We start from the raw sequence: 237,166 nt of genomic DNA, 5'->3' as shown, positions 1-237,166 counted from the left end.
TTTTCTTTTTCTTTTTCTTTTTCTCTTTTTCTTTTTCTTTTTCTTCCTTTTCCTTTTTCCTTTTTCTTTTTCACTCCTAAGGATACATGGCATATTTAAAATTTAAACTGGACGAAATGAGAATAGGTATTCAGCATGGAATGACTCTAAACTGACTCACACAATGAGATGGTGACCTAGCAGGCCTTTTTCCTTCCAAGAGATTAAGTCCTATCTAGTGGAAAATGCATCATAGATTAATTAAGTGTCCATGTATTAGTGGCTTTACCGTATGACTCACTAATACTGAGTTAACCTTAATATAGGATTCTGAGAATCTTAAGCCAAGGATTTTATTGAATCACATTGTTCTGGTGCAGGTAGTACTTGAGTTTAATGGATGAAGTCTGCACAGAATTTAGAAAAATCAAAGATTCAAGGCTGATGAGGTAATCAAAACGTATTCAGAGAGACAGCACCGGAGCTGGGCCAGTCCCTCAGCCACTAGAGGGCAAAGCCACAGCGTTGCAATCGGCAGCGCTGTCTGCTCGCCTCTTTCCAAGGGTGTTATCAGCGAGAGCATTTATTTTATAACAAAAACTGGTTAGATGATCACTAAGCCCTTCACTAGGAATGGCGTTAGTAATGAATACTTAGAGTATTGTTTCTGTCAGAGTGTGGTATGCAGGCAGTTATTAGCCACGGTGCGGAAAAAAAAGCCAACATTTTCTTCCATAGAACTGTGAATAAAAGATTCAGGCACCCAAGAGGTTTGGACTCTTAGGCTCACAGCACAGGCCTTTCCTACTCGAAGTCTTGCATATCAGTAGAAGGCTGAGTACTTGTATCAGGAACTACACTGGGAAAGTAATGAACATTTTGCTGCAAGGTTTCCTAATTTTTTGATGGTACCAAGTCAGACCGAAAGACTCCTGAATCTTTCAATCAATGACAGATTTTGGAGAAGTCCAAAGCCTTATGTACAATCCCCTACCCAAGTCAGCCTTTGACTTTCTAATATTAAGAATTTTTGTTCTCTCCACTGGTTCTTGCCCTCTCCTGTGCAATGCATGTTATCAAGCATCTGTTCTGTGCTCACACTAAATTTCCCGCTGCACTTTTCAGAGATCAGGAGTGGGTCAGTTTGGTGTGGACCTGAGAGACTGCTTGGCACAAAACCACTGTGCCGTCTGTGACAGTGGCCAGAAGCAGATGCCAGAGGAAGAGTTTAGTAGCAGGATAATCATATAGTCACACTTGTCAGGAGTAACCTCCCAGCTTCCAGCAATGTATGTCTCAGGCATCCTGAGTGAGAAAAGTTATCTTGGCATGCAATATGCTTCAAAGGCTTTGCCTTCTGTGAACGAGTCCACCCATCCCTTCAACCATTGTAAACATTGCCATCCCCACGGCTGCTCCCATCATGTGCTGAACAGCACATGAGCTGTGTCAGAAGATGCTGAAAGGGATGACAGGTTGTTACTTCTTAGTGCCCAAGGAAAGCAACTTCTGCATAGACAAGCAGCCAGAACACACAGCTACAGACACAGAGTTCTATCTCCTGGGGAGCAGACTTACAGGACTGAACTCCTGCTTCTGTTAAAATTAAGTTTTTACGACCTCCTAATTTCGACATTCTCAGTGCTGGGAAATCCAGCTTGTCCTGCCCTAAACTGTCTTGGTGATTAATTACCTTCCCTGGCAGAAGACCTCACAGGAAGATGAATACATCTGCATATGCTCACTGAATCTTGGAAGTTAAAACCTGTGATTGAGTCACCCCTTCACCTTTTTTTCTGACACTGAAATAGATTGAACATTTTCACTTTAAATCATTCTTACTGATCTTCTCTGAACCATCTCTTTTTCAGCTTCTATTAAGAAATTAAGGAATTTGGGTATCAGACTTCAGGAGTAATGGGACTAGTACCAGAAAAATAAATACAGACATCTTTCTATATTCTCCTGTTTATAAACCCAGGATTGCGTTGTCCTCTTGGCTACAGCACCACACCATCTGCTTATTTTCTTCTGATTATATGTGATGATTCTTGAGGTTTTTGAGTATTACCTCGAAAGAGCACAAATTCTCTCATCCTATAATCACTCTCTCTATTCCTTGGTGCATGGTTTTACATTTGGCTGTACAGAAATGCACATTACTTGTTATCAAGCTGTCTCAGCTACATTACAGCACGAGTTGTTATTTATGAATTCCAATTGCTTATATCACTTGCAAACTCTTTAAGTGATGATTTTATGTTTTTCTTAGAGCCATTAATATCAATACAATGAAGTGTAGAACTAATTGCCATAGGACGCAGAAACACATTCTTTGATGATGACTTTTTATTTCCCCACTTTGTAACTGTCAGTTAGAGCCTCAACAGTTTAATATGAGCTGTGATGAGTCTGTGTCATTTTGGCTTCTTAATTAAAATGCTGCAAGTTACAAGAACAAATATTTTGCAGACCTACTTACCTTCATCAACCGAACTTGTAATGCCATTAAAAAAAAATCAAATTATTTTCACAAGATTTATTTTCCACATTAATTTGCACTTATTGTGTTTCCACCCTTTAATTCTTTTCTAATCAAGTAATGGAGATAATGTCCCATTTTATTACCCAGAATTCTTGTCAGTCTGGCAGGTTGTAATTACCTTGGTCACCTTGTTTACCCTTTTAAAATATTGGTACAATATTTCATTCAGTCCTCTGGAACTTCAACAGTGTTCCAAGATTTATTGAAAATCAACATTAATAGTCTAAAGATACTCTGTGCCAGTGCTTTTAAAACTTTTGGATGCAAGTTACCTGGACCTGCTGATAGCCAACTTCATTAGCTTTTGTTTAACATCCTCCTCAGTGCTTGTTGTAATGGAATGTATTTCATCATCACCATCATCCTCTGATATTTGTGTATCGTATGGCTCTTCCCCAAAACCAGACCAGGACTCAGTTTTTGAGTTCTTCTGCCTTTCCTACATTGTTATTAACCATTCCACAATTTCTACCTCAGAACAGAGTGAAGCCCTTATGAAACTTCCTTTTCCCACAGACTTCTGCAAGTTTCACCACACAGTTTAAAAATCCTCTTACTTGTCCTTAACTCTATTGTTCAAAGATTACTCTGGCATCATTTTGAATCGCTAGAATTCCCTGGAACTCCCAGATCCCAGTGTAGTGTAGATCCCATTGTTACATACGTCTTTGTACTGATGTAAACTCTGTGCTGCTCCCTGCAACCAGGGCACCTCAGAGTTTTCTCTCACCTTTCTAACTGTGGCCCTCTCACCCACTTTACTGTTCCCTGCCTTTTGCAAATTGAAGTATCCTCTTCTCTCTGCTCTCCTTTTTGCCTTTTCTTTGGCAGCTTCTCATAAAGAGCTGGGAAAAACACTTGGGAAAAGAGGTGGCAAACTCAATACCAAACATCCATGCAGTCATGTGGGGTAATGTCAAGCATCATTTCTCATGACAGCGCTGTAGGGGATCACCGACATGGGAGAGCTGCAGATACGTTTTGGAGAGTTCATAACTTGGACTCTTGTGCCAAGTGAAAAGTCATCATCCATGTCTTACAGCCTTGCTGTGGCTTGAGATCAAAATCATTGGTTTGGTTTGTATACAGTGTTTCTCACTATCAATATTGAAATGTTTCCTCTTCTAGCAGAGGGAGCACATTGAGAACACAGGATGGGCAATCTTTCTGCTCTAAGCTCAGGTGTCTGGCACCACAACTGCCTGCAGCAGCACCCTGGGGTTTGTGGAGTTTGCTGCTCTAGATACATCTTCATTCAGAACAAGTCATGTGGCATCCAAGATACCCAGGAGGGATGGGGAATGGGACCATATCCCATCACCTTAACTCACAGAGATGTTTCCCATTGCTCCTAACTCCTGTTTTGCATGCTTTCATGTGACAGCCTTCCTGCAAAACAGCCAGTTATGATATCCTTCAGGAAAAACCTCTCTGTGTTTGGTGAGAAAACATCCTAATGAATGGCTGCATCCAGAGGACTAAAAATAGAACAAAATTATGGTAGCGATATGCCTTTGTGAGACACTTGTAGATGGCAAAGTTATGCATTTGCATGCATTTGGCCAGAGGTTATAGAGAGTTACGCTGCTCACTCATTAATTTATTTCCTTTTTGTTTGTCAGGCATATTGTATGTTTATCAGTCTGAGGTGTTTCATGAGAATCATTTTGAGGACAGTTATTGTGTATTGCACCAATCTGAACCCCTCATCTGTGCTTCACAAGCATGACACCACTAATTGCTAAAGAGATAGCAAGTTGGGGTTAACCAGGAATGCTTTATGGGAGAAAATAAATTCCATCTCCATTAACATGCTACTCCCAGCTATGATGGAAGAGCATTTTTTATCTCCTCAGCTATTTGCCCATGGATTGATGATTCAGTTGATTGGGAGCATCTCGTATTTTCTGCTTGAAAAGCACATAGTTCCACCAGAATCAATGAATAAACATTAAGTGCTTCCCTTTCATTTCAAGCAGGATGGGCTGGTGCTCCTGGATGGAGCAAGGAGGCCTAGATTTTATCACCAGGGCTCATTACACTGCATTCAGTGACATTATGTGGGAAGTTAATGGAGAAGCCCAACCTGCTGGAAAGTGATAGCCTGTAAGTGTGAAGGCTTGGGAAGAGGGAATGGCCGTGCAACTGCATTAGCAGCCACCACACTCACCTTTCCCTCCTTCCTGGGCTAACATGGCACTCTGCTGCGGCTGGGAGGTCACGGACCTGCACAAAGGTGAGGGGACAGCGACTCCTTCCCATTCCCGCGGCAACAAGCGAGCCTTTCCTGAGGGGGAAGCGGGGTGAGGGGCTCCTGAGGCGAGCGATGAGGGATTCCTGAGGAAAGAGGTTCCTGAGACGAGGAGTGAGAGGTTCCTGAAGCGAGGGGTGAGGGATTGGTGAGGCGCTGAGCGCTCTCTCTCTCGGGTGAGGCTGCAGGCGGCGGTGAGGCCGCGCTGTGCCGGTTCGCAGCCCGGGACCGGCCGCCCCCCGCCCACCCCGCGCCCGCCGGACCGCGGCACACGAGGGAAGCGACATTTCCTGGAGTTCCCGAGCGCTCGCAGGCAGGCGAAGAGTCCCGCTCCCGGCATGGGCCACCGCCTCCTCTTGGAGAGAGAACGGGTGAGACTGCGGGCGCAGTGTCACGGTTTGACGTAACTTGTCGGCTCGCCATCGCGGCTCCTGTGAGGAAGGAGCGCGCTTGTCTGTTGTTGTTGTTCGGTGTGGGGTGGTTTTTTGTTGTTTTTTTTTTGTTTGGGTTATTTTTATTTGTTGGTTTGGGGTTTTTTTAATTTCTGGAAGCCTCTTTGCTGAGGATTGAATGTGTCTGCCAGCGGATAGCTCCGTGCCTCGCAGCTCTCAGAGCGGCCGAGGGCGTCCCGCAGGACGGGGTGTCCCTCTCCGGTTGTGGAGACACTCAACATGAAATGGCGAAATAACACATGGACGGCTCCCAGCCGCGAGTCCTTCTGACCAGGTTTTGTGTAGTGGTCACACTAAACACCCGCTGCAGCCGGGGTCCGGGGGCGCGTCCCTCGGCCGCGGGGCACCGGCAGCGCCCGGTGGCGGCGGTGGGTGCCCGGTGCCGCCCCCCGCCTCTGTGTGTGTGTGGCTGCGGGGCCCGCGGGCTCTGCCGGTTCCCGCGGGGACAGAGCGGGCGGCTGCTCCCGCTGTCCGCCCGCTGCGGGACTGTCGGTGCGGGGGTGCCGGTGCGGATCCCGGTGCCCGGTGTGGGGGTGCCGGCGCGGACCCCGCGGCGCGGGGCGGGGGCGCGGCAGCTCCGCGCCGCCTCCCCGGCGGTGCCGCAGTGCCGTGCGCTGCCGCCGGGGCCGGGCAGGGGGCGCTGCTGCCGGGCGCTGCGGCGGCCTTGGCCGCGGAGGCAGCGAGCGAGCCCGGCTGGCGGCGGCGAGGGCGCGCCGGCCCCCAGCGCTCCCGGGGCGGACCCGGGGGATCCCCCTCGCCATGCAGACCCGGCGGTGCCTGCTGCCTCCCGAGGTGAGTGAGCGGCGTCCGGCGCGCCGCCCCCGGGCCGGGGAGGCCGGGGTACCCCGCTCCCCAGGCCCCTGCCGCCCGCAGCGAGGCCCCGCGGGCGGGCGGGCGGGGAGGGCTCCGGCGCCTCGGTGGAGCCGCCGTATCGCCGACAGCGCCCTGGGCCTGCGGGCTCCGGGCGCCCCCTCGCCCCGCCGCCCTTGTCCTCCGCACGCCTCCGAGGGGAAGGCAGCGGTCGCCCCCCTACCCTCCCCAGCGGCCGCCGTGGTCCTCCGAGCCCCCTCCCCGCCGTTCCCCCGCAGTCCCCGGGCATCCGGACTGGGTGACCCGCTCGCCCGGGGCACCTTTCTCCCCGTGCCGGCGATCCCGGAGATGGGGAAAGAGCTCCTGCTCCCCCCAGGACGCCCCGTGTGCCGGCGCGGGGCAGGGCGAGGCTGTGCCCGGGCAGCCGCGGCTGCCGGCCCGGGCAGGGGAGGATCCCTCTTTTCATCTCGTGCCCTTTTTATGGCCTGATCTCCGCTCTCTCCCCGGGCAGGGAATGTTACTTGCTCATCGCGATGTGTAACAAGTCACTCCTGCAATGGTGGTAGTGGCGGAGGGGGATGGGGAGAGCGGGCGGGATGCGTTTTATAACATCTCTAATTACGTGAAATTGTGGTCATGTCTCACTCTAAGAATAACTGGCACTCTTGGCATGTCAGACTTTTTGCAGAGGTGGGCTACTTTCTTGCTCATAAATGTTATGGCTAAAAAGGTGCCTGTGGCAGAGGGTGGCTCAAGAATTGTTTTTATCTTCTTAACCAGACAGAGAAACAAGTAGCAGATGGAAATTGATAGACTATATGTTTTCGTGTTAAGGACCTTGTTTATTTATAGACAAGATAGTCCTTATTATTTTATGACAGAGGTTTTTCAGAGGGTGTCATTTTTACACATATTTTCATTTAGTTCCGATATTAAGAGTTAACTGAATTCTGTCAGTCTTTTTAGTAAGTGTGGTTGTCTCAGATTAGAATTTCTGAATAACACTGCCCTCAATTTTTGGGTCCAGACTGAACCCAAAACCGGAAGGAGCTGTGAACAAACAAGTAAAATAGTAATAATAAAAAATATGCACTCCTTGAATAAAAGCTTTTATTTTCTTTGGGCAGCATTTAACTGACCAGGCAAGGTTTTAAACCATTGTAATTAACTTTTATTAGCAAGTAATTTTTGATTGCATGGAACGACTCCAGATTTTAGATACACCTTCAGTGGCTGAGGCATTCAAATAATTTGTTACTGCCTGAACCATCAGTGTGCTTCTTTTTATAAAGTTGCAGCATGTGATGCAAAATTAGAAGAACAGTCTCCTTGACCCAAGAGAGACAAATTTTAAAATCTCTTCAGAGGTTTGGGAAATCTGAAATGAAAGCTGAAGAAGGGTCTAAAATTTCAAACAAGCCTCGTTCTCTAATTGAAGCCCTGATTAACCCTGAACAAGTTACCATGGTCTGACACACGTGATTTATTTGCATTGCTTTATGGTGCCTCCTTTAGTGTGTGAGAAAGGAAGAAACCCACCCCAAAACTGCCGTGCTGACTCCTGATATTGGGTGTTATTTTTGTGTGTTAACTTTGAGTCAGTTACGAGGCTGGGGATTAAATACTTTCAAACACACACTCATTTCAGGATCTGAGGCCTGGGGCTAAGGCTGAGATGAAATACAGTTTTTTTAGCTTGGCATAAAGTCTGGCTGTGATTGTCTCAGGGAACAAAGGTAGAGACTGAACAAAGATGTAGTATTAAAACTTGTGGCCAAAGAATGATAAGCTTTTCATGTCTGTTGTAGTCTGTCCACTTGCTGTGCCAGCTTTGGCAGAAAACAGCTTGCTAGTTTTTTGGTTTACAGGCTATCTATAGAAAATTACCTGGAAATTATTTTGCTAAAGGATTAGAGTGGTGTTTTGATTTTGAATACAAGTTGGACAAAAAGAGGTTTTGGGAAGAAGTTGTGTGTTCATGTTTTGTTGATCAGAAAAATCTTTTTGATGCACTGAGAATCTTTCAAATAAAACTGGTTTTCTTGACTGAAAATCAGTTGAGGGATAATAGTTTCAGTGCACAGTTAGTCTGTGTGCTGATGAATCTGTGGTCTTTTCCAGAACACTGTTGTAAAGACACCAGTATATTCATAGGCTTCTTTGAAACTGTTATATAAAGGCTAATGTTTATTTCTGTAATGTGATTGAGATTAAAGAAATTGAAAGGTGGCCTGTTTATAGTTCTATTTGTGATTCCTTACGAGACTTGGACTTTTAAATGGACAGAAATGTGAGCTAGTATGCTTGGTTATCCCTCCTGTTGTTTCTGTAAAGCACTGAGAAAGGCACAGTGATACTGCAAATGGACAAAGCTTTTTGTATTGATAAGCAATAGAAAGTCAAAAGTAAATGGCTGAAAGTAACTGAAAGTGTTGAGTTTTAGGTGATAGAGACAGCTTTTACTTTTGTGTTGGCTTGAAGCGTTGGCTATATCTTGCAATACTGGGAAAATTCTATCAGTTAATGAAAATGGGTGGGAAGTTATAAAATATATATCAAGGATGCTTCATTGACATAGTAGTTTCTACTTGAATTGGAATTCAGGAAAAATAGATTCAGGATACATATTGATACAATTTTTTTGACTAATGACTAGAGCAAAACATGCCATATAGTCATCAAAAAAATAGCACACTGAAAAATCAGTGTGATAAAAGTAAATTACCTTTATCATAATGCACACAAATATAATTTATATGTAAAGAATTATTATTTGTCTTATCTCTAGAGATAATTTTATTTTTACATACAAGTAAAATACTTTCCTACTTACTATTTGTTTGGCTGAGTTTCACTTAAACTGCTACTCAGATTGCCATAACAGACAGGTAGAATAGGAAAAATACTTTTAAGGTGAGCTTATATGTATTCTTTCTCTGAATAATTCCAGTCTGGTTTATTACTGGATTATTCCATCAGTAATTACATTACTCTTGTATTGCTGCAAAAGATAAGCAGAGGTGGCTAATATTGGTACTTATTTTTCAGAAATAACAGCCCTCCAAGTAGTACATCAGCATCAAATAAGCTTAACATGAATGGCAGAGGAAATCCATGAAGTGTCACTTAAACTATTTTGAAGTTGCTAGGGAAATCTAATTAATTTAAAAACATAGGTTGAAGGCAAGCAGTGCATGGCCAGGAACTTCAGGGTATCAACAGAGGGTAAATTGTTCCCTCCCTATTCTTTCATCCAGATCTGCTCAAGGGGGAGGGGACGTAAAGAAGCAAGTCCAGTCAGCTGAGATTTGCACAGGCATAGTTCTGTTACAGTAAGAAAAATGGTCAAAAAAAGGAAGGTGATAAACTATGTGAAAAACAGGTGTGGAGTCACAACCTGTAGATCCTCTGTGTTTTAGGAAGTGTGGAGCTCTCTGAATAGCTTGTGTGGTATCTTCAGTCTGAGGATAAACTCAGGCAAGAGTTGTGTTAGTTATGAAGGCCAGGGAAACCAGAGCTTTAGAAAACTTTAACATTGTTTTGTTTTCATGTGAAATTTGATAATTTGGAAATGTCAATATGTGGCAGCGTGACCATATGTTATGTTTTGAAGTTTTGGTGTTGATACATCGAAATTTTCATGTGTTTTGTCCCCAGTGTACGTTGAGCAAAGAAAAACATGGACTTCAGTGGTGGATTCCGCTTGCATTGTTTTTTTGTCTCTGTGTTTCTTGAGTAGAAATGATCAACTTTCATATGGAATTATTTGCAGATAATGCTAATAGCTATATCCCTCTACATTTTGTTTGTATTGTGTTTTATTTTGTGTTGTATATAGAAATATAACTATCTTTGTCTTGCTATATGTATTAATATTGTTGATATTACATCTCTGATATTTTGATGGCAGCTGAAGTTACAAACCTATCTATGAGTCAGTGGGGTCACTGTAGTATCAGGCGTCTAAGAGAATACCCTGAAGGTCCAGAAGCATTCCAGTAAGCTCTGCTAGGATTTTCTAGATTTGTCTTTCAAGAATTTTATTGCATGCTGCTTGTTTCCTATACTTCTTCCCCCTCCTTTTAATATCCACAGGAAGCTTGATGAACTTGTTTTTAAGAGCTTGATTGCACGGGGGAGTTCAGTAGGGCTTTACATTTGGAAATGGTGTTGCCAGTTAACAACTTTTTAAAACGTTGGATTTCTGTTGCAGTTTGGTTCCAACATAGTAACAAAGGTGGAAAGCTTTCCAGTGGAGGTTTGAGGCATCAGCTGCTGCTTTAGACAGCACTGCTGAACCCTGGTGTAGGGGATGGCTTCAGATGTAAAGTGATGCAGTAAATGTACCTTTGCTGGTGTGTTCCTGTTTTTCAGCCTGACTCAAGCTGAACTGATGTTTGCAGTAGTTACAAAAAAGCACTAAAGCCTAACGTAGACAAAGCTGGAAGTGTTTTTTCCTCTGCCATTTTCTATGTGCAAAAATGTTGTAGAATTCAGTTTGGTAACTATTTCAGGGCTGTTTCCCAGCTATTCTTCATTAGTGACAGAGGAATTAGGCATGATCAAAGATACTTCAAGTGTTTTGAGCTTCTTTTTGCTTGTGCTGAGAAGATCCCTTGTCCAGTTAAGTGCGAGAAAAGAAATGCTATATACCAAATTATTACCATGCTGACTGGTAGTGTTTCAGTGTGAATTTTGCTTATTGACTACTTGTACTGCAATTTTGCAGAAGAGGGTTTTTTTTGTTGTTGTTAATAAAATGGTAGCTGGGAGGAACTTGTTGTTCCCTCTTCCCAGCATAAAAAGAATCCAGAGGTCATTTCCTATCAGGTGATAAATTGAAATTAGGCCATACTTGGGTCAGAGATTCATGGGTGCTCTATCAATTACAGAAGAGCTATAGCTGCTCTAGTAGTACTTAACAGCCTTCTGGATTCTTGCAGTTTCAAAAAATACTGTAATTGGAAAGTTTTTATTTACTTCTATGAGATACTGTTCTTTTTATAAATAATAAAACTCAAACTTTATACATGTGCTTTGGGTACAACATTTCTATTTCATTCCAAGTTAAAAATTTTATTTGGGGAAGTAATATGGGTGAAATACGTTAGCAGATTATTGATGGAAGAACATACACACTTTTTCCCCAAAAAAGTAGTGTGATGCACTTAAAAGGAGCTGGTAAATGTTCAGTGTAAGAAGAAGATCAAAGAGCTTTCTAAATTGCATAATACGTTCTTTATCTGTGAATGACACTGACTATTAGAGGAGCTTTTCTGTTTCCAGGCTCAGTTTTGTTGTGTCAAAACTCTGCTTTGAACTCAGTGTACATGTTGTCTTACCTGTTCACACTCCAAGTGTGAACTAGAAGATTGATTTAGGAACACTAAAATAAGGGCCAAGCCATTTAAAACTATGATTTTATAGTATATGTAGCTACTATAAATTCAAGAAGTATTGGCAAATTGTATGAGTATGCATAAAATTTATTGCTTGATCAGTTGGCCAGTCAGATAATTGGAAGTTTGTAAGATACAACATGACAAAAACTGTAGATGTTTTCAGATTTGTGAGTTTTTTATTTCTCAGTTATTATTTACTGTACTTCTCTTACATTTCTTTTAACCCAGTCAATGAAACTGTTCTCTTATCTGTTTCCTTTTCTTCTTCAACAACTTTGATTTTTTCTTTCTCCCTCTCTTGTTTTTTTGAATTGTTGGATTTTAAGAGGAAGGCTGAAGACTGGTGTCATTAATAGTAAAATATGGGCCCCAGTTTCCGGTGATGTAGATTCCTCTGGTCTGTGTGATGCTCAGACCTCATTCTGATCTTGGGTGTGCCACACATGCAGTGTCTCTGAGGTGCACTTTGGTGATGAGTGTGGGGCTGAAGGTAAACCCTGCCCCAGTCATCTGCTGAAGGTGTCTGGAGAATTAAATTTGTATTCCCACTTCAAGTTTTGCAGCTCTGAGCTTTGCATATCAATTTAAACAAAACGAAATGAATCTTGTTTCTCTGCCAGATTGGGAAGTGCAGTGAGTGAAGAGGTGCACATTTGGTTTTTCTGCAGGTGTTGTAGAGAAGCAAAGGCAAGTGGGCTGCTGTGGTTTATTGCAGAAGAGTGGTGGATAACTGTGCTGGTGACTTCTTAAATAAAGGTGATATGAAAGAAAAGTTTATCTTGTGTGTCGCTCCCATCAGCTGCTGAGTAGGGGTAGTGCTGACCTGTCTTTTTAGTGCATCACAGATCCAAGGAGCATGCTGCCCAACGCCATGGAATGCTGAGGACAGAGAACTGGACTTGATTAACCTGGTGCTCCAAAGAGTGCAGTGGTTCTTGGATTGAGTCAGTGCAGTGTGCTGGAACCAGTAATAAAGGAGCTGAAACACACGAATCTGTTCCAGATTTATTTCTGATGGCTACGACTTATTTTCCACCCATAATTCTTTAGATTTTGTGAAAGATTTTGTAAGTAACAGGGAAATTTTTACATGATCTGGAGATGGAGAGAAGTATGTTTTGTTTTGAGTTGGAAGATGTGTTGAATGAGTTTATAGTGTAAATCTTATCTGATGTTATATGTATCCAAGTCCTTGGAGATACTATATTAGTAAGCATTTTGTTCTACCATCTATGGAATGAAAGAATCTTGCTTTTCTGTAGATGTAAATGCTTTTTTCCCCATAGTAGCTCTTCTTTTCCTTCTCTTCCCTCTCTGCATGAATCCCATCTTTCTCACATAACACCATAATTCTGTTTGGTTTTTTTTTTTCCAGAGCTGTATGGGTATCGATTACCCAGCAGGTTGCTGCCAACATAGATAGAGCAGCCTGCTTTTCCTTTGGAGGGCAGTCACTTGGACTTGTTTTTACTGTGTAGATACTCATTTTCATGACAGACATATATATAATTTTTAAAATATGAACATGAAGAATAGTAAATGAACATTATGATCCCATAATCTTAATTTCTGTAGGAGATTAGATTAAAGATACAACACTTGAAAAGTGGCAGCATCTGAACATTTAACCGGTATGTAAAAGTCCTCTTGTTCATATTACTGAGGCTGTGAATACTGAGCCTTCTTTGTAGGCTGGAGGAGACACAAAAGTTACATGGTTAAAAAATACACAGCAAACCAATCATGCCAATGTAATTTCTTATTCCCTATCTGCACTGTAATGCAGATAAATGATCATTTAATGTGAACTGAGATAATGTAAGAGGAAAGTTCCCTCTTTGTGATTTTTTTTTTTCATTTATCTCACAGTCTTTTTGGAATTGCCCATTTGCCTGTGATACTGTAGAAATGCATGCTGTGTCTTGGAAATAGCTTGCTTCTGAGACTTGTGTTTTGTAGAGAAAGGCACAGGTGTCTGATTTACTTTTTGGGGTTTATACTTCAGTATACAGCTGCTCTTTCTGTTTGCCAGCCACACTGATAGTCCAGCAGAGCATGTTGGCTGTCACGGTGTTACAAAGGTACATTGTAAATGCTGCATTGGTTAATTCAAAATGAGTATTTTAATGATCTCTTATTTGGTGAACGTGAAAGTACATGCAAAGCCCACTTCTTAGGTTCTATTATTAACAGATTACTTTAAATAGCATATATATTGAAACAGCCTCTTAGCTGAAACAGCAAATTGCATTGATTGTAGTAATTTTGTACTGTGTTTTTGTATAAATTATGAAGGCTGCAAAAACCCCAGCGTATTTCATGTGTTTCACAGTTTTTTCTTGACTCTTTTATAAATGTAACTTTAAAAGGTTGTTACTTAACCATCAGTCCACCTGTGTGCTTTTCTGCTTTCAAGTAATTGTATTGGTGTACTGGCTTAATAGCTTCTATATTGTATTTACCTTGGTTTCACTTAACAAGTCACCTGTAAAATGCATTTTAACCCATCTCTGGAATTCACTCATAGATTTTCTTTTTGTATACTCCTGTAGAATAAATGTGGCTTTTCTTATGATGCCAGTTATATATTGTTTCTTGAAACTCACGGGCAATAGATAATTTTGTGTGTAGTGGTTTTGTTCCCTTATTCATTTCCTATAATACCCTTTGTGGCTATATATATATATATATATATTTTTTTTTTTTTTAAGCTTCATTTCTGTACAGATGGCTTTTAAATGTAATTGTACCTTCTAATTTGAGGAAACATACGGTAGTGCCTCCTATGTAGTTAACAAAACTTGTCTTGACTAGAGACTTCAAGGGAAGTGCTTGAGGGAAGTGGTCCTGGATGCTGAATACCCACTGTGTATATGTGTCAGAAAATGCATTTCAGGCTACAAGGCTGGGGGTTTAATTGAATTTGTGAAGGAGCTTAATGATGGTAAAGAATGATGAGGTTGGATAGGAGGCAGGTTGGTAGTTAGGACAGTGTCTTAGGAAATGGCTGTTATTTTAGCCTTGTGGGTTTTTGCTTTTTTGATGGCCGTTTTGTCAAAAGACTTCCATTTCTGTTTGCAATGTGGATGTACCACCATTGCTGTTGGGTTTGCTCCCACTGTTCTTAATCTTGTGTGGTTAATAAGGTTCACAAGTATGTTTATACCAGTAATGAACAGTAATGTTGGAACATGGGGTAACATGGGGTTTCTCATTTTTTTTGTCAGAGAAAGAAGAAAGCTTGGGCAGGGAGAAAACAAATGGATGCAGGAAGAAGTGAATGGGGAAGGAATGTGAGAGGGGAAAAGGAGACCTCCAGATGAAGAACACACAGGAGTATGGTACAGGCTAAGAAGGAGGGGTAAAGAGGTAGGGATTTGTGGCTGAGCAGAATCAATCACCCTATCAGTGGACAGAAGTGGCAGAGGTTTCTCACTTTTGATCTATCTGAGAAATGTTGCATCTGAGTTCTATCAGAAGAATCTGGCGTTCCTCGAGCTCTGTAGGATTTCTGATAACTGTATTAATACTCATAACTCATTAATAATGAAGGCTTTCAAATATTTTTGGGTTTTATCTGTTAAGTCTTTATTTCCTGACTGCTAACAGAGATCCAGAATTAGGGGCATTTAGTATTATAACTAAAACTTCCTGGAGTCCAACATAAATTTCAGGTAAATGTCCTGATTGCATCAGTGGCACAATATATCAGGGAAAAGAAAAAAAGCTTTGCAGTGAACCTAAATGCAAGTTGCTGCATTCAACCTGTTGATTAGTGCTCAGTCCCTTCAGCACTGTTACATGCATGTTAATGGACCTCAGCATAGATGAGATGCATGCTCAGAAATAGCAGTATCAGTACACACTGTTGCCATGGATTATTGAGTTGTATCGAGTGAGTTACTAGTTACAGATGACTTAAGACATAATGCACTGTGAGCATCAGCAGTGATGTTAGATCATGATCACAAACGTGGGCGGGAACTTTGCTACACTTGACAACAGTGTTTTATAATGTGTTTGGTGTGATATGAATATAAAGGTCTATACAAAATGGGAATTAAGTTACCTACTTAGAGATCATTTCAGGCAGAAGAGAGTATGAGATAAAAATCCATATTTATTTCAGGGATCCATGGTAATCCAGCTTTACATAACATAGGATTTGAGAAAAAGTGACTGTTTGGTGTCTATAATTATGATATTTCTTTAAAATGTATGTAAGAATTTAGAACACTGTTGTCTTACACAGTTATCAGATGAGCAGAGATGACCACAGAAGTGTTGGAAACAGAGCCTGTTGATAAAGGTGGTGTTAGTATCTGCCTGACTTCTCTCCAGTGGTTTTTGCCTGTTCAGACGGTCCTTTCTCTAAAGAGCAGCTGAGTGCATAAATTGTGTTGCTTCCAGCAGCTTCTCTCCCCAGTGGGTACAACTTGGAATTGATGGGCTGGTAAATGGTAGCAAAGCAGTTTCCCTTCTTGCCCATTGTCCTTTTGATCTGTCTCATTTTGGTTGTGTGGCACTTCTGGCTTTTATTATCAGATTTTGCTCACTGGCACTCGCCAGTGTCAGCCCCTCGTGGGCTTTTTAAAAAGGACAGTTCCTTAGCAGTTGGAGGCTTTTAATTAGAGATTCTAGGGGACCTTAGTCAGTTCTTCCCTTACTGCCCAAATCTAAGAAAGATCTGAAACAATGTTGAGTCTATTTGGGTTTCATTCTTGTTTCTACCCTACATTAGAAAGAAGAAAAATTCATAAAGTGTTAGGGTACAGGATTAATCCACTGTGGGATAGAGTGTCAGCTTTAAGTAATTTTATTCTTCAAATGTATTAAACATCATTGTCAAAACCTTGTCAAATACCAAAACATTAAAATCATCCCATAAACCTACTTATTCTATATGTTTACTTTATTTTGTATTTGAATAAAGATAAATAACAGCTTCAGATCAGTATGTTAAATGGATTAATCAAAAAAAAAACCCCTATGTTGTTACATTGATGACATTACTTGGAACCCTTGCACAAATTAAGAAACATGATTTTATATTAAATTTATGTTTAATGCACTGTGCATTAGCTTTTTGTGGTTTACAGTATTTTAAACTTGGAAGTTGCATGAAACTAAGTGTTATAAAACATTAGATACATAAACCACCACATTTTGAAGTGACCTCTATGAGCATATGAATAAGCTCAGGAAAGGATTTTCTCTTTTTTTTTTTTCCCCAACTGTATTCCTCTGGAAAAACTTGTGTGGAAGGCAGCACTGCAGTGTAAACCTATCTATTTGTTCTTCCCCAGAGCAGGGATGGATCCTTTTCCAGGCACTCAGGAGCAGTTACATAAGCAGGAGCTGGTTCCTGTCTCCAGGTGCTGAGGCCCGGCCTCTGCAGCAGGCTGAGGCTGCTCGGCAAGGCTGGGGTTTATGTCAGGAAAACAAATAAATTGCTTTCTCCTTGAAATAGTAAAAAAGGGTAGGAAATGGAATTTTATTTTCTACTGTAAATGGTTATAAAGCAGGTGTCCTTTTCAGTTGGGCTGCTTTTATTCCCTGGAGCACAAAGGTTGATAATGCTGCTGTAGTTTGTCTTGTCTCCCTCTTACTTTTGACTGTGATACTTCCTATAATGCTGCTTTGAAGTTACTGCTCTTTTGACTGCCTTACTACTGCTCAGGCATGTGTGAATGTCTCCTTATGGAAACTTGGCTGGAGACAAATTGGAAATAATGGCTTTAAAATGGCATGGGGGAGAGTCAAGGGAAAAGATGCAAATATTGGTGAAATAATTAGAGAGACTGTTCTGCTTTAAGCATTATCCACCTCTGTTTGTTCAGTTGATTGGAAAAAAAGACAATCCAATGCAACATTGCAATAGTTTATCTTTTGTCAGCATTCATGGGTAGTGAGCTGGTACAAAGTGTTGTATTACACAGAAAGAGCCTGCCGGGCCCCAGCCTGCTCTTGGGTGCATTTACATTGAGTAGTAGGAACATCAGCAAACTATGGAAAGTAAAGCTGAAGGATTCTTGGTCATCTTGAGCTTCTGGTGCAGGGAAAGGATTAGCAGCGACTGTATCTTGTTTGTATTTGTTGCATTTCATTTTTGCTGCTGTATTTAATATTTCTTATTAAATGGATTTATGGTGAGTTTTAATGGGATTTTTAAATCGGAACTGTGATATAGATAGTGTATTTTAAAAAGAATCTGTTGTCATTTGCTGAGTCTTCTTTAATAACTTAGCATTTTGAAAACAATTATGATTTTTCTTTTTCTGGTTGCATTGAATGACTACTAGTTTAATTTATTAATAGAACACTTAATTTTGGAATGTTTAATTTGAGGTCTAATCTGAAGTCCTTGCCATTGCAGGCATTTTCAGGTGTGTGACAGATATTGCTACTGCTGTGTCACACACACTTTGTAATGCCTGCCCTTCCCTTCATTTGGCATGTGCTAGGTAGAAAGAACTCCATGTTTTGGGACAAAATTGTTAGGCATGTGGTAAATCACCATTATTCCAAGCATTATATTACTTGAGTGAAGAACCCCCTTTTCTGTTTTTGAAGGCTTAGCTTCCAGATTGATTGATCAGATAAAATAATTAATTTTACATTACTGATGTGTGTCCTGAAACTTTCCACCTATCTCCCCCTTGTTTAAGTACACTGATTTCCTGTTAATGTAACCCCCTGCTATGGTATTTCTTGTTGTAGTTCATATTTTCTTGCAGAGTTGGGGCCTGAACATATCCCCTGTCTGTAGTCTCTGAATCTCCCATCTGATACTTCCAGAGTGTAGACAAGGTAGGAAGTTAAGATACCAGCATTGAAATCTGGATTTGCATTTAGGATAATGCCTAGTTCAACTAATCTAGCAATAATAAAGTGCCTTAAAATGGCTGCAAATGTCTCCCTGCCTACTCAAAGACATCTTCTCACTGGTAGCACATTATAGAGGATCTGTAGTGTAGTTAAGAGTTGGATCTTTGCCAGTAGATGGAAGCATTTTTTAGCATCTCCTCATGCTTTGAGCATTTTTCGCATTTTTTTACCATAGTATCAAAATTGCTTCTTTTTCAGTCTCTTTCCATTTATTATAAGCTATTCCAGTTTCTGCTAGTTCAGATTACTTTCATTTAATGTTGTAAACACTTTTTACATTCTTTTTTGTGGAAGATATTTCTAATTTTGTATTTTTAGAGTTCTTTTCTTCTATTCTTCATCCTTTCTTTATTCTGATCACGTCTCTGCTTGTCAAATTTCTCCTCAATTTCTGTTTTGGTTTTGCCATAATTGGTAGTCGCCTTCTTGGAGCTCCTGAGGGAAATCAGACATGTAGGGTACAACCAAAGCAGCACCTGAGTGACACCACTGTAGGGCAGGAGACAGAGGAGTTCAGCCAACCATCAGCAGAAGAGATAAGGAACTGAAATGCTCCAAGTAACAAACTGGGACAGGAGGGACACTGGGCCTACTTCATTTGCAGTAATTTTAGGTCTCAGTGGGCCCATAATTTTTAGGTGGAAATGTATGCATCTTTTACAAGTGTGATGGAACCCTTTTTTAGCAGTGTGTGTGACTCAGAGAAAACCTAATAATCACTAGGTTATATGTTGTTGTGAGTATTCATGGCTCTCACTTGTAGTTATTCCTTTTGTCCTCAATTTTAATTTCAATATACTTTTCTTACATTAGATTCTTACTGAAAAAAGAATTTGGCTCTGCTGCCAACTTGTTCATTTTTTTCATGAAATCCAAGTGTTATAATATACTTTTTTTTAAACTTACTTTTTGTTTAAGTGTACTACGTTCATATCTGTAAGCATGCTGTGATTTTTGCATTGATCTTTGTAAGGGGAAGTGGCTGATGAAAGTAAATGTTGAACTGTAAACAAAAAGCTCCAGGACCTCCAGGTAATATCTCTTCAAAGCTTACTTTGGAGACTGGCAGCGATTGATTGGATCTGTGTTCTTCTCCGTTGAATGGTTACGCACAAAAAAGTCATTACCTGGGAAGGACAGAACAAGGAAAGAGGAGCAGAATAAAAACAATGAATAATAAAGCTGTGCTGTTGCCCTGAATATTGCTTGCCTAGAAGGTTTGCTGGCTTAGAGCATGGGTGTCAGCACAGCACGTTTCAGCTGTGGGTTGCTAGGGCTGATCCGTTTCTGATCAGGGAAGGTTGAACTTTGTGGTTAATGTATGACTGGTTCATGTGATGTTCGTGATGCAGCTGACAGGCCTTGCCATAAATCACAGACAGAAATGTCATTAATTGATCTGTCTTTTCAAAGGGGTCATGAAAACAGAATCATTTTCCTGCACTACAGGCCAGGAGGGGACATGATGGTGGTTCAGAAAACCTTCCTCACTGCCACGTGTACTTCACGTCCCTTTGAAAAACCTTATTATGATGCCTTTCAGTGGAATTAAATTTCCTCCACTTCCGTTTTTGCATGCATGTGAAGCCTATCTGAAGAATGTTGTAATAAGATAACATCTACTATTTCCTAGATAACCAAGATTCATTTTAGTTTATAGAGGTAGAAATACACATAACATCAGAACTTGTATACAGGAAGAGTTCTGCTGGCATCCAAAGCTGTGGGATTCTGAGTTTGGAAACACTACTACTCAGAGTGATACTGTTCAGTTCATTAGTTTCCTGCAATTATTACTGTAGCTAATTTCTGAAAAGAATAATAAACAACCCTGGGAAAAATTTAGTGTAACACTGAATATTGCTTTCATGCATGGAGAACTGATTTTTTTTTTAGCACTGTTCATTTTGCCGGAGTTTTAAGGTTTTTTTTCTAACATACGTTGCAGCTTCATCAGAGCACTAATAAACGTTTTAACTACCTAACAGGTCAAAATGTCAGTGCTAGCAAACCTTAAAACATGAATTTAACTTACCTCTTTCCTTTTCTTGTTGCACTGTTTGTCATAAGCTAGTTTGTGTTTTCTCTGCCCATGGCTGTGTTGGATTTTTGAGCTATGTTGGCTGTTAGGATGCAACCTGGGAAAATGAGCACCTGACCTATAGAAATGCTGTGGATTGAAGAACAAAAGTTTCTTCAGGTGACTTTTTTTTTTCCTCTTGGGTCCTCCCTGCTATTGAAGGTTGGTGCTATTGTGGGTTTTGTGAGAAGCAGCCTTTAGGAAATGAAGGGAGCCTAAGATTGTAGGGGGAATAATTTGAAGACAAAACCACTTGTTTAGCTGTAACAAAATCAGTGGGAAGCTGATGAATACTGTTTACAGAATTCAGAGGGCTGTGAATTTTTGTTGAGTATCAAAGCTACTAGCTCTTTATTTTTGGAAGGCCTATTGTAGTATAATACAATTGATTTCAGAGGCTAGTTTTATAAATTGTTACAGTCAAGGTCATCAGAAATACAAGGGCAGTTGGAGTTGCTGCATTACACTGAGGGTTTACAGTTAATTGAAGAATAATAACAGGGAGGTATCAATGAGTTTCTTATTAGCAACATTTTTCTCCAGACTATAGGAGAGCCATAGTGGCATAGTGCACACATCCCTGAATTTAAAGCTGCAGATGTAATCCAAATCATTTGAAGCTTGCAGCATTTGCCAAATATGCCTGTGCTAGCTGCAGCCATGTGTTGAGAAAAACAAGGTTTGTGGTGGAATTACCAATCATAAAATACATATTTGTATTTTCTTTCCAGGATCAAGTAGAACACCCTGATTCAGCAGAACTGGCTGGTTGTGCTGCAGTCATCATGAGAAGGCACAGGGTCATTCATTTCTTAACATATGTATAAGAGAAAAAGGTAAGAGGCAACTTCTGCTTTAGAATATAGTGATTCAGGGTTCTGCACCTGAGATGTTTTTTATGTATTCTTTTGGATATATATTTATTTACGTACACCTTTGTATATGGATGTATCTCTTACATAGAACATGATGGAGTATTTTTAGCAATTTGTTGTTTTGTTTTTTACTGAGAGTAATTGCCCTGTTTTAGAGCAAAGACTGTGTCTTACTTTGTTTGGGAGAGGGGGAAGGTGGGCAAAGTCTTTCTTTCTCAGTCTGTGCTGTAGACAGACCTCATCAGTTCTAAATAAAGCTATTGCTCAACTCTGAACAAACTCTTCATTACAGCAGAGACTCGCAGGGACAGGTGACACACAGATCGCCGAAGGGAGCTGGAACAAGTTGTGCACTTGACCATTGTTTGTTGGGGTTGAAGGAGGTGTTCAGGAGCACTGGATCTCATAAATCAGTCTGTCCAGTCGATCTGTACTTCTGTGCTGTCATGCTACAGGAAAGTGACATTTTCTGGATGTGTGATTTTTATCAGGATGAATGAGCAATGTTTGGTTTCAGTTTGATCATGCCCTTTGTGACTTCCATCTTAGGAGCTTTTCATGGATATTTTTTGTGAGGACTATAATAAACTATTTGAGCATTTTGTTTAGTAAGAGATTAATGAAACCTGTAGGTTCACAGTTTGATATTGAAAGAGTTGTCTCCACAGGACAGCATGACAGGAAATCCTGGGATTCTATTCTGGTCCTTTACATACTCTCTGGTTTTTAGGCCTTTGCTGTGAGGCCAATAGTTGTATGTCAGTATTATTTCCTTTCAGTGCATTTTTTATTACATTATTTTAATGTGATTGTGAGCTGATCATCCACTGTTAAAGACAATTTGAAAGACTAAAGACAATTTGAAAGACTAAAGGCTGTCAGTTCCCGTGGTGAGAACATCTCAAGGATAATTTAGGATGTGCAGTTCAGAAGATCATGGGTTACATAATCCCTTATCATAGAGCCCAACACAAATACAAGTCTGGCTGCTTTGCAGGTATGACACAAGGCCAGTCTCTTGTACAGTTCATTTCCCAAGAGCAAGCAGGCATGTGGGATATCTGAGCTCTCTTGAGAGACAGTCTTCAAGGCTAAGCCTGTTCAGAATAACACCTAATTTTAAGGGAGGGTTTTCTGTCCTTGACTTCTGTCTCCTTCCCTCCCCCACTATGCAACTGAAGTTTGTGTTATGTCTGAATGCTGCGATGACAAGGGCAGTAATTCTGAGTAGATATGACACACGCATTTTTGGTACATGGACCTTTAAATTTAGATATCAAGGGAGATTAGAGCATGTAAGCTTCATGGAATGTAAGTTCCTAAGTTTCAGAAATGAAAATGATGGTAAGCCCATGCTGTTGTTATGAAGAAATTGATAAGTAAAACACAGTTCCTGAATTATGCATGATCTGTGATCCAACAGGAGCTTGAAAATAATCTGATTTGACAGGCTGCATGTTTTAATTAGCTCTTTGCCCTGAAAGACAGAAGATGACTCTGCAATGGGTAACAAATGATCTTGGGTTCTGCACTTACTATACCAGTGGGTAGTAACCATTGTATTACTCTTTTTTGTATACAGAGTTAAATAAAATACAAAATTTTACATTTTTTCCATAATTAGTCTTTTCTGGCAAATCTGTACATGGAGGACTGTCTTTTTGGAAAAAAACATCTTCTGTATTTTACTCATTGGTGGTTTATGTCTCCTTTTCCTTGCAGTGGCACAAAATCCTCTCCTTCATACTGTTCATTCCAATATATACTAATTTAGGAAGTATCTCCTTTTTGGTGGCATACAGCTAAAATTACCACTGAAACTTCTTTGTGATTTGCTCATGTTTTTATTCTCCTTTTTCCAGAATCTAAGTTGTGTGTTTGCTCATCAGCTTCTCTCGATGCCATGTCAGGATGTTTGAACAATACTACAGAGTTTCACAACTATTAAGGATCCTTTAAAAACATCATGCCAACCTTTGTACTAAGAGGAACTTTGGGATTAGAATAATTCTAAAAGTCTTCCAAGCTTTTATAGTGGTACATGCTAGTTGCAGTCAAAAGTTTCAAAAGACCTGTAAAGGAATATGCTTTTTATTAGCTTGGGTATTTAATAAAAATATTCAAAATAAAATTAAATTCTAAACCACAGGGAAAACAGCTACTCAATTATTACAGCATGCTGTGTTAGAGCAAGTTTATTTTCTGTTTTGATCTTGAGTTGCTGGCTATGGAGAGTTGAAGCATTAGATCTTCTACTGGCAGATATGTGAGTTGCTGACAATCAGGAAGCCTTGCTGATATCTGTTAGGAACATGAGTACTTGTCCTCCTTTACTGCCAGACAGAGGAGAGGGCATTAAGGACTTCTGTGGATTTGGCAGTGTGTTTTGCCCTTGGCAGAAATTTGCAGAAAAGCTTGGGGGGTTGCTGTGTTCTTTTATATAATAATAATAATTTTAGATCTTAGATCTGAAGATTTGCAGCTGACCTTTTTTGAGAAATACCTACTGCACAGACAATGAGATCTCATTTAGAGTGGCTGTCAGCTTAGTGACTGTGAGTTTAAAAATAAAAGGTTCTCCATATATCCTGGTACATCAGTAAGTAAAATAACAATAGTGATATAAAAGGTCTTTATTCTCTTCAGTTGGAACTCATGAGCACAAAAATTTTTTATGACACTTTTCAGTCTTGGAGTGCTTCACTGACAAATACTCTTTGCATCATTGACCTTCATCAATTGTTTGCTAGGAGCAGTGTTATCATTATAATGTAAATTAAATACATTTTAAATGGATGTGAAATTATATTGTATTTTGTACAAAACAGTCTTACTTTTTGAAACTTCTGAAATGCAGCCTGTGATCAAGGTGGGCAGCTTTTGCATTGCTTGTGTTATGATCTGTGCATCTGTGCACAGTTAATGATATGGCAGATCATCTATTTTCCTTGCAGAAGGAGTTAATCTAAAATCCCAGAACAGAGGCCAATTCTGGGAGTGTGTCAGATGACAAGTCGAGTTTATCTCTGAATTATATTGCAAATGGTCTTTTTTCTGTTGATGCTTTTTGCAATTCTAAGTTACTGTTAGATTAATTTTCTTCAAAACTAGCTTTTGTATATATGTTTAACACATGCCTTAGTCTGATTATGTTAAATAGCAATGTATTTATGTTGTATCATGTTCACCTTTTAGAACAACCATGTTTCAAGTTTTAAGTCGACCTTGAAAGCTTGAACTCTGCATTTTGTGATATTTTAAGGCACAGTCTTTTCCTGTCAATAACCTAATTGCAGCTGTTGCCCATAATAAATACAAAACTGCTGTACGGTAAATATTTATAATTTGTAACTTGGTAAATACAAAATGTTGTAGTAATGGAAATAAAAGTGGTTGATGCTTTCCTCAAATCCAGATACTATGGGGATAATAGTAAAATATTGTATTCAATTGGAAACTTCCTCTGATGTGTGGTATCCCTGGTGGAAAAAAGCAGATTTTTAATTGAGCTGTCAGGTCTAACACTGCTTCATGCTGCAAAACAAGGTTCTCACCCTCTCCTCCTCCATTGCCTTATTTCAGAACAGCGAAAGCCAACTCTGAAGAGAATAAGACTGTTTTGGATGATGTTCAGAGAACAGATCAAATCAAGGTCTCTCTGTGGTTTATAGGTTATGGCACACATTTCCCACTGAAAATGTCTTTGCTGGTAGTGAATGTTTGGAAAAAACAAATCAGGGTGTCTTGTTGCTACACGATTTTGGTAGTGAGGAGTCCATGTTACTGCTGTTAGGGCAAAATATTACTTATTATGTGAAGGTAGTTATGTAATGATTCAGGGTTGGGTTTTTTGCTTTAGTTTTGCTTTTTTCCCCCCTCATTTCTCCCATGTCATCTTCTTTTCTAGCCTGAGAGCATTATCTTGTGATGAGACTATTTACTTCTATGCATTTTGCTAGATTTCCAGTGTCTGCCTTTCAAAGAAACAAGGATTATTAAAGCAGACATTTTAAGAGGTAGAACAATTCAAGTAGCACCCATTAAGTCCCTTAACAACTTTTACAAGTATGAATCTTTGAAGCATCTCAAGGGGAATGAGGAGTGACATAGAATACTGCTAGCCTACTGTACATTAAAAAATCAGAAGCACAGGGAGTTTAAACTACATGTTCAGAGCCACATGAACTACTTGGTGATAGCACAGATCTGGAAGTCAGATCTTCAGATTTTTTAGTTGGCCTTTCTGGTTCTCTGGACTGGTGTCACAGCAGTTTTCCTCTTACCATTATGGTGATCCTGATAGCCAGACACATTAATGTGAGAGACTGGAGGTAATAAAATCCAAAGCAAGTTTGGGGGGGTTGTTAATCTGAATTAAGGAAGTTGAAGCACACAAATAATTTTTATTCCTGGAATATACTTTTGAGTTATGTCTGTAATGTATGTAAAATCTGATTTACAAAGGACTTTTCTCCTTAAATCAGGACAGTATGTAGTGGAACACTGCTGACTGAAGGTTAAGCATCTGATTGTAATTTGTTCTCTGGCAGGTTCAGACAAGGATCTGGTGGTCGTTCCCTGACAAATGGAGAACTATTTCCAAGCAGAGGCATATAACCTCGATAAGGTTTTAGATGAATTTGAGCAAAACGAAGGTGAGTCATTTCAAACAGGATTGTAGATGCACATCAGATGTCTTCTACAGAGAACAGTATTGAAGAGGGGGAGATCTGTGATATCCTTTGTGGGTTTGAGTTGCAAATTAATCCCAGAATTTACAAAAAAAATCTGTTAATTTTGCATAGTATGTCTTCAGCATTTCTTAGAAGTATTCTCTTCTGCTTCCATTCATCTTGTTTACCTTTGTAAAATTTCTCACTCTTTTAATAGCAAATGTGCCATACACTTTTAAAGAAAGGTTTTGTGAAGCTTAATCTCAGTAGCAATATTTAAATAATTTATTTTAAACAAATCAGGCAAAACTTATTTTAAGCTTCTTTTGCAGAAATGTTTTATTAGGTCACATAAATCATATAATGAAGGTTATCATGTTCAAAGCACTAAATTTTTTGCTTAGTCTAATTGGTAATTCTTTACTGTCAAGGAAGTTGAACATTATGGGGGTGAGAATCTTTCCAAGCACTTCTAGCTGTCCGAAATATATTAATCAATACTTCAAAGTTGCAAATTCAACCTGATAGTAATTGGGGTAGCTCTAAACTTCTCAAGTTCCAGAAACATTATGGAATTACACTACTTAGGTTGATCAAGGATGTTGGTTATGGCAGGTGAGCTTCATTTTAGTGCCCGTATTTGAGCACCTCTGCATTTCTATTTGGGGCATTCTAATGCAGCAGGATTAATAGAACCTAACAGAACCTGTAGCTTTAATATGACAGGAAGTTTTCTTTTTCAGATGCCGCTGTTTCACCTACACTGCTGGGTGCGAAGTGGAATCAGATTCTAGATCAGCCTTCTTGTCGCCTGTCATTCAACTCGACTGTGGCCAATGTGAATGAAGCTACAACTCCTAATGAATGTCAGCAGAGATTAAAGTCTTTCTCCTTGTCCCATTCAGTGACTACACCAACAGGAGGAGGGGATCGCTGTGCTAATGGAAAGGATTTTAGCATAAGCCCAGAGACCCCAGTCATGTGGATTGATGATCAGGCAGCAGATGATCAATTGATTAAAAGAAATAGTAATCGGGATGATCAGTGTAACTCTGTGGAAGCAGGAGAAAAGAAATGTGGAAATACAGCTTGCTTGCCAGAGGAGAAAAATGTGCTAGTGGTGGCAGTCATGCACAACTGTGACAGGAGAACACTACAAAGTGATGATGTGGTGGATTGTACAAATTACAACAGTCAGTCCCTAATGGACTCCATTAGCTTTACACTGGATAATGAAAATCGACAGAGTGACCAGTTTAGTGTTACTGTAAATGGATCCACAGAAAAGGATATAGATACAGAAAAGCAAGTAAACAGGCTGTGCACTGAAGATGACTCTGTAAGTCATTTGATTAATGCTTCTTCTGAAAGCCTGACTGCTGCATGCCCCTCCTCTCGATTGAAGGAGGATTTTAATATGAGTAAAGATTCGCTGTTTTCAGAAGCTACAACTGCAGGGATCAATGCAGTGACTCTCTTACAGAGACCAGTTGATGGTACTGCTAAAATGCAAGAAAACTGTGCGTCAGTTGAAAATTTCACTAGTAAAGCCATTCCTCAGAGAGCAGATACAGAAGCTAAAAACTCTTCTGGTTCCAGTAGTGGAAGCTTAATCGTAGAACAGGAAACAACCCAGCAGTTGCAGTCTAGGCTATCTGGGCTCACCGAAACCTGTCAACCTAACGTGGCTGGAAGTGGCAATTACAAGGAATGTGTTGCAGAGGATGTTAGTGCCACTGAAAGCAAAGTCATTGAATGTGATAAAAATCTCGGCACAACGGAATTGCACAGCATGGCAGAATGTTACCCTGAATCTCAGGAGATGACTAATTGGGAACTGACAAAGATGAATGAGATGAATAATAAGCAAACTCTAGGAGAGAATGAAAAATTTTTGCAGACCAAACAGCTTGATGATGCATGTGGTAGTAGCAAAGAAGATGAAGATGGGGTGTTGGAGGCGGGCATAGACTTAAAAGGGTCTGGTACAGATGAGCTTGAAGGGTCCAGTCTCTCTGATGTGATGGCTACATCAGCAGCAAGCTCTCTGTCTAATGGTTGTGATTCCTATGGAATGCAGAACCCAGTTGTTGCTCATGTTCCAAAGACTTTACCCTCCAAGGAAGACTCGGTAACAGAGGAAAAGGAGATTGAGGAGAGCAAGTCAGAATGTTACCCTAATGTTTATGAACAGAGAGGAAATGAGACCACAGAAGGGAGCGGTCTTATTTTAAACAGCACTGGTGACCACATAAAGAAAAATTATTTGCATAATCTTTGTAGTCAGGTTTCATCCATGCAAGGGCAAACTTCACCAAAACCAGTGACTAATCTGCAATATATCAGTGTTCCTTTTGGTGGTGCAAGGCCTAAGCAACCCACAAATCTGAAACTGCAGATTCCGAAGCCATTATCGGACCACTTACAAAATGACGTTATTCCCCCAAATTGTGGAGGTAATAGTAAAAACAAAAATGTCTTTGGTAAGACACAATTAGGGGATACAGCAGACACGTTTCCTGGTGAAACATCTTCAAATGCCTCTGGTACTGGTTCCAATGGGGAACATTTGGATGAGTATGAATCTGGAGTCTCTAATAGTTCGTGCCTTGCAGTAGCCCCAGATAGTCCAGATAATGATCTCAGAGCTGGTCAGTTTGGAGCTCCAGCCAGAAAGCCTTTTACAACTTTGGGTGAGGTGGCTCCAGTGTGGGTTCCAGATTCTCAAGCACCAAACTGTATGAAATGTGAGGCCAGATTTACATTCACCAAAAGAAGGCACCATTGCAGAGCCTGTGGGAAGGTAAGTTCGTATTTTGTGAATAAACTCAAAGCATCTTTTTTTCCCTGATACTGCACAACATTACATCAGAGGTCTTGCTAAACTACTGGATATAGTTACCTGTGACATCTCTTCCTAAAAAGCCGTGTCTGAATGAAGCAAAAATGGGAGTTTGTGAGCTCTGATCTATTTAGGGTTCTAACAAAGAATAACTAATTGTTACTAGTCTAAATAAGCAGTTGTATTTGTTGATTACAATGATCGTCATCCTTGGGTTTATGTCAAACTCTTATAAACTGTCTCAGTGCAGGAAGCTGCTTTATAGAAATTACTGCATCAATAATCCCATTAAAGTTACTGAAACAAACTTGTGCATTGGGAGTGGGCTGTTGGATTGCTGGCATCCTGCTGGTTTACATGGCTGATCAACTTGATTCTTCTCAGTCTTCTTCACTAACTTTTCTCATATTGCTTACATTATTTTTAATAGTATTAACATGTTTCTAAACATACATTTGCTCCTGGGGAAAAAAAAAGTAAATTAACTGTAACCTGATATATGTATGTCCACATGGTGAGAAATTTTGTAATGAAGACAACTAAAACATAATTTCTGTATCACTTTTTGTTGTGTAAGAAATACTTTATTGTTGAGGATTTTTTTTTTTATGTATGTGCCATTTAAGTGAACACAAATTCTTATGTGATGAGTTTATTGTGAATTATTAACTTGTAAATTATTTCCAAATATCTTTTACTGAAATACATGTCAGTGGTGTAAGTAGGAACTCAGGGAAAAAATAATGATGATTCAAAAGCAGTAAACTAACACTCTTGTCAATTAGGTATTAATGAATATTGTAGAAAGAAATACTAAACCCAACTAAGAACTAGAGTAAAAATAACTTTGGTTCATTTAGGCCTCATTCAAAGTTTTCTGAAGCTGATTGAAAGACCTCCTGGCTGCTATGGGTGATAATTTTTTGCTACCAGAAGAGTGCAGGGAAAGCAGAATGATGTGGATAAAGGACCTAAGAGAAGCAAATGTATCAGAAAAGCTCAAACCCTCATGCCAGCTGTTTCTGGAAGCAGCCCAGCAGAGGCCCCAGGCTTGCTCCTCCAAAATGGAACAAGTATGTGTCCCTTTTGTCCCTTTAGGACCAGAATGCATAGCACTCCATCTCTCACATGCTAAACAGTCTTTCCCAGGACACTTTTAAAACCTAAGCAGACATTCCCTGTGCACTGGTCCAGGACTTCCAGTTGGTTCTGCCCATCCTCTTGCAGCTTGGTTGCAGTGGAAGTCCTGATGTGGAGCCAGTAACCGCAGGTGATCACTAAGCATCACATGAAGCACAGGCCTACCTTAGTGTACCTTTTGGTTAACATCAGGGGCCTCATTCTTCTCATTGCAGCTAAGGAGAATCTGTAAGGCATGGAAGTTAAAGGATTGTCCATGATTTTAGCTTTGATATGTTAACTTATGCTGTTATTTAGGTAATTTTTTTTTCTTTTGGAGTTGAACAAATATGAGTACAATTTTCACGTGCAGTAACATTTTCTGCTTATTTTTGTATTTTAAACAAGTTTATTGCTTGGATGTAACTGCTTCTCTGTAACGACTGAAGCCCTGAATTGCACAAATGATTGCAGAAAATTAAAATATCTGTAAATGCACAAAACATGCAACGATGGAGCAAGGCCAAAAATTTCCTTTCTTTTTTTTTTTTTTTACATTCTTCTGACAAACCTTGAGAAGAACAACCAGTGCCAGTGGGTTTTTTGATTATATGTAGGACATGGATAAAATAAAAAATCCCTCTGCTCAGTAGACAAACTGACTCAGTAGACTTAGAATGGATTGTTTTTAGAAGCTTTTGTTAGCTAATATTTGTCTCATAAGGTCACCCCAAGACACTGGGCTAAATTTGCACAAGTGCAGCCAGAAGATGTGGCAGACAGGACTCATTAATAAATGCTAAGGATCAGTGTAAGTCAAATAATACTTAGCACTTACTGCAAATTACTTTACAGCCCTTAATTCCTGTAACAATTCTGGGCAGAGAGAGACCAAAGCTTTGACAGACAAGCTCTGATGAATGTGGTTGCAGTGGCTTGAGAAATCCCAGTTCTCAGCTGTCTGCTCCTGCTTTCTGGTCACCATTCCCAGCCCCAGAGCAAGTCCTGTGGACCATGTGTGGTGTAGGTAACTACTGAACCACAGGGATGCTTCCACTGTTAAATGTCTGAATCTCACTTAAAAGAACTGGGGAGACAATGTCTTTAGCTCTTGCAGTTATTTGTTTCTAAAGGAAGTCATGGGATTCAATATTTTGAACACAAGCTTTAGCACAACAGTTTCTTTTTAAGCTTTATTAGCATAATGACAAATCATTTTAGTAGGGGTGAATGTATCTGTTTCATTTGGGAATAAACACTGCATTTAAAAATAGTTGAGTGGCAACTGGAAAGTCTGTCTCGGTTTTTAATTTCAGGGTAATAATTGCAGAGTTAATGGATGATACGAACCATTTGGATTGATAGAAAGTAATACACTTACAGTAAATTTAGAGTTAAAATTAAGAACCTGATGAATGTGTGTGAACACATTCATAAATTATATGTTATGTATTTTTGTACTTTCTATTGTCAGATGAAATCATCATCCTTGATAGGAAAACCAGAAAATTTGTATGCAATCTTTTTTATTGACAGCCAAAACTGTATTTTTCCACTAAAATATTTTTAAAAAATCAGCAATTCCCCTAACAACTAATGCTTTAACAACTCCTAGTGAACCTGAAAACCCTAGTAACATAAAAACTTGCTTTGACACTGCTCTGTTGTTTTTTTATAGCATGATGTACTGAGATAATGACTTGGTGATTGTTAATAACAAGTCTGACTTGTCAGTTGTGCTGGATTGCGTTCTCTGCATTACTGCTGCTCAAGGCTGGTGCAGCCTGAGAGAGGAGGTGGGGATGTTCTGTCATTGCTTCTATTTTCTCTTTTAATATTTAAATCATTGCATTTGGGACCTTTCATGAATGCACAATGTGTTGTTTGAAAAAGGGTCCTAAATTAGATACTAATTTGTGTTGGGCCTTCATTTATGGTTGATGACATTGATTTTTCCGTGTTCAATACTGAATGAACTTTTGACTGGAAGTTTTGCCCAGAGAACTGAAATGATGTCAAATGTCTGTAAAATATGCTGTGATGTTGTTATTAATATTCCCTAGAATACTTGTAAATTGGGTTAAGGTATAAGTGCAGAAATCAGATTTTTAAAGTACATTTGCTTTGGTTTTTTAAAGGTTTTCACATATGTGAAAGGGTGGATTTTATTTTTGCATTAAAATGCCAGTGTATACTTAATTATGTTTTGGTTTTGAAATGTTTGAGTTGTCATAATTAGAAAACATTAAAACTGGTTCTAATGAGACAAGGCTGAGCTTTCTGCACATTTGATTCTCAACTCATGTTGAGTTCATAACCTGTATTTACTTATTTTAAACACTTGACACTAAAACCCTGCAAGTAACAGGCTGCAAAGGAGTTGTAATTTGGTGTGATCTTTAACTTGGTTGAAATTTAATTGGGCTTAAACACATTTATATATAAGAATCTTGTGTAGCTTCTTGTCTATATTACAGAAATAATGCTGCTGAAGTGATGGAATATTTTTTTTGTTTAGAAAGTGTTACAGATCATAATAATGCATAGTGAATTGCAGAGATAATATCCACCCATAATTAAAATTTGAAATTCTCTCTTGCTATCTGAACTCATTTGTTAGGTAGCTGCCTCTGTTTCTAGATCTCCTGAGTGTGACATTACCTTTCTGCAGGAAATGGATGTTCATCAGTATCTTCACATCACCTGAAAAATAACCCTGAGGAACTACTGGTTTTTTTAAAATAAAGAAAATATAATTATTTGAAACAAATAAGAAGTCTTTAGGGCACGTGTTCTGCAGGATTTTGAGAAAGCAGTTACTGTTGTAGGATCCTATCTGCATGCAAGTGTGTGTTGGTGCACAAGCCATGCTCTTGTTTTATGGTTTTGTTTGTCTGGAGAAAGCCTCAGGACTGTTTCCTGCCCAGGACTGGGGAGCTTTTAGAGCTGGTTCAGGTGAGAAGGACCAGCACTGCAGCTGGATCTCCACAGCACCTTGTGCTCCTGGGGCTTTGCCCTGGCCCCTTTAGCAGCCAGTGTGCACAGAATGCAGTTCCTGAGTTCTCCCTACTGTTGTGATGCTGTAGTGTTTGTATTCATGTCAATATGAGCTTTTTTATAGAAATGGAGCAAGATTTTCTTGCAGTACTAATGTCATTCAGCTTTCTTAAATGTCTTGGTTTATATGTTGAACACTTAAAACATTTTGATAATTGCTATTCCTCCTCAACCGAGGAACAACTTGCTAGATATGAAGAGATTAAACAGCTGGAGTTGCTAATATAGAATCACCAAATTATTTAGATTGGAAAAAATCTCTTGCGATCATCAAGCCCAACCTATGACCCATCACCACCCTGTCAACCAGAGCATGGCACCGAGTGCCACGTCCACTCTTTCCTTAAACACCTCCAGGGACAGTGACTCCACCACCTCCCTGGGCAGCCCATTCCAATGTTTAATCACCCCTTTGTGAAGAAAATCCTCCTGATGTCCAAAAATTCCTCCTAATGTCCAATTCCGTATAGTGAATTGTACCACTGCAAAGAATTAATTAATTAAGTTTGAATTAATCTGTGCCATAGCAGTCTGTTATATATAGGGAATACTTGTGCATTGAAACGTATTTAATTCTAGGTAATACTCATGCTTTTTCTAGGACTGAAATTAACTCCCAAATTGTTAATTCTGTAAGGGATTGTAATGTGGTAGGTATTTATTACCCCCATTGTCATTTATGCCAAACAAATTTAAAAACACCACAGTGCAGTATCAGGAAAATGCATTTATGTGTTCCCCAAAATAATCATCAGAATTAGTAGGACAGGCACCTTGGGCAGGTATTGGTCACTGTGGCTTTAATGGGAAAATACTGATTTTTTTACCTCTATATTTTGCATGTCAAGAACATAGCTGATACTCAGTTGTCCAGATTCATCAGTTTGTCCCATATTTGTGCACAGCCCTGAGTAGTTTCCCCTGTGTTCCAGGTGTTTTGTGCCGCGTGCTGTAGCCTGAAGTGCAAGCTGCTGTACATGGACCGAAAGGAAGCCAGAGTGTGTGTGATCTGCCACTCAGTGCTGATGAATGGTGAGTGGGAAGGGAATCTGAGACATGGCACTTCACTGGCTTTGTGTGGAGCTGCAGTGAGGGTATTTAAGAAAAACAAAATACTTTATTTGTGTGGGTAAGTATTCTAAAACAGTAGAGGTGCTTGAGAGGCTGATGTGGAATCCCTGTGAAGAGCAGAAAAACTGGTAAGGTTGCAGTGAGTTTGAAAGCTTTCATTTGGGAGTGCTCTACCAGGATAGAAAAATCTGTGACTTTTGGGGTTTTTTTCTATGTTAACTCAGAAGAGTTCTCTGGATGCTTTGTTGCCTGAGTAGATAACCTGCTACACATTTATATGGAATGCCAAAGGGAAGAGTAATGCAATTGTGCCTGTTCTAGATTTTGCACTACAGGAGATTGGGAAAGTAGTATTTATCCACAAATTTATCCAGCTTCTCTTTCTTCTTAACTCCTTGGTGCTGCATTAGGAGGTCTTGTCTAAATACAGGTCCATATATGTGGGCAGCTGGACTTGCATTGTTACTGTAGCACGTTACTGGGGTCTGTCAAACCTGGGACAGTGCTGTGGCTAAAAGTCTGGTGAGAACATGGGATACAGGAGAGAGGTCACAAGTAGTTCTGAAGTTGCCATGTAGAACTGACAGGAAGTTCTATCACCTCTGCTTGGTGTAAGGAAAGACTCTGCTTGATTTTGACCAGTGAGCTGTGGAGTGTATTTTGTGTGTTGTCCTCTATTGTATTAACAGAGCTGTGGTATAAATATGGGCAAACACGGAGCACTGTCTTGAGGCCTCTGAAAATTTCCAGAACTTCCCACACTGGCAGTTCCCTCTGGGTGATGATCTGTCCAGCTGACTTAAGCCCATGACACTGAGACAGCTGTTGCTGGAAGCCACAACGTTCAGTTTTTATGACTTGAATTGAGAAGACAGAGAAATTGGATTAGGTTGAGAGGGGACCCATGTGAGTGCTTAAATCATGAGATGACTTGTCTCATCATGAGAAATTCCAGGCATTTTGGTTTATTAGTGGGAAGGTGAATGGGTGGCTTGCTCCCGGGGTATAAATATATATCTGGATCACTGAAACTCGATGCCAGAAGTTAATGCAGTGGTAGAGAAAGGTCTGACAGGTGCATTCTAACATGTAAAAGGTAGAATGAGAAGTCAAACAAATTCAGCCTCTAAATGCAAACTTTTAATTGTTAGGATAACTGTTCAGTAATTATCAGGATAGTTTATCATGGTATCTCCATTGCTGCAATTGTTTAGCTAAACTTTGGAGACTTTTAGCAAAGATTCTAAGCAAGAATTAATTAGGGAAATTGTGGTTTGTGTCAGCACTCACACGAAGTAATTTTGGCAGTATCTTTACATATTACTGCATAGTGGAATATTTGGGCTGTTTTCAGCAAGATCCCTTACTTTGCTGAACATGTAAACTAAAACACTAAACTTAAGCTCATAGCTTTATTTTTTCTCCAAAGAAGTTGAGTAATGGTTCAGGTTAGGTTGAAAGTAACTGAGTGCTTAGTCTCAAGATGAGAATCAAAAATTAGTAGACAGTATCTGTTATTAAACAGGAATAATTTTTTCAAAAAAATTTCAAAAAGATGAAATGTTTCAAAAATATTAAATGTTAATTGGCATGCAGTGATAGGTTTTAATTATTAATAATTCTTTACTCTAGGCCAAATGTATAAGGTGACAGGAAATTGTAGGTTGTAGTATCTAGAAATTTAAAACGAGTCCCAGGAATGATGCTGAAGGGATTCTAAAGTGTTACATTTTGGGATGGAGAAATGAACACATTTCAAGGTGTACAGGAACAAGGAATTACAAATACACTTAGCAAAAGACAGCTGGCTTGTGGTGGTGAGTAGGATTAATATTCTCTGGGGGAAGGGAAGAAGCTGAAAATATTTCAGTTGAAACCAAAGTGTTGTTTTAAAAAGACATAATAAAACTGATCATATTATAATGATTTCCTTTTGAAAGACTCTCTGTGCTGCTGCCAGGACAGATGCACATTAATGGCAGCAAACAGTGACATCAGTGCCTGGTTCATTCCAGGGCCAGTCCTGTGCTTGTCCCGGCTCCCTCTGTTCCTGTTCCTGCTGCAGTGCTTCATGGTGATGCTTTGGGTTACTGGTTAGTTCACCTGCAGCCTGATTGTATCCCACCCCTCCTGGTCCTTCCAGTTTTTGTCAGTGCAGGGTTTGGGGCTTTAGTTCCTCTCAGTGCAGCAGGTGAAGCATTAATCTTTGCACAGCCTTGGAACTGGGAGTAGGAACTGTAAAAGCAGCTATTTTATTTGATTGCTTGGTACCTGGTTTGTGTTTGACTGGGGTGTGGGGGAGGGTTGGGTGTTTGCTGGCATGTTTCCATGGCCAGGCTATGTGTTCCATTGGTTTCCAATGCTATTTTTAGTGTATTTGCATTTGGTAGATATGCTGACTTGGCACTTTGCTCCATTTAAAGAAGGCTTTAAGAATGCTCTTGTACTGTGCTATGACTTTTCTAATAAAGGAGTCCTGGACGTGTAACTTTGTGCATTTTTAATACTTTCTTCTCTCAGGACTTTTCCTATAACTGATACAGAATTGCTGTTTAAAAAGTGCTTCAGTTCAAGTAATCTTCTCAACTGGAATGTCAATACCTTTTTCATTGGCAGGCATTTCACTCTTGGTTTTGCAGGTTGATGAAGGGAAGCAGGAGGATTTATGTTCTATTGAGTTCTGTTTGGGTTTTTTTTTTGGTCTTGTTATTTCCACCTTGGTTTTCTAAAATTTGCAGCTGAAGGAACCCAAGGATGTACATGCTCTGAGAGCTTAGGTGCCATGATATTTATGCCTGACTCAAAGAATGCATTTATTTGTAGCATACTAATATGGTTGTGAGTGCAAGCACACACATATGAATTTTCTGGTATCTTGCTCCAAGCCTTCCTGAGAGGTGAAAAAGAAGCAGTACTGTGGAGATAGTCTAGTTTACTCACTGGAGGAGATTTTTGCATAATAGTTTTGTTGACAAAGAGGATTTATGTGTTATTGCTTGGCCAATTGAATTAAGGCTCAAGTCATGCCTTCCAAATTAATAGCATAAGGGGTTTTTTACAGATAAGAATAAAAGTTGTTGATCTGTACTCAACTGCCCTGGATACAAAGAAATGCAAGGTGCTTTTTATCATAAATGAAAGATAAGTCTGTTCAAGTGTTCTGTGGGTTATGAAACATTTGTAGTAGGAATGTCTATCTGTCCATGCAGTGTGATGCATTTATATACATACATTTATGTATTGACTGTTTTTCAATTAAATCTTTGAAGAAGAAACAAAATGAAGCATGAGGAACTAAGCATCACTCAAGTCAAAGTGTATTGTTAAAATTTTCAGAAAATACTTTTCTGTGGACTGATATTTTTATTGCACAGGGCCAGTGCAGTTTCTCCTTGTGCTATGGATTTTCTTACTTAACTGCAGTCTCCTGCGCTGTTCCATGAAGGGAATGGTCTGGGAGGTGGCAGGGTCCACAGCTGACCACAGCCGAGAACGTAACACACTGTTTTGTGCTGTTAGATACCTTCCTCTGTGCTCATGGCTCTTGTTCTTTGTTTGCTTTAGCTCAAGCCTGGGAGAACATGATGAGTGCCTCAAGCCAGAGCCCTAACCCTAACAATCCCGCTGAATACTGTTCTACTATCCCTCCTTTGCAGCAGGCTCAGGCCTCGGGTGCCCTGAGCTCTCCGCCTCCCACTGTCATGGTACCTGTGGGAGTTCTAAAGCATCCTGGAGCAGAAGGTAAGAGCATTTCCTTTTTCTTTCAGTTTACCTGTAGTAAGAATTTGGAAAGGATATCTGCACTTCATCCATTTCAAATAATGGCTAATGCCAGTTGTGCTATTCCTGCCCTCAGCAGGGATATCAGGTTTTTCAGGACATGTAAACTGTTCTCAGTGGTTGTGTCTGTACAGGATGCTGCCATAGGGAATGCAGTAGGTGATGATGTCTTAGGTTCCTTCCAATGTGCATTTTTATTTTTTCCATTTTGCTGTTTTATACTCAGATTTTCCAATTTTCTAGCCAGTGTTGCTGTGAGATCTCAAATGCTGGTTTTTTATGTTCTCTCCAGTGGCTCAGCCTAGAGAACAAAGGCGTGTTTGGTTTGCTGATGGGATACTACCCAATGGAGAAGTTGCTGATGCAGCAAAGCTGACAGTGGCTGGGACAACTTCCACAGGAACCTTAACAGTGTCTCATGATCCATCAAAGCCCATGGCCAACAACACTTTATCAGCAGAAGTAAGGGAGTGTTTGGTGCTCAAAATCCCGTGTTTGCCTCAGTTGAGTGGTGTGTGAGTTGCTGTGGTGACTGCAGTAAGACTGATGTAGGAAATCTGCTCAGGCTTGTCTTAGTATGTTGCATAGCAAGTGTTGTCCTTATTTGAATGTTTGCAGAGTGCTGAAACAACCGTATTTTTTAAAATGAAATGAGGATTTTTGGAGCAGATCACTAAGAATGTTTGTTGTCTGCGTGGCTTCCAACTGTTTGGCTGTACAGCTGGTGTGTGAAGGATATTTGTGTAACACATGCTTTACAAAAGGTGAGTCATGGTCAGTAAGGAGTTTGAAACAATAAGATTGCCATAGTGTGGATCAGAAGAATACTCTGTCTGTCACAAAATTCTGTATGCAGGAAAGTGCAGACAAAATCTAACAGTGAAGTCCACCATACCCCATGTAAGTGGAATTGAGACTCTGCAAAAAGTTCGAATGGGCATAGGCGCATTAGGATTTTGTGAAGAAATGGGTATCTGTGGTGTTAGAGAAGGGAGGTGCAGGCTTTAAGCAGACTTTCTAGCAATAGTTCACATATAGGAGTCATCACATGATCATCTATTGTTACAGAGCCAAATTACTTGGTGCTTCTGTTTCTCCAGCAGACACAGACTCCTTCAGCTACATCTATAATAATTTAGCCAGCCAGCTCCTACATTTTTATCATTATTACTGTTTTAATGTTGTCCTTCCTTGTTGTTTGCTTCTTGTAGACTGATAATGCCTCTGTATTCTCGGGAAATATAACTCAGGTCGGCAGTCCTGTTGGCAGTGCAATGAATCTGATTCCTGAAGATGGGCTTCCTCCAATTCTGATCTCCACTGGAGTAAAAGGAGGTGAGGGTATAACTTGGCAGCCAGCTTTTATGCTTACCAGATGCAATAACCTAATGGCTACTGTGTTTATTTTAAAAATAAGATGCTGGCAGCATGCTGAGTATTTGAAGGAATTCTCAGTAAGTACTTGTGGGTAAATATTGGGCCACTCCTTTGCACAATTGGTTCCTATTTGCATCCAGGAAGGGCCCCACCTTGCCATGAAATTCCTGTAACAAGTAAAACATGAAGCAAAAAATTAACTGCAGTCCAGAAACATGTGCTAATTTCTTCACTAATCGGACTGTGGGGAGTGTTTCACACAGAGATAGGTTTTAATTAGCCTTATGAATATTCATGCTTCCCTTCTCTGAAATTCTGTTGGAACATAGGCTCTGTCTGAGGCATCCCCAAGCACTGTATTCAACAACACTATTGCACATTTTGGCCCACAGTGCAGCTTTTAGTCATTGTGATGTCCTCCTGTAGAGGATTCAAATGGAAGAGGCTCCAGAAAATTAAAAACTAATTTTTAAAAGATTAGAAAATGTGTATTTGATTATGGGATATTATTTTCCACAGTCTGATTCATGACATCCTTTAATACATTCCTGGAATGAACTTATTTTCTCTTCTTTTGTTGTTTTATTCCTATTAGATATTTTGCCGACACAGTGCATTTCTCATGTTAAGCTGGAAGTAACCTTTTATTTCTGGATAGTGTCGAAACCAATATGTGAGCAGCATTTAATTTTAAAACAGATCTGTTCCATCCAGTGTTAGCTGTTCATGGTAGTCCAGGACCGATGCCCTTCTGCCTTACTGTGATTTAAGTAACAATTCTTAACTTTGTCATTTGGGATGACATTGTGACATTGTTGACATTGTGACACATTTCTCAATTTGATTTCAATTTTCTCCTCTACTTGATACTGAAAAATAGTTGATTTGTGAAATGAGCCGCACCTTTTTAAAGGATGTACAGAGGCTATCTTATAAATTCCATTGAAGTTTGAAAATACCAGCCTAGGAAATGATCCATCAAACCAGCAATAGTTAAAGAAGTGTTTGTCTAAAAGGTCAAAACAGTAAAAAGAATTAGAACTGGGTTATCTGATTCTAAAGTAGAGTCTGTACCAGTAATTAATGGGTTTCACTGTGTTTGTTTCTTTTGTAGACTATGCTGTGGAAGAGAGACCTTCTCAGATCTCTGTCATGCAGCAGCTGGAGGATGGTGGCCCTGACCCTCTAGTATTTGTTTTAAATGCTAATTTGCTGTCCATGGTAAAAATAGTAAATTGTAAGTGTTTATTGTTAAATAAGTCTTGGTCTATGAGAGGGGAAATGTTATCTAGATTATTAGTAGGAACAGCAGCATTATCCTTTGGTAGGATAGTATCTGAAAATATGTACAGGTTGAAAACTTTGTACTGAGCCATATTAAGTTAAATGGCAAAAGGCCCTGTTCTGGTCATTTAGGTATCAGTACAGATAATTTTGTGTGGAAAATATAAACTGGACTGATAGAGCCTCCAGTCTCAGGTTTGGAGATTAGTGTCTCCTGTAGAGCTTGATAGGGCAGGGTATTTTATCACCCATTTTCCTTTGGTTGCTTCACTTATTCGCCTGTCATCCCATTCTGGAAAAAGCAGATGGGATCCCATAATAATGCAGAGGTTCCATTCCACCGTGCACCTCTTCTGTCCCTTTCTGTCTTGTGCCTGTGTGTACCTGTGCTGAGGGAGGAGTGGGGAGGCAGACAGATGGCTTCTCATGCCAGTTCCTCAGCTGATCTCTGCTGGGTAGAAACATGGTGGAGAAATTGGGAAGGACAGTTTTGTATTAATAAATTGTTTATTAACCTTTCAGCATCTCTTAGATTGCAGTACAATGTTTTACATATGTATAAAAAGGTAACATATTGAGACACAGGTTTTATTTCAATAACTTAGTATTCTCAAGAAATGAAGCTCAGAGTATGTGTCATTACTAACATTCCTGTGAAGCAGAACAACAGAGTGAGGTCTCATGGAGACACCTGACATCCAGCTCTCCATATTTAAGAGAGATACCACTGTTGGAAACTGTTTTAGCTGTCAGGATCATGGTACGCACAGGCAACAGCCTGGCCTGTTCCCAGGCTCCTTCATTCACATTTAAATCCTGTCCTTTCATTTGAATAGAGAAACTGCTAAAAGTCTGCTCTGTGGTGTTAATCCCAAGATCTGACTGGGAACTGTAATGCTCTGGCTCTTCCTTAGCTGTAAACTGGGAGTTATTGAGCTGCTCTTGTTTTGGATGTGCTTGCTCTCACGGTAACAGATGTAGGACGTAATTTGTCTGTGTGACAGATAACACAACAATACATGCTGTAAAACTGATTCTTGCAAGAGCTGTCTTCCTGCAGTGAAATTTAGGCATCCTTTTTGCAATTCTGCTCTGCTGATGCATGTTTCCATCCGTGCAGATGTGAACAGGAAGTGCTGGTGTTTCACCACGAAAGGCATGCACGCGGTGGGGCAGTCGGAGATTGTCATTCTCCTGCAGTGTTTGCCTGATGAGAAATGTTTGCCTAAGGATATCTTTAACCATTTTGTGCAACTTTACCGGGATGCCTTAGCAGGTAAGAATGCTCTCTGTTAAAAATGCTCTGAGTAGATGACCATATGGGGTCAGATACATTTTTGTCACAGCAAATGGCTCTTTTTTATAAAAGAATATAAGAAGTGAATGAGGATCAAAGCTGATAGGGGGATGAGTTGTTGATTGTTAGTATCCAGTGTTCTAGTCACCTCACCAAATAAAATGCTGGTAACCTGGGGAGCTGCTCCAAAGATCTTCCAGCTAGAAAGAAAATTTTGAGAATTCTTGAGGATAGTATGTTCAATATCCCTAGATCAGGTAGTTCAGAAGTTTGATTCTCATAGTACCTGTGTCTATTCCCACATTATGGAGATCCTATTTATATTTTAAAATAATATAGGTGTACGTGTGCCCAGAATGAACTGTAGAGCATTTCAGAAATTATCCCTGAAATTTGAATTTTTGTATCTCGATTGCAAGATTTTTATATAAACCATTGCACATTTTACATATGCTAAGTAAATAGGCTTCCACTTCTAGTATTATTGTTGGACCTTAGAATGCAAGTATTTGGTTCCATTGATCAGAAAATAAAGCGTGTTTTCCAGAGGTGAAATTGGATCACGTTAAGGTTATATGCTGAAAGTACATTTACAAGAGGTTCTGCTTATCATTCGTAATGCCTTTGGAGTGACTGAATCCAGTACTCTAACAACATAATGAAAGATATTTGTTTCCTAAAATATCTTTATAAAACAAAGGTCAGCTTGTCCAGAGAGGTTGCTAGGTTCAGAATGTATTATTATCACGTGTCATAATGGATCTTATGTGCATGGCAAACAACTGCCTTTCTAAACCTCAATTCATTTGCAATTCTTTGTCTTATAATGATGTTATTCAGGGGGAGATAGATATGAAAAATGGTAAGCATGTGTATATAAATGTGTATATATGTATATTGCAGATATAAATCCAGCTTGGTGTGTATATTGCTATGAAGTTCTATATAATTACACTACAGAAATACATAATTTATAACTCCTACATAATGTATTTGGAATTCTTTTTTTAGTACTGTAGTGGTAGTAATTTGATATCCTACAATTCCACTGGTGCAAAGAGCTGCTTACTATTGTACAATTCTTAATCAGAAACCAAATGTCACTGTTAAAGAACTCCACTGTGTGTTTTCTTTTGTTAGGATCTGCTGTGTGTTGTGTTTCAGACATGAAGGATGAGTAGACAGACACCTTCAGTTACTGGATAATACCTGCAGGTTTTGTAGACAGAGCACCTTGATAAACTCCCAAAGCACTATGGAATGCTCTCTCCATATCCATCCTTTTTTCCTTTCCAAGGCACACGTTGTTTGAGAGGCAGAAGGATCTGTTAGCATATTTGTACCTCTGGCTGCTTTAAACGTTCTTCAGGCAGAGAGGAGGTGATGCTGTAGGGGTTTCAGTTTGGTGTCTGTAATCCCTTGGAAGTGGTGAGCAGTTTTCCTGCTCTTGTAGGTGGAGCTGTGCTTTCCAAGCTGTTCATTTCAGAGGTACTGCACCTCTCCTGGCAATGAGATGATGGACATTTAGAGCAAACAAGAATTCCCAGCAGAATTTAGAGACTATTTAAAAGCCTGTCTCACCATTTCATTTCTCATTATATAATACACTGTCTTAAATTTATTCTTTATCAGGAACTGAAATAAATTCTGAGGATGTTTTTTATTTATTTCCTTTAGTATACGTTTTCATCAAAACAGTGATAAAATAAAAAGGCACATACGGTACTTTTTATTGGAATGGAAACAAGAATTACTTTTAGCGATGTTGATTTTGCTTTGAAGTGATTTTAGGTTTCTTGGATTTGTTTTCATCTGAAAAACACAGCATCCCCTTTTGTTTGTTTGATTAAAGCCCAATCTATAGCAAGTTATTTCTTCATGAGTCACATGAATTTAGGAGTCTGAATTCTGTGCTCAAGCCTAGAAGCACAAACTTTAATGTGCTTATGCCTCTTCCCAGATGTTTCTACTTTCCTGAAGGGATAACTTGTTCTGGAGGCTGAGTCCTGCCCTCTGTGCTGGGTGTCATTTACAGGGTGGCTCTGTCAGGGTGGCTGCCAGAGAGATTTTGAAGGAAAAATGTCATTTTTCACTCTAGGCTGTATGCATGCGAGTTATAAAAAAATAAAGTTGTCAGTTAAGGCAAGTATTCGTTGCTGCTCACTTTTTGTCCCTTTATTTTTCCTCTGGTCCCTCTGTCATCAAGCTCCCTGCTGTGTTGCTTTTCTTGTTTTGAAATTGGAAGCTAATGATTTCTGTTGTGGTTGTAGTAGTTGTACTGCTGTAGTAGTAATCCCATGATTATCCCTGTCTGTTGGCTATAAGCCTGGCAGTGAATGGGAAAATGAGAACTTCTGTCTGTGTGAATGGGTACTTTGAGGCAGTTGGATGTGTTAATGTAGTGCTGCCAGAGATGCCCATGTGCATCAGCTCTGTGGTGGAAGACAATAAATGCTACTGTTACTTTTGTAGTGGAAATGTAAATCTGGCAACTGCCTGAAATGGCTTTGTGGACACCCAGTTTTTTGGAGATATTCCTTGTGAGGGTGGATCTATCCCAGACACAGTTGGTGTATTTTTTACCCAGCCTGGTTTTAATTAAATATGGTAGTAGTTAACAGTAGATCTGTAAAGAAGCCTATGTAGATGTTCTGAACAGAGAACAGCTTCACTGAGTAATACACCCCTACAACTGGTCTGTGGAAAGGTGGAGACAAAATCAAACTTCATATGAGGTGTGTCAGTGATGTTTGGTAGACTGCCACAGAGTAGCCTGAGAAAGTTTTGGATGCTGGCAGCTGCTGCTCTCGCTGATAATAAGCAAAGCATTATGGCCCTTGGCAATAGGAATAAGTTCTTTCCAAATTACTCTCTGATGTCTTTCAATAAAGAGATGGTGACCATGGCCAGAACTTTGAATGTGGAGTTCATATGGTTTTTCTCAGTGTTGGCATCTGCTACAGATGTGTTGTGCCAGCAAGGTACATTCATGGTCTTGACTCTTCTGTGGCTCTTTGTGACTCTTGGAGTGACTGGGTTTGTGTTCCTTTTCCAAAGAAAATGTGCTCATTTGCTCTTGAAGAAAATCCATCTGGCAGGATTTTTCACAGGTAAATATTGCTTTGCATCTCTTGCTGCAGGACTGGGGTGCTGGGGTTTTCGGGATGCCAGCAGTGTTTGGTACATGGCAGTTCTTGGCTGTTATGGACAGCAGAGGAATGAGGGTGGATGGATGCAGCTGACTTCCCCAAGCCACATAAAAATGCTTTCCCTGAGCCAATACCTTTTTTTTGACCTGGCTTTAAGCAAAAGATAGGAAATATATACATTAAGAATTTAACCTCACTGCTTTTTGGTAAAAGTACCTTCATATGGCTTCACCACATATTGAGAGCAATAAACAAATGCAGGAATCTTTTTTTTTTCCCCTTTACCTTTCCTGGTATAGACTGTTTTGAGTCCAGAAGGGATTGCCAAACTGCTATACAAAGCACATTGTTCACTGCAGAAAGATATCTGATACAAGTGAAGAATTCAAAACACCATGGATCACGACATCAATGGATAAAAGCATCTTTTTTGTCTAGAGAGCTTTGTAGAGATGCTTAAGATTTAAAGTCAAGGATAACCCAGTATAACTGAGAAGAGAATAAGTACTGACCTCCTGCAGAACTGCTTTAGATGCATCATGCACACTTAAAGCACTTCCTAAATAATGTCAATTGTGTGATGTCAGGTGCTGGAACTTAATACATGGAAAGGCACCTTTCTGTTCACTCTGAGATTGCCTCATTAGAAAGGAAGCTGTGGTATGTTTTAAATTAAATTACATGCTTTTGCAAAGGATAGTTATTTTTGAAGGTTTTTCTGACGCCTACACTTTCTCTACAAGCCTCTGAAACAGTTCTGTGCTTAAAATGTGTAATGGTGCAGTGGGTTGGGTTTGACGATGTCAGGCTGGTAATAGCAACTTCTCAGTGGGGCCTTGGCTTGGGACCACCTTCAGAGACAGGGCAGGAAAGGCTGACAACCCCTGCTCAGTGCAGAAATGTTTGTGGGACAAGCCCAAAGAGGCTTTTTGACTTGGTTGTGCTGACTGAAAAGGGCACTAAAGAAGTGTGTAGGAAAACACTTGCTTCTTCCCATGCTGTCCACATCCAGGCTCTTACACTGTTATAAATAACGAATTCCAGCACAACTACCTAATCCCAATAATTTGTCCTCTTAAAGTAGTGGCAGCCTCTTGGAGCTTGCACTGTGCAAGCTGCTTGTGTCAGAAGGAGTAATTTATAATGCTGTGGCTTATGGAAGGAAAGGGCTGAACAGCTGAGTTGCAGATTCCACTCTAAGGATTTTTTCCATGTTTCTGTTGGCTGAAAAATTCTTATTAAGGCATCCCAGGCGTGTGAGCCTTGAAGCTCCATCTCCTGAAACGGAAAAAATAAGTAGTCATCCCCTTCTGCTGCAGCACTTGGCACCAGTCTCAAGAGGAAATGTCTGATTGCTTTGTCATTCCAGTGGGCAGTGCCACACGTCTCAGATCCTTACGGGATTGTACAGCTGCACTTTGGCTAGCCTCTTGCACACAGAAAATACACAGAAAAGGGGGCAGAATTCAGTGCAGTTTGGCAATTCATACACGTCATACACTTGAAGGGTAAAAAGGATTATTATGGTCATGTTGTTGGAACTGAGAACCTCACCAAGTAATTTTATTATCAGGCCTGTAGCTCTATTTGGGTAAGAACAGATGGGAAGGGAAAAGGAAGTATAAATGAAGAAGAGGCGATTAGTGAGGGTAGGTGGGAACTGCAAAAGCAAACGAGTGCCAGCAGCTATTTTAGATAAGTGAAAATCTTTCTCATGAACACCAGTGGATACACTGGTTTGCACTCACTAGCAGGACGCCCAAGTTGGTGCATTGTCATAGCATAGTCACTGAGCAGGCAATAGTGTCACAGCACAGCTGACAGACATGCATTTGCACATGGGCAGGAGCAGGGATTCTCGGCAGCTGACATTTGATGTGGCTCTGTTACTCATGGTAGTTTGACCAGTAGCTACTTTTCATCAAGTATGCTTAGCTGAGAAGTTGTAGCCACTCTAAGAGTTCTGGAGTTTGATCTGGGTGATCATGTCAGCTTTGTTTATCTCTGTAAAATTACAGGTTGGCTTCGCAGGACAGTGGCAAGTTTTGAATGAGCCCCACCCTGCTATGGATTGCCTGTCCTGCCAAACCTGTCACTTTCTAACAGGGAACTTGAGAATTTACTTTGTGCAGCACTGTGTGGGTACAGAAAAAAAAAATCCACTAAGGGGCCCTCAAATTTGAGAAACAAGGGAACCCCTGAGCTTATTTGTTAGTTGGAGTATAAAAGGAGCCTTTTGCTTACAGACCTGCCAGTCACTGTATCTAAAGCTGGAGGACCCAAGGTCATGTGATGGACAATACTCAGTGGTGATTGTGCCAGCGTGGTCTGGAGGGGTGCAAAGTAGCACGGCCACATCTTAAGGGGGAGGGCTGGAATAGCTGTGTTATTCTCATAACTTGTATTACTGAGGATGTCCAAGTATCACTTCTGCAACTCATATTTTTACTTACTTAAAACCTGGCACTGGTCTGTGTGTGTCTCGTGTGTGTAAATGGAAGAAACTCTCCAGGTAGTGTCCAGTGGATGTGCAGATGGAGACATGCACATCACTACCTTCAGTTCAGATACAAACATTCTGTTATGAGGTGGTGGAGAAAGAGCAGAAACTGCTACTTAGCAGTCTCTGTCTGCAGGTGGGAAAGCCTGGGCTTGCTCCAGAAGCCCAGGAGGTCTGCATGAGTACCTCAATCCCATGCAATTCCTCATGAGTGGTGTGATCAAGCACACCACGCTCTCCGAAACTGTCTTTTTGTTTGAGAGCAAATCAGCGCTATTAATATTCACATCTTCCTATGGAGAATTGTGATCAGCTGTTCTGTACATTATTTGCATGCTGTTGTTGTCATTTGATAAAAGGAATCACACCATGGTTCTTTGCTTCGATGTTAAATGCTGTGTTGGATGCTATAATAACCTAATCAACATTCAGATTCATTCAGCCATTTGAGTGTAAACATTTTTGGAAATCAGAAGCATCAAAGAGTAAAAATGTGAATAAAAATTAGTGATGTTTCTCCCCTGTGTCTCTCTCAGTTGTATTTTACATTAAGTGTACTAATGAAATAAACAGTCTTTTGTGTAATTCTTGATATGACCCATATCTTCAATACATATCTGAGCAGGCACCCCAGTGGTTTGCCTAAATGGAAGGACAACCAGTGGACATTAATTGTTTGACCAGGTGCACATCTCTCCTTAAATTGCAGCTGAAGCTAAGAGTTTAGTTCAATCAGCAGCAGTTTCTGCACTGGAAGCGCCTTGAATATCTGCAAGGCACTGAAAACAGGCTTTGTGTGGGTGTTTCTGTAGTGCCAGGAGGAGGTTTCAGGTACCACCTTAGCAGCAATTCTGGCCCGAGCTCTCCTGTGGTATCCTGTAAGGGTGGTGAGGCCCTGGCACAGGTTGCCTGCCCAGAGAAGCTGTGGCTGCCCCATCCCTGGAAGTGTTCAAGGCTGGGTTGAAGCAATTTTGCACAGGAGGTAACCTGAGCCCCTGTGTGCAGCAAATCATGGTTTCAGATGTGGTTAATACACATTAATGCTTCAGGGAGCAAAGTGAATTTAATGCAGTTTTTTTTTCCCTTCTGAAAAAGTCCTGACAGTCTTGATACAGCTCTCAATCTAGTGAAGTAATGAACTGGTTTTTTTTTTCCCATAGGTAACATTGTTGGCAACCTGGGACACTCCTTTTTCAGCCAGAGCTTCCTTGGAAGCAAAGAACACGGAGGGTTCTTGTACGTTGCAGCTACGTATCAGTCCCTGCAAGACCTGGTGCTCCCAACCCCACCGTACTTGTTTGGTATCCTCATCCAGAAGTGGGAGACTCCCTGGGCTAAAGTGTTCCCCATCAGGCTGATGCTGAGACTCGGAGCTGAATACAGGCGTGAGTAGCAGGCACTGTTGGAGTAACTTCTGCAGGGGATGGGTGGATTCTGCTTTAGAGAATCCCAGCCATGGATTGTTACCTGTCAGAGCCTCCCAGGCTCAAACAGGCAAGGAAAAGCTGTGTGTCAGAGCCACAGTGCAGCACTGATGTGACCTACAGCCTTCTTACAACTCTGCTGGGTCCAGGGAGATGTTTGTGGAGAAAAGTCTAGTTCTGAGCAGCTGTTTGTATCCCTTTAGTGACCTGAGAGTTCCATGCAGAACAAGTTTGATTAGCTGGTGTAGTTAGCACATGGGAGAGCCTTTGAGATGTTAAGCTCTTTCCATGCTGAAATGAAAGAGCATTTGCTTTTAGCTTCATTTTCCAGAGAGTAACAATATGTGTGCAGGGGCAACAAACTTGGACAGTTTGTTGCAAAAATTCTGTTGCAACTAATAATAAATAGGCTGGAGAGAATGTTTAATGTAACAAAAACTTAGCAGTTAGCATGAAATTAGCATAAAGTTAAGATAAAATAACTTTCAAAAGACATTTACCATTGCTGGAGCAAAGGTATTATTGGCAGTTTGTCCATCATGACGGGCCAAAAATTGTATGTCTTACACATCTGCAGTTTTAATTGGCAGATCTCATTAATCTAAATTACTGTGAAAATGGTCTGTTGATAATTTTTTCCAGAATTTTTCAGAACATTTTAACAAAATAAGTTTTATAATATGCTGTACAGAGATTTGTCTCTAACTTTTAAAGTTTTGAGAACATTGGAAGTTTTCCACAAAATATGTATGTTGCTGGAGGAGAAAAATAAAATCCTCATAATTTGCCTTCTGAGGATGAGGGCTGAAGGCTAAACCTGTCCAAAGAAACATTCGTGTTAAAGGTGTGTAGGTTTTTGTGTGTATCTGTGGGCATTTTTTAAGTAGTGCATTTATTCCCATCAGTATTTAGAAAAACAAACAAAAATGCTCATATTTTGGATGTGACATCTGTTTTTGAGCAAAGAAAGAAGTGTTTTGATAGTGACAAACAAAAGTACCTGCTCTGATATATTGAGAAGCCGGGCTTTGCATCATTCCTACAGCTGTGGTTTGGATTTAGACATACTCCCTTGAGCTGTGCCAGTTGTGACTGCAGGGCACTGCCTCAGTTTTTCCCTGGAAGGTGCTGCTTTTGTGTCTTGGGTTTCCTTCCATCCTCTTTGCTGGTGGAATGTCAGAATCCAGCCAGTGCTGCTGGCTGTGCAGATCAGATGCAGGAAGCGCTGGGGGTTGCTGGATGTGCAGAAAACATCTGCTGAGCATCCACAGATCAGCCCAACAGCTCAGGCTAAGGGAATTTGGTGCATCTGGGATGTAACTGAGCTGCTGCTTGAAACCAGGGTGGCAGGCACAGGAAATTCAGCCGTTGTTGGTGCTTCAGGGCACTGTGCACGGGTTGGTTGCCGTGTGGTGTGTGGTGCTTTCAGGTATCAAATCAGTGTGCAGAGGCTGGAGCTGATTTCCATCAGGAAATCCTCATGTTGTTCACACGATGCTGAGCACTTTGCAGCTCCTTCTGACCACCCTGGGAGCTGGGAGTGTGGCATTTGGGGAAATCAGGCTGAGTGTTTGCCTGAGGATAGTTTAGGAATCCTCCTTCAAACATGTGTTTGGGAAACCTTGGCATTATGTACCAGTGCATGAGTCATGTTCCAGGCTTCTGCTGCAACATAATGTAATGCAGCCAGATCCATGCCCTGCACTTGGAATTGCATCACAGATGTTTTAGAGGTATGGATAAGTCAGCCAAGGAATGCAGATATTTTACATCACTGGCATACCATAAATGTCCTTTAAATTGTTTTTGACATACCCCTATAGAGTTTGCCACACTCTCATGAAGTAATGAAAACAGGAAATAAAATAATCTGAATTATCACTTGAATGTCATGTGTCAGCCACAGAACTGAAAGACTGATGATGCTGTAGTGGAGAGCGGCAGGATGGTTGTACAAAAATAGAAGCCATTTCCAAGAAGTAGCCTGAAAAAAGCATTTAGAAAGGTCATCTTTGCCATCAGGGCCCAGGTCACTCAGTTCAGTCCTGCAGTGTGGCACCTGTAAGCTTTCCCCATAATTATTCTTGTTTCTAGCATGGTGGGCAAGCAGCCCTGACACACGTCCAAGGTGCGTTATAATGTTAAACCCTTCTGCCCTTTTGCTTTTTAAATTCCAGTCTTCCCAGTCTCTTCTTTCGCTGCTGCTTGCCACATTAAACTGAGAAAATGGTATTTAGGGCTGGTTTTGCAGAGTCTGAGTACGTAAATTTCCATCTGACCTGTTCTGTTCTGTTTTATTCTAGTTTACCCATGCCCACTTTTTAGTGTCAGATTCCGTAAGCCTTTGTTTGGAGAGACTGGACACACGATCATGAACCTCCTTGCAGTAAGTCTGTGGTGGAATTTGTACATTCCACTGGTGTGAGTGGATCCATGTGGGGAGATAGGGGTTCCAGGTGCATGTAGTAGCTGGAAGGTTTAGGAGATGCAAGAGGAAGTAGTGGTGAATTTACCTGCTTTTACTGAGAGTAGGTGTTAGCTTTCAACAACACAGTGAATTGTAACAAGGTACCCAAATCAACATCCCAAACCTGGCTGCTGGAGGATGTTTGGATCTTGAAATAAGTGCATTATTTGCTTAGATTGCTTCTTCAGAAGCGCTGGGTCACCACAGTGTGCAGTCACAGCTCTCTGATTACACAGCGCTCTGACTGAAGAGATGTTATTATCTCTTCCTACTTAGCAAATATTTTGAATATAGGAAATTCTCTTTGATGCATAACTTAATCTCACTGCTAGAAAAACTAATAACTCCATCTAGTAATGTAACAGAACACAGAGAGCAAATTTTCTTACATACAGTGATGATATTCAAGGCTGGAGAACATTAGTTTTGATGTAAGAAAATGTGTGAAATGACTAACAGTAACAATGATGTTTTTTCATTTGTGTATTGCAATTGCATGGGTTACACACTGTGGTGTCTCTGTCCCTCCCTGCCTTCCAGTCACTGTTAACAATCATTTGAATGGACTAAGTAGTAGTCACCAGGATAGTTATGAAACCTACAATGTTAATGATGATCATCGTCCCTAACTTAAAATCTTGTTTTAATTACCAGGACTTCAGAAACTACCAGTACACACTGCCTGTGGTCCAAGGTTTAGTGGTTGATATGGAAGTCAGAAAAACCAGCATCAAAATACCTAGCAACAGATATAATGAGGTAATGTTTATAATACATACATTTGTGTGCAGTTGCTTTCTGATTGGAGTACCTGGGATCTAAAGGAATTTTTATTTTATTCACTGCCACTAGGGAAAAATGCCTCAAAAGCAAATAGTAACTGCATGATGCACACAGCTTTTGGAAGTGAATGAGCCTGGCTGCACAGGAAGAATGCAGTTCCATTTAGTATTAATGAAACTCTTAAACTCTTTTTCTTTAGGTTTTTGAACTGTTTACATAAAGTGTCATATGTTTGATTTGAGCAAGTTGACAAACTTTACACTCAAGGTAAACTAGGAAGAAAAAATGCACTAGCTTTTCTCATCTATTGTGTGTTCCCACTCAAAGCATTTCATAGTATTTGTTGGATTGCTGATTATTTTATGTAAAAGTTTCCTCAACATTGAAATTTTATACTTAATTTCTGGTGTGAGAAAATCAGTCAGCATCTGTAGGAGTTAGTGCTGCTAACTAGAGAAAGCTGGGGGAGGAGGTATTTGAACAGTAATAAAAGGGAACAGTGGAGAAGGGGATTGATTTTGTGTTCTGTCTGAAGAGAAAGGCGGTACCTTGCTAGTTTGAAACCTGTCAGAGTTGGGGTGACAGCAAACCTCCTGAGCAGAATTGTTTTTGTAAAAGTTCTTGTAAGGTCAGAGCAGAACGCAGCTTTATCTCAAGAGGGAATTTCCCTGCAAGAAGCATTTGAGTAAAATAAGTGAGAAAAAAGAAATTCATTGAAAAAAGTGTTCTTTCATGAGGTTTGAAAAAGATGAAATTGATGAAGCCAGAAGATAAAGGGTCTGTTAAAAGGTGCTTTAATTTTTGATGCAGTTGTGCCAGAATGGAAGAGGTCAGTGAGGTTTGAATGAATTCAGTCTGGAATAGCACAGATGATGCAGTTCAGTGTCAGCTGTGCCTGGTGTTTGCAAGGTGTCAGCTGCACTTGTGCCAGACGTGAACTGAGCAGGACTGAGAGGGAATTCCTGTGTCAGGGACGTAGCAAAACCTCTGTATTGTGCTTGGGTTCTCTTCCCAGTGTGATGCAAGGATTCAACTTTTTAAATGGAGAAAGTGGTATTTATTTAATGTATTGCTTGTGATTCATTTGAAAAGTTGAATTAATAGAAATTTTTTGTGAGTTTACTTTGAATTAAGATTCACAGATTCACAGAATAGTCTGAGCTGGAAGGGACCCACAAGGATCAATGAGTCCAACTCTTAAGTGAATGGCCCATACAGGGAGCAAACCCATGACCTTGGTGTTATCAGCACCCTGCTCTAACCACCTGAGCCAGTCTCAAGATGAATTACACCACAAGACCTTTACTTTTTTTCTCCATGCACAGCACTGTTTAATTAGAAAAGACTGTTACTCAAACTATGGAGAAAAACTCAAACTCATTTTAAATCTCATGCATGTACTAAATGGGGAGAATTTGGCCTGTGATTAACAAATCACACATTAATATATAGTTTTCTATTACATATTTTTGTCTTCAAAATTATTTAAATTTTCTACAGCTTAGAGGTCTCTAGTTGCCTGTTTAGTCCTTCAGCAAAGGTGACTGATTTCTTAATAATGTGCCTTCTAACCAAGCAGTTGCCACATCCAGTTGTTTCTTGTTGTGCTGAAGTCAACTGCTGGGCTCCACAAAGGTGCCTGTTCTGGAGCTAAAATCCAGTTTCTGGAGCACGACATGATCAACTGGATAATGAAAGACACTGTTGTCTGATGCAAAATCTTAATTAAGTTTCCTCCCCAAACATTACACCTGTGCACACTTGTCAATAGTGAGCATCAGTTAATGTTCCTGACACTGTAATTAAGGTTTTACGTCGGCCTGAGAGAGACAAATGTGTTGTGTGTAGCCTGCATGCTTAGCAGCTCCAGGAAGCAGAGGTGGGAGTGTGAGTGCTGTTAGGAGATGTCAAATAATTCCGCATTTTTCTGGGTTTTCACTGCGGGGGGATTTGTGTCATTTAATTTGACTTCTTTTATTTTAAGCAAACATGTCATTTTCGTGTTTGGAACAAATTCCTGAGTTGGGTGACTCCCTCAGTTTTCTTTTGGATCAAAAATCACCGAGTCTGAGCCTCCACAAAGAGGAATAGTGAAGAGAAGAAAAGAAACTATATAATCAAGGCATGTAACTCAGTGTATGTTAGATGATAGTCAGCAGAACTGAAGGGCAGATGTGTCACAAACTTTTTTTCATCCTTTCTGGAGGCCTCCTTTGCAGAGAAAGAAAATTCTTTTGGATGTCTGTGATTCAGATCTTTTTAAAAAGTCTTAAATTGGGAACATTGATCCCAGTTTCAGCAGCTCATGCAGATGAAGCACAGAGGCATTAAAGTTTTGGTGTCTGGTTGTGGCAGAACAGGATGAAATGGCCCCAGTCTGAGCACTCATGTGGCTGTGGAGGGGCATTTATGAATTATGTCATAAAAAACTGTAGTTGCCTAAACAGGCCAAGTATTTCCTCCCAGGGTTTTTATAATGGTATTTTCCTGTGTATTTTTAAAACCAGGTAGAGATAACAGCTTTTGCAACTTCTGTAGCTCAGCTATCCCTTATACCATTTATTTTAATTGCACAAAAGATGGCACTAAAGCATCCAGGCAGTAAAAGACCTGAACCCTCTTCTCAAAAGCAGTTTATGGTTCTGAGTACTAAAACCTGACCCGCAATATGAGAACTTGAGAAGCTTCTGATTAAACTGCTCCAAGAACCACCTATTTATGGAAGTGCTTGATGAACTGGGCAGAAATGCTAAACCTTTGTGTTTGCAGATGATGAAAGCCATGAACAAATCCAACGAGCATGTGCTGGCAGGGGGAGCATGTTTCAACGAGAAGGCAGACTCGCATCTGGTGTGTGTGCAGAACGATGATGGCAACTACCAGACACAGGCCATCAGCATCCACAACCAGCCCAGGAAAGGTGAGGGGAGCCCTGGCTCCACTGCTTGGCCCCTGTGCTGCTGCCCCAGCTTTGTGGGGCTTTGTGAATAGGCCACAGCTGGGTTTGGCTGGGTTTCACCCAGTTATTTTTTAGAGAAAATCAGTCTGACCACTGGTGTCCTTGAGTGGGCGGCTTTGTGCTGGAACTGGCTTAGGCAACACCTCTCCATTAATAATGAGAGCTGGCTTTGGCATTATTGCATGTGCAGGTGAGGTTGTGGTTGCCCGTGCTTGACCTACACTGTGTGAAAGAAAGACTAGATTCAGTAGGATAGAAAGTTAAATAGGAATAACCAACCACAGCAGCATTTTAATAATGCATCTTCAAGAAACTTCTCATGTTCACCTTAATTAGACCATCTAATTTCCAGGGTATATTTTTGTTACAGTAGGCTGAAAGGCTGCAGCAGCTGTGTGCTGAGAATTTAAATGTTGTGGGTTTGGGGACATTGCTGGCAAAGACATTTATACAATCTCCAAATGAGAACAAGACAGAGGCTGATGTGGATGTTTTGCAAGTATCACTGGTCAGTCCAGCAAGTGGACTGGCATGGAATGTCACTCAGGACTGATGATCGTCTGATTTCTGTTAACTTCACCTATTGGATAAGAAGAGAGATTTCCAGCAGGAATTTCATGATGCTTAGTAGCCATTGAAGATAATTTCACTTTAGGTCAGGTGGCTTTGAGCTGTGGCCTTGCCGGTGGGTTGGTGTTACAGTGTGATCCATAAACAGCTCACTCACAATCTGCCAGCTGTGTGGAAGATTTAGAAGTTAATTGTGTACTTGGTTACCGAAAATTAGCAATTCTGAAACTCAGAGGTGTGTAGGGCATGGAGAGGTAGAGTGGTAAAATACAAGCATTCATTAACTTAAGACAAAAACTGTTGTCCAGTTTAGAAAATAACTGGGTGATTTGGCTTTGCATATCCAAGCTTATGATGTACAATACAGGCACCATAATTCCAAGCAGCATTTGTCCTGATTGAGGGTAATCACCTCTCTGGCTGATAGAGCTGTGGTACCTGATTCTTGGGTAAGGCATTACTTTTGACAAAAGCCTCACTAAATCTCTCCTGTTGTTGTTGCAGTGACTGGTGCCAGCTTCTTTGTGTTCAGTGGAGCTTTAAAATCCTCTTCAGGCTACCTTGCCAAATCCAGTATAGTAGAAGGTAAGAACTGAACTGCTTGCTGAAAATGCACTTCTCTCTTTGCCCAGCTCAGCTCTGCAGCTAGCAGGGCCCTCTCTGCTCACATGGCTTGGGCCTTGGAGTCATGCTGCTGCTTCAGCTCTATCCTACTTCTTAGCAAAAGCCACCCTGTTCCCTTTAATGAGGAGGAATTTGTGCAGATGCTGCAAAACAGGGTCACAAGAAAGTGAGGGTAAGATACGAAATACTTGGCTTGGGAGCCTGTGATCAATTTACTGGTTTGGGTTGAATGAGGAAATCGTGAGCCTAAGAAATATGGAATGTATCCACCAACCACCAGAGGAAGCCCTCCTAAACTTCCTCTGCTACCAGATAGCTCTGCAGTGTGCAAGGGTATGAATGTGCATTGTTTATGTGCTTGTATGTGGGTAGATGAGAACATGACAGGTTGAGAGCACTGAGCTGGTATCTCTCGGATTTGGTTTGTTGTTGTATCACAGAAATAGCTGCTGATGGTGTACTCTGGGCTGGAAGCTGTTAGTGCCTGCTAGCTGAATGGCACAACTGTGCAGTCAGGTGCCTGCAGCTGTGACAGTGCAGGCAGCAGTGTGTGTAGGAGGGCTCCTGCCCTCGGTGGTGAGGGATGCCAGGTGCCCATATGAGCAGTCACCTGGCAGAGCCCTGCAGGCGAACAGGAGCTCCTTGTGCTGCACCAGCTCCAGGCTCGCAGCTCTGAGCGTGCAGCCATGGGTGGGGTCCCCAGGCTGACAGGCAGCCCACTGCTACCAGAGCATGCAGGTCATTGTGCCATTTCCTGTGCCTGAACTGGTGGTTAGGGTAAGACAGAGGCACAGGAGGACTCAGTCTCTACATGGGGAAGTGTTTCGGTCCTGTTATTTTTGCCACAACTGAGCTTGACTCAAAGTGGTGCTGAGTTAAAGTCTGGACTGGATAACTTGGAGGCCTTTTCAACCTTAATTCTGTGAATCCAAATTCTGTACCTTTTGCCACTACTTCTGCACTGACTTCTCAAATACTGTCACTGCTGGAGTGCTGCTTCCAGAGCCAACAGAGGAGATGGCTGAATGGAGCAGGGTCATGCAGGGTTTCTGAGGGTGGCCTGGGGCAGGTGACAAGTTGTGAGACAAACTCATGGCGACTTTGCCACAGCTGACTTCACCTGGGAGCTGCCTTTCCTCTTACTGTTGCGTTTTCTCTCATCAGCATTCAGCAGGTCTGCCTTTTAGCAATATGAGTGTTCAGAAATGGTCTGACAGAGCACTGCTACCCATGATGCTTAAAATGAGCATTTAACTTCTGTTGCAAACAGAGGAAGGATGTTTATTGTTTTCTCTATAGGCTCTGTTTGGTGTGGCTTATCTTGGCTTACGAGGATTTCTTGGTTCCCTAGATGGAGTGATGGTCCAGATAACTGCTGAGAACATGGACTCTTTGAGACAGGCCTTGAGAGAGATGAAAGACTTCACCATCACCTGTGGCAAAGTAGATGCTGAAGACCCTCAGGAACACGTTCATATTCAGTGGGTAGAAGATGATAAAAACTTTAATAAGGGGTAAGTAAAGGAGCAGTCATTTCATGTTGGTGCCTGTTAAAATTTTTAATTGATCTTGTAAGGCGTGTGAGTCTTCAAGTCAATAGGAATTAAAATTCTGTGCCTCTATTTTGAGTGGTAAGATGCAATTAATTGTAATGAAAATGGAATTGAGATACCAGAGCTTTGGGGCATCAATTTAGAAAACTGGCAATGCTATGGATTGTTTTTGCATTGCCAATATCCAGTTATTGGAAACCACTAATCTGTCTCCAACTGTCAGTGCTGAACCCTGCACACTGTGGTCACTTTAAGCACCAACAGAGCAGTTTGCGTTAAGTAGAGCTAGAAACAAAATTGCTGAACGTCAACAGTACCTTTAGACACTTGATAGTTAAGCCAAAAGAAAGGTGGACTTGGCAGCTTAAGTATTTATGGCAGTAAAGTGCTGTTGTGATGGATTCCATATTTCAGGACTCAGCACGTAGAAAGAAGGATATTTCTGTAGTTTCAGGCTCTCCAGATCAATCTCAGGTTCTGCAATCAAGCCCTGGGCTGTGTAAGTTGTGTTTCAGGTATTGCTGGCCTACACTGAGTTTACAAATGAGCAAAAATCCAACCTGTATGAAACACCTTGTTACTCTATCAGAACCTTACAGGATCTCAGCTGTGCTGCAAAGCTTTGTTGAAAACCTTCAGCAAGGTCCTTCCTGCCCCTGCTTTGTGCATGTGACCCCTTTCAGGAACTGGTCTCTGATTCCAAGGTCATTCTCTTCTGCAGAGGGCTCTGTCCAGCTCAGTTCTTGTGCTGAGTCAGAGCTCACCCTTCTCTCTCCCTTTTGCAGCGTTGTGAGCCCTATTGATGGCAAATCCATGGAATCTATAACCAGCGTGAAGATATTCCATGGCTCCGAGTACAAGGCCAACGGGAAGGTCATCCGGTGGACAGAGGTGGGTTTGTGAGCCTGGCACTGGGGCTGGGACTGCAGCCAGGGCTGCACTCAGCACAGGAAAGCAGCAAATACTTCACCACGAGCCTGTGGTGCCTTCCTTACGGGCTGCTGGGCGGCATCCTGCAGGATAAAACATCCTGCACTGCTGCAATCGCAGCCCGCGCTGCAGCAGCCACTGCTGCTCGCACCAGGGTGTGCAGCATGGGGGGACCGCAGCAATGCTTGCTGTGTTACACACAGGAACAGTTGGTTTCATCTGCCTTTGGGTTAAAAGCTGCCTTTCCACATGGAGACAAATCTTAATATAAATTGTTTTCTAGAAATGTTATTTTGAGCCACTTTCTCTAAAATGTTGCATGTTAAAGTGCTGTGGCATAAATCACTCAGAAATTGCTTGCATGACTGATGTTGCCTGTGACTCTGCCAGCACACAAATGCTGATGTCAAAATATTTCTTTAAGTGTTTCACTTTGCCTGCTGAGGAGGAACCAAGTTCCTTACTCTGCAGCTTGGCACCCGTGTGCCGTTTTTTCCCAGGTCAGCTGGGCTCAATAGAGACAAGCTCAGTGACAACTGTAGCAGAGATCTTCACGCTTCTATTAAAAATGTAATTTTTCTGAACTTAACATCTGTTTAAAATCAGGTTTTTATTAAACACATATGCAATACATAGTGAATTTCCATAGCAAGGCTTTTGACCAGATCCAAGAGGTTTCAGAGGACTATTTAAATTTAAATCTTTCTTCTGATGTTTTATTTTTTCCTCCCTAAAGTGACTTGTCTTCAGGGGCTTTTGCTGCGCTTTCCTGAAGAGTTAGTTCTTAAGTCTTCATTTGTAAAAGTTTAAATGACATCTCAGTAACCTGAATTTTCTAGAAAAGCCAAGTGTTATGTCTCGTGTTGACTCTTCCCTTCAGGTGTTTTTTCTGGAAAATGATGAGCAACACAATGGTCTGAGTGACCCAGCTGATCACAGCAGACTGACTGAAAATGTGGCAAAGGCTTTCTGTCTGGCTCTGTGTCCTCATCTGAAACTGCTGAAAGAAGATGGAATGACTAAGCTGGGTCTGCGTGTTACACTGGACTCAGATCAAGTAAGTCTTCAAGAGTTTGGGTTTAACTGGAGGGGGTTGTTCTCTTACTCATTCCCCAAAATGGGAATACAGCACTTTAACCAGGAGAATGCTGAAGAAGTATGAGTATCAGATGCTAATCAGGTGGTGCTGGCTGTTGTTTGGTGTTTTGGGACATCTGTTAGAGCCAATGCCCAGCCTGAATTAGCACGGGCTTGACCCCCATATGGCACAAGCAGCACCTGCTCCATGCTCAGAGAAGACTCTAAATTGGCCTTTTTCCCAGCAATTAATGCTGTGTGAGGGTCCTGCTCATCCCAAGGAGCTGCTTTGACAAACCAGAAGAAAAAAGAGGCTCCTTTTGCCCAGGCAGCCACTGGGAACACAAGGACAAAGACAAGCGGAAAAGCTGCTTTAGTGCCTGCTTGATCCAGTTTAAGTGCCCGACTTCCCTGAGAGAGGCCACAGCTCCTTCCCCCTTCCTGTTCCCTGACTCACAGCCTCATGTCCTGTTCTTAAAACCCATTCTTTGTATTTTTTAGGTTGGTTATCAAGCTGGGAGCAATGGACAGCCACTGCCCTCTCAATACATGAATGACCTGGACAGTGCCTTAGTGCCAGTGATTCATGGAGGGGCCTGTCAGTTGAGTGAGGGGCCAGTCATAATGGAGCTCATCTTTTATATTCTGGAAAACATCTCATAAGAGGACTTCATTTTCTGTTCAGACCTGTTCCAGCAGCAGTTGTATCTGAATCATTTGCACTTTAAAACTGGAAAATTAAGCTTTTGTTAACACTACTGGGGAAGGGGGGGAGGGGGGGCGGGACAGTTGTTCCATAATTCTAAATCTTCTATGCATTGTCAACAACCAGAGGATCAGGGCAGCTTCTATACTACAACATGGCTATGCTATCCTTGCAGCTAATCCACTTCTGTTACTGTTTAGAAAAATGCTCATGTTTAAAGACTTACAGTCGTGTACTCTCGATGCTCAAAGGGTGCAAAGATCACTGGGGCGTAAATAAAAAGTGAAATTCCAACCTTGTACTGTCTGTAGATGGACATGGGAGAAACAACAATCAAGACCTCCATTCTGACCTCATCCTAATGCCATTTGTGGTTACTCTGTAGACATTAAAAAGTAACGTTTACATTATTTTGACCAGATAATTGGTTGAAATACATTTGGAGAAGCCCTTGAGAGATAGGGAAATATTCCCTAGCCATAACTCTGTTTGTCTGTGCGTCCAGAGGAGCAGAACAGACATCTCTGACAGTTACTGAACTGCAGTTGTGTGTGTAATAGGCTAGTTTACTTTTCTCCTCCATTTACCACAAAAGTCCATCACTTGGGCAGGTTTCTGTGATCTCCTACAACTCTGCTATTCTGTACTTTGTTTACAAATCTGTCTGAAGCAGAGGAAAGATCAGCCCTAAAGTGCAGTTACATCTTGTTCCTTGTCCCCAGTAGGTCCTGCTTTTTAGAGGCAAGTCCCACCCAGGGCAGCTCTGTCCCCTCCCTGCTGTTTGCTGTAGTGTAATGCCAGTGTCATGTAACCCAAGCCAGCTTGCACTTCATATTGCAGCCCCATGTCCAAGCTTACCTGTGATACCAGTATAGAGTGGCTGTTCCTGCATGTTCTGCTGAAAAAGGCTTTGTGGTCAGTTCTGAACACGTGCACTCAGCCCAGTGCTCTTGATCTCACCTGAGAGGGCTTTGGTAAGGAAAGCAGCTGCTTGTGTCTGCCAGGGCATTAAGAAGGTGGAATTGAGCATCAGCCAGAGGAAATGTGGTTCCATGTTCTTATTGTCTCCATGGAAAGCTGCTAACCAGTGGCAAGAGCTGTAAGCAGGAGAAGGGGTTTGGTTTGTTTAGCCATAGCAATGGAAAGCAGCTCTTTTGAGTCCCTCCCAGGATGAGGGGTGAATGTTTCTCCTCCTGTCTAGAATTAATTAACTTGGGAAGAGAGGTGCTAATTTACGGTGACCATTTGTGGTCTCAGACATTCCCTGCTGCTATCCATTCTGGAGGATGCAGCGGGGCCTGGCTGGGCTGTGCTCTGAGAGAGTAACACCAGTGGCCTTGCAAAGAGAAAGGGAAGTGCCAGGCCACTGTGAGACTGAGGCTCTGGTTTTTAACAAATCAACACCATTGGCTGGGCAGGGGAAAGGTAACTCCACAGAGTGATACATTTTATAGAAAGGCAGCCCAATGTCTGCACAGAGTGCACCTGGGAATAAATGGCTGCTGCTTTTCAAAAAACGAATGTTCCAATGTTCCAAGCACCACCCAGCCCTTGGAGAAGACAGGCCAGGGAACTGGGGCCAACTCCACAAACAAAAGCTGGCCAGCAGGAGGGAGCACACTACCACTTAAAAGGGTATTAGATCCAAGTGAAGCCTTACTCTGGCATTTGGGAGAAGGTGGGTGACTTAATGCAGCTCATTTAGTGGTTCCTGCTGGCCAAAGCAGGAGCTGTGACCCACCCTCTGCTCCTGCCGAGGTGCCTGTGCAGCCCAGCTGGACTGAGGCCACTTGATTCCCCTCTGCACACTGGTTCTGCACACTCTGGGACACAGCTCGGCACGACACGGTGTAGGCATCATTCCACAGCTGGAAGAGATTCCAGAAACTCGGTAATAATCTTCCTCCTAGAGCCTGCACTCCAGCTTTGCCACAGCAGCGGCTTTCCAGTTACTTTGGTTGCATTGTTACGCTTAATAATGCAGTAAAAGAGGTGAAAAATGTTTATCTTCTCTTCCTTTGCCCCAAAAGTCTTTTAGGTTTGGATTCTGTTTGTGCAAAACACTATCAACTGGTGACTGACATGTTTGCTTCAACCATAGCCTTTGAAATGACCTTAATTACCATGTTGTTAAGAAATGAGTACTTGTTTAGAAAAAAATTGTACTTTTAAAATTCAGTTAGTTAACACTGCAAAAAACTGCATATTATATTTTTATTTTCAACATGTAGTTTTGTATATTAAATTTATTGAAATTAAAAACTAAACACTGTATTGTCTTCATCTGCTCAGGAAGACAGAGGCAGTGCTGCCTGACCTGTCTGGACTCTGTTCTGTCTCCCAACCTGCCCATCCCTGGCACAGGCATATCCTCCCCTTGGAGATCCCTGGTTTCTGTTAGCTCACAGAGATTTAAAAACACAAACAGATTTAGTACCCTTTTCTGTATGCTGCTGATCAAAGAGCATTCCTGAAAATAAGTCATGATCCAGTTTTCTTAAAGGACAAAGAGTGACTATTTTCCCCATCACCTGGAAGAATTGTAAAAGCCTATTTTTGTAAAAATACAAGGAACATTTGGGAAGCAGCAGAGTCTAGTGTACTTTTTTCTTTCTTTTTTAAATTAAAACCCCAACACAATAAAGGATGAAGGCACAGCACCCTTCTGCGCTGGACAAGCAGTGCAGCAAGCACAGCACACAACTGGGAGCCAGAACAAAAACGGAGGTCTGTAAACACCAACCTGCTAAGGAGCCCTGTGGCCTTTCCTTCAGAAAGGGACAGCCCATGGAACCTCATGGGCCAAGGGTGTGCACAGAGGAGGGACTGGCACCCCTGAACTGCTGCCTGAGAGCTCTCCTCTGGTTTAGGAAACAAAAGAAGACCCCAACCCAAACAGGCCTGGATAGAACAGAAAAAGCAGTAGCAGACTGTTCACTGAACCACGCCAGCTGCTCAGACACTTGGGGAAAGGAATTCTGGTAAAGGTCTTACCTGTGACTTAACCAAAAAGCTCTGGCACTGCCTCAGGGAGGGGCTAAACCTTTCCCACAGCACTCTGCATAGTTAATGTAACATTCGTCCTGGTGCTACATTAGTAGTCCCACATTAAGGCAATTCTGTCTATTTTGGGTAGACCGGTCCCAAGCCCTGCAGCAGTGCATTCCCAGAGCCTCCCGTTTGCCTTGGAGTTATTAATAAGCACTATGGCTGTTATCAAAATAGACATTAGGTTCAGTAGTGCATTCGTTTAACATCTTTGGTGCTTGCAGCTTAGCAGCATCTTCCTGCCTTCGCTCAGCCCACGACTTCCAACATTCCCATGGATCTGGGGAAAACAACACAAACAAACCCATCAGAATTCCTTGCTGCAGTACAGAACAGATGTTCACAGTTCAAGGTGACATTATATGTAAAATGCTGACATGAAGGTTCTGGATGGGCAACTAGAAAAATCAACGGAGCAAAATTATTAAGCTCCAGTGATGGAAAATGTTTGGGCACAAGGCCAAGTTGTTATTTCAGGTATGGCCATCAAACGTGTCCCTCAGCCTGACTTGGAGCTCATGGGACCTCCTGACCTCCTTGGCTGGGAGGAAACCACCAAAACAGGCCCTTTGGTGCCTTTTGGAGACTCCTGTATTGAAATGAGACCTCAATCTCTACAATCTTAACACCATTTGGAAGCTAAGGTGTGGCAAACAGGTGATGTCACTCTGAAGCTGATAAGTATTTAACTGCCATTTATAAATGTTAGGTGAAACGATATGCTAAGGAAGACGGAGCACAGAGGCTTCAGGAGATGAAGCAAAGGAAGACAGATTATTTTCTAAATACTATTCTTAGTAAAGGTGATACCAGGAGCTGTCCCTGTATTTCAAGTGATTGTGAAACAGCTTCTTTTCTGTAACCTCATTTATGAAATGATGTCAACTCCCCACCACAAATATAAAGAGGAATGCTAGTGAAGCCAAAGCTGTGTAATTAGGTCAATGCCAACAAAGACATTATTCAAGCAGAGTTATCTGTAGCCCTGTCGAGCCCTGCCCAGACCACCTCTGGATGCAGCGTTCATACCTCAGACAGAACTAACGCTCAAGGACCAGCCAATTTTCTGTAACTATTTGAAGATCTTGACCACTGAGGGGCTCCCTGAGTCTCACTTTTACCTCCAGTTTCCCTCCAGTGGGCTTTCTGCCATCAAAAATCTGAAATAACCACAAAAAGAAGAGCAGTTAGGACAAATAAGGATTGTTAATGTTAAACTACAGAGATTCAGGCAACTGTGACTGCATTTGCCCATGGCCCAATGGTGACAGAGACCCCTGGAGGTGACTGCAGTGCTCAAAAGCACATAGGAGTATCAAAGCCAAGCACCTCCTCAGATTGGAGCTCAGCAGAGCAAGTCCCCCACAGCCCAGCCAGGTTATCAAACTCCCCTAATACAAAACTCGACTGTAGTCACACGTTTCTGTGATCCAAATACTCATTTCCCCTTCGGGAAATGTAGAAGAACACACCTCATCCTGAAAACATACCTCGATGATCTCTCTAACTTCACATTCTGATTCCAGCTTATCCAGTTTCAAGTGTGCTGTCCCCACATGTTTGTCACTTCTGAAAAAGGACCTGTGCCAAAGAAGTGAAGAGGTAAGGATTGTCAGAACATTAAAGAGAAAACAGGCCCAGAGGTCATCACTATTTGCTCCATCCCCACATCCAGAGAGAGCTGGTCAGGACACGCTCCTGGAACCCTGCACACCACAGTGCCAGAGGCAAACCCTTAAAAACCAGACTAAAAGAACAAGATATGAAAGTACTCATTTGTTAATTATTCTTTTGCAACCAAGGTAAAGATGAGGACAGCAGTGAAGAAAATCAATTAAATCACCACTTGGAGTGGCAGCAGCTTCTGTCCCTGCCCAGGGTGACAGAGAAGGAGGGCCCAGTGGCCAGGACACTGCCATCCTCTGCTTGGGGCTGATGAATGGAACATGCTGAAGGAATTCCCAAGAAGTTGCATCTCTCAGCAAAACAAACATTTCACAAGCACCTGCTGCTTTTGGCAAACTACTTTTAGGAGAAAGTCACATGAATCATTATGTTTCACTTTGATAAATCAAAACAATTTCAGTAAATAAGAACATTTCAGCTATTGTTTTGATTCACCTACATACTGGTAGTTTAAACAGTCAAAAACTGTAATTTCAGAATTTCCAGTCTGCTGGAATTAAACACAGAAGCATTTTTATCCTGTGAGGAAAACAAACAACTTCTTGCTGCAGGAAAACAAGCAACTTCTGCTGAACAGTTTAATCAGCAGTAAGTCAACCTTTACCTGAACAGAGACAGGTGTTACAACTCTTACCCAGACAACTCCTCCAAAAGGCAACAGCCAAGACTAAAACATCCTAATTACACAGAACTGTTCGGCTCAAAGTACAGGATTTCTTTGCCTGCATCCAAGCATCTCCCCGAAGCAGTCTCCAAAAGGTTTGATAAACAACTAAACTCTACAGAGTCTGGTGATAAGAAAGGTAACTTGGCCACACCTGCTGTGTTTTAGACAGGAAATTAAGATTTCAGAACCTTCTTTTTTTACCCACTCCATTTCACAAAAAACAAGCAACCAAACGGACAAATACAAAAGACCATCCCCCACAACCCCAAACCATCCATCCTTCTTCCTATTGTCATTAAGAGATCCTAAGATATTATCAAGCAAGACTTGACATACACAATGGAAACTCCAAAGACTGTTAATGGAGCCTCACGATCTCATCATTGGTGGCAACAGGAAATTGAGACTTCATCAGTGAGACCACAGCAGACTCACAGAATCATTCAGGAAAGTTCAGAATTTCTTAGCTCACACGTTAGAATACCTCCTTTGCTTCACAAGCACCTTAAAATGAAGGATTATGTAATTGTACTGCAGTGTGTGGGGTACTTTGCTCATAAACTTCAGAGAATCAGCAATTCTTGCTGAATTTTTTAAAGCATTTTTCCATTCTATAACTCAAGAAACAATAAAGACTGGTTCATCCCTGCTCAGTTCCAGGGGGTAGCTGTGAAGACTGAGAACTTGCTCTAGGCTATGGCTTCAGAAACAGCTCTGGGGAAATCCCTTTTCATCTTCAGAAGCTTTTAGGACAGGGTCAAGAAGAGACTTTTCCTTTGGAAAAATGCATTGCTGGATTTTTACTTGAAAGTGGTGTTAAACTGAAGTTTAATATACGTGACCTGAAACGAGTCTCCTTTGCTCACTGAGCAAAAATAATTCTTGGGAGATGGTCATAGAGCTATCAGAGACCCCAAAGCTACAACATCCCAAAAACCATTCTGAAAGTATTATTGACTTGTAGTCTTAGAAAAGACAGGGATCAGACAGTCTTTAGAAAAGAGCGTGGTCACTTCATCCTCTCCTTTCTCCTGAGATGGTTGGGAAAGGGTGCTAAAAAAACTCCATTTTAAGCAAATGTAAACACTTCACAGCTCTATGCAAAAGAGGGGGGGATTTTGAACACAGAGCAGTGGAGAAAAAGTGTAAGGAAATCAAATTTTGCTTCAACAGAGATGACCAAGGGATGATCTGGAGTAAAACAGTGGGACTTCAGCTCACAAACTGAAACATCTGCAACTTGAAAACCACCTCAGAAAACCTATGGATGATTTCTGCATGTCCCAGTAACAAAAACAAAGGAAAGGACAAAGAGCCACCATCCCATCACAGTCAGGGATCACAACCAACCCAGAGATGAGGGAATACAGGCCCCTCCTATTTTGAATACATCAGTTAGGAGCCAGGACTGAGGATGATCTCCCTGAACTATCACTTGTTAACATTCATCTTGTGATCCTGCTCTCTGAGATGAGGGGAGTCTGTCTCTCTCAAGGCAGCTGCCAGCAGTGCTCAGGAAATACTGCAAGACCCAATGAATGAATGTAAGTACAAAAACGTAACTCTAGTTCTGCCATCATCTCTCACCTGCTTTACTGCTGTTCATATTTTGCTGCCACTTTACTTCATTATTCTACAGAGTTACTCCATAGAATATTTAAATTTCTAGTCCTGATGACTGAAACCCAACTGGGTAAGAATCAAAACAATTTGAAGTAAATCATTGCTTCCTCAGTCTCACCAATTCCTTTTAACACACTAATCCTCAACTGATCTGAATCAGCTTCACTGAACTTGTGCCTTTCTTCACCCCCACAGGGGAAGCTACAGAGCTTGGGCACATTTTGAAAGCTCTCAGACATGAGAACCAGACAACTCTCTAGTGCTGGTTTAGAGATTGTGCTTCATAAACTTCAGCTCCAACACACTTTTTCAGCTGTTAGGAGAGAAGCAGACTGTGGACTCACCCTTTGTGAAACACTTCAAATTTAATTCCTTTGGACCGAATCGCGCGTCGGAAGCCTCGGTGGTTCCGGTTGATGTTCAGCTTGAACAGCTGGTTGTACTCTGCAAGTGAAAAAAAAAGGAAAGAAAGCTGTGAGTCAAATGCTGTGCAGTGCTCAATCCCATGCACCTACTCAGACCTCTTTTCTCTCAGTTTGGCCCATGTGTGAGACATGTCACAGCCACAGGAACTCCTCCTCAGGAGGGTCTTTCAGTCATTCCCAGGGTGTGTCCCTGTGCCACAGGTCATGTCACCCTTACCTTACAGGGATAGAAACCAAACTGCAGGAAAATCAAGTCATTGTGAAGTGACAGCAAGGTACTGGAGAGCTAAAACTAGAGAGTTTAGGTCTTGCAGCAAGTAATCAGCGTTTGTGGCTAAGAAAACAGGTACAAAATATTAAAGAAAAAGCAGAGTATGGCTGGAATGACTGGGAAGGGGTGTTTTGGATAATGGAGTTAATACTGGTTTAATTCATGACATAATAGCTACCACCAATATTGGCATGAGGGGGAAAAATTGCCAACGCAGCTGGACTTCACCCCACAATAAACTCTTTCATAAGAAAGAAGAAAGAACATGGTGGGAGGCCCTCTGGCCTGGTTCACAGTCTGACACCAGCCTGTACTCTCCAGGGAATCCCAAGGTGCAAGATTTTTCCTGATGTTCCAGAACAGAAGGACTCACCTGGACAATTGTTATTGTTAATTACAGGTGTTTTACTCTTTTGAGGTTGTTCCTATCAAAAAAAAGAGACAGACATTACATAAAACCATCAGATACTGTTTCAAAACACAGAGTAGTGATCATTTTTTATTGCCAGCTCTACATCATGGCTATGCAAGAAATGTGAGGCTTTAGGGGTTATCTAAATCATAAGAAGAGTCATGGTACATTCAAGACTAAAATACTTGGATTTCACTGTGGTAACAAGGGTAATACTGGATAAAGAATAAGCCAAAACATTACATTAAATAAGAGAGCCATAGATAAGCGACATGGTCACAGCCAACTCAATCCAATCATCATAAAGTTACTGACTGGGGCTGTTAAAATCCATGACAAACTGCACCTTCCACGACACAGCAGTTCTGTTCCTCTTGCATTAGCTGGAATAATAAGCTACACAAGGAATTCATCACAAATCATTCAGGGAATTGCCCTACTATTATTCTCCCTGACAATCAATCTGCCACCAAAATGAATTAACTTTTAACCTAAAGTGGAGTACAAACTAAATCTCTGAGGAATGAACAAGGACAATGTGACCTAATTATTGCAGTTACTTTGCAAAACTGATTTCAGCTATGAAGAAGAAAGGTGGTATATTTGACTGCTGGCTAAGCAGTAGAGATCTGTTTTTTCTTTAAACAAAGGAAAACAGATTAAAAGGAACTATGCTGATTCTTACTCATTCCCCAGAAAATTATTCATGCAGACCAGTTCTGGTTTCAGCCACCCTAACTGAGTTACTCCTTTGTTAAGGTCTCGTGTCACTCAAACACAAAACTGTTCTGACCATCATCAATTTCCCACAGGTAACTGAATTAATTTTAGTGGAATTACTGCAAAATTTATTGGGAGGTAGAAATCTAGGCTCTGCACTCTTCCAGGGCTAAGCATCAGCCCTGCAAGAGCAAGGTCTGGTTTTGCCCTATACAGAGAGCAGCAAAGCCCCAGGACTTCTATTGAGAGTAAGAGACCAGTCAGCCCTTCCTCAGAAGCCCTTCTAGCACTAAGGTTTGAATATTTTTCAGACCAGAGACTGCTTTTAAAGGTGAGGGTAACAGGACGACACTGGGGAATTCCAAGGAAAGAAGTAATATATATGTGTATACATATTTTTATATACATACACATACATACATGCACATACACACAAGTGTTAATTAAGCTGAGAAACTTGCATGGCCCAAGTCCTTTCTCCAGGTACATTTCTATTTGCTAATTAAATCACCAGGAGCATTTATTTGATGACAAAGATTAACCCTTTCAATCCATTTCTGTAATTACAAGAAAGGCTCAAAAGCAATGCCTTTAAAAGCTTGGTTTTTTGAAGGAAGAGGATTTAGGGACATCACATCTAAGGTGGCCCCTGGCAACAACTTTGTGCGCCCTTGTGTTTGGTGTGTTTTCACCTCTGAAAGAAATGAACTTTGACACATTTTGCCAACACTGGCAAGAACCTGACTGCATCTTCAGGGGAGAGGTGGGCATGGCTTAGCACTGAGACTGCTGCTGACACAGAACCTGCAGACACCACCCTGCCAAGGGTGAGGTGTGGAGAGCATTGAGAGAAAGGTGCAAAGCACAGATCTGCAGCCAGCACGTTCAGCAGTTCTGTTTCCCAGAAAAACAAATCTGCTTTAAAAGCAGATGCAGGCAGGATGTCTAGAAGTGTTCTCCCTTTCCTTGGAGCCCTCACAAGCTCATGCAGTGGCAGGGGGGGACAGACTGAGGGGCAGAAGAGCCACAACACACTCACCGCACTCGGGTACTGAAATTCAAACTTCACAAATGCATCCAAATCTCTTGGTGACACACCTGGGTGAGACAACAACCAGCCAATCCAAACAGCCAGTACAGACATTGTCATTGCATCTGTCATGTTGAGCAGGATTCTCGAGAGCACCTAACTGTTTTTCAGTAGGACTCATGACCTGTCTCTTGACAACTGAAAAACCCATCCATCAAACCAAAATCCACGGAAAGCTGGCATCCAAAGGAAAACACCTGCTTTTTTTTATGTTAGTCCTTAGACAATCTAGCACAGATGGTTTACAAGCTCCCAGGAACAAGGGGCTAAAAGCAGTAACACTGGCAGGATCAAAGCCTGTCTACTGAAGGGTCAAACCACACCAAAGTGGCACTCAGAACAAAATAGGAGGTAAAAATGAAACCTTAACTACGACCCAGTTATGAGCAAACTCAGGACAATTTAAAGTTCTTCTCTCTCCCCGGCTGGAACCCAGATTCTCTTTATTCACCTGTCTGCCTTTTTTTTAAATACTGCTTAAAGGTTTTGGGGGGGGGGGGGGGGGCTTGAGCCCCAAACCTGGTTATTTTGTTTTACTGAGTGCTGGCTCCTAAAGTGGCTTTCAAGATAGAGAAATCTCATTCCCCATTACTTTCCTTACCTACTCAGAGGAAAAAGCCCACATACCCTTTGGAGTACACACCTGGTGGGGCTGGTAGGTTTATCCCCCTAACAATAAGAAGATGCATTTCTGTGCTGTTGAGATCAGAAAATATCCTGTGAAAAGAGAAAGACAAAAAAGCACATTCATCCCACCATCAGCTTATCCACTGCCAGACCAGGATGCCGTGGGTATTTGTCAGAGCTTTTTCAATAGCGCACTCCTACAGAGACCATCTCCACAAAATACAACAGAGCAAGGAAAGAACACAAACAGAGCTAAAAATATCCCTGAGGCCAGGAACAAAGCCCAGGAGGCAACAGGATTGAGGGAGAAACACAGAGGAAGGAGGAATGGCTGAAGTAACAGAATGTAAGAGGAGAAGCTGGAGGCATTTTGAAAACAAAAGAATCAGCAAGAGAAGTTAGAAAACAACTTCTTTATATTTAAGTTCTTAAGAGTATCCTTTCAGGAATGCTGAGCCTAATGCTGGATGCCACCCAAGTTTGCTGAAGCCCACAATTCCCTAACAAGGGCAAAAGACCAGGAAAGTCATTCCAGCCTGCCTGAGAAATCCTTTTGTTTTTCCACACCTTATCATTTTAAAGGTTCTTTCCTCAAAGTGATGGCTTGGAGGATCCATTCCTTGTGCTCGTGCAAGTTGTAGGATCTCCATATCCTTTTTACAACCTTGTGCCAGTTTCTCAAACCTATAGAAAAAGGCAAAAAAACCCCAGTAAAAAAACCACACACGTGCTGGCACTCAAACAGAGCACAGAGTAACCCTCAGCCAGAGCTCAGAGCAACACAGAGAAGCAGGAAACACAGCTACCAACCCTTTCACACGAGAACAAACTTACCAACCCAAACCCCAAAATCTTTAGCAGGTCAGCCAGACTCAAGACTGAAATAACCACTTTGGGGAATTATTGAAAGCAGGCACTGGGTCTTACCGAGTTGTTTCTGCTACATTTCCCAGATGCATGAATTGCTTGGAATACTGCAAACACCTCTGTCAACACAAACAAAACCAAACGCAGATGCACTCAGTGATCCTCACACACAGATTCATGACTGGCACAGTTTTGAGATGGATGACAACCCAATTTAAGAAAAACCAAGCATTTTCCCAAGTCACTCAAGAACATTCACCCCCCCATTCCTCAAGGCCAAAGCACAGCGTTTGTTTGAGCTGCTCTTCCTATTACTTTTTAATCACCTGATTTGTAGATATGAGATTCACCTAAGACCTAGTCTTAATATTCAGGTACTATTTTCAAACCTGAGTGCTTATATTTAACAGTGATAATTTGACAGTCCCAAGCCTTCAAGCACCCCCTCTGGCTTCAAAGAGCCATAGAACCTGACTCTGAAAATTCTCCATTTTAGGACATGCAAAATGAGAAGTATTTTAAAAGAAAAACAAAAGACCCCACTGAAACAATGATGGGATTATAATACTAATAAACCCCAGAGAAATGTACAGGAGAAACTCCGAAACATTTCTAAAACATATAAAATGGTCACCTCATGTTGGTCCTTCAGCAATTTCACAAGCTGTGCATAAACTTCATCTGCTTTCTGAGACAGTCTGACATCTTCATGGTGTACAAAGATAAAATCACCCTCATCATCTGTAGGAGGTGATGGCAGCTGCAACACAGAACACCACATTTCAGAGCCCTTATAGGGAAAAGAATATGAAACTAAGCAGAATATTAACAATCCTACTAACCTTGGAAATATCAACAGTTTTGCCAGATTTTGCTTGCCCAATCTTTAGGTCAAGGCCCTTCGCTGTTCTGAGATATGTCTTCGCCTGTTCGAGGTGGTTCTCCCTCTTTGCTTTGATGGCTGCCTTCAGATATTGCTTCTTTCTGTTCTCCAGAAATTCCAGCTGTTCCCTAACTGAAAAACAGTTGTACAGAAATGCTCACTCATCTGACACTGCCAATGCCCCTGAAACAGGTTCACCATGTTTAGTTTACAGACAGAAAAAGATCAGTGAAAGTACAGATGTCAAATCGGGACATTTCCTTACTGCACTCAACTGTTTCCTGGGCACTTTCAATTTCAAGCATTAAAAACAGAAACAAGTTTCCTTGTAGAACAGAATCCTCCATCAAAAAAACCTCAGAGCACTACACAAGTGTTCCAAGAGTTATTACAGCCCCTAATTTGCAGGCCTGAGACAGACTCCAGCACAGCTGGTTAGTCCAAAGCAGAAGGTGAATCCAAACTTTCAGCTCTCCATGTTAACTTCTAAAAACCAGCAAATATTATGAGCATCCTCTGGAGAAATTTGTTTCCTCTCCCCTGATCTGTCAGAAAAGAACCCCAATGAACCAATGTGCAGGCCCACTCAGACATATCATCTCTGCTTCTTTGTAATCCCTTGCTCTCTTAGTTTCCTATTAATGCCTGAGTCTCTTCTTTCCTTGCCAGAACAGTAAGAACAATGAGATTGCTTTACATTGTACCAGGTTAGTGCATCACTCAGCCAGGCAGTTCTACTTCATCCTGAGGGAACTACTCAGGGCAGAAGGGAAGGAGGATGGGATTACAGTCACAGCATCAGCGAGAGCCTGAGCACTGCCTGTGTGTGCCCAAATCACACTGTGAGGCGCTGGCTGTCCCTTACTATCTGTACAATTAATCTTGTACACACAACTGCTCGGTGACCTTAGCAAGAGGAAGAGTAGAGATTGATGAAGCCCTGCCTGCACTGCCAGCCTGAGATCCTTGGGTGAAGCACCAGGCAGAGAGCTCTGTCTGATGTAGGGAGCTCCATTAGATCAATGAATAATTCACACTGGCAACCCGTCCCCTTTAATGAGAGTATACGGAGAGTTCAGCTGTGAGCAGAGTTAAACATTATGAATCGATACACTTGTTACATCAAAATTAATTAAAAACCTAATCAGCCTTATAATTATACGTGCTGTCTCTGTGAAATAAAGCTGCATGGCTGCTCTGGGTCTGCCCTCCAGAACACACATATTGAGGCTCCTGTCAGAGGAAATCTATGACACACATTCACAGGCTCACACCTAAACTATAATGATTAAAGTCTTCACCAAACTAGAGCAAACAACTCGCACATGGAGCACTGGGAATGGTGATCCCTTCACTTACCAGCTGGAGGGAGATGATCCATTGACTCTGCCTTGTCCAGGGTGGAGGGTGATGCAGCTCGTTTCAGGTGCTCAGGAGAGCTCTCCTGAGCTGCAGCAGATGGAACTGGAGTTGGCTTAACAACCTGAGTTGGCTTCTTGGCAACTGGGGCCTGGGTCAGAGGCTCACTCTAGCAAAACAAAAAGAATTGCATAATAAATGCATAAAATCTATTCCACAGTTGAGGATGGCATCTCAAGCATCAACAACTGTGGTTATCACTCTCAGCCTTCTGGTATCCCTTCTGAGGGGAGCATAGCACTTCAGACAGCAAATTTTAACTTCTGGACATTTATGAGCCAGGCCAGGCCAGCAGTTAGTCAACCTATGAAAGCATTAACCCTCCACTATAGATGGAATGAAAGGAATGTTCAACAAGGCAGTGATCAAAAATCATCTAGGAATTCTCTCCATTAAAAGCTACTCCAGTTGAAAGCAAAAAAAATCATCAACCAAATCCAGAGAGAGGAAGAAATCAAACCAAAGGCTAAATGCTGGTGCAGCTGACAGCTGACAAAAAGCAGCAAGTGTTGAACATCCTGGGAAAGAACAAATACAGGAAGCTACTGGGATGCAGAATAAAAGTACAGATTTAAGAACTTAGAACAATGTAAAGGAGTGGTGAGGATCTGAAGTGTTTGCTTTGAAAATAAAATCTACATACAAGACAGCTATGAAAGAGCCAAACCCTGCACTCACAGACTCTGTAGGTACGGACTGTAATAACATCTCATCTCTCTGTCTCCCCTATACTATAAAGCAAACTGAAATTACTACTGAGATCAGACTTTTGGGAAATGTATTTCACCTCAGTACCATTACCTGGAAATCCAATGGCCTCATCTCTGCGTGCCACAAGAGATGGCAACTGAACTTTTACACATCCTACCAGGAAACACTAACCTCCTCCTCTTCATCATTCTCCTCCATGTTTGCCAGCTTGCTAGCACTCTCCAGAACAGCAGCGATTGTACTGCCACCATCCGTTGCTGCAACACCAGGAAGAGGGGGAAATCCTGTGAAGGAAAGGACACAGAAGAGAGAGTTGCATAAGCCCTATGGTATGTCTTCCATATTTCTTGTTTACTATAGATGTGTTTCTAGCCAAATATCTATTATCCAATATATTTTAGAACTCAGTCTAATTAGACTGAGGCCAAGGCCACAAAGCCATGCTACATCAAGTCTGAGTGGTGGATTTAAGATCAGATCTCTCACAGATACCCAGCTTAAGGGGATGATAGTAAAATCATGCAATAACTGAGCAGTTTTCCAAGCTGAGCAACTGGCAGCTAGCCAAGGAACCTCACAAACTCAAGACTTCAGTAGCAGAGATGCACCCAGAACCAGCAAAGAATTTAGTCTCATTTTCTGCCCTCTCACTTCTGCCTCACCTCAGCAGGCACACAGTCCAGCAGAAAATCAGTGCTACCCCCAGAGTAATAAACAATCCACTGCTGACAGCTGGGTAACACGCTCAGCCTCTGCTGAAAAGCTACTGCAATGCAGAGGTTGCAAACTAAGGCAGAATCACAGGAGTTAAATGAGAAGTGTATGAAGAATAATGCCCTTCATTGTTTTGTTATCCTTTTACAGATGGGAGGAAGGCTTGATGATAGAAGATAATCTCTCACTTCCACATGACCAGTTTAGTGTCAGCTTCAGAGTGACTTCAAAGTGCCAGCTTTAGTATCAGAACAGAGACCCAGAGCCACTACCATAAAATGTTTGCTAAGATTTCTCTCATTTAATATATAGCAAGTATTCTTGCTGCCAGTCTCATGAGAAGTGTTAAGAAACAGTGACTAAACTGCTTCTGAATGTAGAGATGGCTGCTACAGCACAAGTTTGAGGTACTCAGGCAGGAAGAACAGAGAATCCTGTGCTGCTGCCCCCTGTGCCATTTGATCCATTGCTCAGCAGCATTTCTGTTTCCAAAGAGTCCAAGGCTGGTACTCGTCACCACCCAGATGCCATGAAATGCACTGCTATCCCAAGGTAATTTCACTGCTGGTTTCAGTGACTGCCTGACAATTGCCTTCAATGTAACTCATCTGGCCTCTAAATGATGGCAGAAAAACACACAGCCAATGTGCAAGGACATTGAACAGTTCCCCATATTTCCAGAGGTATAAATATGGAGTACCTCACTCTTACAGAAACTGGTATTTACCAAGAAAGGGATCATGTTCTGGAAAAAGGGATGCTCAACTGCCTTTCAGGGACAGCTTCAAAGCAGAGAACCTCCAAAGCCACATGTGACCTGACAAAGCTGGCAGTGCCTACTTTACTATCACTGCAGTGCTTGCCACTGCCACATCTGACAGGGACAAAAATACCACAAGGTCCACCTCTATTCTCTAACTTAAAAAACCCAGGCACAGCTTGGCAGTGCTTCATGTATCCTTCAGAAGAACACATCAGGCCCAAGATAAAAGGAAAGATGTTTCCTAGGGGAGAAATGGTATCATGCAAATGAGAGGCAGAGCATTCACAGACGACCTTGCCCAAACTTTTCCAGACACAGCACTCTGCGTTCTGAAGAAGATAAACAGGACACAGTGTCTCAAGAAACAGGCTCAGCTGCTGCCTCTGTTACTGTCTCAGTGTGACCACGGGCATGATTTGCTTTATCTCTGCAGACTCTTACAGACCAGGAGAGCTGCAATACTGATTTGATGTTACAAGGTGTTTCAAAAAGATATTCATTAGATATAAAGTTCTGAGGCTCCTGGAAGGAATCAACAGTATGGGGGACATCAGGAAAATTTTTTTCACTTTTAAAAACCTCCTTCCAGCAAAGCTAAGAAGCCAATATAACCCAAGTTTAGTCTTTCCTCTAAGAGGGCTGACAGAGAGGACAGACAGGTAACCTTTCTAGCACCTGCCCATGGTTAAGTTGCTTAACTTTTCAAATACTGCCAATTTTAAGTTCCCATACTGTCAAACAGGCAGTCAATATGCAGGAATATTCACTTGAGTCGATGTTTGAGAGCATACTAATGAAAAGTTTCCCGATAGCATTGAACACCAAGGCCAGCCACTCACTGAGAAAAAGGAGGAGCTGCTCCACAGGATGAGGAGGCAATATTTGCGCAGCCCCTTCAGAGCCTAGCAGGTACACAAAAGTTCGGGTATTAGGATGTTCTACATTCACACTTACCAGGAGGAACAGGTAGCTCAGAAAAATTCACTTTTCTCCCTGCCTTATGGGCTCTTATGGCATCCTGGTATTGCTGCAATCAAAGGCACTCAGTAAGACATAAAATAGAGCTGACTATGAATTAGCAACCAGCATAAACATTGTACAAGACTCAGTATTTTACTACAATGTGTGCATTGTCTCTATGTCTTCCTCCGAATGCTTTCCAGCTTCCCCACTGGACCTCTTTCCAAACAGACAGACAATACACAAATTATTTCAACCTTGAAAAAGTCTTCAGCAAGAGGACTAACTCAAACAGCTATGCTGGATGCAAAGAGCCACACTTCAGTCTTACCTTGGCTATCCTCTCATGCATCCTGCCTTTCCGATCGTCCCCGCTGGCTTTAGCCTGAGCTGCTGCTGCTCTGTACTTCTCCAGCCGCTGCTGCAGCGCTTCCAGCACTGTCTTGGGCTGCTGCAGGGACTCTGCAAACCAGACACACAATGAAATGTCACATCATAAAGGTGCCCAAACACACAGGCTGCCTTCTCCTTCCCCTTCCTCACCTTCTCAGAGAACATCACAGCAAAGTTCCACTATGAACACTGCTGTTCTAAAGAAAGTTTATTAACTTTTACTTCCATCTCTGATCCAGAACAAAAGTAGATTGGATCAGCAGCAAACAATATGCAGGAACATTAGCTAGGTTTATTCAGTCCTGCTGCAGTACAGTGGGAGAGTTCAGACCTTAAAGTGCTTCCCAGCTGTGCTATTTTCAAGACTTACTAGAGAAATGCACTAGTCCTACCTGAAGCTTCTTGGGTCTGAGGTTCAGGTGTTGCAAGATCCTGGGAACTTCCCACCCGAGCTGGTACTTTTTGCTTGGATGCATCTTGTACGTGTCCTAAGCTTTCAAGATCTGCAAAGCAAGAAAAGCAGGAAGTTTCTCAGCATGTTCCATACACAGCAATTACTGCTGCATGTCACTCAGAAAACCATCAATTTGATCACGTCCTCTTCCTGAAAGCTTTTTGGCTTCCAAACAGTATCTCCATGGCTAGCTACGTCTAAGGTTCCCATTATTCACAGAACACACTTTATAAGAGAAAGTCTCAAATGCTGATTTAATTTAGGTTAAGGCTGCTTAAGTAGGAAAAAAGGGAAGTAAAAGTAGTTCAAGTATTCTAAGAATTCCCTCCCCAAAATATAACTTGGTATCTTGGCAGATGGAAAGAGTGAACAAGTCTGCTAATTGACTAAAATATTCTAGTAACAAAAGATGTGCTGGAAAAGGGAAGAAACTCATATCATCTAATCAGAAACTCCAGTTTCTGGTATTGTATAACACTCTGTATTTCAGAAAACGACAAGATTATTTGCTGCAAAAATCTTGCACTTTTTAAGGCAAGGTTATGCCCTGGGTGAAGTTTCTCTGCAATGCCATTTAGTGATCAGTAGCTTGATTCCTGAATCTTATGATTTACTGAAATAATCTGTCATTTAGTTTCTTAGAATAAAATAATCTACTAAAGTAAGTTGTTTAAAACACTGGGCTGCACAGATCAAGTATTAATTATTGGTGGGGATACTGCATCTACTTAAAAAAACACCCAATTCTCTCTTATCAGGACTGAGGTATCTTCAATATTGATAACTTGCTTTGAAAATTAGACTTCAGTGCACTGCAATCTGTTTGTTAATCTGAATGCTATAAACTTTAGCTGAAGCACATAACACCACCAAATATATTACAGTAAAATAAAAAAAAGTGCCATTATCCTTCTTTCCCTTCCACTTCAAATACTGGCTGCTATTACCTATACTTATAAAACCAGGAATATCAGACATCAATACTTGTTTGACCTTGTAATTCACAGAGAGTAACTTCAATATAAGTAATGATACCTCACTTCTCTCCGTTGGTCTTGATTAGACTGTGAACATCCAGTGAACCTCAGTCCTAAATGATCTCCAGTTCTTTTAATAGTTTTGCAATCAAATGCAGAATCATTCCATTACAACATAGACTTCTGAAAAGGTTTCCTTAAGACAAGCCTTACCCTGAGGCGATGGAGGCATATGCTGGAGGTCTATTGGCTGCCCACTGTCCAAAGCTTCCAACACCACATTAAATTTCTAACACAGAAAAAACAGAAGTTTTATTCTGGTCTGTCCAAGACTTGCCAGCTACCACAATAAGTATCTAATATTTAATGCATGTAGGTACAGCATAGGGTATTTCAGGATTTCTGGAGTGCATACCTTGCCTGTCTTCATGTATTCCTTTGCTTTCTCCAGGTCCCCTTGCTGCTTGGCTTTCAGAGCTGCTAATTTGTACTCCTTCTGCCTCATAAGTAGGATTGCTCGTGTGCTGCTGTGCTGGGGATCTGGGAGAATGAAACAATGCTGAGATTCACATAGAGCATGCAAGATTTGCATCCCTTGCTACATCCATCCATGCAAACTCACATTTGTCCCCTTTTGCTCTAAGTCACAACAGCCACTTTACAAATATCCTTTTTCCTCTTTAGTTAGGACTCTCCAGAAGTTCTACCTAACATTAACAATTCCACTTTTCCCAATTTAAAGAAAAAATATTAGGTCTTTAAGTCGGTATCTCAAAACTCTTTAAAGGCTGGAATTCCACCTGTCAAATAATGAAGGGGAAACTGAGGCACAGGAAAAGTTAAGGATACTGATCCAGTGCACAGAAGAGCTCTAAAACAACAGCTGATTCCACTGCCAGAAACTCAGCATTCCATGGACAACTCTGAGACACTCAGCAGGCAAATTCCAACACAAGCAGTGCTTTGCTACACAACACAAACATCAGGGAAGATGCACCACTAAAACAGGGCTGTAACTGCTTCTCCTCTCAGATCACAGTACCTGTTTCCACAGTAGGATCAGCACGACCTTGCAGAGACTCTGATTCCAAATGCTCCCTTGCCTCAGGAGAGGCCTTCTGCTCATCATCTGCAGCAGACTCAGCTTTATTCTCTGGTGAATCTCCTGAATTCTCTAGCTCTGCTCCCATGGCTTGAGGTACACAAGAAGAACTCTTTCCTGTTGCAACAGGAGGTGGCACTTCTTCCTCATTGATTTTTTTGCCTTTCTTCACTGCAGCCAGCATGGTTTCCAGTGTCTGGCACAGAAAGAACAACAGAGTCAATAGGCATTTTCATCAAACATAGTACTAGCATAAAATCATTAGAAGACAAATTCATCCCCTTATACATGACAGCATCTGTCACACACACCACCACACACTGCTGCCCTTCAGCTCCCTGTTTGTCTGCAAGGAGAACTTCAGTGCCAGTGGAAGGTGTCCAGTTACCAGAGCAACACAGTGAAAAGGCCTTGTTACCCAAACCAGGTAACTGCAGGTACCTCAGCACCCAGAATTATTGGAGAGCTGATGTGATCCACTCAGCTTTGTCACAGAGTCACCAAGAAGCCGTTTATACCAACTGTAGATGGATTCTGTGTGTCTTTAAAATATAATAAAATATGCTACTCTGAAATGTCACTGCCTACATGGATCCAGGGAAGGAAGGGGTCTGCAAACCTGTTCAATGCAATGAGAAAAGCCATTAAATACTAACAAATGAAATGGAGCTTCTGCTCACCACCCAGGATAAGAAGCTCTCACCATCTCTAACTTGGGTTAACTGCTGCTCACTTTTTTAAAACTCCTCCTCCACACCAAATACTACCTTCCTTGGTATTTTTATTTTTTAAATTTTATTTGAGGTTCAGACAAAAGACCACCATGCACTTCAAGCCAAAACAAAAGTTTTAGTTCTTTCATCTTCCACAGAAACTGAAATGGAAGCACAGAATGATAACAACAAAATCTCATCAGTGCCAGAATCACTGCTATTTTTTTTAGCCATGGAATTGTTTGACCTATTGAGTAAAAGTGGCAGAGATACTTTGAAATGACTGCATGTGAGATTGGGGTTCAGAACAGCAACCCACAGGCAGCTCCCTCTTCTCCACATGGGGGTGACAGACTGAATGCAAGTGGAATTAAACACTGAGCTTAAAGTTCACAGTTACAAGAACTACATACAAGAGAGAACTCCAGACCATTTGTTGACATGTCATTTTGCTAATTAAGCAGCTGTGAGCTGTGAAGTGAGATCTGGTCTATTACCCTTAGTTACACTGCTTAGGCACAGGGAAAACTCCCTACCCTGAGAAATAAAGGAAGTGGCACAATGCACTAAGATCATTACTGGATGGAATAGCTGGTTTGCCCAACCCTGTGGCTCCCAGAAAGGCCAGGTGGTTTCATGCACATTCCTGTCAGAGCTGCCAGGCAGTCAACACACACAGAGACTTTTTTATTGTGCTTTTCCTCCCCAGAGTTTGGCCTCAATTGTTCCCTTTGTACCCCGAGACACCTGGTACCCAGTGAGCTATTACATCCTCCCCCAGTGCACAGCCCTGAGCTGTACAGCTTTGCTGCTGCCTGAGGTGATGCAGGAGAGCAGCTGAAAGCAATGGGGAGAGAAAGGCCCTGCCCAGCAGTAAACAAGCACTGCAGCTCACTGCAAGCACGCCACCTGCCTGGAACCACGAGAGGCTGGAGAAACTGCTCTTTGCTGCAGTTTTTTATTGCTTGAATCAAAAATCCTGCTCTGTTCCTTTTCAAGCACAGCCAACACACACAGGGAAAGGCCACCTCCCTTTGTCTGACAGAAGTAAATGGAAGGTTAGTACCTAAGGGAATGCAGCAGTGATGAACTGCATGGTGTATGTGCTAGGAAAGCTCCTAAACTTTGCTTTAAGGTAACACTGAGCAGTCACCACAGGTCAAATTCATTTTCAGGCAGGTGGGTTTAACTTCAGCATGTACCACAAACCCTGCCTCCAGCTATCACCTGCCACATTCAACAGAAACAAAGCTGATGCACAAAAGGCAGCTGAAGCTACACTTTATCTGTGTGTTTGCCCTATCGGGTGGGTAGCCAGTAACAACAAACGTTTTTAAAGTAACACCAGGCAGAACAGGAAGATTTCACTCCTGTGTCAACAAACTCACACACCTGGGAAGACCACCCTCCAGAGAGCTGACTTTGCCTCCCCCTCACATCCCAAGATCCCAACTCACCTTTAGGCCTCTCTCGTATCGCCGTATTTTGGCACTTTCCCCGGACTCCTTCGCGTTAGAAATTGCCGTCCTGTAGTCAGCAATTCTCCCCTCAAGTGTCTGTTGTAGCTCACTGGTAACAGCAGGAAGTGAGGAGGTCTCAGAAAAAACAATAAAACAAATCAAGAAAACTTATTTCATCCAACTAGACGAGTTTTCCCACTGCACTGAAAAACAAACACTCCTCTTCTACACATACACTGCCGTGAATTGAGAGTGCAGCGAAGGAACAGCCCCTAAAACAGAGCAGCATTTGTGCTGTGCTAACGGCCCCTGGATCCACCTCTGGGCTCTCTCAAAAGCCTCACAGAGAAGAATGGGTGGAGAGACTTGGGAAACTCTCACTCACAGGGTAATTGGAGCCATGTGGTCAGAGAGTAGGTGAGGAGAACAGTAAAGTCTCTCAAACCCCCCACAACAGAGGGTGTGAAGAGGTATTTTTGCACAAATCTTGACTTATTCTTTTCTTATTTTCAAAACATGCTAGTTTGCTCCCTTCTGGGCTTCAGCCTGGTTTTACAAAAGCTCTTTTTCCTCCTGCTACAGCCTGGAATTAATTCAGTGACAAAGGCAGCCTAAGCAAAGTCATGAGCAGCTACTTACAAACTCTCCACAGCCACAGAGGCCCTGCAGATGGCTCCTGATGTAATTATTGCCATTATCTCTATAGAAACCCTCTCAATCCCGTTTACTAATGGGCCCAATGCACAAGGGCACTGGAATCTGTGGCACACAACAGAAACATGCAGTAACTGAATAAAGCATTTGACTGCATGAGGACTGACAAATTAAGCTGAGACAGATAATGCTACAGAGCAAAAATCCAAAAGTATGTCAGAGATGCTGAGTTATAACATGCCTCACAATTTCAGCACACTGCTCAATGCTCTTAGGAGGAATATATGAACTCTGGAAGCCTGAACTGCAGCCTGCATGGTCTTCTGTATAATGAGGGACAAGATATGTTTGACTCCAATTGTTTTGCCTTTTCAATTCCATGCTAACATCAAAATTCATCCTTGGAACAAAGCAAAAGGATCACCTGCATCAATATAGTACTGGTTTCCCCAGACAAAACAGCAATAGTGTAGTGTTTCCTTCCTTAGAAGACAAGGCCTCCCTAGATTCTTGATAATGACCCTCATAAAAGCCATGTGACAACAGTGATTCAGCAAAACTGTCAGAAACACGAAGTTCATTCCTACCTGTGATTGCAGTTCAAGTAGTTCATCTTCTGGTTCAGCTGGGGATGGCTCTGTTGCTGTCATTTCATCCTCACAGCTTTCTGTCTCACCTTCCTCCCCCAGAACTTCTTGTAACTCTGCCTAAAGTAAAAGCCAACAAAAGGCTTTTCCTCAAAATTTTCTCTGTCCTCAAAAGACAAATATAAAATCAAGTCTCAAGTTTCAAAAGCTTTGGATGAATCTTGAAACCCAGTGAAGAGTCTGAAGATATTTTATTCCAGCCTTGTCAAAATTTAATTTTCTTTTTTATTTTTAAATGAAACCATCTTCCATATATCACTGAAAAGCCACACTGCAGCCCAGCATGCAGCCCCAGGATCACCACACAAGTTTGTGGTTGGAGATCTGAAGCTGGAGAAGTTCAGAAAAGTCCTTTTACAAAGATTATGCAAACATAAATTTGAAATTTCCAAAAAGCCTCTACTAGCAATAGCAGTCAAAGCCACTGCTTAACACTCCTTCCCCTAAACCCTGCCAGTTAGATCACTCACTGAAACAACAAAGACTTTCCTGAGGTGTTCTCTCAGACCAAGCACTACTTGAAGCAGTAGCAAAATGGTGGCAGACATCACTTTAAGGAGACTGTCCCTGGCTGTCTTTCAGCAGCTGACATGGAATGGGATTCCTGCTCTTCCCTCAATTCTCTAAGACCCTCACACATATAAACATTAGGAAGCTCTCTTACTCTGGTGTGCAGGGGGATGGATCCTGCAAAGACTTGCATGTAATGGAATGCTTTTGCAATATTTTAGCTTCTCACCACAAAGTTAACAGACTTTTTTGCTAAATGCAGTTCTGTTAAAAAAAATACAAAAGGTACATACTAAAACTTTTTGCTAACAGTTATGCATACCAACAGGTCTGTATCTTTCTCCAAGTCTTCATCATCTGCATCTTCCTCCTCTTCTTCATTCAGGTCCTTCATACACTCTGCAGCCATCTTTTCAATATGATCCATGGGCAGAGGAGCTGTAAAAGGAAATCCCAAGGAGCCATAAACCCTAAAGAACAGTTATGCAGGCACTGGGTACAAATCCTAAAGGAGCTGCTACCAGCTGAAAGGGAGCAGTGCCCTCCTGTCCTGTGTCCCGTTTACTGCACAGTGTCATAGATAACTGGGAGTATATTGATGGATAAAGGGCAAAGACTGGGAAGTGAGCATCCAGGAAAAGCAGCACTGGTGTTTCTGTGAGTGACAGTCAAGGCAGGCAGTAAGACACTTGCACATTTTCTGCACTGCTGTCTCATGATGATGAGATTCAGCCTTTTCCAAATTTTTCTTGGCTCCTTCATTTTGCAATTTTGCTTCTGGTCGTCATCCTGAAAACTCTACTTAACTCCTCACTGCTGAGTTCTCATCTGTGTTTCATCCTGTGCCAACCACATCTTCCCAACTTCCTCCACATGCTCTCAAAGGTGAGGCTGTTTGCCCACAAATCCCAACTGTCCACGTAAATGCCTCTGATACTTCCCTATGCAGACACATGACTGTGACTCACCAGTGGCAGTAAAGGCTGCAGAAAATACAGATCTCCAGGACAGAGCTTTACAGTCAATTCAAACAGATCCCATTCACTCCCTGCATTTGCTGAAACAGCTGAAAATTAACCCAGGTACAAAGTTGTTTCTGTTCAAATAATCTAATTTACCCTGTCAGTGCTTCAGTACTTGTATCAAACATGTTGCTCATAGATTTGACCCTTAGCAGGTCCTATTCAAAGGCAACTGGCTGTACAGAAAACCCCAGCAGACACAAAAAATCTAATCAAGCCTCCTCAGATGGCTTTTCAGCTCTAATCCAGTGCAGCAAGGTGAGGCCACAATTTCAAATACGTTGAGTGGCTGCCCAGCTGGCACTTATCAGAGAGAGCAGGGATCTCTGTCCTTAAGATGTTCCAATAGTGCAGCTTTTGCTGGAGGATCAGTCCATTCCTCCACACCTAATCAGAGCTTCAGGATGTAATCCTGCAGGGAATTATGGCACCCCGTGTTCAGCCAAGAACCAAGCACATGAGTTGTACTGGATCCCTTTTTTCTGTCCTTTCCCAGACAGGATCTGTTTCTCCCCTGTCCTTACTGCACCTCCTCCTTTCCAGGCAGTGGCCAGCACCCTGCCCTCACCACTGCACTGGGCCAGGTCTCAGGAGTCCCAGTGCCAGCTGCCCAGTTGCTCATCCTCCATGAGCTTCTAACCCATGCACTTCCAATTCTAACAGGAAAAGAGAATAGCTGCACATTACTTTGGAAAATCCTTTTTTAACCACACATTTAGAAGGCACAGTAAATATTAATTCTGCACTGTCTGAAGTTTCATTTTCCTCTTATGAATAAAAATACTGAAACAACACATTAAGTGACATGATGAGGGTGAGAGGGAAGTCAGCACTTGAAAAGTTGACAACAGTTCAGGAGCTCCTGACACACAGATTCACCCTCAAAACATTATCCTGCATGTTTTAGCCACAAATAACCTATGTCCAATGGCAGAAGTTCTGCTGTTGTGCTTATTAGCTTTAAATGTTTACTAAAATTTTGAAATTTGGAGAGTGGAAATTATTTAGAATTTATTTTCAGATACAAACATATCCTCTGTTTACTATCAGCTACAGTTTTTATAGAGTCACTTTGCCTGAACATTTCAGAATTCTTCATTTCCTTGCTGCTCCATGTGAAGCCCCTTCAAATATTACAGGGAAATTACTGCAGAACTGCAAGTAAGGCTGTAGGTGCACTAACCTTTCCTTCCTGTGACCTGCTCAAACACCTGTAATCAAATGTAGGTTCCATTTTCCTCATCCCACCTCATCCACTGGCTGCCACTCCTCCCTTGCAGCCACAGCAATGCTCAGATAGGCAGGGAGCAAACCTGGTTCAGCTGAGAACCTCCCACAACACAGGTTTATTTTTGCAGATGAGTTCCTGAACCAGCTCACCCTGCAGCTCCACAAACATGGACTTGCTCAGAGGCAGAGCATGCTCACTGTTTTATGCAGCCCTGTTTTATGGTAGATTACAGCAATCCTGTAAAACACTGCAGAGCTGCATGCAAACACTACCAGACAAAATTAACAGACGTTTAAAGTATTAAGAACGGTAATAATCCATTCCAAGAGACACTCTAGCCTGTGTAACACAAGCTACAGGATTCTCCAAGTGACTGCATCAATATTTCCCTCTGAAAAGGGGATTAAATTTTGGTTACAGATTCCAAGTAACTAAAAATATAATGCTCATTATGCAAATTCATTCTTCAAACAAAAACAGAGGAACAGCCACATGACAAACAACCCACCCTCCACAAGAAACACAATTTCCCTTCTGAAATCATCTAGCGCCTACTACACCTTTTTATGACTTCATATGCTAAAAAAGGATGTCTTAATTTAGTCATTAAATGGGCCAGCCACCAGAGATCTTTTTCCTATGTCTACAAGAGCATGAACAAAAAAAACTTCTACGTTTTTTGTGGAGTAACAAATTAAACCTTTCAAAGGAAAGAGCAGTTGCAAATTCAGCTTCTGCCAGTGATAAAAAAAATCTAGATAAATTTAAAGACTGTTTAGATAAATAATAAATTTAAATAAATTTATTAAAGGTAAATAAAATTCAGATACTTTAACTTACTTTTCACCTTTGGTTTTGGTTTTCCTTCTTTTACTTTTGCTCCTGTGATAGCAGCAAGCTCTGCTTCAAGGTCCCCGTCATCCTCACCTTCCTCTGCACTCAGCAGCATCTCTTCAGGATTGAAATCCACAAACAGCCCCAGCTGGAGCCAAGGGAAAATAACAATAAAGAATAATAAAAAACCCCTACAGTTAGAACAAAGATGACAGTCAAAAACATCACACTGCAAGGATTATTTAGAGATTTTCATGCATTCTGAATTCTGTTCTTTTTCTTTTTTACAGCCCACTATCATACCACTTCTATCTCCACAACAATGCATACCAGGCACCCATAACTGGTGTAAGGTACATAAATCTTAATATCCCACAAATATTCCCTTTAAAACTCTACACAATTTCTTAAAATCAATCCTATTTAATAGTCTGACATAACAAGGTAGATTAAAATGTTTGTTTTACTGAGCCTCACGGAACACATACCATCAGGGAAGTTCAGGGCAGTGCCTGTAACAGCTAAGCTAAAAAATATTCACTCATCGTTCACACAACAGGTCTGACACGTGCACACTGCAGACTTCACCCTTGTCTCTTGAAGAAGCTACATTTATATACACAAAACTATTCTTCTCCTTCTTCTTCCACCAGTTTCTAAATCACGTAGAAAGCACACACACAAACCCAGCCATTAAAACCCACACTGCACTGGAGTAAACCATCAAACTGGTTGGCACAGACCATCGGCTAAGTGATAACATCTCAGGGAATAGTATTAATAACAGTAATCAGAATATGATAGTAGGGGTTTTCACACTTTTGTGGCAAAACATTCCAAAGTATATAAAAAAAAAATCTCTGAGGTCTCAGTCTAAAAGGTATTCCTTTAAAATGCCATTTTATCACAGTTTTTGTATTTCTGGTTAAGATACTAACTGCCCCAGAAAAAAAGAAAATAATCTTAAGCATGCTAAGATTTTTTTATAAACATGAATGAACAGAATTAGATTCATCCTATGAGGTATGTGGAGCTTCCCTCAGACTTTTTAAAGCACAAACCCCTGGTGACTTATTGATCTTCACAAGGATCCTTGACCAAGTGGCCAAGGAGGCAGCACTTCAGCTTCTCTCCAGCATAGGGAAAAAACGTCAGCTGTCATTATTCTGAGGGTTAGCAATCCCTTCTGTCTCCAGGATCTGAAGTGCTACAAGAAGTTACCTGTCAGTTTATAAATTAACGTGAGTAACAGTATTTTTTTTAACCCAGTAGGAATCAAGGCGCTGGTGGCTACTGCCCTGAAATTCTGTGTGTCCTTCTTTGGACCATTTTACAATCTCAAAGGAGAATGTGAATCATATAGCTGAGAAACACTGGTTCCAAAGACCAGCAACAGCATTCAAAATCAGCAGCTGTTTGTTTCTTAGCCCTGATCTGCCTCTGACATTCCATAAGGCACTGGGCAGATCAGTCAGCCACCCTCTGCCTTATCCATCTCCCAGTTGTAAAGCAAAACTAAAGTATTTGCAGATTTGGCTAGCACAGAAAGAAGGTCAGGACAAGACTTAAATAGGAAATATTTGTAATGGTGATATAAAGATTCAAGTTCTATGGAACACACATAGACCTTTCATCAATGTGCAGAACAGATCAGAAGCACACAGGATCTGTTCATTACCACACTGCAAGTGTGGACAGTGAAGCAACTGCAGCAACCAATGAAGTCAAGAACAGAATCCAGCAGTTCTAGCTCCAAGTCCGAATCCATTCAATAAGCCACACTTCCAATGAAACTAGCAGCACTGAAGAAATGTTTAATATAACAGAAAAAGTAAGTTGTAAAAAGCTTGCAGTTGATACACTACACAACAAAAAAACATTTTAAATTAAATTAATTTGAAAGCGAACAAGCCATTTGTTTCAAGAAACAGTCATCCATGCTGTAAGACAGGCTGAATAATTAACTGTATTTAATTAGAAATTAGTAATATACATTAATCAGATCCTTATTTACTCTCTATCTTTTCAGAGTGAGGTTTCTTTCTTTTTCCTGGAAGGAGGAAAGATATTTTCACCTTTTATCTTCTCCCTTGCTCAAATGAGCTAAGTTATACACTATCTCTCCCACTGAGAAATGCAAACTTTCACACTGGAGCCATGGTGACATTTTGGATCACTAACTACAGCATTCTGCTTTCACTATGAAAATACTGGTTCCTAAGATATCATCAGAAGAGAACATTTTAGCTATTTTCTCTATTCTAATATCCTGTTCCAATCCCTTTTCACATTTCTCCATGTACTTACCAGTTACTCCACCTGTTACTTGCCTCTATTCTACCTTCAAAGGTTTCTGAAATTCCATTCTGGTTCTAACATATTCTTCACCTCTAACTACACCCTGTTTTTCTGTCAATTTTCTACCCAGAATTTCGCCTTGACTGTATTTCTAATTTTGACACTGTCGCCTGACTTCCTACACCTGCCAACCATGACTAAATTCATGTTTCTCTCCACAAGACTTCTGAAACTACATCCAAAAGTAAGTAAGTATGGAAAAAACCCCAACACAGAAATACATCTAAACTCACTTTTAGCTACAGGAAAGGGGAATAGGCTTATCAGTCTATCTATTACATGAAATAATGACTATACAAAGGGAAATTAAAATTAACTCTCTTTTTTAGCACCTTTATATTCTCCCATGTATGTCACTTGTTAGTTGATATACTGCTGTTCTTACTCCTGTTTTCTTAGAGACGTAAGGAAAACCTCCACAGAGTTACTGAAATTATTATTAAATCTCAACATAGCTGGGCTAAGAAAATACTGTAAGCATGAGTCATGAGGTCTCATGCAAAGATTACAGCATTACAACACTGTGCCTTTCCTACAAGACCTCCACAGCTGCCTATCAGATATTTACTTGCAAAAGAATGCATTAAAGGAGAAGAAAGGAAAACAGGCACCACACAATCTGAATTTTTCCATGATCCTGCAGTGTTATTGACACATGGGAGATTCTACAGGAAAACAGCAGCAAGAGGTCTGAACGAGACTATCCTGACGAGCAGTGGGAGTAGGAGGTTTCCCTGCCTGCTCTGCAACCACATCTCCCTGGCCCTTTGCCCTCCTTACCTGCTTTGCAACTGCAGCTCCCTGGCCCTTTGCCTGAGGGCTCTTTTTAGGTCTTCTGCCAAGCATGTTGGTTCATGAATTTCAGAGGGCTGTGTCTCTAAGGGACTGAGAGCACACGGAACTTAGTCAGTACCTTGCCTGTCCCAAGGCAAGGACCGCCGGACGGAGGCAGGCGGCACGACCCTGCAGCTTCCCCCGGCACCCCGTCACAGGGCACCCCCACCGTGAGGGCAGCGGGGGCAGCGCGGCGGGACGCGCTCCGCGGGGCCCAGGGAGCCCGGCCTGGCCGCACGCGCGCTCCGCCCGGGAGCTCGGCGGGACCCGGCGGGCAGGGCCGGCTGCGGGGCGCTCCCCGGCCGGCCCAGGGAGGGGCCGCGGGGGCGATGGGCCGAGCGCCGCGCAAAGAACCGCGGAGGGGCCGCGCGGAGAGAGCCCGGCCCCGGCTCACCTCGGCTCCCGCCCGTGCGGCCGCAGCTCCCGCCCGGCGCGGCTCGGGGAGGGCCCGCCCGCGGCCCCGGCGGCTGCGCGGCTGCGCGGAGGGGCGGGCCCGGCCCGAGCCACGGCCCCCCGGCCCCCCGGCTTGTGGCCGAACTGTCCCCGGCACGCAGCAGCGGCACCGGGGGCGGCTGCCGAGAGGCAATGCTTGATAGCAATCGACCAGAAAAAAAGGGCTGGGTATTTGAATGGCACAGTGCGTGCGGTATTTTCACAGCCTCGTCCGTTCCATCATTGAGCCTGGACTGCAAACTGGAAGTTCCTTTATGTTAGTAGGGAAAGTTTTAAGCACATTTTAACAAAGCCTTTCGTCAAGTATCGAAGTCACTGAGGAAAATCTACAGTATGCTAGACTTCACGAGTCATAACAACAAAAAAAACAGTGATTCAAGTAATCCATTTCAAATGACCCATTCCAAGTTCATACACCTCAATTAAAAGGGGACCAGTGACCAGCACTTCAAGTACTTCTAAAAACAAATAGTTTGAAATATTTAAAATGCTTTGAAATTAATTCTTTATTATTAAAAAGAGTTCTTTAACACATCAAACAAATAAGCAAAGCATTTTAAAAAAATACATTTCACTGTTTCCATTTTATCAACCATTTAAAATATTTAAAAACAGATGGTATTTAAAATATTTATACATACTAAAAGCAATAAAATCTCTTTTGCTTTATTCCTCCCTGAGTGCATACATGACATCGTCCTGGCTGAGGTTCAGTCGCACCCGCATGTGCAGATATTTATTGCTGGCCTCCACCAGCAAGAGCCTGCAGGCACCAAGCCTTGAACAAATTCCCATGATTTCTGACACTGTAGGGCTCTGCAGGCCTTCCACCCTGCACAAGGCCACGTGGTGCTGGTAGACCTGGTGAAAAAGAGAAAAGGACACAGGTTATGTTTACTGCCTGCTGCAACTGAATGTGCTAAGGTGACACAGAGAAGCTGCTTTCCCCCCACCTCCATGGGAGGGGAGATAAAATAGCTCCAGCCTGTTCAGATGCTGTAATTTTATATAAAAAGGTTTAGAAATATATATTTATGTAAGTATGAACATTCAGCTTCCACACTACTCATGACTACTCCAGAATCCTCACAGCTCTGCTGGCACCAAGTATTTTATGGGTCTACTAAAAAAAAAACCAAGGCTATCAGTGACATATCTGCCTCTATGGAGAAAAACAGTGATGCACAAGTCAGAATCAACTTTTAGTTTTCCTCTTTGGACTGTTGCCTGATAATTTCAGTTTCTCTTTAACTTTTCCTGTTATAAAGCATGTTAGGGTAGAAGCATGAAATGTTTTAAGATGCAGGCCAAAAAAAATAAAAATCACCTTGTGATTCAAATCACTGGTGTCAGTAACAAGAAAGTCCCGTACCTGTTGAACTGTCGCCTCCTCAACTCCCGCCCTGCGAAACTCTGCCAAAATTGCTTTCAAAAAGATTTGTTCATGCAACGAAGCATTCCTGAGTTGAAAAACAAAACAGACAAAAATCCACTTGTGAAGTTCAGAACCTAAGAAACATCAGGAGGAAGTCTGGAAGGGAAATTGCTTGTGAATATCTAAACAGAGGTGGGCAGTTTATGTCGCAACTCGCCAATGTACCACAGCCTGCAACTCCGGCATCACAATTTTTATTTTTAAAAACTAGTGGCATGAAAGAGGCACAAAAGCAAAGGAAATGTTTTTACCTGATTGCATTGACATATGGTGATGAAAACATTTCATCTATGGCTTCAGTCACGTGGGCCATCTTGACAATCTCTGGGGTTCTCTTCTGCCTGGCAAACTCGCAGATCTCCGTGGCCCTCCTGCAGATATCCAGGCACCGCCGGGCATCCCCGGACAGCGCTGCCACCTGCAAGTGACCATGACAGATTTGTAACAACATTTCCTACCAGTCGGGGAAAGAGTTTAGCAAGAATCAACAGCCAAACAAAACCCAAACACCCGGAGCACCCAGTGGGAGAGCAACATCTCTGAACTGCCTTACTACAATCCCTGATCCTGAACAACAAATCTTACTAACCAAAACCAACAGAAGCAACTCTCTCTCTCACTGCCCCCATCCTGATCCAGTCATCACAAACTCAAGAACTTTTTTCTATAACCACAGAGATTAAAAAAAAAAATTAAAGGTGAGCAATTCACTTCAACACCAAAAGCTTTCAGATCAATTTAATTATCAGTGAAGACCTTTACCATAATCCAGGTTCATGCCAAGGGGAAAAAAAAAGGGGGGTGGCTATGACACCAAAAAACTCAAGTTTTTCCATACTCATTAAAATACTCATTTTAAGAGTACACTAGTAATTTTGGAAGGTCTCAAAGAAATATCCAGGATAGTCAATTTACAGTTACAAGTGCGTGAAAATTTTCAGGTGTCTGAAATTTCTGAAACGAAATACTTGTTAAAACCCCAAATGTGCTTTACAGTTTCAATAAAGCTATGAACATTCACCAGATATAGTACTGGCCTAATTTTCCCAGTAGATGCTGGTAACATACAAAAGCCCTAGAACAACCCAGCTGGGGCTGAGAATGAGCAACCCTTTAGAAAATCTAACTGCAAGGTATATTTCTGTATTTTCTGAAGAAAGCTCATACTAGAAAAACATTGCAGTTATTCACTCTGCAAAACCATCACTGTTATCCTTACAGAGAGGTGGTTCCTTCACAACAAAACACATGCTTGTATTTACTTCTGACATATTTATGAGCACTTTTTTAATCCTACAATGATGTAGGATGTTTTGACATAATTTTAATGATTACTTTAATATAGAGTTGCTAATCTAACACATTAGCAATGCATATATCTCAATTTGAGAAGCTGCTGATCCCCAATGAATTACTTATTTTTTGTATAACTGAGTATTAAGACTTGAAAACAGAACAGGTACTATCTATTATGACAAGGCGCTTAACATCTTGAGAAAGAAAATTAGTATGGCTTTTTCCACTGCCACTGGCATGCTGTCTTTTTCAGGATTCTCCAATGACTCACATTATGTTAAACAGTGGAGACAGTTGACATCTTATCATCATGCATTATCACGACTCTTGTTGTCATGCCTTCAGCTCTTGGAATGTGCTGCTGCCTTCTCAGAGTAGGTGGAAAAAGCAAGGACACTGCTCTAGCAATGTCTTCTGAGAAAATACCCTGAATAATGTATGATCTAATTGTGCCCCACTTGCCTCCAATGCAGAACACAACCACAGAACCAAGTCTAACAGCTGTTACAAAACTCTCCCTGCTGTCCCTACACTCTTCACCCAGTGCAACATGAAGGACATTTATCTGCTCTGTGCTCACCTTTCTGGAAACCAGCTGAACTGCATCCTCTTCAAATGCCTTCACACCTTTCAGTCTGGATGAAATAATTTGCTGTAACTGTTTGTAAGTGTAGGGCTGAAAGGACATTCTGGTGAGGCCCTACAATAAATGACACAACACAGTGAGAAGCATTTGTGGTGCTGGAAAACTCCCAACTGCTCATGCATGGCCTGTGTGGTTACTTTTACTTTCTCTGGTAGGAGCAATCAGTCCCTTCCCTCCAAGTGACACGCTTTAATCAATCATATTTGTGAAATAAATGTACAAATCCACAAAATTGTGACTCAGTGAGGACCAGTGGTTGGATCTCCCCACTTGAAAGGCCCGAGGAGCAAGTGAAGCTATTAGAATTCAAATTTCTCTTATTAAAAACCTTTAATCAAATCAGAGCTCCCCAACACAAAAATATTTTGATTACATCTGTCTACACTTTTTTTTTTTAATACAATAACAGCAGCAGCGATGAAAAAATATTCGTGTCTCCTTTAGCAAATCCGTTTATGTTTGTATTGACTTCAGGTTAGCCATCAGCCAAGAATTTAAACCCTCTTCTGGCTCAAGCTAATAAGAACTGCTCTCAGATGAGGACAATCTATGTTACAGATGGTGCACTGCCTTTTACATCCTACAGGAGACCTGGGGTTTGAATTTCTTATGCAAAACCTCTCCTATGACTGTATGGACTCAGCTGATCTGCAGTGGGTTTAGTGGGTGGGGGGAAGCAATTCACACCCTGTGGAGCTGTCTTTGAGTCATGAAAGGATAGAGGCACAGAGCACTGTTTTTTCAAACCACTTTTCAGAGCCATGATGAGATGACCTAGGAAAATGTATTCAAAACAAGCGGAGAGTGTATCCAATTTTCTTTGTTGGATACCTTTATATAATCTACCAACCGACGATGGCAAACAGAGAAGTAAGTAGGTGCCTGGAATGAAAGGGGAAAGAGGAAGAGAAACCAGAAGAGAATTCTTCTGAACTGTAGAGTAAGCAGCCTAATCATGAAGCACAGTGATTGATTATCCAGACCTTAATATATTTTAAAAGGCATCCATATTCATATTTCATTCTTACAGAACATAGTGTACATACACAGCATAATACCTGATTAGCAAACAGGCTCCTGAACTTTGCTAAGATTTATGTGTTCATTATCAGCTCTCTGGAGAGGGAATTACAAAAAACATTGTTCAGCTTCTGAGATAACCAATCCTACTTTTCTCCTGGATTGCTTTTGATTGCATCCAGTATTTAATCTGTTCTCATTTTAAGGCATAGCAACAGAACTGCTAGGACATACCAGCCTGCTTGCTACTCTATTCATCATGATTCTCTCTGGCAGGTCCATGGTGTTGGCAATGGCCAGGATGATTAACTTGGAGTGCTTTTGGGTTGGCCAGTCAAATAAGTTGTACATCACGTTCTGTTTGCGGGTCCACAGCAGATCAAGCTGCAGAGATAAAAAGAAAAGAATCAGATTGGAAAAAAGAATGGCCTTTTATTTACAATACCTGATGGGGGTTTGAGAACCAGCTCTGCCACAGAAGATTTCTCATGTGATTCTGAACAAGCTGTCTCTGTTGCCTTTCCTTTATCCATCTACTAATAGGACTGCATTTGCTGAATGAGGGCTCTAATCTCTTTTGGAAAAGCACAGTCCTACTGGATGCTGGAACAGTACTAACCACAACAGTGATTAGACAGCTGGAATTTTAAAACACTACTGTGACACTAATACTATATCTAACAAGATTCAAAGACCCTCCAAGTGAGAGCCTGAAGCAAAAATAAGAGTGCATTTGATTATTACTGAACATAGCACATTCAAGGTTTTTCAAAATTGGGTATGACTTATTTCTCTGTGACTTTTCCCAGTGGAAAAGCAGCAGCTTCCAGACAAAATACAGTTGGATCCTCTGGTATTTAGAACTTGACAAACAACTTATTCCATGTCTTGGAATAACAAAACAAAAAAACAATGTGAAATCCAAGGCAGATTTAGGAAAATTAATTTAAATAGGCAAGAGGAACTATTTTGTACCTCCTCTTTCCTAAGTCTATTCCTGTTACATCACATGTGATACACTCAAAGCATGCATAATTTGTCTTTTTCCATCCTCCAAAAACTCACCGCTTACAATCCTTGGAGGAAAGAAAACACAGGATTCTTTGTCTCACCTCATCCACTATCAGCACTGTGGTCTTCCTCTTTGGTCCAGGTGTACTGAACAGCTTTGCCAGCAGTACTGCAGCATGAGGTGCTGTCACCTTCTGACCCGTCAGGAACTGTACAAGGATTGAACAAGTATTGAAGGTTAATCACACCAAACCCCTGGAAATACAAAGTTTGATTCCATTCAATTTTGCCTTTCCCTGACAATCAACACCAAGCACCTGGATTATTTTTTCCATGGGGGAGTAAGAAAAAGGAGAAAGTAGCTCATAAGACACTTAGGTTTACCAAGAACTGTCCATAAAGGAGAAGAGAGACAAAACAAGGCACAGCTAAAAAGAAAGGCCCACAGAATTCTCTGCAATTTGTCTTAGAATCATTAAGAAATCCTGAACCCACCCAGTCTAGAGGGCTCTAAACCCAGCATATCTCAAGGGTATCTCTGAATGCACACACCTACTGAAAACCTAAGTCAGCTGACAAGAATAGCCTAACTTCAGTAATCTTGGACTCCTATTAAAATTCTAATGAATCATCAGCAGGATCTATAATTAAATTTATTCAACTGTGAGCTAAAAAAATACCTGCAATACCTTTTGCAACTATGTGGCAGAACAGATGAGCTGACTGTACATTACCTCTTCCCTTGCAAGTCCAAAGATATCCAGAAATCAAAGCATGACATTTCAAAATTACACTGTAGATGTGGAATCAATTGTTCATCATAGTGCAAAGTCCAGCAATAAAGCAAAATGAAGCCTGCATTTGAAAATTGTGTTTCTTTTCTAAAATCTCTTATAAACCTAAGATTTGATAATTACTAAACAAACCAGAGCACAACATTAATGTATCATCTCTACTTGTTTCATGTTTCCAATTCAGTCAGCACAGTCCAAATCAGTCAGAGAAAGGAGCTGAATCCCAGAGAATTCTGATTCTACAGCTCTGGAGCCGAGTATCCAATATACCACGGAGCTCAGTTGCTGTGGTGGAACTGGACACTTACTGTACCCAAGTATTTAACGTTCTCTCTTTCATCTGCCCATGGCTTCCAGTCCCTATTCCATCTCTCTACAGCAGTGAGGGACTCTCCTAACTGCAGGAGGGAAGCTCCAGAATTTGCTTCAGTCATGCAAAGAAACATCAGCGAACTGGAGCTCGACCTGCAGCAATCAGGAGAGTAGCAGCAGCCTAACTCTTAGCTGGGGCTCTTGGATAGCAGCTGAGGCAGAAGGAATTGGAGAAGTACATGGTTCATGTGACCTTGTACTCCCCTGAAGGATATTTAACTGGGCTAGCTTAGAGTTCAGGACCCGTGGGGGGTGACAGATTGTACTTCCAAAGGCCTATTCTTTATTCATTTTAAGATTTTACGATGAATGGGATAGGAACAAAGGATGTTCAAATACATTCACACTACCATGAAATAAGGTAATTGTCAGGAAGCCTCTCACTATGCTAAAGAAACACAGTGGCCTGGTCTCAGCAAATCCCTCAGCAAGACACTGTATCAGCTGGTTTGAGGAAAGGATGCAAATATGCAAATTTAACTCCCAACTATGAGGATAGGGACATTAAAACACTGATGTATGCCACTCCCTGCTCAGAAAGATGATGTCAAACTTAAATAAATGGAGCAGAAGTTTAAATGAAAATGGAACAGATGTTTCAGGAAACCATTTAATTTCCAGGTCACTGGTTTAGAGTTAGCCTAGACTGAGAAAGCTTTTGAGCAGTTACAGTCTAATGCCTACTGGGTGATCTTAATCCAGTCCTCAGAAGATTAATTCCCACCCATACAACACAAGCACAGTCAGTAGTCCCAGATGGATACTGCAGACTGGTTTGTCATGGATATGTGAAATACATTTTTGTTGATAGAGATGGCCCCTCTTTAGCTGAATTACTACTACAACTGACCAACTACCCACTAAGACCCCCCCAGTAATTATTCTACTGCTACACTGACTTTCAGAGTTGTCACCTTAGTAGCTGTTTAAGCAGATGTGCAGAAAAAGTTACACAATGGGAAAATGTAAAAAGCTGGTTTAGATTTTTTTTAGATGAGCAGATGCAACAATCTAGGCTATCTCTCAGCAATTACCATTATGCTGCAGAAAGCAAAACAATGCAAGAAGTTGGCTAAGGCCTTAAGTTAATTATTTTCTAACCTGCTCTAAGATAAAAGCACACAGTCTCTTGGAGGAACTTTGAAGTACTGATAAGTGCCTTGAATACTGTAACATATCAAGGATCTGATGGTAAAGTGTAATATCTCTTCTTTCAAACCCAGGAGCCACTGAGAAGGCTTTACTTACCTCTAATATCTGCACATAGGCTTGGTGAGGGTCTGTCAGCTTCATGCCATTGATCTCCACAAACTGGAATGGTGGCAGTTCATCGTTTTCTGCAGCTTGCTGAAGACACCGAATTACTTCATGAACAGTTGCAGTTTTACCTGTTCCAGGCACTCCAGAAATGTACATGCACCTACGAAAGGAGAACACCTCTTCAGCAGCCTGAGCAAAATGGTAACACTCCTGGCATTTACGAGCTGGGATTCCTGACCTCTGACACCAGTCTTGAACGCTCCTCTGTCACTTCAGGCAATTCCCTGTATCTTGCTTTATTTGCAAGCTGGGACATAACACATTGGAGGATCATGAGGATTTTTATTATTACTAAAGCAATTAACAACCTGAAATATTTTATAAATGTAATTTACCTCTTCTAAAAAAAACAAAGAGTTTCCCAGACATCTAAAATTGACTAGTCATATTTTGGTCTTTAATTTGAATCTGTACAATAAAAAAGCCCACATTATTTCTATGCACAACACCACTTAAGGAAGAAAAATACCAGGAAAATTGAATGAGGACCTTTAAATGATGATAACTTTTTAAATACAAGTAATAAATATAAAGTAAAAAGATATCATCTGACTGCTGTTATGCCACAGGCAGATGTGATCTTGGTTACAGTCTTGCCAAACTCACCCTCCTGTACCATCAATTAGTTTGCTTTCCACAAAGTTATAGATATCCTGGAATTCTTCCTCACGACAAGGCAGAGATTCTGGGATAGCAGAAACATGCAGCCTTTGAATTAAAAAAGAAAAGAAAAAGAAAATTAAAATTGCAGTTCTCTCTGAAGAATTGATGCAAACAGCCAGATGCTCACCTTCCTCCTGTGTGGAGTTTTTCAAATCTCTCTTACAGACTTTTATGTCAAGTATCCCAAAAGAAATAGCCTAGTCTCTTTCTGTGTGCTCTTAATTTATGCAGCAATAAAGATCCATCTGTTTTAATTCACAAACTATTTGTAAATCAGTACAGAGGTAGGATAAAACAGGAGAAACTAAAACCCAGTTTGAAAGAGTCAGTCCTGAATATTCTCCTTTTTTTTTCCACTGTGAAGGTCTACGATGATATCTGTAAAGCTTTTTCACACACCAAGAAGAGACAAATATTGTATCTTTACAATCTACAGTTAATCAGAGAGAATCTTTGCTTTTCTAAGGTAGCACAGAATAAAGATACCGAATTCTGAAGAACTTAGCATGGACTGGTTAAAATAATTTAAAATTGTGAAAGTAGTATTCTAAGTACTACCAGTATTTGTAAATCTAATATTGTATTGTAAATTATTAAATGCTCTTCTTGTATCAGAAGCGTTTTTACCAATTTTATTCAACATGGTAAAGATGACATTCCCTATTTCAGCACAGCCTATTGCTATGCACATCTGATGCAAAAAAAAGATGATTTTCCTGAGCACAAGCTACCTTAATCTGGCCTCTTCCAGTACACTGACTGGTTCCTGGGCTGCCTGGATGCGCCTGGGAATTTCCGGAGTTGCATTCCGGGGTGTTCTGGGTGTTCCTAGTAAAGGCTGCAAAGAGAAATAACAACCTCAAGCAGATTTTCTACAAACAGCAATTTCTGTTGGAAACAAATCATTGATAGGAGTTTCCAAAACATTACTAATGCCAGAGTACAAGATGAACTGAGAACCAGTATTTTACACAGGGAATTACCAAACAAGCCTTATGGTGTTTTCTTCCTAAGAGAAAAAGGAAGCTGGAAAGGGGGTGGTGACAATTACACCTTTCAATTGTCTGAAGAACTTTTGAGTTGTTAGTCCTTTTCTGGAGTCCTGTGTTACAAAATTATCTGGTTCTTAAGAAACAGTGTCCAAGCTAGTATTTTCCCTGTTTAGGCTACAGTTTCCTGATCAATATTGTCACAATATTCACAACATGCAAATGGCTTATACATTTGCATAACCTAGCAATATCAAAGATTAAATTAATCCAGATAATGCTTCATTGAAAGCTAAGGGGTTCAGATATGTAACTCTGGTACACAGGCATCAAGCATTCAAATAACTGGCTCAGAAATAATAAAAATAGCTCTTTTATATGGAACCTTACAGTTTTTTTCAGTGTCTTTGCAGGAGTGTGAACTGCAGGCTTCCTTGAAGATTTTGGGGTACTGAATATTCTGCTGGCTTTAGTTTTCTTTTCTGGTGTACAGGGCACATCATCATCATCCTCCTCTTCCTCGCTACTTGAAGAGTAGGAACTATCAGAGCTAGACAGAAAATCTTCCTGGTCCAACACGCTATAAGAAACAGAAATTACTTGAGCTTTAAAAAAAATACATACAAGTCTACACATCACAGAGCAATACTGGTACACTTTCAGCTTTTTCTGTAGTTCTTGTAATCCAGCGTGTTTTCCACTTCAGCTGCTAATTTTCCATGGCTTTTTAACAGACTGGTTTAAAGGAAGTCAGTTTTCTGAAGAACACCATGAGTCAGCTTTATGTTTCTGAACACAAACCAGTTTTTACTCAAGCCACAATTAAGCTGTGCTTTTAGAACCATTTGCATTTCAGTACTAAGCCAGACAAGCTCTCAAGGCTTCAAGTTATCAACAGCAATCTGAACAGGAGATCACGGCTGCAGGGTTTACCTGATCTGCTCTGCAATGAGAGCACTTGTTTTCTGTGCACATGTTCTGCGAGAACGAGGGGTCAGCACAGGGCTCTGGCTGCTCTGTTTCTGATATTCAACTAAACTGGAAAGAAAGAACACAAAGCTGGTTGTATTCCCTCCCTTTGCATCACACTTGCAAAGACACAGAGAAGGCCTTTCAAACTTCAGGCTCAATTGTTACCAATGTCAATCCAGCATGAATTCTTATTTGTTATTTACAGATTGGCTATGGCATGGATGCTGGCAGCACAATTTCCCCCCTCTTGCACTGTGTCTTCAATACATCTTTGCCAAGAAAAACAAAATATTTGCTGTATTTTGCACTGTCAAACTGAATGGACAGGGGCTCAAAACAGCTGCGTTTTTATTTGATAGAGAGGTGGGGTTTTTTGCCTATTTTTTTTCTTAAGAGAAAAATAAGAAAAAAATTATTTCCTTTGGGCATCTCTTTGATCTGCTCTTTGGAATGTATTTTTCTCTTTGTGTTTTGATATTCCTTGGCTGTCTTCTTGGGTACTTCTTCATCCCTGCCATTGAAACATTTTACTGTTACTACACAACTTTTCTACTGGTTCAAAGTACAAAATGAGACAAATTACAGATGCTTTTATTATTTGTTGACAGTTCTTAAAAGTTTTTTAGATCTATAAATACTACTGAAATGCCATTACCTTACCAATGATAGGTAATCATTTTCACGCTATAAGTGACAAAAAAGAAGTGCAAATTCCATTGTTGCATCCACATCTTTACTCTTGGAAAGGAGGAAATGGACTGGTTTCTGGTTCCTTGCAACATTTTGCACAACAGTCTGTTCTGTTTTTCTCCTGCCCCAGTTTATGCCATTTTTAAAGACTGTGTGAAGATATACTTGAATAATTGTGCTTTTTGAGTTTTGATTTCTTTTCAACATAAAAAGTAGCATGAAAGTATACATACAATTCTCATGAGGACTCTCCTGAGGCCAATCATACCTCTCTCTACAGTCCAGCATCCCTCAACACTTGTCACAAGTAAGGCACATCTGAGCCTTCATTATGGAGTGCAAGGAAACAGGTTTTCATCCATGTTGGTGGGTACAATCATCGTGAGAACAATGATCAACATGGCTTCAACTTCCTTTCATATCATCCCACCATTCCCATTTCCAGCATCATCTCTCTGTTCTTGGAACCACAAACTGCTTTTCCATATGGAAAGTTGGCTCCTCTTTGGATCTCCCTGATCATTCATCCATCTCCAAGTACTATTTTCTAAAGCTTCACCACAGTGCACTTGTCACTGCTAAGGCTCTCCCCCTTCTCTCCCTGTTCTCAGCAGGCAAAACATGGCACATGCAGAGACTTCACCTACTTTTCTCTCCAGAAGTCTTTCATAAACGTGTTTTAAGAGAGCTTCATACAAATAGAAATCCCATACAAAAATAATGATAAAAATGCTGCCACTTACGATAGATTGTCATCTTTCCCATGAAGATTCTTGTCTTTTTCACTGAAATCTTTGACTTTAGTGTAGGGGGACAATCGTACTGTGTCAATGAACCTCTGACAGTGCTCTGCAGTATCAGATATTGACTTGGACTTATCATTGCTGCAGGGGATCTTTGGTGGTGAGCCTAAAACTTCACTTGTAAATTTCACTTTTCTTTTAGTGGCTGATGGTGCTAATGGTGCTACAGCATCACAGTCATCATCCAAAAGACTCAAAACTTCACATCCCAGCAGCCTGTCTTTAGATCTTGTAGGACCTAGAAATGAAAACCAAAATGAACTTTTGTCAGGCTTCAGTACGGCTGGTTTGGTTAACTTTCAGAAGACATGCAACAACTGGATCATTGACTGAGTTTAAATGAAAGCAGATGGTCATTTCATTCCAGAAACAAGGAACTGGATCACTAGAAGGCATTTCCTCTAAAAAATTACTAAACAGAAGACACACAGATTTTTTCAGTTTTCTAACCCACCTCCATCACCTACAACTTTATTCAGGTTCCCCGTTGAAAATACTGCATGTTCCACAGGATCAAATGTGCTTATTCAACCACCTCAATGTAAACACTTTAGTGCACAGTTAGTCAGAAGATTAAATAAAGTGGGGCATTCTGAGGTCAAGTTAGGCTGATTGATAGCATTTCAGTCAACAAGCACTTTAATTCAGATTTATCAGATTTGCAGCAGCAGTTGGATATAAGCAATAAAGTGCTTAAAACAGCAGACAAGACAAACTGATGCGCCCACAAGGCTTGGGCTGATCCCAAAGCCTGAACAAAGTAACTAAAAAGATTGATGTTGAATGTTACAATTGCTACAATTACCCAAAATGGAAAAGCAGAGCCATATCACACTCAGAACTACTGAATGGACAGAATATTGCCATATACATACTGTTTAACTCCAGCTTCTTCCTTGCTGTTGGGGTTTTGATGTCATTATTAGCCACTCTTTGAGAATGCCTCTCCTTAGCGAGGGAGGACTTGGAAGAAGAATGTTTTGATTCTATTTCCATATCAATGTTTTTTGGTTTTGTGGCACTCCGAACAGCACTCTCCGTCTCTTTTTTCACAGGTGTAAGGATGTCTGAAGGAATAAATGTTTTTGAAGAGTTTGTGATGACACCTCTTTTCTTGTTAGCTTCTTTCAGCTTAGAGAATGTGTCCGGGGACAAAACCTTGAAGTGCTTCCCATCCCAAGACTGTTTGACATAGAAAGTTTGTTCCTTGTTTAATGTAATAATAGGCAGCTCCTCACCCAGATGTAGTGGTAATACCTGCAAAACCAGAAAATACCAAAACACATACATTAATGTTTACTCTTAATTTAGAATTCAGCTACTTTCTATTCACAGATCTTATTACTGCAACTCATGCAATCCTTAGTTACTAAGTCATACTACAGGGCTGCTGCTGTTTCTTTCTTCCCTCTCTGTGTAGAAGAGTTGCAGTACATACCATGATGCTTTTAATAATGGTCTCTGCAGCTATATCAGTGTCATAACCAAGAACTTGATCGAAAAACACCTCCTGGGCAGAAACCTCTCTTTTAAGTAGCTTCCGTTTGTTCTGAGGTATCTCCTCCAAACGACAGAACCACTGCACAACTGCACGTTTGTGCTGAGCACCTGCAACAGGGAGAGAAAGCCAGGGAACATCAAGAATTTTCAAGCGTCACAAATAGTGCCAGACTTTAGCTGAAAAGCCAGCAAGGGTAGAAATCCTCCCTGGACATAAGAGAGAAAGCATCAGATAAGAGACTGCAATTCCCATTTTCTAATCTAAATTAAAATGTCTGAGTTGAGAATTTTAAGGACTAAGGTAATACCTGCACAGGGTCTCAATCACAAAAATACCTGAAGACCACCTCCAGACCACCAGTTCCCTATCACAAACAAAGAGGTTCCTTATTTGCATAGGTGTGGTCTCCTCAAACCCTGCTAACTAAAAGCAGCGACGTAAAAGGAGAACTGAGAAATTTCAGGACATTATTTGTAGTGCCACTGTACTTTCAGAAGCCAGAAACAATTTTTTTCACTGGCTGACAAACCAGGGAATATTGCTGATGAAATATCTTGTTTTTAAGGAAATTTCATGGGTTTCATTCCAGCATGAAAAGAATACTCAGTTGTGCTACAAAAAAAAGTGTGTTAGTAAATAAATAAGCTGGAATGATATGTATTTATGTTTTTAAAAAGGTAAAGAAAATTAAAAACCCTCAAAGCATTACTATGGTGGCACAGAAAGAACAAAAGCTGTTCAAAGAAATCAGATCTAGCCAATGAGTAGCTCCCAACTCAGTCTTCGTATCATCCACCTCCCATGATTTATCTTTTCATATCTATCTCTGTATAAACAAGCACTTCTACACGGAACAGAAGTAACAAGTCCCATTTATTCAGTCTTGTACTTTATTGTTAAATTGCCTGATGTCTAATGAGATGCAAATTTCAGGGCTGCAGTGCTCTTGCTCCATTTGGATTCTCTAATCTCTAAATAAAGCACGAGGTCACACTGTCTTCCTCAAGGACCAGTGGTCCTTGATTCTACATCAAGGAATCCTTACATAAATGTAAAAAGACTGTAAAAATTACAGTGTGCTTAAACTTTCCATTTATGTATTAAATTTAGCTGAAATTAGCCATAAGTCCCAAATATTTGGGGGAGCATGTGAATACAAATGCAGTGATTACCAAAGCTTAATTTCCTTAATAAATTTAGCCAGTGACATAGTGTTAATGCTAACTACACCCCCACGAAAAAGGTAACTTTAAAACATTTCAAAATTTCTCATTCAGAAAGTAAGTTTTTATTTCTCTTACCATCTTCATATAAATCCATGAGCTGTGCCACATAAGGCTGATCTGCATTCACCCCTTCTACTAAAATAAAGTCACCAAGTTGTATACAGGTTTCTGTTCTGCTGCTTTCTGATGTAATAAGGATCCCCCTAAAAAATGACACACAGAGGAAGATTAAGAGAATTTCATATTCTTCATAATTCACATATCATTAAGCCTGATGTCCTGTCAACTTTACAGCTAGTTATGCCCCTCCTTGCAATGCTTACAACTTAGTTTCCCTGATTCGAAGCTTTCATATGTAGTTCAATTAGTTAAAACTTATTCACAGATTTAGTTAAATGCTTTTGTTCTATACATACAGTGCCACAACAAAATACTCAAAACCTTACTCATATTGTCACTAACTGCCATGTTAACCTAAACTATGTCAGAAAGGTAAAGAAACATTCATAAAGTTTCCCTGAGCAAGACAGAAATGAATGTTATTTACTTGTACTGGGAAGTCCTCAGCTTTCTGTCCGAGCTCATGGGTTTTCCATACCAGGAGTAGATAAGCTTGCTTTGCTGCCGAGTGTTCATGATTCCTAAGGAAAAGCTGAAACAAATAAACAAACACTTTTGGATTATTATTTAAAAACAAAACAAAACCAAAAAAGGAAATCTGGGAAGATATATAGACCTGTAGAACTGCTAGCAATTCTTTCGGCGCGCATGAAGAACGTGGTGGTTGACACAGAGAAGCCCACCTTCCTCAAAGCCCCAGACACCCCTCCCCGAGGGATGAGGAAGAAAAGAAGATATTTAGTAGCGAACTGTTCTTCAATTCCTTTTCCACTCCCCCGCGGCTCCCCGGCCCTCACTGCCATAGCTGCGTGTTGGGTGAGACCGTCACCGACGTTTCACTTTCGCTCAATTTTTATGGTTTCGTTTCGGCTTTTAATTTTTTTTTTTTTCCCTAAGGAAGAATTTTCGTCTGGAAACTCAGGGAAAAGCCACACTCAGCCCCCAGTGCCGTTCACCGCCCCAGCCCGGGCGGCACATGGCGGCCGAGGGGCCACTGTGCGCCGGACGGGACACGCTGAGGGCCACCGAGTGGCTTCGGCAGCACCGCAGAGCCGCTAACCCGCCACAGCCCTTCGCTAAGCCCCGAACCGGCCAGAGCCCCTCACAGAGCCCCTAAACCGCCCGATCCCCTCACAGGGCGAGTGAGGCTGGGACAGATCACAGCGGTTCATCCGGTCCCACCACCCCGCTCCAGCAGGGTCGTCCCAGAGCACATTGCACGGGATCGCGTCCGGACCGTTGCGGGACATCTCTAGCAAAGAAGAGTGCCCAGCGCCCCGGGCAGCCCGTCCCAACGCGCGGCCACCCGCACCACGAGCGCTTTCGCCCTGTCCCCCCTCACAGCCCCAGCTCACCGCGTCCCGCCGGCGCCGCGATGGAAGTTCGCGCCAAAGCGCGCGCGGAGCCCCGCCCCCGGCGGCGCGCGCGGGGCGGGCGGGGACGCGGCCCCGCCATGTTTGTGCCGGGCGCCCGCAGGGGAGGCGGCGGCGGCCCCGCCCCGCAGGCGGAAGCGGAAAGCGGCGCGGCCCCTCACGGGAGCGGGGCTGAGTTCGGAGCCGGGAGTGGGGCTGTGCGGCGGCCGCCATGGCCAACCGCACGGTGAAGGACGCGCACAGCATCCACGGCACCAACCCGCAGTACCTGGTGGAGAAGATCATCCGCACGCGCATCTACGAGTCCAAGTACTGGAAGGAGGAGTGTTTCGGGCTCACGGGTATGGCGGGCGGGAGGCCGGGCCGGGCCGGGGGCCCCGGGGAGAGCCTGTGCTGACGGCCTGGCCCGTCCTTCTCGCAGCCGAGCTGGTGGTGGACAAGGCCATGGAGCTGAAGTACGTGGGGGGCGTCTATGGAGGGAACATTAAACCCACGCCCTTCTTGTGCCTGACGCTGAAGATGCTTCAGATCCAGCCCGAGAAGGACATCATCGTGGAGTTCATAAAAAACGAGGACTTCAAGTAAGTTGTAGTGTGATTTCTCTCTTGTGGGATTATTGTACAGAGGGAAAGTGCCCAAAACAGCCAGGGAAACCTCAGTTCAGGGTTTAGCACTTAGTAGGCCTTGATGAACCGTGCTTTCTCAAAACCAAGCTTTTCTTCTTTTCAAGACTGCTCTCCTTGTCACCTGGTCTGTTGAAAGGGCTCATCTTTGTGGCATGTGCTCTCTGTGATAATAAATCTCTGCCTGAAGTATTTGGAATGAGCTGGATTAAGGGATTCATGTTAATCTACTTTTTCTTCAGTATTTCTTCCATTTTAGTTAGTGATAATGCCCCCATACAAACATGATGTATGTAAAATATATATATGTTTTTGATATTATTGAGGAAGTGATGGAGTAAATCTAAATGGTTGGGTATTCTGGCTAGTGTACTGATTTTTCTTCAGAAACTTATGGGAAAAACTCTTTTTTATCCAAACTGCTAAGTGTGGAGGAAGCCGAGGTCCATGAAAAGGTTTCCTTTCCAGGTATGTCCGAATGCTTGGAGCACTGTACATGAGACTGACAGGCACTGCCATCGATTGCTACAAGTACCTGGAGCCACTGTACAATGACTATCGGAAAATTAAAAGTCAGAACAGAAATGGGGGTAAACACTTTTACTTCTGTTTAGCAATGTAAATTTTAAAAACTCTGGCATAACCAGCCCAGAATGACAGAAGTTGTCTGAAGTGTTTCAGCTTTACTTTAGCCTCCAGTGTTAATTTTCTTTCTTTTAAATGCTATTTTTCACCCCCAGAATTCGAGCTGATGCATGTGGATGAATTTATTGATGAGCTACTCCATGAGGAACGTGTTTGCGACATCATCCTGCCTCGACTGCAGGTTGGGAAATGTGGATGGTTATGGAATTCCTAACTGCATCAAGTTCAGTAGTTGTATTGGCTGCTGGCTTGTTGTATGAACTGTGGTTGCCTCCTTAGGTGTTTGTTCTTACTTGGGTTATGTTGAATAAAGTTGCAATTTCTCCTAGAAACGGTATGTTCTGGAAGAAGCTGAGCAACTCGAGCCTCGTGTTAGTGCTCTGGAAGAAGATATGGATGATGTAGAATCTAGTGAGGAGGAGGAAGAAGAAGATGAAAAGGTTGGTGAACTGTTTTAGAAAGGGATCATTAAAGCTGAACCACTTTAGAACACTTTATTGTGACAAATATCTGAGGGGGGAGGCACCAGGAGGCTGCTGGCAACTCCTACCTCCCCCCATAACATATTTTCATATAAGCAGCTTGTGAGGACTTAGAGCCTGAAGCAGTTGTCAAGTTTTTCTGTCTCTTGAATTCCACAAATCTGTATCTGTTCTGTGTTAAGCATATTTAGATAAATTGTTTTACATGCATATGTAAAGGAGAGAACTAAAAGTGATGATGGAAGGTCCTGAGACCATCAGTCAGTGCTGCTGTACTTCTTCAGAACCAACACTATGAGAAGTGGCTGTTTGAATTTCCAGTTGGCAGTTTTGGGCAGTTCCACTCACTCCTGAACATGAAATACTTGAGGATGGGGAAGCTTGGCTGCATGCCTTTGCAATTTATATTAATTGTTCAGAAATCTTTACCGATAGCTTCAAACCTTGCTGAAACAAGACTTACAGCCCCTCCCCCCTCTTGTTTCCAGCTGGAACGGATCCCATCTCCTGACCACCGCAGAAGGGGCTACAGGGACCTGGACAAACCCCGCAGATCGCCGGTGGTGCGGTACAGGCGGAGCCGGAGCAGGTCTCCAAGGAGGTGAGGTGACTCTTTCCTTGAGCAGTGTTCTTACCTAGTGTGCTGCAGATGGCTGAAGCACAGCAGTGAAGGTGGCAGTTCAGCCAGAACCTCTCACACCTCCCAGTTCCTTTAGCGCTTCCTGAAGTGGAGTTGCAGTGCACAGACACAGTCAGCCCTTCTGCCTGTTTCTCCAGTCCTTCTCTAGCTCTTCAAATTGCTAGCCAGCTTTAGCTAAATTTGACAATACAGTGAAGATGTTAAGGAGAACCAAGTGTTTTTTCATCTAAGCCCCAGGCTGGAGAGAAAATCCTGTTAATTCCTCTTACTGATAAGAAGCCAGGAAAAACTCAACAGTAGCCTCTGTTGCTCAGAGTCCTGAAGCAGGTCCTTGTGCAGGTCAAAACCACTTTAACGGGGGGTAGGAGAAGCCCTGGTGCTGTTGCTGAAGGATGTGGGAAATGAAACAGCTGTTCTGCTAATGATTTTTAGTGATTTTCTCTTTTCCCCCCCAACTCCAGGCGCAGCCGCTCTCCAAAGAGAAGAAGGTACTCTTTAATTCTATTATGTAAGCTGAGCAATGTGCATTTTTAGTACAACTCTCTTACAAGCTGCCTTTCCCTCAGCCCATCACCGCGCCGGGAGAGGCATCGCAGCAAAAGCCCGAGACGGCACCGGAGCAGATCCCGGGAGAGGCGCCACAGATCGAGATCTAAATCTCCAGGTATTTCTGTCACTTCCAGATTAACTCTGGAAAGTCTTTAGCAGCATTACATCCACTGCAAGAAAAATCTATGTCACCATATCGAGATGGTAGCACAGGTGCTAAATCTGGCTGATAAAACTTCTGCTTACATGAAAGCACAGCTGGAGAACTCCATTAATGGCTGCAGAATTGTTTTGAGTAAGTTTTGATATACTTGCCAGGAGGTTAATTTGAGTGCTTAGTTAAGGCTAGGGTTGTTCTGGCATTATCTAGCATACTTGGTCACTAGAAGCACATTGCATTAGTAATACAAAGAATTCCAGTGGCAATTGAAATAACTACTGCCTTTTTATCTCACAGGGCATCACCGTAGTCACAGACACCGAAGTCATTCCAAATCACCTGAAAGGTAAAGGCTTGGCCTATTTCTTAAAGGCAATTTGGGAGTTGAAGGGGGTTTTACAATGTTGTCTTTTTGTTTTTTTTCTGTTTCAGATCTAAGAAAAGTCACAAAAAGAGTCGGCGAGGGAATGAATAACAAACTAAACCCAGCTCCCAGCTTAAGGGCTTTGAACTGCAGTCTTATGCTGTCCTACTTGCTCTACAGGACAGCTGGCTCTGTACTGGCTGCTTCAGCAGTCCCTTTCTTTGATCATTCTCACTTGTTGTCTTGGATTTTTTTATTACAGGTAAGCTAAGGATACTTTTTATGTAGTTAGTTACTCATCCTTGTAATAAAATTTGAAGATTGTTTTTTAATTGTTTTTCTTGAAGCCTGTAAAAACTAGTGATGAGCAATAAAAAAAGGAAGGTTTGTCATTAAACAGCTCCTGGCTGTTTCCTTCATAAAATTTTGTTGAGATGTCTCCTGGTTGAAGCTGGCTTCATTCTCAAATCAGAGCATTGTTTTGTCAGACTGTCCCTGCAGTCCAGTGCCAAAGGAAGTCTGTGCTCAGTCACAAACACTGCAGGGCTCCCAGCCCTGCTCTCTCAGAGCTCCAGTACAGGAGAGGAAGCAAGGCTGTCAAAATCCAGTGTGTTCACTAAAAGCTCACTCTAAAGTGCTCTCCAAGACGTGGCTGTCATTGGGACCTTTGTAAAAATCACCCTTCAGTGTAATCTGCTGCTTCTGATGCTGCCATCAGAGAGTTCAGAAGGTTCAAGTAGTACAAAGCACTGCTTCATTCTTTTGGAGTAAGAAGTTCAATATACTTAAAGACAGTACAACACTACTTTGAGCATCATTTGTGGTCTCCCTGTGACTGGGAACAGAATTTGACACCATGATGTTCAGCTCTACCTTCTCTGAGTGAAGGTAGTTTTTTAGATTTAGAATAATTAAGCTCTTACTGAAGCTACAATTCTCCTCTTACTACATTTGAAATCAGTTGTGTTAAGCCCTTGTGTACCATGTTTTTTTTCCATGGCCTTGCTTCAGGAGCAGGGACGGGCAGGTTTATCCCTCAACACTGCATTTAGGGTTTCAGGATTCTCATATTGCCCTGGGAGTGCTGACAACACAAAGAGTGTGCCTAGTGCATTCATGGAAAGTCCTCTTTAAAATTGCTTCCCAGTACAGCCTAAGTTTTCCAGAGTCTTTGCACATTATTTTGCAAAGCTGATAAACAGAAAAACAGGTGTGCTCTTCCTTCAAGCATAATACACACAGGGGCTGTGAACAGCACATGCAACAACACCAGCATGGAGAGGTCTAGTGCTTGTATCACTTGTTAAAACTGCTCATCTTTCCAAGATCTCCACATTAAAGCCATTTTTATTATTCTGGTTAAAGCAAGCACGCATACAAATAGGGAAGAGGAAAAAGTCTTATGTCCTTTTTTTGCAGTTTTATTTTTCTTTTTAAAAAGTTTTTTGGCACTACATAGTTCTGTAAAGAATAGAAGTGACAAATTTTTAAACACATGAAATCCCCTTCTAATTTTATTTTTTTTTAGAACAATATATATAAAGTCTGAAGCAACCAAAGTATGAATACAGCTAATAGAAAATAAAGAACTTAATTTTAAAAATTCTCTCTCTTTACAGTTTATCAAGATAAAACAAAACACAATTCCCCTTAAAAATAGGGTAATAAAATAGATGAAATTTGTATCACTCAGTTTTGTGATACTAGTAAAAACTATAGTTCATATCTATGTACAAATGATACAGTTTAAAAACAGTCTTAAATAATCTTGTATCTAAACATGTTGCATTAAGATTTTAAATCAGAACCTGAATTTCTTCCTCCCCTCCCCCCACCCACCCACAATCCCATCCAATTTCACTTTTTCTGTTGAATGTAATTCAGATTCAAGTGTGGGTGTCCTTGAGACAGAAGCGAGAACCGCTGGTTACTCTGCATCAGTGGACCAGCTAAAAGAAAATGGATTACAATTACTTCAGCAAATCACATATTTAACAGTGCTTGGCTATATTCAGTGTACTAATCTAACTTAAAAATAAAGCCATTTACTAGACTGACACAAATGCCATCTGTGCAACTACCCCATTTAATGGGACAATGCAGAATTACTTAAATCCTATCTCCAAAATTCCCTAAGAATCATCATTTTGTTGCATTACTTCAGTTATTTAGCAAAAATAATTTCAGGATTTTAAGTAAATTTAGTTTTCACTTGGAAACCCTGCTAGAGCTAACAGATTAGATTTTGAAGAAGGACTTGGAGCCCGTATCTCTCATGTTACAGCAGGTGACCCCAGCAATATGGAAGCTGCACATCCTGAGGTCAAATTTGAGCATCGTTTCTCTGGTAGTGGAGGTCTTTTTCCTACAGCCTTTCCCCATCCTGCCAGATCCTGGACACCTTTACCCTTCATAAACATCAGATTTGAGATCAAGTCAGTCCTTCCCAGCTTCCTGATGAACTGAACCTGATCCAACGTTGCAGTCAGTGCTGCTCTGACTGTGGATGGGCTGGACTAAACCTCCAGAGGGCCCTTCCAACCTCAACTGTTCTATGGTCTTGCAAGTTTTTATCTGTGTAAGTCATTTTACAAAGCAACATACAAAAACCAAATAAAGTGAATTGGGACAAAAATTTCTTCATATTCTGAACATGATCATGGGCCAAACATCTTAACCTCTACTGAAGCAGAGGCAGCTCTGCAGTGAGCCAGCAGCAGCAGCAAGGAAAAAGAGGCTGGAAGTGCAACAGGCTGCAAACTGGCTCAGATTTCAGAATTTTATTTTAACCCTTCCCTCCCACAAAGATTTTCATTCATCCATAGAGGAAGCTGAAGCGCTCATTTGACTCTGGGATTCATTATGGTTCCAGGGAGCCTAGTGAGTGACACATGATTCCTTGGCTTTTAAAGCCTTTGAGACAGTACAGAGACATGTTGCATGAGCTGTTGATTCACATACTGGTTCTAGTACCTTGAGGGTAGAAAGGTTTGTTCGGTGGGTAGCTGGCATTTCCCTGCTGCATGTAGTTCTGAGGCATATTGTAAGGCCACGCTCCTCGGAGGAGAGGAAAATGGGTAGGGGTCCCATGGTCCCAAGGGACAGAAGGAGGGTTCATTTTACCAAACTGTCCTTGGAAACCCTGATCTATTTTTCAATTGAAAGGGAAAAGCACATTGCAAGTTGAAATAATTAAACAGTAAGTCACAAATACAATTTACATCTTAAATAACAGTTTGCAGGGGACTTAATGTGATTAGTCTGATGTACTGCTTTTCTTTTTAAATGTACATCAGTAAAAATTACCACCTAAATTACTTCATTATTCACTATAATAGAATTATTTGGAAGAGAGAGGATGAATCAATATTAAAATCAAGAGCTATGATTTCACTATTTTTATGTCTTGTGATGAAAAATACAAGGTCTGAACAATGTTACTACTATCTGATCCCACACAAATATCCACTATCACTGACAGAGCTGTGACATGAAAGCTATTACCCTACTGCAAGAAATAACTCTCAGATGTACACTGGAATTCCACTAATACTTCCATGCTTAAGAAACTTGCTATCTAGATTACTGGACTGACTTAAAAAATGATTTTTCAAGAGAAAAATATAAACTTTGGAAATAAATAAACAAATTGTAAAGCTATTCCATTTACAATTCTGATATCACTGCAACATTAAGGATGAGAAATCAAGCATCCAAGGAGGCAGGACCCACAACATGAGGCATAGCTCTGGAGTATGCATGAAAAAGAGTTGTCTGTCTTGATAGTTCTAATGATCCTACTTCTGATCAGTTGTCTGCTGAAAAGAAAATTAAAGTAGCTCCTTCCAAGTCAAGGTTACGTGAGCCAGGACAAAGTTTCCTCAAGCTTGTTCTCAAATTGTCCTGAGGAGGTAAGAAACCAGGCTGCAAACAGACAGGAGACAGCTCATCTCTGCTGTGTACCCACCTTAATGGCATTTAAGCCAAAAAGGAAATAAAACTGATTCAAATACAAAGAGGAAAATTACTATGATTGAGATCTAAGAAAAGGAGTGTGATGAGGTTGGAAATTGAAGGAAGATGAGGGATGGGAAAAAAATACTGTGACTGACAGCACAAGAAACCTGGGGGAATGGAGAAGGAATTAGAATTTATGGAGCTTGTCTGAAAGAAGGCAGCTACCTTAGTAAGGAGATGTGGATTGGAAGGAGCTGCTTGAGGGAAAGACAAAGCTGGAGAAGGGGCCAGATGAGAAGATCAGAAATGGAGAGATAGGGACAGAGGACACCGGAGACACACAGAACACATGGGTAGGAGTTCCTGTATCCTTTAAAATATATTCCCCACAAAGCTTTAAATAGAAAAGCATGTATCTCCAGGACCTTAACATGTATTTGAAGCCCATTAGTGAATTACTCCTCATCCACAGCTGTTGACCCAGCTGAAAATCTACTGTTACTGACAATCACCTTATTAGTGCAGAGAAAGGCTGGGCAAGAGATTCAGAATTTTCATCTTGTGATGAACAACTGCACCAGTATATTGTATTATGGATTTATTTTTTTAAACATAGAAGGACTTACACACTCAGAATAAATCAGAAGACCACTGCAATGATTAATGATATAAAGTTAAAATTCAGGGGCTGCCACAGTTCATGTTGCAGAGTAAACTGAATGGGCTTTAATCATTGTATACTGCTTTTCTGCAGCCTCAAACACACCAGTGTACTTGGATTTGCTATGAGGCAAGAGGCTGTTGCCCACTTGTCACAGGAAAATGTATTTTCAGGAATCAACATCAAGATTATGGAAGTTAAATGTGGCAGGACAAACCATAGGAAAAAAAGAATGGATAAGATCATATTATATTATACTGAAGGTGAGGAGACAATATTCAACTTGTAATTCTACCAGTCTCCAAGTTCATGTTTGCAACCTCAGCATTCATCTAATAAATTATGCAATGATGTGTTGATCCTAGAGGTCTTTTCCAACCTTAATGTTTCCATGATTGTCTGATACAAGGAATCCATTATTTGTCAGCACATTGACAGAAATGTGAGTGACTCAAACAGTGATGAGGAGGTTTCTCAGTTGAATGCAGGATTTCTCATTGTTGCACAGCCATTAACGGCAGACAGGACTAATGCCTAAAAGTTATGGTGATCGATTCTAATTTTTTTTCCTATGAAAACGTTAAGACAGGTGAAAGTCGTGATTTGGTTTCTTAAGCATCACATTTTTTTTTTATAAAACAAGTTGAAAGAGTTAGCTGTTCCTGTAACACTTAACACTTGTACACAAAGTGCGAGAGGTTTGATACAACAGAGAAGAGTTACCTGAATTCCCCACAGTGCCATTGTTCACCAGTGAGTTTGGAGTCACAGGATTGTGCCAGTGTCCCTCATGAGAAGTGCTGGGGATTCCCATGGGCCTGGCAGCAGGCTGTGCAAAGATGATACTGGGATCATTCAAGCTTACACTGCTCTGGTTATTTGTGGTGCTGCTGCTGCCAGATCTCATAGAAAATGGAACATTTGTAGAATGAGGAGGGTTACCCGGTGCAGAGTGAATAACAGGCCCATGAATAGGCCAAGAAGTGTTGGGAAGCTGAATTTGGTGGTGATGGTGCATCTGAAGTAGTCCCAGGTTATGCAAGGTGGAATACTGACCTGGGGGAGATTGGGGAAAGTTAAACAAAGGCAGCTGGACCTGATGGGGTGGCTGTGCACCCTGCTGTGGCTGAGAAACGTGCTTAGACTGGGATATTGATTGTGGCTGAGTCTGGTTAATGGAGGCTGGCTGAGAGGAATTCTGTGGGAATTGCTGAGGTTGTGGAGAATAAGATGACTGATGCGAATCAGACTGGAGGAAAAAAAAGTATGAATTTCTGATTAGTTCACTGGCTATTTAATGGTGTTTTCTTTAATAAGCGCCCACTGTTAGACTATTCATAAAATGGCAAAGCACCCCCCAGCAACACCCCAAAGACTGCACCCAAGTTCCTGTTGGCTTCAGTAAGTGCAGGTCAACTGACAGTGACTTTCACCAACAGATAATTTGGACTCGTAATGTGGCACATCCCACCATCAGAAACACCATTCTGAGCAAACATTAGCCCCAAGCTCTTCATTAGACTCCACACACACTTGTTTCTAGTTTTTAATCAGTCTCTTCCCTATCCTACTTATTTACAGCCCAGTATCTCATTAACTAATTGCCTTACTTCTAAATACAGTGGTTCTTAATACTGCAGTTTTTTAAGTAATTCCAAAGTAAGCTCCTAATATTTCTACCATTTAAAAAAATCTGTTAAACAAGAAATGCAGATTCCAAAAACCCAGTTTCAACCTTCATATCCTGGTGCTAGGCTATGGCTAAAGGCACAGTAATAGCAATTATTACAGCCTTTGCAGAGTTCTTACAAAACTTTCCCTTTCACCAGCAACAGAAATAGGCATGAGGCTATTTTATCTGTTTAGAATTGCAACTAAACAGAGAAGTACTTCAAGAACTGGGTGGCTGGGAAAAGAGTTACTCAGTTCATCTGCCAAAACTTAATGCCATTGTCTGGATTCCCCACTCTGGTTTTAAGCATTGAGACAAGATGCTGATGGAATGAGTGCCTCCAGAGACATTCAAATGAGACAGGTACCTAAACCAGAGAGGATGACCTAAATCTCAGATCTCTTTCTCCCCCTGAGACTGACTTCTCTCCAGAGACTACAGCAGCCAGCCAAGCTCCAAGAGCCTCAGCTGCTGTTGAACACCTGGAGTTATAGGTCTCTGCAGCTTGTCACTATCCCTGATTTATCACTATTGCCTGTCCATTTAAACTGGCAGTCACTTGTCTCCAATAACCAGAGGTGTCTGCAGGACCTCCCCATGCCACAGCATCCCCTCTAGCAGCACACTGTGTGTCTGTGCCAGGGTAAAAGCTGGAGCCCAGAAGCTGGGATTGCTCCCTGCTGCTATTCCAGCTGTGCCTGTATGAGTGCCTCCTGTACCTTTCTATCAAACCAGGAAGAGAAGGTAAAACCTGGGATTTGAAAGATGATCACTGGTTTAACAGTTTAAATGTTACAAAAATAAAGCACATGCACTGACCACAAACATTCCTGCAGATATTAACCTACCACAGGCATGCACTGGATGTGCCAGCAGCAGGAAAAGAGGCATATTACACTCCAGCCTAGATCTGCTTCCCATTCTCTCCCTCTTACTCCATCAATATTCCCCCTTCCCGTTCTTCTCAAACAATTCCTGGACAGAACATATTCACCAAGAAATCCTGGCCAAATGACAACCATGGAACACACAGAGAGTCCATGACATCCAGGTGACACAAGAATGTGCACATGATGTGTCTGGTCCTGAGTCCACCCACACATTTAGCTTCAATTCCCGAGGCTCCTAAAAAATATGGCTCCTAAAAAAAATACTCCTGTGGCATGTTCAGCCCTTCACTTAGATTAGGACTGTATCAGCCTCTCTTTAGAAGCACACTGTAAGTCATGAGGTCTCTGTTACTGGAGCCAGCATTCCAAGAAATGCTTGCTGATCAGTTAGGAAAGTAGTAAACTGAACAAACAGCATTAGTGATCAGCAGCCCTGATTACTGTATTTGCTTACTTGCCAGTTTCATTAGGAGGCACATGCTTCTCCGACTAACACCTTAAAATAAATTCATTTCTGCTGTACTGTCTGCTCCAAAAATATTAAATGCCAACAGCTGTATTTGCTCAAATACCCTCTGCTAACCATATCCACTCAGAAGCAGATTAAACACATTTTATGTAGCTCTATAGAGACCTGAACAAATTCTAGCATAAAACTACCAAAAATTTCCCCATTGTTCTGCTTGTGCTTCTAGTCTGCTCTGGCAGGCATTTCATTGAAGTATGACTTAGCTGTGTTCTGTGTCTGTTCACTACAGTCCCTTAAGACAGATCTCTTAAACCACAAAGAGTCATGGTTGTCAGTAACCTAAGTCTCCAGCATGTTAACAATGAGCTATGCTTCATCTCCCTTAGTAACTCCAGAGCACTGCCAGAACAATGAGAATTTGAAAAGCATCCTAGCTTAATCTGGCCTTTCAGAATCGCAAGGTATCTCATATCAAACTTGACTATGAGGTTTCCATACTGAAAAACCATAAATGCTCCCCAAGACACAGCACATCATAAATCAAAGTTTCACTAATTGGCAGAGTGCAACACTGTCATTATCAAGTGCAGAATCTGTTGAGAAAAAACTGTGCAAACCTGTTCCCAGCATAGCTAGTTTGCTACAGCTTTGCTCCCTGCAGTCCCCCCTCACAGAACTTACACATTCTGATGACTGCCTGGTGCGCAGGGGTCGCTCCACCTGCTGCTGGCCCACAGCCACCAGCTGGGAATTTACCATGCTCCGGACCAGCTGCGTGCCTGATCAAGGAACAGAAATGTTAATAAAACCCACAAGGTGACAGAATAATGAGCAGAACTGGGAGTCAGCAATACCTTAACTCTCATGTGACACAGAGTAGGTAAATCACTTTAACCTCTGCTCTCCTTTAAGTGGAAACTTTTCCCTCTACTGGCAGCACACAACATTAATAGGTATAGGAGCTAAACACAAAATCTATTTTTGAGTAAAACAAAGTCTAGCAGGAACAAGGCTCACTTTGCTATCAGGCTGAAGCTCTACTTTATATAGGTTTCCACATTACTGCTGTAAGCAGTGGCACTTTAAATAGCAATAGCAACAGCAGAAACTCCTGGGCAAAGAAAGGAAACTAAAAAAAAGACTAAAGGATAACAGAACACAGAAGCAAGGCTCTCTCTGAAGTTCATTTATGAATACTTTTCCTCTTTTTTCAATTATCACAGGCACCCAAGGGCCTGATTTGAATGGGTTTGCAATTAATCTTCTCTAAGTACTACCAGTAATTTGAAAGCTGGATCTAGCCTAATTCATCTGTATGGTTTTTTTTAGGTGTTACTGAAAGACTGCTGATTTTTGCTGAAAATACATTTACTTACCTCTCACAGATGACGGAGGGTTAGCTAACATTTGAGAAACATTTGGAACAGGAAATGCATTCAATTATTATTATTATTACTACTACTGTTTCTAAATGCACCCATTGTGAGTGGAAGACAAATAATGCAATACCCTGAAGTACACTGTATTTTACTGCTGAGTACATTTTTACCACCCATGCAAAGACTATACTTCAGGAGGCATTACTCCCCTTGAAGAAAAGCAACACAGACTAAAAGCTGTATTTGCAATGACTGAAATATCACCTGCAGGATTTTTTTTTTTAAAGATAATTACCAAGTCTGTACAGAAACCTAGAGAAAAGGGATCTCACAGCTTTCAAATTATCCTAACACATAAACTAACTTACCTGGCACACTATTATTTCTCTGACGGGTTTGTTTGAATTCAGGACAATCTCTCCTAACATGACCCACATCCCCACAGATGAAACACCTTTTCTCTCTTGTTTCTCTGTCATCTTCTTTCACCTCTTTTTCATCATCTTTCTCATTCTCCTTTTTCTTCAACCTGAACAATAATTTTTATTAGCAGTATCACAAAACCACACACACACAAACACATCATCTCTGTAGAATTGTTGCACTGTTATGTTCAAAGGAAATGGTTACATAACCAACAGCTGTACCAGAATACAGACATCTCAGGAATCCCAAAAAACACTTTCAGATTCTGGGCTGGTTAATAGCCTGTATAAACTTTAAGAACTTAGAAGCTCCTGAGACCTGTCCAAAAGCTGTCTGACTGTATTAGAGCAGAACTATGCCTGCAGTTAAGCAGCCTAAGCCTGCCAGGTAGCTGGGGATAGCACAGCATAGCAGTTCTATGCAGCAATCCCACTGAGTCAGAATATACCCAAAACAAGTGAGCTGCAGCTTGTTCATACAACCTCCCCCTCAGTGGAGAGGGCACATTTCTCTGTCAGCATCTGAGCCCAGACAGGATGTGCAGCAAAGCACTGAGGCCCTTTCAAACACTCAGTTCTAATACAGCAGGAGAACTAGTGATCAGGAACCAAGACAAGAAGTAAAGGTCTTTTTCCGCAAGATATCTGTAGGATTGTTAAATATTAGTATTATTTTGGGAGCTGTATATACAATCTGAGAGAGATTCTGTGTGGCTGTGCTGTAGTAGCAGTTTGTGTTAAGAGCAGACCACAGCTTCTTTTCCTGAGGCAGATGTAGGGAAAGAGGTGATGCAACTCCATGTGCTAGTACTTGTACAGAGAGCATCTGAAAGAAATAGTCCACCTGTGACGACAGGATTCCAGTGCACTTTCATGTATCTTGAACTCTGCTGACTGAACAAAAGGCTGGAAATAAAAATTTTGTAGCAGGAAGAGACCAAGAACCCTTTGAAGAATTATGGAGCACACAACTGAACATAAGGAGTACATGAAAAAGCCCAGATTAATTTGCATTCTGAGGGCTTCAACAGGCTTTAGCAGGAGTCAGACAACCTAGGCTGACTGGGTCATTAAATAGCCAAAGCTGTAAAAACTGAGGAGTGCATGTTCTCTGTCAATTCCTGCTAAACTCTCTTTGGAGAGATTGACCTGCACGTACCAGGGACTCCTTTTGCAGGAGTCCTGGACCCAAAATTCCTAAATAAAATTAATGTACAAGTGCGAGATCACCAAGTGACTGGCACTAGTATGATGTTACAGAAATGCACCTTAACTATTTACATTTTAACTAATCCTAGTTATTTTAATAAACTTTTACCTGCCTTGCAGATGTACATTATCAGATTTAGAGAACAATTCAAATTCAATCCTGTCTTCTGCACATGATCACTACAGGAAATCCATTTTAACACATGACAAATTTTGCAGCCAGGTAATATGTTCTCCATCTGAATTTACACTACACAAAGATAATTTAGTGATCAAAGTTGAGCTTAACTACATATGAACATACTATGGACTGTTGATTTTACTCTGTGTGTGCTTCTATAAACACTTAAAATTTAAAGTGATGATCAGATTTTTGCTTAAGAAAAGCAAAAAATAGGATGGGGAATTGAGGATCAGACACGAAGCTCTGATTTTCTCTGCAATTTAGCAATTTTCTCATTTCCATTAAATCTTCAAATATCCAAATCCCTCATGATTTAACCTCAAAGGTTTCCCAATAGCTTTGTGTATTACTTACCTCCTCCTCTTTGGACAGTCTTTCATGTAGTGACCAATTTTTCCACAGACACGACAACATCTGTCATTGGGTGCCAATTCCCCATCTGTCAGCACTTTTGAGTCAAAAAAGTATTCCTATCAAAACACATCAGACAGATAAAATATATAAACCACTCACTTATAAGACTGAGAAATGAAAGCCAAATTGTCAGCTTTCATCTCTTATTGCTCCCTGAATGATACTACTTCTGAGATTATACCCGGCCCTTTTCTTCCCCTAGATAATGGCAGCTTTTTCAGAGATATGAAGCAGTTTGGGCTAAAAAAGGGCTATTTGCTCTCAGGGACAGAGGATGAATTTGCAGAACAGCTTATCCAGGCTCCAGCCTGCTGCCCACCTTTTGCATCCTCAAAGACTCTTAAGAGGGCAATTTTTTTGCATATGATCTATTTTGGTACCTGAGTCAGTACTTGTGTGCTTTCCAAAGCACCCAATGTCCCTTCCCAGATGACATGATTACATCCATTTAGACAGAACACAGCTCAGGTGGGAAACAGATGGAGCATCTGCAGACTGACCTGTATCACTCCCCTCCCCTGGAATTTGCTCAGGACAGCTGCAGTTCTGATGTGTGTCAGCACAAAGGTTTACAAAGCCCACAGGTTACAGCCTCTGAGCAACAGAATTATTGTGAAAGTACTGTCTTGCCTGAAAGACTGAAATGGAGGTACAAACTCAGAAGAAAAACACAGATAAAGCAAGCAAATGGAAAAAAGAAGATATGGAAGGATGACAGGAAATAAAAGCTTTCAAAAGATTTTTTAAATCCTTTAGAAATTCAAGTTCTGTTCAAAGCTACTGGGAGAACAGTCCTGCGAATTGTTTTAGAAAATACCTTTCCAAGTTGATCTTAAAAATACTAATTATAGTATTTTATTTGCTCATATTTAAAAAGTAGCAGTCTCTTATACATCAATGACTGGGGCCTGTAGCACAGAGCAGTACTTTCTCCAAAATGATATTGAATGAACGCATTCCTCACCCTGACTCACTACACAGATTTTAAAGGTCAACTGTTAAAAAAAAAAGTCAATCATCATCCTTTTCCTTGCTTAAGCAGCAATCCTTACTATCTCCACCAAGTGGAAAAATAAATAGAATGTAGCATCTCTTGGATCTGTTTTCTTCAGCTAGTAAAGAAGAGCCAGTAAAGTTCCTAGAGCTGTTTCTGAGTTTTACAGCCAAATTTGCAGTTTTCTGCAATATTTAACATCATACAGTGGGACGTTTTATAAAAAACAAAACACAAATTAAACTTACTTTTCCCAAACCTGCCAATAATACTCATCACCCATCCAACCACTCCTCTGAATTTTATATTGCAGGAGCCCAGTACTAAACTGTACATTTAATGCAGACAAAGTATAACTACACATATTGTGCATACCAAATTGATAAATACATACAAGAGACTTGCCTTGGGTGCATCAACTCAGTGGACAAAGAAAATTTAAAAACATACTAAAAACTCTGAGAACTTACAGCTTCTCTTCCAACAGCTGGGTAGAATGGGGTACCAAATAACTTTCTCCCATTGATAAATGCCTTCATTATAAAGTTGGTCACTATTGAAGAAAGACAAAGTTATTGGAAAACAACAGAAAAGGCACAACTCAGCAAACATTAGCCATCAGCAGACATTAATTGCTTACTTTTCCTAGAGACTCCAGCACCCAAATTATGATTCAAGTCAAAAGGATCTGCACAAAGAAGGGAGAAAAAAAATCAGAGTTGGAAAAAATATGCTGCAACAGAATTTTTGGTTTTAATGCAGAGAATTCCATTTTAAATGCATTCACAGAGTAGATTATAGCAAAGCAATGCTGTAAGTTTTAAAACTGTGACTAACCATAATACAGTAAGAAGAACAATTCACTGACATTTAGTAAAAGCTATGAGTCTCATCAATTTTGTGAGCTTGTGAGGACTTGTAAACAATGGTTTTTTTAAAACACTGTTTTTTTAAAAACACTGACTGTAGTTTCCTCACATAAAGATTCTGTGCAAAGAGAACAGCCTCTCAAGCAACAGTTTCCTACTCCTCATGAATGGAAACTCAATTCAGCAGAGGAGTACCTTCGATGGCAATACATTTGGATGTCCACTGCTTCTCAAACGTGGTTAACAGCTTCTTCTGCCGGATGCTGATCACATATTCCTTGAAGTCAAATTCCTCAGTGTAGAACCGCAGCAGCCCCAGCCAGAGCTCTCCAAGAGATTCAGTGTTCTTTCCAAGAGAAGGCAGACGCTTCTTCTGCATGCAATTGAAGACAATTTATTCAGCTAGAGTTACTGCAGCACTCCTGAAATACCTCTCTAACTATGTTTGTCTATTATGAACCGTTTCTTTTGGTTAAAGTAAGGTTAAATCATTACAGTTAAGACTAAACCTGGACTGTTTTTAAGAATAAAAAGTATTTTTCCTGATTTATGCTATTTAGAAATTACTTAAAATAAACCAAGCAAAAGCAGAAACTCAAAACAGGACTCATTTGGGAAGTGGCAACACTACGGATATGGAAGTTTAATTAATTAATAAAATCAATCTTTTATATATTACACTGTTAATGTATTACTTTTCCTGAAAAGCAAGGTTTAAGTTTTAGTGACACTTCTGGAATTAGAAGATTACCAATTCTTCCATGTCATCAAAGAAAAATGCATTCCATCCATCCACCATTCTTTGTGGAATCTGTTTGCCATCAAATATCTGCCAGAACAGAGAGTGACAGTTACTGCTCTAATTCAAAGTCACTGTAAAATACTTGCAGTTCTTTTGGTAAAAAAATAATATAAAAATATAAATACTTTAATTTTAACAATTACTTCTTATACAGACAGAATTTCCCATTGGTAAAAAGTCTGAAAGTCTTTCTGCATTGTTGCTGTACCTCTCAAATTATTTGGATATTTAATTTTTACTTGTTCTTTGCAACTAAGAAAACATGACTGAATTACCTTGTCAAGATTCCAACATCTCTCTTGCCCACAGATTCTCTAAGGAGACTTTATACGATTTCTATTACATTTTGACTTTAGCACAGCCAAGGGGAAATTCCGTTGTTACTTAAATGCACTCTCAAGGTAGCAGTAAAATAAAATTCCCCAACTGCTACTAAAGTATCAGCAAGAAAGTCTATGAGTCTCAACTGCAATGTTTAAGCCAACTTTCCTCTTGCACACAGAAACCAAAAGAGGCAGAAAGGGACAATTTTCAGACGTGCCTGGGAGTTCCAGAATGTATCCAGAAAGAGGCAGATAGCTGAACAATTATATTCTCCCTATCCATACAATGGGGGTACAGAACATTATTTTCTTAAAAAAGCTTCCTGGCACATGTAAAATATTATCTTTAAAGTTGTACCAAAGCATCAATTATCTTTTTTTCCCGTCATCAAATAATAAAATAAACTTTTTCTCTTACAGATAAAGTGTTGAGCAATAAATGCTTCTGACAATAACTGGCTGAAGAGCTGGACTCACATTTCAAGAGCATCTGGTGCAGTCTCATAATTACAATTCCCTTCTCTCCATACCACCTGCCAATTTTTTTCTATCCTGTTCAGCATATAAATATCATCATAAGTCCAAAATCTTAAAGTAAATGTAACAGCAGAACTTAGGCCCAACAGACTCCCAGTTTTGATCTAATTTTCTTGGTAAGTTTTACCTACTAAAACCAAGAGGGAGTTAAGAACCTGCTGATTAGAAGGGCCCCATATTTCATTCATCCCCCTGATCCTAAAATCCCAGACTTCTCATATTTGGCTTGAAGAAAAAGTGCATCTATTTTCATAGCCTCATTTTCTGAACACCTACCTCCTGAAGAACTGGAATAACTGGTGGATTTCTCTGCTGTAGAAAGTACAAAACCATAAGAATATAGGCATACGAAGACAGACTACCACGGGATGCATCACCAATATCGCAGCGCTGAAAAAATACATTTTAAACAAAATGCTGAATTTACATTTCACTGTTCAAGACTAACAGCTATGTCAGAGAGCAAACAGAAACCCCATAAGTAACAGCAAATACATCCACCTCATAATTAAAAATTGTTTTATGAAGCCTGAAAAATAAATGCACCCAAGAGTCAACTGCCATCTGGCAAATCCACAGCATAATTTGTCTAACATAAAAACAGAAAAGCTTTTCATAGCCAAAATACTTCAAAAAAAATTTATAATGTGCCAAACTGAAAAAAAAAGCCCAAATCAAAACCCCCAAAACATAAATCCCAGGTTTCAATACTATAAAATTTAATTTTCCTTAACTCATGCCTCAAGAGCTGTTTCTATGATTCCTTATTATTTTGGTTCCCCCTCCCCTTTTTAAAAAATAATTCATTGACAGCAAGTATTTCCATGTTGTACTGGCAATGCAGCCATACGTGGCATTTTGCTAGCAAACATACACATACCTAATTAAACCACGGTGCAGCCTGCACAACACTGTGCAAAACAAACATCCCTGAGCAAGTCAGGGAGTTGGAACTAGATGGGACTAAGGTCCCTTCCAACCCAAGCCTTTCTATGACTCTGATCAGTGAAGTACCTTACTATGCTTGAGTATCTCATTACAGTATAACCTCTCCACAGCACCTGCTTCTAAGCTATCCTGTGCTTTGAGCCTGTGTCATATCAAGCAATGCATTTTTAACCTCCTAGGGCTGGAAAAAACGGATTCACAAATTACTTTCACATTAGCAGCAGCAGTGACAGCTGTTCCTGGGTTTTCTGCCAACGCAAACAGAGGAGGAGGCATTTTGCTTAAAAACAGAGTACTTGCACAGCTACAAAGTCACTTCCATACACATACATTCAGGAGTGTATATCCCACAACTTGGAAATTTCATCCTTGCAGTAACATTTTTAGAACACACACAGTAGTATGCAATGCTACCAAAAGAATGTAAGATTCATTATTATCAACACAAGGCATTTTTAATCTGGACAGAGAAGAGACGTGGCAGTATTGCGCACTACTGTGACCACATCAAGAAAAAAATCATTGCTAGTCTCAGTGACAGTATAATGAATATGTCCATTCCATTCTGGCACAAAGTTATTTTATTCATCGTGATGTATTTTATTACATGAACATCTGGTAGCATGAGGCACTCTCTACAAGCCATTTTTTATTTGCCCCAGTTCCACTAAGCTTTCTTTGGATGTGCTGTATTTAATACTGCAGCTCAAATAAAAAGCAACACCATGTTTCAAATTATCAAAGGCTATATAGTATAACACTTTGATAGAATATCGTAACAAAAGATGCAGGAGATTTGACATTTTCAAACTCTTAAAGTCAAGTGTATGTCCTAGGCACAGCAAGTAGAGACTCAGACATTCATTCATCACCTCATACCTACCTACTCCTGACTTTTATACTAAGTAAAACAAGGCAAGTGTGCCAGAAGAAAGCAACAGTAATCTCTGGGCTGGTCCCAGATATGGAAACTTGGGAAGCCCATGCACATCCACACGCCCCTACATGTTACAGTTACCATTTTTTCCTATTTTGCTTGGGGCTTGGGTGGGGTTTTTTGTTTGTCATCATTGCAGCTGGTTTGAAATTGAAGAAAAAAGGAAAGTTTTCCTTTCATCAGCTTCCTCTTACACAGAAATCTTTCAACAGATAGCAGAAGGTACCAGGATTTGATTTTGACACACTATCAGATGGAGCACAGTAAGCTTAAGAAAGTGCACTTCATATCAACAGCAGTCTAGTGTCTCCTCTCCAGTTGGTATTGGCAAAAGGCAAATTCAGTGGCTGCAGCAGGAAACAGTGTATTGTACAAATAAGTGCCTTCTTTTTATATTACCTTTGCAAAAACTTTCATTGTGTAGCCCAGATATTGCACCCTAGGATCAATAGCTGCGTAGGTAGCCAGCATCCTTGTGTTATGCTGTGCCTGGAAGAAGGGGAAAAAAAATTAAACTGGTGACAGGGTGAGGCAATTATGTAAGAAATTGTGCAATTTCACAGTGTCAGGTGAAAGCTGGAATGAGCTGTACTATTCATGATGGCAAACAGGCCATGGTGGATGTGGCACTAGTGGCTTTTCAGAAGCATCCCCAAAACAAGACTTTTTGTACTATAACCTGCCCTGCCATCAGGTCATACACAGCTACCTGGGTTGGGCTGAGGGTGTGGGCCACTGAATTTAAATGATGTAGAAGAAATACACAAACACACAAAAGCATTTTCATTCTGATTTCGAAACTATTCCGTCAAATGGTTATTTGGGTAAGGGAGAAAGAATTAAAAAGCTTTCTTTGAACACAAGAGCAGACACAAACAGATGCTTACCAGTGTATTGTACAAACTGATATCTCCTTCCAAGCCACTCCGCCTGTGTTCAAACTTTACTATAGGCACTTTGGCTGTTGTTATAGGCAAGATGTTTCTCAAACCTGGGGAAGCAACACTTTAGTACATAAAACATTTCCATTAACAACATTTATAGTAAATCTAACTGCAAAACAAATAATACTTTAAAGCACCTACCTGGATGCTTCTTAAGAACTTTTGCCAAACCTTCTATTATTTCTTTGCAGTTTAATTTCTAGGAAAAACAAATATCACAGCTTCAGATGTTAAAACGCAGATCCTATTCCAACAAGCACATCTACTATCACATGTATTTCATAGATGAAAAGTCTATGTACAAAAAGGAGCAAGCATTAAACCAGCACATGAATTTACATGAACTCATATGCTCTGTGTGGACATCTATGTTACACTGTGTATCTGTAAGGCACCAAAAGTAAAATATCTTCCTTCAGTTGTGCAGAATGCAACAAGCCAATGTGCAACTAGCAAATCCGACCTTTCCTGTGTACAGAAATCTTAACTGAATTTAAAAAACCTTAAAGAATCCTTGAGTTTACAATAGCAGATTTTATCAATTTCAGAACTCTTACCTCTGCATTTTCATGACCTTCCAATGTCATGCAGATATCTAGATCACTGTCCCGAAATCCAAATCCATTCTTTGAGGAGCCAAATAAGCAAAGCCTGGCTTTGTCTGATCAAAAGAATAGACAAGGAAAAGGTAAACTCTTTTACAGTTGAATGGTAAGTGCTTAGTATGAAATATTGCTTAACTGTCATGTGCAGGTGCCCATAAAAATGAGCTTAAAGAGAGAGCTTACAGTGTCACTTCAAAGACTTCAGCTTTGACAAAGGAGGAAGCACAATACTTTAGAAATTATTTATAGAAAGTAAGGCAGGATAAAGTCTTATTTTATGTAATTTTTTTTGTAACTGAGGTATGTTACAGTTACTATAATCATTAAATGGCATCTCCAAATGTGGTGCAGTATTTTGTGGTATGCAACTGCACTTTCCTGCTTTACATAAATCAAAACAATGTGCAGTCACCAGTACAGCTTTACCCCACAGATAAGACAGAGCTACTCCTAGGGTAACCAAAGTAATACTTCTGGTTGCATTCAGAGTTCACCTAGGTTGCATATTTTTCCTGTGACCAGGTAAATTTGGTCAATGAGTTTTTGTAATCATAACATACTCTGCAAGAAGACACAAGCAAGTAAGATTACAATACTTTATGAAACATTCTTTCCCAATTGCCGTGTTTACATTTTTGTTTGAAACACAATATTACTAAGTATTTTCATTCTTGGAAAGCAAAATTATGTAGTTAAAACAAATTCCTTCCCAACTGCAAAGAATACATTTATCAGTTCAACTGAAACCAATGCTAGGAAAATAGACCTAACACTTATTCACAGCTTTTTTCCTAAACTTTAATAGAATCAGAAACCTTAAGTTTTTCAAGGCTTTGTAACAGGTCTCAATTCTCAACTGCTGCCAGTAAGTGGAGGCACAGCCAGGGGATGGATTGGAATTCCTAATTCTTTGATGACAGGTCAGCTACAGCAGAATGGCCTTCCATGGACTGGAATTCAGGAGACCTGCGTTTGGCACCTGGCTTTAGCACTGTTTTACACCACCTACGAAAAATCACTAGGCATCTCTCTCTGTGCCTTGACTTGCATCACTGTAGTAAGACACTTCTGCTTGTTTTATATAAGGGATGTGAAGATAAACTCATAAGATTTCTATGATACTCAAGCACTGGTGACTAGGCAACAAAAGTCCTTGGCCCACGACCAAAGCTAACACTAAACCCAACCAAACTTTCTTTCTGGCCCGACTGGAGCAGTCCTGTGTTTGCATTGCTACTCTGGCAGCTCTTCCTCCACTCTAGGGATGTTTCCACGGAACAGCATGAAGAGATTGTCCAATGTCAAAGTCTGCAAGACAGCTTTACATAGGGAGGGAAGAGATGCCACTGCTTCAAGCAAGGAGAATAAAATGAGACAAGCCACATTTTTATGCTCTGGACAACATGACTGAAGAAAGCATTCTGAAGGATCACTACCTACTGTTACATACCATTATACTCTTTTCGAATAAATCTCTCCAAACTTGCCAGTATTTGTTCTCTGTTTTGTTGCTCAGATAAAGGAGGGGATAATTCATCTAAGTAAAAACAAATTTAAACACAGTTAGATGTGACCTTCAGCACCTCAAAAATCTTTTTCAGCTAATTAAAAGATTAGATGAGGGTTTTTTTGTTATGTTTGCTTTGCTAAAATCTGTGGTTTTCTTTTTATATCATTAAAATCTTCAGGATTTTATTTCAAGACATCCATTTTTCAACCACAGAGAGGCTTGGTGGGCACCTGGCATCCAGCCAAGGTTAGCCCACCACAGCACCCCCAAAAGATGCCACAGAATTTGGCAAATACAAAAACTAGTTTTGCCCAGAGCCTGGTTCCTGGGGAACACCAGTAGCTTTTTATAAACAGTGATAAATACATAATATCAGTTTCTGAAATCTGTTATAAGGTATCACAACCATGAATTATCTGAAAATTAAAATATTTTAATGGCATAATAATATGCCATTTGTAGCCTAGGGCAGCTGGAAGAGCTTCTTCCTACTGAATTGGAAATAATTGTAAATAAGTAATTTAACCCTAGAGTATTTAATATTTCCAGGTTACAGATCACAGTATACAGTGGGGTACAAGCACTTTTTGAACTTACCAAAACATCTTTTACACACTATATCGAGTATTTCCCGAAATCTGTCTGTCATCGGTGGTAGTGGTTTTAGATCAATTTTCTTGAAATCCTCTGGGCAATCATTTTTGGAATGTCCATCCCGTTTGCAGATGCTGCATACTATAGTTGGTGGCTTTTTTGGGGAAACCAAAGTGCATAAATGCAATTTTCCTTTTAAGACAGTTCAGCAGATTTCCAAGCAACCAAGAACATTTAACATATGAACAACAACAGAGCCTCTACAAAGAGCAGAAAACCTCTCAACAAGCTGCATTTAGTTCTCATGGTGCCTAAAAGCACCTGGAAATTCTACAAGAAAGTAAGAGAGAGGGGGGAGTAATAACCAAAAAAACAACACCCAGGATTTTTTTGTGTGTGTAAATCAAAAAGCTTTGCATAAAATGGGGGAACAGACCATCTAATCCAAACGTGGATGGTGATGTTTCCAGTCCTGAATAACAGGGACTCTACAAAGGCCAGAGCTACCACCCGTAACACAGACTGAAACAATCACCGGGAGAATCCCGCCATCCATCCGCCCTTAGGTTTAGTGACTCAGAAGTAATTGGCCCAGTGATACATGACCAGCACTGCTTACCTTTCCTGAAGTAAAAATAAACTTATCAAATACATAATGCATTTCTTCTGTTGAGAGTCTGCCTTCCTCTTTGAGATCATGGGTTTCCAGCACTGCTTTGCAGCTGGGCGAGGTAGCTGGGGTGCCAGTGCACTTGGTCTGCGGAGATGACTCCGTTACCAAACTCTGCCTACTTTCAGCATCAGAAAACTCATTACTGGAATTTGTGTCATCAGGTTGATGTGCACTGCAGTTACAGTGGTGGCTGAGCTCATCCTCAGGTAGACACACTGAAATTTCTAAATCATCCCTCTCTTTAGGTGATTTTTCATTTAATTCACAGCATTCATTAGAAATAAGGGGTAAAGCTTCTTCTTTGTCTTCATCATAGCTAGAGTCCAATGTTGAAAGTAGCAAAGAGTCCATGTCGTGGGAAGTACATCTTTTGGCTACATCTTCTACCACTTTATTACATTCAACTTCATTCTCTGGTATGTTACATCCGCTTCCAGTATCTTGTTTATCTACAACATTTTCCCCTTGTGGAAGGCAACAGTTTGCTACAGGCTCCTCAGATCTTGTGGATTTCTTATTACTAATTTTCCCTTTTTCTTTTTTCTTGGTATCTGGCTTGGATTTAATCCCATCTTTACTTTGTGGACATGCAAAATATTTATATGCTGTCCTAAATCGCTCCAGGATGTACTCAAATACCATCTGGCTATTTAGACTTCGTGCAACATTCCTCTTTAGTGCAAAAGGATCTAGGAAGAAAAAGAACAATTTAATTAGTAATCTTTAACTTCTGCATTTCACAAAGCAGATGAAATCCCTAAGTAACTATATGGCAGTTAAAAAGAGATTCTTATATTATAATCCAGAATTGTATTTGGATATACTTAGAGAATGTAAGACCCACAAGTTTTTTCAGAATTTTTCCATACAAAACATACCCCCATACAGCCATGAATGGCTGACTATCATAAACCATTCTAAATTCTGTTACTCAAAAAGAAAACCATGGGTATATTGCATCATTATATTATGGTCAATTTCTAAACTAGAAATTAAAATAAACATACAAAGGCAAAATAAATAGAGGCCTGCCAGAACCTTTTTTCCTCCACTGAAGAAGGATTTTAATTTCCCTTCAGAAATTCATTTGTCTAAGAGTAACATTAAGGATGTAAGGATTGTATGAACCAATCTCACCAGGATCCATTCTTAGTCCTTCCTAACGATTTCTAGACCAAACATGTTTTCCAAGCAAAAAGAGCTCCTGCATAGTTGCTATAAGTTTGCCTGGAAGACAGTACCAAACTGAGATTCTGTTACTTCATAATATCAGCTACAAAACTTAACATTGAAAAAAAAAAAGGCAAAAATGAAAAGTAGAAAAACATAGAGCAAACAACACAAATAGCCCAACAATAGCAGATGTCAGAACCAGAATGCAATCTGGTTTTTTGAAATTATTTCTCGTTTCTTCCTCAATGATTTGTCCTGCCATCTTACAACCCACATGTTGAATAAACACCTCCCTACTTTTTCTGAACTCTAGCTAAAAGTGATCGAAGAAAAGAATTGGGAGAGGAAATTAAAGTCACAGGAGTGATCTCAAGACCCACTACTCAACCTGTGCCTCAAGTATTCATTGCTTGTTTTTCTGTTTTACTTTTCCTTCTCACTCTTCTTGTACCTTATTGACTCATCCTTCAATGTACCTCTGTACCTCATTCTCTGTCTGTATGATTCTCTTTGTCCTCTCCATCGCCTCAAGTGTTACAGATAAGCCACTTCAGCAACATCTCTAGAAAGTGTTCAAAAGTCATTATTCATGCTTTTATAAAATATCACCTTACATGGTTTCTTAGCCTTCCTCAAATACCCAATTTCTCTATTCTTAAGGCCAATTCAGAATGCCATACATTGCTCTGTAACTCAGTGACTTTCCCTGCTTTTTAGACAGAGAAAACTTGTCTTTAAAGAGATTAAATAGCTGACAAAATATATATTTAAAAAACTTATTGTCCAGATTCTTGTAACAGATTTGTAAGTTAAGCAAATAAAGATGCTAATGCAGGATGACTACAGAACTGGGAAGGGATCAGCCTACCTTCAATGGCTATTCGCCTCTTCGGCCAGTTTTTATTCTCTCTGGTTAAGAGCTCTTGTACCCGTATGCTGATGACATATTCCTCCAAAGCAAATTCCAGTGTGTAAAACTTCAAAAGTTCCAACCACAGTTGCCCCAGTGAAACTTGGTGAGGGGTTTTGAATGCCAAGAGAGACTGAAAAACACGGACAAGAATGCTCAACTGCAATAAGAAATGAATATTCCTCCATTTTTTGTCCTGGTTCCATCCAGCATCAATGTTTAAAAATAAAAAAATTGGGGTGAGAGATAGTGAATGGTTCTCAATGAAACAAAGCCATGACTTACAATCCCATGTTTCTCTTTTGCATTGCTTTGGTTGTCCACTTCTGAGCTTGTTGCCTTCTTGCCACCACCTTTTTGTTGCTCAACTTTAGCTTTGCTTTCTGCTCCAACGGAGTTTTTTGCTGCACCATTTGTGGGTGGTTTGTACTCCCACCGTACAAATTCTTCATCTTCCACCCCCTTCAGCTGGTGGTCATCTGGCCTCTTCGAATCAAAGCCTTCAATCTAACAACAATTAGAGTGGCTCTGAAACAAGACTGTATGTAATACACACAACCACAAATTTTCAGCAAATGTGACACTTACTACTGTGGTATTCATACTCCTCAAGATTAACAGATGTCAGAGACAGACACTCAGAGAAATAAAGAAGAAAATAATTGTCTTTTCTCCAAAACACAGATGAAACAACTATACAGCCTACTACAAGCACCTTTTAAAAAAGTCTTCAGAATCACCAAGCATCATCTGTGAGAGGATTAACTACTAATGCATTTTATTTATCATTTTCTTTGGCAATCGAATTTTGCATTTTTATGAGGTGGCAGAACACAGAAATAATGCCAACAATTTTGAACAATAAGGTTACTGTATTACCAAAGCACTTACCCAATTGCCCAAATAGGACGGTAAAATACGTGGTTTTCTTTGTTGAAGAAAAAATATCACCATTAAGGCAAAGGAATATGAGGGAATCCCACCTTCAGCCTGACAGTCAATGTGACAGAGCTGTAAGAGAAGAAAAAATCACTTTTCTGATGTAACACCAGAATTTTAGTTTACAATCTATTATAAAAGGACAAGTACTAAAGAAATGTGAGAAACATTACAAGAGTGGAACAGAAAATGCTGTATCTCAGAAACTGCAGTGAGCGTGCCACGCCACATACAGACAAAATACAAACTGTAGCAATTCATACAGTGCCTTAAGGAATACTATCTTACCATATATTATTCTTTTCAGTTTCACCACATTTTGTGATTGTGGAACATATTTATGCTTCTGTCTAGAATTTCAGTCAACTCCAAAATGTGGAGTGGCATCTCATGTATGGAGGTGGGGTGAAGTAGTGGCATGAAATCTTTTCTACAAACATATTCATGATATATCATACACTACATTATACACAGTGCTTAAAAAGAAGTATTGGGGATAATTAAATAACTTACTCTAGCCCAGTAGCGGAAAGCCAAAACCAAGGGAATCAGGACAGGCTCCAGTTTACCAAGTGCAGCCAGCAGGTCAGTCGTAAGGCAAGCCACATCATTCCTAGCACTTACTTTACATGTCAAACCACTGCAATCACAAAGGCAGAACAGATAAAGAATTATCACTTTGTGATACAGATGATGCTTGGGGCAGGAGCAAGGTGGGGCATCACACCCACCATAATAAAAACATCCATCGGTGTCTCCCTATGTAAGAACCTGCATTTTTTAAACAAAAGCTACAGAATATCATTACATCTTCTTTACTATTAAATCATTAGTTGCATTTAGAACTTACAGCAGTTCATTATAGCCAAAAATACAAAACAGAGTTAAGAATTTGCTCTAAGTTCTGCCATTAATTTTGTTATCTTACACAATTCAATTGCCAAGTATATCATCTACATTCCAAACACTTAAACAAATAAGTAAGTTAATTAATACTCCAGACCTGCTGCATATTAAGAGTCAGTAAACCCATAGAACAGCTTGTCAAAAAACTTTCCTTTAGCTTCTCAGAATAATTTTTTCTATTCTGTTACAAACACAGGAAAAGACAAGCCCATTCTTGCATTTACTTCCCCAGAGTTTCAGTCCATATCTCTGGCCAGTCAAGCAATCATGTTCCATTTTGGAGGTTGCTACTTCTTAGGAATTTACTGAATCTGTCAGATGATGTGTCCTTTCTGGCAATGTGTACCTTATAAAATGTTTTTAAACCCTTGGCTTAAACTGCTGGCAAAAAATTTAAATAACTGAAAACTACTCCACTTTTCCCCCAGTTAACTAAAAGAACTTTTTCAGACTCCAACAACCAGTGAGTTCTGTATAGCACACACACAAAAAAAAAATCAGCTTTCTTTCTAGATTATATTTCTGTGTAAGAGCCGTTTCCTTTTAATACAAATGTTAGTTGAGTGTTACAGTAATACTTCTTGTCAGGAGTGTAGGCAGGCAGCTGCAATGGACAAGCATAGTAGCTCATTAAAAATCTTTTTCAGTCACACATACCTTTTAACATCTTTGCAAAAGACAACAGGAACTTTGGCATGGAAATCTGACTCCACATCTGAGTAGACAGCTAAGCAACGAGGAAAAAAAAAACACATTCTGTTTCAAAGTTTTTTACAGTTTTCCCAATTCTGTCTTTAAAATTACTGTATTTATACCATGATTTTTCAGAACAACTCAAATTAAGTGCTGCATAGTCAACCAGTATCAATATTTTCTGGTTAATTTTGATGCTCACCACCAGTATTAGACAGCCAGGCTGTGCTCCTGACAGAACATCGAGGTAACAAGTTTTAGGAGTCTTGGAATAGCTCTCACTCATGTCAATATGCAAGTAGAAAGCAGCTTTTGAGTCTACTGCTTAGAATTCCCCCTACAGAAAGGTTAAACATTTTTGCCAGAAGTTGGGGCAGTAGTGTCAGATGCCAGAGCAATCTGGACTAATGAGGCTGCCATTCTATTGCTGCAGCTTCTCATCCCTCATTCACACAAGCACTGGTGTTCATAAAAATCACATTCATAAAAACAGCTTAGATATCTTGGTTGAAAACTAATCCATTTTTCCAAGTTTACAGAAAAATTGAGCATAAAAACAACTAAGCAGCAGATAGAACGTTAAATAGAAATAAGATGCAACTAAAACTCACCACTGTTCTTCAAGATCTCAAGCACCTGGATCAGAACATCTGGTTGACTCATCTACAATGACAGAATTAGAGCATGTTACATTATTGAGACTAATATTTTATTTTACATTTCATTTAAAACTACTTGGGCTGCACAACTAGTAACTCTGTGTCCTTCAAAAAAGTGAAATCACATGTCAGTATTAATGAAAAAGTTAACTGTACCTGTCTACACCAAGAAAACAGGTATCAGTGAACCTAACAGGCAGCTTTCTTTTAGCCTACAGCTTTTTTAGCCAACATTTCTGTTCTAGTTCCACATTAACAGACTCCATAAGGGTAAATAAAAACACTTGCCATATATTCAACTATTTAATGCCAACGTATACTACTAGAAATGGAGAGCAATAAAGAATGTAATGTCAGGACTTTCCCAAGGGTTTTAAAGGTTATCACTTTAAAACATGTGCAAGTGCAACAGCTGTCTATCAAGAATGTGCTACTAATATCACACACTAAACATGAACCAACTTCATTATCTAAAGGTAAATTATAATGCTCTGCAAGAATTTCATACCATAAACTATAAATTGGGATATGATATCACCTTGAAAGTGACTAAACCATAAAAGGAAAAAATGTCACTTTCAGCCCCAACTTTAAAAGGAGGGGAGTCAACACCTTCAAGCGTTTCGAGTCTGAATCATGAACACATGGAAGCACACTTACCCAGAGCCAATTATTTTCATATTGCTTCAGTGCTTACTCAAAAACAATTTAGAAAAATCTAGCATAAAATTGTCCAAACGAAACAAAAAAAATTACCCAAGAATTAAAGTTATTTAAAGAGCAATGAAAACTTCCTCCATAGCACAGCTGACATCAAATCAAAGATTAGACACTTTGTGCTATTCTAACACCACGTGCCCCAAGGGAAGATGAAGTCAATGGAATAGAAATAAATGTGGATGGCCTTGATTTAAAAAACAGTCTTAGTTAATACAAGATAATATCTACACACCTTAGGGGGGAATTTGATATCAATGTTAACATCGCTGGTCTTAAAAGCAAATCTAGTTAAACAGGAGCCATACATCCTCAGGGAACAGTCTGGAGAAAGAGAAACATAATTATTTAACAGCTAGTAAATAAATTTTTCTTTAGTGGATGACACATACCTCGCTTTAGATACTGCACCTCACAAGTGGCACTCTCAGATTAATGAACATTGAACCCCTTTCTCATTCCTGTGAAGGGTAGGCATTTCCATAGCATAGCATCAAAGGAAAACAAATAATTCAAATACTGTAACCACCAAACGCCTGACATTTTCCAAGCCGTTTTGAAGATTTTTGCAGTGCAGCTTTAGTTCTGTTTGTTTTTAATATAAAATTAAACATGAAGTAACAATAACTGTCACCATCTCAGTTTAGGATTTTATATAACAGCTTTTGTTAACTACAGCTTGATTTTACTGCAGCACTTAGCCAATTATAAAATTCTTTGTTGCCTCACAGACTTTTGTATGAGGCACCAATCTGTTGATTTCATCAGCAAGTTCCAACACACAGTTCATTACAAAACACGCACATAAAACATAACTTCAATACAATCCAAGGCATGGAGTTCAGTGTTCGTTCAGCATTTTAGTTAATAGTTATCTGCAAAGGTGCAGAACTGATCTAAACTAACTAGGAAGCACCTACTCAGCAATAATGAGAAATGCCATTCCATTCCATAATTTATCCCAATTCATGATATAATTTTTGCAGATGAAAACCTTCCTGTAATAGATATTAGGGTCTCCCACATATAAATCAGCTGAAAAATGAGAGTGTTCTCAATTCTTCCCAAAACCACCACCCTGCTCAAGCAGGGTCACCTAATGCGGATTGCTCAGACTGCGTCCAGCTGGGTTTTCACAATCAACAAGGATGGAGAGTCCACAATCTCCCCAGGCAACCTGTGCCAGTGTTCAACCAGCCTCACAGCAAAGAGGGTTTTTCTTGTGTATCTTCCTTTATGTGTGTTCTGACCAAACTCATTCCATCAGAAATCAACAAAATTACTCTCAAAAGAGAAAACAGGTCTTACACATACATTGCTTCAAGCCTATTTTCACTGCTTAGAAACCATCTTTCTCAGAATGAAAGTCTGTATGGCTAATAATTTGCAATTTCTTCCAATGGCTTACATAGTAGTACGAATTTTTGCATAGTTCTAATGTGAGCTCAAGAGAAAATCATACCAGAAGATCAGATGTTTTCTACACAGTGCATTAATTAAATTTTTCCTAATTTACAACTCAGGAAAACACATTCACTAAAACATAGCTGCCTTTGAAAAGGAGAATAACAAACTGTCATTTACTATTACAGATTCCCCTTCCACTACTCCTACACCTCCACAGCAGCTCATCAGTCCAAACAAGTAAGCCAGACAAGTAACAATAATTTCCCTGAGTATTTACGTAAAAATGTTATGTGAAAAAGCTTTGTCTTATGCTTCCCACTATCAGTGGAAAACTCACTAGAGTGCCAGAACAGAAGTTTGCACTAGGAACCACTTATTATAGAGCAAACAGATTAGCAAACCTCCACCCTACAAACCCCTGTTCTTTTCAGCACCTAATGCTTAAGCATATATTTCATAGAGCACCTAAAACTAAAGCTGATCATCATGCAGATAACAAAATCTTTCTTACTGCTGTATTTTTATAGTGCAAAGGGAAAAAAAAAGGTATTTCTTAATCAAAAGGACAGATAGAACAATACCCATTTCAAGATAGATTAAATTAAAAATTTGAAATCTTTTTTTGGCAATGAGATTAATACTTTCTTCTGTTCGGATGCACTGAACACCAAACCACTGTTAGCACAAAGTCAACATCACTGCAGCTCCAAAAATCTGATTTCAAACTCCCAGTGTACTAACTATAGGAGATGAGGGGAAATCAGTGCAAAGAAGCAAATGCCAAATATTATCCTTCTTGTTATATTATCCCACCACTTTAAAGAGGATCAATAAACACATCAGAAAGAAGGACAAATAACCACAATCATGTTTTCCTCTTTTTGTACATTTGTTAATTCTTTTAAAATCAACTGCCAGCCTGTATTAAAAAGTCTGTATATATTAATATTTTATAATATTAAGATAATTTAACCCCAAATGCACTCATTCATCATTAATGAAGGTATCAAAAATAGATGTAAAAATAATGAAAAATTTTCACCTAAAGCAAATGGAGAATACTATGAATACCTGGTAAGGGCTGTTGAATAATTTTCTCCATCTCGTTTACAATTTCTTGCCGAATTCTGAAGTCCTCATCTGAGATGCCTTGTTCATTTGCTGCCTCAATGAGTGTGAAACTCAGAGCAGCCAACTGTGCAGATGAGGGTGGTGGGAGCGCTCGCAGCTCATTTTCTTCTTGCTTTTCCTGAATAATTGGTGGATGATATAAGTAAAAACCAGTATTTTAAGAGAAAAAGCTTGTCTCTTACTGCTGTATGACATTGGAACACATTGTTTGCTGTTTGTGTTATTCTATTTACATGGTGTCCTGACCAAACACTTCCAAAGGCAGGAACTCTGCCTGGCTTAACTGGCAAATACACTAGTGTGGCTCTCAGGAATAACAGCAGATGCTCAGTGTTTAAAACAGAGAATGCTGTTTCACAGCTGGCAAATGGGGAGGAAATCTTCTGTATTCCATTCCTGAACCACAGTTTCTGACAGTTCTGAAGCAGAATTCATCCAAGAAAATAAAAAGCTGTAATTGTTCCTACATAATGAAAGTAACTGAGCTGGAAAAGTCACATGGATTTTTTTCAGAATGGATTGTACTTGAAGGAAAGATATCAGAGGCAGAAAAAGTATTCCTAGCTCCAAGGGAATTTTATAAGTTGAGTCCCATTACTGCTTAAACAGCTGGTGCCAGAAAGTACTGGATTTAGTGCACCCAATCCAACAGCAAGAACATGTCAGATGCATCAAGTCATTTGGGACTCAAGTCATTTGGGACTAAGTACAACAACCCCTTGTTTCATGAATTCATCAACTACATGAAAGATATGACTGAAATAAATAATAACCATAAAATATTTACGCACTAAGAAAACACAGTACAGAATGAAAATGTTTGTCTAGTTAGTTCTAGGCTGCATCTCTCAACTCTTCTGTTCTTATCTGAACAAATTTAGTGTAAGAAAGAATAGGAGCATTTTTAAAGGGCTATGGGATTTTTTTATGTCACTGCTTTAAGATTTTTCGTGAGTCGGGAAGCCAAAGATGCCGCTAAGATTATTTGATTGTCATGTATCTCTTAGAGCTGTAAATAGGAGCATCTCATGAAGTAACATTTAGAGAGTTACGTAGGTATCACCATATTGTTGCACACAATATAAAGCTATCTGGGGTAAGTGTTAAAAAGGGAAACTGCTCCCTGTCCTCCAGAATTCCATTCAGTGCTAAAAAAATCTCATTGCTCAATTCTCATCTTCATGCCCAGATGAAAAGCATGGTAAGAAAGTGTTTATAGATCAATCATAGGGCTGGCTCATTTTTTTAAGCATGATGCAATTTAGGAAACAGTAAGAGAACCAGAATCCTTTATAAATATCACTGACCATAATGTAAAAATGTTACTTTCTGAGATTTAATGGATTTACGGCATTTGGAGTCTTCCAGGTGATGACTTGCACATATTTTAGAATTAGAGCATTAATGAAAAACAGAAGTATGGCAAGAAATACATGAAAACATGAGAAAGTAATTTGACTGAATTTTGGGGAATGTTTATAGAAAGAGTAATTTTAACCATCTAAATCACAAAATCCAACATACTGGAGAATCTGTAGCTCTTCATCAGCATTTACAAAAATGGGCTGGCAAGAAAATCTGTGCACCTTTTACAGGATTTCTTGCATGTAACAGTTCTTTAGAGCAAACCATAGCAGCGTGGTATCTGGTAAGGGAACTGGTTTTCTCTTTGTAAGCCTTAGAACTGTATCTCATATTAAACCCATTAATAAACCCAGGGTGATGATGAGTGAACTGAATCCTTCCCTCCTATAACTCTTCTAAACTTCACATGGCAGATAAATTAAAAAAAACCAAAAAAACCCCCAAAAAACCAATATCCCCAACCCCACCTCCAGTGCCTGGAGGTCTTGCTACCAACAACATTATTTTCAGAAAATAGAAAAACTAAATATATTTATATACATTTCTCACCTAAGTTACCTTGCATTCTGTTACTAAAAGTATGATGAAGTGCTCACTACTCAGAGACACTAGTTCAGAAGCAATGACCAAAAATGTCTTTTCCTCTCTGCCTGGACAAATAAATCATCAAGCCCTTCCTCTCAAACAGAAAATAGAAATTTGTGGATCTCTGCTCAGCAAACAAACTTTCACCTAAATGAACATGACCAAAGAAAACAAACCACGTAACAAAAAAAAAAAAATTGTTTTAATAAAGTAAAAAAACTAAAAAACAGAGAAGGAAAAGAAAGAAAAAAATAGCCATAATTTTGTTAACTTACCATTATATTTTTCTTATGACGTTTTTCCTTAATGTGTTTGTGAGCTCCCTGGATATTTTCAATGTGGACTAAGCAGAGCTTGCATAGATACTGACAGTTGGTGTATTCTGGGGAGCGCTGAGGAAAAATGGCCATAGATTAAAACAAATGTTCCCACCAGTGGTGCCTGAAAAGCTCAATTCTTTGATTAATAAACTGTATTTAACTATTACATAACACTTTTAATGTCAAGGTGCTTTGTAATCATTAAGCAATCTTCAAAAAACAAGCAGAAATGGATTTCTACCTGTATGACTAGAGGGGAGAGCGAGGGAAGGAAGTGAGATGACTTGAATATTACATTTCTCAGTAAATTTAGTGAGGTAAGATTATGGCTGAAGAGTTTATGCTTCTTAAGGCTGACCTAAAGGCGAGTAAGCCATTCCCTTGTCAGGGAAGCTTTTAATAACTGGATAAATCTCAGCCCACCTTTCTCTGATGAGGAAATGACACCAACTCAGCCACGTCCAGCTCTGCTGTTGTGTCACACAGGGTGTCTGGCCTCGCCCCAGCGTGCTGAGCAAGGGCTGCAGCTCTGCCCTGTTGAAAAGGGTGTGGCTGGGCAGCCTGGGAAAACAGGGCACTTCCTAATCACTGTGCTCTGGCCAAGGTGGGATCCTCTGACAAGGACTGATGCTATCCCACTTTGATGAATACTCTCGGATGCTCAGAATTGGACAAATATGCAGAGCAAGCACCTTTTTGTACAGACAGGCTGGGAGAGACGGAGTAAACAAATGGAGAGTGGCCACCTGGGAGATCCCACGTCTGCAAGAAGCAGCCAAGCCTCCAGAGATGATGGGGAAGAAGGGAAATCATTTTTCCCAGGGTTCCAGAGAGAATACCATGGAGTTTATTCAGTCAGGAAATCATTAAGATCTACTGGACTAAAAGACAGAAAGGACCAACTCTGCAAAGAGCAGGGGTTGTTCCCAAATACTCCACTTTATCTGTCTCATCCTGCAACTGTATTTTCTTGTTCCAACAGATCACAGCTACAGAGATTGGGAACGTTGTGATAAGCTCACTGCAGAGATAAAAGGGGTCCAAAAAACCACTTTAGCTTTTCTCCAGACTTGTTAGCATTTTTCCAGTAACTTTTCAGTTATAACTGGGAGAGAAAAAAAACTACTTTAACATTTTCATCCTAATTCTAATACATCTATATTTACTAAAACCAAAAAGTACACTGAAAACCCCAGATGTTTAAACAGTGACACAACAATGAATGATCACCATTTTAAGACATTAAGGTAGACCACAGATCAGTTAAACAAATTTGACTTACCATATGGAGACCTAAACCACTGTTAAAATTTGGGCAAGTTATTCCACTTACTGAGTTTGATCTTTTGCTTTTGGAAAAAACCGAGTCTGATACTCTCCTACTCCAGAGTAAATGTCAATTTAAAATACTGTTTTAATTACCAAATTCATTACACTTTAATTACTAATTCTCTTTGTCCCTATTTTCTCTAAGACAGGTACCTAGTAAGATGAAATAAAACATCCATTTGGAAAACGACTTACAGACAGTTACACCTGGCTACCTGGGATGAGTCAAGTATTTGATGTCTGATGACTGAAGTAGATAAAAAATATTTTACCACTCTTTTATAAAAAAATTAGTATCAGCAATAGAAATATTTTGGAAAAAATTTTGCATTTCTTTACAATATTGATCTGCAGTATTATGTCAATAGATGTTGCCAGGAAGGCTGAATCATGTAATAAGTTTTATTTTGCCTTTATTGTGAAGACTTTTTAAATCATCTAATTATGTTTAACTCCAACGAAAAGGGCAAAAGCTCAAAATAGGAAGACAAAAAGTTACAGACTACTACTTGGGTAAGTCAGATGCATCCAAATAAGCCAGGTCTCGTGAAATTTGTCCTTGGATATTGAAAGAGCTAATCTATAAAAGAGCCAGTTGTATTTTAAAGAGCTCACAGAGAATGGGAAGGTTCCAGATCATTAGGAGAGAGAAACTTAAGAACATCTTTAAAGGGCTAAATAAGGCGAGCCAAGGTTTTAGAGACCAGTCAGAACTAGCATTCAGAAAAATACTGTAATAAATTATTAATAAGCACATAGGGAAAAAACAGGTCCTAAGTGACAACCTGATCTGCTACAAACAAATTGCACTAACCCAGTCTTAGGGTTGCTGTTTTTAAAGATAAGTCATAGCTCTTGAAGAAGCAGCAGCAGACGCTGTATTTGAATTTTACGAAGTTTTTGCCACTTGTCATAGTATCAGTCTCAAAAGGAGACCATGAACACCATCTAAATAAAGAAAAATAAGGTGGGAGCAAAACTGCTGAGAGAACTGTCCTCAGAGCACTCATACCTAAAGCATGTGCCAAGTATTCTTCAGCAGGGGTCCTTGTGGGGTCAGAAATATCCACACTTTTGTTGAAGAGTTAGGAAATGCAACAGAAGGTGCGCTGACTATAAATGTAAAATATATTAACTTGGAAGAGGATACAGAAGATGTAAAATGACAAAAATTCAGTGATCATAAACAGAGAAATGGACTAAATAAGCTCCAATCAAATAATACCACAGCAAAGTATCATTCCTCCTTAGGTATTACCAACTGCAAAACATATAGGGCTGAGAACACCTGATGGAGCAATTCTTAAGGAAAGGCTATAGGGATCATTGCTGGACCAACTATACACCAACATCCTACTGCTGCTAAAAAAGCAGAGATCCTAAACAAAAATGCCATATTTCAGATAGATGAAGTCAGCTTTCCTCTTCATATGTAAGACTTCAGCTGAAATTGCATCTCCAATTTTGAACACCAGTTACATGATGGGTGTCTAGAGAAAAGCAACAAGAACAAACCAGGAACTAAAATCCCCCAAGAACAATTAACAAAGAGAGCCTAAAGACGGTTTGACTGCAGGAATGGGAATGATTTTCCCATATGCAGAATGGTGTGAAAAAGAACTAATAAACTTTTGGTTATTTTCCTAGGACAGCATATGAGGGATTAAAATGCTAAAAGAGACACTTGCATTAGACAGTAACAAAAACTTCTGGGTTACCTACACTGACGTCAACATTTGTTTCACTAGAGATAATATTAAGAACAATTTAGGTGAACATTTTTAAGCAGTTATCTTCAATATAGGGACTGGGACTGGTGCGAGGTAATATACTAAAGAAAGCTCAATATTCTTTTCAATCCTGCATTCTGAGTTTCCAGGGAACCAGACTTAAATCTTAAAAGATAAAATCTTCTTTAAGTGCTGGAACTGTAACCCTTCAGATCTAGAAAATTAAAAAATACTGCTCTGCAAAGGCTACATGTGCCACAAAAGGAACACTAAGTTTCTAATCCATATCATCTGCCACTATGAACAACTAGTCAACTAACTACTGGAGACAATATCTTAGATCAGAAAGTGACTCATTATTAAGAAGAAAGAAACAGAAGCAGCAGGCTGTAGTAGAAACACCACCCAACCAGAAATATGGTGATGGTAATGAAAGAGGACACATATTTTCTTTTTTATCTGATAAATAACCCAACCTACTTTTTCAAGTCGGGAGATATAATCTCTTTCCAGACGTTCTTCAGCTTGTTTCAATCCTAGTTGCTGTTCAACTGTCAGATTAGATTCATCAATAACACCAGTGTTTTCTAAATAATCCGCTTCCAATGTATGTTCTTTTGTCGATTCAGAATTCTTTATTTTACCTAAAGCAAGAAACAGTTACTTCCTTCAGAGTAATTCAAGGAGAGGAAAAGTGAGAATTAGAGTACAGAGCAGTTAAGAGCCAGACACAAATTAGAACTACATTCCAGTTTTTTGTCCAAGACTGGCCAAGATCACCTTAAACATTAAAATCGTTCCTGTAATTAACCAGTATTTTAAGAAGACTTCAGAGACTAGTCTGCTACTCAGAGTGCTATCAAAAAGACAAAAAAAAAGGGAAGATTAATTTTGTGTTTCAGTCAAATTAACAGTCTCTTAAACTCTTCAAGACAAGAAAGGATTTTGTCATGCAGAACAGAGTAAACAAGATCCTGATGCCCTACTGTAACAGAAACAATAAATATTAGGCATAAAATTATTGTACACAACACATTTTGTTAAGGAACTAAATCAGAGAACTGCCTCAAAGACATTCACCCAAATGACCCTACAGAGCCAGTCACCAGGCAATGGCAGCCCTCAGCCTGGAAGCTGCTGGAGTCACACCTGAACGCTCTGTGACACCTCTTGCCCACAGGCAGCAGTCACTGAGCTCTGCAACGCTGCTGCTCCCAAACACAGCCCAGTGCCACAGGGCCAGTTCCTCCAGATGCCTATGGATTGGTCACAGGCCACTCATCTGTACAAACATCCACAGTAAATGATTCCAGTTGCTTTTACACAAGCAAAAATGAGAGTTATTTGTGCTTTGTTTTTTCTTTTCCTTATTCTTTTCTTTCAAAGGAGATCTGTGCCCCCCGACTTGCAAGGAATCAAAGCTGAGTAAGTTTTCAAGTCCTGGTTTGTCAGTGACAGATGGTCCCCACAGTACATAATGGTGGTCTACAAAGAGCTGACTGATCACAGGATGCTGCCACTTGAACTTGTTTTTCCTGTTAAACACTATTAAGACGGCTAAAAAAATACACACGTTATTATTTTCCTTGTATTTCCATACAAGCAACTGCTATAGCTGTGGGAAATACTTCAAACACAAGGTCTACACTGGCTGGCATCCTAAAACAGAATTTTTATTAAAGAAAAAAATGCGTTCTAAAGAAGTGTGATAAATCCTGAGCTATGGGATTAACCTGGTGAGACAAAGCTTGATCAATATATTTAATTTTGACATTGAAAAATATGTGTAAGAATTGCACACTCATAAGGGTAATCACTGGTGGATGATACGTATTCCAGAGCTCCCTAAATCAAAAAGCCACCTGCCAAAGCCTATTCTAAACATTTTAGTAACAAAAAGAGCACAACAGTCACAGAAAAAAAGTAAATATTTCCCCTCTACCTATAATAAGAACTTTTTTTGCCCATCTTGCCCTGCTCCTTCTGAAAAGCAGTAATAACTGGCATTTCCCTAAGTGGCAATGATATTAGGAAGGGTTCCCCCTTCATAAGACACTACAGTCACAAAATTGCCTAAAACCCACACACACTAAGTAGCTTACAAAGATGTTCAGGTCTTAGGCATAAGAAAAAAGGACAGCTATTATCATAATCTCTTGTTCTCTGAGCAATATGCTTGTATTAACATTATGTTCTCTCTAAATGCAACCAGCAACTTAGTACATGTGAAAAAAATAACACGAACAGAAACATTTCAAAGCCCATTTCAGCAATTGCATCAGAAGAAAATGGAATAAGGCAGTCTTAACTAATACTCACTGAAGTCATCAGGCTTATGTTCCATTTTTCTTTGAGCTGCAGCAGTCTTACCAGGATCACCAGCCTGATCAACACTAGTCTTCAAAGTATGAATTCCCACTGGATTTTCCAGCACCAGTTTCCCTTTCTGAGTAGCTGTTAAGCTTTCCATACTGACCCCATTCCCTGAAACATGGGAGCCTGGAGCGTTTTCTCCCACTGGTTGGGCTTTTGACTGTTTCAGATTTTCCATCGCTGATGATACACTAGAAAATTTTTTTGCTTTTCCATGACTTCGATCCTGAACGTTTGATCCCATATCTTTAGTTCCAGGAATACAACTATTTACTTTGCATGTTTTATTTTCTCCTTGTTTTTCAGAACAAACATCATTTTGTTTACTTTTTTTGCTGCTATTCCCACTTGGAGAACTTCTCCCAACATCCTTCACAGATTTGTCATTTCTATTATGTTTATAATTTTGATTAATTGTAACTTTGACTGTTTTGCCTTCCTCACAGACAAGACGGACAGACTTCCTTGGGTCATGATTTCCATTCTTTGAGCTCTTGGCCTCTTCCATTATAGTGAAGACCTGCTTCTCCTGTCTCAAGACCACTTGAAGTGCAATTCTTCAGCAATCTGCAGTTGATTTTAAATCCTCTGTGCAGGCAAGGATCGTAGCTGATTGTCTACTGAAGAAATAATGATAAGACATTTTTAAAATGAAGGAAAAAGATTAAATCTCTATGTAGACAGCACATTAAATAAACTTCTCTAAAGGAACGCGTAAATACAAATTATTATAGGAAGCATATTCCCTCCACAGGCGTAAGTGCATTTTCATAACACATTCCAGTATTAAAGTAAAACTCATGAAAATCTTGATCATCTTGATTTGTATTTAAAAGAGGAGGGATATGAAGAGACAAAAAAATGGCAGAACATGCTAAAAACCACCCAGTGATAAACCTGCCAACAGCTTGCTTTTTTCATTCCTTCCTATTTCTGGCTTTCTGAACAAAAACGAGAACCAAGATGTCTGCAACTACACTGGGAAAAAAAAAAAGAAAAAAATTAACACATCTAAAAAATACCACTCAATAAACACACAGCTCAAATTAGCCACTAGAGAAAACTAATTCAGTTTCCAGCAAGCAAGCTCGATTTTATTAACTGATTTTAAAAAGCATTTAGAAATACAGCTCAAAGTATTAATAATAAACCTGACAGATCACCTGCACCTCCTAGTCTCAAATAAATTAGCTGCCAGCAATTAAGTTAGATTTTGCTTAGCAAAAAAACCCCCACAAATAGTAAATATTTTGTTTAGCTGCAGATTAACTTCCCTAATCTAAATCTCAGCCCTTTAGGTGGTATACAATTGCCTGAGCTTTATGTTGGAGACAACTCAAAAGTTGTGTTTCCAGTGGGAGGAGGTTAAGCACAAGTCGGTCTGTTTGTAAGGAATTACTCTTATTAATATAGAAAATGAAGGCAAGAATCTGCAACAAGAACTTGGATTCTTTTTCTAATAACAACACTTAGAGAGCAATTGAAAACTATGAGAATGAAGCATTAGACATAGAGGAACATTAATTTTGTGAAACTATAGCAAAATATAGTGCAGAGTTTCTCTATTTCCTGTCCAGCTGCATACTTGGTAGGTAAATGCATGACCCATGGAAATTTCTGTGTTTTAGAGAACCCATCACTTATCATTTAGTGAAGAAAAGAAAAAATAGAAAAGTCTATGAATTACAGCTATTAAAAGTATCACGGCATACTTTGGTACTTTAAAAACAAGAACCAGAATGAAGGATCAGATTAAACTGTCTGCTTAAAACAAACAAACAAATCTTCCTGAATACTATCAGTATAAAGTACAGTAATTTTTTTTTTCAGGCTATATAATACAGTTACTGTCTCTCTCACTTTCAAGACACAAATCAGAAAATACTTCAGGACACAAAGCATGTACTAAAAATGGTTATCTTAAGTCTCTATTGATATAATTGAAAATACGTATCTTTCAAAAGTGAAAAATCAAAGAAACAAACAAAACCCACAAGAATTTTCCTGAAGATGCTGTTAGCATCACATTCTTTAGTAAAATATAAAACCTGAAGAAGTAAAAAAATCTGCATTCCTAAATTTGTTCCAATGGCTAAGTATTTTATCTCACAAATACATTCAGTTAATATTGCAACTATTTTCTATTAAACACTGATTGCACCTGATTCTTACTTCTAGATCAAAAATCACAAAGATTAAATAATATTTGCCTTTGGATTGTAGCCAGTCTTTCCCATATCAATTCTAATCAAAAAGCAGAAGGAACTCCTGCCCACCTGTACCAGCACTGCTGAAGCCTCAGGGTAGTAAGCAGAGCCTAGGATCCCCCCAGGCTGACTAAATTTAAGTTACTCCAGTCCTGGAGCACCAGTATAAAGCCCTGCTCTAGAGACCGGTGAGCTGTTACAGCTCTGTACAAACGTCACTGTCTTTAAACTCTGCGGTGGGTTTGGTTTTTAATTTTATGTAACCAGAAGAGAAATGGAAGTAGGATTTTTCAAATTCTAAAGTAATCATGCTTTACTTGTTCGACCTGAAGAGGAGAGAAAAACTTCCCAAACCAACAACAACAAAAAAAAACCCCACCAAAACACAAAGACACACATCAATTCCACCTTCACTTCTGACACCACTTTCCCCTTTAGCTCCGGCCGGGAGCACACGGAGGCCAGCTCCAGGTTCAGTGGGAAGCAGCACGGGGCAGCTCCAGCTCCAGCTGGAGCAACACCACCCTTCCCCAAGCCGTGCTCACTCCCAGCGCCGGGACTGCTCCCTCCCTTGGGCAGCTCTGCCGGCAACCAAACCGGAAAACCAATCCAGCTTAACATAAAGCTGGCACCAGGCAGGAGGAGGAGGAGGAGCACGCCTGGTAATAACAAACAACTCGTAGGGTGGGGACAACTCCTGTTGGCACCACTTCCAGATTAAAGCTACCATGAAACTCCGGCATTGGAGGAAAAGTGGGGCTGCATTTTGCCCTGCTTTTTGTACGTGTCAAGTTGTTAGCGTTGTATTTTGAAAGTAAGTGTAAAAAAATCTGCAAAAATTATTCCATAAAATACATAATTATATATTCAAAGAGAATATATAATCTTTAGTCAAATGTACAAAAGTGATGGGAAATAGCAACTAAGGAAACTGCTAGTAAAAACCAGAACAGCTAATAAATTGATTAAGTACTGTGATGTTACATATCAAGAGAGTGAATATAATCAAATGTAAGTAGATAATGTTAAAAACCACAGATATAGTCTTTATTCCTAAGAAATAGGAATAAAGGGAGGTCCTGACATTTCATAAGACAAGAATATTCTGTACCCCAGAAAAAAGAAAACAGTTCCACAATGAAATGCAGAATCTGAAACGCAAGTGCAATAATAATGTTGTTGAACTTTGGGATTTCTTTTTCTTTCCTTTTGTTCTCTAATACTGATACAATTTAGCAAACAAAAAATAATTTAAACTGCCACACCATATTCAATAGTAACCAAATTACCATTTCACAAAGAACTGTAAAGTAAACCAACTAATAAAACTTAGTATGAGAAACAAAAAGAGACCTCTCCTAAACTCAGGAAAGACACAAAAAGATCCTCCTCTGTCAGATATCAGGCATCTACGTATGACAGAGGGAGAAAGGGAAATGGGGAGAGGGAAAGAAGTGCCTCTGAAAAAAAATAACATGGTTGGAAACAAAACACTGGAGTGGAGTGAATCAGTGCTGAGGTGGCATCTTTCTAGAAACCTGGATGGCACGTCTTATTCACAAGTTCAGGCTCATACCAAATTGCCAGACCTGGAATCAAAGAAGAATTTTCTCCCAGCCAGGCTGGCAACAAAACCAGAGCTTTTTGCCTGCATCTGCAAAGTAGGGGATGATTAACCTCTCGAAACCATTTCAGCGTATTTCATTTATTCAATATCCCGGTGTTACAAGGGACTCAGTTTCCCCTCCTTAATAGTGCCAGTTGCTCCTCTGAAACCTAGCTCAGCTCTTGGCACTTTTTAGAAAAATAATCTGGCTGAAATACAACAGCTTGAGGTCAGACAAGATACCATCTGACTTTAAACTCCAGAGAATTATTAAATCTATACATACCTACAGCAACCAAATTAAAAATGTTTAAAATCAGCTTTGATTAGAATTCATTTTAGGCTCACAAAATGAAGAAACAAGAATGTTTCACTTTCATTTCTGCCAGTTTCTTTTGTTTCCTCTACCTTGCAGACTAGCATTAGAAAATTCTGCATTTGAATTGCAAAGAATCAGAGTAAGGCTTACTTCCAAACAGGGGGAAAAAGAAAAACACCAAAAAACTTTCAAGAAGATATTTCTACCCATTTGCCCTTCCACTTCTTCCTCTCAAGTTGTTCCACTGTATTCAACTCCCCCAAAGACATACATTTTGGGTCAGACTTTGAACAGGGCCTCTTCAAAGTTGAAGGCCAAGTTAAACCGTGAGGTCTTGCATTCTGAGTTGCTCTTTTGCAAAGGTTTTTTTTTAATCATTTAATTAGCAGCAGAACTGACTCTACCTGGTTTCCTACACATCCATTTTGTGCTCCTCTGTCACTCTCTATCACAGCCCCTTGGGCAAGCAGGGCAGACGTGCTGGGGCTGGAGGAACATACACCCTGTCTGGTTTGTAGCTACTCCCTACAAGGAAATGGAACTTCCTCCTGCTTCCCTCTCAGCAGAGACCTCTCCTCTGCTGAGGCATAATTGTTCCAGAAAACAGACAGAAACTCAATGATCCTTTGATATGTTCTAAAATGTGGTCCCAACTGGCTGAAATGTCCAAAAGTAAGGACTGGAGTGTAGAAGGACAACTAATGGGAAAGAGAACAGGCTTGTAAGTTTTGTTTCCCTGGGGAGTACTAGATAAAATATAAACACAGAAAGTACTACAAACGTAAGTGTTATCACCCTCTTTCTATAAAGCATTCCCTCCTTTGAGATAGGGAGACCTGTATTTTATCCAAGACCTGCTTTTATCTCTCCCATTAGGATTGTCCTTAAGCTCAAATCTCCCAGCCAGCCTTCCAACAGCAAGTGGGGTGATTAACCTCAGTGCCCCCCTTGCCTCATTACCAATATAGCCCAGCTGAACTTCCTCAACAAAAATAAAAGGAAATTCTGCAAACAAAGGTTACAGCCACAGTCAGGAACAATAGGAAAGGTTGTCTTCTGCACTCTGCTCAGACTGCAGCACAGGTGATGTCTACAGACACCCCTAATGTGCTCAGGAGGGGGTCTTTTCTGACTGTAAACAGCCTTAGGCCCAGTTTTCTGTCTGAAAGCTTCTACAAATCATTCAAGACTCTCCCATGTTCTCTGTCAATAGTTTTAAAAAAATGTCACACGTTTACGTTTGGTTTATGATGAACTAGATATAACAGTACAAACTACTACCCATGCTTGATGTTTTTCCAAAGTACTTAAAATTAAAACTATCAGAGATTACTGGCCACTAAAGTGCCTCAGGCTCCATCAGCACTAAACCCATCGGTATTCTTAGTAACAAACGTAAGTGCTACATAGTGTTTCAGAACTCCCTCTTACTACAGGCTATAGAATTTATCCTAGTAAGTGTAATACCACCAAAATCTACCCAGAAGAAGTCAGCACAACGCACGTAAACTTTAACACACAAATCAAGGGTACAACAAAACAGGCACTCTGGGCTCAGTGAAGACAGAAAGTTCTGATATTGTATTTACAATGTGGAAGATTGAAAACTTCTAAGGAGTGATCATTAGATAAATAACTGTGTGTATATATATATATATATATGTAAAAATATATAACACTGTAACAGGATGATATCCAATTTACAAAAGTACTTCTGAATAGATGAAGTAACAGGGAAGGCTTTGGCTGATACAAAACTTAGTAACATACATAGGTGCAAATATCTTACTATTAAATTATGAAGTGAGCAAAATATGCTGGATGGGAGATCCATAAAGGATATGCTTGTTACAGATTACTCTGCATTGACTCACTGTTTTTTCTATGGCACAGTATGACTCACTGAGAAGGTGAGAAAAACGAACGTCACCCAACACCAAGAACTACCACTTTCTGACCCTACTGCTGCTGCGTCCCGTGACAAGCTCGGGAAAGCCATCCTCTCTCAGTCACACCATCTGTGTTACAACAGTTTCCCCTACTTCTCTATTTCATACGGGCTCTTAATGCTTTCATACATTTTGGTTCTGATCCTATCTTTTACTGCAATAGTCCTTTACACCTCAGAATTGACTGCAGCAAACCCTGAAGCCAGAAGAGGGGCAGCACCTGCCCCAAATCTCCCCATATGCTGTACCGTTCATGCTGGGAGCAGAGCAGATACAAGGGAGCTCTAACCTCAAAAACAAACACACACAACATCAGCACAAGCACCCGTGAGGAGACTGGGAAAACACAGTACAGCACTGCACTGGTTTAGAGCCTTTCAGAGGCTTCCAGAGGCCTCAACTGATAACAAAACTGGTTTAAATGTGGCCACACACTGCAACTCAATTTATTCACCTTAATCTTAACCTCCACTTATGCTCAGTGCTTGTGCTAAATGAAAATACAGCAGTATGTATGGTGGCAGAGAAGCTTATCTGGATCTTGTATTTAAGCAACAGTGAGCCTTTCTTCCAAACTGGAATCCTTGAGGAAGGGATTGTCTTTGAACTACTTCATACCAGCTGCAAACCAGTTCACAAACCACAGAGAAAGCAAGCAGATCTTCTACCAGTATTCCTTATGCCTATTCACCAGCATCCAGCACTTTCACTACTGAAAGAAACATGCTGAAAACCACGACTTCAGGAAAGCTGTCAAGAACACAGCCACACTCAGTGGACTGAGTCACAGTAGTTTGTAACACAAAACTGATTCCAGACTCCTGTGTGAAGCTTTGCTGACACCAAATACTAAAATCTGAAAGTTACTTCTTGCTGGCAATAGTATTTCATGCATCAACAGAAAAGAAAATAAAATCTAAGAACATCTGATAAACTGGGTTTTTTCCAAGAATTTGTTGAAACCTTAGAACCAAATTTACAAACCAAGGATACAGTATGAGTACACATGCATGTGTGTATGCATTTCTGTAAAAATTTAAAAAAAGAGTAAAAATGAAATTAATGTGCATTGTTACAAAATTCAGGTCGTCTTTTGTACTTCTAAGTTAAACAATTCATCAAGCAATACACAAAATAGTCTTAATGTGCCAAAAGCACCAGAAATGTTGACTTTTACTGGATTGCTTCCATTGTGCAAATTAGTCCACTAAGCAAATTGCAGGATCCTTATTTCTATGAATTCTCAGTTCAAGTCAATACCAGTATTGCATTATTTCACTAAGATAGTGACAAAAATAAAGTCAGTTTAGTAGAAATGCTTTGTAAAGTTTAAAAATCCAGGATTACAACTAGAACACAGAATGTATTCTCAGACAGTCAAACTGCCTTATGGTATCAACATAAATACAACAATCCAAATCCATTACTCTGACAAGCAGATCCACAAGACAGTTAAGAGCAGCTCCTCAGGAATATCTTCCTTTAAGTAAGACATCTCCTGCTCCCCTTTCTTTCTCCCCATAGCAGCAATTCCCTTCAGTGGAAGGACCCAATAAACGCCCTGCACAGTGCAGATGTCCCGTGGCATCCCGCAGTTTCTTTACCACTGCAAGCTGAGGTATGAGACGAAAGTCCCAGCTGTCTTCTGTGCAGGAACAGAACACAGGAGGAACTTTCTGATCCCTCTGTGTCTATCTTCTGGGAACATATCCCAATATATGTTCTGGGAAAAGGTAATTTTATCACAAAATTAATTTTATGAAGGTTTTCACTAAAGTCAAGTAGAAAAATGATTAAAAAAAGCTCATTGCAAAATTGGTATTTGTAAAAGAGACCTCTTACTCCTAATATAGCATCTTCTGCCAGGTACTGTAATTAAGTCATAGTTCCATGGCTGGCTTACTTTTCTTGTCACAGAAATAATTATGTCATAACTATCTGGGGTCAGACTATCCAAAAAGCACCTACTGAAACTGGGAGCACAAGTCAAAACTATAAACAACACGTATCCTCTATTTTCAAGCAAATGCAATCACTCCTGAATCCAGGGCACGGTGCTCAGGAAGCCAAGTGACGTGGAGGTGGCATGGATATAAAAAAAAATTATTAGATCCATACTTAGATACAACTATCTTTTTAATGTACTAATCTCTACCTTAGCCTAAATCCGATTATATTGTTTCTCTGTGTGTTACGAGCTCATCCTCCTTTGATATACCCAGAAACAACCTTAAAAGCCAGGAGGCCTCAGGTAATATGACACATTCAGCCAACTGGCAAATTGCAACATATTGCAAAAGCAGCAAAGTCGTTCAGCTGTATTTGTATACAAAATAAGCCAACAAAAGAGCACAACCACGTCGACGAAGGGATGCCTGGGTGTCACTCGAGGCAGATCGTAATCCACGGAAAGGAGAACCTCTCACGGCGGAGCGGGCACGGCTCTCGAGGGCAGCCCCGCACACGGGGCATTTCCCCGCGGGCTCCGCCGACTGCGGTGGTCTCTCCCCCCGCAATATTTAATTTCACAGGGCGTGCGAACAACAAACCGCACGCACCAGCTCCGGCCCGGATGCGCCCTCGGGGGCGGCCCCGGCCCCCGCTGACCTTGGGGCGGCCCCCGCGCCGCGGACCCCCGGCGCTTCCCCCCGCCCGGGCGCGGGGCCCGAGGCCGCGACGGGCCGTCGAGGCGGGGCAGGGCTGGGGCGGGGGGCGCCGGCGCGGACAGGCCCCCCCGAGCCCGCCTCCCCTCGGGTCGCCGCCCCTGGCCACGGGGAGCTCCCGGGCCCCGGTACCTGTGTGCGGCGCTAGCGGAGCCGGCGCGGCGCCCCCGCCATGCCCGGCTGCGGCTGCTGCAGGCCCCGACGGCAGCGGCTCAGTCCGCCCCGGCCGCCATGTCAGCGGCGCGGTGCATTGTGGGGCGAAGGCGGGCGGGAGCGCCCCGAGGGCGGCGGCGCTGCGGGGCGGCGGCGGCGGCGGCGGGGACCGAGCCGGGCACGGTGCCCGCACCGCCCCGGCCGAGCTGCGGAGCCCCCCGTGCCTCAGAACCTCCCTCTTGCTGAGGGGGTGACGCGCCCCCCTCTCCGTCTCCCCCGGCGTTCAGGGCCTCCCTCCCCCAGTGCCCCAGGCGCACGCAAGAGGGGACAAGGGAATAAGCAGCATGGTTTTTTTCTTAATTACCCCCCAACAGCCATCCTAGGGTTCCCCTTATTTCTCTTCCCAGGCCTCTCCCTACGCATAGAATCAGCAAGATTGGAAGAGCCCGTTAGGATCACCCAGTCCAACCGTGTACCCAGCACTGTCTCTGTATCCGCACAGCCACTAAACCACAGCACCCAGCGCCAGGTCCAGACCTCTCCTAAACACCTCCGGGGGGGGTGACTCCATAGGGCAACCTATTCAATGCCTGACCACTCTTAACAGGGAACAACTTTTTTCTTAGTATCTAATCCGAATCTTCCCCGTCACAGCACGGAACCATTTCCTCTGGTCCTCTCCCTGCAGGCACGGCAGAAAGGACCGGCCCCCTCCTCAGTACACCCTACTGCCAGGAGAGCGATGAGGCATCTGCTCCCCAGGCCCTGGGGAGCAGGTTAGGGCTCGATGGAGCCGGGGCCTTGATCCCTGCTTCCCCAGGGTTTCTCGCCCTCCTCCTGTGCTCGGTGGAGAAGGGAGGGTGTGCTCCGTGGACCCGGAGAAATGACTCCAGGATCCCTGACCTTGGCTATGAAGCTGGCCCCGGCAGCAGCCAGGGACAGTGGCTTGGCCAGCATGTCTACTGGCAGATCCGCAGGTCTCGGGGGAGAAGAGCCAGCCTGCCGGCTCTTGGCAGTGCTCGACGGTGACCTAAAGGCACTGGGAAGTGCTTGTCTGAGGCAAATCCCTCTGTGATCCAGTACTACCCCTTTTTGGCAGTGAAATGTCGTGTTGTTGGCACTTCCTAGCCCAGGCTAAGGAGGCCTTTCCAGGAAAATAAGGCGCGTAAAAGATCAGTGTTGCACTACGAAAGGGGTTCAAAGGAAAGTATTAAAAGTAATATGAATAGTAGTGCTGGAAACACTACCTCAGGGAGACTGTGTAGGTAAACAAAAGTTGCAAAATCTGTAATACAGGATTCTATAAATACTGACAAGACATACTTCTGAATGTATTGTGAAGTCAGCACAATCCTTAGAGGTAACCTGCTTTTTTTTTTTGGTTCACTTGAAGTTCACACTTTACAAAACTAGGACTGGGTAGCTCATGGGATGTAGTGCAGAGATTTCACCTTTAGGGACGTGGGCCAGTCCCAGGCAGCAGTGACAGAAACAGCAGTGCTGCCGTGGGGACAGCTGAGGTTAACTGGGTGGTGGTTCCTGCCTATTCCAATCTATTTGACAAAGATTTTTATTAGGTTTAGTAGGCCAAAGAGTAAATTGCAAAAGTAACTAGATTATACTTGCTGCTGGATACAGTCCCCCTAGATCAACATTGAGACATGCTAGTGAGCAAACACACACCAGTTTGCAAACCTGACTGGCATATTTCCTTCAAATAGTTGGATAGACTTTAATATGAACTGGTAGTGAAGTTTGGCTCCAAAAACTTGCACCAGTATAAAGCCAACAGTCTTTGACACAGTCTCTTTCTCTGTGTTCAGGAACAATGCCTCCTTCTTTGCTGATGTTAAAGAATGTTTTATTGTAGGGAGCAGTATAGAAACATGGCACTAAAAGAGGAAGCAGGGTTTTACTGCCAGCTGGCCATTATTTAAAGAATTCCCAATTCAGTGCCAATGATCAAAACTTTCAGATCCTGGGCTCAGTCTGTAGGAGAAAATATGACTCTGAAAGCCACTAAATTTTATCTAGAAACCAGAGATGATAATCATAAAGCTGTAGGAAGTAGATTTTATAAAGTGCCTTTCTAGAGCAAAACTTGCTTCTTACGTTGCAGTATGATGCCCCATTTTTAGTCCTATACCCAAGCAACTAAAATATTATTCCTCAAAAATGTAAATGTGTATTGTAGATTTCTTTTTAATTTTTTGACAAAAAACCATAACCACCTTACGCAGATCATCATTGGAATGATTTTTAAAGATTATTTTTAGAATTTACTAGGTTTAAAAAAATATTTTCATATGGATATCCCATATTAAAGCCCTGTTCTCTTTCTCCAGATGTATCTGAAGAAAGTCTAAATCTTCTTAGATAATTTACTTTTCAAATTAGGAGATCATACTTGACTGTCATTTTGGTCAATACTAAAGCCAGGAAAGCATTCAGGAAAATACTACTTATCTGCAAAGAACTTCACATTCTCATCACAGTGTGTCTTTCCTGTAGACAGCATGGCAGAAGATTTTCCATCTATCCATCTATATATTCTAGTAGCATATTACATTATTTATTGATGTTGGATATCTAGTTAAACTGAAATACATAAAGATGTGAAAAATCTGAAATGCTTAAAAACTATAAATAAGTTTTTCAACTAGCTATATATGGCTTCTTCCCTTACAGTAATGCCAGTCATGCTTGAATTACCTAAGCAAATTTCATCAAAATGTCAAAAATCTACCAAAACTCTTTTTTTTTAAAAAAACCCCAAACACAAAGTGAGATTACAAAATGTAATTTGCTCTTCAAAAGATAAATTTCCAATATGCCTTGGAGCCACTCTTAATTATTTTCTGTAAATCACTGCATTTTGCTTTTCTTTGCCAAGATCTATCAGAATCATAGCCATCCATAGCTGACCAGTTTCTTGGTCCAAGAAGAAATCAATGACCATCAAATGCTTTCTATTGTTGTTACTTTGTAAGTACAAATCCTTTTCTTCCAGCAGGCATAGTAGCAAACTGTCCAAGTGGCAGTTTTTTGCAGACAGCGCAAGAATGACATCAGTGCAGTGAGGCAGCGTTTTGGCTCTGAATGTCTGAGCGCTTTGATACCAAACTTGGTTCCTGATGCTTTATGGCCCTTTCTTGCTTGAAAACCCTCTGGTGGTGTGGTTTCTCTCATCTCACACAGTGAGACCAGTGGTCTGGCCACTCACTCCTCACCAGCCAGACGCATGCAGAGCTGAATTTCCTGCAGGCCTGCCTGATGTGGCTGTTTTATGTGGCGTGTTGGTGATTCTGGTTTTGCTGACTGTGTGCTGTGACTCTCTTTCGGAGCACTCGCCTCAGTAACCAGTAGCAACCAAGCCACTGCTGTCCTTTGACATTACACCGTAGTTAGTACACACACACAAAAAAAACCTTTGCAAATCCATCAAAAATCACAACGACAGAGTTAAAGCAGGATCTTTAATAACACCAAGGCCATGGGTTTGATCCCTGTATGGGCTATTCACTTAAGAGTTGGACTCAGTGATCCTTGTGGCTGCCTTCCAACCCAGAACATTCTGCGATTCTGTCACTGGCATCCCACAGACTGAGCCAACTAGTGCTTTAAACCCGTAACCATTCAATGCACCACTTCCACCACGAAATGCTCCATTTCAGAGCGTGTGCATCCTCCACGGAGGCATCCCGGTGCGGTGCGGAGCGGGCAGAGCCGCCGAGTGCCGCAAAAGGCCCGTTTGCAGCAGCGAGGCGTTTGCGGCAGCGCGGCCGGGCCGGGGCCGGGCGGGCAGAGGCGCGGCGGCCGTGCAGCATGCTGGACCCGGAGGGCAGTGTGGAGCACCAGCCTGCCTCCTCCTTCCCCAAAGTCCTCCTCATCCCTCTAGCCATGCTCCTCGCAATTGCAGCGCTCCTGCTCTTAGCCTTTTCCGCTACGCGGCAGAAGGAGCCTGATTTTTACACTTTCAAAGTTGTAAACATCAGGGGCAAGCTTGTGTCTCTGGAGAAGTACAGGGGCTCGGTAAGTGCGGCGGGGAGGGCGGCCCCCGCCCGGGCTCACTAACTGGCAGCCCTTGCATGTCCGCGGAGCGAGCGCGGGGGAGAGCGCTCGGGGCCTCGGTGCACACACGCGTGGGCATCTGGGCAGCTCAGTGTGTGGCTGATGGAACACGCGCTGCCCTTTAGCGAACACGTCTGGCTAACACAGGCTCCTCTTCAATAAAGCGTTTGCAGTCTAACCCCCGTGTGTGTCCGCGTCTTCTCCTACCGCAGCCGCCTGTAGACGTGGCAGGCAGGGAATGCTGCCCTCCTGCCGTTCTTGCAGCAGGATGGATTGCTTTGGATTCTGCCTACTCCATTGGAAGTTCAGGAAGTTTGTGTCTTTGTGTAACTTACTTTTGGAGTTTATTTCTGCCTTTTAACTGCATGACTTCGTGTATGTTATTCTTACCTAAATCCCATTCCTTTTTAATGTTCTGCATTAAAAAAAAAGGGATTTGGTCCGCCGCTGATGGAGTTAACAGATTTCACGGTACTTTGTAAAAACATGAGAGACATTACAAAGTATCAGAGTATAGTGAAATTGTAACAACATCATGCAATTTCTCTGTCACTTTTCAGTCTGACAGCAATATGAAGGGCACATAGATACACGTTTTTATGATGTCTTCTAAATTTTGTTTACATATTACATTAAGGATTTCTAGGCAGAGCTTTCCATACCATTTTAAAACAATATTCTTGACTATAATCTGATTTTATTTCATTTCATTTCATTTCATTTCATTTCATTTCATTTCATTTCATTTTATTAGTGGTTTGATCATCTAGGAAAGATGGTCAGTACCTATGGAAGAGTGAAAAGAGAACTTAGCACACTCATTATACTTAATAATATAAACTCTTATAGCCCCTTTCACAAATTATAGAAGCAAAAATCAACATCAATCCCACAAGTGCCACTCTTAGCACACAAGTGCCACATCTGTGATACAGTCAGGCAGTGCAATAGTTTTCCTGCTCCCCAAAAGGTGGCACCACTTATTGCTTTCACCCTTTTTCTCCAGCTTTGTGTTTCCACCTTCCTTTTTCCCTCTCCTCAGGTGTCTGAGCTCACTGGTCCACAACAGCAGGTCACTAAAACATTGGCAGGAAGACAGAGAAGCTATATAGGGAGATGCACATTTTCTTGAGCTCAGCAGAAAGAGATAGTGGTGGATTTGGACCAAATGAGAGGTCTAAATCCTACCTGGTCAAAGTCCTCATCCCCCTCCATACAGCAGAACTGGTCCTATGCCCACTCAAATATCTGTGTTGGAGAAAAATGTGGAAGCTGTTTAATATTGAGCAATATTTGTGTTTTTTTAATGAGCTCCTTCCAAAGGCTCTGTCAATAAATCCTGTTACTGGGGCATGTTTTGTCTGCACATCATCTGCTAATCTGAATAAGCAAATATGACCTGTAGCTTCTCTATCTCAGGGCCAGAATCCACATGGAAAGGAGTTAAGGGAGAACTCCGAAGAATTCCTTACAGCCACTCTGCAGAGAGCTGGGGGTGTTCATCCCCTCTGGAACAAGCTGCAGAGCCTGGTCTGGAATCTCATGACCAGGCAGGTTCAGGGTGTGTGCTGTATCCCAGTGCTGTGGTTCCAGGCCATCCTCGAGACACGGCTGGTTTCATAGAGGGGAGCTCTAGAGCTGTACTTGGGAAAGATAATACCACTGATTAATGGTATTCCTTGATCTCTGCTAGGCCATATGGAATAGTTTACTCCAAAAAAGTGACATTCAGCTTCTGTATGGAATAAAAGGTAGATTTGCGTTCAGGGATCCTATTAATGTTCAGGCTACCTGCTCTTTGATAATGCATGTGCACAATTTTAAAGCAAATTATGGCAATAAAACACATCCCTTTCTGTCATTATATTGTCAGAACTCAGTATCAAGATAGAAAAAGGTTAATTAAAACTCCCATTTATTTCTTAAAATAGACTTGCTTAAGTCTCCAATTAGATAAGTAATGTTAGGGTGTAGATTTATCATAGTATTTTAAAGCTATTAAAAGAAAGCAAATATTATTAAAGTACTACATGAGTGCTGGTGGTATTTTAAGGAAAGTGAGTCACTAGTTCGCTCCTGGAACAATAGTCTGCTAATTGCTAAACCAGCTTTTACCAGCCTTAAGCTTTCTGGCAGATGTAGTGAAGACATTTTCTTCAATTCAGTCACTCAGCTAATTTATTTAAATAACTACTTAATTGGTAGTCAAGAAACTAACTAGGAATTGAAACAATCCAAAGACTTCCAGAGTCTAAAAAAAAAAATTAATAAAGTCTGCTAATTCTAAAACCGCAAGAGCCATGCTAAGTATAAACAATCAGTGCAATTCATGACTGACAGAATCCTTCTTCAATAAGTCATTATTAATATAAACTTGTGTCTGTTCAGATCATTGAAACAGTTTTTTCATAGTAAGAAAAAAAAGACTGATGGGTATAATTCACTTTCTATTCGAGTGTATCTTGATACGAACCACAATTACCCTCTGTTATATAGTAAAGAAAGGGAGGACTATTACCACTGAGAAAAGAGTTCCACAAGTGAAATAGATCAAAAAAACTGTCTGGTTCACTGTGTTGTGGAGAAGGCCATCCTTCTATGGTTTTTCCACACTACCATAAACTGTTGACCCATCTACATTAAAAATGAAGGGCAGCGATGAGGATGGACAAGAATCAAGAAGATCCAAACAAGATTAGTTTTCTGTCTAATCTAATTCAATAATCTTTTCTTTTATGATCTGTGTCTGATATGCTGTAAGAGGCAGTATTCTTACCAAAAATAGTACCTATTTGGGAGTCAGAACTCCCAAACATCAACTGTTCCCTGCTGTGTTTATGCCTATCTTGGTGTAATGATACCAATCTACCACCCAGCTAAGTACAGTGTGCTGGGGTGGAATTAAGCAGTGTCAATGCAGTGCCTTTGGAAATCTTGAGCCATAGGTACTATAATCATGGAAAAGCATTAGACACTATAAGAATTTAAGTATTATTTTTATACTCAATATTATTATTGAGAGGAGTGCTAGGCACTTTGGACTAGAGCTCACTGCAATCCGAGAATGTGGTGTTACTGAGTGTGGATAAATACCGAGCACAGCCACTGAATTACTGCACAAATATTGCTATTGGTTCCACGAAGGTGATAGCTCAGTGAGTTGGTGCAGTCTGACACTTGTGGCTGGTTCCTCCATCAGTCACATAGAGCAAGTTAAGAATCTCTGTGTCTAAAAACCCAAGCATCTACTGTCTCTGCTGACAGGTCCACAAAGGGTTACTTGAAGCTGAGACAGATTCCTAAATCTGTCCCGGGATTTTTCCCTAAAGAAGGCACGCTGGTGTAAATATGAAGTAAAGCAAGAAGAGTTTTTTGCAGTGTTAAATAAATGAGTTCACTACTAGAATGCATGGTTTTCTAAGCAAAGGCAAGGAAAGGATTAAGTATTAAAGTATTAAGAGGTCAGACAACAGCTGATAAAGAATTCAGCTGAAATGAAATCATTTTTGTGAGGTCCACTGAACTGTTTTCACTGCACACTAGGTGGTGTGCTTGACTTGCACTCCTAAAGTCAGGCATATTGAACTTAAATTAAGTCGTTAACAGCTGTAAGAAGTCAAAGTACAGCCTCTACATGAGAGCAAAAAGAGTGACTTTTATTAATATTTATTAAAAATAAAACACAGACCAAAAAAAATCACCACTTTAAATCACTTCTAATACCAGACACTTGAAAGATAACTCAGTAAAGATTTTTAAAGAATAATTTTAAACATTCATTGAGAAATACTATAGATCATGCAAGTTTTCGTTATATGTGTTATACATTTAAGAGGTCTGCACTATTAAGTTATGGAGTTCAGGAATGGAGAATTCAGTTACAGAGAATGCATTTTTCTAAGGAAAAAAGAGAAGCATAATGTGTCTGCCATCCCTAGAAATGCTGCATGTAGTTTCCATCTGTTTCGGAGGAATATGTTTGGAAGTTTGCACAATTTGCAGTGTGAGCTCTCAAGCCTTTCACCACCATGCCAAGTAATTACTGATTTTAAACAGCTGTAAATGAAAATAGTTGTTTCTTTTTGAGTGAATCCTTTCAAGCCCTCTTTTGACTTAAAATCAAGTAAAAGTTATAAAAGCTTGATTGTATTCACTGGCAATTCATCTTTCATATCTGTTTTAATATGAACACAATGCTTACAAAACCTTATTTCCCCCAAACCTCCAGTGATAAATTCTTACATTGCCATTCTGCTTGAGATAAAGAACCAATAGAGATGAATTCAGTAAGGCGGATGAATACTTCTGCATCATGAATATTCCGAGGCTTAAAATATATTTTTAAAAGCTTCTAAAATTTCATATGAAAGAACTACATATGACTTCAGCTCTTAGTAGTACAATTTATCTTTATTTCAAACTAAACTACAGTTATCACTATGTTTGGTAAATCAGATTATTTGATAAGAACAGAACTGCCAATAGTTATTTTTTATGTCCAACATATAAATTCTACTTCAAATGCTGAGAGTCTGCAACAGGAATGCATCATAAAATTATTACCTCTTCTCTGAAAAAAAAAAAAAGTCTAATTATATGTCATAATTTTGGATGTTTTAGGAGACTGAATTTAAAATTTCAGGCAGAGCTTGTAAGTGTTGTCTGAATGAAAGGGATAATTCAGAGCTGAGATGGCTGCAGGTCATATTTCATATACAAGTGTACAGGGGTTGCTTAGATTGCATCCTGTTGACACACTACACTACAAAGAAGATTACACTAGCTTGTGCTTGGTAAGATTACCTGTCTTCCAGGGAAAACAGTGTCACTCCAAATCCACTTTAAATTCAATAGCTGGACTTTGATGATTCTTGTGGGTCCTTCCAGCTCAGGATATTCTATGATGCTATGATGGCCGTACAGCTATACGAAGTAGAAAATACACAGAGTAAGTGTTAATGTTTAATGTAAGAAATTACAAACACCAACATCCCCTTAGCTTTTTCTTTACTTATTCCTACTCCTTTTACTTATATCATCTTATGATCCCATACCTTACCCAGGTATGTACTTTCACATGCCAGTTTGTTTCCTGGCTTTAAAAACACGATGCACATGTAGCCGTTTATTTTTTGCTAAATGTAATGTATTTGACACACCCTATTTCCTTAAATACTTTTGTAAAAAACTGTTAGAATGGACTCAATTTATGTAGAATGAGCAGCAACTTACACAAAATTCATGAGAATAATAAAACTATAATTCTAAAAATAAATTCTAAAAGTTATTTAAGGATAAAACATCTCAAAAACCAATGAAAAATTCTTCAAGGCTTTGAGAAACTGTAATTTATGTTAGTTCAGAGTTAGGTCACTTTATTTTCCCAACAAATTCTGTTGTTCCTGTCTGTGACAGCTTCCTCCCAGCTGGATCTGTGCTGGCAGATCCTGGTGCTAGTATCTGAGTGACACAATGCACACAGCATTGAACATGAGCCACTGCAGGAATGACTTCAAAGGATAGTGGGCAGCCTTCACCTCTTGGAATCACTAATTGAGGCAGTAAACCTTTCAGCAAAAACTGTTGTCATTTTGTCACAACTGAGTAGATTTACTCTAGAAGTGATGGGAAGTTTTACAGCCCACACTGCACAGAACAACCCCAAATCCTGTAATTGCTTCTATTAACTTCCAGGTCAAGACATCTACACTAGCAGTGATAAATGGATCAGCCAGTTCAGTATGGGCACCAAATTCTGTGCAAGAAAAGATGCTGCAGAACAGATGCTTCACAATAGATAAATAAACAACAAAAAATACATTGATTTACAAGTTTCTTTCATTTAACTTAGTATATCTTAGCTGGATGGTCACTTCTTAAATATCTTTAAAAATTGTCCAAAAGGCAGAATGGAGAAATACATATTCTCTGTAAACTGAAAATTAAGATTGCTTAGCAGTTGATTGATTATCTTAATGCTTTCCAAAGAGGAATACATAAAAGAAATATTAAATCTTCCTTTTGTGAGTAGAACTCAATGTAGTTTCAGATATGTGTTCAGCCACAGTTCCCTAGACATTCTTTCTTTTTTTAAAATAATCTTCATTCCAGTCTACCTGTTGGAAAACTGACATGTGCAGCGCATTTTAAAATGTGCTCTCTTTTTCTTCAGGTGTCTCTAGTTGTCAACGTTGCAAGTGAATGTGGGTACACAGACAGCCACTACAAGGCCTTACAGCAGCTGCAGAGAGACCTGGGCCCGTACCATTTCAATGTGCTGGCATTCCCCTGCAATCAGTTTGGGCAGCAAGAACCAGACACTAACAAAGAAATTGAGAGCTTTGCACGAAAGACTTACGGTGCCTCCTTCCCCATGTTCAGCAAAATCACCGTCAGTGGAGCTGGTGCAATTCCTGCCTTCAAGTACTTAATTGGTGAGTAACCTGGAACACTGGAGGGTTGTTTCTCCAGCATAGAATTCCTCTGACACAAAATACCATCTAACAGAAAAAGGAGATCTATGATTGAGTTCACAGAGTTGTCAGGCTCAAGGAGGTCAGAAGTCATGTAGTCCCTCCTCCTGCACAAGGCAGGATATCTCTTTGTTGCCTTTGTCTTACCTTCCAAAAAGATCTCCAGAGATGAAGACACATCAATAGCAGATGTCTTGTAAAAGCTGGTTCAATAAACCTCTACATGGAACACAGGCCTTGAAATACTCTCCTCTACGCATACAACACCCTGACCTTTTTCCACTTACAGCCTCGTAAGTACTCCTCCTGTGACATGAGTGCTGCAGGTTGGATTTATAAGACTCATCTCTAGAGCTGTAGGATAAGTGGAAGCAAAGCACCTCACAATTTACTTCAACAATCAAAAAGTGAAACCAGGCACTAGACGATGTCCTTGAATACTCCCTTCCTCATTCCTCCCCAAGCACTGGAACAGCCCTACTGTACAGTTCCTCCAGTTCCAACCTGCCTTATAGCCAGCACTGAGACCAGAAGAGGTTTTGCTGGTTCTTACCAGCCAGCTGACAAGATACACTGTAAGGCAGGATATTCCCTATCAAGGCACTACTTTTCTTGCACTGAACAAATGCTTTGAATACCATTTAAATGCTAAATTAAAATGTCAGTCTTAACCCAATCTGAAGGAAATGTCTTTCAGCAATGAAATATAGTAAAGCCCAATGTGAGACAGTATCACCTGAGCTGCATTCTGCAAGGACCATATCCCTGCTGCTTCTCTCCAGCACCACAGTGTTCTCCCACATACCGCTGAATTTAAAGGAGTGTGGATATTATTTCTGGCTACCTCAAGCTCACCTCCTTCCAGGTGTCTGTAATGGATCATTCTGCTAACAAAACTTCCCTGTAATCCTCTTCACATCCTTTAATCTCTGTTTTGCCCAGGAGAATTGTTCCTGCAGACATGTCCCAGGAAATTTGCAAAACTTCTGTTTCCCTACTGGCCTGCCTGCAGAGGGAGGCTGCTGGAGGCTGGGTCTTTATTCAGCACAATGACAACACAGTTGAAAGTGTAGGTCTGGCTGTGTCTTGATGACACTTTGAAATAACTTCTGATTCCTTAGGAGGTTTGCCCAGTGTAAAATCAGTGGGAAAAAAGGTGCTAATTTGTCTGCAGTGTCTGTACTTGTGCTTTTAGTGGGATGAGGTTCATGGCCTAATTGAAAGTCCTGGAAATTTTGTTAGTCACATAGCAGAATAGCAAAGGGTAAGGGTGTGGCTCACGTAAAAGAGTATGTGACCCGGAAGGGGAAAACTAGGAGATGAGAATTAGGTTTCCACCTGGAATGATTACTTTGTTATTTCTTCTGGATAAGCAAGTAGTCAGTCCTGGTACAGCTATATTGTTATGCCAAATTCAATTTTCCTATCAGTGTTCAGCTGTGTCAGGTATATCTGTATAGCACAGCAACACATACATATCCCCTCACACACTTCAGCACTGATTGTTGTGCTTTCTCCGAGCTCAAGCTTCCCTGTTTCCATTAGTCGCCAAGGGACTACTGCCTAGTTAAAGCTGTCTGTCAGAAAATTAATCTTATTCAGTCTGAACTTCCTCTTAATTTTACATTCCTTCTTCCTCTGAGAGATTAATCATCAAATTGACAAGAACAAATGTCAGGAATTGGCTAATGTGTTTTTCTAATATATAACTTTTTCTCCCCCCCTGTAGATTCTACAGGAGAAGAACCAACTTGGAACTTCTGGAAATACCTGGTGGACCCCAATGGGAAAGTAGTAAAGGCCTGGGACTCCACTGTCTCTGTTGAAGAAATAAGACCCCATGTTACAGAACTTGTAAGGAAAATCATCCTAAAGAAGAAAGATGAATTATGACTTTCATCATAAAAATCCCAGCATTCCAATTGCATCTTCACTGAGAATCAGGGCTGGACTTTTTCTTTTCACATTCCAAAAGAGAGGACGTGGGGAAAGGAAATTATGACCAGTTGAATCTGTATTCACCATCCTAGGAATGTAGAAAACAGCAAGTTAGCACAGCCAAAGTAATTTAGTATTTTTCTCCAACTGAATTCTGTTCAAGTTTTCTAGAAAAGGAGAAATCTTCAGCAATTGTTTCTTCCCCAATTTAATTATTAAGTTGTTGGTAACACTATAGGAAATCAGGTCATGTAGGAAGAAAGATCAGAATAATGAGAATGTCATAGCTGGGATCTCCCTGATATCTACAAATCTGTTGTCATATTTTGATTGCAAACTGAATAAAATAAAGAGCAAAAAGGGCATGATTGACTTAAGGCATGTGCTAGGAAGAGGGCCAAAACAGATACCTTCAGACTAGGCAGAATTTGCATGTTCCAATTACCACAGCCAAACACAGCTAATTTCATGTGTCTAGAAAGTTTAGAAGGGCACAGGGAAAACACATCTATAAAGCTTAAATGAAAGAAATATGAAGACAAAGTCTCTGTAAAAATTCTCCAGAAGCTATGAGAAGAATTTCTGCATTTTTTCGCTAAGTAAAGATTATCAGATGATATTTAAATAGTCATTTGAATATCTGTAAGACCAGAGCCTACATGAAATGGCTATTTCTTTCTTCTATTAGCGTGTTACCTTAGAATTACTCTCACCTCATAAAACTGATGTTAAATTTATTTTCCGTTTTATAACACTATCCAATTTTGCTGCATGTACAGACAAACATCAATCAAAAATATTTTTTCCATGGAAATAATTTTGCAAATATTTAATTCTTGCATAATGTTATGTAGTTTAATACCACATTAGTGTTACAAATGCTTAATGGCACCTTTTTCAACTCCAGCGGTCAGGAATCTGCTCAGACTTCAGAAGTCCCTAGCTCATGCTAAAATAACACTAACATTTGCAGCCTCATTGTTCCTTGACAGAAACCCTTTGAAAATCTTGTCAGGAAGAACTCTTTTTATCTCAACAAAAACCCCAATGTTCCCATCCTCTTAACCTCAGGATGCCTTAAGAAGAATCTAGTCTTGTCCAACTGCAGTATTATTGACAAGTGAAAGCCTTTTTTGTGCTTTCTGATGCTCTTTCAAGTAGCACAAACAATGTTTGTCCATAGAGTTGTCAGGGCCCATGTGTACAAATAAGCCTTAATTGACATGACCATGGTAAGGACTTTTTCCAGCTCCTCACTGCCATTAGAGCTCTTCAGTGTCCAGACAGGCTCTTGTTGAAAACAAAGGCAAATATTATGGCATGTCCAGGTTTGCAGAACAAGAGAGGAAAGAATACTGACTGGACTCATTCTGTGGAGCTCTCTGCAGAAGTAAGAGCTCCAGGTACTTTAGGATTTCAGGAAGAACATGAAAGGCAGAGATTATACTGTACAAAACAATCTCAAATTGCCTGAAAGAAGCTGAGAGCAAGGTTTTTTAAGTTTTAGTGAAAAAATAAAGGGGGGGAGGGTAGAAGAGAGAATAAAAGGAAGTAGTAATAGAAGAACATAAGTAAAAGGAGAAATCAAGTAAAAAGGAGGAAATGAGAAGGAAATGAAAATAGAGTTTACAGCCAAATAATCATTGGGACAGACAGAGCATGGAAATGTTCAAGTCTGAACATTGATACAAATGGGTATGTTCCAAGCTCTATCAGCTACTTCTCACTTGAACTGTAACTTAGGAGTGCAGGAAATTGGTGCTTGTGGCAGTGAATATCTGTATTTTCCTCCTCTGATGGTGAGAGAAGTGAACTCTATGCCTGATTCAGTCATTTAGTCTATTCTTACATGGATCAGTCTAAGACAATGGTTGCTAAGGATATCACAAAGAAAGGAAAATCAGGCCCAGCTGATATTGTGCAGGGGCAGAGAATCCAACTCTTAGAAAAGGAGGTCTTTATTACTCCACAGACTGTTTCTCTTTTCCTCTTTTATCTCCTTTGATACTAATGCAATGCCCCAGCACGCTGTTAGCAAGTGCTGCAAGGCTTAAAATTTTCTCCTTCAGAAGTTTGTTTCTATTTTATATCTGAAGCCTGGATGAGACCAAACCAGGCTATGAAAAATATTTTAAGCCTTTACCATTTCAATTTCACTTCAAACAGAACTCTGGATTTACATAGAAACAAACTTCCATTCTCTATTAGACAAATCCTACAAGTCTAAAGAGATATAATGGCAAGGATCAGTTGGGAAGGTTTTGTCATATATGGACAAATATTGTTTGTGTTGCTTTTAAAGGCATTACAAGGCACAAAAAAAGCTTTTGCTTGTCAATAATACTGCAATTGGACAAGACTATATTCTTCTTAAAGCATCCTGGGGCTAAGAGCAGGGGACCTGAGCGTTATGTTTTTGTTGAGATAAAAAGAGTTCTTCCTGACAAGATTTTCAAAGGGCTTCTGTCAAGGAACAATGAGGCTGCAATTGTTAGAGTTATTATTTTAGTGTGAGCGAAGAATTTCTGCAGTCTGAAGTCTGAGCAGATGCCTGAGTGCTATGAATAACTTCAGACTGATACTGTCAGAATTGGTGTTCTTACAAGTTTGGCCATTTAAAGAGAACTAAGGTAAGTATTACATATGCAAGCCTTGAAAAAAACATATTTGATCAGCCACATGATTTTAAGTACATTACTACTTTCTCTGAAGTTAACAGATACATTTACATTATTAAATTAAGCATGTGGCATAGACTCCATCCTTTGTTGCACTAAATAATTTTGTAGAACAAATGCTTTGGCCTTTTAATCAAAGTTCTGGAGTGAAAGTAAATATGCTGTAGAATATTTATGTAGATTAATACATATCTGGTCACACTGTAAGGACTTCATGACTTCCTGCTCAGAAAAATTGCAAATCAGATTGCACCGAGTTGAATTTGACTGTTGAGACTATAGAGAGCATGCAGAGATCAGAAATTACTTTTTTTGCCTCATGAATTCCAGCACTGTTTTAATCTGACAGAGATCTTCCCTACAGCAAGTTCTGAAAACTGTGAACCAGCTCTGAATCTATAGCATGAGACTGTTTTTCCTTGCCACTTATTTGCTTTGCAGAGAAAATAGTAGTGTATATTAACAGATGAGCACATTGATGCATGGAGAGTGATTACCTTCATCATCTAAGACTTGATCTCTTACAGTTTACAACTTTAAAGGAGTAAACTCTTGGCCTGTTGATTTAAACATTAAACTAAGCACCTGGACACAATTGTATCCAGCCACGTGCCCCCTATGGCATGCCACAGGGAAAAGGAATAATTTTAAAGCCTAAATATAAGTTTAAAATTAGACAGAGCACTTTTGATCTTTTGAAACTTTGTCTCATAAAGAATGTAATAATCAGACCTACACGAAACCAAAGTTCTGTTTTGAAATGGAATATGCTACATTGAAATAGAGCAATTGAATGAAGCAATAGAGAGTGGGTTAAACCTCCTTTATTAGCATTATAAGGAGAAGAAAACCAAATACCCTAGTTGTCCTTACAGTCACATCTGCTGTTTTAGATAAATTCTAGGGACGTTTCACTTGAGTTTCTATTGTGACTTTAGTCAGAAACTTCAGTGGCAAACCAGACACAATTTCTCTGTGCTGGATGGTACTCAGTTTATCCTTTCAAACACAATAGCATCTCGTCCAATAAATTGCTGATCTTAGTCAAGATTTTCAGAAGACTGGACATCCCTTTGATTAAGCAAACAGATTTTGTGCTACCTTTGATTACTGAATCAACCAAATACATTCTACACAGGTAAATTGATACTTCATCTACTCATAGAGCCAAATGGAATTTAACAAGCTTACTTCTGACTCATTCACAGAGTCAAGTAAGCAGAGAAATCAGGTATTCTCTGTGACAATTAACAGATCCCGCAGTAAAAGCATCACTGACAAAACACAAAGAAGTTTACAAACCTTTTGACAGATGAGATACTGAAAGCACCAAATGTGAGGACTAATTCTTAACCATATCAAAGCTCCATAGCAGAGACATATGCAGAGCAGAAGGAAATCACTGAGCTGTACCAAACGTCATCTCAAAGGTGATCTGTGATCTGATGCTACACAGTTAATTCATCTACATAGGCAGCTCACAAACACAGTGATGCCCACAATATAGGATAAGAAACAACAAAACATCTTTAAGCCAACTCTGCAGCACCTTGGCATAGACAACAGTGGAGGCTTTTCTAGTGACAGTGGCTGCCCTCTTCCAGCTGTCTCCGCTCAGCAGCTGAAGGCAGCCCAAGTAATTTTCCATCCTTAGCCTAGAAAACCTGATCCAAGCCATCAGTTCACCTGCCTAAGAGATAAGATGGGCTGTTTTATCTCAAAGCACTGCACAATACCTGCTCAATAAGAAGATCTTCTAAACTAATTCCTGGAAATTAGAATGATTGAAGGATCATTGTGTTTTGAGCAAGCAGACTTGTATTCTGGAAGGTAAGCACTGACATGAGTTTTTTAAGGAGATTCTGCTGATGCAGATTCTTTTCCCCCATTCAAATGCCACTCAAGCAGAACTAACAGCATCCAGTCAGGGACAGAGTCTTCCCTGAGCAATAATTGATGGAACAGTGGCAGTAAAAGGAAATAATACTATTCTAGAACAATAGAAAAGATTGAAGTACAGTTACATGAAGAACAGACTCGTGTAATGCCTGATCTGTAATTGCAGTTCTGTGGAACACTTCCCCATCAGACAGAAATTACAGATATTCCAGCTTCAGGGAGCTGTAGTTTTAGCTTCCTTAAGTGAAAGATGCAGTAAGAAAGCTGTTACTGTATTATATTAAACAGTCCTCTGGTTTTCTTTGTCCCCCTTGCCCTAAAGCCACTGCTGTTTCATCATAATTAGTGCTTTCATCCGAATAATAGGATAAATCATTATATTTTTCTTTATCAAGCAAGGAAATCTGACAGTGATAAATAAAGAACAGCTGGCAAGGAAAATATCCATAAACCACAGATTGTTTATCCATTCTTTGGAAAAGAGCACAATAGTCAAACTGTTCCCTGTAAGTAAAGAGCTTGCTGAATTCCCTGTTTAAATTATAAATCAGCTTCTCTAACCTTTAGTTAGAGTCACACCACTCATTCTGATTTGTCATTACTTCTATATTCAAAAAACTATTTATTTTGTTACTGGTATTTTCCTGTCCTCTGGAGAGACCACTAACCCCTAGAGATATGTAGGGAAATGTTTTTCTATCATATAAGCATTTTACTTTTGAAATCTCCTCTTCCAAATCCAGGCAGTACTTCAACTTTTTAAGCAAAAGTAACCCCTCAACTGTCAGTTTGGTTAAGCTGAAACACTTAGTTGGATATAATTGATGAGAAATATTTCAAAGCTGATACTGATGTTTTCAAACTTTATAAATAAAATATTAAAAATGAAAAGAATTTCAAACCAAGATATAGACTCTAAATGCCAATATAAAAAGCTTTGATGATTTTAAAACTTAGAAAATTGATTTTGCGAATTTTGTCAAAACGTATTTTTCTACAAGTTTCATCTTAGGGAACATTTTGGTTAAAAAAATTGACAATTCTTATTCTTTCAAAAAAGTCTTGCTAGCTTCAGAGGCTGCCAATTTTTCTGCCTTTAGCTAGACTGAAGTCAACAGGAATATATCATTGAGTAAAATTGCAATATCAAGTGTCTCTCTGATTATATGAATCACTTGGTTTTATTGAGTACTGGGAATTGCAAGACACCGTTTCTAGTTGTTAACTGCATGTTCAGTAAATGTGTTTGTCAAGCCATTAAGAAACTGGGAACAAAGAGTCCATCAAAAGAGTTTCAGAAAACCAAAACTATTCAAAGAAATTACTTAAAAATAATATAATGGGAATAATTCATGCAGTTAACATGTAATCAGCATAATTTAAGTAATTTAAATAGAAAAAAAGATGTAATACAATTTTAATTTTTTTTTAAGATGTAAGAAGTTAAGAAAACACAAATAGACAGCCAGCTGATAAAGGATAAACTTTTCCCAAGTATTAGGTGGGAAGTTGTATGCATTGAAAGGTGTCATTGTATGTACAGATGGGAAGTTCAGGGTAAATTATTTCCATGCCAGAGGAAAATTATAGAGCAGAAGCATTCTTTTGTTATCAAGCTCTAATAAAAAGATGTATTACTGCAGCTAATGGCAAGTGGATGTATAATCGTCTGTCTTCTATTGGGAAATTCTTCTTCCCTGTGAATATTTAATCTGGTCTGGCTTAGTTCTCTGTCAATTTTACCTGTCAATTTAAAGTTCATTGTTTTTCTAGCCTTTCACCTCTGACCATTTCTTTTGATTCTTTCCCTGATGTCTCCTTCTGACATAATTAAGAGCTGATAGCCCACTCCACAAAGTATCTATTAAAAAGTATTCTTAAAACATCTGCTAGTAGATCAAAACACAATGGATGAAAGGAGGAAAAGGGGTCCGATGTAAGGTATAATGATTTGAAGATATGTTATTTTCTCTCTCTGGTTTAGTTTATAATCAGTGATTATTTTCTCACTTTCTCTATTAACAGCAAGACAACAAAAGATAAAAGAGATATTTAGGATGCCTATGTTGGCAATGTGTTGAAAGGGGAACCCTGGATGGAAGAGGATCATTCTAGTTTGGTGCCAGGACTAGTAGATTAGCTAATTAGATTTTAGCACAATGAACTGTGCTTACTTGGTGGAGTCATTCTGACTTGGCTCTCAAATGCTCTGGCCATACTTCTGTACTATAAAAGTCAAGGTGAGCCTCAGCCTCCTGTGCTTCTACTAGAAAAACCACTCCACTGATCTAGCTGAAATTCAGTTGCCCAGTATCGAGGGTACCTGAGCCTCTGAAAATCTCTCTGAAGAAAATCTCTCACAAGTCTGTCCCAAGATGTGTTCTTCCTTACGTTCTGCACTGGGTACAGAAGCTCAGTAACTGCTACCAATGACAAGATCAATGAGCAAAATCTACCTGAGTCTCCTGTGCATCCCAATCTTACAGCAAATACTTGTCTATTTTATATCCTGCAAAACATAATTTCTAACCACTTCAATATTTATTGAAAATCCTCCTGAAGAATCCCTGTTCAAAATACTGTCTATTAGTCTGAAATGTGCCTGGTCCTTCCACATAAGCAATACTCTGAACCTCTTGTTGGAGCCAGTTCTTTGTCAAGGACACACCTAATTATTTTCTTCCTTCCAAGAGCATTTCGTATGCATTAAAGCACTGCATGTGAAAAATTTGTTGCAGATTTCTGCATCATGTAGTGTTCAGACTGGATGCTCTCAGTGTTGGACTTGTCCTCTTGCATAGGAAATGTCCTCCTTCTGATACCAAGCGTATTAATTAATCAGTCTATAAACTTATTTTCCTCTCATTTAGTAGAGTTGATAATACTAGGCAAAATATTTGTTAGTTAATTAACAAGTGAATTAAATCACATCCTACATGGAGGCTGGTCTTAAAATGTCCAGTATAATATGAACAGAAGTTCTAATTAAGAAACAAATAATGTTGTTATGAATAGCTACAGAGATGTGTTGGAAGGACCAAGTGCTTAGCATCTATAAAGATTTGGCTTTCTTGTGTATTAAATCTCCAACAGCCAGTTATAAACTCACATTCTTGTGGCTCCCAGTTGGCTTGAATGTCTGAAATGCAGGAAATCAGCTGTTCTCAGGAATCAAACTCACCCCGAGCCACAGCAACTGGGGAATAAAGAAGTAAAAAACACTTGAAAAAAGAGTCAGTTTTGCTTCTAGCACGTCACTATCAATGCAATTTGGTTAGTGATCTTAGTTCATATACTTTAGCAGCTTCTAAAATAAGTTTAAAACCCCCTCAATATATGCACTAATTCTTATAATTACAGTTCCACTTACTGGTCCCCTTTCCTGTTTGCAATAATCACCTGTGGGGAAAAGCAGGATGACGTCTCTGGGACTAGATGGTGACTCACCAAAGAGTGACCTCATGGCAGGGGGCTGATTTTGTTACCACTATTCTAAATACATTTCAGCCCTTGATTTATGAGCTGAATGGATTATTTTCTACAATGAACAGACAGTAAAGCATCCATTTTTGCCAGAGAAGTAATGAATGCTCAGCACTCTCCTGACTGTCAGGCCAGGTTTGCTTTTGTGTAGGCTTGCAGCAGTGAGCCAGCACACTTGTTATTTCTCTTCCTTTTGAATTCCTGTGAGGAAGATGACTCCTTTTAAAGTTATTATAATAATTGGTGCAAGACTTAAATACAAGCAATGAGATTTTGCATTATTTGGAAAGCATGCCCACAAAGCTTTTTACACTTAAAGGCAGATATTTCCATATTGCTGATAGCACAGAAACATAGACTATCTTGAGTTGGGAAGCACCCATAAAATCATTGAGTCCAGCTCCTCACAGAATCTCATTCACATTCTGCCAAAAATATGGACAATTTCCAGATATAAGGGCCTCTTGTTGTAGAATAGTTAGGCTTTCAAATTTTTACACCCAGGAGATAATGTGGAAAGCCTTAAAGGTTAGGTGAATTACTGCTTATGTTTGGCCTTGTATAGGATGCTGACTTTGTTTATATAATCACAATTCTTGCATTTTTTTAAACAAGATTTGGGACTTTCTGAGAACAAATTGCAGTAATATAAAAACATTACATATTTCCTATAGGCATTATTCTGAAACAGAAAAGAGATTAGAATTTAGAGTGGGAGCTTCTAATGTAAAAATGTCTAGTGTGATAAAAATTATGAATTTTAGACCTATAATGAGATAAAAATTCAAATTTCCATTGGAATAGGCAGTGCAGTGCTTGTGTCTCAGACTGAACATTTTGAATGTAAAATTTAAATTGCAATTCAATTATAAAACAGCAATCAGTGAAGCAAAAAAAAAAAAGTCATTGAAATTCCATCTCCTCTTACCCTTATCTTCCTTTACATTGATACAAATGCTGATTAAAAGTCCAACAATAAGAAGAAGCGTGTAGAACTACAGTCATACATGTGCACTCCCAGCTAATAGTGCGAGTGACAACAATTCTTCTCTGAAGAAAAGAGGCTTTGTACCATATTTTTGTTTACAAGGCTGTACATATGCAAGAAGGAAGCATTCCCCAATAACTGAACCAGCTGATTGGGAAAAACATCTGTGAGCTGCTTTAGAATACTTCTTAATATGAAGTGAATCAACATGAACAGCTAGAAAACATCCATGATCAAAACTGATATGGTGACATTGGTCTTTTTTGCAGCTTTTTCCCAGTGATTGTATGACTCAATTAGCTACACACAACTCTGCTCCTAGGCTCGAGCTTTTCATGAATCCATATAGAACTCCCAGCCCAAGACAAGCTCTTGCAGTTTCCTCCTCACCTGAGGATTCCTTGCTTTTTATAATTCAGATTATGTAATTATGGCTTAACACCAACCAGACCTTGGCTGCCTTGCCTTCACAAATTTACACTATTTGGACACATATTCTGCAAACAATTAAGACTTTACTCTTATTCTGGTAGGATGGATTCTTAATTATGTCAATGGAAAAGCAATTTCTCAGCAGATCTTTTTATTAACCTTCAAATTCATCCCTGGTTACAGAAAACAACAACCAAAAAAACCCCAACAACAAAAAACCAGCAAAACAAAAAGCCCCAAAATACAAACAAACAAAAAAATCAAACCAAAACAAAAAAAAACCCTAAAAACCAAAAAGCAATTTAAATAATTGTCCTTTTAAAAATTTTAGAATACAGCTTTTTCAATTTTTAAAAAAATAAATGTTAAGTGCTGTAGTCTAAATTTAATACATACTCAATGTAAAGAGGTGCAAAACGAAACAGGAATATTTTTAGTGAGATGGAAACCAAGAATGTTTGTTACTGATGGAGGAACTATAGTAATCAGAAGGAATGGTAAAGTAGAACATTTTTAGTCTAATACGGTGATAACTATATCCGGTTACTAAAACTTTCAGAAACCTCAGAGCATCATGAAAAAAAAGCTTGATATTGATCTTATGGGTGAAGCAACTAAGCATGTGGGTGATACCATTTTCCCAAAAGCATGTAACAAGTGAGTGAAAAGCAAAGAACAGAACCTGATCTTCTGCTTCCAAGTTTGTACAATTGTATCTATCACCTTTAGTTAATCCGACCAGAGAAAGCAAGCTATCATGTGAAAGTTGATTATTTTGGCATCAGTTAAAGGGAAAAATAGACAGCAACAACAAATGAAGTAATCACATTCCTTTCCATAAGACAAACAACAATGCTACTGTAAATGAAGATAATTTAGCTTGATTCTGCTTTGACTACTTCTGTTGAGATGTTCATCATGCCCACCCCAGTGAGTTGCACTGATGCATTCTGCTTCAGTAGCAGCACAGAAACAACTCCTGTCAAAATCCCTGGTGTAAATTCTAGGTATGGATGAAGGATGAGAAGATGGTTAGGATGAACAGATACAATATATCTTATAGCTTCATCCAATTTCTAAGAGAACATCTGATTACTGAGATTAACACAGATGAAATGAATCACTCATCTGAGATGTAGCTGGTGATTTTTTCACCAAACCAGGACCAGTGAGGTGGAGACCTGAACAATGGCTCACTTGGCCCAGCTTCAGAAGGCCTAGTCTGTCACTAGAGCAATTCCATTAATTACAGATTGTGTGGTAATCAGGTGCTCTGATAATGAGGGATACATAAGATTAAGAGGTAACAGTTGCATTTTAATAACTATTGTGCAAATGTAGTTAAGTTGGAAGACCTGTAGTGTCCTGAAGACATAAAAACCATTAAACCTCTAGTTATTATTAGCAGTCTATATCCATTTAATATTCTGAACCATCTTATCAAAGGACAGGCTATGTTAGGTGTTCATAATAAGAATATATTTTTTATTTTTCCTTTGGATCATCTTCTTATGTTAGACAACTGCTCCTTGTATCCACTGCTGAAGTGAAAAGGGATTTGAAACTGAGTAAGGCTTTCTAATTTCAGCCAGAGACAGGAGGGCTGTGGAAACTGATTCTCTTTACAGTATCTCCAAATATAGTTGTGTTCAAAGATGGAAAACAAACTCACCTTCAGCACCAGACATGAGGAATAAAACTGATGTTTTGAAGCTAGAAAATAAAACTGAAAGTCTGTCAAGAAAACAGTTGCTGAGAAAGGCATGTCATTGCTTGTGAGCAATGTAACAATATCAGGAGTGAAACACCCTCACACCACAGAGCCCTGGAAAAATGAATTAGTATCTGTGAAGTGATCACAAGTATTACCAAAAACTATGGCTGAAGTAATTCTGTATTCCCACTAGGTTTGGTTAACATTCAGTAAATAACCTTTTGACCATCCATTAGAAAAGAGTAAGAAAATAAAATCATTAAAAACTCATTGCAAAATGCACTGAAATCTCTCCAAAAATAGTGTGGTTATTAGCTCTAGGTCTGGCATTTCTAAATTCTGAGTAATCTGATATTCTTTGAATGTAATTTTGTACACAAAATTTCTTCTGTTTGAAAACAAATAGAGAAAACAAGAGCAGAGTTTCATATTGGCAATGATATGAGTCGTCTGAAATATTTCAAACCACCATACAGAGTTCTGCCACTTGAATTAATGACATAAGGAAGTCACTGTTTGCCATCACATGTGTGAAAGAGAACTAAATGAAGCATACATTTTTCCACAAAGTTTAAACATATTTGCTCATAGAAGAGGAAGGGGAACAAGTAGGAAACTTGGGTTCTGTCCCAAGATTCATAGGTAGGGCACAGAGCTCCTGTTACTCCAAAGGCTGCTTCTCTTTGCCTTGTCCTTTCAATTTGCCTCTTTCCTACTCCCATTTCTTCACCCTATCCTTGTTCTCTCTAACTGCCAAACCCCAGCCTCCAATTCTTATATTTGTCACGCCAGTTCCAGTTTCTTACCCCAGACTAGGTCAGAGCCTGAATCTTTGGCTTTAACACTTCTTTCACACAGGACAGAAAACTTCAGTCCCAACAATAAAGCTTTTTAAAATAAGAAGCAATTGTAAATAGGCTCATCAAAAAGTTTTTCTCCTGCTGCAGAACTTTAACAATAGATGATGTTACCCCCTACACACGAAATATAAAGACAGTTATGTGGGAGGGTTAAAGAGGAAGAATTATTGCTGCTATTGATATCTGCATCTCTTTGAATTATAGATTAGAATGAAAGTTCTCTATGATGGCTAAGTGACAGAAAGGATTCTGAGCCAAGGCACACGAAAATATGCAAAAAATTTATATAGTTTTATAACAAAACAACTTTTGATGTTTTAAAAATATGCTTAGTAGGACTAAATCTAAATTATTGACCTAAGAGGTTGAACAAAATGAAGAAAATTAATAAGCTTCAGTTTGAGTTTACCGTGAAAATGGTGGGAAGACGTTTTATTGCATTATTTATTCACTGATACTTAGAAGTCAGGCCTTCAAACCTGTTTACTTAGGTATTTTTCTTTAATCTTCAGTTTCAGACAAGGTAAATTCAAACTGTGGTAGAAAGTGACAATTCATATAAGACTATGAATCTATAATTTTCTGTTTTGTCGAATAATGTAGAATAAATGCTGAAAGGATCAAGCAACCTACACGTTTTACATGTGCTATCTCTGATGGAGATCTTGCTTAAATAGTCTGAAATAATAGGCCCATCATTTCTAACTGTCTTGTAATTGAATAAGTCAGTTTCAGAACTATCCCCCTAATCATCCCCTACATACAGAAATAACATACTTGCTAGAATCCTTTAAAATTTGTGTCCTGCTATTCAAACAGAAAATGCATTACAACATATCTTTGTGTCTCTAAAATTATAAATCATTCTATTTTACAAGCAGGATAAATGAAAGCAAAGGTAAAGGATTGAGGCCGGGTCAGAGTGAGATTTTTTTTGTGAGTAAGGAACATGCCAATTCTGTGTCTTTTACTCAGATAGGTAAAAAGAATTTTCCTTTCTGAAAAGAAAAAAGAAATGAAAACCACTCCATGAAGACTGCAGTCAAGACTATTTGGTTAGGTTCATTGTTGAAGACTATTTTATGCATCTGATTATTCTACTTCTAGATAGGAGAGTAAGTGTAAAAAGATAAGATTTACTTCAGTGAGTCATTATTCTGAAATGTTTACCAAAACAGCGCATTAACACTGTAGATAATGAGGCCATTAGACATACAAACACAAATTACTTATCGGAGCTCCATCCTCACTGCAAAACTACCAGTGTCAACACTTCCTACTTCTCTGTTTCACTGCTTTTCCTTCTTAAAATCTTGACTGAAATCTCTTCCAACTGCCTGATGCTCAATATTACTTTATCCTTCTTTGTTACTTAGTTCTGTGAAGCAGAGACAGCTTAAAGTCAAAATCTATACCCTATATTAACTGGGGGAATCAATTAGTGGATAATGTGTATGAAGTATAGTTAAAATAACTAGGAAAATTGGTTGGCTCTAGAGTGACCTGAAAAACTCCTATAATGATACTTTATACATGTGTTCACTTGCACAGAGAGGATCTCAAAATACAAACACTTTTGCATAAAAGTGTCAGGCAACTCCATCACCATCACAAATCTACGGAGTTAAACTGAAGCACAATCTGGGAAAGCAACTTGCTTGCAGCTGGTTGAATTGAGAGCAGAACCCAAGATGTATCATATCCTCTTGATAGATTTCAGTCCTTCACTAATACACAGTTCTTTTTTAGCCCTCTCTTGAGGACAGTCTTGACTGCAGTCTTCATGGAGTGGTTTTCATTTCTTTTTTCTTTTCAGAAAGGAAAATTCTTTTTACCTATCTGAGTAAAAGACACAGAATTGGCATGTTCCTTACTCACAAAAAAAATCTCACTCTGACCCGGCCTCAATCCTTTACCTTTGCTTTCATTTATCCTGCTTGTAAAATAGAATGATTTATAATTTTAGAGACACAAAGATATGTTGTAATGCATTTTCTGTTTGAATAGCAGGACACAATACAGCATCTCACTGTATTGCAAGTATGCACCACTCAAAACTTCTGTGCCCCTTTTTGGTTTGAACCTTATGCTGTCATCTGCCTTCCTGAAGTGCCTGCTGCCCATGTAACGTGATAAAATACTTCATCTACACTAACCCTGATGTCAATTTAACTTTTTACTCCTAATCAGAGCTCGTTACACCATCCTGGCATGACAATTTTGTTTAATTGCATAATTTGCCACCAGATTACTTTTGAAAGTAATTTATGCAGCTCTTGCTAGGTAATAATTAGGTTATGCTCTTAAGGAAAACCTTGCCATGTAGATTTGAAGATTGATGCTGATCTAGACAGCTATATCACAGTTCATAATTAACTTTCTGTGGAAGGTTGGCTGGTAGAAATTTGTCCCACAATGGTTAATGTGAATGTTTTTAGCTTTTAAGTAGTGGTCAGTGGAGAAGCACAATTCACTTTGACTTGTCTCTAAATAGAAAGGCTAAATCAGGAAGTTTTCACTTTTCTCTCAAGCCTCCTTTGCTCTAAACTGTATCAGCCAGAAAAACTCCTGTAATTTGCCAGAAAGTTAAACCAGCCCAGTTCTGCTGGCCAGTATCTGGTGGAGTCAGGATAAGTAAATAAGGCTGTATGCTTTTCACATTAATTGCAGTTTAGATGAAGATTACAATTATTTTTAATGACTACAAAAATGCTGTGTTCTAATTACTGCATAGACAACATACATCTATTTATGTTTATGAGTACATCTGGAAGGCTTGAAAGCAGTTATAAGAAAGAGAAAGCTGCAGATCCATGGCCCCAAGTATTTTGAAGAGAGGCTTCAAGTGTAGCTATACAGTCTCTTGGAAGCCAATGTGTGTTCCAGTAAATCGGTTAAAGATTTGCAGAACAGTCTGGGTTGCAAGCATCTAAGAAAGCTGGCACATTTTACCAGAATTAGAGCAGAGCTTCACTGCAGAAGAGACTCATATTCACATGGATGATAGTTCAGGACTCAGAGAATAGAAGTATCCTGTTTTGGATACAGCTCTGAAAGCTTCTCCTGAATACCTGGATAATTTGTCTCTTAGTTAAAAGTGTCCTACAAAGGTCTTTGATCTGTGTTTTTTCTGAAAGCTGGATGACCTCATTGTTAGGTTGAAACACATTTGTCACTCAGCAGAAAGAACTGGTCTTGTCACCTGTGTAGTAACTTAAATTGATACTGGTAATAGTGAAGAGGAGGGCAAAAAATTTTATGAGGTCTAAACCACTAGCTCTTACTGGAAGAGGTCTGTGTTTTGTAATTGGAATGATAAAAGATGTGATCTTTTCTTCTGACATAAAGAAAAAAAGATAAAAGATGATGCACCTGTTCCACTGGCCAGTGAAGAGCCTCCCACTCACACTTCAAATACTGTTTCTGAGTGTCTCATCAAAAGAGAATGTTTTTTTATTTCAATCCTCCAGCAATAACATAGTTAATTCAGTCACTGAGGCAGATAACTCAAAGGTAATTTCTAATGTTTCATATAAATCTTCCCAAATAATTGGAACAACTAAGCACGCTAATTATTGTCACTCAGTAATCATGGCAAGTACAAATTGATTGACGGTATGAATGAGTACACCGATCGATGAAACAAACAAATGAAAAAAGATGTTGCCACCTCAGAACATTTCAGCTTTCTTTGAAACCAAATTTCTTCAAGTTTGGACAAAGAATCCACCCTTACTCCAACTCTGGCACAGATCTACCTTACACTCATTAAGTATGGATGAAAGTTTGTGTAAGACTGAGCATAAAACCGTGATGGGAAATTTTGTTTGTTCCAAATCACTGCAGTGATACTTCGGAGAGGAAAATAGTTATCTGACTTCTGAATAATGAGAGGAAAATCTCCAAAAGTAAGATAGCAAAGTGAAGTACAAAAATAACCAAGAATGTTCTCTATTCCTAAATGTCTCTTGACCATTTAATTTGGGAACGCTCACTTGAAAAGGTGAACTGAATGACTCCTGAATTCATGACTCTCTGCCATGGTTGTTGAATTCTGGTATGAACAGAACTTCAGGGGAAACTATCAAGAAAGGATAAGATGAAGAAAAAAACAATCCCGGAGGGATAAAGAGAATCAAAGAGAAACACAAGGATGGGAATTCATATTTTGGAAGAAAACAGCTATTAGCGATTGAGCAAGATACATAAAGACATTTCAAAAGATTAATACCTATAAGACTGGAATTACATGTTTCTCCATCCTGGGAAGTTGTAAGATTTATTTAGGTTTCTGTTGTGAACATGGTGTTGGCAACTTCACAAAGTCTTGAATCAGTCTCCAAAACCATGACATTTACCCCTGTATTTCTTAGTTTCAACCACACCACATGTTGTTTAGCTGACTGATGCATACACGCAATCTGGGCAACCAACTGATGACTTCTGAGCTAAGATTCGCCCATCCTTTCCTCATTAGAGACTTTCCTCAATCACAGAAAAACAGTCCCCACGTCTTTGTGAACCAAATGACCAGGAGATTGTCTCTTAATCTCAAATAACACAAGAGCCACAATCAAATCCTAGCACATACTGGCACAATTGACATAACCGAGGGGAAAAGGCTGCCTTCCGGTCTTTGGTAGATCGTTTTGCCATATACATTTCAAAGAAGTCAATCCTCAATTTTATCATTGATCTGATTATATCTGATTTCATCGGAACAACTCAAATGATGAAGTCACAATTGTCACAAAATCTCATCGTTATCTAGCCTTTTTCTTTGTTGATATTCAGCATTCATTGATTTCTCCTGATCTCCCCATTTCCAGAGTCTTTGCACCAGCCACATCGCTGTCATTCATCCTCTCACTTTGTGCAGTGCATCTTTAAGTGTTGAGCCTGTTTTTGAGCTGGAGCTTTTCCCCCCTCATCAAGACAAGCGGGGCTGAGTCCTACAGAAGTGTGATCCCTCCTCATGCTCTCCTTCTTTTGCCTGTCCTGAGACCCCACCCAGGTTATGGGTGAGGACGAGCCCCCGAAAGCTCCCCTCAACATGGGACCCAGCGCTGAGGGACAGCCAAGAGCCAGCCTTTGAGGTCGCAGCCCGGGGGTGGCCGGCCCCTCACGGGCGCTCTCCCGCCCTCCCCTGCCCGCGCTTGAGGGCGCAGGCGGCTCCCGCCGCTCCCGCCCTGTGGCGGCCCCGGGGCCAGTGGGCGCGGCGGTCCCTGCCGCCGGCGCAGCCCCTGCCCGCCCGGCCCCGCCCGCCACCGCTGCCTCGCCTTGCCTCGCCTCGCCTCGCCCTCTCTCCCGCCCGGGTGCTGCCGAGCCGAGGCGCCGGGCGGGCAGCGGGCGGCCGGCCGCGCCATGAGCGCCGAGTGCAGCAGTTACCTCAACGCCGACAAGGTGCTAGTGAGCGGGTTCAGCTGCCCGCGGGCGGGCGGCGACGCCCGCGCCGTGTTCTGCTGCGGCTTCCAGGACGTCAAGTACTGCTGCGATGACCCCCACAGCTTCTTCCCCTACGAGCACAGCTACATGTGGTGGCTCAGGTAGGGGAGCGGCGGTGCCTTCCGCGGTAGAGGCTCTGGGCGGGAGACCCGTGTTCGCCCGAGCTCGCTCGGATGTGTGTTTGTGAGGTACTTGTAGCCGGGCACTTGAAGGCTGCCTTTGTCCCGCCGAGAGTAGAGCTGCATCTTCAGCCCAGAGAGACTTTTGCTCTTGCCAGGGTAGTTTCTGAAGGAAATAACTCGTGGTCTTCGTAAGGAAGCTCTGGGAAACGCTCGGTGCCTCAGGCAGAACATCCGGAGCGTCTCCCGCCCTTTGGGTGTGAGCGGAGCGGCTATCTCGGGGCCTGAGCGCGTAAGATGCTGCGCGCATAAAGTTCCCAGTGACTTGAGCTACTTTTCCATGTAAGATAAAGTACTACGTAACTTTCCACTGGGAAGACGCAGATGATGAGCCTGGTACTCTCCCGGGATAGTGCAGATATTTGCCTGGCTCTGGCTGGATCTCCAGCAGCGGCAGGAAGAGTTGCACTCAGCCAGCCCGGCTGCTTTCTGTGCCTGATTCTCCTCAGGCTCCACAGCATCCACACTGGCCGTGTCAGCATGTTAGTACACCTCTGCATGGGGCTTCCGCTATGTTTCTTACGGACTTGTTATTCTTATTTTGTCAAATCTCTTTCTGGGCTGGCTTATACCGTCTGCTTCTGCAGCCCTGGTGGCAGCAGTCGCTACCTGCTGTTTGAAGATAGGTAATTTTATCTGTTTTATACTGTTTCCTACCAGTTTTCCTGAGTGCCCTCTAGTATTAGGATTGTGAGATTTGGTGAGCAGCAATTGCAGGTTCAGTTTATGCCCAGTGTTTAAAATGTTGTGAGCATTTGGTACATCTATTCTCAGCTTTCGCCTTTCCAAACCAAACAGCTTCTGGACTATCATTGAGGCAGATGCTATGTCACACCAATTATTTCAGTTGCATCTCATCCATACTGTTTTTCACTCCACAGGGCTGATCTTAGAGGTGCATAATCTGGAGCTGCATGCCCAAGACGTGGGTGTGGCAAGGTTCTACAGAGTGGCCAAATATTGCCTCCAGTCTTGCTCACAAAATCCTTCCTGTTGGTGGCCAAAGTACTGCTGATGTCTTTGGCTGCCAGTTCACACTGGCTCCATGATTTCAGTGAGCTGTCACTGAAGATTCTAAAACTTTTCTCGAGTTCAGAACTGTCTGTTCTGAGTTTATTGCTATGTAGGCTTGGTTTTGTTCTTTATGCATTACATTATGTACACTGAAACTCAGGTACATCACTTTTGCCTGTTCACTCAGTTTTCTGCGAGTCTTCTAGCATTCCTTGCCCTCAGCATTTGATTGCTTGTAGGGGCTTAGGATCATCAGGAACTCAGATTTCCTTCTTCACCAGGTCATAGATGAAGATATGAATAAAAATCAGTCTCGGTGACTTTTCTTTACACTGAAAAGAGACCACTTAGCGTTGCACTTTGCTCCTTATGCTTTTAAGCAGCCTTAAATTTGTGGCAAAACCTTTCCCTAATCCTGTATTAGTTCAGTCTTTTTAACCCCACATTCAGTGCAGGGCTTTGTCCAAAGGCTTTTTGAGACATCTGACTCTGTCTTCTGGGTTCCTTTATCCATCTGCCTATTGACACTTCATAGACTTCAGCAGGTTAACAAGGTAGTGTTTTCCCCTCATCCTAATGCTGATCCTTTCATTAAAGATTTTATGTCAGGAAGCTGCAAGTGCCTTCAGCTTCCTGTGGGTAGAGCATAGTAACGAGATGGTTGGGGGTGGAGGCTTTACCATCAAAGGACCTGTCTCTCATATTCGGGGAAGGTGAGCAGGGGCATCGTGGCTTGGGGATCATAGCCAGGCTCCGATTCAGCACTGTGCAACCAGACACACCCAGGACCTCGGCCAGCAGCCCTGCAGTTCCACATGTGAGTTCCTTCAGGGCTCGTGAGTTAATGCTATCCAGTACTGTGGACTTACTAGTTTAATTTATCTGGTCTAATATTTAATGTATTATTATTTAAAATCTACTTTGTCTGGTGCAAAGAGTGGGTTGATTGTGGGGATCTCCCAGGCATCTTCCGCTGTGACTGACACAGAATTATTTGGCTTCTCTGATGTGAGAAGACATGTCCAAGTGTCCTTTTTTACACTTTTGCTATGAAATACTCATACTGTTTTAATGTTATATTTTTGCATAGTCTTTGACTGTTTCAATCACAGTAAACTTGCTCAAAATGGCAGAAGAACTGAAGGAATAAGTTAACATGGCATAACAACCTCTCATCTGGATGTTGTAGTGAAGACTCTTAAAGCTTGATCTTTTAAGAAACTACTTCCAAGAACTGAATCCCAGGAGAGGCTTTAATGAAGCACCTCTCTGAAGGTTTTTCCTTTAAAAAGATTTTGTAGGGTGTGAGAAGTAACTGCTTAGCTTTCACCTAAGTCAGAAATTTGGGCCCAAACTTTGAAAATTAAGGATTTTTTTTTCTTCTTTCTACAGTAGCCCTAAGCTGTTAAAAGGACTTAAGGAAATTGCAATTTGTGGAGTTTTGGTTGTGCTTAACTTCTGCCATAACTGACTATATTCATTGTAGAAAATAGGTGAATAAATACAATTTACCTCTCCAAGCAAAGTTACTGAGTGGTTAGAATTGAACCACTTCCTGTAAGTGTTTTCAGTAACAAATAGAGTAATTTTTAGTTATTAACACACTGAAAACATATTAATATTCATTATTTTGAAAACTGTATACATTTTCACATGACAGTTCAATTAGAAGTTTAAGTAGAACATAAAAATAACATTTTCTGGCCTCCCAGAATGTTTTGGTGATCACTAGACTGTTACTTGTATTGGTTGGTAACAACCATATGTTAAAATAATCCTTAAAATGCTTCCTTCAGCCCTTGAGGACACACTTTTAAGACTTGAAACCCTTAAGACTTAAAATTAAACAAGAGTTAGGCAAATCAGCCAAGGTAAGTCTGGAGGTGGAATGTATTGAGGAAGGGAAAGAAGTTGGAAGCTCTGATGGGGGAATTGTTTCAGGTTTTGCTGTACTCCAGAGCTTTAGGTTTATTTTCCTAAATCTTCATTTGCTTGCCTCCCCCCAGATATTTGAAAGCAGTGAGTGACTGCACCACAACTGGTTGGTGATACCTAAGGGATTACTTCAGTTTGGTAGCACATCAGGTAGAATTTCAGGAAACTGTTGCACATTTCACTTGTGTTTTTCCTGCTGTGGGAGGGGCATGGCATCCAGCTCTGATGCAAGCAGTTCATGGAGAAGCCAGCAGCCTTAGCAACCTGAAGCAATAGTCTCTTGCAGGCCTATCCTCTTCTTTTTTCTTGCCAAATCTCTACTGCCTGTACTGTGTTTAGAACCAGACACTGCCCTATCCCTTAGCAACATGGAACCCTCTTTCCCCCTCCCACTTCTGCAAAAACTGCAATATTTGACAACATCCTAACACCTGCTGTACTGGAAGCTGCTGGACTTACATAGATAGTCAACTCTGACACATTTCATATTTCCCCCAGAATTTATTATATGTAATTAATACTATTATTAATTTCTGTATGCAATTAATAGTATTATTAATATATGAGTTATCCTTTCTTTTAATTTTTTTTTCTGTTATTTAAAATCAAATAATATAGTTCCTTTTTTTTTGTTTTGTTTTGGATTTTTTGTTTGTTGATTTGGGTTTTTTTTATTTTGGTTTTCTTTGGTTTGGTTTGGGTTTCTTTGTTAGATCATAGATCTTGAAAGACTTGTTTCCACAAAGAAGAGGGAAGGATGCATTTTGCTGTCTTTTAGAGCTGCCAGGAGCCCATGGAACAGGGAAGGCAGCACTAGGAAAAGGCAGAATTTATCAGAAGGTTATTCAGCTTTTGAATCCACAAAACACAGATGCTATAAAACACCAGCAAGCAGAACACTGAGCAGCTCAGCCTCCAGAGCAGTGTGCTGTGCATGCACATCTGCTTTACCTCCCAAGCTGAATGGAAGGGGAGAAATGCTGAACATGTGATATTTGTACTGAACTGCAGCAGTTATGTTCAGTCAGCCTTTTGGTTTCTCTTTGTTTTAAAATATTTTAGGTTCATTTTTGTCACTCTTCTGTGAAGTTTTATTTTGCAAATTTAATGGCATCTTTCAGTATCAAATAGAATTATAATATCCATTCCAAAGCTGTATCTTTTAAGTTGTGTGTAATAATACATATTTTATTCAAATTCTGTCAAGACAAGTATAGATTTTACTCAGAACGCTTTCTTAATTAATACCCGTAGAGCTATGGTGGCCTAATACTGAGGCCAAGCTTTGCTCGGCTGTACCGACCTCCAGGCATCTGTTTTGGCTTTCCAAAATAGCAAGTCTTTTGTTTCTCTATGCCCATTCTTCCAGTTTCTTGAGAATATTTATCTGTGTGCTTTGCAAATACTATGAACAACACGTCACTGCAACAATGGCATTGGGAACATTTGATTTACTTGGATCTGGGTGACTCATGAGCTTCCTTTTAGTCTATCTGTGGGCAATACTGCCTCTGCTCAGCCAATATTTAAATTTTCCTGGCTGTTACTGGTGTGGATAGACTAATTTTATGGACTAAAAATAACTGTATGTGTGTGATGCTGAACATCCACTGACAGACAAGTTGATGACCCACTCAGCAGCTCTCTGGACACAGCCTGGGGAGCCCTGGGCAGGCTGCTGGCAGAGTGGAGCCTCTCTGCTGAGTGAAGCCTTTGGCTCTGCTGCAGGCCTGGATGTGGCACTCAGTGTAACAGCATGTGTGGTATGGCTCCTACTTTATGTGGAAAGTAACTTGGGAGAGTTCTGTTTGGATCTCCCACCACATTTAACATTGCTCATGTCAGGGTTACCTCTGCGCCTTCTTTGCCATCTTTATACCAGATCATCACTTTGGGGTTGAGTGGGTTGTTAATGCAAAACGGTTTTGCTCACTAATGAGGTCACAGCTGTGGGCAAGAGGGACTTTTTAGTTTGCTTGTTTAATGTCTCTGCTGTCAGAAGACTGATCTTGAAGACAGAGACCCTGAGACCTTTAGACTGTTATCATGTAACTGCTGGGTGGCCTGCAGACAGTGTTTAAGGTAAAGAATGGAAGGTCGCAAAATGCTTTTAGCAAGGGCTTTTTAAAGCAGATATGCAGCACCACAATAATTGCTGTAGAATCTAGAGGATATGCTGTAAGGTTGTCTTTAGTTTCAGAGGAGTGTAATTGTTAAAGTGGTCAGCAATTATAGTTATTTGGTATTTTGTTTCTGACAGCTTTAACTAGTAAAAAAGACAGAAAAGATTGTGTTCTGGTTAAGAAACATCAGTATTCAGAGCTGTGGAAGACATATTAAATTTTTCTGAATAAGATAAATTAAGACACAACCCTCCATCCACAAACTTTAACTCAAAATTAATCTTATAGAACGTAATTATACCTTCTCTGTGGGTTGATGGCTTCAGCACTTTGAAAACAATCTGGTATCGAAACATTGTGTGTTTAAAAAGAGTAAGTACAAATTGTCCTGATTTCTGATTCATTCAGGAAGTGCAATCAGAGTATCTATTTGGTTTTGTGATGGTGGTGAGATCTTCTCATGTTGCTGCTGCAGCATGAGAAACATTTCTTGTAGCACATAACCTATGATGAGTTTTTGACCTGGAGAGTTCCTCAGGTTTTTCTTATCTTTACCTTTTGTAACTCACAAAGCATCTTACACAAGTTGTGTAGTGATACTGAAGATGCATTGTGCTGTGCAATACACAACTGTATTGTTCATATCATCGTCTACAACTGCATGAAGGAGAGCTACAACCAAGAAGTAACACATTCCTGAACAGAAAAATGTATAATCTTTGATATATACTTGATCTATTTGGCTTTAGGGCAGCTGACTGCTCAGTGTTTGGATAATGGTGAACAACCTCCTTAGTCCTGCACCCCACACTGGAATTTAAATGGAATCTTACAATAGGGCTGTTTTGTACTGCCATGACAAAAAACCACAAATAATTGTTTCTGAAGAATCTTGTTTGTATCACTTGGTTCTATGGCTATTCAGCCTCCTGTGTATTTCTTCTGTTTCGTCTATTTGGGTCATGGTGTTCCAAGTAAAAATGCAAAAATCAAGCCAGAACACAGGTGAGATCTCTGACTGTAGGTCATATTCAGATTCCATAGTAAGCAGAATATTGCTTGCTTGCAAGTTTTGTTTGGGCCAAAAAACAATAAGGAAAAATTTGCTTAATATGTGCATATATGCACGAATACATAAGGACATTCTATTCGATGAGGATGATAAATACTAGGAAAAATCTTCAGAAGGGTAAAACTCTTCTTTCCAGAACCATTTTGCTGATAACAAATCATTTTAGCTGTGCATGGAGCTAAATGTTGCCCAAACTTCATTACTGAATCAGACCAGTAACTAATGAAAACTGCATGTGAAAGTCATAGTGATATCTGCTGTTCTCATCCTGCTGCTTTTAAGAGTTTCTCCTGTGGACGTATCTGTGTGCTGGTGCTGTGGGAGCTTGTAGAAAAGCTTTGCAGTAGCTTGAATGTAAAATTCATAAAAACATCCCAAGGCACAGTTCTTCTCATCTTCCTGCAAGGCCACAGTAGAGTTGACTTCTCCCTGATAGCAGTGATATATAAAGGCATTTTTATGACTGAAGGATGGAGCTTGTAGAATTCAAGACATTCATCTCTCTTCTGACCTTTTGACGTCTGTCAAAATTGCAAATATACCAGAGCAGTAATATAGGGATTCTCAGACCTCAGACTCCTCATCTGTGACCAAAAGGCTGCTGTTTAATTTCACCAGAAGTCAGGATCTTTGGCATGGACTGTAGAATAGAGGACTGGAACATGGAAGGCATTAAATGGCCCGGGAGAGTAGGAAATGATAGCTAGACTGTATCGTATTGGGTCCTTTATTTCATCATGAGACTTTTATATTAGGAAAGACTTGAAAATAAGGGTTGGAAATCAGGAGAGATTTCTGTATATACGTATACTGCCTCACTGTATGCCTATGGGAGATGTGTAAAGTAGCTTTTATCCTGCAGGAGTAGTACCTTGATAAAATCTACATATAGTACTGTATCTTAGGCCTCCAGAGTAATTAATTCCTGCCTCTTTGATGCCTTTGATATTGTGAGTAAACTAATTCAGCTTTAGTTTTCCTTTTGCTGTGGCAAAGATCATGGGAGAATTTCTCCAGTCCTGATGGGAGATTTATTGCATTAACAGAAAGGCACAACAGTGATCACAGTATTCCGCCCTGCTCTGAAGAGCCACTAACAGAATTCAATAACATGGCTTGCATGTTTTGTATACTATAAAAATGGCATTTCAGACTGAAAATACAGCTTTAATAGTCATGTTGCTTGAGTTTCCTGGAGCTCTAGAATCACCCTCTGTGTGTGCATTTGATATTTTGTTTATCTAGGATTATGTATTGCACTGAAGAACTTCTTGATCTCACTGATGTCAGTTACTGCATGAAGTTATTTCTGATTTTCATAAATATGCTTTAAATCAGACTCGGGAGTAGTATGCAGGAAATGTCATTGAAGGCCAGATATTCAACTACTGTGTAATGACACTGACCCTTCTGAGGGCAGTGAAATAACTGTGGTTTATGCAATTGAAGTATTGAGCTCTAAACTTCTGTTTACAGTAAAATACACAGTTACTCCCATGCCTGACTACAAATAAACTCCAGACATCATCTTGACCATTGTTTTAATGGATATCCCCGGCTGTTTGTACACTTAATTTCTTTGTTTTTCTCTCTTAGTGTTGGAGCACTCGTGGGCCTGTCAATAGCAGCAGTGGTCCTCTTTGCTTTTATCATCACTGTGTGTGTTCTCTGTTATTTGTTTATCAGCACCAAGCCACGCAGCAAACTGGATACTGGTTTAAGCTTACAGATGGCAGGTAAGACCAGTTGTTATTGATGTGCATTATCACCTGCAGAGGAAAAGCCTTACTCTGTCTTTAAATGGATGTGGAGGGATCCAACAGTGTGTATTTTCTTTCTGACGGGGATGTCAAAATGTAATCAAGCTATCCTGCTGTTTTACCTGCTCTGTGAAATCTGTACCAAACTCAAAACATTTAGCACAAGCTCAGTGTATTTATTTAGTAGTAGGAAGAGTGTAAAAGTTTGCAATACTGAGTTAAGGTGCAAAAAATAAGCCCCTTTATCAGAAAGAGACTTACTGGCTTAGTTGCTCTGGATTTCCTGTCAAGAGTACATAAACATATAGTAGTGATTCATTCTAGGGATAAGAATCTCAGGAGAGATTTTAAGTGTATTTTCTTGTGGCAGAGAGAGGTCATTCTTCTTTTTTGCTTTCTTCCTGGCATAGGATCCAGTCTTTGAAGTCTAAGACTCTTTGTTCCAGTACCAGTAGTCTATATCTTTGTGCCTAGACTATGTTGGCAAATGCCTGCAGGAATAGTGCATGTAGTCAGCACTAACCCACTCACATGGGAAAACTGCTGCTGCTGCTCCAGTTCACTACATTTGTGAAATCTGACTGCAAGTCTCGTTTGCAAGATGGGGTGTGATAAGTTTCACCCTTTGTCTTGGACTTCCTACATATTTAAATGAACCTCTTCAGCAGTTCAACCAGTAAAGTCATAGGAAATAAAAGGAATGTTGTACTTATTTAGGCATTGAAAGTTCAACAGGTTGAAAAAGGGGAAGAATTCTTGGACAAAAGTCCCCTCAGCTCAAATTTTCTTTTTACTTGTTAGTTTAAAATGCTTCTATACCTGCATGGCAGTAAATGACCAGTGAGTTACTGTAATTATAGCCTATTTTAGAGCAGTAGGCCCCCTCCTGAGTGTCTAGTTAACACAATCCACTTCGTACCAAGCTTCCTGTGTCTAATTTTGTTCTCTGGAGAATGCAGGCTTTGGTTTAAAAGTGGTTCATAGAGCTGTCAGAACTGCAAAGCCTCCGTGTGTAGCTGTACGAGATGAGCAAGCTGCTGAAGTCACACATTCAGCAAACTGCTACTAATCTGCAAATTGAAAACTTCACACTTGTCCTGGAGAGAGAGTGGAATTAAGACCTGCTACCTAGAACAGCTTAAATAAACTCTTGGGTGGGATGAACAAAATGCTCTCGTGCTCTTCTACAAGATGGTTGTGTTTTATTATAAACTGGCATTATGTTTTTGAATGTGTTGCTGTTTAACTTCTTCCCTCAGGCTTTCCTGCTATGGCATCAGCTCCTAATCCATTGCCAGGACAGCAGTGCTGTATTTCTCATGCCTTTTATTTTTGTGCCAGACATGTTTTGCATGTGGGGAGCTGGGAAGGAGGCAGGTGCTACTGCACCAATGCTACCAAGCAATTCCATCTTTCTGTACGGACTCGAACCCTGCTGCAAACCCACATCCTGCTTGGGCAGTAAATGTTGTTCCTTGCTTCCTATCATGAGGTGAACAGCATCCCAAGTTCCCCCCCTCATGACCCAGCATTCATGTAGGCATTCCAAGTCACAATTCCAGCCTTACAAGGCTGGGAAGCTGAGGGATCTTTGCTTTTTCCCAGCCATTTCCTGTGTAGTTTGGAGCTTTGCTTGGACAAATTCCTTTGTATTTAAACAGAGCTTTGACTTTGCTCTCATCCTGTGCTTTCCACTTTTATTATTCTGTTTCTTTGTCTGTTTCGAATGACAATTATTTCACATCTAAATTCTGATAGCTTTGGCTGTTGGTGAGGTGGGTTGCTGGAAATTGAAAGCCAGTTGCTTTGCCAAGGTTGAGAGATCTTTGGAAATGTTTTAGGATTTCACTGACAAGCCTGAGTGCTTGCCTTCGTCATACTTGGGTTTCTTTTGCGTGGAAGTCATGCAAGGGCTGAGTGTCTGATGAGATGGCTGGTTAGCTGCTTGCACGCCTGGGGAAAATAAAAGCAGCCTCTCTCCTCATCTTTCAGTTCTTCTGAGAGTTCAGAATAACCGTATATAGGCAATGAAAACAAATTAAAAAATTAAATTAGTTTTTAAATGCTTCAGAAAACTGCAGGCCTGAGGACTGAGTTTTAACTGTGAACTCAGTTCAACAAAGCTTCTTCTGAACTAGCACAATTTTGCCTTTAGATGAAGGCTATGGCACACTTCAGGTGCTGTGCAACATCTGTTTCCCTGGAGCACTCACACAGCACTCATTTTTGAAAGCAATATTTTTTATTATATTCAATTTCACCCATAATACATCAGCTCAGTTGGAGTTTTGTATCTCATTAAACAGAAAATTGATTATTTTATGCCTTTCCTACCTCACATAATAGTAGAAGTTGGTCATTGTTCTGTGGGCTTATCTAAGATCTCCTAAATACAGAAGTGGAATGGTTGAATTTTTACAGAAATAATTTAAAGATCGATGATAAATCTAACAATAAAGTGAATATGAAGCCCTTTATTAAGGTTTCTGATTCTACAAAAGGCGTATCAACTGGAATTTGCCTCTGTTTAGCCTTTAACAAATGGTCTTTCATAGCATCAGCATCCAATATTACAGGTTGGGTTCCTGAGTTAGCTAAGGATGTTCTAGCCCTAGCAAAAATTTACATTTTAATCTGAGCACTGAATTTCAGGAGAAATGAGCTCAGTCACTGGCATAGACAAGGAAGAACTACTTAAATGTTCCTGGAGTTAGACATTTCTAGTTGTAGTATCCTAGTGTAGAGTGCAGAGTTGATCCACAGTAGATACAGACAAACAAGAGATCCTTCATTTCAGTTGCTTGTTAAGCTCTTTCTAAGAGAAAGTATTTTTCATTTAACTCATAGTACATGTTTTTGTTTCTCCCATTTGACGGCTGGAGAACTGTAACAGTGGTAAAAAAAGGCCTCAAAGAAATCCAAGGCCTGAATATGCAAACATTATATATTTATTCAAGGTGAAAGGGAATTCGGTCATGTGCTTTGTGCTTCTTCTAATAAAAAGCTTCTCTTTGTGCCAAAGGTTTATCCCCTTCAAAATATGGGGAACTAGGAAGTCACAACTGCAAGTGTTTTGTTAAGGCTGAGTGAATAATGCTGGAATATCCCCCTAGTGCTAGAGATAGGGAGGACTGAGCAAATACTGCATAATTGTCAGGATAGGAGTGGTAAACAGTCAGAAAAGGGGAAATCCAGAGGCACATCTTCCTGACTCTGGGAAAGGTGCACATACACTTGCCTTGACCAGGCAGCTGATGGGACAGGAGTGATCATCTTCTGCTGGCCCCTGAGACCAGGCTTTGCCATCAGAGATATAAAAGGTAGAGAGAGACTCTTGACCTTGGTGACCCAAACAGTTTTTAAACACATTTTCTGAGTTGCCCCTGTATTTCTGCCAGGTCTGGAAAGACCTTTGAGATGAGGTGTTCTATGCCACTGCAAAGCATGAATAGCAAATTATATTTTATGATAGTAACTAATATTTTTCCCTTAAAATTTAGCACAGGAAGACCTCTGCATTCAGAGTCAGACAGCAGGGATCTTTGGGTTGGAGTGTGAAAGAACTGTGGCCTTGTAAATTAATCATAAGTGCTGGGGGAAATGTGCTTTAATAAAAGTTATTAATTCCTTGTTCTTGCAAAGCGGTGACAACATAATATGCAAAAGTTCATGGTTTCATTTCATAATAAGGAAAAACGCAGCTTGAAAAATAGCCAGATGACTTTCCTGTCTCTATTTCTCTCCTTAATTAAAGATTCCTCATGGGGCATGATTCAAATATATGAGATATTTAGGTATTTTGATGAAAAAGCACAAAACTCTCACACATTGTCCTTCTTAGCTCAGTACAATTATCTGACTATTGGTTGTGAAAGCAGATAGCTGCTGTGTGAATTCAGATGCACTGCTTGGCTTTTGGAGTGTGCCTTGATAACTTTGCCTTTTAGGTTTAGGAGTAATTTCAACTGCGTGGTGTTCTTGTAGCTGCCTTTAAATTTTCCCCAGTTAGGCTAGTTTTATCTTTGTCAGTCATCTACTTCAGATTGCTGTATGGGGAAATATCAGCCAAATGGCCTCAACTGTTTAAAAAAAAAAGACTATTTTTTTTTTCCTCTTTAGGAAATGAAGAATATTTCCATTTTGGAGCTGGGAATTCAAATTTAGTGGAAGAGTACATCACTAGGAATGATTACATTTTGAAATGTCTTTACTGAACTCCTTAGCTTTTAAATTTCCCGGACTTTCTTGTAGCAGTGAGATTTTTGCAGCTCATTAGGAGTCAGGTTTTTTACTACAAATATACCCATAGCTGCTGTAGGCTTCAAAACTAAAGTGTCTTCCTCTGTAACTGATAAGGATTTTTTTTTCCTTCTTTTTGAGTTTGTTTTTTATCACAGCTGAAATAACTCAGTTGTTTTCAACTAAGTTCTTAGCTTAAATATCATTGTACAGATTTTTTAAAATGTCAAACTATCAAATCCTATTTTTGCATTTTTGAAACCAAACTGCAGCTTTTTCAATTCAAACAAAATAAAATGCAGCTTTCAAAACACCTCAATAACAAATAATTCCATTTCCCAATCTGCTTTGTTTCAGTTTCTTATTAAATTAAAATATTAGCATTCTCAACTTTTCATCCCTTTTGGATATAGGGAACCTGTTTTTCAGTCCCTTCCCCACACACTTTCTTGGAGAAAAGTACCCTGCCCAGTGAAGTTCATCTTTTCTGTACTCTTTGTGTTGGCCCATGCTTGGGAAAGTGGAAAATGAGGTCAAAGCCAGTGTTGAACTAGAGGGTAATGTGAAATACAGAGAGGCCAGGGAGGAAGATTGATGAGCTCCATAAAGAGAATTAGATGACAGGATAAAGCAGGGAGAGGTTTTGGAGCTGGTAGATAAAGGAGAAAACTGCAAGGAGCTGAATGCTGCTGGGAGCATGTGGAAGAGGGATGGGACTGATGGAGTTGAGAGCAGCAGAGCAGGGAGGCAGCAACGCTGGAGGGGATGGAGAAAGTCCTGGGGGCCAGGAAGCAGAGCTGTGGCTGTGGGTGGGCTGGGGAGCAGAAGCCTGGTGCTTGGGCAGAGGGATGGAGAGGGAGTCTGGCAGATGGGGAATCATGTGCAGGGTTGAGATTTAGGGCAGAGAAAAGGGAGGAGAGACTCCAAGTATGACCTGCTGTTCATGGATATGGGGACTAGCATGGGAAGCATAGTAGCAGAAAATAAGGACTGGAAACAGAATGAGGAAAGTAGGAAGGGAATGAAAGAATGAATATCAGGTAGGAAAGAAAATTAATTAAGTTGAAAGTGTGGTTAGGAAAGTCTTTTCTTCTAGAGCTTTGTTTTCTCAGCTTTCAGCAGGGATCAGTGGAAACTGGCAGAGTATGTCTCTCCTCCCTTCCTGCAGTGATCCACTGCAGGCTGCCTTTGCTTTAGTTACTCTGATCAGTTGGGCAAACTGATTCAAAACTTCCTGCCCTTCTGCTCCAAGCAGGTGTCTGTATCAGTTAGCTGGTGGAATTTTAACTATTACTTACATTAAACTATGAAGCTGTGCTCTGACAAACAATGTTCAAGTGCTACTAAGCTTTAAAACCAAAGGCTCAAAAGATGGGAGATGTGCAGAACTAAAGATTTTGTGGGAAACTGGCAAAATGCTTAACTAAAAATATTTTAATGTGCTCCTGTCATCACTTTAATCTTTCTATAAAATGTGGGTAAACTTCTTTGCATCAAAGAAGTATTGTGAGCCTCCACACACACAGAAAGAGCTTTGGGGTCACTGGATGAAGGTGCACTGAAAGCAACAGTGCCTGATTATGTTTGGAGAGGGATGAAAGTTTGAGATTTCTGGTCTATTTTCTTGAATATGGGAATTATTTTATGCAATTTCTTTCAGGAGACTGATTTCCTGCTACAGGTCCAACTTATACCACAGTGCTGCTACCTTAAACTGCTCTTCACTTTGATGTTTATTCCTTTTTAACACAAGTAAATTAATAATTGCAGCCTCCCGGAGGCCCAGGAATGCGAAGTGAAATGGTTTTGATCTGTCTCGTCCTCTAAAAATTGTAGAAGGTTCCAGTAACTGTGATTTTTCTAGTGCAGTGGGCATATCTATGTATTACTATTTGCAACTTATGGAAGAATAATGCTCTTAGTTCTTCTAAAAATGCCTTTGTTTTACAGACAGTGAGGCCAGAGGGAGTTCAATATGTTAAAAAACAGAAGCACTGAATGGATTCCACCAATGCTGTGAAGAAAAGAGGTACCATGAGAACATTTATTTTCATCTCATTCTGTTGTATTTGTATACTCTCTACTCTGTTTTACATGGATTTTATAAAATGATTCTTTATGTGGGTTTTTAACTTTCTTAAAAGCACTAGCAAACTGTCTCTGATTTGTTTATACACTGCCCTGATGCTGTAGGGATGTATCTGCAGAGACTTGGACAGAGTCCTTCCCCAGACAAATCTCTTCTAGATTTACTGGTACATGAATACTCCATCATGGTTATGTGCCAGAGAAGATTACATTCCCCTTATGCTGTTACTGTCCTTTCCCTGAGCTGTCCTGGGTGCACCAGAGCTTACTAAGGAGGCAGACACTGTAACTTATTCAAAAGAGTTTCTTCAGTGATGAATTGCCAGAAAGGCTCCTGTGTGACAAAGGGTGAAAGCAGTGAAGTTTCTGGTGGGCAGTTTAGTCATACATTGCTTCCTGGGGATGCAGGAATGAGTGCCAGGTCAATTCTGGTACAAAATTACAGAGGGCTATCTTGCAAGAAACCAGATTTTTATGCTGAAATCATGTGTGAAGGTTGAACTGCCTATGGCACAGACCATGCAAAATAGTGTTTAAAGTGTACCCCGATACATAGAGATGAGTTGCACTTCAGACTTAAGAGGAATTTATGAATAAAGCAAAGGACTTCAGATGGCATGAAACATGCATTTTACTTTCTGCAGGGGGTGAAAGCTCATGGCTGAACAGCCACAGAATGTGAGAATAGCTGCAGATCAGCAATGTCTGTCACAAGAAAAATAAGTGGTCCTGTTTGCTCAGCAGTTGTTTTCAGATGAGCAGGAAAGTAAATGAGTCAAGAGTTTCCTGTTTCATCTATTTTCTCTTGTACCCTTAAAAAAAGCCACCCTGTGCATCTCAAGTGCAAATGCATCTTTCTCAGAGCTCTTTATCGGCATAACAAGTTGATTTTGGCTCCTTGTCCTTATAAAAATACTGAAGTGTAACAAAACTCATTTCAGAACTCCTAACCACCTCCACACGTTTTTTTTTTTCTGCTGTTGCAAATGAAAAGGCTTATGGGAGAAAAATGCCATGGGAAGACTAAAACGGATCCTGCAGTCAGAAAGCCGTCTGTAGTGAGAAAATCCAAAAATATCTGAGGCAGGCGCCAAGTACTGAGATGAGCTGAGGTCTGTGAATGTGGCATTGCTTTCTGAAAGCCATGAGCCTCTTGTTTCCTCATGCTTTTGTTTGCCTGCTTTTCTGTCGTGGTGGAGGAGCTGATGTTTATAGGGTGCCTGCTAATCACTATTGCTTACAGGGAGAGAACTGAGAGGCAGCTGCAAAGGACTTGTGTAGGGTTTGAATGCATGCATTATATAAAGACCAAAAAATTTGGAAGCTTTTTTTGTGGATTAATTACCCAACTCTTTTTGTAGGCAAAATGAGCCTGGCATTGTAGTGAAGACTCAAAATACTTGAGACCTCATTTGGAGCTAAATGCAGGAAAACTATGTCCTTAGCCTGTGAGCCTTTTCACTTCCCAACTCAGAATGGAAAAGCTGGGAACTTTCTGCGAAAATGGAAAGGGAGGCAAGGATCTTTTCTGAACTTCAACACAAATATGGCTAAGTGTTGGTAGAAATTCCAGGTCTCTAATAGTTTTTTGTCCCCTGCTTTTCACATGTGTTTGTTGCAGATTTCATACCCACACCTGTCAAGGGGAGCCACTTCACAGTGCAGCATTAAGCCAGAGAGTCCATCAGTGGCTACAAATTTCTGCTGTGAGAAAGCTACAGGTGCCAATTGGATTTCCTTTAGCAGGCATATTTCCTCTGCCAAATTCACTGAGTTTTAATTAGGAGCAGGACCCCTTACGCCTGGTGTAGTTCAGCATACAATTCAAGCTTGTTTGTGTGCTCTTTTCCAGCAAAAGGGCAAACACAGCTCTTAGCTTTTAAAAGGAAAAGGAGAGGAACTAGGCAGCTGGAGGCATTGCTTCTAACTTAGAGTGATAATATATTAAATTATTAAATAGTTGAGCTATGCACAAGAAAAATCTGATACAGATTCAGATCTGAAGACAGATCATGACAAACCAATCTAATTTCTCTCTTTGTCAAGGTAGTTTTGCCTATCAGATGAGTGGGAACAAGTGGCTGTGATTACAAATCTTAATGAAAATGCAGTCAAAGAGAAGTTTTCAGTGACTCATTTTTAAGTGCATTTTTGGAGGGAAGAGGGATGTCTTGGATAGTGTCTGGTACATTATCCCAGATGAGTAGTAAGAGCTTGTCTGAAAGACTAAAGAGCACATGAATAAAATTTGTGAATGACACCACTCTGAGAAGGGTTGCAAGACTCTGGGGCTAAAACTACCTTTCAGAATTATCTCAGTGCCCTCGAGAAATGTTCTGAAATAATAAAAAAAAGTGAAATACAAGAAATATCAAAGTACTGTAGTTAAAAAGGAGAAACCAAATCCTCAAGTAAAACTAAAGAAGAATAGCTGACTAAGTAGTAAAGAAATGCTTCCTAATGTCCAGTCTAAACCTCCCCTGGATGGAGCTTTGAATCATTCCTATGCGTCCTATCACTGGATACCAGGGAGAAGAGATCAGAGAATCACAGAATGGTTTGGGTTGGAAGGGACCTTCAGGATCATCTATTTCCAATCCTGCTGTCACAGGCAGGGACACTTTCCACTAGACTGGGTTGCTCAGAGCTCCATCCCACCTGGCCTTGAACACTTCCAGCAATGTGGCATCCACAGCTTCTCTGGGCAACCTGTGCCAGCACCTCACCATTCTCTCCACATTCCCCTCCTCAGGAAGCTGAACAGAGCAGTGAGGTCACCCTGCAGCCTCCTTGTACCTGAACTAGACAATCTCGAAGTCCTTAGCCACTACTTATGGGACACTCTATCCAGCTGTCCTTCCAGCCCTTTCTCCAGCTTTTTTAGTCTCCTCTGGATGCTTTCGAATACCTTAACATCCTTCTTAAATTGCCGAGCCCAGAATTGCACACTGCATTCACGGTGAGGATGCACCAAGCCTCAATACAGCAGGATAATCCCCTCTTCTGACTGGCTGGTTTTGGTGTTTGACACACCCCAGGGTGGGGTTTGCCTCCTCAGTTTGCCAGGGCACACTGCTGTCGGCCAGATGGCAGTGCTGGTGGAGGGTACAAATGTAAGTTTACATCTATGTCTCAGTTTTAATTGAAGTTCATCGGGAATGAGTAACCATCCTCAGAGCCTTCAGCGGAAAATAATTTAGAATCTACAAAAAATATCACTGATAATTCAGATGAGCATCATTCCTCTCAGTGAACCAGTACTGAGGTGATGTTCTTTGCTGGTTAGGATGCTCTTGCTGCTAGTTGCCATCTGCCTTGAATCCAAGATTTCATGCTTTAGAACTTCTGTCAGTAGCTGAGTTAGTTGAAATTATCCAGCCGGACTTCAGTGCATGTCCATTTTTTTGCATATCCAGACAAGCATTTGCTTCTAAACCCATCTGTAACAACAGCTGTTGTGCTTTACCTCGGAATCAATCCTGCTTTAATGAGCAGTAGAGCAATTTATTTGTATCAAAATTCCTCAAGTGTAGTTTGGAATATATTCTGGTGTCTTTCAAGGTTAAAGGCACACATCGTATGTCTATCATTCAGAAGAAATTCAATGCCTGGTTTAATGCAGGTATGAGTGGTGCATTTTCCAGGAGGCACTGCATAGAAATGTTAGATGAATGACTGTCTTTATCTACAAAATCTTTTTTGTTTTGTTTTAACACCCCTGTGCCTTGGGCCTTTATCACATGCAAGGGGAAATCCTCACTTGCACAATAGAGGAGCAGCAGAAGAGCTACCCATCCACAAACACTCCCAGAGGAGGCACTTAGTGTTTCATAGCTGTAATAATGCCCTTTAGAGGTGCAGTTCTTCACCTGATAAAGGCTAGGAATATAATGAGATACTTGGAAAGAAGTAATGCCAGTGAAATGGATTGAACTGTGTGGTTTGTTCTGGATTTTTTTGTAAGAAAAAAATCTTCCCTGTTCAGTCTAATTCTTAACTATTATTGGTATTTTGCAGATACAGAGCTGCATCCTTCACAGAGCCCCCACCAAAACAAGCTGTTGACAGAGCCAAGTGGCTTCAAAAGATTTCCTAAGCCACAAGGATGGCCTGTGACTGTGAGCCACAAGAACCTGACTCACTCTTCCAGAGGTGTTTTCCTGGCTCTTACAACCACTGTTGATAACCAGAGGCCAATCTGAAGCTGTGCCAGGATGTATTTGTTTATGGTTGCTGTACTGAGAAGTTGTGTGTTTTGATTTGCACATATCAGCTACTGCTGTCAATCATTTTCATGCAAGTTGTTGTCTCTAGCCTGTGCAATTCCAGTGAGATAACTCAGTTGTCAAGCAGAGCAGAATTTGGCACACCATGTTGACCAAGCTTTATTTTAAGCTTTCCCCACGTGCCATCTCAGTGTGGTGTCTTCATGTCATGAACATGGTTGTGTTTAGCCAAATGTGACTGTTCAGTGCACAAACCAATGTGAATGCAGTACCTCAATAAAATCTGACATTTGTGTTGTATTTTTCTTAATTTATCATTTCCCCCCACCTTTGCTTCCTCAGAAGATTCTTGTGAATCTTGAAATTATTTTGAGGGGAGAATTTTCTAATAAAAGGTGAAGTTAATAATTAAAAGTGAATTTTTGTAGGGAAGTTCAGATTTTAACAGCTGTTTTCACTGGGAACGTTGTACACTGAAATGAATTGAAATAAACATCCACAATTGTTTTGCAGATTCTTCATCAAAACATGTTGGAATATTTCTTGTGAAGCAAACTAAAATTTTCCAGTAGTATTTCAGTTGGGAGCACTAAATTGTGAAGTGTTGAACTTCCTTCAGGTAATCAAAGAGCTCTAATTGCACATTTTATTTCCCCAGAAGTCTTAAGAACAACCAACACAATCATAACTGTCATATTCAGGTTGTCAGTTCTTTCAAGCTTTCAGTCTTGAAATCATGAACATTAATGATAATGATTTCTTTTCATCTTGTGAGGGTTCTTTAAGATGAGTGATCAAAAGAATTTCAAAACTCTTTAACCATGCTGTTGATATTAAGGCAGCAGACAGATTATACCTTCCATTTGCAGAAGAGGCCTAAAATATTTACCTACCATGTCAGTTTTGTCTGTGGTTATACTTCAACTTGTTAAGACAAAATCCTTGTCTACTGTTTGGGAGTGACATCTTTTTGTTTGATAGTGATGAAATTTAAACTCCGTAGCTGTCTGGTACTGTGCATCAAAACCCCAAAGTGCTTCTGATCTCATCTGCTCTAGTGTGAAATAATACACCAGTGCCTCCCAATGAAGTAGGGAATGTGGTGTATGTTCTTCCAATAGCTTCTGCATGTAATATCTCACTAAACTGCTATTTGCCACTATGGGCTTTGAGAAAATTGAAACCACATTGGATGCACAAAGGAAATGTTTTTATAACAACAGGACATAAACCTGATCTTCTGGCCTCATAACTTTCTTGATTGGGACTGTCAAAGAGCAGAAGGGAAAAGGATTTATGAGTTTTGCCATCTGGTTTCCTTGGAGGATACCAACCATGAGATACATGTTCTGGAAGCATATGCTTCATTTTGAACCACCAATAAAAGATTTATGGAAGATGAAAAAAAAAGAAGATGGTTTAAGTTATTTTAACTTCATACAAATTTGTGTCAGCACTTTTAATTTTTAAATTCTAAAGATACTTAAAAGTAACAAGATGTACTCGATATTTTGAATGTTGCAAGATCAAAATATCTTTGATTTCTATCTCTTGGGCAATTTCAAAATCTTTGATTCCTCAAATGACGAGGTTATTTTCCCTTCAGATACTGGGCTTTTATTCATTTTGAGTCTCTTAAGATACCAAAGTAACAGAATAAAAGTAAAAAACAGAATGCAAAAAGAATGGTTCCAGTTCTTTGCCTATGTCCAATGTCTGTTTTTGTTTTCTGTCAGTGTGTTTAGAAAAACCCATTTCTTTGCCCTTTTAGCTAGTTGTTTTGTAATTGAAGGTTTCTAAATGTCACCAAAAAGTACCTCCCACACAGGTTTGATTAGGGAATCAGCACACTGCCCAGAACAGCTTTCAAATGTAATGTGCAGTCACAACAAGGGTGACTCCCTGTGCTTAATAGGCATAATAAGCCTTAATGTACTTGTTAGACATAGCCCTAATTTTTGCCCTGGGAACATTTTAAGCTTAAATTGCTTAAATTACCACATAAAGCAAACTCAGGTCTGTTGTGCCATCAGCCGTACAGAAACTACTAAAACTCACAGGAGCTGCTGTGAGCATTTTTATTGTTTTTCAGAGTTGAGGAGTTTTTCTAATCATAGGGTCAAGATAAAAATTGTGTTAAATAGGCCTCTCAGACTGTGGGATGTAGTAAGTGTGTTTGTGTCTGTGCCCACACAGACTCCAGCAGAGCAGCATGAGCAGCAGCCCCTGATGGATTTCAGTGTGACCAGGCTGGCTCATTCCGGCTGGCAGTTCTGGGCATGGCTGCTCCTTCGTTTGGAGTCACACTGGTAGAAGTGGCAGCTCACTCCAAAGTGATCTGCTTTTGTCATCCCTACCATTCTCTAGATCCTGCAGTATTAATAACTGCCTGTTCACTTGTGTTACTTAATCTGACTTGGAGTAGAAAATACCTAATCAATGCTGCCACACAATCAATCAAGTATGTAATGACTTTCGTAATGAATCTCTTCTAAGTATAATTTCTGAAGGCTTTATCCTTCACAATTTTTAAATTAGGGAAGAAAGACCAAAGAAAACTCACAGTTTTACTGAATGAAAATAATGCCTGTTTTAATTATTTTCCTAACATGACAAATGCTGGAGATTCTCACAACTGTTACATCCTTCAAGTTTTGGAAAAATCGAGACAGGAAAAGCATAAAGATTCAGCTACTTCCCAGGAATAAAAATGAGAAGCTTGACTTCTGTTCTGTTAGCCTGAAGCTCACAGGAACCCTATCTTTGAATACGAAGGGAGGAATTTAAAAATTTGTCCAATAGATTTAGAAGTGATCTTGTTCTTTTCATAGTCATTTGTTTGGAAGTTTAGGAATTTAAGAAAAAAGTACATATTTTAACAGATACTGAATAGTGAGGTAGAGATCCACTAATGGAGTGGATGAGAGAATTCTGCAATGGACCACCTTTTGGAGAATCAACTCTGAACCATATGAGGCTGTTTCCAGTTCAAAAAAAGAGATCTCTGCTGCAGAGAGAAATTGAAAAAGTGGAAAACCTCATCTGAACAACCACCATGAGGATCTCTCCAAGATCCCAGTACCATTTATTTCTGGATCTTTGGAACAGGTGCTGGTTTCTAGTACTCAGTGTGATTATTGCACTTAGCATCCCTTTCCTGTCATTCTGTAGTTCCTGGGTGTTGTCTACAGGTAGAGATAATTGATTCAGATATGTGTGTAGAGTGTGTATAAGATACCTTTGTATGGGAAGAATCTACCTAGGCATCTCTGAAATCCCTAAGTCTATGACCAATATACTGAAATTTAGATTTCACATGTATTATAAACCAGCTACTTGAAAACATTGTTTTAGTCCCCTCCATTATTCCTATGCTTTTTCCAACCCACATCCTTTAGAAAAACTGTTGAAGAGCCTTGCTTTATATGCTGAGAGTACATTTTGATGGCAGTAGCAAAACAGAGTGGTGAAATTGATTAGTGGAAAGAGCGTAAGTACAAAGAGATGCATATAAGCACCTTTTTTGCATCTGATGTTTCAGGATACTAAAGCTGAAGAGTATCTTATGAAACCACAGCTTCCCTTTCCTCCAGGTTAAAAAGAAGGTGGTGGCAAGAGGGTATTAAGGACCATGATTTTTTTTCTTTCCTCCATCAGCAGTGCTGAGCATTTTACCAGCTGGGTCATGCAGTGTGACCTAGAGATTTTGAGGGAAAATGGGTTGTTCAGGCTTTGTTTGGCTGTGAATGAACTTCTGCAGAGGGACAAGGAGTTGGTGGGGCAGCATCCTGGGCCTCCTGAGCCCTCATCCAGGCAAAATCTGTATCTGTTCCAAAAGGGTGTGCAGAAGCACGAGCCAGAGTTTGTCCCCATAAATAGAGGAGTGTGAGCAGCTGGTTTATGAACATTTTATGTTGTCAATTCTCATGTTTACTATAATCTGGATTTCACAATTAACACCTTGCATTGACCTGGTCCTTTGCCATTATTGCTGCCTTTGTTTTCCCTCTTCTCTCACACAGTGTGTAGCAGGTGGAAACCCTTCAGGTGTTGATACAGAGTCAAGAGAGTACTGAAGTGGCTCTGCAATGACTTTCATGGGACCATACTCTGTCTGGGAAAACAGAAAAACCTTGTGGAAACCAAGGCTCAGGTCAGATCCATCCCTGCCCAGAGCTGTGACTTACTCCAGGGAGAGAGTTGCTCTTGTTCCTGGTGAATGACTACTTGTTTCTGCAAACAAACGTAAGGTTGAGGATGTTTCCCTTAATGAATGTACTGAGAAATTGAATCAGAATTTTTGAATCAACCGCAGAAATTTCAGTAAATTGGATCTGCTTTTTTTACAGTGCTGAATCAAAATGTCAAAGCAGCACAACTCAGTTATAGGAGAGGAAATAAAACAACATGCCGAATATCAGCAAGTTATTTCAAATTGCCAATGCCATAACTACCTGTGGGAAATGAGAACAAACAAGGCCAAGATTCAGCCGTGGGAAAATTGGCTCAGAGCAACTTGTTTGCAAAGTTTCAAAACTCAGTTTTGCACCCCATCTGAGCTTTATAGACTGGCTGCACCCTTCAGTTACTGGTTTTGCTAAAGAGATGTTTTAGCTGTAAAGAAGTGAGGCAAAATAGTGGAAGAATCAGTATTTGTGCATTTTTTAAAAAGGTAAAGGAATTTGTTGTTCTTTCAGTCCAGTGTTGGTTTTCGTTTTGTCGTTTTAAAAAAAGATCCCAAAATCCTTTCTCCAGAGGAGAAAATAATGCAGCTGGGAAATTTTTCTTTGCATTTTTAAGCAGAGATGATTCCTTATTTTAATGATGTTGAGAGACATGGTGCAGTGACTTCAATGTCACATGAGATTGTATCTGTTTCATATGGCATGAAAAGCCAGAAATTGCAAGTGAAACATGGCTTTATTCATGATGAAGGCAACAAATTCAGAATCTCTCCACAACTAACAGGTAACTCCAAGAAATAGATTATGCATTCATGCAATACATGTTTTTTAAAAAATAATAACAGTTTGAGCTACAGTTGGGAAAGCAAGTGCTGTAGTTGTTGGCTCTCATGACTAAGCGTACAGATCACCTCTGAGCAATACGTTTCTTCTAAGGTACAAGTTATTACAGCCTGTAATTTGTGAACATTTTGTATTTTTTATTTTCTCCATTGCCACAGGAAGGCAGGAGCTGGGAAAGCAAAGGTCATGAGGACTGGTTAAATCTTTTGGATAAAAAAATTGTGAAGTGGTAACTTGTCCTGCAGGTCCTCCCCTCTGCCCCTGAGGATGAACATACTGAGCCTGAGCCCAAGCTGCTGGTACAGCTGGTACAACACCACTGTGGTAAAACTGTGGCTTCCTTCAAGCTTTGATGAGTGTTTGGGTTTGTGGTTTTGGCTCTGCCTATTCCCTTTGCTGCTGATTAGCATTTTAATGGGTCACAGTTGGCGTCAAGATGCCTCTAATACGTCACAACTGGAGAGCTTGTTCCACTTGAGGAAAATAATATTCCTTGCAGGTTATCAACAGGCAGTGTTTCATATCTATCAGCTTGGCAACAGCAGGTGATGTGAGGATCCTGAAGAATACTCAGTGGTAGCATGTAATAAAATCAAATAAAGTAATTTTCTAAGTTATTCAGAATATCACAATATCTTAAATAATAATAATAATAAATAAGTTGTAAAGCACCGAGCAGTCAGTCCGTAGTGTTAGACAAGGGATGTGAAATAATACTTTAACTCACCAGTTAACTGTTAATTATGAGCCAGCCAAAAATGAAACCATCACAAAACATGATGTCCTGTGCAGCTGCTTTTGGGAATAGCATAAGGAAGCATAAGATATCCCAGGACAGAGAAAAATGAAAGTGCAAATTCTGTTTCAGTGATATAACGGGACTAAATTAAATCTCTAAGTTGCTCTTGGGGAATTCAAACACCCACAGAAGGAATTTACTGGCAGATCACTGGGCTGTATCTGAGCAGTACTCAGCATGCATTGCTTATCCCACATGATAACATACAGGGAAATGGAAATAGACAGGAGCAACAAGCATGAACAGTAGCAAAAGATGGAGTTAGAAAGGACTCGGAGAACAGAAGGCCTGTAGAAGGCGTTGTTCTGTCTGGTCATTTACACTACAGATAAAATGTTTGAATTTGTCTGGCTATGTCCTGTCAAGGACACTGGGCAATAGACAGCAATGTCCAGCTTCATCACAACCTGCAAAAAATCTGTGGCTCAGGCTTGTTTGGGCTAAACTGTGAGGTGCAATGCCAAGGATAGACTGTTTTCCTGTGTTGTTTGAAAAGCCCACAAAGAAAGAGTAAAGGAAGGACCAGGTAAGACAAAGCCATTCTCCACCCAGGGCTTACTGATCCAGAGGGGATGCAGATATGCTGCTGTAGCAAAGAATTCAGTGACGTTGTTTTCATGTTTTCTTCTGCAGCTGCCAGAATTCAGGCTGCCCTGATCAGCAGTGCTGCAGAACAGTCACCCTGTGACTCTCTGGAATGGTAGGTCACCCAGGAGCATGACACTGGCAGGTGCTCACATCCAGACCTTTACACACTCCTGTACTTTTTCTAGTGTCAGCAGAGATGTGAGAGAAAGATTTTTGGGAAAGTTATTTTCAGCCTTCCAGATTTCAAATTCTTCTTGTTCCTGCCTCAGGAGAAAACGGTGTTTGTGCAGGTTTCAAGTCTCACAGTGTAAGATGATTCAGGGAAAAGTATTTGAAGTTTTGGCTTCTGGGTCCTACGTCCCCTAACATTTGCACTGTTCCAATTTGTTCTTCTCTTTCAGGAACACTGTGTTCAGTTCAGTACTTAAAACTCTGGGGTTTGGCTGGAAAATATTAGACTAAACCCTGGTAACTTTCAGAATCTAAGATCATCTGAATATTTATAAGGTATGTCTTGAAACAGGTTTGGAATATAAATATTTTAACAAAAGTTTGTGTAACACATAGCCTTTCCAGTCTAAGGACTAGGAAAAGTAGAATCCTCCAGTATTAAAGACACATGACAGCCTTTTATAGAATAAATCTTTAGGAGGCAGGAATGCTATACATGCTTAAGAAAGAAATGGAAGGAAACACCCAGAAGCCCACATTTCTCTGGCAGTTAAGGAGCAGACTTCACATATCATTAAGCATAAATTGAGCCTGACAATTAGATCTGTGGTTACCCCTTATTTCGTGCTAATGAGAAACATAAGTTAAAAAACCCCCAGTATTTCTTAATGAAGCAAAAATATCATCACAATCTTTGTTGCTTATTTAAGCACAAGGAAATACAGTAGTTTCATGGTGCAGTTACATTATTAGAGACAATTTAAATGTAATTTTATTTCTCAATAGAACATAATTAATACATATCTAATATACCAAGAATGTTGTTGGATCTTGTACTAATTTCATGTGAATATAGACTTTTGTGACACTGCTGTCACAGGTGCTGCTTTGAGGGGAGGCAGTTGCTCTTCAGCTGCCAAGGCCCTGTAGCTGCAGGTTCCACTTTTCCTCTGTTGATTCCCTTTCTGCTGCATCCCTGCAGATGCTATCTATAAAGCTGGATCTCTCAGGAAAGATCAATAAGCAAGTCACCAGTGCATTAGGCAGGGTGGTGTGACAAGAGAGAGCTGCTCTTCCCCACACAGCAGCACCCATCTCCAGCCAGTCACAGATTTGCTGTCAAGCGTGAGAAGGAGAGAACTAAACCCTCAATAAATTTGTTCAGACATTTTTATTTTCTGTGTACTGGGGCTGAACAAAATACTTAAGGACTTCCAGGCAAGCATTGCATGCCCCAGCCAAAGTAATTTCCTCCCTTTTCCATAGCATTTTCAGCAGCAAAAAGTAATGAGAAATTCTTGTCTACTGTGATTTTCAACCACATCTATTCAGTCTTCCAGAACTGAATGGTTTAGCTGGATGCTGGGATATCAGAGTAAAAGTCTCTTCATCCATCCGTGCTCTGAGACCAGCCACAGTGGGCTTCTGCTTCCATTGGGACCTCCTGTAATATCCATCAAACATTTTTCAAGACTGTGTTTAAACTCCTTGGAAAGTACACACTTGACTCACCCCTGGACGATGCTGTGTGAGTCAAGAGAGCTTTTATCAGGTCAGAGCTAAAAGCAAAAGGTGCCTGATGCTGCCCTCGCACACACTGATGAAATTGAGTCTTTCAGAGCCCCTGGTGTGAATGGCTCCAGCCAATATCAGAATTAGGTCTTGAGTCTTAACTACATATTGTGGTCCTTCTAAATTAGTCAGTTTTCTGTCTTGTGTGCTTTATTTTCTCAAATAAATTGTAGCATGCACTGTGGGTATGCATCAAAGTTTGGGCCAGAATGTTTACTCTGTTGTGCTTGGTCCTACATAGCCCCTTTCCCCACACTTCTTTTTCCAGCTCTTTGAGTAGACAGAGAAAGGTCTGTAGGTTTTTTTACAAATCCACTGAGCTAAGATTTTTTGGGGAGAGGGAAAACAGAGTTACTTGAAGTACTTTTATAAAAAGGAATAGTATTTTTGTCACCAATGTTTGATTTGTCTACCACTGTTGCAGACCCAAAGTCCCATAATTTACAGGGAATGTAGAGTTACATTTTTCATTTTTTCATTGTGTCATATTTTCATTCAAAACCTCCTATTCATCCAAGGACATCCTAAGTACCTCGTTGAAACTTGAAAGTACCTAAGCGAACATGCAGAAGGAGAGGTCTGCTGTGATATCCACGGTATGCAGGTGTTTCACTGCAGTTGACTTGGGTGGCATTAGCACTGAGATGCCTTGAGACAGCCTTAGGTGCTTACCTGCGTCCTTCCTGCCTCAAGGACTTCTTCAAAAACTCATCATGGGAAATCAGGGGAAGATAAAGTTCCTCTAGAAGCTTGAAAAACAGAATGTGAACACTTCTTTTCAAAGCTGCTTTGGTTGTTTTTCTGTGGCCCAGACTCCTCGGTTTCAACCAGGAGTGAGTGGCTGTAGATGTGCTGCGGTGGTAACGTTTAGTAGTCAAGTACTGTCTGTTCCAAATTGCTTTGCTCCTGAACCCAGTTATGGTTGCTAAGTGACAAAAACCTAATTGTCTTTCATGACTTTGACTAAGCCAAGCATTTAAAAGCAAGAAAGTGAAGTGCTAAGGACAATGCAGCTCTCCTGCTGTCCTTATAACAAGGCAGGGTTTGGACTGATCTGTTTTCCAGGGCAGACAAAGGTGTTTGTTTGCTGTTCTTCTCCACTGACTTTATTATTCCCGAAAGTATTGTAGAGAATTACATTAATTTCTATGGTAATTGTAACACAAAGCAATTACTTTCAGCAAACAGCAATTACTTCACCTTCCCAAATTTGTTTGTGGCCACACCTGGCCTTAATCCTAGATTTATAACAAACATTTTTTCTGGAAATTAAAAAAGGAAAGATATTGCATGCTCTTTCATGGGGAGGGTGTGCAAATCTGCAGGTTAGGGATCTTATCCACAGTCAAACACCAAGGATATAAACAGATACTTAAAAATCTCATTACTTTTGTAAGCATCTCATGTAATCACCTCATCAGGGCTGGCTTAGGACTGCTTTTAATTGTGATTGGTAGCTTGCTGTAGACAAAAATATAACATACTTGTGAAAAGGGAGTAAAGTAAAGTAAAAGCTGGAACCAACTTGGTTCCACTTAAAATAATCCATATTGTTGTTCTTACTTTCCTATCTAAGGACTTTAAAGAAGGCACCTATGTGAATATAGATTTAGAAGATATTAGGATAAAAAACATCACAGGGCATGTGTTTGCTGTGTTAACATATGATTGTTACTAGGCAAACTGATGAAATACTGTGGCATTAACAGTACTAAAGTGTTATTGAATGCCTCACAAAGGCATTAAATTATATCTAAAGATCAAATTCTGTAAGTTAATTATGTGTATAATTGTTCTCCCCTGTGTTTCTTCTGTTTTTTAAGCAGTGCCTCTTACCCAGTAGTACTTTACAAACTGGTTTGGCTTTTTTAATCCTCTGTTCCTGACCCAGGTTAAAAACTTTGGTTGATAAACAGCTCCAGTGGTGTTTGCTATTCAAAGCAGCATTCCTCAACATCACTAATATTCATTAAACCCGTCAGAATGAGAACCCCCCAAACTACTAATAACCAAGGTGCTCTGCTGTTCACATAAGTAAACTGAAAAATGTTTAGTCCTTGGTTTTACTTGGAAAGATGGCATTTTCTGCTCTGTTTGTGCTATTCAGTGCAAGGCCAGCCCTGGAAAATACCCAGGGGCACATTAGCAGGGGATTTTGCCTGGCCAGGATGAAGGTGGAAGTGGAGGATCGATAAGAAGCGATGCCCCGTTTCCCACCTATCTTCCACGTTTAGAAGTGTTCTCCAGGGACTGCAGAGCAGTACAATCCATAGCTGAGGGCTGGAGTCAGCACAGCAGGCTAAGGAAAATGAAAGGAAGCTCCCACTAAGTGGGCTCACTAAAATTTTCCGTATACATGTGGTCCCCCAGGTTTGGTTTGCCGTGGCAAAAGTACATCCCAAATCCGTAAGATTTATTTCATCCTTGTAGCAACTCTATTTTCTCTGGAGACAGATCTCTACAGTGTTAAAGAATGTTGATATTTTCCAGTGCTCCTTATTTCTAGTGTAATGATTTATGGTCCTGGGCCTGATAGGCAGAATAAGTAGATTCCCTGGGGGTTTTCTTGATGGGAACATTTGCCAAGCCCTGAGCAGCACAACTCATAACAGCGCATTAAGGCCATATTTGCTTTTAATCTCTGCTTCGCTCCGTGTGTGCTTTGGCAATTTGGAGGAATAATTGATGTTACCTTGAATCCTATGGTCTGCCTACACTTTTTTATGAGCAGATGTGATCTCACTCTGTGCTTGCTACAAAAATACCATCTCCAAACAACGCGTTACCAAAGCCCTGAGTCTGTGCTGATATCTGCATTTGCTCAGCTTCAGGACTGGGCTGTATAGCTCACAGCCAGCCTGAAACACAGGCTGGGAGAGCTCAGGAGAGAGCAGGAGAAGAGAAAAGAAAGGTGAACTAGTCTTCAAGAAGTTCAAGTAAGGTTTATAACACAGATTGTAGCCTACTTCTCCATCAGACCATGTGAATTAAGCACTTTGCTTTATCTCCAGATACCTGGATGTAATTAAGAATCTTGCTTAGTGTGAATTAATGTGATTGGAATCAGAATTTTGCTTGCTACGTGCTTTCTTTAAATGAAATATAACCTAATTATGCATACCAATTATCAAGGAAAGTGTATCATAATTCGCCCAGCACAATTCCAGAATATAGTCCCAATGGCTGTGTTTGGGATAGTACAATGCTGCCAGTTTGAACACCATGTGATTTTTAAGTGATGCAAAAAGTATGTGAACTGCCGTTGTACACATCTTGTCTTCCAATACCCAGTTTTCAAATAGCAGTTCAGTTTTCCAGCTTTATTTATGTGGCTCAGAAGGGCAAAGAACTGAACTAAAACAGTTTTTCCAGAAAAGACATTTCATTAAAAACTGACATTCAGGCACTAAAGAATTCCCCAGTGGCCAAATGAAAACTGGAGAGTGCTGAGGGATATTAATGATGTGCTAAGCCATATCTGCCTTTGCCTTCCAAATTAGAAACAATCAGAATTAGCAGAGAAAAAAATTGCTTCAGTCAAATCAAGTTTTAAGAGATACAAAATTGTTGTAGAGTGAGGTAAATTCATGGGGAATGTGAAGGGCAGCTGGAAATGTGAATTAATCAGCAGTATGGATATGGAGATCATGAAAGCCATATTGTTCAACAAAATTGTAACAATGTTGTTTTATTCTTCTTCCCAGACAATTAAAAAATTGGATTGTCTGTCTATTTTACCACTGAGTACAAAGCTGAAAGACCTATTCTGATGTGCCAGAGGATTACAAGAGAAGGCATCCAAGTGTACAGCCTGGGCACTGCCACTGCCTTATGCACACTGACCACAGAGAGCTGCTCTCCTGTTGCCTCCCTCAATACACTGGGCCACTGGCTCTTGGCACCTAAATTCTCCATGTTTGCTTGGATTTTTGATGAACATTGTAGTCTTCATCATCAGGATGAAATAAAGAACTTGAAACACAAATAATGGGTAAGCTACTGTATCTGGTATTTCAGAGTGAGACAGAGAGTAGGCTACTTTATTCCTGAATTTATAAAAGCAGCTCTAATTAACAGGATTTTAATGGATCTGCCAGATTATGTACAGACCATGTGCAGTCCTCCTATGGAACTGGCCCAGTACCATCCAAAGGGAAAGACAGAGCTGTTGCAAGTTATGCTCAAAATGTGACCATCTTTTTTTGTAATGTTGGGCATAACATTCTTATCCAGAGGCACAAGAAGGCTTGTGATGGTGGATGACTACATCCACTGGAACGAACATCTGACTCTGATCCTTTCAGATAAACCAGAGTCTTACTGGAAGAAGAAAGCATATCGTTTCAGTAGCCAAACAGTATAAATTATAATAAATTATAATAAATTATCCTTTGAACAAGCTACTGATCCTCAATGTGTATACGTACATTTTGGGAATAAGGGAATTTTAAAAATGCTTCCTAAGTGTATATCAAGACTCCACCAAAGTGCTTTCATCTTCATTTTATGTGATGCAAATTTAATTCTCTTTTGCTACTCATATTCCCAGTTTAAGTGAATCAAAAAACAACTTAGACTTTTTAAAATGATAGTATTAGCATGAAGAACAATAGACATCTTTCTTCTGGAATTATGGGAAAGCTGCAACAAAAATTTCTTTAAAGAAAAGCCATAAATGCCATTAATCTAAATTACCAGGGAGCAGATTCAGAGGCTAGCTGACAAATCCTTTGTTGTTATAAAATAAAGCATCCTTTTATGCAAATGAGCATCAGTGGTACTCGGATAGGTAAGGACACATTAAGAAGCTTAGGATCCAAGTTCATTATTCCAGTTTCCTTAGCATGATTTCTGTGACTTTTAGTTATTTCATCCTGTCCATGTGGTAACTTCATTATACATTTCTGGTCCCAGTCTCTTCCAGGTCCCCTTGTCTCACCGCCTTCTTTTGACATCAGGCTTGCACCAGCCATGGTACTTAAGCAGCGTATCTTCTCTCCCTCCCTCCCATCACAGCCCATGGGCTTCTAGCACCACTCACCTGTGCTCCTATAAGGTGGAATCATACACTGTTCAAGATTTTAAAAAATTAAATATGAACTAAGCTAGTTTTCAGTTTACATCAGCCATAATCCCCCACCCAGTCCATTCCTCCTAACCCAAACCCTGCTGTACAAGCAAAATAGGTACAAGACAGAAAATATGTGTAAAAGGCAGTGTTTCTCCCAGCATCAGGTGTGGACTATAATACATGGCTTTCCATTCAGGATTCCTCTGAGAGTCCTGCAAGGCTACTGCAGTTAACAACTGCTGCTACAATTAGTCTCTCAATTTTAAAAGAGTAGTGTTTTTCTCCTTCATTGCTAGTTGGTGGAAATGGTGTTAATTGATAGTCCTGCAGTCTGCAGTTCTAGTTAAGGATTGCTATGGATTGTCACAGGAGCAGAGCGCTGGACAGGAGTAGGGTTCAGTCTGTTTCTCTTGTTAAAAGCAAAAGCCAGTCAAGAGAAAAAACAGCCCAACATGAGTTTTATACTGCAGTGTAGACTGGTGGAGCAGGAGATGTTCTTTCAGACTAGTAATCGAGGAAGGGCAAGGACAAAGGTAAACTTCTTGGCAGCATGCCTGTGCATAGTTCAGTATCCATTTCAAACATCAGGACTGCTGAATTCAGTATTGCTGAATTTCCATCCTGAACCCATGCAAAGGTTTAGTTCAGTCCAGCAGATACCTCAGCCTGCCCACTGCCAGGTGCTTTGCAGAAAGAAGCCTAAACAAAACAGTACTAGAGGGCTAGGGAAGAATAACCATGTGCCAATGAATGGGGGAAGGAAGTTTCTTTAATCTTCCTGGATTTTTCCTGAAAGCAAGAGTTCTTGCATATGTCTTGTAAAACCAAGCAGATCTTCTAAAAGCAAAGCAAAGCAGATACAGCTGCAAAGGGTACATTTGCCTCACTTCTTAGCAATCTAAATATTAACTGAATTCAGCTATTTTTCCTCACTTCTCCTGTAGCCAGTGGAAATAATAGACAGCAACCAGCACCTGGCTATTCCTACTGGCCCAGGAGAGAGGTTCCAGCCTGCAGCAACATATGTTCCTGCTATTTGCTGTTGGAAGGGATGCAGCTGGCTGTCTTGGAGTAGAGATCAGCCTTTCAGATATTTATAGGCAGGAGAGAGGGATCCCGAATGGCAAGACTGTGTGAAAAGCAGAGAGATCCTTAAAGAGTTTTGTCCATCTCTCACAGTTTCCACAAATGTTCATGGAAAATATCAACTGCAGATAACTCATAGTTTGATTAATAAACTGTATTGATCCTACCTCAGCAGAAAACAGAGAAGCAGATATTCATTGATACTGACACAAGTAAGAAAGGATCCAAAATTGCCCATTATGAAAGCTGCTGGTAGCTTTGCCTCAGGATGCTCTCTTTGCTCCTACAGCTCTCCAACAAATCCTCTAACATTTGCAGAGTACTAGGATGGAGGTGAGTCTGGTACATGAGCCCATCTCTAACTGAGAGTAGCAGGGTGGAGGCATTTAATATTTAGTCATAAGTAGGGTGTGACATCCTAGCAGAGCTGTGGATGGCACCCCTGCATAGAATTACAGAACCATTTAGGTTGGAAAAGACCTTTACGGTCATCAAATCCAACCACTGACCCAACACTGCCAAGTCCACCCCTAAACCATGTCCCTAAGTGCAACATCTGCTCATCTTTCATGAAAATCTATTGATGAGGAGTTGATTCAGACATTGCATTGATTAAACTAGTCTGAATGGAAGAAATGCACTAAACTATTTATTCATTTCTGAAGCACATGCTATAGGGGAAAAAACCAAAAAACCAACAACAAATAAGAGAACCAGCTAATTTTCTTAGAACACGAAAAGTAAAGACAAACTTGCTTGATTGCCTATTCCTGTGAAGTGTCTCTCTTCTTATCTGGAAATGGTTTGAACATGTCAGGAGTTTAGGATGCTTTAAGGAGTGGCTAGGAAATGCAAAGAGTGTGTAAAAAGTAGTGTAATGATCTGCTTGAACAAGGAATATTTTGTTTTCTGACAGAGATTCTGCTCTGAGTTTGATGAGAGCAAAGCTGTCCTCCTTCACAGGGTTTCTTTTACTAGCTCTTATCCATGGCAAATGGACATTTTAATTTATAGCTGCATATTACACTTATTCTTACACACCATTTGCAGTTTTCAGTGCTTCTCATTGGCAATTATTTCTCTTAAAAGGAAAAGATCGAGCAAATTAGTGGACAGCATTCACCATGAATCCTTCCTTCTTTTCCTTTAGGATATTCCTGAAGTGCAAATGCTGAGAACAAGAAATGGTTTAATACTGTTTAAATAGCTGTCTGTGTCAGGGTTAATTAGATTCCATCAGGTAGCCATATATTCCTAGAGAGAAAATTTTTGAGTAAAGACATCTGGCTTGGATTTTGGAGCACAAAGACAAGTAATATCACAGAATAAAAAATTGGTAGCTGATGTGGGCTTCCTTCCCAGCCATATTTGATTCTTGCATTTAAAATGCATTGAGTTTGTCTTTTCTGAAGGCTGAATTCTGACTTGAAGCACAATGTGAGCCAGTCAGAGACTGGGTTTGAATGAGGTGGGGGGATCAGCATCCATTGTATAGTTTGTGGACCCTGACTGAAACTATCACTTTGTCTTGAACAATTCAAGATTTGAAGCAAGCAAATTATTTTCTAAAGCCCAGGATGAAAATGGGTCATGGGTTTAGCACAAAGCCTAATCTCAAAGAGGCAGCATCGTGAACAAGGGTAATCACACTGCGATGAAATCTGAGCTGATGGGACAGGTTATCTCTGCAAAACCTTGCTGCTCTGAACGACATGGCCACCTTAGCTCTGCAGGCCAGCATCTCTTCCTCTCAGATGATGTAATTCCATCATAATCCGAAATCCTGGTGTTGTGTAACAGCATAATTGCGTGCAGGAGGGAGCAGAGGGGCTGTCAATTTGAGACAGGGAGTGCAGCACTCATGGGACTCAAGCAAGAGCAGGCCTGGGAAGGCACCTTGGCTGTTCTCAGCCCTTCTCAAGCTTCTCTTCTTCACTGTGGGGGAAGAAGATATGTTTTCCATGTGGGACAGGAGATAAACCAGAGAAAGGAATCATATCATAGAATCACAGATTCTTTAGGTTGGAAAGGACTTTAAGGATCATTTCATTCCACCCCCTGCTATGGGCAGGGACACCTTCCGCTATCCCAGGTTGCTCCAAGGCCCATCCTGCCCAGCCTTGGACATTCCAGGGATGGGGCAGCCACAGCTTCTCTGGGCAACCTGTGCCAGGGCCTCACCACCCTCACAGGGAAGAATTTATTCCTAATATCTAATCTAAATCTGCCTATTATTTAAAGCCTTCCTGGAGAGTCCATGTGTGCATGTACAGGCACATTATATTTCAAGAATACTCCCACTGACACATCCTTCCTTAGCATTGAGATGTCCCATCTTGGCATGTCCAAAGAGCGAATGTTTTATGCAGGATGAGCTCTTCACTGAGACCTTGAAATACTCAAAACTGTAGGCTGAAGGTGAATGAGGAGGAGTCATAGGCTTTACTACAGTGGGAAGTAAAATACTCTAGCTTAGTCAAACAGGGCCTCTGTCTGGCCAACCGCAAGGCCAAATCTATAAATTCCAGGTGATGTGAGAAGTTGTTTTTCTTCCGTAATATTTTTTCCTTCCCTGGTTGCACACTTTTAATCAGTTTGTTAGGAAAATGCTCCTTGACCAACAAAACACTGCTGAACTGGTATGTTTTAGCATCCTTCAGTGACAAGAATTGCCATTTTGCAAGTCACCCACCAGAGTCATCCTGGGAGGAAGCAGCTTTAGCTGGAGGTTGGAAGAGTGAGACAGGAAGCTGCTGTGATGTAGAGGGATGCAGGAAGAGCTACTCAGTAGTTATGGAGGGATTAGTCTCTTGAGTAAACCCAGTCTTAAATGGCTGTGGGACTTCCATGGAAGGGCACTTCAACTCCCATCTGCATAAGCAGGAAAAAAGTCACCTCCCCTTGACTGAAGGTCATGTCCAGCAGAATGTTATTATCAAGTTCTTATTTCTGGAAAAGAAAAGCAAATTGGATTTCACAACTCAATTTTAGTCTGATGCATGCCTTCCAAAACTAGGGAAAAACAATCCCAAACTAAGGATTTCAATTACAAGAACCTCTGCAAATTCTCGTTTTCCCTTTGCACCTTTGCTCCCAAACCGAGCTGAGCACTGATAGATCATTCAGATGGTGTCTGTGATTCTGGCCCTGCAACGTTTTGAAGAGAAGTGCAGCAATTTTCTATGTCAGACTGTGATGCAGTATAAAAAGGCTATTTCTGTAAGATTATTTCAGCTGAAGTACTTGTGCACTGCTCATGCAGCCTCAGCTAGAAAATCATGCCACATCATGGAAAGTTTCTAAGTGAAGGCAAACTGTTCTAAAGGCAAACACCAAGGTGTTTTGGACAGGTGTGGCAATACAACCACCAGCTGTGCTTGGAGACAGATCAGATGGAAACACTCTGAGATGGACAAATGAGAAATCATGATAGTGTTGGGACTAATCCAAATTCCGGCATCAAAAACCTGTGGAAATGGGGATTGACTACTAGAGTAGTTGCAAAGGAGGAACCAGTTCCTTATGAGTTGTGCTTTGGAAAACACACATATAGTAATAAGCACAGGAAATAAATGAGGTCTGGAAAGAAGCACTGAGGGAGGTTTCCAGGTTTTAGAATGCAAAACCTACTTGCTGCCTCAGTTGGATGAGTACATGCAGCATATTTAATCTGAAAATATTCCCAGAACTTCTTTGCTGCAGACAGAATTTGCTCAAATGAGTAAAGAAATACATTTAATTCTTTGAATCTCAAAGGTTTGTTTTGTTTGCCGCAGATGTCACCCACAGCAAACATTTTAAATTAATGGCTCTCTAGCAGTGATGTTACCTTTCTCACTTGCCTGACTTTGAGGACAGCTAATTTCTGTGTTTATCTGTTCTACTTGGGATGCACATGATGTGCTAATGAAGAGAGAGAGAACAATAATGTTGCTCAGCACTTATACAGCATTCATTCCATTTTACTGCATAAATATTAATTGTGAATCTTCACAAAAGCCCCCGGGAATAGATTAATACTATTATCTTTCTATTTAGGGAAATAGAAGCAGAGGTGAAAGACTATGAAAAGGAAACAGAAGTGCACAGATGTACTTTTCTAAGCTTTTTATAGTTTATGAAAGAGACCTGTAGATGTTGTTTATAAATCTGATTACAGTTTATATTAAGGTGTTATAGGAATAGTAAATCTTGCCTTCCTCCCTCTTTCCTGGGAACCTGACAAATGAGGACCAGAAACATCCTTAGAATGTAACCAAAAGATGAGAAAGTTACACTATCAGGGAGGATTTTTCTTCCAAATATTTTATTTCAACAGTCACTGAAGATAGTAGAGACTTGGAAACAGAATGAATAAAAGTCACTTAAACCAGTTTGGCACCACTTCCCTGCCAGGCTGCTTTCTCCAGAGGTAATAAATCCTCCATGCCCTGCCCTGCTGCAGTGATGTCTGGGCTGCTTTTGTGTCACTGCAGGTCCCCACACCACAGTCCTTGCACCTGTCTCTTGAACCTAAAATGGACAAGAAAAAGGACACCTTGTTTTGGACAGATGATAAGCACAGGCTGTTCTATCATCCAGCTTATGAAAAGCTCTCCAGGACTTCTTCAGTAGCATTGAATATATTTAGTTCCAAAGAGCAGAAATTAATCTCTTCAACAATTAAGGCACTTGATTCTATGATAGCATTACTATCCTTGAAGAAACACAATGCATAAATGGTTTTTACTGTTTGTATTCCTTGAAAGATGCATTTGTCCTTTCAAAACAGACATTACGTTCTCAAAATCCATATCCAATTGAAAAGCCTCCCACTGCCTCCATGCAGGTGTGGATGTTTTCTGATTACTGCTAATCAAACTTCAGGGTTGCTGCTTCTCCCATGCAAGGGAGAGCAGGATAAACTCATGTTAATGAAACAGAGGAAGCAATGTTAGTCTCAGGAATTAAAACAGATGGGTTTATCTGACTTCCACTGAGTTTGCAGAGAGGGAGAAAACATTTATTTTATATAGAACATGTTCAGTTAGATGCAATGTCTTTATGTAGAGAGTATATAATGAAAAATGTGTTTGTATCCTTCAGGATGGCTACTCTGCAAGCTGAGGTATGAATGTCCCCACATCAGTTTGCCTCCTCATTGTGTGAAGGGAGGTGCTGCAGCATTTTGTGGCTTAGCTTGTGAATAGCACTTGGGGCCAAAACTGCAGCACAGAAAGGCCAGGACAGGAGGCCAGAGAAACTTGATGAGTCCTGGCTTTGCACAGCAAGGCAGCGCCCAGCTTGCAGCTCTCCAGATGCTTTGTCAGCACACCTGTGTAGGGGTGAGCCTGCGTGTTTTGTCAAAGCATAGGCTTAAACATTTCAGTGGTTTATCAGAACCAGAGCTAAAGACACACTAAAGAAAACAAAGCACAGACTTTTTAGTTAGTTATGCTTGGTCTTAACAATTTTTTCAGGATTTTCTTCCAAAGTACCACAAGCTATAAGGTAACTTAAAATTTCCAAAGCTGAAAGTGATGCTGAGGACCCTGCCCTCTGCTTCGAACATCAATTCATGTTTGTACTCCAGGTTCACTGGAGTAGCGTCCTGAGTACAGAAGATTTTCCTCCCCAGAGTCTTTTCTCTGAGCTACCAGAAAATGTACAAGTAGTACTTTGACATCATAGGTAGAGCTGACTTCTTCAAATCTTCTTTGTGTTCCTTAGTTAACACATTTCTGCTTTTCTCTTCAGGACTGCCATAGGTACTTTATAGACCACATACTGTGAGAAGCAGTGGTTGTGCTGACACCTTTGTAGAGGTGTGGCTTCCAGCTTGTTGTGAACTTGGCAGTGAGTCTCTGCTGGTGGTTTTGCTGCCTGTATTAGGTAAGTGCTTTTTCTCAGTTCTTGTTCCTCACTCCACCTACTGTCTGGTACTCCTGCTGCTGCAGACATTTAATGTGCATAATACAATGTGTGACCAGAGCCACCTGGAAAGTTCCTTGTTTTCAGTAACAAAATGTAACATGTTCTCATGTAGCTGTTGCAGCAAATGTTGCAGTTAATTTCTTTTAGTGGATTTTGCCACTCTATGATGAGCAGTTGTTTGGGGCAGACAGCAGCTATGCAAATGTGCACTCCCTGGCCTAGTAGAGCCAGGGTAGTGTGTGACTCCTGTTATGTCTGTTGCCTCCTTTGAAAGAATTTTTGCTCTGAACAGCTTAATTCTTTGTACTTTTTGCTTCCTGAAGGAAAACAGTGAAATTAGTTCAAGTGGCATCCCAATAAATTTTCATTTCGGTAAATTAAACCACAAGTGATTACAAGACAGAGAGGCTGCTAGTGACTCAGGCTGTTTCTTTCGATTTATTTTTTTTTTAATTATTATTTTATTTTAACAAGGACACCTGCAAAAAGCACTGCAAATTGTTCATTTGACCCAAACAGGCCCCATTCAATCTCCTGGCAAGCAGAGGAAACACAAACCTCCTCAATGCAATTTTGTTTTCTTAAGTAAGCAAATCCAAAGTGTACTCTGTCAGTATGGGCAAACTGAACCTTGCTGCATCTTCTGGTTATTCACAGGCAAAAACCTTTCTAAACCTTTCTCTTTTTTGCAAACCTCCACGTACTTTTGGGAAAAGTGCCTTCCCAGCAGGGCCTGGTAATTGGCTGTGAGTTTCCAGGAGTCAGTAAAAGCAGGTGGGTTGGGCTGATCTCTTGTATGAACCCATCAGTTTTTGACAGAGAGGCTTAAGGCAGAGACTAGAACATATTAAAAAACTGTGGGATCCTAGCAAGTATGAAGAATATTGTTGTCTCATCACTTTGCTTTTTAATGGAGATTGCTCCCTCTAATATATGTGAACATATTGATTACTCTTTTGAGTCAATGCTAAAATGTGTTTCTGAAGCTTTGCTTTTCATTAGGCCGCATTTGTTACCGGCACCAATAAATCATAACCTTGAGCTAAATGGCAACAGTGGTCTGTTACCCACTGGTGTTCCCACTGGGGCTGTTGGTCTTTTACATCCACAGGGATCAGCCCATGGTCAGAGATCCTCCCTAAAAGCACTGCTGTACTTGGGAGGCCCATGCCAAGGGGGTTAGGAGGTACAGAGATCCTGGCAATCCTTCCTAGTGTTCGCTGGAGCTACCAAGCCAGCAGTTGGAATTTGGAATTGTGAGCTCCAAGACTTGAGGGATGCAGTGAATATTAATTCTGCTACATATACTACTGAAGCCTTTCTGGGGAAGGTGATAAGGCAGCCCTGACCTGATAAGGGCAGCTCAGAGTTTTAATGCAAAAAGGAAATGGCAGACTGTGCAAATGTGATCTGGTGTTTTATTCCATGCAAATCTAAGAGAACTGTTCAGAGAAAGTGGTTTGAGGCCTTCTGCTAAATGAGGTGCTTGAAAGAATATGAGCTGAGTCCTTGGGTCAACCAGGAGCCTTTTTTACTGAGCTGGGTGGGTGGGTGAGTTCTGTTTTCACATGGTCTTCACTGGGTTTCCTCTGATTTCCTTTGTCTGAAATGGGAATTTTTGGCTGAAATAATGACCTGTGGACCAACCTTTGCAAAGGACAATGTATCTTTCTATATTGCTTCTCATCAAACAAACCTTCAGAGGCACATTTACCAGATTAGGACTGGAAAACCATGTCAGGCTGCTTATTCAGATCAACAATTTTGGCTTTTTAGCTTTGCTTCCAAGGGAGGTGACAGAGCAGGGCTGTCTGTGCCAGCCATGGCCAGGCTGCCTTGGATTCTCTTTCCTGGGGAACTGGACCACAGCCATTGGAGAGCTTCCATTTTTCAGTAAAAGTATTTTTAATAAAATCAGGATTTAGTGCACATTATAGCGCCTCTACTAGGACAGAAGCTGGGAGCAGCAGGTTTCCACTATTTGCCTTTCCTCTAATTCCAGGTACTATTCCTCTGGCTGGGACTTCTGATCCAATCTTAGTACTGGCGTGAAAATAGCAGCATATCTCATGGCAGGTAAATCTCTTATCAATAAATAAAGCAGTTCATTTCTAGCATATTCCTGAAATGACAGCACTAACAGTAAAACCTGAAGAGCAGTTACACTTTGACACAGTTGAAAGATCAATCTGGGGTAATCCTCATCACTGGTACAAGAAGCTACTCTCATTTATTCTGCCTCTCTCATTTCAATGAACTGCATTTTTACACCTACCCTTTGCTAGTTATCTTTTCTGATGCTGAAGAATCATATCTTGTCTGTACCTCCCAGAGTGCTGAAAGGACTCTTGTTCTTCACCTGGTTGTAAACAATACCCTACTGCAGTCAGCTTGAACTAAATAAGTACTGGAGGGCCTAAGGAAGCCTTAGAGTGCCAGGGCTCCTGCTTCTGTGCTGCTGGGTTGTTCTTGTTTGCTTGCATATTGTTCTTTTACTACATTGTATTTGTGGTGGTTGAGGAAATCATAAGTTCTGTGCTGGAAAGTTTAGTAAACAGAGGAAAAAATTGCATGCAGTGGCTGAAGCCTCCGATAGAGGTTAAGCAGATCGCTCTCAGGTATAATAAATACAGATAATTCTGTCTTGAGACGGAGAAACAGACTGTAGAACTGCAAGGCCCCTTACAGCTCAGTTTCAATTTAGGTCACACAGGCTCAGCAAACTAACCTGCTAATCACCTTCCCTCTGTTCCTGAGCTAGGCAGGAACACTGCAAATTCCTGTACAACAACTAAACCCTGAGTGCAGCTCCTGCACCAGTGCTTCCCATGTTCCTCCTCCACAAGCTGCCTTCTCTGTCCTCTGAGCCTGTCTGGTGGGCAAAGCCAGCAGTCCTGCTTACAAAGATGGGATTGATCAGCCTGTGTACCAGGCATGTCCCTGAATTCTCAGATCTGGTCATATCTGTATCTGGTACGGCCACCACAGAAAACATGGGGGAAAAATAATAAAAGCAGGAGATCCTTTCTGTATTTGTGACTTTTCCTCTTTTTCTCCCAACACTAATTAGTGGTGTCCTTATTACTATGGTGTTATAAGTCACCTCATGTCCTTACCAGGTTTCCCAGCTACCTAGTGTACAACTCTTCATCCACTCAGATTTATTGCCTCATTTTCTCAGCTTCTGTCTGAGATACAATTGTTTCTGTTCCTCTGATGGACCGGTGTTCTTGCTTCCCTCTTCTACCCCTTTCATCACACTGGTCTCCAGTTTCCACAGAAATTGCAAGCCTCACCTTTCCCTTGCAATCTTGGTCCCTTGGTTGCATTTCACGACTTGGTTTGCTCCAGGCATTTAAGTAGAGAAAAAGATGTATTTGATTCCCTCCACAGAAGCATAATTTAAATGAGAGCAGCCTCAGGCTATGGGGGGACTACAGAGAGAAGGTTCTTGTTCAAAGGTCACTGTGTGGAGGCTTTAATGAAACAGAGTATCATGGAGCGCGTAACAGCAAATGAAGGCAGGACCTTGAGGTCTGGAGAGGAGACAAGATTATTCTAATTCCTCTACTGCAAAAGCAACAATGTGCTTAATATAGAAAGCCAGAAAGATTAAGAGACGCTGCTTACAGCTGGCAAGCATTAGCTGTATCTGCAGCGACCTGCCCTCCTGTTCGCATGAGGCTGGCTGTGCATGTTGTGCCTCATGAGGCACTGCTGCTGCATGTGGCTAATAGGAAATACCTGTGGCTGGAGCAGCTGAAGGTGGCCTGGCTGTCTCCTGTGCAGGAGGGCAGAGAAACAAGCCCCAGACCTCACCTCCTGTTAGCACTTCTCTGACAAGGCAGTGACCAGCAGGAATAGAGAGATCCCCTGGAGCAGCATCTGGAAGGGAAGGTTGCAGCAGGGCAAAATCACCTAACTCAGTTCAGTGGTATCACCTGGAGCTGTTGCTTACCAGAAACCTGTCCAGTTGTGTTTCTGCTGCTCCTGCAGGAATGAAAGAAAAACAGAGCAATGTTTTCATCCTGTGTCCAAATGCCAACTATTAGAGGGCAGCACTGGTAGCCAAGGGAACAGTCCTCCCAAAGGAAAATAAGAAAAGCACAGCTGAGCAGCACGTAGAGAGGACAGAGCACAAAAGGCTCGTCCGATCCTGAGAACATTTGGGTTTTGTTGTGGGGTTAGGGCTTTTTCTTTTTTAATATAGATGTCTAGTTCTATCTTTTATCCATTCAGAGCACTCAGACTGCCCGCAATCCAAAGTGCTGGGGTACTCTTCAGCCTTTAATGGGTTCTCAAAAAGCTTCAAACAGCTATTGCAATCCCATCGAGCAAATGCACAGCTGGGTCTGAGCTCAAAAACTTCCTCAGTTTCCAAACCCCAGACCTGTGTGTGGGTGTGGGTGTGTGCATCTACCCACTGGTTGAGCCCTGGCTACAGATGGGAAGTGAAGAAGCCCATGAGAAAAGGCTACATTTCTGTCCCAGCCCTCCTCTCCTCTGCCCCACAGGGGGTTTAAGCCTTGCCTTTATTAAATAAATGCCATCAACACCAATGTGTTGGTGCCATAGAGTCACATTCCTGCTGGGAGTTTCACTCCATATAGATTGCAGGGTTAATTACCAGGGGAGATCTTGGATTGTGAAAGATTTCTGTTTCAGCTTGTTCAGACACCTTGCAGATATCTGAGGGCTAATTTGATCTGATTTGGGATTCTATCCCAGAAAGTACATGATCTGAATATGCCATGATCTGGATCTGATTCCTTCATTAAATTAGGATTGAGATGATTTCCTTTAGGAACATGCATAGCTGGAAAAATGATCATCTGTTTATCTCCAGAGCTAAACAAGGTAGTCCAGCATCTCTAAGGACTCCTCCCAGGCTCCCTGTTGCACACAGTATAACTGTACCTCTTTCTGCACTCTGGAGACATCAGGGGAAAAAAGCAGCTTGATATGACCCTTTCCTGGCAACAAAAGATGCTTCAGTGGCCAAATTAAATTACCTGTCCTTTTGGTTTACTGCCTGAGCAATGAGAAAAAATAGAATTCACTTTGAATTAATTAATCATATGATCTCATTTTGTATAAGGAGAAGTAGGTTCTAGCTAGAAATAGTTTCTCTCCTATGCAATTTATTCCTGATCATTTCTGTTGTGAAGCTGCCCTTCTTTTCAGACTCTGTTTTAAAAGATCCTGGTTTTCTTCACCAGCTCTGCTATGAACTGTCTTGTTGGAGTGATTGGGCCAAGCTGAGTTACACTCCAGCAAGCCCCCTAAAGCAATCACAAAGGTCCCAGGTGGGGGAAGCTGATGCTTGATGTGCTGCAGGAAATGTGCAGAGTCCCTTCGGTTTTAACTGTATTCATAGGCTGAGCAGGATTGCACACAGCAGGTTCTAACAAGAAACAGCATTTATGTTTGTCACTTATTAGTTCAAGCCTCCAAGCACAGACAGTACTCGATCAATTCCCCTCCACACATTCATCTAATCCATTTGCAGTGGCAGGACAAAAGCAGAGAAATAGCCCATATCTCGGATTGCACGAGGACCTTTCTGAAAGAAAATTTTCAAGCATTAAGCTTCAAAGTAATTAGTTTTCAAGGGTGCATCTGTTTCCCACTCTCACAACATCTCTGGTTCAGCCTAGCAAACAGGAGCTGAATCAAAAACTTTGTTCTTTCATACTTACACATCAAAAGATGTTACCATCTTTCTTTCTGTGACTCTGTACATCCCCAACAGCATTAATGCCTTTTGAGAGCACCAAGTGAGGTGTGAGCAGCCTGGACTTGTAGCCTTTCAGCAGTGTGAGCAGCAGGCTCCCAAGCACCAGGCGTCCTGGCTTGCCTCTGGATGCCATTTTCCCAGGCTGTGTGCATGATGCTGGAATTTCACCCTGGCAAAGGACTTTGCCTTTGGCTCTCCAGAGGGCAACATTTCGACTGGTGCTTCAAAGATATAAAACTTTTCCAGTTTGGCTCAAAACTCTCATTGACTGTGGTGACATATCTGCCTGGGGGATGACAAGTAAGTATTCTGGGTCAGTACTGAAAAACGCAGGGGGAAAATAGCCAGTGAAATCAAGTGGAGGTTACTTATTTCTCCAAATCACAGAACAAAACCCTTTCTTGAAACTGTTCCCCAAAGACTATAATGGGGAAAATAGGATATATATAATATTTCCAGGACTCTGATGTGTAAATATGGCCTTAGGTTGCAACTTGTAACAGTGCAATACCTAAAGCAAAATCATCCTTCATTTGAAAGGACTGAAAGCTTTAAATTCTTACCTAAAGGGTACTGGTACTGCTTAACAAAATACTCTCTGACCATAGGCTTTAGTTTAACACACGTATCAGGATGGCATTAGATCAGGAAAAAAGTTCATAGGGAGTTAGAACCAGTCACTAGAGATCACCTATCTCCTGTCATTTATAGAATTATATTAACTAGCTGGTAATTTGTGTTGCAGTTTAAACCATCAGTGGATCAGCACTGCCACTATGGTGTGATAGTGTGATCTGGAAATGTCCATACCCTGCTGTGGGAGCAATGAACAGAACAGTAAGCAAACATCACACTTGGGCATTTCATGCTGCAGTACAGAGAAAACAGAAATTATCAAGCCAGGTGCACTGCAGAGATATTTTGGTTAAGTGTTAAAGGGTGTGGGAAGTTTTTACTGTTTGCTGTAACAAAACCTTTGTGCTATTCCTCTAGAAACCTTCACTTGTATTGAATTTGTTCACATACTCTGTGGCTTTTGTAACCATGTCAGTGCCTGGCATCTTCTGCTATCAACCCCTGAGTTCTGAGGAACATATAAAACTCACAAAACCCATCAGAAAAGAATTTAGAATAAGCTCAGGATTTCAAAAATATCTAAAGCATTTTACCTCAATTATATATAATCTCTCTGAGGGCCACTATCTGTTCATGAATACCACAGCATGTGAGCTGCCAGTCTGAGGCAAGTTTGTGTCCCTGTGACAGCTGATGTCGCTCTATCTCAGCCTCCCTCACAAGTAAGATACTTTATATTGCCTTTGTGTCAGCTGCAGAACAAATAAGTAAAACAATGCTGTGGAGAAAACATTTCACTTAAAAAGGCACAGAAAACAACTTCTCTGGAGGCTGCTTGCAGTGTTGACAGTGTCACAGCTTCTTATTTTCTCTTCAGCTGTTACTGCTAACACATGTGCTGAGGTGGCTATCACATCTGTCTGGAATAATACTCCATAAATATTATCAGAATAACATTCAAAGGCCAGTTTCCCATCGTAGTGTTTCTTGGCTTGTAAAGGATTGACAAGTCCTTGCCTTGCTAAATATCATTTGGAGAATAATCAGTTTGGGCCCCTACTGACATCGTGTGACCTGCAGTGAGTCAGTAGCTGTTCAGTGCCTTGTCCTCCTTTCCTGAGCTGTAGACATAATCCAGGTTTCCTTCTCAGGAGTTGGCAGAAAAGGTTGTTGCAAAGCAACAAGAGTTTCCTGGGCAGGAAGCTCTATAGGAACATGGCGTGCTTCCAGTGGCAGGAGAGCTGGAAGGAAACCAGCCCACTTCTCTTCAGTGTTTTTGGTGAGAAAATGAAATGTTCACACCAGGCCATTATGTGTCAAAAGAGGACTGTCAGAATAAGGAGCTTTTAAAATAAATCCAGGTTAGCCTCATCTTCAAGTTATGAAATCACATCACAGCCAAACAATTAACATTTTTCTTTGATGGCTTTCTTGTCCCACCTCTGTATGGAATGTCTCTCTGTGAGCTGCAAAGGACTCAGGGAAGTGCACTAGAATGCTGTGGGTCACAACTGCTGTATAAACATGCAGGGTTTTCATCTTCTTTCTTTCTTCTTTTTTACCAGTTGCTAAGAAAAACTCTCCAGGGTTTTTTTAAAGCACTGTACTTCAGTTTTGCATAGACAGAATGAGAACTTACAGAGAACTCCCACCACACTCGTGAATTGGAGCACATGAATGCATTGCAATTATGCTGTTCACAAATCTCCATCTGAAATCACCACTCCAAAGTGCCTAAATTTTATAATTCCATAGCACACAAATGTCTGACTAGTTGATTAGGGTAAAAAAGAATTACAAAAATATTTTTTTAAATATTACAAAACCATATTATGGTATTACAAACGACTGCAAAAACCAAAGTTTGTCTGTAAGAAGTATAAAACACATTTGGAACAAACATAGCAATGGTAATTTGTAAGTAATGTTGAGAGGCAACAACAACAAATCACAAATATGTGATATAGTCTAAAATCAGTGTAATTACTGGTTATTGTGCTTGCTTCAAGTATGGTACTGAAAAATGAAAGCACTGGGAGGCTACAGGTCTGGCAAATGAAATCAGACATCAAAAATTTGGCACAGAACTGATCTTTATAGTCTTAAGATTCTTGGGGAAATCTGTTTTGTGTGGATTCTGGGCAGTATTGCTGATACAGTGTCTGGAAAATTAGAGCAGGGTACCAGTGTTTAGTACTGAAATGTATGCTAAGGACTTTGGACAATGCTGAATCTCAGACTGTGGATCTCTGAATCAGGGATGTCATTACAGGTGCACACAAATGGCCTACTGTCAGGATCTGAACTGAACCCCTGGGTCTCACCCCAGCACAGAGTACTGCAGTAATGATACAACTGGATTTATTGCTTATTTTCTGATCTGTTTCTTGCTGTACCATGACTCCTTTTCCTTCCTCTCTCTTCTTGTTTCATCCCCCACAAAAAAGCCAACCCTGAGCAGAACTGTGTTGCTCTGAGGTTTAGTGGATGAGATGCTGGGAAGCATAAGGGAAGGAGGAATTCTTCCTTCCTCATCTACCAAAGGAGAAGAAGAGCTACTTGAGAAGTCTTCTATCTCACATGATGAAGTGAAAAATTGCCAACACAGGGAATTTCTTTCTGTACTGAACAAAAAGTTTGCACTATAACAAGGAACACTGCTATTTTTGTTTCTTGGTGTGATGATGACACAAAGTCTCCCAGACCGTCCCTTTGGGTGGGTGTGTACAGCCACAAGAACTCCCTTCACACATACATTGCAGAGAGGAGTTGTTACTGCTGGCTGAACAAAAGGTCAGCAAGCTGCAAAACTGCTTTTATTACAATATAGCACAGAAACAGAACCACCAGAACAAGTCTCTATTTCTACAACATCATGTGGCTTCTTTACCTGACAGCATCTTTTGTCCAGAATTAATCCAAATGACACTTAATGACACATGATGTGGTGCCAGTGTTTAATCTTGGTACAAAACCAGCCCTCCACTGGTGATCTTTTGACAGCTGCAGGAAGCATCCTGCAGAGAATGCTTTCATCATTTACAGCCATGTATTCACATGTCTATGTAATTAATTAGGGTTGGTTCCTTCTGAAGTATATTGCTGCTTTATTAATGGAGGTTGGCTGCAAGCTTAGATCAATGCAAACAAATGAAAGGGAAAGCAGACAGTGGTTTAGGAGCTGTGAAGCTGAAATAAACTCCTTTATTTCTTAGAAAACCCACTGATCCTGAAGAGATCAACAGGTTCTTCCATATTTTCAAGTATTTTACTATGATCACCTATCTATTACTCTTTCTTCATGACCTCAGAGGCAAGTGTGATGTTTTCTTTCCAGGAGAACATAAAATTTAGCCTTTGTAACATCAGGTAAAAAGAGAGAACAGAAAGATATTGGCCTTTTGGTAATACCCCCATAATACCAGCGCAAGACGGTTGTAAGCCAAGATTTGCAGAACAATTTTCACCTCTTAACAGATTTTGTCTCCTGAAGAGAATCTTGAGGTTGAGAATAGACTGCTATTCATAGTCTATACTCTGCTACAGACTACATTAGCCACATGTAATTTGTAATACCCAGCAATGAGACGGGCTGACCTTTTTTTTGGATGCTTTGTCACTTTGGAGGGAAACGAGTCATATAGGACAGGGCCTTAGCTATCTCATGCATCTGTTACAGTATCATCAATATCTGTGTAAAAAAGGTATAAGTGTGCCCAGAACAGGCAGCAAACTGTTCAGAGACAGCCTGAAAACACAAGAGCCTTCCTTAATCCGGGTTTGCCTTTTCAACCAGTGGTACAAAATTGGATGACACTTCATGAACTTATCTTACACACTTGATAGCTTTTATGAAAATGGTCTGTTTTATAATATTTAAGTTCTGCAAGTCTGTGAGTTCTCAAGTGCTATGAAAAAAAAACCTCCCCACAACATGCACTTTATATGTGGCTTTAATTATCTGCAGTGTGTGTCACTTCACTGAGGATGTTCTCTGGTGCCTGTTTGCTGTGTTGTTTGGAAGTTCCTGGGAGGATCACTGACAGTCATTAGTACTGCTGGAAGGAAACAGGTCTGCTGCTTGGGCTGAGGATCTGCACAAGGCACTCTGTGGCAGTGAGCATTACAAGTCTTAAAATACCACCCAATTCTCCAGTGCCTTGACCCACCTGTAATTGCCTCCTTCTGAACACATGGATTCCAAGCTGTTTTATTACTAGTGTAACACCCTCCACAGAGGTAGCATTTACTTACCTTTCCCAAGTGAAAACAAATGCCCAGAATAGTACCTAGCAAAAAAATCAGGCAAAGTGTGTTCCTCTAAGAGCTTTACCTTTTTGAACTGCCAAAAAATAGCAACTGTTAACAGAAGAATTACTCTGACTTTTGCCACTGCTCTTTTTTTTTTCCAGGCTGCTGAATACCAGAGCCATACCAGCGTGCAGTAATGTTTTCATACACTGCCATCTGTTGTTGTTATAGGGTGCCTGTGTCACCACTGTGCTGTGCTGCTGGGGTTTCTATTCCAGCAGCAAACACCTTTCCCAAGAACTCTTGTTAAATTGGAAGAACTGCTTTAATTCATACATGCAGCAAGATTCCAACAACTCTTCCAATTGTGGCTACGGCCAAATTAATGTTGCTTTTAATCCCACTTCACTTATTTCAATTGTGAAGTTTGTATGCCAGAGGATTCATTTTCTGAGTAGTAAATTTACAGGTAAACATACACACACATCACAAATTTCACATATATTTACACACACCAAAATTATAAAGGATCCTGTCAGTGCCTGAATACATTTACACACACTGCCCTGCTTATTTAAACAGCTCTTTCAGAATCTGTGTTTGTATATATATAGGTTATGGATTTGAGTCCAAGATCTGATGAGTTAGCACATTGTTCCCTAAATCTTTATTAGAAAAAATAGAACATAATGTTTCAGAAGCTGGCAGGAAAGTAAAACAATTTGTGTGTGATCAAATAAGGGGCAATCACGTGTGTTGGGAGAGCAGCCTAAAGCACTCAGGCAGATATGACAGGCAGATACACAGTCACAAACCAGTTGGCAATGGGAGGAAGTAAGGGAGCTAGGAATAGGCCTAGACCTACAGAATTACAGATGAATA

At 40.5% G+C, this 237,166-nt stretch overlaps 7 protein-coding genes and 1 long non-coding RNA gene across 18 annotated transcripts; 5 read left to right on the top strand and 3 right to left on the bottom strand.

The window, feature by feature from the left end:
- Positions 1 to 4,667: 4,667 nt before the first annotated feature.
- On the top strand, positions 4,668 to 60,818 carry ZFYVE9 (zinc finger FYVE-type containing 9). 5 transcript variants are annotated; one of them, XM_039556466.1, is made up of 20 exons: positions 5,892 to 6,019; positions 14,667 to 14,808; positions 21,139 to 21,243; positions 25,833 to 25,937; positions 26,699 to 28,758; positions 33,906 to 34,005; positions 37,609 to 37,785; positions 38,117 to 38,286; positions 39,036 to 39,159; positions 40,316 to 40,438; positions 41,606 to 41,761; positions 48,592 to 48,816; positions 51,159 to 51,241; positions 51,977 to 52,081; positions 54,875 to 55,025; positions 56,139 to 56,219; positions 57,610 to 57,772; positions 58,597 to 58,702; positions 59,622 to 59,798; positions 60,320 to 60,818. In XM_039556466.1, exons 4-20 carry the CDS (start codon positions 25,868 to 25,870, stop codon positions 60,479 to 60,481), a joined length of 4,233 nt encoding a protein of 1,410 aa, XP_039412400.1. In that variant the 5' UTR covers positions 5,892 to 6,019; positions 14,667 to 14,808; positions 21,139 to 21,243; positions 25,833 to 25,867; the 3' UTR covers positions 60,482 to 60,818. The 5 variants fall into 5 exon arrangements, with proteins under 5 accessions (XP_019147154.1, XP_039412401.1, XP_039412400.1 ...); XM_019291609.2 differs by lacking the exons at positions 5,892 to 6,019; positions 14,667 to 14,808 and adding an exon at positions 4,668 to 4,760; XM_039556467.1 differs by lacking the exons at positions 5,892 to 6,019; positions 14,667 to 14,808 and adding an exon at positions 5,063 to 5,146.
- A 1,885-nt stretch (positions 60,819 to 62,703) lies between these two features.
- Positions 62,704 to 91,062, bottom strand: CC2D1B (coiled-coil and C2 domain containing 1B). 3 transcript variants are annotated; one of them, XM_039556468.1, is made up of 25 exons: positions 90,994 to 91,062; positions 90,546 to 90,650; positions 87,414 to 87,555; positions 84,643 to 84,758; positions 83,751 to 83,870; positions 82,507 to 82,644; positions 80,277 to 80,532; positions 79,650 to 79,774; positions 79,448 to 79,523; positions 78,196 to 78,306; positions 77,742 to 77,872; positions 77,405 to 77,477; positions 75,145 to 75,257; positions 74,203 to 74,371; positions 72,803 to 72,975; positions 72,595 to 72,720; positions 72,021 to 72,079; positions 71,661 to 71,777; positions 71,110 to 71,183; positions 70,416 to 70,474; positions 68,618 to 68,669; positions 67,893 to 67,992; positions 65,063 to 65,153; positions 64,602 to 64,732; positions 62,704 to 63,852 (listed from the first exon to the last, which is right to left on the bottom strand). In XM_039556468.1, exons 2-24 carry the CDS (start codon positions 90,609 to 90,611, stop codon positions 64,613 to 64,615), a joined length of 2,607 nt encoding a protein of 868 aa, XP_039412402.1. In that variant the 5' UTR covers positions 90,612 to 90,650; positions 90,994 to 91,062; the 3' UTR covers positions 62,704 to 63,852; positions 64,602 to 64,612. The 3 variants fall into 3 exon arrangements, with proteins under 3 accessions (XP_039412402.1, XP_010407139.1, XP_039412403.1); XM_010408837.2 differs by lacking the exons at positions 84,643 to 84,758; positions 87,414 to 87,555; positions 90,546 to 90,650; positions 90,994 to 91,062 and having other exon boundaries at positions 82,507 to 82,618; positions 83,751 to 83,864; XM_039556469.1 differs by lacking the exons at positions 62,704 to 63,852; positions 64,602 to 64,732; positions 65,063 to 65,153; positions 70,416 to 70,474 and having other exon boundaries at positions 67,907 to 67,992.
- A 478-nt stretch (positions 91,063 to 91,540) lies between these two features.
- ORC1 (origin recognition complex subunit 1) lies at positions 91,541 to 107,317 on the bottom strand. Of its 2 annotated transcripts, none has more exons than XM_039556521.1 (17): positions 107,266 to 107,317; positions 106,338 to 106,442; positions 105,866 to 105,993; positions 104,502 to 104,671; positions 103,939 to 104,320; positions 103,004 to 103,301; positions 101,532 to 101,636; positions 100,989 to 101,178; positions 100,341 to 100,447; positions 99,553 to 99,654; positions 98,875 to 99,046; positions 96,562 to 96,669; positions 95,684 to 95,833; positions 94,364 to 94,483; positions 92,739 to 92,905; positions 92,425 to 92,512; positions 91,541 to 91,913 (listed from the first exon to the last, which is right to left on the bottom strand). In XM_039556521.1, the coding sequence occupies exons 2-17, from the start codon at positions 106,424 to 106,426 to the stop codon at positions 91,719 to 91,721; spliced, it is 2,571 nt and encodes an 856-aa protein (XP_039412455.1). In that variant the 5' UTR covers positions 106,427 to 106,442; positions 107,266 to 107,317; the 3' UTR covers positions 91,541 to 91,718. The 2 variants fall into 2 exon arrangements, with proteins under 2 accessions (XP_039412455.1, XP_010407134.1); XM_010408832.3 differs by lacking the exon at positions 107,266 to 107,317 and adding an exon at positions 106,527 to 107,210.
- A 100-nt stretch (positions 107,318 to 107,417) lies between these two features.
- On the top strand, positions 107,418 to 111,143 carry PRPF38A (pre-mRNA processing factor 38A). The gene is made up of 10 exons (XM_010408830.4): positions 107,418 to 107,624; positions 107,705 to 107,864; positions 108,375 to 108,496; positions 108,647 to 108,732; positions 108,881 to 108,991; positions 109,522 to 109,634; positions 110,135 to 110,161; positions 110,240 to 110,337; positions 110,680 to 110,728; positions 110,815 to 111,143. The coding sequence occupies exons 1-10, from the start codon at positions 107,495 to 107,497 to the stop codon at positions 110,855 to 110,857; spliced, it is 939 nt and encodes a 312-aa protein (XP_010407132.2). The 5' UTR covers positions 107,418 to 107,494; the 3' UTR covers positions 110,858 to 111,143.
- Positions 111,144 to 112,146: 1,003 nt separating this feature from the next.
- TUT4 (terminal uridylyl transferase 4) lies at positions 112,147 to 156,962 on the bottom strand. 4 transcript variants are annotated; one of them, XM_039555698.1, is made up of 31 exons: positions 156,856 to 156,962; positions 147,926 to 148,599; positions 146,087 to 146,250; positions 142,503 to 142,619; positions 140,218 to 140,395; positions 137,975 to 138,063; positions 136,975 to 137,026; positions 136,328 to 136,397; positions 135,278 to 135,404; positions 134,717 to 134,836; positions 134,111 to 134,332; positions 133,784 to 133,958; positions 131,689 to 132,431; positions 131,073 to 131,223; positions 130,416 to 130,502; positions 128,918 to 129,021; positions 128,502 to 128,559; positions 128,304 to 128,407; positions 127,816 to 127,905; positions 125,808 to 125,921; positions 124,621 to 124,698; positions 124,065 to 124,242; positions 123,641 to 123,688; positions 123,471 to 123,553; positions 121,947 to 122,062; positions 120,143 to 120,303; positions 119,772 to 119,795; positions 119,077 to 119,174; positions 116,088 to 116,613; positions 113,720 to 113,893; positions 112,147 to 112,695 (listed from the first exon to the last, which is right to left on the bottom strand). In XM_039555698.1, exons 2-31 carry the CDS (start codon positions 148,485 to 148,487, stop codon positions 112,604 to 112,606), a joined length of 4,905 nt encoding a protein of 1,634 aa, XP_039411632.1. In that variant the 5' UTR covers positions 148,488 to 148,599; positions 156,856 to 156,962; the 3' UTR covers positions 112,147 to 112,603. The 4 variants fall into 4 exon arrangements, with proteins under 4 accessions (XP_039411632.1, XP_039411633.1, XP_039411635.1 ...); XM_039555699.1 differs by having other exon boundaries at positions 147,926 to 148,596; XM_039555701.1 differs by lacking the exon at positions 113,720 to 113,893.
- A 3,673-nt stretch (positions 156,963 to 160,635) lies between these two features.
- On the top strand, positions 160,636 to 169,977 carry GPX7 (glutathione peroxidase 7). The gene is made up of 3 exons (XM_010408825.2): positions 160,636 to 160,908; positions 167,120 to 167,381; positions 169,150 to 169,977. Exons 1-3 carry the CDS (start codon positions 160,702 to 160,704, stop codon positions 169,311 to 169,313), a joined length of 633 nt encoding a protein of 210 aa, XP_010407127.2. The 5' UTR covers positions 160,636 to 160,701; the 3' UTR covers positions 169,314 to 169,977.
- Positions 169,978 to 186,686: 16,709 nt separating this feature from the next.
- Positions 186,687 to 205,793, top strand: SHISAL2A (shisa like 2A). The gene is given in 4 exon segments (XM_039556530.1): positions 186,687 to 186,958; positions 194,777 to 194,916; positions 205,285 to 205,354; positions 205,356 to 205,793. Coding segments are annotated over 4 exon segments (420 nt in total). The 5' UTR covers positions 186,687 to 186,776; the 3' UTR covers positions 205,384 to 205,793.
- Positions 205,794 to 216,925: 11,132 nt separating this feature from the next.
- LOC104695190 lies at positions 216,926 to 227,797 on the top strand. The gene is made up of 3 exons (XR_752814.3): positions 216,926 to 217,641; positions 225,544 to 225,678; positions 227,723 to 227,797. It is a non-coding gene; the product is annotated as an uncharacterized LOC104695190 (long non-coding RNA).
- The last annotated feature ends 9,369 nt before the right edge of the window (positions 227,798 to 237,166 follow it).

Source organism: Corvus cornix, chromosome 8 (assembly GCF_000738735.6).
Source record: "Corvus cornix cornix isolate S_Up_H32 chromosome 8, ASM73873v5, whole genome shotgun sequence".
NCBI lineage: Eukaryota > Metazoa > Chordata > Aves > Passeriformes > Corvidae > Corvus > Corvus cornix.
This window is presented reverse-complemented; position numbering and strand designations above follow the sequence as displayed.

What these genes read in the sequence shown, in the direction of transcription:
- ZFYVE9 (XM_019291609.2), top strand. Translation starts at nt 25,868, where the DNA reads ATGGAGAACTATTTCCAAGCAGAGGCATATAACCTCGATAAGGTTTTA. An exon ending in TTACCGGGATGCCTTAGCAG is followed by an intron (nt 41,762 to 48,591) that starts GTAAGAATGCTC and finishes TTTTTCCCATAG; the next exon opens with GTAACATTGTTGGCAACCTG. An exon ending in ACTCGGAGCTGAATACAGGC is followed by an intron (nt 48,817 to 51,158) that starts GTGAGTAGCAGG and finishes GTTTTATTCTAG; the next exon opens with TTTACCCATGCCCACTTTTT.
- ORC1 (XM_039556521.1), bottom strand. Translation starts at nt 106,426, where the DNA reads ATGAACACTCGGCAGCAAAGCAAGCTTATCTACTCCTGGTATGGAAAA. An exon ending in CAAAGACACTGAAAAAAACT is followed by an intron (nt 100,448 to 100,988) that starts GTAAGGTTCCAT and finishes TTCTCTTTGCAG; the next exon opens with CCTTTACTAGGAACACCCAG. An exon ending in CTAATTGATGGTACAGGAGG is followed by an intron (nt 99,047 to 99,552) that starts GTGAGTTTGGCA and finishes CTCCTTTCGTAG; the next exon opens with GTGCATGTACATTTCTGGAG.
- GPX7 (XM_010408825.2), top strand. Translation starts at nt 160,702, where the DNA reads ATGCTGGACCCGGAGGGCAGTGTGGAGCACCAGCCTGCCTCCTCCTTC. An exon ending in TGGAGAAGTACAGGGGCTCG is followed by an intron (nt 160,909 to 167,119) that starts GTAAGTGCGGCG and finishes CTTTTTCTTCAG; the next exon opens with GTGTCTCTAGTTGTCAACGT. An exon ending in TGCCTTCAAGTACTTAATTG is followed by an intron (nt 167,382 to 169,149) that starts GTGAGTAACCTG and finishes CCCCCCCTGTAG; the next exon opens with ATTCTACAGGAGAAGAACCA.
- PRPF38A (XM_010408830.4), top strand. Translation starts at nt 107,495, where the DNA reads ATGGCCAACCGCACGGTGAAGGACGCGCACAGCATCCACGGCACCAAC. An exon ending in TCATCCTGCCTCGACTGCAG is followed by an intron (nt 108,733 to 108,880) that starts GTTGGGAAATGT and finishes AATTTCTCCTAG; the next exon opens with AAACGGTATGTTCTGGAAGA. An exon ending in ATCGAGATCTAAATCTCCAG is followed by an intron (nt 110,338 to 110,679) that starts GTATTTCTGTCA and finishes TTTATCTCACAG; the next exon opens with GGCATCACCGTAGTCACAGA.
- TUT4 (XM_039555698.1), bottom strand. Translation starts at nt 148,487, where the DNA reads ATGGAAGAGGCCAAGAGCTCAAAGAATGGAAATCATGACCCAAGGAAG. An exon ending in GAGGCGAATAGCCATTGAAG is followed by an intron (nt 132,432 to 133,783) that starts GTAGGCTGATCC and finishes TTTTCTTCCTAG; the next exon opens with ATCCTTTTGCACTAAAGAGG. An exon ending in TGCTGGAGTCTCTAGGAAAA is followed by an intron (nt 123,554 to 123,640) that starts GTAAGCAATTAA and finishes TTTCTTCAATAG; the next exon opens with TGACCAACTTTATAATGAAG.
- CC2D1B (XM_039556468.1), bottom strand. Translation starts at nt 90,611, where the DNA reads ATGCTTGGCAGAAGACCTAAAAAGAGCCCTCAGGCAAAGGGCCAGGGA. An exon ending in AAACCTACCAGCCCCACCAG is followed by an intron (nt 70,475 to 71,109) that starts GTGTGTACTCCA and finishes TGTCTCACCCAG; the next exon opens with GTGTGTCACCAAGAGATTTG. An exon ending in TTTGAAGTGTTTCACAAAGG is followed by an intron (nt 65,154 to 67,892) that starts GTGAGTCCACAG and finishes TCTTTGGCACAG; the next exon opens with GTCCTTTTTCAGAAGTGACA.